This window comes from Muscardinus avellanarius, assembly GCF_963383645.1.
Source record: "Muscardinus avellanarius genome assembly, chromosome: 13".
NCBI lineage: Eukaryota > Metazoa > Chordata > Mammalia > Rodentia > Gliridae > Muscardinus > Muscardinus avellanarius.
Window position 1 is genome coordinate 70,803,343 of NC_137799.1, and position 288,358 is coordinate 71,091,700.

Genomic DNA, 288,358 nt, shown 5'->3' on the forward strand with positions numbered 1-288,358 from the left:
TACAAGTTCTGATGAGCTTACAGCCTAGTGAGCAAAATACTCTAGAATTTAACATCAAAAGAGAAACCGAGCACATCCTTTGCGAGGAGACCCTTGTCATAGAATGTGCTTGGTATTTCTCTCAGTCCTTCTTGAGGGCAGATAATTCAAACCCTTTCACTAAGTAGAATAGAGAAAATAACCCAGGCTCTGAAGAGATGAACCATCAACCCTTCCTCCTACTCAATGATAACTCCTAGCCTATCTCCTGCATGGTCTTGAACTATGTCACTACTCTTTAACATATGAAGTGTACCTCTTGACTTAATAGTTGGGTTAACATGTATTTTAAGAATACATAGCAGTGTTGGCATTCTGATACCAAGAGTAATGTTGTGATAACTACTGGTGCTTGAGCTTGGCCTTTGTAGTCAGTTCCATTTTTCAGTATTGGAAAATAAACTTTTTTTCATTGGCTTTGATCCCTCTTGCTATTTTTGTAGCAAACATTTAAGAGACCTCATGTATATCTAGCCATCTCTGATCTTGCCTTGTCATTAATTCTTCATTTGGGAGATGGATGGGCTGTGTACCTCTCCTAATTCACCATACAGTACTGTCACTTGCCTATATATAATTAATGAAAAGGAACTTTTCTAGTGAAGGAAACTGTCAGGCCTGTTAGATTTAAGTCCTGTTTCAGTTCCCTTCCCCTAACTTTTTATTGAAATGTTCACAACATAGAATCAACTTTTGGTTGTGCAATAAAATGGCACTAATTCAGGCAATAGAGCCTTGGGAGATGGGAGGCCAGTTAGAATGAGTGAAAAATATGGTTTTTGAAGTGAAGATTGATTCTTTTGAAGAAACATCATGAATTAAACTCTATTACCAAAGACTTTTCTAGTGGAATTTTCCTAATAAGGGGCTGCTTGTTTACAAAGCGGGGCTCATTCTAGCTTAAGGAAAGGGACATAAGTGGGTAGAGCTGATTCTCTCAAAAGCCCTCCCCTATATCCTCAGAATTCACTCACTCTTACATGCTAAGGGCTTCTTCATGAAAGTCCACCTAAGAGCACTCTCTGGCTCTAGGGCCACAGGAGGCCCACACTGCTCAGCACAAGTGTTGGAGGTTCGCTGTATTGAGAGAAGCCTCAGACAACAGAAGACAGGGGATAAATATTTCAGCTCATCACCACTCTGCTTCTGCGACAACTCTGGGCATGTTCAACATAGTCTCCTGTGGGTCCCAGTGGGATTGTGCTCCCGTGGCTGTACAGTGACCTCCTCCTGCACACACATCATGCCGGCCCTTCCCTTCTTCATTTCAATGTCTCTCACCTCTGCCGGTGTTTCTTGGAACCACTTCCCAAACAAACTTCCTGCACCCGGGTCCAGGTCTCAGGTCTACTTCTAGGAGAACACCACTACAAGAAGTAATGCAAGACTTCAACAAATGATCTTATTGAACATCTAAGGATCAATAACCAGGTTTAGCCAAGTACATAAAGAAGTCAACCCATGCCAAGTAAAATAGTACTCTATGTGAGTAGTTAGTGAAATGAATAAAATTTCTCAACATAGTCAAGAGACCTATAATGCTTTAATAAACATTGCAGTCTTCCTAAATAATCCTTGTAAAAGTGTGCCATATAACTTAACACCTAACTCCCCATCTGAGCAAAGTAACATGTTTTTTCCTTTACTGTCCCTGATAATCATGTGGTGATCTAAAAATAATTCCGTTCTTTCTTTGGCCAATGAAAGCCATATACATGACTGTTATTTTTAAATTATGAGTCTGAGTTCTTTGTTTCCCAAAATTAGTTGCTTAGAAACTTAAACTATCAAGTCATAATTTTTGAGTCTCTCCAGGGTCTGTCTGAATCTCTGCATGCATGTATTTATTCCTTTCTCCTACTTTAGAATTCTCTGCTTTCTTATTTTCTTGACTCTTCTACTGGCCCTAATTCTCAAGGGAAGGAGAATTTAATTGTCTCAACTGGGCCTGTGTGTTGATTAGATTGGCTGTGGCCAGAGGGATGGCAACCCACACCCACTCCTACAGTGCAGTTTTGGGTAAAAAGGGCAGTTCAAAGTAAAGAGAGATGGACTAGTAATACATTAAAAACATAGATAGAAACTGTAATATGAAGAACCATTATCTATTACCCAGAATATGTACTGTTATACATAAATTATACTTCTAAAGTGCTGGAGGCTATTTGAAGATTGTTTTCTGAAACAGAATAACCTTCCCTTTCAATGTCTTTATTGGTAAATATGTGCCGAACTGGACCAAAATAATAGATAGTGATATTTAATTTTTCTTCATATACTCACTGGCTATAATTGCCAAGTGTTTTCCTTTTTTCCTTGACAGCCATATTTTCTCTTATTTTTAGTCCCTCCATGTTGCAAAAAGAAAATTTTAGATACAATGCATTTAATGCAGTTTGAGCAAAGAATGATTCATGAATTAGGCACTCATACAAATCATAATAAAGTTAGTAATATTGTCACCATTTAGGAAAAAGTAAATGAAAACCTAAAAAAAAGTACTGTCACTATCTAGCAAACATAGACTATTCTTTTTGTGTGCTTGCATATTATCAAGAAAAATAATTATTAAACCTTGTAGTGAAAACAAAAACAGATGTTCAGAAACCTCTACTCATCAGTGTGAGCCATGAGCTTTTAGAAACCATACATAGAGGCAAAGCTGAGAAATCACCTGATTAGCTCTAGCTATGCATCTGTCTCATTGGGCATATGTGATAGAGCCTTTGTTTTATTTGGGCATAATGTGACTGGATAAAGCTCAGCTGTTTATGATTGGCTGAAAATACACTAAGTTAGGTTTTGATTTATTTATACACTAAGTTAGGTTGCAGTTTATTGCACAGAAACTCAAAGTACAGAAATAGCCCCAGGCTGGTGGCCTCCTGTTTATTTAACAATGAGTTAGCATGTCTTATACAATACTCTATTCTTATTAGAACTAAATAACTTTCCTGGGATACATTAATAATAACATGTAAGATAACATGTAATTCACTAAATTGTGGCATCTTTTGAGGTTCAACTGTAGAAATGTAAGTGTATTGAGGAAAGAAAGACATGCTTTCAGATATAGGCTAATTATTTTTTTATATCATTAAAGATTTTTAAGCACTTTGGAATATTCTTTCCCAAGGATAAGTTTTTTCTCTAAGGTTAATAATAAATCAGCTCAAGTGGTTTTTGTGTCTCTGTTGATACTAGCCTGATTAATGACTTAGATGTAAATTTTATGTATTTAATAAAAAATATCATGTGCACGTTGGGAAGCAGCCTCACAAAAGTTATTAAAAACAAAGACAGGCTCTGGCACCACACCGTCTGCGCAAATCCTGGCAATGCTACTTACTGAGTGACCTTGGACACGTTGTTTGAACGTATATGCCTGTTATACTCACATGCGAAATAAAAATCATAACACTCGGCCTCTAAGACTCATTTGGAGGATGATTTCTGTTGCAGCACTGGAACTTGTCATTTATACATAGTAATTCACAATAAAGTCACCAAGAATTATTATGTAGTGAAAAGTAGATGAAAAGTGTAAAAAACAATGTCACTACATAGTAGACAAAGACTGTCTTTTCATGTGTTTGCATATCGTCAAAAAAGATAATTCTCAAATCGTGTAAGAAAAAATGGAAAATGTTTATCAGAACATATCTTAATTTCATTACAAAGACAGATTGGGATGGGGGTGGGAAGGAAGAAACTTAATACTCATTGATGACAAGCCAGAGATTTTATGCACATTACCATTGACTCACACAGTTTATTGGGATTTAATCCAGATCTGGTCTGTGTGGCTCCAAATCTCATCATACCACTTTTCATGCAAATAAAATAAAATCCCTGCCCATCTTTATCCAGTGAGCTATGCACTAAGGCAGGACTGTGGGTCTGAGCACACCCACAGTCAGTGTGATAGTGAATGGCCGCTCTGATCCTTTTTCTCCTGCTTTCCACCTTAGCTTTCTTTTCTTTCTATGTGGACAAACTCACCCAGGATCAGCTTTAGTCTTCTTGAGCCTCTTGGTGTCCTGGACCTGTTTCTCTATAGCCCGGTATTACCGGATGATTTCCCTAGAAATTAATATTATAGGTCAGTGATCTCTCTTCCTAAGTTCTTGCTTCCTGAGTGAATGATTTCAAACAGAAAGCACAAATGGAATTGGAAAGTTTTATTTAAGAAGTGGTGGGGGGCACAGTAATAAGACGAGGCTGTGATAAAGAGTTACATCCCAGAGAAAGGGTCAGTTTATGAAAGAGGGGATCCAGAAATGGGCATGGGACAACAGAATTGCATTCCAGAGAGAGGGTCTGGAGCGGTCAGTTTTGGAGAGTGGGAAAAATACGTGGAATCTTCTGCATGGCAAGTTTTACACAGCCTAGAAACCTTTCTCCTAATGCATACACATCTGGAGAGGTGCCTGCCTTTTCCAGGCACAGCTTAGTGCTCCAGCCTGTGCTGTTTTGCCCTGTTGGATACTTTCTCCTGAGAGTCTAAAGGAAACCCTGAGGAGTGCCGGGGGAGAGCTGGGGGGGGGGGGTGTCTCAAAAGCAGAAATATCAGCTTCTTATCTCTTCTCAGGAAGTCTAGTAAAATCCTCTGCCCAGTTATTTTCCTGCCCTGCTTATTTCTAATCTAGCTACCTAACATCTGGGCCTTGCTTGCTTTTGGGGATCTACCACCTTGGCCTCAGGTGTTTAAATTGCCAAACACATCAGGAAGTAGCTGAACTGGTGCCTGAACTTGGATGAGCAGGAGCGAAGCCCTTGGGTATCCCCCAAACTTTATGCTTTCTCTTGCCTGCAATTTGTTTCCTTTCTGTAGGAGCAGAGAGAAGACTGAATTTTTCTACTGTAACTTCAGAGAGAAGTCCCTGAAGTGTTGGGGCTGCTTTGGGCATCCCACTGTTTGAGAACCTTTTTCTGTTCTCAGATTTCAGTGAGGCAACCGATTTTTTTTTTTTCAAGTAACAGGTTTATTTGTGGTGTTTTGTTTCTCTAGACTTGCTTCTTGGAGAGTTGTTTTGATGTTAGTCCAGGGAATGAATCCATATTTTTTGTCCAGGAGTGTCACCAAGCACTTCCTAGTATAATAGCCAGGTGAAGCAAAATATCGCTGATAAGTGAAGGTACATAGGGTCATTTCCATGCCTACTTATTTTCATTTATTTATGCATAGTTTCTAAGTCAATATCCTCAGTGGTGATTGGTATGATGGGTAAACAATGTAAATTATGGTTGTGCTCATTAGCAAAGGCTTCACTTGCAGACTATTAAATGCCACTTCTTAAGGTTTAATAAACTGGACAAAATATATCAGGATGCTCCCCTCCCTTTACCTAGTCGGGGCTAATGAAATGCCATTTATTCGATGACATATGTACCGCCTATTTCCATTGCATCTGGGAACCTAGTCATGCAATCTTCTTTCCCTAATTATCTGACTCCAAAGAACATTTCAATAGTCTTTTCAAGACCTTCTGAAGTTATTATTTCACTTTTGAATAAGATTTACTCTTCCCCTGGAGACACATAATCTCTAATCATTTTCTTCAGAACAAAGTTGACAATTCATTTGTCTCCTAAGCAATAAGACATGACTACCTCTGAGCATAATGAAGGATTCCAAAGCCTGAATTTATTGTGAGGCACCTAGAGAAACTAATTGCATCTAACCACAAAAGTCTAATCAGTGCAAAAAATTAGAATATAGACACTCATTTGAATAATAGCGCTAAAAGGGGCTTTGGAAATCGTTTATCAGCTCAGCCTACAGATAAGAAAACTCAAGCCAGAAAGATTAAGAAACTTCTGAAGGTCACAGACTAGCTCCTAGCAAAGCTGGTTCTAAAATCATGTTTGCCAGGGTCCTTAAACAGTGTTTATTTTTCTTAAGCTTGCCTACTTTCTGTTTGTTTGTTTATTTGTTTTGAAACTGGAGATGGAATCCAAGGGTATTTTCTACCTCTAAGCTACATCCTCAGCCCTTTTTGTTTTACCTTTTATCTTGAAACAGAGTCTTGTTAAGTTGCTGAGGCTAGCAGTGAACCTGTGAGTTTTCCTGTCTCAGCCTTTCAAGTACTAGGATTACAGGCATGCACCAGCACCTACTTGCTCATATTTCACCATAAAATTTTTTTAAAGATATTTTGAAATGTACTTTGAAAAGAAACTTAACTTCCTGATGGATACTTTATTGTAAGACCAGGTCCAGTGCTATCTGCTCCATACGAGACTTGTAGATCTCTCTCTAGAGCCAGAAGGGTTTTTTTTTTTTTTTCTCTCTGAATTCCCAGATTGCATCTTTATCATGTACTGCCTCTTCCCTTCTAATATTATGCTTACTTGTGTTATGTCTTATCTGCTCTGCTAGCCAATGAGCTTTTAAAGGCAGATTTTCACCAGGCATGGTGGCACATGCCTGTAATACCAGTCAGTACTTGAGAGGCCTAGACAGGGGGATTGCAGGTTCAAGGCCAGCCTCAGAAATTTAGTGAGACCCTGTTTCGAACTAAAAAATAAAAAGGGCTAGAAATTTAGCTCAGTAAAATGCCCCTAATTTCAACCCCCAGTGCCAACAAACAAACAAACAAACAAACAAACAAAAATGCAGACTTTTTTTAACCTTCCACAGAGTCTCGATTCCCTAAGTATCTAGTGCTCTGGCTACACCAGTGTTGATAGGAGTCTGTCTCTCTCCTTGCCATCCACCTGCCTCTCTTCCACCTTTAAACTTTTAGCACCAAATTTCAAGAGTCTCCATAATAATATCATTCTTTTTTTTCTGACAAAATACTTTTGTGTTTGTTTTAAATCCCTAAAATGACAGTACAACGTGGATGATCCACAGGAGTCTGCAACTGGGTCACGGGGCTACATACTTCCCATCTTAGTTTCTGCTTCTCAGTACATTCAAGCAGGGTGCAAGAAAGCTTTAGCTAGTGGAGCGTTTTAAATAATTAAGGAGTATATATTTATTTTTCTTTTCACACAGCAGTTTTAAGGGAAATTTAATTAAAGTTCTCTATTTTCTTTTTTATCGTTGTTGGTACTTCTAGCATTAGAAATAAAGCTCAGATTGCACCACAACAGCCACCAGAAGAGAGCCAAAGGTTGGGCCATACTATTTAAAGACCACCTTCTATCTGCTTTATTTCTTCATTAATTCGTCCAACAAATACTAAATGAGCACCTGCCATGTGTCGGTCTGATACGACAGTGAACAAGAAAGAGAGGCTACTGTCCTTGAGGGAACTCAGAATGCTAGGCAAGCCAGGCGAGTTGGGGAGTGAATCCAGTAAGGTGTGGTCATTTTGATAGGAGAAGTGCAGGGCTTCTATCCAAAGACAGAAAAGCACTTGAACTCATTTGTGGGGGCAGCAGAGCAGGCTTTCTGGACAAAGTGATATCTTTCCTGAAACCAGAGGGGCAAGTGAGAGGTAGGTTGGAGTGCCAATACTGTGAAGAACAGTCCCAGTACAGAAGTGCATATGCAAAGTCCCAGAGGCAAGAGAGAACTTGATGCACTTAGGAGTAACTTCATTCCAGCAGGGGCCTCTTTATTGTAAATGCACAAAGTGGGCCTTCGTAACCTTTCAAGAAAGGGTGCCTGTGATTTAGCTTCTTCGTGTTATTGCCAGGCAACAGAACTTTGTGTTGTTATTATTACAATTTTTCCAACAGAATTTGGAATCTGGATTTTTATGAGAAATCTGCCTAATTTAATAATGTTGGTAATTAGTACAAACAAAATTTAAAACATTGTGTGGTTCAATCAAATGGTCTGCCAGCTGGATCCAACCAACAGCAAACAGTTCATGGTCATGGTCCAGTTCATGGTCTCTAATCTACAGCAATCATTCTCAAGGTGTGGTCTGGGGCCTGGCACGGGCATCATTGCTGAACATGTCCAGGATGGGAACTCTCAGGCCTCCCCCCAGACCTGAAGAATGTCACACTCTGGGGTTGAGCCCAGTACTCCGTGATTTCACAGGCCCTGCCAGTGATGCTGGTGCAGCTCTGGAGTGGGAATTTCTGAGGAATTGTTTGAAATCTGAACATGCTAAGGCCATTCATACAGTGACATTTGGTGAGGACTTTGTCCTGACCTAGCCAAATTCCAACTCCACAAACAGTTTGATCTGTCTCATGTCTCTCCCAGACCCTGGGTCTCAAACCCAATCTCACATCTTCCACAGGACATTCAAGTACCTCCTCCCTAATTTCAGAGATAATCTCTTCAGTCTCAGTCCCACACAGCATTGGACTACCACCTTACTTACACATCGCGTTCATTATTTTCAGCAATGACCTGTGGTGACTGAGATGCTCCAAGTGGGATCCTCCCTGTAGGCAGGCTGTGTGGGCCACAGAACTTTGGTTACACCTCTGCAAACTACTGAGAGAGCCACAGACCAGGGTGTTTATACTATGGAGCGATATCTTGCTCTGGTGTGTTGTGTTCTAGGATCTTGCTCTAGTGTCCACCCTCTGCACTGTCTGCTTGCTGGTTTAGAAGTCAAAGGAAGTAAAAGAACTTTGAACCCAATCCAAGTTGTATGTCTCATACGTTCTGGAACTAAGACCAGATAGTGGATTTGTACTCGCCAGCCTTATAAAGCAAGCAGAGTTTGGCACCCACTGGCTGATGAGACAGCATTCTGTGTGAGTCTTGAGCTGGATGGCTGTCAGATCAGATTGTCCTCTTAGAAAAATCTTCAGAGGAGGGAGAGGTGCAATGGGCTATCCAGGCCTTGACTCTTCTCAGGAGGTGGAAACAGGCCATGCAGTTTATTCCCTTTGGCACTTTCTCCAGCATCAAGTATAGAACCTGGTATAGGATGCCCTCAAGATGGTTTTTTTGAGGGGGAGGGGTGGTAATGGGGATGGAACCCTTCTACCTCCAGGCTATACTCCCAGTCCTATTTTATATTTTATTTGGAAACAGGGTCTCTTAAGCCAGCACAGCTGGCTTCGAACCTGTGTGATCCTCCTGTCTCCGCCTCCGAAGCGCGGGGTTTACAAGCGTGCGCCACCACGCCCAGCTCTCAAGATGGTTTTTAAAGGAAAGACTCTGAAAGGGGAGAAACAGTCTGAAAACTGAGAACCAATCATATTGGTAGTGGGAACTGGTGTTTGGTTCTAGGAAATCTCTCCCCATTTAGGCTGTTTAGTAAACATTTGGGCTCTAAGGCATATTCCCAGGGAGTTTGTGAGGTCACACTGGTTGATTCCAGTGCCCACTGATGGAAAGTGTGAGGAAATCAGACACTGTCAATACACTGTGTCCTGTAAGTATGACACAGTCCCTTTCTAATGCTGTCATAAGGCACAGAAAGTGCATCATGCCTCATGGCATTTTCCTTGGGCAGAATTTTTTGGAAGTAATATTTATATGGGATCCACGCTTGGATCTGTGTAATATTGAGCAATCTCAAATAGAGTTTTATTTGTCCAAATCAACCAGCCTAAAAGGTTCTGTTATAATGAGTGTGAATTCTCTGCAAGTATATAAGTGTGAATTACTCCCATTGGTCTGTTCCTATCTGGATGGACTTGATCCTCCGGGTCATATTCCCTCCAAATATTCTACATGTTAAATCTACCCAAAAGAGAAGTCATGGTATGGCCACTGATCTTCGGCCCACAACAGACTCCTAACCTCACCACAGAAATGCCATCGAGTCTGCTACTGTTTTCTCCAATAGCTACTAGTCTGAGAGAATTTCTTTTGAAAGCCAGGGGCGGAGTAAAACTTGCTCTAAAGGTCCCACCAGCCCCAGCACTGCCAGAGAAATAGATTTCAAACTCCTGCTCTTCCCAAACTTTGCCTTTTTGGGTCTCCCCAAACAGCCCTAACCAGATTACAAAGTTCAAAGACAGGGCAAATGTAGGTGCTTTGCTTTCAGAAAAGCCCTTTTTATGGGCAACTTAACTGTGGAGCAAGTTGAGAGGATGAAGCAGCTGAAACTTAGAATCTTTTTATAAACTAGGGGTTTGAGGGGAAAAGTCAAGGTAAAGTCATTTTGCAGGGTCTCTTTGAAAGAAGAGAAAGATGGAAGCATATGAAAATAAGAAAAGTCCAGGTTTAACTGACCAGGAATAAACACAACTGAAAGAAAAAGTAATTAATGTTAGTTGCTTTATTTTAACCTCATTACAATTAGAAGAAAAGTGAGTATAGCAGTGGCTTAAAGGCTACTTGTACTATTGCTTAAAATAATGGCTAGAAGCTGGGGTTGGTGGTACACACCTGTAATCCTAGCACTTGGGAGACTGAGACAGGAGGATCATAGGTTTGAGGCCAGTTTCAGAAACTTAGCAAGACCTTGTTTCAAAATAAAAAAAATAAAATAGATCTGGGGGTGTAGCTCCAAGGTAGAATGTCTTTTGGTTCAATCTCCAACACCAAAATTAATTAACTAATTAATTAATAATAGAAAAATTATAGTAGGAATAGGTTTAAATTATTTACTAGAATTATAATAAATTAAAAATCCCAACAGAGGCCAGGCGTGGTGGCACACGCTTGTAATCCCCGCACCTGGGAGGCGGAGACAGGAAGATCGCGCAGGTTCGAAGCCAGCCATGCTGGCTTAAGAGACCCTGTTTCCAAATAAAAATATAAAAATAGGTCTGGGAGTGTAGCCCAGAGGTAGACAGGAACCCCAGTACCACCGAAAAAAAAAAAATCCCCAATAGATGTCAACTCAAATATATGTTAGAAAAACATGTATCTAAATTTTGTCACACCTAGGCACTAGAATCCCAGATATCGGTTAAAAAGAATGAGTATTAAAGTGTCTAAACTCTTATTCTGCCAGGCGTGGCGGCGCAGGCTTGGAATCCCCGCACTTGGGAGGCTGAGATAGGAGGATCTGGGTTCACAGACAGCCTCAGCTACTTAGTGAGGCCTTCGCAACTAAGTGAGACCCTGTTTCAAAATAAAAAAAAACAAAATAATAGGGCTGGGGGTGTAGCTTGGAGGTAGAATGTTCCTGGGTTCCATCCCCATTTACCGCAATACATACAAACATACATACATACATACATACATACATACATACATACAAAAAATAAAAAACAAAATAGAGCTGGGAGTGTAGCTCAGAGGGTAGAACACCCAAAGGTTCAACCCCTAATAATACAAAAAGCACATAAATTTATATTTGTCTTTATATTTAAATGAGATTCCGGTACATGGCTAGAGCTGGGTCTTACTTTCTGAGCTACTCTGATTGTTTCTTTTAATTTGGCATATTTAGATCATTGTCATTTAAAGTAATTATTGGCATAGATTAATATCTACCATATTTGTTACTGTTTTTTATATTTCTTGGTCTTGTGCTTTGTTTTGGCTTCTACTATTTTTTCTGCCTCCTGTGGATTTGAGTATTTTGTATGATTTCATTTTTCCCCTACTCCCTTAACATAATATATAAATATGTGTGTATATATATATTATGTTAAGGGAGTAGGAGAAAAATGAATATATATATATATATATATATATATATATATATATATATATTATACATACAATTGTTTTTTGGCGGTACTGGGGTTCCTGGAAACCCTTCTACCTCCAGGATATACTCCCAGACCTATTTTTTTATATTTTTAATTTTTTTTTTTTTTGGAAGCAGCGTCTCTTAAGCCAGAGAGGCTGGCTTTGAACCTGCACGATCCTCCTGTCTCCGCCTCCCAAGCGCGGGAATTACAAGCATGTGCCACCACGCCCGGCCCATATCAATTATATTTTTAAATGTATTATTACTTTTCAGTGGTCACCCTAGAGTTTGCAGTATACATCTACAACCAATTCAAGCCCACTTGAAAATAGCGCCAACCCCTCCACTGGAAGTGCAAGTAGCTTATAACAAAGTGCTCTCAATCCCTTCTGCCCATCTTCATCGCCCCTTTGTCAGCTGTCATTCATTCCCTTATCCTACAGCCATGGGATACATTGCTGTTATTTTAAACCAACTGCAAACTGTTAGACCAATCAAGATCAAAAGAAGCAGAAAGTGTTATTTATTCCTTCTCTAACATGCTTCCTCCTTTTGTTGTTTTCTAATTGTTTTTACACTTTTGATTGACATATAATATTATACAAATTTCTGTGGTACAGTGTGATGCTGCAACACATGTAAGCATTCCTTTTTTTTTTTTCCCCAGTACTGGAGATGGAACCCAGGGGCGTTCTAACTCTGAGCTACACCCCCAGCCCTATTTTTTATTCTTTATTTTGAAACAGGGTCTCACTAAGGAGCTGAGGCTGTCCATGAACCACGACCCTCCTGTCTCAGCCTCCCAAATGCTGGGATTACAAACGTGCCCACTATGCCCAGCTTGTATGCATTCTCAATGATCACATCAGGGGGATCAGTATATCCATCATCTTAAACCCTTAACATTTCCTTGCGGTGAGAACATTCAAAATCCTTTCTTCTAGCTATTGAAATATGCGATACTTGACCGGTTACTATAGTTACCCACTTGGCAATAGAACAGTGGTATTTATTCTTCCTATCTAGTCATAAAATTGTATTTGTTGACTAATCATTTGGCATCCTACCCTCTTCTCTACCCTTCAGCCTTTACTGTCAACTCCAATAATAACAATTTTTCAATTCTGCACTGAGTGAGATCATATCGTATCTATCTTCCTGTGTCCAGCTTATTTTACTTAACATAATGTTGTTAAAGTTCCTCTGTCTTATTGCAAATGATGAGATTTTATTCTTTTTATAACTGAACAATATTCCATTGTGTATATTTATCCTAAATTCTGTATTGATGAACAACACATAGGTTAGTTCTGTATCTTGACTGTCATAAATACTTGTGCAATAAACAAGGGAATGCAGATATTCCCATGACATACTGACTTTACTTCTTCTGAATATCTACTAGGTAGTAGATTACTGTGTCATATGGTAGTTTTAAGTTTTTAAGGAACCTCATGCTGTTTTTCATAATGGTTATATTAATTCACATTACTACAAACATTGTGCAAGGGTTTTCTTTTTCCACATTTTTTGCCAATGCTTACCTTTTTATTTATTATGAATAAATGAGTAGTTTAACAAAATAAGAAAGATTTTTTTTTAATTTTGAGACATTTCTTAAAAGAAATGTTAAGGGTTTAAGATGATGGATAGGCTGACCACCCTGATGTGATCATTAAGAATGCATTCATGTGTCAGTACTACACAGTCTCTTTTTATTTATTATAGTCATTCAAATAAGAGTTAAGTGATATCATTTTGTGGCTTTATTTGCATTTCCCTGATTATTTAAACAAAGTGAGCATTTTTTCTTATACTAGTTTGTGTGTATTTTCTTTTTTTCTTTTCTTTTCTTTTTTTGTGGTACTGGGGATGGAGCCCAGGGGCATTCGACCTCCGAGCTACACCCCCGTCCGATTTTTTATTCTTTATTTTGAAACAGGTTCTCACTAAGTTGCAAAGGGCCTCACTAAGTACCTGAGGCTTTCTGTGAGCCACAATCCTCCGGTCTCAGCCTCCTGAATGCTGGGATTACAAGCGTGTGCCACCATGCCCGGCTTGTATGTCTTTTCTTGATAAATATTTGTTCAGTTCTTTGCCCATTTTTTTCATTAGGTTTCATTCATTGAGTTCTTTGTATATTCTGAATATTAATCTCTTTCCAAAAAATAGTTTGCAAATATTTTCTCCCATCCTATTGGTTTTCTCTTCAATTTAATTAATTTATTTTTTTTCTTTGTGGTGCAGCAGCTTTTTAGTTTGACACAACCCTATTTTTGCTTTTATTATCTATGCTTTTAAGATCTTACCCTCAATTATTTTTGTCCATACCAAGGTTATGAAGGTTTTCTGCTATGTTATCTTCTAGAAGTTTCATAGTTTCAGGTCATACATTCAAGTCTTTAATCAATTGCCATTTCTCCTCCTCCTCCTCCTCCTCCTCCTCCTCTTCCTCCTCCTTCTCCTTCTCTCCTTCTCATCATCCTCATCCTCATCCTCATCCTCATCAGGCACTGGGGATGAATCCCAGGTCTTGCACATTCTAGGCAAGTGCTCTACCACTGAACTATATCCCCAGTCTCCTTCCCCCACCATTTAAAAATTTTGAAACAGATCTAGCTAAGTTGCCAAGGCTGCCCTTCAAAGGAATAGCTAGAATTCCAGGCATATGCCATCACACCCAGCTTGAGCTAATTTTTTTAGGGTGAGAGATAAGTATCTAATTTCATTGTTCTCCATGAGGACAGCTAGTTTCCTCAGCACCATTTACTGAAGAGACTATCTTTTCCCCATGGTATATTCTTGGCACTTTTGTTAAATATCAGTTGTAAGTTCATAAATATATTTCAGAGCTTTCTATTCTATTTCTTTGGTCTCTGTGTCTGTTTTTATGCTTGAACCATGTTGTTTGGTTTACTATAGCTCTACAGCTCATTCTAAAGCTGAATAGTTTGCTTCTAGTCTAGTTATTTTAGTTCAGAATTACTTTGGGTATTCTTTTGTGGTTTAGTGTGCATTTTAGGATTTTTGTTCTATTTTTATGAAGAATGTCATTGGGTGTGTGTGTGTGTGTGTGTGTGTGTGTGTGTGTGTGTGTACGGGGGGGGGGAGATATATATATACTGGGAGAGATTGGGAATTGAACCATGAGGCATTCTACCTCTGAGCTACACTCCCTGACCTATTTTATCTCCTCAGTCTTTGAAACAAGGTATCACCAAGTTTAGAGGCTGTCCTCAAACCTATCATCCTTCCATCTCAGCCTCCCAAGTACTGGGATCACAGGAATGCTCCACCATGCCTGTGATCATTGGTATTTTGATAGAGATTGAGTTGCATGTATAGGTTGTTTTGGAAGTCTTAATCTCTCTTTATGAAGATTGGAGTCTCTGTCCTTTATCATGTTCTCTCTCTTTCTCTCTAAAAAACTTTTAACATTTCTTGCAGGGCAGGTCTACTGTTAACAAAACAAACAAAACACTTCAACTTTTGTGCATCTGAGAAAGTCTTTATTTCTCCATTTATGAAGAACATTTTCTCTGGACACAAAATTCTAGATTAATAATTCTTTGAGCACTAAATATTTTGCTCCACTCTCCTCTGCTTACATGGTTTCTGAAGAGAAATCTAAGATGATTTCTATTCTTCTCCTGCCTCCTTTTTGGCTTATTTCAAGAATTTTCTTCTATCTATGATTTTCTGCTGTTTGAATGTGATATGCTTTGGTGTAGATTTTTTGATATTTACCTTATGTGGTATTTTCTGAGCTTCTTATATCTGTGATTTAACTTCTATTATTAATTTTGGGAAATTCTCAGTCACCAGTGTTTCAAATATGTGTTCCTTTTTCTCTCTTCTCCTGCTGGTATTCTTGTGCATTTTTTAAACCTTTTATAAACGTCCCACTGTTCTTGGATATTGCTTGAACATAGTTTACCCATCCATTTTCATATGCTATCCACTTTTCCCATCAGGAATCTTGAGCATAATAATCATAAGTTGTTTTAAATCCTTAGTTTGAGCTGGGTGGGGTGGCACACTCCTATAGCCCCAGTGCTTTAAGGCTAACACAGGAGGATTTGGAGGTTCAAGGACAGTCTCAGCAAGTAGTTAGCCTTTCAGCAACCTAGCAAAACTTTATTTAAAAAAAAAAATTAAAAATGTTGGGGGCATAGCTCAGAGGCAGATCCCCAGTACCACAAATAAAACAAAAATTCTTAGTTTGATTATTATCGCTCCAGTATTTTGCCTAGTAAGTCTGGTTCTCATGCTTACTTAGTTTGTGCTTTTTTGTTTCCTAGTGTACCTTGTCATTTTTGCTCTATTTGCTAAGAAGAAAGCCTTCTGCAGTTGCTGAAGAAGAACTACTTGCTAAGAACTAAGGTCTTGCATGGTTGCTGATCTGGCCCGGCCAGGGCTAGGCTGTGTCAGCTGTTCACTGTAGGTGTCAGACACCACATTTCCCTTTAGTGTTTTCATCTCCCCTCTTGTTTTGGGTTTCTCTAGACACTTTAGAAATGCCACCTTATGTGAATGTTTCTTTTCACCACACAGCCATGTTAGGGACCCTATTGGTGAAGTGTCAGGGGAGGAGAAAGATCCTAGAGTCCTGACTGGGTCTCCATCGCTGAGTGAGCCTGCACCCCTGGGCTATGATGTTTTACAAGAATGCATGTGCTTCTCAGTTTCATTTCCCCCAGTTCCACCCCCAGGAGAAGCAGGCAGGCTAGAGGTTACTGTTGTTGGGTGTTTCCCTTCCCCCAGATCAGGCTTTGGTAAAACCCTAATAGGTTAGGGTCTGGTAGACTTTCTTTTGAGGGCAGGGCTTGTTAACAACAGAATACTCTGGGTGTATTTAAGTTAAACAAATTTTTTTTGTATGTGTGGTACTGGGAATGGAACCCAGGGGCTTTATACCTTCAGGCTATACCCCCAACCCTATTTTATATTTTATTTGGAAACGGTCTAAGTTGTTGAGAGCCTAAGTAGCTGAGGCTGTCTTTGAACCTGCACAATCCTCCTGTCTCAGCCTCCCAAGTGTGGGGATTACAAGCATGCACCACCACGTGCCACTTTCTGGGTGTATTTAAAAATGGCTATTTTGCTTCTTCCCCTTTTAGAAGAGCAAATTGATGTATTTCAGATCATTCCTGTGAGAATCTGATTGGACTTCCGGAGGTAGAATTCATGAAATTGAGCCAGGCAGGCTGGTATGCACCTGTGATCTTAGTATTTGGGAGACTGTGACAGGAAGATCACAAGTTCAAGGCCAGCTTCAGCAAACTTTGTGAAACCCTGCTTCAAGATAAAAATGATTAGGCCGGGCGTGGTGGCGCACGCTTGTAATCCCACTTGGGAGGCAGAGACAGGAGGATCACGCAGGTTCGAAGCCAGCCGCGCGCGCTGGCTTAAGAGACCCTGTTTCCAAATAAAAAAATGTAAAAATAGGTCTGGGAGTGTAGCCTGGAGGTAGAAGGGCTTCCAGGAACCCCAGTACCACCAAAAATAAATAAATAAATAAATAAATAAATAAATAAAATAAAAACGATGGGGGTGTAGCTCAAGGCAGAATGCTTTTGGGTTCAAACTCCAATACCATAAAGACAAACAAACATATACACACCCAAAACTTCATGAAACTGTGGGTGCCTCCCTAACACAGGATTCCCCTGGAATTTTCAGTTCATCAGATTAGGTTTCCCCACTCTGCTGCTGCTCACTGTGAGTTCTGTGCCCTTGGGCTGCTGCTCAGGTAGAGATTGACCTCCTGTATCTGCCTGCCTGTTTCTGTGTTTGGAGGTCAGGGGTCTGACCTGTGACCACAGTTCTTTGATGAATCTAAGAAGAGTTGTTGCTGGGTGTGGTAGCGCACACTTGTAATCCCAGCATTTGGGAGGTTGAGACCAGAGGATCGCGGTTCATGGCCAGTCTCAGCTACTTAGTGAGACCCTTTGCAAGTCAATGAGACCCTGTTTCAAAATAAAGAATTAAAAATAGGGCTGGGGATATAGTTCTGAGGTAGAATGCCCCTGAGTTCCATCCCCAGTACTGCCAAAAAAAAAAAAAAAAATAGAAGAGTCGTTGATTTTCAGTTTGTTGTACTTCTGTCTTGTTGTCTAAACAAGAAAGAGCTCTCCCAAGTTCTTCACATGCTACATGGAAGCTGGATGCCTCTAGAGTCTCTGAGTGGGGATATTATGAGTGAATTTCTTTGTATTTTTCACATTTATGGGTCTGCTTTGTGTTATTACAATGAAATACCTGAGCTGGATGACTTAAGAAGTTTATCTAGCTCTCAGTCCTGGAGGCTGACTGTCCAAGCTCAGTGGATCTCACTGCTTGGCCTCTGATGAGGGCGACAGGTGGCAATTGCAGGACTTTATGGCAGCCAGTGGCCACATCTTGATACAGAAAAGAGAGAATGGCCTCGAGGTACACCCTCAGTGACCCTTGAGGAATTCCTATAAGACCTTACCTCCTGAAGGCTCTGCCACCTCCTAGGAGCACCACCCTAGGGACCAGACCTTTACATGCAGACCTTAGGAGGACACTCAGATGACACGGGTGCCATAGCACGCACTCTCTACATCTCACCGTGCCCATGTATTCACTTTATAATAGAAAAGCACATAACTAATGTTTCTTATAATAGAGGAAAATAAGAATATGTTTAGTTCCTGTCCTAGACTTGGAGAAGACAAGTACAGAATAGTATGGTACAGTATATATATATATATGCCAGGCATGGTGACCCACATCTGTAATCGTACTTGGAAGGTTGAGAAAGGAGGATTGCATGTTTAAGGATACCCTCAGGAACTTGGCAACACTTTCAGCAACTTAGTGAGACCTTGTTTCCCAAAATAATAAAAATATAATAAATTAGGACTGAGGATATAGCTCAGAGGTAGAATGCCTCTTGGTTCAATCCTTAGTACTACTACTACTCCACAAACACACACGCATACACACGCGCGCGCGCACAAACACACACACACACACACACACACACACACACACACACACTTTAAATCAAATTTTAAAAAATCCAACCTTGAACTCCAAAGAAACTGTCAAGATAGGGATTTCCCTTACTGTAGTATGTAATAAATTCTGTCTTCTATTTTTAATAGGTTATATTGGTGATTGTTGAGGAGCTGACATATTGTAGCAGATATGTTGGTATGTGTTTATGTGACTAAAGAAAAAAGGTACTGGACATGGGGGCACATAACCTGTAATTCCAGTACTAGGAAGGCTGAGATAGGACGATCCTAGGTTGGAGGCCAGCATCGGCAAGTTAGTGAGACTCTCAACAACTTAGTGAGATGGCTTCAAATAAAAGATAAAAGAAGGCTGGGGATGTAGCTCAAAGGTATTGCCTGGTGGGAGATGACTTCTAAATTAATGTTTTTTTACATTATTTCCCTGGTTGTGGTGGACACATGTCCATTTTATAATCCTAGAGAAGGAATTAAATTAAACATTTTACAAGAGAATTAAGAAATACATGTATTTACTTGAGGGACTGTGAGCCTGTTCACTTTGAGGTTTATAATCACACAGTAAGCCGGGCTTCACAGCTGCTCTGGGTTTGCAGAGGACAGGCCTCTTTCTTGTACATAGCAGATAGCTGTGCTTATAAACAGGAAACTGGCTTCCCAATAGTCTCAGACATAATGGCTTTGTTTTGTTCAACTTGGAAACCCCTGTTGGAAAATCCTTACTAAATGTGATGTAGAACACAAACTCCTTGAAGAAAGGGTGTTGGTCATTCAGAACATGTCATTTCTGCCCTCTGTGAAGCTCAGTGTCCTAAACAACAGCAGAGATGCACACAACTCACCTGGACCTCAGTCAAGTCACCTCAGCCCTTGTTCGTGGTTTCTCACCTGGGGCCATCACTTTCCAGTAGCTCTCCCTGAGCGAAAAGATCCAGACCCTCAAATTCACAAGGACAGAAACTCTCTCTCTCTCTTTTCTATTTTTTAGTGCTGGGAATAGAAACCATGGGCATTCTGCCTTTGAGCTACACTCCCAGCCCTGTTTTTTTATTCTTTATTTTGAAACAGAGTCTCACTGAGTTGCAAAGGTCCTCGCTAAGTAGCTGAAGCTGTCCATAAACCATAATCCTCCTGTCTCATCCTCCCAAATGCTGGGATTGCAAGCGTGTGCCACCACGCCCGGCTAGAAACTCTATTTTAATGCATCTCTTCAGTAAATTTTAAGAGAATGGTTAGGCTTGCCCATTCCTCCAAGATATCTGTGTAACAAACTTGACTGTTAATATAAAATCTTTGTGGGAACAACATTTATTCATATAGGGAGAGTGTTTCAACCTTTCTGCTAAGCAAACAAAAGATATTTCCCCCAAGTATTATACCATATCAACCTGAGGTTTGAGTCAGCCACAAATGAAGATTGCTACCTTGTAACCTATATGACTGAAGAGCTGTTGCAGAGACAGAGAAAAAAGTCAGCCTTTTCAGTTATTGCCTTTTATATTGACTTTCTTCTTACTAAAATGAGAATTGTGTGTTGGGTGTTCATGCCTGCGCCAGTGATCTAAATCAAGACCCATGTGGCCTCATATTGTTTCCCCAAGAATAAAATAACAGATCACTAGTAATCCGCTAGGTCTGCAGCAGTGGTTCTCAAACTTAAGCCTCCTCAGAGTCACATGGAGGGCTTGGTAGAGCTGCCACAGGGCCTCACCCTTGGAGCATCTGATTCAGTGGGTATCAGATGATTCGTGAGAATTGGCAGTCGCAATGTCTCCAAGTGATGATCGTGCTGCAAATCGAGGGACCGCACTTTGGGAAGCACGGCTTTTGAAGCCATGAATGCTAAAAAGCCTGGAGAAGGTAACTCTAGGCGACCCCTGAATTTTGTGAATCTTTCTGAATTTTAATGACATTCACAAGTCATTTTTTTTCTAACATAATGAAAACTTTTGACAAAGATATCTATTAACTCCAAGGGCTCAGAATTAGAGAACTCATTCTCACATTTCACAGAGGAAACTGAAATTCAAATATGCCTGTAGCAAAGCTCTGCATAACCCACATGTTCCATTTCTAGGTCAAGGCTGCGATTTCATTCTCTTACCTGAAAAACTATACTTTAAAGGCAAATAAATAGTTTTAGAAAGAAAGGAGGTCTTCCAAAACCTTTGTGTCTTTGATACAATGTACAATTATGCACTGCATGCAACTATGTTTTAGACCACACAGAGGGCAGTGGTCTTACATATTGTGGCCATCTTAGTTGTGTAAGGACATGGTACAGTGTACATGGTACAGTGTACACATAGCAGTAAAATTGCCTGACAACATATTTCTTATAAAGTATTTCTTTGTAGTTGGGCATGGTGGCACACATTTGTAATCCCGGCATTTGGGAGGCTGAAACAGGAGGATCACAGTTTACAGACAGCCTCAGCTACTTAGTGAGGCCCTTTGCAACTCAGTGGGACCCTGTTCCCAAAAAAAAGAAAGAAAGAATAAAAAAATAGGATTGGGGTGTATCTCAGAGGTAGAATGCCTCTGGGTTACATCCCCAAGTACTACTATACAAACAAAAAAACAAACAATAAGGTATCTCATTGTTAAGTGACACGACTGTATCTGGTTCTAGTCCATCCTGGCTGTGCATCTTTAATTTGAAATCAAGAGGTTCCTCTTTAGAACATCTCATTCTAAGGGTTAGGTTTATGGAAATCATCTCATTTAGCCTGTGCTCTGAGCACAGGCTTTAATTAAGGCTGAGAGGAGACTGAAACTAGAGCTGAGAGACTGACTTAGCTAAGATGCCAGGAGGGGGCAGTCAGGGCTCTAGAGGTTCTACCGGTGGCTCTGAGGGTGGCTCTAGAATTTCCACATGGAAAGTCCTTAGGAATGGCAGCCTACCTGGATGTGGAACCGGAGGATGTGCCTTGAAGATATATAGTCGTCCCCCCTTATCCACCAGGTTTCATTTCAGGACCCCCATGGATGCCTGAAACTATGGATAAGACTGAACCTTACCTGTACTGTTTCATCCTTCACATAAGCAGGGTCCCTCCTCCAAGTGATCTCTAGGCGGGGGCAGGAGGCGGAAAGCTGGAAGTGAAGATATCGCGAGACTCCAGGTGCCGGCGAGACATACTTGAGATCGCGAGACTACAGATGTCGCGAGAGAATCGGAGTTCCCACCCTTAGTCTCACCGCCCAAAATACTGCTTAAAAGCAAGATCATTTCTGGCCCACCACGTGTGCAGCTCAGAGGGCTGATCCCAATTACCTGCAACTCACCAGGTGGATGGCTCATTGGTCCCTTCCCTGACCTGCTGACCTTGCCAGGAACCCCAAAGGTGCCGAGTTCTTTCAGATTAAAGCAGATTTTTGTTACCTCGCTGGGGGCTTTGCCTCCTTCGAGGTCTCCCCAAGCCCCAACATCCCCAGTTTAACCTTTCAATACATAACTGTGATAAAGCATAATTTATAAATTGGGCATAGCAATATCTGTAACAATAATAAAGCTTAACAATTATAAAACATATTTGCTATATAGTTTAGACTTTGAGGTCCCAAACTCCCAAAGGCCCATGGGGCTTGTTATCCCAGGTGGCCCTGGAGGTGGGGCCTCAAGGGAGGTTCTTGGATCATTGGGGGTGTCCCTGGGCTCTTACTTGCTTCCTGGCTGTGAGGCGAGTGGTTTTCCTCCGTTATGTACCATGAGTTCACTGCCTCACCTGAACAGCAGGCCCAACGGAGCATGCACTGGAACGTCAAAAACTATGATCCAAAATAAAACTTTTATTTATTTATTTATGCCCTACTAGAAATTGAATCCAGGAACATTCTATACTGCAAGCTACACCCCAGCCCCATTTTAAAATTCTTTTTTTTTTTTGTGTGTGTGTGTGTGTGGTGGTACTGGGGTTCCTGGAAGCCCTTCTACCTCCAGGCTACACTCCCAGACCTATTTTTACTTTTTTTTTTGGAAACAGGGTCTCCTAAGCCAGCGCGCACAGCTGGCTTCGAACCTGAGCGATCCTCCTGTCTCTGTCTCCCAGGTGTGGGGATTACAAGCGTGTGCCACCACGCCCAGCAAATTATTTTGTTTTTGAGACAGGGTCTCGCTAAATTGCTGGGTCTTGTCTTCAACCTGCAATCTTCCTGCCTCAGCTTCCCAAGTACTGGGATTACAGGCATGGGCCATCATGCCAGCTACTTTTTTACTTCTATGTTGATTATCTCAGGTATTTGTTACAGTAACAGAAAGCTGACTAACACAATACTGAAATAAAAGCTATGTAAATGTAGATGGAGTCTCTCTCAAAAGTTATCTTACTATACTGTTCTCTTGTTGTGACATGAGATGATCCTAAACCTACAAGACAAGAGAAAATGAAATAGCTGGGCATGGTGGTGCATGCTTATAATCCCAGTACTTGGGAGGCTGAGACAGGAGAATTGCAGGTCTGCAGCCAGCCTTAGCTTCTTAGTGAGGACACTGCAACTTAGACCCTGTTTCAAAAGAAAGAATAAAAAATCAGAGCTGGGTGAGGTGGCGCACGACTGTAATGCCAGCATTTGGGAGGCTGAGACAGGAGGATAATGGTTCGCAGACAGCCTCAGCTACTTAGTGAGGCTCTTTGCAACTCAGTGAGAGCCTTTTTCAAAATAAAGAATAAAAAATAGGGCTGCGGGTATAGCTTGGAGGTTGGATGCCCCTGGGTTTCATCCCCAGATACCTCACACACACACACACACACACACACACACACACACACACACACACAATCAGGCTGGGGCTATAGTTTGGAGGCAGAATGCCTCTGGGTTCCATCCCCAGTACCACAACAAAGAGAGAGAGTGAGGAAAGTAAGAGAGGAGAGAGAGAGAGGGAGAGAGAGAAATGATGTAGACATTGTGGTGTGGTAAGGCCACACCAACCCTCTTACTTCAGTAGGAACTCTGTGATACTGCCACCTGGACAGCTCGGTGGGGACCACCAGGTGACTAGTGCATACAGCACCAATATGCAGGGCACAGGGATGATTCACGTGGTGGGCAGGATGGTGCAAGAGCTCATCATTCTACTGAGGAATGGTACAGTTAAGAAAAAAACAAACTTATGACTTACTTTTCCACTTGATATTTTTGAACCACACTTGACCCAGGATAACAGAAACCATGGAAAGTAAAATAGATAAGGGAGACTACCGTAATTGCAAGCTAAACGGGCCCTGTCGGGTGCCTACAGAGACCAGGGGCCTAAAAACCTATTCTTGGCAAATCCTTGGTGTCAGTGGGGCAAATGTGAACTTGGTTTCTGTCCATGTTCACTGGAGACCCAATCTCATCTCCTCGCAGCAGTGACATTCAGCTCAGCTAGGTCTCAGCCTTTGGAATCTAGCTATAGTTTGAGCCTAAGAGCCATATGAGGTCCTGGGCTTTGGGGAACAGCCTGTGAACAGCCTGTGGATAAAGAACCAGGGTAGTAGGGCCCAGGCAAGAAAACTGTGTTTAAGAGGTAAACTCCATTCTCAGCCACAGGAACCAGACTTGTTTTGGTGGTAAGCCCATGTGTCAGCCAGTGTTAGGCTTTTTAACGAGAGAAGCTCCAGGCCACCCCACTGCAGAGGTGGGGCAGCAAGGAATGTGGGCCCTGAAGTCAAGGCACTCTACCTTCCAAATCTAGTTCTGGTGCACAGGACACAGTTATTCAATCTCTCATTTGCATTATCCTTATTTGTAAAATGGGAACAAACCATACCTTCTTTACAAGGTTCTTAAAACTGAATATGATGATGATATCATTAAAGGACTCAGTACATAGCCTAATACTCTTAGCTTACTCTTCCTAGTAAACCACTAGGCCTGGAAATAACTAGGCCTTCCAGTGCTCAGTCACTGGAGCTGAACAAAGTAGCTGCCATGATGTGGTGCGTAGGTCAATGTGTGAGCTCCGAATGGCCTGCCTCTTTCTCTCTCCCTCCCCACAGTGGCACCTGGTGGCTATCACTACTGCTACAACCCATCCATTGGATGGTAAATAGAACCATGAATAGGCAGTGACCAAGTTCACATTTGACCCACTGACAGCACCCAGGGTTTATTGAGAAAAATCTTCGGACCCCATGATTTGCTTGGGCACCTGACAGATGCATATGTTTAGTGTATAGTCTTTATCCTATGATGATAAGTGGTGATACAGTGCCTGTTGGGGACGAGATTAGTGACACAGACACCGTGATGGAGCATTAACTGAGCAGCTACAGTGATGATGAGCATGCAGGATGCACACCATGGATGCGCTGGACACAGGGCCGACTCCTGTATGGGTTGGATGTGACAGCTCACGTTCCCACTAGTCAGACAGGGACATCACATCAGTGGCAGGGGTAGAAGATGTTCTGCACAGTAGAAATCTTGAGCCATACAGACAATGGTTTTGATAGGTTAGGAACAGCAATGCCTCTAAAGTCAAGAAGGAGCTCAGGATGTATAGAGGACACAGAAGTGGAAGAAGGGAAAGGAGACTGTCTTCCTTGAACTGATACTAAAGCATCTCAGTAAGAAAATCCAGTATATCTGGATATGGTGGTGCATGCTGAGACAGGATTGCAGATGCCAGCCTCGGCAACTTAGTGAGGCCCTGTTTCAAAACAAAAAATAAGAAGGGCTGGGGGTGTAGCTCAGAGGCAGAATGCCCCTGGGTTCACTTCCTAGTATCATACACACACACACACACACACACACACACACACACACACACACACTCTCTTGAGAAAAACATGGCAATTGAATACAATGTAGGTACCTTCATCAGACTGTAGTTAAAAATATACACCTAAGGCAATTTTAGGAAATTGGAAAAAATGAGACTATGGCTTATATATTAGATATTAGGGAACTCTGCTAATTCCTTTTGGTATGACCATGGGACTGTGGCTGGCCCATTCTAAGGAGATTTGTGCTAAAGTGATAGGGGTGAAGTGTTGTGATGATTGCAACTTAATTTCCGATGTTATTTTACTAAAAAGAAGGGTGGGGAAAAAAAAACATGAGTGACTGTCACCTCTCCGCAGGAGGGTCTATGGTGTGCACTGAGCCAGTCTTTCTACTGACCACTTTTGAAATCTCTAAAAATCAAATGATACAAATAGCTATTGAAATTTTCTGGCTAATCAACAGGACTTAACCCATGAGACAAGGCTGAACAGGAAGTTGGTATGGCTTGGTCCACAGCAGCATCTCTTCTACTATTTAATAGTTTAGAGCTTCCAGGCGTGGTGGTGCACACTTGTAATCCCAGCGCTTGGGAGGCTGAGACAGGAGGATCGCGCAGGTTCGAAACCAGCCTCAGCTACTGAGTGAGGCTCTCAGCAACTTAGTGAGACCCTGTTTCCAAATAAAATATAAAATAGGTTTGGGAGTACAGCCCGGTGGTAGAAAAGTCCCTGGATTCCATCCCCAGTACTACCAAATACACACACACACACACACACACACACACACACACACACACACACAGTTTAGAGTAGTCAGGGAAGCAGTAGTTTCCTCTCCTTGTAACATACCTAGCTCATTCCAGAAGACAGAATCTCTCCCCCCCAACCCCTTACCTGTTGGTTTGAACCAAAAACTTGCTTGGTTTTCTGCAAGAAACGGCCACTTTAGTTTTCAATCTCTTAAGACTCAAAAACAAGAGGCAACATCTGTGGAGCTAAATTATTTCTTTATTAGGAAAGCACCAACACCACATTCTTTGAAATTACTGGAATTTTATTTGCCTCAGGCTTATGACTTGCAACCAAAGACATTGTGCAAAGAAAGCAAAGATTAAGTACACTTTAGGGAGAAGGAGACAATACACATTGGTAACATAGGAGATCAGGTGGACAAAAGAAGCCATTCAGTACACTATATAGATTGCAATATTCAATAGCGATTTCAACAAAAGTTTTTTTTTAAACCAAGAACAAAAAAAGTAAGCAATGTTTACAGTAGACATAAATCTTATACAATTCAAAAAGCGTTCATTTTTCAGATCATAGAGCATAAAATGGAAAAATGTATATGCAGGTGAAATCTAACTACTGTACATTTATCACCTATTAAAGTCGCTTATATGTACCACAGTGTAAAAAAAAAACCAATATCGAACAAATAAAAATCTTGAAAATTGCCTGATGAAAAATAAAATAACCAGTGGCTTTTAATGGCTTCTCCTGGTTATCAGTGCTACAAAAGACAAAAAAATCTCATCTGAACAGGTGATAAAACCAGGCACAATCAAACCGTTACCAAATTAGACCCACCATAGAAATATACTATCCACCCACATCTTTTCCATCAAAAGCTTTTGTTTTAATCTTTGAATCTTTGAGGCCCATTTGGTCACAATATGTTACAAATATTTGCGTGTGTTTTTTTACACCATGATATCATATGTTTGTCTGGCACTATCCTAAAGCTAGTTTATAAATGACGGTGAGGACGTAAAAACAACCCAGCGCCCAAATGACAGGTGAGCTCACTGGGCAGAAATGAGAGAGGGGAGGAAAGGACTCAGTTCTACCACGGGAAAAAGGTCCAGAGACATCACTCGCCATCAGTCCCGCTTGCTTCTGACTGTTCCTGTAAGTGAGAAGATGAAAGAAAGTCACATCTTAAAGAAGAGCCATAATGATCCACTATCAGTAGGCAAAGTATAAATGCAGTGCCATTTTGGAATTATTTGATGCTCCCGATCTGTCTCTGTAGGAAGACAGACGCACCCTTCAGTGGCAAGCACAGCCTCCGGGCCCAGCAGGGGAGTGCCTCATTGAGACAATACCCATCTATGCTGCTTGTCTGTTCTTTTACACATTGGCTTCAAAGGTTTATGACTACTAATTTTTATTCCAGCTCTGTTTTCGAAAACTCATGGGAGGAGAAAAGTACCATGCATTTAAGGTGAGTACATCGGTAAGTTATCTAGAGGAAACATAGTATTTTAAATACATCTGCAGTTACTTGAATCAAGGGCTAAGGCTGGGCTAGGAATAGTTCTCAAACTTCCTAGTCAGACCAGAGTGACAATGTGTTGTAAAAAAAAAAATCACACTGGGGTGTGTGTGTGTGCATGATGTGTGTGTGTGTGTGTGTGTGTGTGTGTATTGTATGTATGCATACACGTATATATACACATGCACATATATGTATACAAAATAAAAACTTACCTTTATCAAAAAGAAAGAGTCTGGTGTGGTGGTGCAAGCTTGTAATCCCAGTACTTGGGAGGCTAAGACAGGAGGATCACAGGCTCACGGCCAGCCTTAGCTACTTAGTGAGGCCCTTTGCAACTTAGTGAGACCCTATTTAAAAAATAAAGAATAAGCTGAGCATGGTGGCGCACGCTTGTAATCTCCGCCCTTGGGAGGCTGAGACAGGAGGATCGCACAGGTTCGAAAGCCAGCCTCAGCTACTTAGTGAGGCTCTCAGCAAGTTAGTGAGACCCTGTTTCCAAATAAAATATAAAATAGGTCTTGGAGTATAGCCCGGAGGTAGAAAGCCTCTGGGTTCTACCCCCAGTACCACCAAAGAAAGAAAGAAAGAAAGAAAGAATAAAAAATAGGGGTAGGGGTGTGGCTCAAAGGTAGAAAGCCCCTGGATTCAATACTCAATACTCCAAAAAAGGGAAGAAAAAAATATATATAGAGAGAGAGAATAGGGTATTCAGGAACCAGAGCTCCCCTGGAAAGTAAACAAAATGGAAGGGAGTTTCTAAGTTTCAGGCAAGGACAGTGCACTAGATTAAGGTATGCTACCCAGGACTGAATTCAGTCCCTGCTGTTTACTTGCTCCATGACCTGGAATGAAACACACAGAACCCAAGTGTTGTGTCTGTAAGATGAGTGTCTTGAGAGTGACATCTCTCCCACGATGCTAATACGAGCATTAAACATACACCACACAGCAAGGCACCTATTTCATGTCTTAGCTCAAAAGATACTCTGAATTTTCCAAATATTAAAAAACAATGCCGCTAGGTGTGTAATTGCACGACACCTTCAATCTCTGACATCACAACACGTCTGCACACTCTTTAATCATTATTTCATCTAATCTGAAATACACCAGGCATCATGCTGGGTGTGATGGATAGACAATATTAACCAGCCATGAAGAAAACTGTATTTGTAAGTAAGCATGAGGGAAGATTAAAAAAGAGGAAGGGGGGAGGGAAAATGATTTAGCAGATTTTCAGTTTTGAAGACTATTCAAAAAGCTATATACAAAGCCCCAGATTCATTGTTCTCCATCTCAAGGAGAGCAGAACTCTGCTCACCCCCCTCCCTGAGCCCGGGGCTGGGGGTGGGGTGGGATGGGGCCCCGTCGGCCTCTGTCAGGCCCCACACCTACGTTTTCATCTTGCTCTTCGTCGCTGTCAAGATCGCTCACGACAGGTTTGGCCTTTCCTCGATTGGGCCTTTTCTTTCCTTTGCCTTTGTCCCGGCCTTTCTCATCTTTTTTATTGAGCTTTATTTTCACCTTAACAGATTTTGCTACAACAAAAAGAGACATCAATGAAGAGTCACTGAGGAGTCTTTTTACAGACAGGAAAAGAATCCCACGTAGAGATAGCAGACCAAATGTCTCAGAGAGCCCAGAGCTTCCGACAAGCCTGTTCTAGCCCTGTCCGGTGAGCACCCTTTCCTGTGCCTGTGTTTGGAAGATAAATTACACAGTCAAATAAAACTGGCAACAAGGGGGAAGCAGATTTCACAGGGCAACCTCATCTTTTTCTTTCTCCGGGGACAATGAGGTGTGCAGGCATTTATTCAATCAAAACTTTGTATTGAAATATAAAGAAAGCTGGGGTGTGTGTGTGTGTGTGTGTGTGCGCATGCCTGTAATCCCAGTACTTGGGAGCTGAAACCGGAAAATCGTAGGTTGGAGAACCAGCCTCAGCAGTTCAGTTGAGACCCTCAACAACCTAATGAGAGCCTGTTTTGAAACAAAAATAAAAATAAAAAGAGCTGGGGGGTGTAGCTCAGAAATAGAATGCCCAAGTTCAGTCTCCAGTACACACACACACCCCCCTACACACACGGTTAAAAATAAGCCATTATTTTTACTAGATAACTCTAGTGTACTTAAACCTGGTGGAATAATATTCTGAATGACACAAAAAGGCACAAAATGGAAATCAAAATCAAGACATGAACATGCCTTCAAAAGGTTCCTTTCCCTGCCCATCTCCCTTAAGTTCTCTTTCTGGTGATTGTTTCCATTGGGGTTAGGGGGAGTACAGTCCATTCCTGTATATACACCCATTTATCTGTCTGTGTGTAATTCTACAGAAGCTCTCTAAAATATACAGAATTCAAATATGTACATATACAAATATGTGTATATGTACATACATATATCATATGTATATGTTCATACACATACCAGGCGGCTGTGTGTGTGTGTGTGTGTGTGTGTGTGTGTGTGTATAAAACTGAAGATGGAGCCAAGGGGCATTCTACCTCTGAGCTGCATCCTCAGCCATTTTTAGTTTTTGTTTTGAAATAGAGTCTCACTAAGTTGCTGAGGCTGATCTTGAATCAGCAATCTTCCTGTCTCAGTCTCCCAAGTGCTAGATTATAGCAGAGTGCCACTGTGCCTGGGATATTTGGATTTCTATATAGTTATCACAAAGGGATTTTCTTTTTTTTCTTTTCTTTTCTTTTTTTTTTTTTTTTTTTTTTTTTTGGTGGTACTGGGGGTGGAACCCAGAGGATTTCTACTTCCGGGCTATACTCCCAGACCTTTTTTATATTTTATTTGGAAACAGGGTCTCACTAAGTAGCTGAGGCTGGCTTCGAACACGTGCGATCCTCCTGTCTCAGCCTCCCAAGCGTGGGGGTTACAAGTGTGTGCCACCACACCCAGCCACAAAGGGATTTTCATATATGCCCATACCACAAACCTTTGTTTGTATTCATATATGTGAAACTTTTTTTAATCTATCACTTAAAAAGTTTCTGCCATGGTACACTATTAATGGTAAGAGGTACTGAAGTTTCCAGTCTCTGTCAGGGCAAGCAGAGTTGCCATACACCTACTTCTTAACCTATCTTGGCAGAATCTGGGGGAGGCACGGTGGATGCAGCCACATGGTGCACTGCTGTGTTCTGCCAAATAGGCCTTCAGAAGACCACGCTCATTTCCATTCTCAAGGGACCATTCTGAGAATAGTAAGAAAAGTACTTGCAAGGGTTCAAAGTGCTACAGGACAGACCTAGGTGTACATCCCAATTAACAAAGAAAAGCTACTCGGTGTCCTCCTGGGACAGGCACCCATCAATACCACCTTCTGTATTTGGTGGTGAGGTCACTGAGAATGTGGGGCTCATACTAGAACATCATGTTCAGTGGGTCTCAAGGAACCAGGTGGTTGTGGAAGGAATCTTAGAGGTGAGCCATTTTTAGATTTCTGTGACATGAAGGAACACATAAAGCATTTATACCAATAAAATCCTCCGAGAAATACAAGCTAAGGAGAGATGAGAGGGGCTGTTTTGAAGTATAGTGGCTGCATGTGCCCCTCCCCCATCCCAAATGGGGCCAAGGCTGGCCAGCTGCAGGACATAGCATTCCTAGCCAAGGCTCCAACCCATCCCAGGTGGCTGCTGCTTCATGTGATATACCACGGTGAGCCTGGAATGGGGTGACTTAGGACAAGATTGGAGACAGAAGGGCCTTCTTATTAATGGAAATACATAGAGATATGCCTCTAAAAAGTTGATGCCATCATCCCATCATCCTGGGCATTCCTAAATAATCTGGAAAGAGAAAGTGAAGCTTCTTCAACTACACAGGTATACCTCCTCTGGACAATGGAGTACAAAAATCTCTATGAAGGGTCAAAGACAAAAGACCAACAGTTAAAGGTAAGAAAGAAAATATGTCCCGAAGGACAATCTAAATGTCCTCTGGAGCGTGGGGCAGTCTAGAGCTATCGTGCCAATGGATTTGTACCCACAGCTTTCTGAAGTCTTTTTATGCCTGAGTGTGCACTTCCAAGCACCAAACAAGATAGGCAGAGTATAGACTCCTCCCTTTCCAAAGATGCTCTTGTCTCAATCCCAGAACCTGTTACCAGATGTGGCAAAAGGGACAAAGGTTGCTAATCATCAGGCCTTGAGGTGGGGCGATAATTCTGGATTATCCGGGTGAGACACTGTAATCACTAGAGTCCTTAAAAGTAGAAGGGACAGAAGAGAGGTTCAAAGAGATGCAACCTGAGATGGACTCGATTCATTGCTGCTGGGTTTAAAGATAAAACCAGCAGGGCAAGTTTTCCAGGAAGAAAACAGGAACTTTGGTCCTACAACTACACTGAAGCTAATTTCTGCCAACCACCAGGATGAGCAAGAAATCTAGAGCCTCCACCAAGGAGCCCAGCATGCTGCCCTTTGAATTCAGTCCAGAGAGACCCAAGCTGAACTTGGGAAAGATAATATAGCACACAATGGCACATTTGGGTTGCAGTGAGTCACTGGATTTGTGTTAATTTGTTATAGCAGCAATATAAAATTATTATACCAAGTCTCAAGAGAGATTGGGGGGAAAAACTTAAATTGACAGATGAGATAAGAGGCAGCTATTTAAAAATGGATTAGAAATCTGCTATGCCTGGCGTGGTGGCATACGCTTGTAATCCTAGTACTTGGGAGGCTGAGACAGGAGGATCTGGGTTCATGACCAGCCTTAGCTACTTAGATGAGGCCCTCCCCAACTTAGTGAGACCCTGTTTCAAAATAGAGAATAAAAAAATTGGGCTGGGGGTGTAGCTTGGAGATAGAATGCCCCTGGGTTTAATCCCCAGCACCACACACACACACACACAAAGATAAATCTGGCTGTAAAATAATGAAATCTATAGCTGCTAATGTAGAACTATGTAGAACTAGGGAATATTCCCTTAGAACTAGGGAATAACCTACTTCCATATGAAATTGAGAAAGGTTAAATTAACAACAAAAGGCAGGATCACTAAAAATAATACCAAGACTAGACTAGGGTATGGGAAAAGACACAGACATAGCGCTGTTGAGGATATAAACTCAATTCTGTGTGGTGATGTGTATGCATAAGATATTTTGATTTTTATTTTGAAACAAGATCTCACTAAGTTGCAGTGCACTTTGCTAAGCTTTTGAGGCTGGCCAGGAACCTGGGATCCTCCTGTCTCAGCCTCCCAAGTACTGGGATCAGAGGCGTGTGCCACCATGTCTAGATCAGACATTTTAAAAATGTTCTCATGGCTGGGAATAGCTCAGTGGTAAAGTGCTTGCCTAGCATGCAAAAGACCCAGGGTTTGATACAGAGTACCACGGCTACCAAAACAAAAACAAAAGAGGTTTCAATGATTTAGGTGTGAGAATGTTTAAGCTAGCATTATTTTAAATGAATAAAAAGCCTTCTTCTAAGAGCCTTATTTGATGTTAATTCATTTGTAGATTCATTAATTAATGTCATATATGTTAATATATCTTGATATGTTATATGTAATATATCACATATAATGTGATGGGGAAATAAATGTTCATGTATAGAAAAATTATGCTTTAAAACAATATGTAGAAAAATCTGGAAAGTGGTTTCTCCAAATGTTAAGTTACAAAGTAGGTAAAGGAATTATATACATTTTCAAAAATTATGTCCATATTTTACATGCAGACCATAACATAACGGGCTGTTTTGAGAGAAGGTATGGGGTATAAAACAACTAAGTCAGCTGGGTGTGGTGGTGTACACATGCAATCCCAGTACTTGAAAGGCTGAGACAAGAGGATCCCAGGCGGTAGTAAGACTCAGGAAGTAGTAAGATTCTCATCAATCTAGAGAGACCCAGTTTCAAAATAAAAAAGGCTGGAGGTATAGTTCAGAGGTAGAATATCTCTGGGTTCTATCCCCAGTACCACACACACACACACACACACACACACACACACACACACACACACACACAACCAAAATAAAAAAAAATAAACTAGGTAAGAATAAACAATTTTAGATTTTGGAAGCATTAAGCTTATTGCTTTGGGTGGAAAACCCAACAGGGCACCAAATAATATTCTACTGCAGATTTTGAACCCAGAAACATTCCACCTCTAAGATAAACCTCCAGTCCCTTTTTATTTTTTGTTTTAAAATAGGGTCTTGCTATGTTGTTGAGAGTCTTGTTAAGTTGCTGAGATGTCCTCAAACCTGTGATCCTCCTGTCTCAGCCTCCCAAGTACTAGGATTACAAGTATGCACTACCACGCCCAGCTACAAACAAAATTTTAAACAACAACAAGAGCAATTGCCTCTCACCAACCCCCATTTTGATGATGAATAAAATGGTCCATGGTTCCAAATTAGTGTGACAATTATTTTCTAAAGCAGTGATTCTCAAAGTATGGTGTTTGTGCCTCACCGCCTATAGAAGCTTGTTAGAAATGGAGATGCTTGAGCGTCCACAGAGTCCACTGAATCAGATGCTGGTGAAGCCAGCAATCTACAGGCCTCAAGCATCTAGGTTTTGAGCCTGCTTGTGCTCACGGCAGGCAGGTGGTATCCATGCCAGTGTTGTACCAGCATTTAAAGGCAACATTCCCAGTGCTATGAGAGTGCTGAGCTGCTTCTGTGCTCATCTCAGTCTTACAGATGAGGAAACAGCATGACTGGTACAAGCATGAGGTTACCCAACAAGGACGACGCAGACCAAGCACCTGAATCCAGAGCGCCCCAACTCTAAAGCCTGGTCTATCAGCATCTGAGCAAAACACCTTTACTGGCCAAAGAGGGAAAGAAATGCAGGGACCGGAAGCCCAGCCTCACCTTCAGACTCCGATTCCTCTTCCTCCTCCTCTTCCTCCTCTTCATTGCTTTCCTCCTCACTTTCTTCCTCTTTGGCAATCTTCTGCCGAGCACTCTTAAACACTGACTGCAAGACGATGGAGTCTTCATAGATCTAAATGATCAGAGCGGCACTGTTAAAAACTGCAAGCTGAGGGCCCAAGATGCACTGTCACCACGTGCTCTTCCGTAAGCGGAAACGTCAACACTGGCTGCTATGCCTATGTGAAAACCCAAGAGCAAAGCACAGAACCCAAATACATGCACACAGTCCAAGAGGAACACATCCAAAGGCAGGGAAAATCATTTCAAAGTAATTGTGTGCTTGGGGGAGACAGGTGGCTATTAACAAACCTCATTTCTCATTTTTTCTATTAAATGCTATAGTAATATAATGGTAAAGCAACTGTCTTTAAAATGCTATTCCCCTAATGCTCATCCAATCAACACTTTATTTTTAGTGTATGCACACACCTGAGCACATTCCTGTGTATATGTGGAGAGAGATATAAAGTTCAAAATAAGTCCTTTCCTACAAAACATTATAAACAGAACTGCTACATGATCCAGCAATCCCATTTGTGGGTAGGTATCCACAATAGTTAAAGCAGGGTGCCGGGGAGACATCTGCATACCCATGGGTGTAGGAGCATTATCCACAACAGCCAAGAGCAGGAGAGACCCAAGTATCTACAGACAACATGAATGGCTAGAGGAGATGTGGGAACCTCATATAATGGAATGTTACTCCACGCGCAAAGGCAGGAAATCCTGTCACATGGTATGCCATGGATGAACTTTGAGGACACTATGCCAAGTGAAATAAGTCAGTCACCAAAAAGTACTGAAAGATCCCACTTTCTGAGGTATAGATGTAGTCACATTCATGAGAACAGAAAATAGAAAAGTGGCAGCCAGGGCAGGGAAGGAGGAAAGTTATTACAGGCGCACAGCATTGGTTCTGCAAAATGAAAAAGTGCCAGAGATCTGGTGAACAGCCAAGTGGAAAAACTTAATACTGAGGCTGTCTTCAAACCTGCGATCCTCCTGTCTCAGCCTCCCAGGTGCTGGTATTACAGGTGTGTGCCACCCCACCTAGCTAAGATGGTAGATTTCATGTTATCTTTTACCACAGTTTACTTTTTTTATGGTACTGGGGTTCCTGGAAGCCCTTCTTCATATTTTTATTTGGAAACAGGGTCTCTTAAAGTCAGCGCGGCTGGCTTCAAACCTGCGCGATCCTCCTGTCTCTGCCTCCCAAGCGCGGGGATTACAAGCGTGCGCCACCATGCCTGGCTTTTACCACAATTAAAAAAATATATTACATACGAGAAGAGACAGGTATTCCTTTATTGTACAGATGATCCACACACTCAAAAATATGAGCGGGCAATGAGAAAATGAAGGACGAGAGAGAGGGAACAGGGTGGATGGGGTCACTAGAGCCAGAAACATCAGAGTTGATGGAGCCTCGGGGTGAGGTGCAAGGCACAAAGGAGAGCAAATGAGCAAGGTGGTGGTGAAGAATAAAAGGAGATGCAGCCTGGATTGCATCAGTGTCAGTTCCCTGGCTATGCTGCCGAACTCTGCTATGCAAGAGGTCACTACCTCATGGAGATGGGAAAGGCTCACAGGATCTCTCTGTATAACCTACAGCTGTGTGCGAATCTATGGCGCTCTCAAAATAAAAAAGCTAAAAGAAGTGCATGTGTGAAAGGAGATGTTTATGGGACCCACCTGGCTGGACCATCAGCTATTTAGGAGTAGCAGGAGATGAAGCTAGAGAATGAGGCGAGGGGTTGACTGTTCAGTCACTCCACAGGATTAAGTTCATTATGATTAGCTCCTGGGGAACCCTGAAGTCTGGGGGCAGGATAGCAAGGTGGTTGAGAAAGACAAACTAGCACCCAAGACAGACTGTACAAGGAAGCAGCCAAGAGCCATTGGCCACTCCCATTTCGTTTGTGAGACCATAGACAGATAGGAAAGTTGCGAGACTCAGAAGTAACAGGATCCTAATTAAAATGCCAAGCTGTACACAGTAGTGCATGCCTGTAATCGCAGCAGTTGGGAGGACGAAAAGGAGGATTGCAGGTCTGAAGCCAGCCTCAGCAACTTAGACCCTCAGCAACTTAGCAAGACCCTGCTTCAAAATAAAAAGGGCTGAGGATGTCCCTCAGAGGTAGAATTCCCTGAGTTCAATCCCCAGCAGCATAATTAATTGACTAATTAATAAATAATGTCATCCTCACGCAAAGAATCCAGAAATCTATTCAGAGAGGAAAATAAGTTATCATTCACAAAAGTCTTCTTTGTTGACTTACCTACTCTCTCTCTCTCTCTCTCTCTCTCTTATCGTAACTTTCTTTGGAGGGTCTCAAACACAGGCTTCCTTTCAAGACCTCTTGCTTTGGTTAAGAGGACACTACTATTAACTACTATTAACCTGGAAACAGAGTCTGTTTCAAGGATTCTCAGGTTCTTTTTTTTTTTCTTTTTCTTTTTTTGAACTGGGGATTGAACTGTAAGCCTCCCCTTAAAAAATATTTATTTATTTATTTAATTTTTTGCTGTACTAGGGATGGAACCCAGAGGCATTCTACCTCTTAGCTACAATCCCAGCCCTATATTTTTTTATTCCTTATTTTGAAACAGGGTCTCACTGAGTTGTAAAGGGCCTCACTAAGTAGCTGAGGCTGTCCGGGAACTGAAATCCTCCTGTCTCAGCCTCCCAAATGCTGAGATTACAAGCGTGTACCACCATGCCCAGCTTAATTTTTATTTTAAAACAGAGTCTCCCTAAGTTGCTAAGGCCAGCCTTAAACCTGCCATCCTTCTGTCTCAGCCTCCCAAGTATTGGGATTATAGGTGTTACCGCCATGCCTGATTGGTTCCTTAATTTAATGAATGGAACTGATGTGAAGGAAAGAAGAATAAGACCAGGAAAGAGATTAAGAAATTTAATGGTGATTTGTACTGCTTTGGTTGGCAGACACATTAACCTGTTTTTTTTTTTTTATTATTCTTACTTCTTGCTTGAGTATGAGAACATTAGGCCACGAATACAGATGGGAAAGTGAGTTTCTACAAAAGGTGAGAGTAATTAAGGTATAATTAAAATGGAAGTGTCCTCCCCCTCATTACTTGAATAAATTCAGTGCTGTTTGAATACTTAAACTTGCTAACTATGGAGAGAAGGGAACATAAAGAGAGTTACAATTGGGCTGATATAAGGGTTTTTACTTTTTTTAAAGCAATTAGAGGAATTTATCCCCCTACATTTTATATTTTCAACTCCTGATACAAGATTATAATCAGAAAAATGAAGGTAAATATAATCAAATACAGTCTCTATAAAGCTCCAACAGTATTGCAGCCTTTCAGCATTACCTTGAATGATTTACTTGAATTCCTCCTCTAATTAGAAGATGAGTTCTGAAGGGAAATGCGTGAGGCCAGTGCAGCTTTGGCAAAAGCAATTTGAAAACGCCAAAGCCTCAATTAACTCACGTATTTTCCTGCTGCTAGAGTAGTATCGATGATTCACAGGGTAAAAGAGAAATGTCACCCTTTAAAGAACACAGGCATGCTTAAGGTTAGAAAGTTCTCCGACAGCTAGAGACACACCTGGGATCCCTCCAAGTTGAAGGTCTGAGCGTTGTGACACAGAAGCATGACATCTTTCTCCAGGTCTCCCAGGCTCCGGTACTTATGATTACGAATTCTTTCCTGAGGGAAATTGAGGGTAAAAGAGAGGAAAGAGGAAGAGGAAAATGTAGCAATTGTTACTTGGTTAAGACAGCCCGATTTGGCCCTTTGTCCTCGCAGCACGGGGCCCTGACAGAGTTGTGGGGCTGCACAAACCAGGGGGCGCCATTTCACCCAGACCACCCTCCCACCAGCATGCCTTCTTGTAATGGAAACAAGAGCAGGGTAAGAAGGGGAGAGTCTGAAAGGCCTTCAATAAAACACAATCTAATATAACACGAGCTTTCAACCCCAGGAATAACACATGTGAAAAGGCACCAGGATGCCCCCGCCCTTCGGGGGGCACACCCACAGTGGGTGGCAGTGGTGTTCACTACTGAGCCCCAACTAGAACCATTCCAACGCATTCAGATGTCTTCTTTTATGCACTTGAAGAGTAAACAAAGTGAGTAAACAAAATATCTACCTTGATTTTTTTGAAATCCACGGGCTTCCTAATTAGTTCATAGTATTCCGGTAACTCTTTCCTGGAAGGTAACTGAATAAAGACTTCACTGAGCTGCCGCCCTGAGCTGCAGGATGGGTGAAACAAACAAAAACAAACCACATCAGGCACTCCTCAGTGAAGGCTGCGTTTCAGAAAACATCAACAAAGCAAATTACACCCCATGTTTATAGACGTGGGTCTCACTAAGACAAGGAAAATCCCACAACTGTACTGGAGATTAGTGCCCTTTGTGCTGACTTCAGATCACATTAAAACACAATTAGGTCCCCACTCCTGCCACACATATGATATGGGAAGTGTGCTGTGGACGACTTTTTCAGAGTGAATCTCTCTCTTCAGTAAGGTAGAGATATTTAAAATAACCTATTCAACCAAAAATTCTATTTTTAAATGAATAATAGAGTTGGTTGAAACATGCACAGACATTATTTCCCTATTCCTTTGTCTTCAAATTCATCTTATATTTAGAAAGTAACTTGAAATAATATGTTAGAATATACTATGGAAAGTCAAATAAAAAGCTTTTGTATGTACCTAGTGATTGGCTAGCTTTTTGGTCTTGTTCCTTTTAGAATATTATACCCACTGGGAGTCATGCGTACCTCTAGCACTTGCCCCAGGAAACCTTTTATCACGCCAAATTGCACTTATCTGTGTGTGGAGCAATTTAGGCAAAAAAGAAGAAATGTACTTGGCAAATGTAGATGCCTCATGTTTCTGAGATCAGCTCTGAACCCTTCCCCAGATTCATGATTAGTTTGTTTTTTCCTTTTTTTTTTTTATAAGCAGTTTTCATGGTAACAAATGCTTAGCATTTTGTAATTTTGCTGCAGAAGCAGTGCAAGCTTTTCACATCCCTTAATATTGGAAGCAGACATGGTTAAAAGAACAAAGGTACATAATTTAGGTTCAAGATCCTAATAGCTGATCTGGCCTATCCAGATCAATAACAGCTTGTGATACATGGCATAGTCATTTTTCAGAAAACACTCGCTCCCCCTTCGGATGCCATCTCCAGTTCCTTTGTGAAGCCAGCAACATCAGAAAATAATCATAAATCACTGTCATGTACATTTCAGAAAGTGGTTCCGGGAGCGTGCAGGAATGCGAGAAGGCGATGGTGAAGCATGAGTGACAGTGTGCTGTTTTAATCCACGGTCCCAGTTGTATAATTAAAAAATAATCATAATGGCAGTTATCATAAAAAAGGCATGCGCAGTAACTCAAATGGTTGCTTAGCAACCAGTGGGGGAAAAGCTGAAGTGCAAAGGGGCCTGCATAAATTAACCGAAAATCCTCTGTCAAAGCGATGGGCGAGTTTTTCTGCTATACTGGGTCACAGTTTTGTTTTGTTTTTAATGCATACATTAAAGGCCTCATGAATACTAAAATCAGAGATGAACACAAGAGGTTTAACGCTATAGAATACTGGTAAATTGAGTTTTTAGACGATTGTGGCAAAAACTAAGGTGTCCTCTTACCTTCCCAACCTACCCTAATCCCCACCTCCCAGCAGGTTGAGGAAAAGATTTATACTTCCATAATTTATTCCACAGGATACATGGCAAAAACTATTTTATTTACTATCACCTCCAACAGCGCCACAATGTCTGATGTGCTTTTCTCTGAGATTTATGCACTCAAACATTTCACCTTCTTGAAAGGAAATATAGGAAAAGCAATGAGAGAAATTGACAGATACTAATTTTCCTCCTTCTATGACCAGCTTCCTTATAATTAGCATTCTCCATAAGCTGGCATCAACCAGAAGGCAGACCTCTTTGTAACTGTGGATTTAACACCTGACCCTTAGTGGCATCTTTCAGTGTCATTTTCTACATTGCCAACAGATGGTATCATTTTTCTATTGACAGATTAGGAGAGCATCTTTGCTTTGTACACCTGTGATGAACGCACTCTTAATTTCAAGTGTGGTGCTGGTGAAATAGGAAATAAGCGGCATAGACCAGAGTGCAATAAAACTCAAAGAGGGGCTAAATGGCAATAGCCATCTTGGTCTGCTATCTCTGTCTTCAGTCAGGCCCCAGAAATCCAGACCCTATAAGGAGACAAGTCCAGAGTTATCCGTGCTCATAAAGAGGAGAGCTGAATGTTCTCCGACTTGGCACTGTTACTATAAAATGAGAATTTGACACATTTATTCTGGACCTAATACTCCTATCCTACTCTGTAACCCATCCAAAGGGCAGGGGACGTGGGCAAAAGAACAACCTGGACGCCATCTAAGGAGGTTGTCTTCTGACTGTTGTTTCCATCATTATCGGAGCATCTCAGCAGCCTCTAGGACTTGTCCCACTGCCCTGTTTGTCCTCCTGACTACCTACTCTGCTGGTCCTACAGCCTCTCTTCTGTGTACTCCCACGCACCATGACCAATGTCCCTCCCCTCCAATTTAGGGCCCATCCCAGCTCACCAGCCCCAACTCATCTCTCATTCTACGGCGGGAAAGTATTTTTTTTTTTTTTTTTTTTACAATTTTCCTTCAAATATTTCACAACCCATCCAGGGTCAAGGAGCCATTCTCCATAAAAATGTATATTCTCCTAAATATTACTCACACTTGGTACCTCACTGCTGTGAATTTCCTTCTATGGATGGGCAGCACATAGTTTTCACATAACCCATAGAATACCCTGAGATAGCTGAAACACTTGCTAATGAATTGCAACAGCATCTGGTCTTTTTTCCAACATTACAGGTTAAATAAACAAAGAAAGCAAAGCAGCTCAACAGTCTTGAATTCTTGGAATTTCCTTTTTGAACTTTATGTTAAGCACAGGCGTGCATGCATGCGTGTGTGTGTGTGTGTGTGTGTGTGTGTGTGTGTATGTGTGACTAGGGATTGAGTCCAGGGGCGTTTTACCTCTGAGCTACACCCACAGCCCTATTTTTTATTCTTTATTTTGAAACAAGGTCTCAATAAGTTGCAGAGGGCCTCACTAAGTAGCTGAGACTGGCCATAAGCCTGTGATCCTCCTGTCTCAACCTCCCAAGTACCAGAATTACAAGCATGTAATTAACACGCATGGTAATAAACTGGCTATTATGTCTTTCTTTTGAAAACCACACCTGGTTTTAAGGAAAAGTTTTTTTTTTTTTTTTTTTTTTTTTTTAAATACACCTTCAAACACTTTTTTTAGTTGCTGGAAAGTTTTTTTTTTTTTTAACGTATGTAGAACAATAGACTAATTGTACAGTGGTTTGTAGAAGGTGATTTGGTTTTGTTGAAACACTTATCCTACCCTAACATATTTTCCATTATATTATTTTACACAATTAAAACCCAAGTATAAATTGCCATCTTAAGTTGCACTGCTTCCCAGGACAAAAGTGAGACCCCTTGCTCCGAGTTCACAGATGGTTTGGATTTCAGATCCATTGCATGCAATGGCCGGAGACTAAGAAGTGTACTTTACTAAGAGGCAAGGCAGGTGGAGAAGTATATAACCTACAATACACATGTGAAGGACCACACCAGGCTTAAGAGTTCACAGGTGCAGGTAAGCAAGCACCTTGGCTCTCTACTGAGCTATATGGACACAGGGATGTGGCCATAGTGTCCCATGTGTGAGATGAAAAAGCCCTACCTACCACGTGTACGTGGTGGTTTGTAAACCCTGCATGCACCGCTCAGCTGCCCATACTACTGAGATTTAGTTTGTTATGCTTCATCTGAAAACCAATTTTTTTCCATTACCTCCACAAACCAAAAGGCAATATTTTCATATCTATCCTACTATGACTGTAAAATGGAGACTGTGTACATTATACACTTTACATAATTATCAACTTTACCACTGGTTACACTTTAGGCATAATACAGGCTAAAGACTGGCAAAGAAAATCTATTCCTTTAGTAAACTGGCTATTATGTCTTTTGAAAATATTTTTCTAATAAGTCCAAAGCAAGAAGACTGATTTGGAGATCTTTTTTCCCCCCTGTTTTTATGATTTTTTTCACCTGTTCAAGCTGATTGGCTGAAAACGATTCCAAGAAGATACTACAGAAAGAGATCGTAACCCAAGCTTTGTAAATACTACTAAAGGTAGAAATGTGACTATCTTGATTCCATAAGAAAATGATGTCATAATTTAGAAGACCCACTTGAAGTAGGAAGGATTTTACAGAAAAAAAAAATAAAAAGAAGGTCCTAAGGGAATCATACACAGGAAATCTTTTGGGAAGAAAATGTTAAAAACTGGGTCAACATTGCAGGGCAGTAGGTGAAAGAATGCTACTGCTCTACAGGGTCCCATGAAGCGGAATTACTGAAAAATTCCTTCAAGACCACACTTGTACCCCTGATATTCACAGAACCCCAGAAACCTGAGCCAGCCACAAAACAGGTATGCCAAATATTCAGTAATCACTAAGATGCCATCTGAATCTTGTTGAGTATTGTTTATTTATTTACTTATTTATTTTTGTAGTGCTGAGGATTGAATCAGAAATCCTCCTGTCTCAGCCTCCCAAGTACTGGAATTACAGGTGTGTGCCACCATGCCCGGCTGAGTACTGATTGGTAATTCCTCACTTGGAACTCAGAATCTGATCCCCCAGGCTCTCAAAAGATTTAAGAAGCAATCACAGAAGAGAGTAAGATGGGGATAGTTTGTTTTTAGTACTGGGATGGTAGCTTTTAAAATTACTCTAAGAAGCCGGGTGATGTGGCTCACGCTTGTAATCCTAGTACTTGAGAGGGTGAGACAGGAGGATCGTGTGGGTTTGAAGCCAGCCTCAGGTACTTAGTGAGGCTCTCAGCAACTTAGTAAGACCCTGTTTCCAAATAAAATTTAAATAGGTCTAGGAGTGTAGCCTGGAGGTAGAAAAGCCCATGGGTTTCATCCCCAGCAAAACACACACACACACACACACACACACACACACACACACACACACACACAATCACTGTAAAAATGAAGAAAGACTGAGAATATATATTATGTTTCTCAGCCATCAAGAAAAATGGGTTTGCACCAGCAAATGCAACACAAAGCTTGCTCGCCTCCACAAGGAAAGCACCAAGACTTCACCAACATCTTAGATGCCATCACATCTGATGCATGCTTTACTTTTTGTCATGTCTAGAATAGGCTGAAATGATAAAAGATGTGTGGATGAAGATGGCTGTCATGGGTTATTTAAATTAAATAATTCAAAGCAGTCAAAATGTTTAACAATCAGAAAAGGATAAGAAATGGAATGCTGCGGATTCTACAATTGTCTGCTCTGAAAGAATGGGAAAAATGCTTGTTCTATGACCTTTTAAAATACAAACAACAACAACAACAAAAGAACAACCAAGGATATAAAATTGCAAGTACAGTACAACTTCAAAGTTTTTAAGCAGACATTAAAAAGAAGGGCCAGAGGGGGTGTGCCAATGCATAAACAAATATTAGTAAGAATATACTCTTACTCAACAAAATGAAGATTTATAATCAAATATAATTTAAAGCTGTATTATCCATAAAATAGGTTTCAACACTTTTATTAGGTTGCTTTCTTTGAAAATATGCTGTAAGTAAAAAAAAAAATCTAATTTTATTTTTCCCAGAGAAATGACATCTAAGAGACCTATGACAAACTTTTATTTATATCACCATGAACAGCATGCTTTACCCACTGGCACCTTTTAACGTTACCAATAAAGCCCAATAAATGCACAGAATCAAATAACTACATAAATATTTCACCTAAGATAGTGCAAACATGGGCATCTATTGCACAAAGTTCTTAGTTCTTCCTTCAGGATTCTCCTACTGCGTTTATTAGTCACCAGTGCTTGCCAAAGGACATGAGATCAAGATGTTTCTCCCCATCCACCTCTCATTAGTAGGGACTGAACCCAAGGGTATATATCTCCAGCACTATTTTATTTTTAAATTATGAAATAGGGTCTCACTAAGTTGCTAAAGGAAGCCTATAATTGTGATCTTCCTGTCTCAGCCTCTCAAGTACTAGGAAAATAGGAGTACACCACAACACGTTTCATTTTTTTTTTTTGTTTGTTTGTTTTGTTTTTTGTGGTACAGGGGTTCCTGAAGCCCTTCTACCTCTGGGCTACACTCCCAGACATTATATCATTATATATATATATATATATATATATATATATATATATATATATATATTTGGAAACAGGGTCTCTTAAGCCAGCATGGCTGGCTTCAAACCTGCGCGATCCTCCTGTCTCTGCCTCCCAAGCGTGGGGATTACAAGTGTGCACCACCACGCCCGGCTTGTTTTGTTTTTTATAAATAAGTAGTGTGTGTGGGGAGGGTACTGGAGATTGAACCCAGGGGCATTCTACTTCTGAGCTACACCTTCAGCCCTATTTTTCATTCTTTATTTTGAAACAGGGACTCACTAAGTTGCGAAGGGCCTCACTAAGTAGTTGAGGCTGTCCATGAACCTGCGACCCTCCTGTCTCAGACTCCAAAGTACTGGGATTATAAGCACGCACCACCACAGCCGGTTTTGTAAACAAACATTTTGAGTTTTTGTTTTGTTTTGTTTTTTGTTTTTTAGTACATTTACAGCCTATGACTTGGCTTTTAGAAGCACTGATGAAGAACTGATGAAGACTGTCTGGTTTCTAGTCTTTCTGTCTCACCTGACTCTGTACTAGCCGGGAAAGGCGTGGCATTCTCATTGTCCCCTGGATGTTCCTGTCTAAGTTCACAGGCAAAATGGCTGCTCTGCTGGCTAGCCAATCACGGGCCCTTGCCACCTCATCTTGGAGACCTGCTCTCCACTCTAAGAATGCCTTCCTTCCAAAATGTCAGGACCTTCCCTTCTGTGGAATGTTCTGTCCTTCGATCCTGTGCTCTGTCTCCACTTCTTGGAGGTCAAAATTCTTCAAGGCTTTTGGCTAATTGTGGCCAAATTCAAAAGCACAAAGATTTTGCAGACAATAAATAAATAAATAAATAAATAAATAAATAAACTTTATTTTGAAACAGGGTCTCACTAATTTGCTAAGGGCCTCATTAAGTTGCTGAGGCTGGCCTCGAACCTGTGATCTTTCTGTCTCAGCCTTCCAAGAACTGGGATTACAGGCATGTGCCACCACACCTGGTTTTTGCTCCCCCATTTAAAGGATCACAGACTGTCTGGTGCCAGAGAGGCTAAAAATAAATTTCGTCTAAAATACCTTGTTGGCTGTTTCTGAAGGGGCGGTCAATACTAACATAATCACAACATCAAGAGCTGTTAATAGTGAGGGAGAGAATTCAGGTTTCCTGTGTGGGGGTATGTGGGGCTGGCTATATGCACACGCAAGTTGTGCACGTATACACATGCCCCAGCGCTCACCTGCTTTCCTGTTTGAGGCATTGCCGGGTACTCGTTGCTCAGGGCAAAAAGCCAAGAGCTAAGTCCTCCCTGTCCTACGGCAGCCAGTTTGCCCCAAGCCTGGCCCTTCATACCTCTGGGGATGTCCCTTGTCTCCCTGCCCACCGCCACTCTTTATTTGGAGGATGTATCCTCTTCCACTTACAACACCCCCCTGCCAGACGCCTCCCTCCCTCCGGCTGCCTTTACAATGCGAGCAGAGCACTTGTTCAGAGCACAAACTTGGCAGCATCCCTATGACCCTCCCTCTGATTTTGTTTTGTTTTCTTCTTGGTACTAGGGATTGAACCCAAAGGCCTTCAACCCCAAGCTATCCCCTCAGAACTTTTTATTTTTTGAAACAGGATGTTGCTAGGTTGCTGGGGCTGGCCACAAACTTGTGACCCTCCTGTCTCAGCCTCCCGAGTACTGGGATTACAGGCGAGTGCTGCCATCCCAGCCCTATGATGCGCTCTTGGATCTCCCTTTGCCACACGCCTGGCCTCCCCTGATGTAGCAGACACCACACACTGGTCACTGTACCTTCTCACCTAGGACCTGGGCATACCCTTGTCCATTTCCTCAAAACGGTGCTCTTGATGGCCATCCAGGTGCATAGAGGCTGGCCACAAGCCCAGTCCTACAGGTGCCACCAACGCTCCTCACGCCCGCAGGAGTCCAAGGCCTCCCGGGTCAGCGGCTGCCTCTCCAGCAGCGCCTCCTGCCGCTCCCCACTCCCTGCCCCTGGTCCTGTTGGTCTCCTGCTTTTCCATATCATGGCTGCTCGCTCCCATGGGGCTGAGCACCCCTGTCTCACTCACCCTACCCCCTCGGGCCTCATGGACTTGGGAAATCTCGATTCTATCTGCGGGCAGACTTGAACCTCTCCTCCTCACCACTACATATGCACATACATACTAGGTCCTTGTGTTACTTTTTTTTTTTGTGTGTGTGTGTGTGCCATTGTGAGATTGAACCCAGGCCCTGACACATTCTAGGCAGGTGCTCTACCACTGAGCTACACCCAGCCCACATTACCTACATCCAACTGTGCTTTAAGAAACCCCATTTTATTCATCCCTAGCCCCTTTATTTTCAATACTTACACTGAGGATGTTCAGGGCTTCTGAGCAAAGGAAGAAAGGGCTGTTAAGATGCTGCCCTGGAGGAAGGGTCAAGTCATCACATCATCAGCACAGGCTTATGGGAAAGGGAGCCTGCGTGACCATAAAAGATGAGACGGGCCTCCAGGAGCCCGAGGAAGCAAGCGCCAGCTCCTGCTACGCCTCTGAAAATTACGGCTTGGATGTGGGTTTAGTGAAAAGTGGATTTATCTAGGCTCTAACTACACAGTCAGATCATCTCCTCGCAGAAAGTCTAGGCATGACATTGGGGCTTGCAATACCCTTTAAAGTTATTAATCCACTTGTCATGGCCACGTGACCATTTCAGCAGAAAAGAGGGAGAGGGGGCAAGTGAAACAGGAGCTCGGGCGCATCCCTGCTCCCAGGGATGGGCATCTAGTTAGAATCCTGGCATAGAGACCTGACACTGGGCCCCCTTTCGAGGAAGCCGGGGTGGAGGTGTCCACCCAATTCAGTTCATTATTTAAACTGCCCAAACTGACAATGTCAAGTGCCTGTTATCTCAATATCCCAATTCAAGCCCGGACTGAATTTCTTTCACCTCATGGCAAGAACCAAGCCCTGTTTTCCATATTTATGAGGTTTTAATCTAGTTTCTGGGAGTAATCGTTGTTTACTGAACAGCAGTAAGAAACATAAAAAATTGACAATTTCACCAATCAGTTTCATCCCCACACAGACAGATCACCTGCAGTTTATAACTCCTACTATAAAGAAGAATGCCACAACTGGTGTACAGTATTCATTCTGAAATACAGAACAAGGCCTCAGTTCTTTTCCCTTCTGACCTCAGATTAGATCCAGCATTAAAAGGAAAGGGGGAGGGAAAAGATGGCATAAAGGACATTATTGGAGCAGCTGACAAAATTGGACTATGGATGGTAACACACTGCACCAATATTTTCAAAAAGTACAGACTGATGGGAAAAGAGAAAGAAATGTTATCTTCCGTACCTTAATAACAACTAGCCCTGGTATACTCTACAAATCCATTTCTCCCACTCAACCAACTTCCTCAAATATTTCCCACAGTATCTCTCTAAGAGATAAACATTTCTGCTTCCCACCCGACTGAAGTTAGAGCATGCAGAGGTTAGAGACTGGCCTGGAACGCCTAGGACCCCACATGGCAGGGAGGCCTGGAAGTCGCACCCTGAAACCCAAGCTGCTGCACGCACAAGAGGCATCCAGCGACAGGCATGCGCCAGCCTGATCAACTCCAGGATGCAGAAGAGTGCGAAGACGCATGCGGCCTCGCCCCGCCTAACCCTGCGGGTCCATCACCACAGGTCCTTTGCAGGAAGTTTCTGTGCAACGCATGGCAGAAGCTGCTCTGGAGAGGAGGCGGAGGCAGCGAAGCCCATCTCCCGGGGGCAGCGCAAGGAGCCAACTTTCAAATAGTTCCTGCCACCCTCGTAAGGTGTGCAGTACCACAGGAGGCGCCCAATCAAAGTACAGCATGAACAGAAGCATGGCAGATGGTTAAGAATATGTGTGCCTGTTCCCTACTCCAGGTAGGGCTGAGCGGGGATGACCACAGAAATGTGCTCCCCCGGCTGACTCTATGAATTGTTTTGTTCCATGTACGGAAGGATACCTGTTATTTAGAGACATGGGAATACAAGACAGATCCTGACCTGTTTCCTTCTATTTCCAACTGAGAATTACTGGGCACCTTCTCCACGTTACACCTGCGGTAGAGTAGAAAGAACACTAGAGTCAGAAGACCTGGGGGTTCTCCACCTCCCAGCCCGGCTCCTTCCTCCCAGGCTGGGCAACCTGGAGGAATTCACTTCCCTTTCCAAGCCTCGGTTTCCTCCCCTATGAGCCTGGTTGGAAAAATTGCACCTGGTGGTGTTTAGAATTTCAATCTGAAGAAAAACAATTCCTCCAAAAATAAGGAGAATGGGAAGAGAGTCGTGGGGTGTGGGTTTCCTAACCTTTCTGGTGGGACTGTTTCTGCTTTTTCTTGGTCTCCTGGTCCCATTTCCCTCCACATGTCTCATGCAATGTTCCAGAAGCAGTGGGGACGAACAGCCACTGGCTAAGGGTGTGTGTGACCTTGGGAAGATGGCATCGGCCCCTCTGAGTCTGGTTCCCCGTTTCTAAGATGGGGATGATACTTACCTTGGAGAGTTGCTGCGGCTATTATTAGGAAAAGTGGCTTTGTTACAAGTAGCCAGCACTTAGGGGTTCCAGGCATCAACCTACTCAGTTTCTGAACATAACGAAGCAGTCAGCTCTGCCTCCTAGAACTCTATTATTTTTTAATAGATTAGTTGAGTGATGTTCAACTAGAAATCAAAGCAGGCCACTGCCTGGGGTCTTGGCCCTTCTACAGGCCTCTGGGAAGCCTATTTAGGTGAGGATTTCTGGCACTGTGACATAAGTATCCCTCTGTATGGTGGCAGAGGAACACCTGTCAGGATGCACGGATCCTAGAACTACCCTCTGTCCCACCTAGCTCTTACTCTAGGCTAAGATAGCATCCGGTGGCAGAAATGGTCTACTCTTCTCCTCCACAGAGCCCGAGACAGAGAGCAACCTGTGTGGACTGTGGAGCGGAGGCTGCACAATGCATGTTATACCCCAAATACACAGGATTAGCTGGGGTATACAGGAAGAGCAGGGAGGGGCGTGCTGGAAAGCACAGCTGGGGAGGCTGTTAGGTTTGGAATGTGACAGGCAGCTCTTCCTATGTTGAGAAGTCATATCATCATCGGGCAGGCAACGGGCAGCTACAGAAAGTTCTCACGGAACAGGGTGACATGGAAAGAAGGCAGAGTGGGGAAGAAGCCGGGGCGGGATGTGCAGACAGACTGCAGCTGTCCTGGGCCAGGCCGAGGGCGAGGGGAGGCAGGCGGAATGCCCTGGAGAGACTTGTGAGTGCATCCAGGGGACTTTGTGTCTGCACGCACATCAGAAATAAGGCACAGAACTGGAAAAACTTTCATTGTTTCACATTTGGGACCTCAGGTGGATGACGGTATTGGCCAAGAAAATATGGAAGCCAAAGGAGACCATATCATCTCAGAATGGATAATGGCCAAGGAAGAGAAGCCTGGGAACAACAAATATATTACAGAATATACCATGAATAATTTGGAGAAAGACAAGCCTGATTCTATGACCTGAGACTAACAGAGGTTATGATTCGGATGCCAGGTTCTGAACAAAGGAGATTCGAACAGAATAATTTCAAATCATTCTGATAAGGAGCATATAGAAACTCAGAGATCTGACTGGCTTAGAAAAAACAGAAGTACAAATAAAAACAACAATAACAAAGAATGCTAAGCGATGGCACAGATTTGGTTTTAAAAATGTGTTATTATAAATCTGTTTTCTGAAAGACAGCATGAACAGCTCATTAGATCAAACCTTTAAGAGATAATCAATGTGAGAAAGTCTTCCACACAGGAAATACCTAAGCACTTCAAGTGGAGGACTTTGGAAAGAAAACCTTGGAACAAAGTAATATTTTTTTTAAAAAAGAGTCCAGACATTCTGGAGAATGGACTGATTACCTGTGGGCCTTCAAAAATACCAGCACAGCCTTATTCACAATAAGGGAAATGCTACAAATGGCTATCTAGTTTATATAGGAATTAAATTAGTACTATTAGATTTATAGAATACCAATCCTAAAATAGATACAATGCAATGACACACTGGCTTTGTTTTCTCAAGTAAATGTCATTATGATGACTTAACCCCCACCCCCAAAGTAACCATAAATACCAGAAAAGGTAATTGCAACTTCATATAATGGGGTTGCCATGACCTTGCCTTTTCCCCCAGGCCAGCTACCCAATTCAGTAATATCAGAAGAGCCCTGTCCTCTACTGCATGAGGAACTAGTGGGGGCACATGCCTGGAATTTTGACCCTAGGCTGGATTCAGCAATACAGTGCTAGAAATAGTGTAGAAAATATTTCTAGGAGGAATAAATGATTTTCCCCAGTGGAAAGACAGTTAAATTTAGAATAAGCTGAAGCCCACCAGGATTCCTAGAGATGCCATCAGCCTTATTAAAATTAAAGGCTGGAATCTAGCATGGTAGCACATGCTTGTAATCCTAGTACTTGGGAGGCTGAACAGGAGGATTGAAGGTTCAAGACCAGCCTCAGCAACTTAGTGAGACTCTCTAAGTCTCACTAAACAACCTACCAAGATCCTGTTTCAAACCAAAGGGCTAGGGGTATAGTTTAGAGGTAGACTGTCCCTTGGGTTCAACGCATTTACTACAAAAAAAAAAAAAAGCAAAATCACAGGCTGGAAGAAGGCATGTCCAGTTTGGAAAAGAGTAGAACCTAAAGTATGAGAGAGGCAGGAGCCAAGTGGCTCTCACCTCTGCCACCCTACTGTGTGCCAGCACAGTGATCTACTTCTTCCATGACTTCACTGTACTGCCCCTCAAACCCAGACCCCATTCTGCACCAGTGCAGACAGCAGGGCTGGTCTTCATCGAATGCACCTGCAAGTAGTCAAGACAGTCCACAGAGGGAGACGGTGAGGACACTCAACTCCTATCCCGCTCCCAACTTCCTCAGGAATGAGAACAAGGCTCACCCATGGCACAATAAATGGGGAACACAAGTTCCTGATAGGGAGTTGATAAAAAGAGAGTATCAATGCCCTTCGAACAAGTTCAAGTGTCCAGCTGCAAACTAATTATATTCTGAAAGAAGTTTGTTGATTTCTTCTGCTAATAATGTGTAGGGAACCACAGAGAACAGAAGTAGAATCTGAAGAGGGGAGATATACAGACTTCCCAATTTCAGAAGGAAAGAGGAAACCTGAGACTGTTATGCTTGATGTTGACCCTTGGTAAAAACTTAGAAGAAATTATCCAGATGCCATGAGGCTATTTAGAAAAGATAAATAACATCATTAAGTACCAGTAGGAGGTCTCTTAGAAAAAGCCGTGGCAGGCTAACCTCATTTCACTTTTTCCAGCAGGGTTTCTAGGTTGATAGAGCGGAGAGGCTACAAACATGGTGTATTTTGTTTTTTAGCTTTTCTTGATAACCTTGAGAAAGGATAGATAAATATGGGTGACATGATAGCACGACCCTATGAGTACATTGACAGATAACCAATTTTAAGGATTCGTGGATAATCTTATTCATGTCAACCTGCAGTGATTTCTAGGGGTATGTCCTTTGTCCTTTCGAAGTTCCTCAACAATGGTTTATACCAATTCTTCAGAAGACAAAAATTTGATAAACAAATGCTAATTTTTCCAAAGGAATAAAAGTTCAAAGTTATATCAACTGGCGAGAATAATGAGACAAGAGGCTGTAAGATGGAACTGCCCAGTGAGAAGTGTAAAAAAGAAAATGGTAAAGGTTCAACTAAATTAATGCTTAGCTCAAGGCTAACCCTGGCGACTTTCATATGAGAAAAGACTCCTCTATGTTTTGCTTTAGAGTCTGGGTTTCTCACCAGGTCACATGCTCGGTTCTGTGCCAAGGTTGCTAGAAAAAGTAAACACGCTCCTGTGTTAGAATTCGGGTGTCCAAAACCAGGCGTGGTGGTGCACACTTGGTAGTCCCAGCATTCGGGAGGCTGAGACGGGAGGATCACGGTTCACAGGCAGCCTCAGGCACTTAGTGAGGCCCTTTGCAACTCAGCGAGACCCTGCTTCAAAAATAAAGAATAAAAAATAGGGCTGGGGCTATAGCTCAAAGGTAGAGTGCCCCTGGGTTTCATCCCCAGGACCGCAAAATACATAAATAAATAAATAAATAAATAAATAAAATAATAAAATAAAATTAAAAGAATTCGGGTGTCCAGAATAAGCAAGGTAAGCACCCTTAGCTGCCAGAGAACCTTTGGAGTTATAGAACACTAAAAACACTAGAATGGGCCAAGGGAGATGGGTTGGTAGGCTAAAGCCCGAGTATCACTCAGAGAGCCGAGTGCGGTGTTTCAACCTCAAGGAGGAGGTCCTCAGCTGGATATACCTGCCTGTAAATGATTTAAAAGGAATTTCTTGAAACAGGCCTGGGTTTATTCTCTAAAGACCCCAGTAAAACTAATAGCAAGAAGTCAGAGGGCTGGACCTATTTGAATGTGGGGAGTTAACTATTATGTTCAGAGCTGTCTTTCAGTGTCACAAACTTCCTCCTAAAACAGCAAGCTAACACTGGAGATGCACATGGAGGCTGGGTAAGTGCCTGCCTATCAGAGGTGGTACAGGGGAAACCCCTAGGCTGTGGGAAGTTGGAACAGGCAGAGACAAAATCCTTTCCAACTTTAAGAATGCCTCTAAATCTCTGTCTGTCTGTCTGTCTGTCTGTCTGTCTGTCTCTCTCTCTCACACTCACACACACACACACACACACACACACACACATTCTAGATTTGGAAAAGTGTTCCACTAAATCCTAGTCTTCGCCGTCTTATCCCATATCTCCTTCCAGGGGCAATTTAATTTAATTTATTTTTATTTTTTGTGGTAGTAGGGAGAGAACTTGGGGCATTCTACCTCTGAGCTACACCTCTAACCTTTTATTTTATTATTATTATTTTTTGAAACAGGGTCTCACTAAGTTACTGAGAGTCTTGCTACATTGTTGAGGTTGTCCTTGAACCTGTGATCCTTCTGTCTCAGTCTCTCAAATACTGCAATTACTGGTATTCATCACCAGGCCTGGCTCAGGGCCAGTTTTAAAGGTACAAATGCAAATTAAAATGAATCTCTTTTCAAAGAAATGACAGCATAGGTTAAATAGTCTATGAATTGAGAATATGATTTTTAAAAGCCTTTGAAATGAGCAGAAAAAAGTATGTTCAAACGAGTCAAAATAAATCCTTCCAGTATTACTTGATACCAAATTTTCTATTTAGGAAAATAAAATGAAGGGAACCAGTAGAAGCAGACCTCTAATAACAATCCATTTATGAATCACACAGTTACCGGCTCTTCAGGGTTGCATTTTAACTTATTTTGTTTGTTTGTTTGTTTGTTTGTTTGTTTGTTTAGTACTGGGGATAGAACCCAGGTGCATTCTATTTCTGAGCCACACCTCCAGCCCTATTTTTTATTCTTTATTTGGAAAAAGCGTCTCACTGAGTTGCAAAGGGCTTCACTAAGTAGTTGAGGCTGTCTGCGAACTGGGATCCTCCTGTCTCAGCCTCCCAAATGCTGGGATTACAAGCATGAGCCGCCAAGCCCGGCTAGGGTCACAATGTGTGTGTGTGTGTGTGTGTGTGTGTGTGTGTGTGTGTGTGTGTGTGTGTGTGTGTGTGTGTTACTGGGGATGGAACCAGGGGTATTCTACCTCCAAGCTACACCCTCATTCCTATTTTTTAGTCTTTTTATTCTTTGAAACAACGTCTCACTGAGTTGCGAAGGGCCTCACTAAATAGCTGAGGCTGTCTGCAAACTGCAATCCTCTGGTCTCCGCCTCCCGAATAGGGTCAGATTTTTAAAAGTACCCTTCTTAAAAAAAAAAAATGAGGCCTGGCACCAAGTTAAATGCAATAAATAGACACTTAAATGATCTTAGGTCTTTATAAAAATATCAAGACACATTTGTGCCAGAGTCACGCAAGAACTTTTAAACATCTGCCTCATGAGAGCTAATTAATTCTCCTTATATACCTGTTAAATATAGATGGCAGCTCTTAGTTAATACACTGATAATCTACACAGCTGTCAGTGCCCTAACATGGGACAGAGGTGGAAGGAGGGAGGTTAGTACAGGTGGTATTTCTTTTCCAGGTAAGGTGGAATTACTATATTAGTAACTGACTTTAATGGTGCAAAAATCTTAACACAGTGAGATGTACATTTCCCAGCAGGATTTTCTAAAATGAACCAAAAATATGACACTGTGTCTAATTAAGGCCTCCTAATTTGAGTGCCTCCTACTTGGGAACCAAGTTTGGTAAGAGAAATACAAAATATAAATAGAGTAAGTGCTTTTTCCAGAGGGTTACTAACATGAAATATACATGAACACGCAGGGGCGGGAGATTTAGTAGACCATCTCCAGAAAGTTCCCAAGTGTGGGAATGAACAGAATGAGTCTTGGGAGGGTACTTTTAAAGAAAAAATAAACAAACAAATGAATAAAACCAGGAAAAGGAGGGGGAAACTACTCAATGCCTGCATGCTAAGACATTTATATGTCCTTTAGTACATCCAAAGCTTTGTTCAATACTCAGCCCCATTGAAACTTCATTTTTTTGCTTCTGAAAATAAAACCATGGAAACCACTTATCAGCAAGGACACTTTCTTCATGGTGCTCCAAGGTCCCTTCACCTACCTGATTAACTACCAATAGTCTTTAAACTGTTCAAAGAACCTGGGTTTTATTAGCTCATTCATGCCTACCATTCTAGCGGTAGACGTATTAATTATTCCATTGTGTGGGTGAGGAAACTGAGGTTCAAGTTAATTACCCAGTTATTTCATAGATGGTGAATGCCAGACAGTCAGAACTCAAAAGCAAGCAGTTACATCTAGAACTGTGTTCTGAGCCCCTGTGCTAGGTTTCACCGAGATTAAAAGGATATAATCTCATCGGATGCTATATTTTGGGATGATTTTTAGGAAAGTGAACAGCTTATACCCATGTACATTAGGGAGTCACAAACGCAAATGGTCGTGGAGAAGCCAGGTGTGGTAGCTCACATTTATAATCCCAGTACTTGGGAGGCTGCGACAGGAGGACTGCAGGTTCGAGGCCAGCTTCAGTAATTTAGCAAGACTGTGTTCAAAATAAAAAGTAAAAAGTGCTGTGCTGTAACCCAGAGACAGAATGCCCCTGGGTTCAATCTTCAGTTATCCCCCACCCCCAAAAAAAGGCTATGGAGAAATGAGTGTTGTGGCACATGCCTGTAATCCCTGTATTTGGGAAGTGGAGATGGAAGGATTGCAAGTTCCAGGGCAGCTTTAGCAATTTAAGGAGGCCTTCAGCAACTTGGCAAGACCTTGATTTAAAATAAAAAATAAAACAGGCTGGGTTGTAACTAAGAGAACGCCCCTGGATTCAATCCCCAACAAAACACACACACACACACACACACACACACACACACACACACACACACACGCACTCTCTCTCTCTTCCCCTTTCCCCCTCTCTCTTTCTGTCTGTCTCTCTGTCTCTCTGTCTGGATCTCTGTCTCTCTGTCTCTCTGCCTCTCTCTCTCTCTCTCTTTCTTTGGACCCAGCAAGTAATATGAATGAGAGACATATGGTAACAAATGGCCACTCACACTCTGCACAGGAGAGATGAGATTGCTGGGGGTGGTGGCAGTCGAGAGCAGCCTGCCTCAGTACAGCAGGCAGCAGCCACCTCTTCAGTCCTACTGACTGCGACCTTAGGGAAAGTTAGGGAAAAACTTAACATTCTTTAAGGCGTTCAAAAAAGTGATGGTGCAAGAAATGTAAAAACTTCTTACTGTATCTGCATCTAAATGCACTTGCTCCTCCTTTTCCCAAAACCATATAAAACACTGAGTTGGCAACATGTTGTTCACCAGTTGCTAACCTCTGTTACATCATGAAAGGAAGTGATGACCATCACCCTGGAATCAGAGGCCCAGCTTTTAAATCTCCGAAGGCCTTCTCAGGATTTTAACAGCCCCAGGCTCACTCTGTTCTCCAAGCAATAAACAAAATGCCTGTCAAACACCACTGGCATATCTGGTCAGAGAAACAGATGTTATGCTCTCCTGAGGCAAAGGCAAAAAAGTCACAAGAATATGCGAAGTGATACTCTCTACTTAGCAATAATTTTCTTCCACTAGGGGCTGATTAAAAATAAGGTACAGTAATCCCAGCTTCCTGTCTATGGGAAATCTAGAAGTAGAGTAAGGGGTGAAGAGAAGCTCGCCAGGGAGAGTTGCTGATTCTTGGTTTACGCAAGGAAGCCTTTGTGTTCATTCTGGGCAAAGGATGGACTTGTGGCCAAATTCTCCTTCCTGGATTGCCATCATTTTGTTTTGTCAATGAACAGCTGATCCAAACTCATAGCACTGGGCTGCCTTTGGTGGACACTTGGGAATCCTGAAAGGGGTGCACTAAATTTAAAGGAAAACACTAAATATAGTGATCATGGAATCCAAGGGACCTGGTTGGTAAAAGGAACAAGAAATTCTGACCCTTCCAGTAACATCTCCTTCTGCCCCTCCTCCCTCACCACACTGCATTACAGATAAAATAACACAACTTCAGGGCGGAAAGTTTTGCTTTTTATGCCCTAAATCTTAATATTATTAAGTTCTGCCTCCCTTATATAATGCATACACCAAAGCCACAATGAAAAACTAAAATCACAGTTTAGTTATTCAAGTTAGGGCTAGGGTGTAGAAAGCAACGTTAACTGATGTCAAAAACTGCTGCTAACTAAAAACTGAATACTACTACTGTGCAATTTAGAAAACTAAAACCATCTACTTGTTTTCCTAGCTTCCTTCCTTCCTCCTCTTTCATTTTTCTTTTCTTTGTGGTATTGGGGGTTGAAGCCAGGAGCATTCGACCTGAGATGTAGCTCCAGCTCCCCCTCTCCCCCATTTTTTTTTTTTTTTGGAAACAGGGATTCACTAGGTTCCTGAGAGTCTTGTTAAGATGCTAAGTCTATCCTCGAACCTGAGATCCTCCTGTTTCAGCCTCCTAAGAATTAGAATTACAGGTACATGCCACCACGTCTGTCTTCCTATCTATTTTCAATGGAAGTGAGATGCGATCTGTAAATGAAAACACTGTCATATGATTGATTATTTATTTATTTATTTATTTATTTATTTATTTATTTTGGTGCTACCTCCGGGCTACACTCCCAGACCTTATTTTTTACTTTTTTAAAAATTGGAAACAGGGTCTCTTAAGCCAGCGAGGCTGGCTTCAAACCTGTGTGATCTTCCTGTCTCCGCCTCCCTAGTGCAGGGATTACAAGTGTGCGCCACCACGCCCAGCTGATTATTAAGTGAAAACCAAATCGTTAAAACCCAATATTCCAAATGCAGCCCAACTGGTTTGTTTACTGTATAGGGCTGATGGACATCCTAGAATGTCTTTGCTTTGGTTTTTGAATAATTATTCATTATTTAAAATGATCTAGGAAGTGCCTAGCATAGTTCCTCATAGTTTATATTCAGAAGTTCCGTGAAACAGAGATGAATGTGTTGAAATATCACACAAATGATGTAGAATTATCGAGAAGGAGATGGCTTAGACAAGTGCTCAGAAACCCAAGGGTTAGAAGAAAAAAACGAATAGTATTTTCAAGGAAGCAATTGTTTTTCTTTGGGCATTCTACCTCTGAGCTACACCCCACCCCAGCCCTATTTTATTTTTTATTTTTGAAATGGCATCACTGGTTGTGGAGGGCTTAACTAAGTTGCTGAGGCTGGCCGTGAACCTCTACTTCTTCTGTCTCAGCCTCCCAAGTATTGGGATTACACATGTGTGCCACCATACCTGGCAACCGTTTGGTTTTAAACAAGTACCTTAACATGACATAGTTACGTTAAATAAATGTGGATTCTCATTATTCTAACAATTCAACATCCAAAAGTGATTTTGCTTTATCATCCTGACCCCTTTGACATCAGAAATAGCATCAGAAGTCCTTGACTCCTTTCCAGTTTAGATTTTTTTTTTTAATTTGTCATCTAAACTCATTTCCAAATCTCTTTTATAATACATGGTGAAATATCATGCAAAATAGCAAAAGTGGCCATTTGACACGGCAGGAACAAGATAACTCATGCCTTTAAGAGAAAACGATAAAGCACACAATAGAAAGAACCTTTCAACTCCAGTACACAACTCAGTAAGTCTGACTCCTTAAGTAGTATCACTTATGGTCTTGGCAAAAGATGATGGAGGTGAAGGAAAAGGATGCTCACCTATCTTTGTAGTTGATCACAGTATCGATGATAGCGTTCATCTGCTTTGTTAGTTTGGGGGGATTTGGTGATAGTTTCTCAGCTGGAGGGCGGCCTCTTCGCTTCTTAGCTTTTTCCACATCTTCCTTCACGGGATCTTTATCCACATTTCTTCGTCTTTTTCTCTTCTTAAGCCGTACTTCCTCTTCCATTTCTTCCAAATTGCCGTCTTCGATGGCCTGTCAATGAAAAACAAAGCAGAAAAATTCAAGACAGGAAAATGACCGAGACAAATATAAAAACTACATATGCATTTGCTATATATGTATATATTGAATAATTAGAATAAAATGAAACTAACAGAAAAGTAAAAATAAAAGTTAACAGTCATCAATGAAGGAAGAAGAAAAAAAGAAACACCACCATATTGGATAAATGCATCTTTAACCTGTCTATTTCATAAGTAACATGTATCGAAGGCCTGAGATGTTCATAGTAAAGGAGAGTATGACAAATATTAAAACATGTACACATTTGAGTGCTTGAAGATCACAGAATCCACATGAAATTGTAGCTTGATATACGAACTAATTGTTTCATTATTGTAAAGAGGGAAAAGGAAAGAAAAAGGAGGGGTAGGTGAAGAAAAAAGAAAATTCCCCTAAGAACACATCCATACAATCAGGCAAGCTTTGACCTTTTCTTCTTTAAGGTTTTACATCAATGTATTCATGATTCACAACATAAATCAAAATTCCATCCAGATTTTGTAGCAAATTAAGGAAACAAGCAAATGGGAAGTACAAAGCCACATTCTTTGGTAAACACACTTAAATCACCCGGTAAAGAAAGAACACACATACACACGCACACACACACACTCACAAACAACAAACACTTTTGCCAATTACCTGCAAACGCCTGCTTTAAACCAGAGCCAGCAGCACTAATGCAGAGAGATAATAAAATAGCTATAAAAACAACCAGGTATAAAAGAAATCTGTTCATAAAGGGCTGAAAGATCCATGTGACAGACCCAGAAGTTTAAACTTTTTTTTTTTTTCCTGGTAAGTCTCAAAACTTAAGAAGAAAAATAAAGGAAAAAAATGAAAAATGAAAAAAACAAATAAAAACACACATACAAATAAAAGAAAATTTGACCATGAAAAGGCAATTTTCTAAAAAAAAAAACCTTTAAATTACATTTTGAGATTGCTTTCTCCCACAAAATAACTGATGTTGTTATTTGTTCCTCCTGCCTCTCAATATTGCCTCCAGTATGCAAATGCTAATCAATCCTTTCTCGTAGCTGAAAGAGCTCTAATCATAAGGCAATTACCTTCATTTCTCCACAGCACCAAACATGGCTAATATTTATGATCATGTGAGTATAACAATCAATATAAAGAGTGATTACAGCTCAGACATAATTTCTTTCACTTATGTACAATGCCTCCTGTAAAAAGAAAGGTTTTGTGAAGAAAACCTGGTACAGAACACAAAACAACCTGGCATGTTAAAAATGCCAGTGGGATTAAAAAAAAAAGGTTTCCTACGCATACTCCAAATGTGCAAATCCATAGAAGCAACATGCACGCGCGCACACACACACACACACACACACACACACACACACACAATCTTAAGGGACAGCCTGAGCCTAGGCCTTAATAATCAAAAGACAATTTCCATCACGATCCTCAGATAACCACTATGAAGGAGGCGAGATCTGATGAGTTATGAGGAAAAAGGAAAAAGAAGAGATTAAAAAAAAAGCTCCACATTATTTCATTAATATTCATTTGCCTAAAAGCAGGACACCCACTATACAGCTAAACACACTGCAGCTAAAAGAAGAATGAGAAAAGGAAATTGTCCCGCATTTCTTGGAGGCTGAACATGCTAATAATAAATACAGCATGCACGGCTGTCAACAGTTAATGGTACTGCTCTCCTCAAGCACCCAGTCGCACACAGAAATACGGAGCACACCGGCTTCTGATGTGTTACACACCTACACATGCCTGGGATGTAGTTCTACTGAATCTTCAAGACGGCAACGAAAAAGGATATTTACCTTACCACTATCAGCAGGCCGGCTATCGGAAATCACAGTTAGTGGGGATAAAATTAACAAGCCAGCAAAGCAGCGAGCTGCTAGTCTCTTCATCAGCTGATCAGGAAAAAAAAGAGAGCTGGGAAAGGCTATGTTTTCATATACAAGTAATTTTATTTTACTGAAAATTTAATACTGAAAGGATTGTGGATACTCAAATCTGCTGTTTCATTCTACCTACTACAAGGCCCGAAGCCTTCCTCCTTCAGCCTGTTTTAATATTGACAACTACTTATCATATTTCCCCCCTTATTATTCCAGGCAGCAGAATTAGAGATTTTAGCTCAGGTGGTTTCTGATTCTTGCTGAAATTTCAACAATTAAGCCAGTAAGAAAACAAATTAATATTCAAATTTATTTTTTAAAAATAAAATGAGGTATGCTCTTTTTATCCTTTATACTTCCTTTTAGTGATTTTTAATAAAAATACGCTGCATGGTTTTGGAAGCAGGCTAAAACAATAATTTAAACAGAAGACATTCTTTCTTCCTTAGATGCATGTAAGTAAAAGCAATGTGCATGTTCTCAGGTTCAAATATTTTAATACAGTATGTTATTCTTTCTTTTAAAGAAAATCCCCGAACAACTGGGATACTTCACTTTCAGTTTCATGCTGTAAAATATTTTCATTGTTTTTCTTTTCAGGGGGATAAATGGAGAGGGGGAAGTTGTGAAAAGAATATTTCTGCTCTTAACCCCCCTCAATTTTGAAAAAAGGGAACAAAGCATGAACTTGTGATATCTGGACTTTAAAATCTCTACATCTGTGAGTAGCTAAGAAGAGAAGAAAACAAATTAAATTGCAAACAGAACTAGTGAAAGATTTTTATTAAAATGGCTACATACGTGCAGATTGTTATTAAATTTAGGTCCTGGAATTACAAGGAAACACAAAGTACTGACCATTCTTTGCCTTAAATTAAGGTTTTATGCAGGAATGCAGAGAGCTGCAAACACCTTCCCTCCTCCCCAAAGACCCCAAACACATCCATATGCAGGGCTTCGGGCTGGGATGGCTAAGGGTCTTTCTCTAATGGAATTCAATTCACTATCTATTTCCCAATGCTTTTCTTCTTCGAACTGAAAGAGTAGAGTAAGATTTCTCCTGCATGTAAAGAGAATTGCTTATGGAGATTTTAAACTGTCCTTTTATTAAAAAAAATATTTATTAAACTAGCTCAACTGACTGAACAACTCAGCGCTGGGGGGGGGGGGGACAAAAAAAAAGAAACAAAAAACTTGCTACACAACGCTAAAAGTAGTACCCCATAAAAGAATTCCCTTCCAAACCTTTTTACCAGCACAATAATGAAATAAATCAAGAAGCAAACCCCCAGTTTCCGACTGGTGACGTGTTGCGCAAGAGTGCGAGCCCTAATTCAACATACAGACGGCTCCCATGCTGAACTGCCTCTAGATTTAATGAAGTGAATAGGAAGGAAGTCGGGGGAAAAAAAGTGTACAAATAAGAAATTAACACTTTCCTTCCCTACCTAGCCGGTGAGACACAACTACAGCGAAGTTTGGTGAGGCACCTCTTTCCTTAAAGGCACACTGCACCCATTTGGCTCCGGATGTCACGAAAAAAAAAAAAAAAACCCATATGGTGATAAAAATCTCCAGCCAAGTTAAAAGAGTTAATGCATATTTCAGCCTGCGTTTTTCCTGAATGAAGCTGGGAATTACTCCTTCCTCCGCTGGATGGCAACCTTCTTTCCCCCTCTTCCTCTCTTCTCTCTCTCTCTCTCTCTCTCTCTCTCTCTCTCTCTCTCTCTCTCCTTTCTTTCAATTTGCTTAAAAGAAAAATACGTTTTCATGACATAGGATGTGCAAGCGCAAGATGCAGACTGGCTCCCTCCTCAATTAGCTCTGCAGAAAGCAGAGTGTGGGCTCCGACAAGGGAACGGAGAGCAGCAGAGAAGCAGGCAGGCAGGCAGGCAGGCAGGATTAGCTGTGTTAGAGGAAGCACATGGCAGACCAGGGACCCGGCCACACATGGCTCTGTGGTGGACCTCTGTCATCTTGACACACGCCAACTCCATCTTTCACTAAATGAGGGAAGGTCCGGAAAGTGGGCATTATGCTCGTTCTCGGCCCGCTGGGGTAATGAGGTGCTATTATCTGTGACTTTACAATGTCACCGCTGAAGGGATCCTGATTATGAATAGGTAAGCAGGGACACGCATACAAAAAGCCGGAGCCAAGTCGGAGCATTGTTTCCACCCCTGCATCTCCCGGGTCCACCCAGCCGTGCGGCACAGCCCTCACACTGGAACAATCCACCTTAAGAAACATCAAAAGAATGGAGTCTAAGGCTGTCTAGACAATGCAAGCGAAATTTCTTCCATGTGAAATGGGGAAAACAGGATTCCAACACTAAAGGCGGTATTTAAATAAATACGGGGTTGTTTCTGCCCACTGACACAGATCTCTTTCTCTCACTGGGGGGTTCCTGCTCCCTTAGTAACTCCAGAAGAGGACCCCCCAGGCTGCTGCTGGGGGTGGGAGCAGGCTCACCAAGCCAAGCCCGGGGCTAAGCATTAAAGGAAGCCTGGCCAATTATTTTGTACCAGTGTTTCTGAGCAACTCACACATCACCAAAATTATTGACTCCGGTATTTGGGGGGTTAGGGGATGTTGAGCCTCCTTCAAGCTTTCCCAAGACCCTGGAAGCCCAGGACACAGATAATAATGTCCCAACCAGAAAAGCAAAAGGACAACAAAGTAGAATTATACATGAGGAGAGTTATCATAATAGGAATATTAATCAAAAACAATACAATAGATGCCACACCATTTTAGTCACTTAGGATAAAAAAATATATAGCAGCACATTTGGATGCCAAATTTCAGATTTAGGACTTTGGGTAACAGTCATTTTGGGGGGGTTTGATTTGGTTTAGGTACTGGGGATTGAACACAGGGGTGTTCTACCTCTGAGCTATACCGCCAGTCCCATTTTATTCTGGAACAGGTCTCCTAACTTGTGAAAGACCTCACTAAGTTGCCAAGGTAACTTGAACCTGTGATCCACCTGTCTCAGCTTCCCAGTCGCTGGGATTATAGGTATGTGCCACTGCACTGGCTTAATAATACATTTTTTATTATTGGCATCTCTGAATTGTATATTTAAAGAAAGGGGGTGTAGCTCCCTGGGAAAGGACTTGCCTACCATGTAGGAAGCCCTGGGTTCGATTGCAGCACCACCACCAGCATCACAAAATAAATATGCATAAAATCATATCCCCTAAAAGAGAAATAAGCCCAACCCAAAGGACAAATATTGCAAGATATTTGTCCTTATATAAAAAAGAACAGAGGTTACTGGAGGCCGTGGGGAGGAGGAGTTGGTGTTCAGTGAGTTGATGTTCTGTTCGGGATAATGACAAAGTCCTGGAGATGAACTGCACACAATGAATGCCCTTAGTGTTAATGAAATGCACACTTGAATATGGTTAAAATGAGTCGGTGTGGTGACACATGCCTGTAATACCAGGACTTAAGGCTGGGACAGGAGAATCACAGGTTTGAAGCCAACCTCAGCAACTTGGTGAGACTCTTCTTCAGAATAAAAAATAAAAGAGGGCTGGAGGTATAGTTCAGAGGTAGGCTGTCTCTGGGTTCAATCCCCAGTATTCCCCCACCCCACATACAAAAGGTTAAAACAGTACATTTTATATGTATATTACCACAAGAAAAAAGTCTCTAAAATTAAATTCTCTAAATAGTAAGGAAAATTAAAAAAAAAAAAAAGAACTGCATGTCTATACATGTTCCTACCACCTCAAAACACAGCATACAATACCAGTGTCCTTTTGGGAGCTTTCTCTCAAATGCCAAGTTTTTCACAGCTTTTCAACAAGTGACACATTCAGTCTTGTCCTGGCCCATGACTAGAAGTCCTTTTTAAAAATCCCCATTTAGAGTCGGGTGTGGTGGTGCAGGCTTGTAATCCCAGCATTTGGGAGGCTGAGAACTGAGGATCGTGGCTCGCAGACAGCCTCAGCTACTGAGTGAGGCATCTGCAACTCAGTGAGACCCTGTTTCAAAATAAAGAATAAAAAGCTGGCCATGGGGTGTAACTTGAAGGGGTGTAACTCGGAGGTCAGATGCCTCTGGGTTCCATCCCCAGACCCGCAAAAACAAACAAACAAACAAACAAATAAATAAAATAAAAATCCCCATTTAAGCCGGGCATGGTGGGCCACACTTGTAATCCCAGCATTTAAGAGGCAGAGACCAGAGGACAGCCTCAGCTACTTAGCGAGGCCCTTTGCAACTCAGTGAGACCCTGTTTCAAAAATAAAAGGAGTAAAGGGCTGGGGGTGTAGCCCAGAGGTAGAATGCCCCTGGGTTCCATCCCCAGTACTACAAAAAACAAAACAAAAACCAACCAACAAACAAACAAAAACCAAAAAAAAACCCAACAACAACAAAGAAAAAAAAAATCCCCATTTATTCATTCACTCAAATGTTGCTAAGGAAATATCCATGATGTGAGAAGATACTTGTAAAAAAAAGACACACCTATTAACAAATTTAGACATTAACTAATGCCTCCAATATTCAAGAGATGAGCTGGTGGGCAGGCTAAGGCTGTTCAAGCATACAGCCCCGCCCCTCAGGACAATGCCCTGAGGATATATACATCCAGTAGACCCTTCTGGCTTCACTCCATTGTCAGGCAACTTGGGTGGCAACCTCACTGCCAGCGTCCCCAGTGAATCATTCAAGGTTGGCCATGAACAGGAAGCACGCGGGGCCTCAGTTTATCAAATTGCTATTACAGTGAGTTTTTCAGTTTCTTGTTCAATAACCTCAGAACACTTTTACAAAAACAAGACAAAACAAACCCAAACCTCAGCATGAACCAAGGCTCTCTCTCTGCCTATGGCATAAGGAAGATACACAAAGACCCTGGGGGGTGGGGTGGGGTGGAGGGGGACAAGGTGAGCCACAGCTTATATATCCCAGACAACACAAATCAGTGTACTACTTCAAGAAAAGTAATTTGGAGGGCAGGAGATGTAGCTCAGTGGTAGAGAGCTTGCCTAGGGTCTGGCCCTGGGTTCTATCCCCAGTATTACAAAAAGGAAAAAGAAAAAAAAAAAAAAAAGAAAAGAAAAGAAAGGAAGAAAGAAAGGAAGGAAGGAGGGAAAATAAATTTGGAGTTTAGAGGAAGAAATGAAGAAGAGGAGTATACAAAATATTTTAAAATAAGATCAACTAAGAATCCATTTCTACCTTTGGAGCAGGATTACAATACAGTATTATAATCTGCAATACACTATTCAGGGAAGGGCTTTAAGAGTTAGTAGAGGGTGGCCCCTAAAACACATGGCCCTGAAGACCCTATCAAATACAAACATAAATAACTGAGAGAGAGACAGATAGATGGGGATTGAACTCAGGGACATTTTACCTCTGAGCTACACCCCTAGACATTTTTTATTTTTTGTTTTGAAACAAGATCTCACTAGATTGCTGAGGCTGTCCTCGAACCTACGATCCTCCTGTTTCAGGCTCCCAAGTACAGGAATTATAGGTGTGTAACATCATGCCTGGCTAATACCCCCCCTCCGTGTTTTTTGTTTTTTTGTTTTTGTTTTTTTTTATCAGTGAGGTACCATTGTACTTCAGCTCCCTTGGGTGGAACAAAATAACCTGAAAGAATCTGTGAGCCTACAGGTGGCTTAGAAAAAAAAACCAAAAAATTCCAAAAAATATCCCTTCAGCTTTCTACCCCAAGACCATGTATCCAGTTACTCTCTATTCACAGCAGAGCCAGAAACTCTGCCCACTTGGTTCGTAAGCAGGGCCACTTCTATACATTGAGGTTCTCATTATATGAAAAACAAGGAAGAAATGCCAAGAGAAGGTTAACAAACTGTGGAATAATTTCAATGTATACAGACAGTCAAAGTACAATGAGTATGCTAAGATTTGGCTGTCACGTCAAAAGACACATCCAAGCACCTTCACGAAGGGAGGCTTGAGGCAAAAGATGGCTCTCTCTGGGCATCTCTGGGTTCTATCTTAGGCCAGCCATTAGGTACTGAGGCCCGAATCAAGGTAACATGCTACTACCACAAGACAAATTCTCTGTTCTATACGCCCATTGCGGTTAACAGCATCAAATTAGTGACATGCTGGTAAGAATGGGGTCCTTGTTCTGCCTCATGCATATGCAAAGGATGCTCATTAATGGCCAAAAAGAAAAAAAAAAGAGCAGAAAGAACATAAAGAAAACAACAGAAGACATCAAAATTATAGCCAGGCAAAGTGGTGCAAAACCCGTAATTCTAATTAAATATTATATTCAATACCTGTAATTCTTGGGAGGTCGAGACGGGAGGATTGGAGGTTTGAGGGCAACATATAGTAACTTAGCAAGACCCTGTTTCAAACATGAACAAATTTTTTTTTTTTTTTGGTGGTACTGGGGTTCCTGGAAGCCCTTCTACCTCCGGGCTACACTCCCAGACCTATTTTTACATTTTCATTTTGGAAACAGGGTCTCCTAAGCCAGCGCGCGCGGCTGGCTTCGAACCTGCGCGATCCTCCTGTCTCCGCCTCCCAAGCACGGGGATTACAAGCGTGCGCCACCACGCCCGCTGAACAAAAATTTAAATTGCCAGGGTGGGGTAGCTCAGAAGTAGAACCCCCCTGAGTTCAGTTCTCAGCAACACGCACACACACCCCATATACACCAAAACCATGCTAGTTTGAAGCTATCTGACAGAATCTCAACCCCAATCAGTCAATGTCTTTCTTTTCACTGCAGTGCTGGGGATGGAAGCAACTGCTAAGCAAGGATGCTCTCACTGAGCAAAACCTCCAGCCTCTTCAATAAATCTCAAGGCGAATATCAGTGATACTTCTGCTACTACTGTGACCGTCCTCATCGACACCGACACCATCAACAGGGGCTACCGTGCACTGTTAGCTGCGCAGTCAGGCATTCAGGGCTGTGTACACCTGTACTCACTTAATCTTTACAACAACCCTATAAGGCAGATTTGATTATTCTCCTCACTTCACAGATGAGGAAACTGAGGCATGGAAAATGCAGCATCTTGCTCTAGGTCACACAGAAGCAATCCTAAGACCTGGTAAGTGAACTCGAGAACCTTCACTGCATAAACCACACCCTTAACTTGTAGGTTGTTCGACTCTATAGCACACAATAGTAAGCATTGTTGTTTTGGTACTAGGTATTGAACCCAGGGGCATTCTAGCTCTGAGCTACATCCCTATCCCTATTTATTATTTATTTTTAAAATTCTGAAACAGGGTCTCACTAAGTTGCTGAGGGTCTCACTAAGTTGCTGAGGCTGGCCTTGAACCTGTGATCCTCCTGTCGAAACCTCCCAAGTACTGGTATTACAGGCATGCACCACCATGCCTGGCTATATGTGTTGTTTTTAATGTGAGTGAACCATCAGTAAAAGGCTAAAGTATACTTGCTAGGCTTGGATGACTAATGCAAGTAAAAACATGGACTGGCCCAGGAAGAGTTCTGGCAAAGATCACATGGGTGCATGCACACACACAGACACAAACCCATGATCCTTACTTTACATGGAAGTGTAGGATCATAAAAATAACCATACATGCTGGTCCTGTACAAAGCCATTTTAATGATCAGCGGAGAAATTATGATCATTTCATAACCTTTAAGGTGATATCAAAACATTAAAAATTGACTTATCAGTTACATTTATGTGTATAGGACAATGAATAGTAAAATGAGCATTTACTTAATATAAAAACATATCAGAAACATTGGGCATTAAAGAATTTTATTTCTTTGTTTTAAAAAGTTATCAAGTGTGTTTTGAATAGTGCTAGCTTTCTCTTCAAATAAATTATGACACGGAGCGAGCATTCTTTCTCTGCCTTGGCAAACTGCCGTACTTCTAGTTTGGATCAGCTTCCAGAGTTTCATCCTTTGCCCTTTGGATGGATGCTGTGAGGTATCTCAGTGCTCCTTTAATGGGAAGGTTTTTACATTGCTAGAGTCACTTCCTCTGGGACATCTTAACCTTTTTTCACCGAGTTCCCGGGCTCAATATCGAGTATCCCCTTTACGGCCACTCTTCAATCCTACATCTTTCTTCACATAAATTCTTGAGAGGGTTGTCTTCCAAAAGATCTATCTCATCAACATTAAATATTTGATGACCGTGCCAAAGCTGCCATTGCTAATCCTTGGACTAGGGGTGCAAATTTCACAGACATATCCTTACTTGTGCCAATAGTGTCACCAAGTGGTTTAACAGTAATCAATTCAAGCCAGGCGTGGTAACGCACACCTGTAATTCCAATATTTGGGAGGATTGCAGGTTCGAGAACAGACTTAGCAAGTCTTAGTAAGACTTTCAGCAACCTAGCAAGACACTGTTTCAAAGCAAAAAATAAAGTAGGGCTGGGGGGTACAGCTCAGAGGGTTCAGTCACGAGGGTTCATCCAGTCTCTAGTACCACAAAAGAAAAAAACTAATCGATTCATGTTGAACTGTGAAATGATGAAAACAGCCTCATTAAAAAAGGTGCTGTAGTCTCCATGTAATTACCATTTCCTTCCAACAAGACAAGTCAGTTCAACACTTTGGCCTGAATGCTAGCTAAACTCCCTGAAATGATTATTAGGGTCTTCAACTTACTAAAAGTGGCTTTCTATTCCTAGCGCAATTTAAACTAAAACCCATTGATCTGGCTCCCCCTTGTTTTGATGTGCATCTGAATGTTCCAATATGCTGTGTGTTGTGCCTCTCATCAGGTCCAGCATTTTCGATCACAACCCACTGCGCTTCCTGCTAATTATTACTTATTTCTGCGCTGCATTTTTCACCTTGGGTGGACAATTCCCTTTCCCGGTGAGCCACTTTTTAAAATACTATGTGGTTTTTACCATTGGGAAAGGAGAAGCTAACACTACTACATACTTTGCTGTCTGTGGCTGGAATAACATGCTCACAGACAGTTAAGAACTGACACATCATTTTGAAAAAAGAGGATGTGACCAGTCACAGACCATAACATGCACCTGCTATTTACAGTGCTTTGTAGACTAAAAAACCAGCAGTACAGGCTGCATTTTATATGCAGTGACTCTTAATTGCTATGCCATGTTGTTATGGGCTAAGCTGTATCCCCTCAAAATTCATACATGAAAGTCCTAACCCCCAACACCTCAGAATGTGGTTGCATTTGCATTAAGGGCCCTTAAGAAATGGAAATTAAGGTAAAATGAAGGCCCACCCATATGACTTCATGACTGTTATATTTCTAAGAAAAGGAGATTAGAACACAGGTACACACAAAAGGCCAATTAAGTGTAAAGGAGGTGGCATGTGTCAGCCAAGGAGAGAGGCCCCAAAGAATCCAGTCCCATTGACGTCTTGATCTCAAACTTTTATCCTCCAGAACTGTGAGAAAGGATATTTCTAATCTTTAAACTACCAGTCTGTGGTATTTTGTTACAGCAGCTCTAGCTAACTAATACATATGGACTGCTGTTTAACTATGTCATGTAACAGACATATTTATGTACTGAAACAGGACAAAACGAGCTGCCTGGATGTGTATTTAGCGCATCCCTCTGAATAAGTGACAATAGCCTTAATCTTTATTCCATCCTATCACGTAAATGAAACTGTCCTATTCATAGCACCTGCTGCCTGGGCAGCCATGTCCCCAATTTGGTGACTTCTCTCTGTTTTGTTCTCCTGATAGACATGGGAAAGGTCCCTGTTCCCAGGGTGGCCTGTCTCTAGGTTTGTGCAGGGCCTGATGTGAGGATCTCTTATAAACAGAAGTGATTGGCTGGGCCAGTCAGTTCACTTCTTTTAGAAATCTGAACTGCAGATGTGAAAGAATATGTCTAGACAGTGTGGAAATTGAAGCTGAATAAAGGGCATTAGCACCTAGGCCAGGGATGGCACTGTGGCTGGAATAACATGCTCACAGACAGTAAAGCACTGACACATCATTTTGAAAAGGGGATGTGACCAGTCATAAACCATAACATGCGCCGGGCGTGGTGGCTCACACTTGTAATCCCCGCACTTGGGAGGCGGAAACAGGAGGATCGCACAAGTTCGAAGCCAGCCTCGCTGGCTTAAGAGACCCTGTTTCCAAATAAAAATATAAAACAGGTCTGGGAGTGTAGCCGGAGGTAGAAGGGTTCCATCCCCAGCACCACCAAAAATAAAAAAAAAAAAAAATAAAGCATAACATGAAGTGGGAAGCCTAATACACAAAGGATGACAGGCACGGTATACTGTGTGAAGGACCGAGAGAGCAGCTGATCCCAAGGAGGCTAGAATTATTTGCATACAAATACACACTTTGATTGTAACCCCAGTTCTTGGGAGGCTGAGACAGGAAGATGGCAGGTTCACGGCCAGCCTTAGCAACTTAGGGAGGCCATCTGCAACTCAGTGAGACTCTTTTTCAAAATAAAAAATAAAATAAAATAAAATAGGACTGACTAGAGGTAAAGAACTGGAGGTAGAAACCAGAGGTATAAAACCCCTGGGTTCAATCCTCAGTAACACACACACACACACACACACACACACACAAAACATAGCCTATATACAAACATGCACACATACATAGATACATACATATGCACATATATGCATACACACATGCTCACATATCACTAGAGTGTCAAGAAAGAAGTTGTCTAGCTCCAATTGAAGTTGAGAAGCCAACTTGGAAATGTACAATAACGCCACGTCTAGTCCATATGGCGAATTCTAAGTATACTTAAGGTTATTTGTCAAGTATGACTGTCCTACTTTACTTAACAAAGCTTAAAATTCTAAACAAAATTTTGAGTCCTAGTTAGCTAAGAAGAGCTATATGTGCACTGCAAACAAAATATGCTACACAATAAATTTTGAAATGAATCTTTTAATTATAAAGCATAAGGATATAAGAGCAGAAATAAATATGACCAGACCTATTCTGGCCTTGCATGGCTTCCATAGCTTTTGGGTATACTAGGCCAGGAGGAGCAGTTTTGCTAGAAACCCATGGCTGCTGTCATTCATGATGGGAAGAGTAGGGTGGCAGAGAATGAGATACCAGGAGACAGAATCAACTGAAACAAGCCAGGGATTTGCACAGACAGACAGACAGACATTCAGGACTGGCTCTACCTGGCAGTAGAGTAGTTATGTAGAAAATATTCTTTGAAATGAACTACAGAAATGGAATGTCTAAAAAGAATTTTAGAGGGTGCACATTACTAAAGCTACCACTGATGTCCACTGGCAACCTTGCCCCTGGGTGAAGACCCCTGGTGTCTGGGTCCTTTCGCTCTTACCACTTAGCTCAAAGAATAAGAGTTAGTTGTGTTCCCAAATATGTGGATGCTACAACTACTTAATTCAATCAGATAAATGAATGAAATATAACTGTGGAAAAAAAAAAGACTCTTAACTTTCCAAACAGTGAGTACAATCAGAGACTCTTAAAAAGCCCAGTGAGGCGGCACACACCTATAATTCTAGCTACTTGGGAGGCTAAGGCAGGAGGATCATGAGTTCGAGGCCAGCCTGCACCACTCAGCAAAACCTCTCAAAATTAAAAGGCCTGGAAATGTAGCTCAATAACAGAGTGCTTTGCCTAATGTGCAAACATGTCTGGGTTCTATGACAACTACAAACACCACCACCATAAAAAAGAAAAAGACTCTAAAAAGGTGTGTTTCTTTTAAAACACCAGCAATTCTGTTGAATCTGGCAAGGGCTCAGCTGTTATAATCTGGAAGAGTCTGTACTCAGCGTGCTTAGTTAGTATCAGATTCTCACTTACTCTGAAAACACTGAAACAGGAAATCCTAAGTGACCCACGATAGGTGTCATTTTTGCATGAAAAGACCAAGTGTTCTAGTCAGCACTAAAAGAGACAACCGCAGTCTCAAGTTGAGAAAATGCAGCAAGCAGACACACATTACTTTTATTTTTATTTTGTTTTATGGTACTGGGGATTGAACCTACAGACATTCTACCTCCAAGCTACACCCCCAGGTCCTTTTTATTTTTACTTTGAAACAGGCTTCTCACAAGTTTATGAAAGTCTCACTACTTGCTGAGACCGTCCTCAAACCTGTGATCCTCCTGTCTCAGCCTCCCAAGTACTGGGATTACAGGTGTGCACCACTGCACCTGGGTCATGTTATGTTTGTTTTGATATAGTAATGAGGATGGAGCACAGGAGCATTCTAGCTCTGAGCAACACCCCAGCCCTACTTTTTATTCTTTATTTTGAAACAGAGTCTCACTGAGTTGCAAAGAGACTTACTAAGTAGCTGAGGCTATCTGCGAACCCTTATCTTCCTGTCTAGGCCTCCCAAATGCTGGGATTACAAGCACATGCTACCACGCCTGGCTCACATTACAGTTTTTAACTAACATTTCCATTTGTATGGCAATGTGCAATCGTTTTTACCACTTCAAGGGATATTTTTGTTGAACCACTCACCACTGGCTCTGATTCCCACAGTTAAGAAGGCATCTGCTATTTTTCTTTTTTGGAATTAATGGAAGATCACAACGGAGGTCAACTTTTTGGTTATCCATTGCTTTTTCCCCCTTATACATTACCTTGATTTTGTATTGTTTTTAAAATAGTTAGTCCCATTAGTCATATTAAAATTACTTCTTTCACCAGGATATTGCCTGCTGGAGTTCCTACGTTTTCCTCAGGATGTCCATCCCACGCCCATCTGCCTAGAACCTAGAGCTGGCCATGACCTGATCCTACCCATCGAACCTGCCATTTTTGCCCACTGCTGTGTTCTAAATGGTTGTGTCCTACAAAAATACTATGTAGAAATCCCAAACCCTGCCAGTCCTAATCCCAGTAGTTGGGAGGCTGAGATAGAAGGATTGTAGGTTCGAGGCCAGCATCAGCAACTTAGCAAGGCCTTCAGCAGCTCAGTGAGACCCTGTTTCATAATGAAAATTAAAAAGGGCTAGGAGTATACCTCTGGAAGCTCAGAGGTATAATGTCCTTGGGTTCAATCCACACACACAAAAAGACATCCTAATCCTTACAGGGATAGTACTAGAAGGTGGAGCATTTTGGAGGTGATTAGGTCATGAAGGTGGAGATTTCCTAACTGGGATTCTTATTATAAAAAGAGCCCCAGGGGGCCCCCTCGACCCTACTGCATGAAAACAGGGTGAGGAGCACCTTAACAGAGTGGATCACCAAACACAACATCTGCCATCATCTGGGACTTTTGGCCTCCAGATCTGTGGGAAAGGCATTTCTGTTATTTATAAATTACCCAGTCTAAGGTGCTTTGCTGTAGCAGCCCAGACTAAAATACCAGCTAGGTGAATATTCTGCAGAACAGGAACACAGATGCAAGGCCTCACCAGAGCACGCCACATTGTCTCTACCACTTAGATTTCTCCTGCTTCTCACCAGAATAACCCTTCCAACCCGGTCCCTGTGCACATCATATACATACTCAAGGATCAATTTCCATCACCCCCCCTCAGAGTATTCCTCAGGTGTGCCATGACATTTGTATTTTTTTATAGAAAGCATGCCTTACTTTGCCTCAATTTCCCTATAGCACACAGCAGAGAAACGGGGCCAGAGGATACTATAAGTACAGTTAAGTATAAATTCTACTGGGTGCAGTGGTGCATGCCGGATCCTAGTATGTGGGAGGCTGAGATAGAAGATCGCAAGGTTCTAGGCCAGCATGCATAGAAATGTAACAAGACCCTCCTTCAAAATTAAAGATAATAAAGGGCTGGGATTATAGCTCAGAAGTATAATGCTCCTGGCTTCATTCCCCAGTACCTAAATAAATAAATAAATATTTAAATTTTAGACAGGGTTCCCTGGGGAAACTGCTCTTAGGTACATGCCTATTTACTGAATGTAATAGTGAATTCTAGTGTCACTGGCTCTAGATAGTTCTGTGTAATCTTCAAGCACTGAATGATAAGCTCTCCATCTTGCCACTGCAACCTCCTGTCACCTCCTTAATGGTGCCACTCCTCGCCACACAGTACAATTCCTTAGCACCCACAAGGAAACAGATTTTTTTCCCCAAAGTTGCCAAATGCTTCTAAATTCCCATATTGTAGTCTCGTATAAATTCTAAGTCAATTTCATTCACTTCCTTTTCCATTGCTCCTCTTAAAGTCTATTTCACTATAATGCAGTTGTGGTTTTCCCTACCTTATCCAAGCCCAAGAACTTCAAAATCATCAATTTCCCTTATCACGTCTTGCATTCCTATCCATCATCCTGTGGTCTACCTCTAAAGTTCACCACCTTTTCCTCCTACGTCTCCTTTCTCTGGGTTTGGTCTCACAAGGTAGAATGTAATGGCCCCCCTTGTGGCTTTACCCCTCTTTCTCTCTTTAATACTTCACAGTGCAAATGATTATCTTTTCTTTGCTTAGAAGGAAAGGCACTTTCATTTATTCTCCTGATTTAAATATGTTCAGTCTCTGAATTATTTCTACATATCCAAATAAAACCCAGATTCTCTGGTCATGCATAGCTTTCAGGGTCTGGCCTCACCCTAGTTCTTCTTTCTTACTTTTTTCACTATAAAAATTACACACAGGGTGGCAGTACAGAGGTGCCACCCATTTCCAAGCCTCTGTGCACTTGTTTAGCCTGTAATTCTCCTCCGAATCCCCCTTTCCTATCTAACCCATGCCCAGCTCTTAAGAAGGGGTTAAGATAACATTTAATGTCCTACCTGATCCCTCCTTCCCCTGGAGTTTCACAATATAAATACTTTCACTCAGTTGGTTCAGTTCTGCTTTGTAGAAGTTTGTTTTGTTTGAGAATATGTTTGAGTTGCCTATCACCCTGAAATTGCTTTTGGAAAAAAATTTTAAAGTCATCTTAATTAAAAAAAAAATCTTCCAAAGGCACTTAAGGCTGATGCCTGGCTCACCAGTGGGACCCAAGAAGCTTGCTGAAATAAAATCAAGTCTTTATTGTTTACTCCTCTGCTTTCTCAAAGTGACAGGGCTTACTAAGGAAACATCCTTACACCTGGCTTAAGTGATTACTATTCAAAGGAAGGCTACACAATTACACAATGAATTAAAATAAGCTTGATAAACAGAGTCGATGAAGACCTCTGTTTTAAGTTTACCCTGTTCCAGCTTACCTCTTTAAGCTGCCTTTAACTGCTAACTATATGACTGTCTGGCTTTAGCTTTGAGAGTTAAATGGCTTTAAAAAGTGTTCAATCCTACAGGCAAAAAAGAACCATCAGACTGACCTCGCCCCTGAGCCCAGAAGTGAGTTCAACAGCCCTTAGTTCAAAGGCAGAGCAGCGTCTGCGACTCCACTGAACGAGGTACAGGAGGGTCGGGACTGCCTAGAAACAAAGCCAAGCCAGGGTGGAGAAGCTGACCTGGAGTCTCCCAAAGCCCAGAGCCCTGCTGCTCTGCAGAAGGAAATCCACAAAAGAGCCCCTCTCTAGGAGGGGCCGGGTCAACTGTCTGCCGAGGAACGTCTTAAATCCCCTCCAGGAGGCTATCTTGAAGTTCTCTAGCTTGAGACCTCCCAGGTCATTAAGACTACCTGTTCCTGATCTGACTCCAGTTCCAGCATCTTTTCAGAAATGGACAGAATTCAGGAACCAGGAGGATGTCAGCGTGATGGGCAAAGAAGCTGTTAACTGGAATAGGATTTACTTTTCTTTCCCCAAACTCTCACAGCCCTCACAGACTTGCACAGATGTGCACTATCAAAATATAGAAGGCAATGAACTCAACATTCAACTTTCACTAAGCAAATACACCTGTCCCAAACTGAATGCGAAATCTCAAAACAATACCCCATGCCTGTGAGGCTTAATCCTTCATCTGTAAAATGGGAGAAATGATATCTACCTCAAATCTTTAAGATTAAAAGGTGCAGTATATGTACAGCATCCAGCCTAGCCCTGTCTGACACAGAGGAGGGAGAGAGGAGGACAAGTACTGAGAGAAATGGACCTATTTAAGGTCAAAGGAAACTCAAGGAAAGGCTATGGGTATAGCTCCATGGGAGAGCAAGGCTTGCTTAGCATGTGGCAAAGCCCTGGGTTCCATCCCAGCACTGCAAAATAAATTAATTAATTTTAAAAATTCCTATGGGAACGGATTTTGGTTAGAAATTTAGTTCTGGGGAGGGGAGAGAGATGATGTTTGCCAAATTTCTGGCAGTATAAAAAACAACTAAGGAGAGTGTGGTGATGCATGCCAGTAGTTGGGAGCCTGACACAGGAGCATTGCAGGTTCAAGGCCACCCTCAGCAACTTAGAAAGGCTCTCAGTAACTTAGTGAAAACTTGTTTCAAAATGAAAAATAAATAAATAAATAAACAAACAATAGGGCTGGAGGTATAACTTGGAGGTAGATTGCTCCTTGGGTCAATCCCCAGTACCACAAAACAAAACAAAGCACCAACTACCTAACACAGGAGGAGTTAAAAAGTCATTTCTTTTTTTGTATTTGCGGTACTAGAGATGGAACCCAGTGGCATTCTACCTTCGAGCGCCACCCCCAGCCCTATTTTTTATTCTTTACTTGAAACAAGTTCTCACTGAGTTGCAAAGGACCTCACTAAGGAGATGAGGCTGGCTTCAAACCCGTGCAATCCTCCTATCTCAGCCTCCCAAATGATGGGATTGCAAGCGTGTGCCACCACACCTGGCTTAAAAAGTCATTTCTAAAAAGAGAAGGATGCACGGTCTGTGAATCCCTGAGCTCTGTTGAGGGAGAAAGTCAAAACCAACCTTCCAGTGAGGAAGGCATGTTCTCACCTACCCTTCAATGGCCTTAAAAACAAAGTGGCAGTCCTGGGGCACCAAGTGCCCAGGAAAACAGGCATTCTCCAGGCAGAATGGAAGGACATACAGGTGCTACCAAGGGCAGGCTGAGGCCTGATGGGCGTCCTGGGCTGGAATTGATGAAAACTACCACAAAAGAGCTGAGCCTCCCAACAGGTTAAAAATATTTCAGAATGTAATGAAACCAAAATAACCTCCCTGGCACCTTCTCCAACCTGGATATGAGAAGGTCAGGGATATTATAGGTCATTCTGTTTTGTTTTCTTCACTCTCCTGTATTTTTCATCATGGTCCTTATAGAAGGGAAATTCCTCCAAAAACGGCCTTTAAATTTTACATTAAACAAACACAGAGATACCAAAATTCCAGGTGTTCTAGATAATGCTTCTAGAGATGCAAAAAGACACAACTAACAGTCAATCACCAGATCTATGCAACCAGGTAAAATGATGGCAAATGAAATATTTATCAGTGAACCCCGAAACTGGGTCTATCAGTCACTGCAGAAGACACGTGCATGCCAGTGATGCTCCCGAAATATTGTCAGTGTGGTCTGTCGGGCTTCACAACATCCTTCTTCCAATGACTTACAGTTATCCCTTGGTGTTGGTTCCAGGACTCCCCATAGATAACCAAAGTCCACAGAAACGCACATGCCTTATATAAAACAGCATATTTTCATGGAACCCATGCAATCTTTCTAAATATGTTTTTTATTTGAAGAGGGCAGAATACAGGATATTGAATCCTGTGGCATTCTACCCCTGAGCTATACCTTAGACTTTATTTTATTTTCAAACAGGGTCTAGTTTAAGTAGCTGGGGCTGGCCTCAAACTTGTGATCCTCCTGTCTCAGCCTTCAAAGTGCTGGGATTATAGGAGTGTTCCATCACTCTTGGATTATTCTCCCATATCCTTTAAATTACCTCTGGATTACTGAAAATATCTAATATAATGTAAATGTTATATAAATGGTTATTAAACTGGATTGTGCAGAGAATAACAACAACATGAGAAAAATCTGAACATGATCAGTATAGACACAAATTTTTTTCCAGTATATTTTATCTGCAGTTGGTTGAATGCATGGACAAAGAACCTACAGACAGAGGGCTGACTGTATCATGACATTAGTGCACTGATTTTCTTTTTAAATTAAACTGAATGCAAACTGATCTGGCCTTTATCATTTTATGAAAGCTTGATTCTTTCAAAAAATAACATAGATTCATTTAGTACTTGCTATGTACTCTGCTAGTTAGTATGCAAACATTTTTTTTGTGTGAGTGTATGGTACTGAGGGTGGAACCCAGGGGCTTTTCTACCTCCAGGCTATACTCCCAGACCTGTTTTTTATACTTTATTTAGAAACAGGGTCTTATTAAGTTGCTGAGAGCCTCACTAAGTAGCTGAGCCTGGCTTCAACCTGTGCAATCCTCCTGTTTCAGCCTCCCAGCACTGGGATTATAAGTGTGCACCACCATGCCCAACTTAGTAGGCAAACAATTTAATAAATGGGAACTAGTTGAGTGGTGCCTTTTTTTAAAAAAAAAAAAAGGGAGGGGGCTGCCGGGCATGGTGGGGCAGGCATGTAATCCTCGTGCTTGGGAGGCGGAGACAGGAGGATCGGGCAGGTTCAAAGCCAGCCGCGCTGGCTTAAGAGACCCTGTTTCCAAATAAAAATATAAAAAAAGAGTGTGGGAGTGTAGCCCGGAAGTAGAAGGGCTTCCAGGAACCCCAGTATCACCAAAAAGGGGGCGGGGCAATAAAATTTTATTTAAGAAACTTCACATGTTATGATTCACATGTTATGCCCATCACAGTGGTTGGTCACCTTAGTTCCTCTATAGCTGAAGTTCAAGATTTATCCTCAAGATAGCCCTTTCAAAAAGAGCTGATGCTTAATCTCGTTCCATCAGCCATTTACTTTGGGCTTCTTTTATCTCCACTTGAATTAGGGGCATACTGATGATGACTTCAAAATTTCCCATCTAGGATCTTTGGAATCCCAAGTTCTGGGAATACAGGTGTGTGCCATCCCTGCTGGCTAGGATCAACTTTTAGGGTGGATGGGTCTGCCTGGTTCTCAATTGCTGACACTTTTTCCGAACATGAGTGAGTTCAAATCACATGTATTCTTAGCAGCACCTTCAGGAATAGAACAGATCTGTGGCATATGCCAATACCCGAGATAAAAATTATGATTAGGTCTTTCATTCTTTCTGTTACCTGTTTTGTAGTTCCTTTCCACAGAACTAGCACATAGTCATGGCTGCTCTATGAGGCGTTTCCAAGGAGGTGTGGCTGCAGAAGCCCATAATGGCAGACCTCAACTAGGGTCTTCCTGATGACAGATGTCATCTTCCTGATGACAGAGTGCTAGGCAGTTCTAGGTCTTGATCTGTGCACACCTGCTGAAGCCCCAACTACCTCCTAAGGACAGTGGCCCCAGTGGCAAGCAGGTACCCTTCACCAGTCACACCACGGTGGCATCCTGCCACAGAGTCCCATCAGCCCACAGGACTGGTCTCAAGCCTAATGCTCAGACAGCCAGGTGAGCCCCTGAAATCTACATGCTGAGTAGTCAGGTACTGATTCCACACCCATGCTAGGAACCCTCTGTCAAGACTGCATTGCCAAGAGAAATACTGACTAGGAACACAGAACAATCTCTGAATTCTACTTCTGCGGAACTGAATTTCACAGAATTGGGGCTGGATCAGGGCAAACCTGTACTGTTCTTTGTAGGGTCACCAGAGGCAAAGCTGCAGAAAGACAGGGCATGAGAAGGGCTCTTCTCTCTTGCCCACTTCAGTACTTCAGTGTACCAGGCAACTGAGGCCCAGGGAGGTGTTGACTCACCGAAGACATCACACAGCCTAACAGTGACAGATCTGCACCCAGAGCTCCCATATCCCGATGCCTGAGCCCCGTCCCTTGCACTAAGTTATCAGAGGCAATGGTTGGAGCGAAGAACAGAAACGCTGTCAGTCTCTATAAAGCTCAACTTTTGAGGATGATATTTAAAATAGTCTTTGAAAAAAGGTTCTACAAGGTCCAAGGGAAAGATAATCTTAAAAAAAAAAACACAGCACCGTGCATGTTAGAAATGCGCTTTCTTTGATGGAATATGAGCAATGACCTTCAGTATTATATTTCAGTAGGAGTGGCCACATAAGAATCAAGCTTTGCCTCAAGCAAAATGTCATGGTCCCATCCATGTTTTTTCATGACTCTGACAATTCATTCTTTAATGGAAAATAAGAAAGGAAGTTTTCTAAAAGGCACGGTGGCATTATACTTTAAATAAGCATGCTCATAAGGGAACTTTACAAAACCAAGAAATGAAAACCCCATTAATTCAGTACTTTCTTTGTGTCTTTGAGTTAGATGAGCTGTATTAATCCAGTTTTTGCTAAAAAAAAAAAAAAAAAAGAGGGTTCAAGCTTGAAGACAGCTGCTATGTAATCTATGAGGATTTCTGAAAAATAGCTGGGTTGAAGCAATGGCTGTGCTTTTTTATGCATATTTAAATAATCTTCATCAATGTGTTCTGAAATTAGAACGGAGCCTTCACATTCCTGAAAAGCTCAAAAGCACTTTTGTGTCAAAACAGCACGCCTTTGGAATCCTTTTAAGTAAGAAATCTTTATACGAAGAGATGGATCACTGGAGTCTAGCAGGAGAAAATGCCAATAATTTTTACCTTGACCCATAATAGTAAAGAAAGAAAGCATGCAAGTCTATTGGCTTTGTCAAAAGGATTGCAACAAAATCTCCTCTCCTGGCCCTCACTTCTACCCAGTCCACTTGTTTATTCACACATATGAGTGTTAGTATGGAGATGGGAGAGGACAGGCATGGGCCCTGAAGTGCTTGGAGCTTAATACTAATGAAATAGACAATGATACCCTTTTTGTATATATAAATGTATATTAATTTTTTGTGGTACTGGGGGTTGAACCCAGGGGTATTCTACCTTTGGGCTGCACCCCTAGTCCTTTTTTTCTTTTTGAAACAAGGTCTCTCTAGGCTGCTAGGCTGCTGAGAGTGTCGTTGTGTTGCTGAGGCTGGCCATGAAGCTGCGATCCTTTTGTCTCAGCCTCCCAAGTACTGGGCATTACAGTTGTGTGCCACTACACCTGGCTTGAGCCACAATGCCCGGCTTGAGATACCCTTTGGATAGTGGCATAAAGATTAACGCATGTTAGGTGACAGTTACGAACAGGGGTGGGGTACTTCAATGATGGTGGCCAGGAAAGGTCTTTTTGGAAAGAGCTCATTGGATAAGAAGACGACATGATGATCTGGAGAGAGGCCTCCAGAACGTGGAGAACCAGAAAGGCCACAATGGCGCAGCCTCAGAGAGCAAGGGGAGGAGATGGCCGAGTTACAGTGTTTGGATTTCACTAAACTTATAATGAGAGGTCAATGAAGGGTTTATGCAGGAATGGTGATTGGAGCTGATAGCTGTTCTGGAAAGTTCCCTCTAAATCCTCTGGGAAGACACTAATGTGAACTAATGTGAATACAGAGGAAAGCTATCCTTCACAACACCAGGATCCTGCAACAGGTCCCTATTATCTTAGCACCTGTACCCCTGCCCCTCTTCCCCCTTGTGCAGTGATGTATGAATGTACAGTGTTTGCGTTCTCTTTACCCTGGAGCCAAGCACGGTTGGTGGACACCGCAGGAGCACAGGAGTTGCTGTTGGAAAGCTCAAGTCTCCCAAGGGCCAGCAGCAGGAAGATGAATCTACATTGTGTGGCCAAAGAAGCCCTGGAAGTCTAGCATGAAACAGAAAACTTGGTGTTTAGACTCTGCTGATTTCTCAGTCAAAAGCCCTACAAGTTAGGGATCCTCACAATCTGTTTTCATCTGTTAATTCCCATCTGTGTATACTTGGGGACCTGCTCTTGACAAGCTCTTCAAGGTGGCCAACTGTGCGATATTATCTCTAATAGCATCTCTCAAGTCTGGCTCTTAATTGCACTAATAAGGCTGGCAGCCATGTCTGAGAAATAACACCTTAACAATACTGCTTTCCCTCGTCCAACACAGTGTGGGGCTCAACCAAATGAGTGTGCAATACATGGATGCTGAATTGAATTTGCATTCACACAGCTTCCATGTATGTCCTCATGAATACGAAAGATGGAGATAATTATTACCAAAACCACAGTAAAAAAGAAAAAGTGTAGCCTTATATGATTTCAGAGGTTTCTTGTTTGTTTATTAATTAGTTATTGAATTTTTGGTGCTGAGCATTGAACCCAGGGGCATTCTACCTCCAAACTATACCCACACCCCTATTTTCTTTTATTTTGAAAGTGGGTTTCACCGAGTTGCTGAGGCTGAATTCCAACTTGTGATCCTGATCTTCCTGTCTTAGCCTCCCAAGTACTTGGTTTACAGGTGTGCCCCACCATATGCAGCGTAGAGGTCGAGGTTTCCTTTAGATATGTGGAAGTCCCCAGCAAATCAAAGATTATGCAAATGACCCACATCTTAGTCAGCTTGGGCTGCTAAAGGAAGGTACCCAGGGACTGGGTAGCTAATGTGATGGTTAATTTTATGTGTCAACTTGACTTGGCTAAGAGATGTCCAGATAGACAGTAAAGCTTTTTTTTTTTTTCTGGGTTTGTCCATGAGAATGTTACTAGAAGAGAGAAGCATTTGAATCAGTGAACTTAATAGAGAAGATCCACCCTCAACAAATGTAGGAAGCCAACATCCAATCCATTGGCCAGGACAAAACAAAAAGGCGAAGAAGAGGGTGAATTCTTTCTCTTTTTGAGTTATGACATCCATCTTCTCCTGCCCTTGGATATTGGAGCTCCTGTTTTTCAGGCCTTGAAATCAGGGACTTATACCAGCAGTGCCATCACCTGGTTCTCAGGCTTTCAAATAGGGACTAAATTACACCACTGGCTTTCCTGAGTCTCCAGCTTGCAGGTGGCATCTCAGAGGGTTTTGGGTTCCACAACTGCATGAGCTGATCCCCATAGTCAGTCAATGTCTCTGTCTCTGTCTCTCTTTATTTTATTTTACTTTATTTGCAATCTTGAGCATCAAACAAAGGAACCCATGCACTCTAGGCAAGTACTCTACCACCAAGCTACATCCCCAACCCCAAACTTCTCTTAGATATCTCTAGATACCATATTGGTCCTTTTCCTCTGGAGGACCCCGCACAAGGCGCCACATGGCCAGGTTCTGGTAGGGCGCTCTTGTGACTTGCATATAGCTGACTTCTTGTGTCTTGCATGGCAGAAAGATGGCTAGAGAGTTCTCTGGAGTCCCTTTCATGAGTGCTCTACTCTTATGGCCTGATAACCTCCCAAGGACTCACCTCTCAGCACCGACAAACTAAGGGTTAGAATTTTAACAGATGAATTTTGGGGAAAGGATATAAACATTTGGTCCAACAATAGCCCAGGAGGTTCAAGAGGCCTGTCCTAGATCACATAAGCAGGTGGTAGCAGACAAGGACCTGCACCCGAGGGTTTTGACTGCTAGCCTGTGTTCTTCCTGCAGGCACGGAGGGTTAAGGAAAAAACCAGAGTAAAGGCAGTTGACATCTGCATGGATGCAGCTTGGCTTATTTGAGGTGATAAGCCTGTATCCAGGACTCATGATATACTCAGCAAGTAGGAATGTCATCCCCTTTCAATTTCATTAGTGAGTAAGGAACCCACATTTTAACCTTTCTCCTGTCACCCCAAATCTTGCCTTCAAGACACAACATTTTCTTTTCCTTTCCTATGTCCCATTAGGGTTTTCTCTGAAATAACTTAATATTTTTCCTAATAGTTACATATATAGTTTTGGACCTTATATGCCAGGTTCTTTGGCAAATGCCTCTAAACCTTAGAATACCCTCTCAAGCAGGTACTAGGTTATCCTAAGTTACATAAGAGACCTGAACTAAAACAACAATAACAACAAAACAAAACAAAAAGGATGTTTCTAAAACTATTTATCTGCAGAAAAAAAATGAATACAATTTGCTCCATCTAAAGATTATAAGAAATTATTGGGCCTCCTTTGTATCTGAAAACCAGATCCAATTTCAATTAAATGACTGAGTTTGATTTTAGAACAAAATCCTGATTTCAAAGGCCAAAACTCAAGACCAAAAATTCCAAGCCCTAAGGTTTAAAAAAAAAAAAATCAATCACAAGCCTTTCTTGCTTCTCAACCTTTAATATTTATTTTATTATTATTATTTCTTTTGGTGGTACTGGGGTTCCTGGAAGCCCTTTTACCTCCGGGGTACACTTCCAGACCTATATTTTATATTTTTATTTGGAAACAGCCAGCGCGTCTGGCTTTGAACCTGCGCAATCCTCCTGTCTCCACCTCCCAAGCGCGGGGATTACAAGTGTGCACCACCAGGGCTGACTTTAATATTTATTGTAGTCAGCCTTATGAGTAGTACTTATCTGTTGCATTTGCCCCACTGAATTCTGACAAAAGGGAACATACGAAGGTCCAGCTGCTGTTAAAGCTTATATCCATCTAATCGATGAATATAAGAATAAAATAAAACTCTAGGAAGTTATTAAACATTTCTTACTACTGTCAAATATTTCCCCAAACATTTCACAACTCTTTCTGCCATTAATTAGTTCAGTACTTCCATTCTAAAGTACCTAAGAACCTGGAACTTGGCAAAACCCAAATCTATTTTCTAGGGCCTTAGCTCTCCCTTGTGTATAAAAACGGAAATGCAGCTTGCTAGAAAATTTTGCCCCAGTAAATCTGATGACCCAAAATTTAAAAGCTAAAATGCAATTTGATAGGAGGTTAAAAAAAATCTGTTATGCAAGGCTTCTAATTTCTTATAACAAAATAAACATTATTTAAAGTGATGTAACAAAAGCAGGAGAATATTAAAAGTACTACATATGCTATGCTTTAGTTAAGGGATCGGAAAATACTTGCCAGTAGAAAATAAAGCATTTTTGGAGAAAAGTGCATCTCCTGGAATCAGTTAAGGCGGTCTACCAGCTGACACATAGCTGAAAGATTCCAACCCATTTCTGACTTCAGACTGGATTACACTTAATCCATCACAAATAGTGAGACCTTATTTGTTTTAAAGATTTCTAGAGAGACAAAAATCCACAGCCTACCTGTTCATACATGTGTGGAGATATTTTATTTCTTATGGTGTATTTCAACAGAATTGCAAACACTTTGTTTGAAACCCCGTTTCTTTAGTCTTTCCTCATATTTTTCAAATTCTTTGTTACTGAAGTCTCCAGGATTTGTCTGCTTTTTCCTGAGATGAATTTAGCACTTCTATTGTCTATGATAAAAGGCCAGTGAAAGGGACTTATCCTGTTAGCACATCCTAGTACTATGTGGTTTTATTTATTTACTTATTTATTTTGGTGCTGGGGATTGAATCCAGGGGCATTCTACCTCTGAGTTACCACCAAGTTCTATTTTATTTTTTATTTTGAAACAGGGTCTGGCCAAGTTGATCAGGGTCTTGTCAAGTTGCTGTGGCTCACATCCAAGCTGCGATCCTCCTATCTCAGGCTCCCAAGTACTAGGATAACAGGTGTGCTGCACCAAACCCACCTGTGTGGCTTTAAGACACCAAAGTAAATTTCGTGAAGAGGTGCCACATTTTACCTTACTGATTATTCCCTACTGCTACTTCTTGAAACCCTATGGCTTCTAGAACCAGACTTAGAGATCTGAGGCAGAGAGCCTCTGCAGGAGGAGCATTTGCAAATTATCTATTAGGACACAACTGCACGGGGCAGTTCAAAACAGAGATGTTTTTCTTCAATGCCAGGAGCTTATGTATACCAAAAGCAGTAGCCACACACTTCTCCATAAGGACCTCACAAAAGACAGATGATTCCCTAAGAAAGGTAACAAGGTAGCCAGATTTGTCGGCACACACCTGTAATCCCAGTACTTGGGAGGCTGAGACAGAAGGAACATGGGTTCACTGCCAGAGTCAGCAACTTGAGACTCTGGGCAACTTAGTGAGACCCTGTTCCAAAACAAAAACAAAAATAGAGTTGTGGGTGTAGCTTGAAGGTAGAACACCTGAGTTCAATTCCAAATTTTGTGCTGCAGGAAAAAAAAAAAAAAAAAAAGAGAGAAAGTAACAAGATACAGCAAATACAAGAGACTTTTTCAAAATTATAGTTTCAAGACAGCAGATCTGCTGCAAGACAAAGGCATTCCCTCCAAAAGTCATTCTCTCCATCCGGCTGGCAATTACATATTATACAGAGCACATAATCTAGATTGCATTCCAATTATCTTCAAGTGCTGTGGGGCAAAAATCACTCACTCAGCAATTAAATAAATTCAGGGTTATCATCAAGTGTTTTAAGGAAGGAAAGGCTTCTGAAGTTGGCAGGAGGACCAAGGGAGCAGGAAGCGAGTAAAGCAAGGCCTTCCAGAAGTCATCTTCAGCTCTCCTGTTACACAGGCAGTCACCCCGACTTTGCAAAGCCCCCACCTCAACAATAGGGCTGCAATACAGTGCTAGAAACATCATGGCCAGTGTGCACATGGCTGACGTTCAATCAAAACACCCTGGTCCACCAGGCTCATCAAAAGTATCTGCCAATTTGGTAGATGGGTGCCTGCTCTCACACACCAAGACACAACGGTATTCTTTCAAGAAATTATCAAGACAATTATCACGTATGTGTAAATCTGCACACACCTACAGATGTAATAAATAATGTAGCCTTATCATTACCTTGGACACACCAAGAGCGAGCTTCAAGATAGCAATGAATAGAGTATTTTTGTACTATTCTCTTCCATACTTTCTAGATGGGCCATCCCCTGCTCAGGAGAAAGACCCATTACCTTGAAAAGGATTAGGATAAAATGAGTATGCAAAAATAGAAAAGACAACACTGCTGACTTCTAAAATGGTGTGTGAGCCCACAATTGCACAGCAGTCTCAACTGGTTTCCACTGATAGCTATTAGCATCTATCACTACTGATGGTAAGCACTGGAACAGGCATTTTAAGGGCTGGCTCTTATATTTGTAGGGGTAAAGCTGCTGCCCCCTTAAAAGAGATAGTCCTGAGATAGAAATTTGGAGATATGGAAAAAGAAAGACATATTGAGTCTCAAAAGAGAAACCTTCTGGGACTTTGGAATTCAGGAAATACCATGAACCTTTGAAATACAAAACAAACAACTTCAGAGCAAAATAGCTCACTTTCTAAGCCTGTCCTTGGTCTTCAAAAAGTAGCATTAAGCCAGGCATCAGGAGGCTGAGATAGGAAGGGTTTGAAAACAGTCTCAGCAACTTAGGGAGACTCTTAAATATTCCAAAGAGAAGATAAAAAGGGACAGGGATGTAGCTCAGAGGTAGAATGCCCCTGGACTCAATCCCCAGTACCAAAAATGCAACACTAAGTGAAGGCAATAGGCAAGAGCATAAGGAAAGCTGGAGCAAAACTAGGCAACTCCACCCTGACTCCACCTCTGATTCAGCCCCCTAACTACTGTCCCTCTGTAAATATTAATACCCCAGGCAGGCATGGTGCTGCAGACCTGGAATTTTAGTGCTTGAGAGGCTAAGACAGATAGATTGCCGGTTCAAGGCCAGCTTCAGCAATTTAGATAGACTCTCAGCAACATAGGGAGATCCTCTTTCACAATAAAAAATGAAAAAAGATAGAGATGTAGCTCAGAGGTCAAATGTCCCTGGGTTCAATCCCTAGTAACATGAAACAGAACAGAACAAAACACTCCAGACCAAGGGTTCCTACCTCTCCCTCTGGAGATGGTCCACATTCTCCTTTGAAAGTGTATGTCTTGCTTTACCCCCCAAAAAGATCTTTCTCTTGAAAGAGCCCCCATTCTCCCTTGACTGTGTATCTGCTTTCTTAAATTAATCCATGCTTCTGCCTGGTGTATACTGACATTCTGTCGTGTACACCAAGAATCCCACTTGTCCTGAGTAGATCTCCCTCTCTGGGAACTTCTCAAGTAGCATAATACACCTTCAAAGCTGTTTTTATTTCAGCTAAGGCTCTCTGAAGAAATCAGCCAAAACAACCAAGTCATTCTTGTTACAGTTTGTAACTGTTATGTTTTTGGGGAACTGTTCCTGGGGACCTCTGTTAGGCTCCTGGAAACTGTTCCCCTAAAAGCAGGTCCTTGTCCAGACTTAGGATAGATATACACTAGTCTGGACTCTTGCTGAAGACTTAAATGAGTTTATTATTAAAAAGATAGAAATATAGAAGACAGTTAAAGCCCTGTACGATCTCAGGGTCGTTTGGGGGGTGGCCCGAAATGAGGTCACTGGATTTCAAAATACAAAATAGCTTTTATAGACACATAGCCCCCTATCTTACTCTATCATGTAATCCTATGACCTAGGTGTAAATCCACCCATTAACTCCAGTGCAGACCTCCTTTGTTATACTTATGGGGATTTCTGGCCTGGCCAAAAAAACAAAACAAAACAAAAAACCCTCCTGCCTAACTGCAGGCATGAACCTAGGTTTCTTTGTCTGGACCAGAATGATTCACAAAGTCAAGGGCCAAGTGGTATCTGCTCCTCTTTCACAAAGGTCAGTCCCCTCCTCCCAATACTCTTGGAGAATTCTTAGCCCTTGCTAGATATCATTTATTATGCAAACCTGTTTTTAGAATGTGAAAGTCCTACGTCCCAACTCCTCTATCCACTTACTAATTACGTTTAGGGAGGGTACTTTGCATTATAACAGCTACCTGAGTCCTGGCAGTAACCAGAACCTAACTGCCCTTCTCTTTTACAGATCTGAACTCCATTTTCTGTAAACGGATTTTCGTAATATATATATATTAATAACCAAAACTTCTTTTTCAAATCTTTTAAGGCCATTTCCTAATACTGGTACAATTCTGAGTAATTTTTCATTTTTTTAGGTGACCTGGAGAAAACTTTGCTCAATATAATGCTCTGCCTAGAGACACCTGTGCCCATTATCTTTTCTTTTGATGATCTCAAACTGAGCATGCTCAGGACTGTACTGGCCTGCTTGCTTGCTTGCTTGCTTTTTTTTTTTTTTTTTTTTTTTTGCAGTACTGGGGATGGAACCCAGGAGCATTCTACTTCTGAGCTATGCCTCCAGTCCTATATTTTTAGTCTTTATTTTGAAACAGGGTCTCACTGAGTTGCAAAGGGCCTAAGTAGTAACTGAGGCTGTAAATGAACTGTGGTCCTCCTGTCTCAGCCTCCCAAATACTGGGATTACAAGCATGTGCCACCATGCTTGTAAAGATGGAGCCACCATGCTCCATCTTTCTTTTTCTGAACAGCGATTATGACTTTGAACTGAGTATGCTCAGGAATTTGCCTATCTCCTACCTTTTATGATGAAGTCTTTCCTATATGGATATGTACAAATTTCCCCAATAAAAGCCCTACTTTCTTTTTCTTTTCTTTTCTTTTTTGCAGTATTTGAGGATGGAACCCAGAGGCATTTTACCTCTGAGTTATACCCCCAGCTTTATTTTTTATTCTTTATTTTGAAACAGAGCTCACTGAGTTGAGGTTGTCCATGAACCGTGATCTTCCAGTCTTAGCCTCCCAAATGCTGGGATTACAAGCATGCACCACCATGCCCCACCCCTACTTTCTTGTTTAAGGACCACTTAAATCAGCTCCAATTGCTGCAGGTTATAAACTCTACCCACTCCACTCCTTTCTCTCCCAGTTGTGCTTATCACCTTTGCCCGCATTAGGAGGCAAACCCACTGGGTTTGGTCACAGAGTTTCCTCAATTCCATGGACCCTTCATAAGCAAGAGCAGAGCCAGGGCAGGGCATTATGTAGGAGACGGGGTATAAAGACCGCAGGGTAGAGGCCAGCCTCAGCAACCTGGCAAGACCCTGTTTCAAAACAAAAAATGCAGCTCAGAGGTAGAACGCCCTTGGGTTCAATCTTCACTAAAACACAGGCACACACACACACTGTGACAAGAAAACAAGGGGGAGGGAATTTTTCCATGGAGGCAAGGGAGCCAAAAGGAAGGGAGGAACAAGGTCAGTCCGAAAGATATTTCTACCTACCCTATAATACAAATATTTAACTGGTCTTTTCCTGTATTCTTAGCATGGAGTTTCTACATCCTTGGCATTTCCTGCATGACAGGAATGCCTTTATTATGCTAATGTGGTGACTCTCTTTTGGTCCCCTAGATGGCTTCCATGGGAACAGTTCACCAAAAAGACCAGCCATGGGATTAAAGGGCTGGACTCCCCACCAGCCTGATCTCCAGGGAAAGCTGAGGAGCTTGAGACTGAGTTCGCTCAGTGACCAAATATCTGATTCATCCCGCTTATAAAAATGAAACCCCGATAAGAAGTCTGAACACCAAGGCTCAGCGGACTTCCTGGCCAGAGCATACACAGCTGTGCTGGGAAAGCCACACAGAGCCCTGGCTCAGGAGGAGAGGCAGGGATGCTGGAGTCCTCTCCCACACCTCCCCTTCTGCCCCTCTTCATGTGACGAGTCACTTGATCTGTATGCTTCATAAGGAAACTGTAACTGCAAGAGGTACTTAGCTAACCTCTTAGCCAGTCAGTCAGAAGGACCTCTAAAGTATGGCTGGTGTGGGTCAAAGGAAGGGCCGTTTGGCTGGGGACTGTGCCCTTCATCCTGCAGGGTCTGTGCCAACTCTGAGCAGTGAGTGCTGGCGTTAATCTGTGGTTGAGGTTGAATGAAACACTTCCCTGCAGGGTGCAAACCTGAGGTTCTGGGGAGGATGGAGAGAGGAGCATGAGAAAGAGGCACTAAAAATGATCAAAGGTGGCCGGGCGTGGTGGCACACCCCTGTGATCCCAGGTCTTGGGAGGCTGAGAAAGGAGGATCGCAGGTTCACAGCCAGCCTCAGCAACTTAGTGAGGCCCTCGGCAACCTCGAGAGATCCTGTTTCAAAATAAAAAATAAAACAGGGCTGCGTGAGTAGCTCAAAGGTAGAATGCCCCTGGGTTTAAACCCAGTACCAAAAAATAAAAAAAATCAAAGAAGAAGAAAAAGAAAAAGAGTGTTCTGATGGAGAGCTGATGTAGGATAGAAAAAATAGGTAGAAAGGAGACACAAGGGAAAACAAGTAAAATATAAGTTTAATATGGAAGCTTGTACCTAGATAAGGTGGTGCATGCTTTTAATCCCAGTACTTAGCTGAGTGTGTTGGTCCATGCTTATAATCCCAGTACGTGGGAGGCTGGGACAGGAAGAGCACAGGTTCCTGGCCAGCTTCAGTTACACGGCTGTGCTGGGAGAGCCACACAGAGCCCTGGCAGGATGAAAGGCAAAGTCCCCTGCTATGAGGCCTTTCCTTTGACCCACACCAAGCACACTTTGGAGGGCGTTCTGACTGACTGGCCCTTCACATCTTAAGGAGACCCCGTTTCAAAATAAAGAATAAAAATAAAAGTAAAAATAGGGCTGGGGGTATAGCTCCCAGGTAGAATGCCCCCTGGGTTAAATCCCTAGTACCACCAAAAATAAATAAATAAATAAATAAATAAATAAATAAATAATCCCATGCTTGAGAGGCTAGGACAGGAGGATCACAGATTCACAGCCAGCCTCTGCAACTTAGTGAGATCCTGTTTCAAAATAAAAATTAAAAAGTAAAATAAAATAGGGCTGTGGGTGTAGCTTAGAGGCAGAATGCCCTTGAATTCAATCCAATCCGTACTACCACAAAAAAAAAAAAAAAAAGAAAGAAAGAGAAAAAGTAAAAGCTTGTGACGAGGCCAGGGAGACCCAAGAGTTTCTGGGGAATTCACAAGTGACCATGACCACTACCACTCCTGACCATCTTTAGGGCGGTATCTGTTTATCAGACAATGGGTCACACGGAAAGCAATCTCTTTGGGGCTACTCAAGCAATCTCCTTGGGTCTTGTTAGCTTGAACAAGGTATTTTTGTCCTTGAACAGCTTATACAGAATGCATACCTACTGATGAGACTGCTAAGGCCAGGACCTGGAAGATGACTGGCACACCCCAAATTACCTTGTGACTACTGGACTGGGGTCACCCTCACATACCTCCGTGAACCGCTCCCCCATGAAAGTCCCCTATAAAAGAAGAGTCCTGCACTTCCAAAGGCTTCTTTCACTTTTGGGGTGGCCTGCATTCTCCCTTGAGTGTATATTTACTCCTTTTCTAAGTAAACCCCAGTCTGTGTTTCTGGTGCATGCTAAAATTCTTTTCTGTCACATCAGCCAAGCATCCCAAGTATGCTTGAGCTTCACGTCCCACAGGAGCCCCTTCCAAGGCTCTGGGATGGTCCCTTGCTGTGCTCAGACAGCCACAAACTTTTACATATGTACACTTAAGGCTTTTTGAGTTGCTCATTTTGGAAAGTTTCAAAGCCTACCCATCCTGCAGATTCTAGGAGCTTCAAGTCTCCAGTGGTGACTTAGCAAATGCTGAGGAAAGGGCCAGTTCCACTGTTCCCTAGACGGTCCAGCATGGGATGGAGGATGCAGTCAAGCGTCTGTAGACACAAAAGAGCTGAAAGCACCGTGTGACCAAAGTGGCCAGGGCTCTTGATGAGATGTCAGGATGCAGAACCGCATCTGGCTGGAGACAGTGGCCAGGGCCCGAGACCTCAAGAGCACACGTCATCAGCGTCTCCAAGAGCACGAGATGGGACCAGCCACACATCAACACCTCCGGGTGCCACAGCAGCAGACCAGATGCCCTGCACTGAGACCTGTGGAGACCCTCCTCAAGGCCGTGCTGAAACACCAGTTTCCAGCTCTATCCAGATGCTATCTAGGGAAGGGACAGAGGATGGCAGCCCCCAGGAAACAGCTCACCCGCTGAGTGAGTGGTGAACTGTCCACTCCCAAAATGGTGAAGTAACCTAATTCTGGCTCCCACCAGAGACATTTAAGTACCAATGGAAACAGGGATTTCAAAGCAACTGAAAATATTTTTTCTTTTAAAAAACCCGAGCTGTGTTGGAAATCATGAACTTCCTTGTTAAAAACATTATGAATACAGAAGAATACTTTTTTAAATCCTCCAACTAAACAGATTCTCTTAAGGACACTGTGGGAATTTTTAGCATACTATGACTACAGAATAAAACCTGTCTGTGATGAAACTGTAACACATTTTTTCAAATCAAACAGCAGTATCGCTTATATTTAACCTAAGGGTGTTGATACAGAGGCTGCTAGCTACGCACCAGAGTCTTCCTTTCCTGGGCTCACAGCCAGACCACAATTCCTAGTCTCCTTTGCAGCTGCAGTGGCCACGTAACCAAGTTCTAGGCCGTGGAGTGTGAGCGGAAGTGACGTGTAACCATTCAGAAATGCCCATATAGCTCCTCAACCAGTGTGTCATGCTTCCTCCACTTCTAGCTCCTGATGGAGACACCCGAGCTGGCAGAGGACCAGGCAGCAGGGATCCCTCAATGACCTCCTGGAAACCACTGTCCTTACCTACCAGGACTTTTGTGTGAGTGAGAAATAAGCTTGTATTCTTTCAGATAGAGCCACGGATAGGATGCATTTACGTGTAGGTGTTCTGGCAGAATAGTAAACATAGCTTGTGTTCTATATTCTATGTCAATCCAGTGCCACCATTTCAAATTGGTAATGGGGGGGGCACTTATTATCTGCACATGAATAACTAGTTGGGAAAACGGGCAGGGTGACAATGACCAAGAATACTAGGAAATTGGAAATAAGCTGTGATAGAAAGATAAGCAAATGTGTGAGCGCAGAGTGGAAAGGCCATTAGGATCTGTTTGCCAAGGCCCCAAAGGAGGCAGCAATCGATTTGGGCCTCGGAGGAGAAAGAAAGTTCAGAAGAAAGAGGATGGCAGGGCTGTTCCTTCCAGACTGAACATAAGTCCTGAAACATTTTATCCATGGGGCTGCGATGCTGAAGACAGACAACACACTGTTCTGCTCAGCCTGGGGAGCGGAATCAAGGCCAGCGAGGAGCAGCTATAGGGAAAGAAGATTCCATCTAAAGGGAGGAAGAGGAACAATCCGGGCTGACCTTGAACCAGAGGGGCTGTGCAGACAAAAAGGTAGTGTGCTTCTCTTGAGGGGTGGCCAGCCTCTTGGCATAGGGACAGCAGAGAATGCCATTTAAACACGGGATGGGAGCTGTTCCATTCAGCTGCCTTCCAACTCTGGGATTCTATGCATCTTCTATGCCTCAGCCAAACAGCCTTTGTACAACATTGCCAGGAAAACAGAATTATTTTAGCCCCGTTGGAGCATTTCTTACACGACAGTCCTCTCCAATTTCCCTTTCAAAGCGACATTGGCTGGCTTTGCTCAGCATGTTCGATCATCAGCCAGCAGAGAACATCTCTTCACACCCAGGCACATGAGAACCCCTTGAATTTTGTTTTTTTATTATAACAAAAATGTAATATGCTGATATTAAGCAAGATCTCTACTGGTGAATAACAAAACAAAACAAAGAAAGAAAAAAAAAAAAACGATACTGAGTATCTCTTTTGAGTGCTTAGACCACAGGGTGTTTTGCATTAATCTCACATCCTGCTTCATAGCGAGTTGCCAGCTCACAGGAAATATGGACATAGAGTTTTTTTAAAAGCTTGATTTAAAAAAAATTAGAATGACGCTCTACTGAGAAGAGTTTCACCCTTTTTGAATGGCTTGGCATGTTGTAAGACACCTTAAGGTTCAAACTACATATACCAACTTCTACAGTGTGCTTCTGGAAAACAAACTAGCTTTCCATTTTTAGCTCTGCCTGCTATGGATAAAAAGGGAGTCTATTAGACACACTATAAAGAAAATTGCTATTCTAACATTACTGGTAAGTAACTTTCTACTTTCAGAAGATTACACTTTTATTTTCACACTCATTCAGTAAGTCTCTATAATGTGCTAGGCACTGTGTAACCCACGATATAAGCTGAATGAAAAAGAGAAAACTGTAAGATGTTTTAAACTTGAAAACTTCCTATGACGATAATGTTATCTTTCTTACGAGCAATTCCCAAGGATTATTTTAATAAAGAGGCTAAGTTTAGCTACATTCTTACCCAATGGCCTGGGTTATTTTGCTTGTGATGTTTGGAGATTATTCATATCAAAACACTAATTCTAAAATGTCGGCCTCGATTATGGTTGTTTAGTCTCCTGTAGTAACATTCCAAGACCTTGTTTTACTGCTTAAAAAAAAGAGGAAGGAAACCAAATTTTCTCAATCTCTGAAATGATTATAAAGCAAACAAAAACCTAAGGGTTTTTTATAGACTGAACCCTAATTATACAACAACATCATCAATAATGAAACAAAGGAAATGCATAGAACCCTAGAGGCCACTTGAGTATATGCCAGGGTATGACAGTGATGTGGCCACACAAAAGTTACATTTTATAGGTAATTGTCTGACCACAGACATGAGCAACGCTTTGTTAAGTCTCTCTTTCCAGAATCCTGCAGACTTCAGTCTTTTTGGAATTCAGGTCACATCCCGCTCATCACACAACACCCTGAGTAAATCACATCTCAAGTGCGATGAGCCCTGTCTGCCTTTCATGTCTATCTCAAGGCCCTTGATGTACCTTTCTACCCACCTGCCTACTAAGGACCTGGGTCCTAACACCCTCACTCCTCAAGATGGGATCTATTTCCTTTTGAGAACATGAGCAACTCCCAGCAGTAGCTTCTATTTTGTTTGGTGTTTACCCAACTACCATTACTATTTCCAGTGCCCATTTACTGGACCTGTCTGGAATTCATGCACCAGGTTGCTCTGCCTGTCAAGGTACTAGGTCTGCTCCAAATAACCAAAAAAAGTAAACCTGAACCTTCCAATGAAAGGGTCACCCGGGCTTTGCCATGCATGTGGTTCCCATATGAGCATTTCGATATTTCTCTGTTCCCCAAGGAACACTGCTAAGAGTTTCAGACAATCAAGAAATCACCATTTTTCCAAATGGAAGAAACACAAACAAACTCTAAAATAACATTTCCAAACATCAGTGAACCCAGTCCCAGGCTCCAATCTGTGTTTTCAACACACGGGTCAGATCAAGACAAAGATCGAGCACATTAATGCATCGGCACCCACTGATTCTGATATTTCTATCCAGCTCTGTGTCCTGAAGAGTCACCTCACCTCTCTGGCCGTCAATTCCCTCATCACAAACCAAGAGAGTACAAAGACACTTTCTAGATCAAAATGTACAATGGGCCTACGAACTAGCACAAGTAGAAAACAACGCTGTCCCAGACTCTCTCTGCAGACTTTACAGAACCAAAACCCTGATTAAAGACCACAAAATGAGGGGGCAACAATTAAAAAGATCTCTAAGGCCCCCTCTTCCCCATTCTGGTTCTGTTTGAGAGAGCGAGCCATGACCAGGCAATTAATTGGTCAGAAAACATTAGCGGGTCTCCTAACTCTCCTAACCCTGTGTTTCCAGTGGCCCCTTCTGCTCTGGCAAAAAAAAAAAAAAAAAAAAAAAAAATTCACTATCTTTTATAATTCTAAGCACTGCCTTGAAGTGTGGGATGATTCCACTCCATCAGCAGGATGACTGTCTTCTACTTTCATCAGCGACATCAGCGACACATTCCCGAAAAAGATTCCAGCTCTAGGCTCCTGATCTCTCCAAGACACCAACGACACTCCAACCAGGGGGCAAGTTAAAGAAAGCCACACCTACCCTGAGCCACTGCTTCTCCGTGAGGGCGTCACTGTAGTCCACGTCACGGCGCTGGCGAGACCCTCTCCCGAATATTTTCTCCTCCTCTTCTTCGCAGGTCAGCCTTTCGACTTCGGCGTCATCCTTGATAATCCAGGAGGGGAGCTCATCTTCCTCCATCAGGCGGGGCTTGCGCTTCGGGTTCCGGGCATCTTCCCTCCGCCGGTCCATGTCCATACGCTGCAGAGATGAACGCACGGGTCACCCAAGGGATAGGGGCGTCTGTATGAAAGCACAGACTTTATAGCACCTGCGACTTCCAGGAGTTATCTCCTGTGGCTGCGGGGCCCTCTCAGTCTCTTTTATCCTGGATGAGTTGTTCTGGCTCATCCCTAAAGCATGGTGTCTGGGGAGAGATTCCACAAAGTCAAATCCCTTCCTGTCCTCTGTACCCATCTTTTGAATATATTGATGCATTTAAAAATTACTCTTTTTTTTTTTTTTTTGGTGGTACTGGGGTTCCTGGAAGCCCTTCTACCTCTGGGCTACACTCCCAGACTTACTTTATGCATTTTTATTTTTGGAAACTGTCTCTTAAGCCAGCACGGCTGGCTTCGAACCTGCGTGATCCTCCTGTCTCCGCCTCCCAAGCATGGTGATTACAAGCGTGCGCCACCATGCCCGGTGAGTAAAAAATACTCATTAAGAATTCCCTTTTCTTAGTTTTTATGTGTGCGAAGCTTCCCTTTAAGTAACTGTGAGAAAAATTCCAAGGTTGTGATGCATCTTAAAAAATATGAATCCTGGCTGTATAATTTGTTGCTATCCTGAAAGACTTCTTTGAGCACAGCGAAGACAAAGTTCATTAAGAACATTCCTTTTGGTGGAGCCGGGCATGGTGGCGCATGCTTGTAATCCCCGTGCTTGGGAGGCAGAGACAGGAGGATCGCGCTGGTTCGGAGCCAAACTCGCTGGCTTAAGAGACTCTGTTTCCACATAAAAATGTTAAAAAATAGGTCTGGGAGTGTAGCCCGTGGGAGTGTATACCGGAGGTAGAAGGGCTTCCAGGAACCCCAGTACCACCAAAAAAAAAAAAAAAAAAAAAAAAAGAACATTCCTTTTTATTTGAGGGGGCTCATGCTTTAATTAAGTAATCAGGGGGAAAAACTGACTCAAGGTATCACTACAGAATAGCCACCCACATATGTGGAGCGGTTATAAATGCCCTAGTCAGTTGTCATAAATGCACTGGATTTTCAATGCACCGCAGGCACCGTGAGAGGAATACTCCTCCACTCTACCTTTTAAAAGTTTAGCTCTTATGAAGATATTACTCTTCAGAGACATAGACCCCAGAGGTCATCTCATCTCAAATGACCAAGTTATACGTGAAGTGGCTTCCTTTCACAACCTTCCAAGTGTGAATGTCCCCATCTCCTGCTCTCTTTTCAGAAATCCAGTTCACTTGTAAATAAACCAAGTGCTACATACTTGGTTTTAAGCTATGGTTAAACAATTTGATCGATTAAAAAAATAGAAAACAAAACTGTCACTGAGTTTTATACACATTAGTTACATACATAGAGATCATTTAAGAGATATATCATTTCTACAATCAAATAGACCATTAATCATTAAGTTATTTACCTTTTCCCTCTTCCTTCGGTTCTACCGTACTGAAACTGGGATTCAATGGAATTTTTCCTTAAAAACTAAACTGATAAAATGTAAACTAAGTATCTACTACTTGAACTCAACTATGACCTCTAGAACCAGTTTAAGAATTAAAGGTCAAAGATCCTTAAAACTATGCTTCAACATTTTTGGAAATCATTATATTTCCAGGATGGGGTAAGCTTAGGGCATGCCTAGGTCCCATTGGTAGATAAATGTGGCCATCCTCTGTCATGTGCTATACTTAGCTTGCAACACTCTCCTTAATCCTGTCTCCTAATGCTCAGTATCAGAAATGAGATCCACCAAACCCTCATAATTAGCACATAGAGGATGCTTTGTTTATAGCACCGTCTAAAGAGGGGTTATGTGAGGTAACCTCACAAGTTATTAGATAACTAATAAGAAAAAACTTTTTTGCTAATGTTATACATTGAGATGATAAAATATTGCCACTCCAATTTTGGTTATACTGCTACCATTATTGACATCGATGATTGTAAATTTACTTAGTGTATGTATTTTTTTCACAATTGAGAAAATATTTTCTGATATAAAAGCAAATTATATATGTACTGTGTTGTCTAAATGTGTAAGGCCCTAGGTTCGATCCCCAAAAATATACACACACACACACACACACACACACAAGCAAATTATGGATTTGCTTTTTTCTTTTTGAAAGACAGATGCAATTAAATAAGATAAAAATCCTTAAAAATTTTATTTATTTATTTATTTTTTGGTGGTACTGGGGGTAGAACCCAGGGGCCTTCTACCTCCAGGCTATACTCCAAGACCTATTTTATATTTTATTTGGAAACAGGGTCTCACTAAGTTGCTGAGAGCCTCACTAAGTAGCTGAGGCTGGCTTCGAACCTGTGCAATCCTCCTGTCTCTGCCTCCCAAGTGCGGGGATTACAAGCGTGCGCCACCCACGCCCGGCTCTTAAAGATTTTAAATCATTAAAATCCTAAATCTTCATTTCTTTCCAGAGATTCTACTTGCAGAATATAGGAACGAAATCTTAAGTCAATATTCGGGAAAAGACCAACTTTTTATTCAATTACTACATGAATGCATTTATCCTGAGACCTGATTGTAAATCTTTTATTCACAGGCACAATTATTTTTAAAGTATTTCTTGCCTTTGTAGGGGAAATAGCATCTGAAAGCCTACTGTTTATATATTAGCAAAATGTTTCAGATATGTACCTGAGGCTGTAAAAAAATCTTTTAGGCAGAAACTCATGGGTAATTAGTATAGAAGGTAACTTTTCTCCAAATCACATTTTTAGGAGAAAACAATACAGATGTTTAGAAAGGCAGCTTTCACTTAAACTTATCTACTTATCCTCTGTTGTTCACAGTGTCTATGATAAAGAATCAAATAAGTTTGTACTAATTTTATAGACAAAAGTAATTCCTTTATAATAATGGAGAAACCTTTTAAATGTTTGAAACCTAAAGATTTATTCTAGCTCACATTCCATTCCTGTTTCTCACTCAACTTTTTAATCAGAGTGGCTGGCAAGGATTCAAGTTTGATTTCCTGCCCCCTGGTGGAGGTGCCTGTCCACAGGCCGCTGGCCCATTAGAAGAGTTTACAAAACTAAACCAAACTAAATTCCGCACAATCCCAATAGAAGCCAGCCTTTAAGAAATGAGCATGAAGCTGGGCGTGATGGTACACGCTTGCAATTATAGTACTTGGGAGGCTGAGACAGGAGGATCGTGCAGGTTCAAAGCCAGCCTCAGCTACCTAGTGAGGCTCTCAGCAACTTAATGAGACCCTGTTTCCAAATAAAATATAAAATAGATCAGGGGTATAGCCCGGAGATAGAAGGCCCCTGGGTTCTATCCCCAGTGCCACAAAAAAGAAAAGAAAAAAAGAAAAGAAATGAGCATGAACATTCACAAAATCAAAGTGCCCACCAAAATAAGCTCTCTGACCTGTCTCACCTGTGTTAAGCCCATTCTTTGTGTGCTAATATCTTCCCAGGCTAAAAGAAGCCTCTGTCTTAGGCAAACACTCAAAAAATTTTTTTTCCTGAGGTTTTCAATTTTTACAAATATGTAGCCCCAAAGTAAGGAAATAGACATTTTCTTTCCCCCTCTTTCAGGGCTGCAGCTGAACTCTCCACCTCTGGGCCTAATCTAATTTGTATAATGGCAGACAGCTTATCCACTCTGGTGTCATGAGTGCTAAATTATTGCCAATCAGTGAAGCTGGGGCCTCGCAGCTCCCCAGTCATCCGCATTTTAATAAGTTCCTCAAGGAGAGAAGGTATGTCTGTTTCCGATGTGTATCCCTAATCTCCCTAAACAGAGAATAATCTTATACATGTAATGACCAAGGGTAAGAGTTACAAAATTTAGGTTTTATGAATGCCCCATACCGGCTGTTAAGTCTTCCTACTGCCCTTCCTCTTAAAATGGCTTCACCTGGGTAGGGTGGTGCATTTGGGGGAGGGGAGAATAGGGGAGGGCAGGGCAGGTGCAGATCCCAGGTTAGGAGCTCAGGAGGTATTGCTATGGCTACCTGGATTTTATTTTTTTAAGAGTTAATGGTCATTTACAGTGAATCATTATGTGTGGACACAATCAGTGTTCCCTAGACAAAAATCTCAACAATAACCTAAGCGTCCACGCAGCTGCAGCTCCACTCTCAAAGATGAGACTGCAAACCCTTTGGGTCATATTTGGCCTACAGTTATGTTTTGCTTGGCCTGCAGTGTTATAGAATAATAATTTTAAAAGACTTACATTTAGTTGCAAACATTCTGAAATCCAAAGACTGCATATTAAAAACAGATTTCCAGCTTTTCTTGAAAATTTGTAATTTCTGGTTACATGCCTCTCGCATTTCTACCTTGTAGCTCCATCCTCAGACACAGCATCTCCAATATATCTACTCTCTCTGAGCGCTTTCCTCATGCTCAAGCAGATCTTGCTTATTTGAGACCTGAGAGCATTCCAATTTGGTACTTCTGCAGCATTCAGCCACAGAGCTATGGCTTACACTGATTCACTCTCTGACTGACGTCAGTCACAATGGCTTTGATGAAGATCAAATGATTGAGCTGGGCATACCAGTGCACACCTGCAATATCGGTACTTGGGAGACTGAGACAGGAGGTATTACAGGTTCCAAGCCATCCTCAGTAACTGAGCAAGATTCTCAAGACCCTTTTTCAAAGTAAAAAAAAATATATTTTTAAAAAAATAGGCTGGGGTATAGCTCAGAGGTAGAATGCCCCCACATTCAATCCCTAATACCAAAAATAAAAATAAAAATGATTGCACGTACTGGAGGAAACTTCTTTGCATCTAGTATTCTATTCTGACATCTTCATGAAGCCTGAATTTTGCAAGTATCACCACCCATTCAATAAATATCTATTAAGTGATTACTATGTGCCCAGCGCTGTTCTGGTCATTGAAGATAGATGGGAAAAAAATACATCAAAAGCCTTAAAAGGCAGCAAACACCACTGTGAGCCACTGCGCAGTCTCCTCACCAGCCTAGGGGCTTGCTTCCCACCAAAACTGGTTTAGAGCAGACCTCACACGTAAATTAAATTCCGGCTTCAGTAAATTATACAGGCTATGCAGGATAGAATTTCCAGGTTGAAGCCACAGACATTAAGCTCTCACATGCCAAGGTTCCTTTATGCCTGTTTTGTACCAGTGAAATCCAGGAGGTTTTGCTCCTTAAATGAAGATTCTACTTTACATGTGGAAGGTCCCCCTGTACTTATGAAGCAGCAACGAGGAGAGCAACGCACACCTGTGTGGTTTAGGTGTGCGGTTCTCGTTGCTCCCCTCTTCTTTGTAGGGGCATATTTTGCTTTGTTCCAGTAGAGAGACAAGGTAGGGCACAGCTGTAATCTCAAATGCCTCCAGGAGCCGGCCAGGTTTCCTGAACGACACTGGCCTGGGATTAGAAACACCGAGGTGTAGAGGTGTCTATGGTAAGCTGTAGACCACACGGTCTGTCCAGAGAGAGGGTGCAGCTGCTACTCTGCTCTGGCCAACTGTTTCCACACAGAGCCGTGGGCCTGATACTGCCCAATCTCATTTTTCAAGGGAAGCCAGAAATCAGGATTCTTTTTATGTTGGCAACAAATGCAAAATTTTTTTAAAAAAACTCAGCGTGGGCCAAACACAATATGTCTGCAGGCTAAATCCAGCCAGTTTGCAGACTGAGCTGAAGGAAAGGCACAGGCTTCACAAATGAAGTCCTGCCAGGGCACAGGGCTCCAGGCACCTCAGCTAACAGACAAAGGCACAGAGGAGGCAGGCACTGGTTGTCACGACTGTCTGCAACATTACCATAAAAAGGTCAAATTCTTCTTCTCGCCGGGCAATCATTTGGTTCAATGTCTCATCGTCCGGTACTTCATCTTCTTCCTGGAGTTAGAAACAGAACGATTGAACAGGCTTTAGAGGAGAGGCTGGACAGTGGGGGAGAGGTATAAGTAAGGAAGGGGAATCTATCCTCCACGCCAGAGGGCATTCCACTCCTCAAGCCATGAAGGAAAGACAAGGGTCCCTGGATTCAGTACTTGCCATTGGTACTTTGCAAGCTATTCAAACCATCTTCCCAGAGCAAAATCTGCTTGAGAAGAAATGTGCTGCACTCTAAGAAACTCTGGCTCTCCTGGGTGTGTATCTTGATTCTGTTACTTTTAAAACAAGTTACTTAATGTCTCCCCGCCTTGATGACCTCATCCATAAAATGGGAGTGACATCTACTTTACAGAGGGGTATGAAACTTAAAGAAGAAAATCCACTTGAAAAACTACTTTATTTCGTTTAATTCCACTGACATTACCACAAATAATTCTGCTTCTTTTCAAAGCCTTACCAAAAACATGAGCATGTGAAACTTTGTGACTAAGCACAGAGAAAGACCAAAAAACAAAATCATATATATGTGCCAAATATGTAACCTTTTAGATATGTTTAATCGATATAATTTGATACGACCTATTATTGCTAATGGTTATAGCCGTGGTTGGGATAATTCAAAAGCCATCAATTAAAAAAAAAAAGAACCTCAAAACCAAATCTAATTAAAGTAACTTAAATGAAACCTAGAAAGCAATGAAAAGCAATGGGTTAAAATGTTCATTTTATATTATGTTAAACAAAGGCCCATTATCTCTCTGCTAATTCCTCAGAAACTGAGTTCTCAAATTTTTCAGAAATGTTATCCTATGATTTCCACGGTTTAAAAAAATGATTCTAAAAATTGGGCATATACTATAGGATTTATTTTCTTTCTTTCTTTCTTTTTTTTTTTTTTTTTTTTTTTTGGTGGTATTGGGGGTGGAACCCAGAGGCTTTCTACCTCTGGGCTATACTCCCAGACCTTTTTTACATTTTATTTGGAAAAAGGGTCTCACTAAATTGGTGAGAGCCTCACTAAGTAGCTGAGGCTGGCTTCGAACCCGTGTGATCCTCCTGTCTCAGCCTCCCAAGTGCGGGGATTACAAGCGTGCGCCACCACGCCCGGCTTATAGGACTTATTTTCCAAAATTATTTTATCATCTGCTGAGTGGGCCGGTTAAAAATCCAATGGGGAATTTTAGTGTATCAGCAGAGGGAAAAAAGAGGAAAACACAGAACTTCAAACATCCAATTACACAAATCATATGTTCAAAATGAGGCAACTGTTTTACACAAAGAATATGAGTGGAACACAGCTTAAATGAGATGACGATGTCAGTTCCCAAGACAACATCTTATGCACCGCAGGAACTTAATAAGTGTGAGAAACCAGTGCAGTTCAATAAAGTAAAAAAAAAAACAAAAAACTTATGATTCAAGATAATAATTACTGCTGAAAAGCCTTCTATTCCAGCTCACCTCCATATTGATTAAAGTCAATTTGTCTAAATATTACATTTCATCTGACAAAGACACAGACTAGCTGGAGCGTGGGCTGAGACCTCACAGTCCAGAGTCTGGTTAGTGCTTCCTTGGTGAACAGACGTCCTCTTTTGCCTGACATCTCACTAGCACTACGTGTGACCCTCTCATCACCTCTACAAGGAGGCCTTAAACATTCCCGGCCCAAGTCGAAAAGTTTCTCTTATGTACTGGCAGGAAATCTTCATGATGCGCCAGCTGCAGGAATGGCCAGCTGTGCTGTGTGGAGTCAGGAGCAGAGCCACTGCCTGCTGTCTATCAGTGTCACCAGGCGTCTGAACACCAGGACACAGGCCACCTCCAAAGTGGTAACATTTGTCTGCCTCGCTGGTGGCCTGCAAGGATGTCGAGCCCTGGCAGGGCTGTTCACAGCTAGAAGCTGTTGGCAGGGATTCCACTTCAGGGCCCACCTGGCAATCCTCAGCCAGGGAGAGATCAACATCTCCTTGTGGCTTAGTGCGGCTGGGACACCGCAGGCTTCCTTGCGGGCCATCTAAGCCATGCCAGGTACTATTTTCATAAGGCCGACAAAAAGCACAGCGGCGAAAACGCATCGGTTCTGCCCAAAGCTGCCTTGTGACTGTCTATCTCACCCATCAGGGTGGTTTTGTTGAAACAACCAAGTGTGTAAACAATAACAAAAATCACCTGACCATCTGATGCCAAGTCTGTATCAATCAATTTCGAGAATTAGAAATAGTGAATTATTTAAGATAAGAACATTTAAATGTGTGTGTGTGTGTGTGCACATTTGTATATACTATTCGTCACTTTCATGGGACTCAAGATAACTAACCAAATATATAAGACTGACAGATTAGGAGGCATAAAACCAAAGTATTCCTCCATCTGCAAAGGAGTCATCTCAGAATTCCTTCAATGTCCCCCTCTATTTCACATTTAGCTTCATTTCAGAAAAAATGTTTGAGAGGTCTTTAAAAGAATTGGGTTCTTAAAGTATGAAAGACTTCAAAAACACATCCTACTTAAGGCAAAATCAAATCATAACTAAATATATGAAATGAAAATAGTATTGCATGTGAATATGTAAGGTAAGCTTATGCTTCAATTTATCAGCATGGGCACACAAAGCCAAGTTTGTCCATTCCCGGACCATTTTATGGTAAGGTCTGGTGCTTGTATTTTGTAGTTTTCTAGACCCTATAAATATGTTTCAAAATCTACTTCAAATCCACTTTAGAATTATTTTTTTTCTTTCTTTTGGCAGTTACTTGGGATTAAACCTACACCCTTGGACATGCTAGGCAAGTTAAGTACCCTATCTCTGAGTTACAATCTTGGACCTAGAATGAATACTTAGTATAAAATAACTAAATTTGGGGGAAAAAACACAAAGACAATCCAAAGATTCCCTAAAAGAAATATAAGAACACATTCTTTGCACAACCTTGGCAAATACAGAGACTTTTTTCCTTTTCTTGCGGGTCTGGGGATGGAACCCAGGGGCATTTGACCTCTGAGCGACACCCTCAGTCCTATTTTTTTTTAACTCTTTATTTTGAAACAAGTTCTCACTGAGTTGCAGAGGGCCTCACTAAGTAGCTGAGGCTGTCTGCGAACCGCAATCTTCTGGTCTCAGCCTCCTGAATGCTGGGATTGCGAGCATGTACTACCACGCCTGGCTTAAAGAGATTTTTTAACCAGTATTTTCTCAGACTTGGGTCAGTTCTTATAAGTTTTAAGTAGAGGTTAAGGTCATGCTTTCCAAGTTCAAGTATAACTAAATGAGCTAAAGATGGCTTTAAGGGTGTGTTCTACAAACATGTTGAAATGCTGCCAATTCTTGACCAAAAGGCAATGGAGCCAGAAGGCTCTGGAAGACGGAAGGAAGAAAGGTAAGGTGAGACCCTTCTAGGTTTGCCGTGTTTCACCTGGCTGATTTTGCTCTAGCTAAGCATCCTCCCTGCAGTTCTGTATCCGTCCCATAGGAGGCAGCATGTACAACACAGTAAAACATGCTTGGTGGTTCCTTCCTGGAAGGATCACAGGCTAAGCCTTGAGGGTCCTCAGGCAGTAGCTTTCAAGACACTCATTTGGTAAGTTTCAGAGGCTTTTCTATGCTTGGGATATGAGATAGAAGCTAATTTATTCATTTTAATTAGTGCCAGCCCAGGAAATTCTTTAAAGAACAAAGGGGCTATTCTTAATCCTTCAGAGACAAAAGGTCACTGTTTGATTTCATAAACTTGGCTTCCTCTAGTACCTCATTTTCCTCTTCATGTTCCAATATGGCCTGTAGGAACGCCCTCCGCTCGTGGCTTGAAGACTTTTGGTCAAACATGCCCGCCTGGATAACTTTCTGGTCCACATTCAGCTTGTACTTTGCGGCTGCAAGAATCTTTTCCTCCACACTGTTCACCGTGCAGAGTCTCAGCACCCGGACCTCATTCTGTTGACCAATGCGGTGAGCTCGGTCTTGTGCCTGCAGATCCTGTTTGCAAAAACAACGAGCTATGAGGACCAAGGTGCCCGGATCAGCCTAGCCAACAAGTGGGAGGGTTATGTAGCCCCTCTTGACTCAGGTAAGTTTTGCTTACATTTTTAGAGTACACAAACTACTTCAGAAAAATTCAAGGTCACTCCTAGTTGAAGAAGATTGTGCTTAAATTAACCAAGCCAACTGAAATAATATCTCGGGTTCTCAAACTCAGATCTTAAGAATATTTTCATTTTCCTATAGGTTTACCATTAGAATTAGTCCCTAATGCAAACAAAAACCAATGCATTTGATGTCAAAATTATCAGACACTAGCTCAAATTACCTTCTCTTTGGTGGGATGTGTTAATGATGATTTTTAAAACATCCATTTAATATACATACATGCATTATATATACATGCATGCACACATTCATTATACAGTGGTTGCTTGGCTAGCCAACTTTCTGGGACTCAACCTTATCATAAACACAGTCTTTAGTTTAGAAAATTTTAAAAAAAGATTGCTGGAGGAGAGGGGTAGTAAAGTGATAACTTTTTAGGAAAGAAATTTGGCGAGCAATTTAGCACAATGTACCAAGATTTAAAATTGAGTATAGCTCTGACTCAGAAATTTTATTCCTGGAAATTTATCCTAAAGGAATAAACATGGATATGCATAAAGATTTATAAATAAGACTATACTTTCTTAGCATTACTTATAATTTTTTAAAAAGCAGAAGTAAACAATAAACAATCACAGACTGGTTGAAGAAATAATGTGTGTATGTAGCAGTACAGCTGAAACAAAAATCATACTGTAGAAGGTTTAATAAAACAAGCTGTAAGTGAAAACGACAAGTTGTGAATGAGTATGTATGGGGAGGGAATATAATGGGAATTGGAGAAAAGCTAAACGAGTGATGTGTGCATGTATATCTCTACCATCCTGTACCTCATAAAGATGTATGATAACAATGAAGTTAAAAAATAAATTAGTATGTGTACATTGTAATTTTATATGTGTATATTTATCCACTCCAAGAAAAAGGTGGGAAGAAGACAAATCAATATACTAACAGTATTTTTATCTCCAGGTAATAAGATTATGGCTATTATTTAATCTTCATTTTGTTTACACAGAGTTTAATTGTCCATTTGGAAGGTAGCAAAAGTTAGTATTTCTGGCTTAGAGAAGTATTTGGAAGCCAGGCGTGGTGGCGCACGCTTGTAATCCCAACATTCGGGAGGCTGAGACCAGAGGATCACGGTTTGCGGACAGCCTCAGCTACTTAGAGAGGCCCTTTGCAACTTAGTGAGACCCGGTTTCAAAATAAAGAATAAAAAATAAGGCAGGGGATGTAGCTCAGAGGTCAAATGTCCCTGGGTTCCATTCCCAGACCCTCAAAAAAAAAAAAAAAAAAAAAAGAAGTATATGGAATGTGAGCTTGTGAGTCCCTAGGTCAAAAGCACCAGGGGAAGCGGGGTTATGACAAATATGTGCTGCATTTATTAAATGGATTGTTCAGTGTTTCTGAGTCTTCCTCAGTGGTCTGAACCTTCATCACCCTGATTAGGTGTGAAGTTACCTGAACACAAGGCCCCTGCTGGGAAAGGGCTTCCAAGGAGTTAAATCCTGACAAATGCCATTCACCCAGTCTCTTACAGGCAGGTGCATTGCCTCCCAGAGCAATGCAGGAAACCAGGGCCATAAAGGACCCATTCAGTGTGGTGGTTTTTTTTTTTTTTTTGGTGTGTGTGTAGGAGGGGGTACTGGGGGTGGAACCCAGGGGCTTCCTACCTCCAGGTTATACCCCAGACCTATTTTATACTTTATTTGGAAACAAGGTCTCCCTAAGTTGCTGAGAGCCTTCCTAAGTAGCTGAGGCTGGCTTCAAACCTGTGCGATCCTCCTGTCTCAGCCTCCCAAGCGCGGGGATTATAAGCGTGCACCACCATGGCCAGCTCAGTGTAGTTTTTTTTATATTATCAAAGTATCCATTAAAAGGCTAACTCCAAATTTTTCTGGTAAAAAGAACACATAATAATGAAGCTCCATTGTGTGTGTGTGTGTGTGTGTGTGTGTGTGTGTGTGTGTGTGTGTTACTGGGTAGTGAACCCAGGGGCATTCTATTTCTGAGCGACACTCCCAGCCCCTCCCTTTTTAACATTTTTGCTTGGAAACAGGGTCTTGCTGGGTTGCTGAGGCTGTCTTCAAACCTATAATCCTCCTTCTGTCTCAGCTTCCCAAGTATTGGGATTACAGGTGTGCACCACCATACTTGGCTTAGGCGCTTCATATTTTTAAATGGCGATTCTAAACAAAACACATAAAATAGAAAGTTAACTATTATTCACAAATTGATTGAGCTTGAGGAAATCTCTTAACCTGCCTAGGACTTGGTTTCCTTGAGTGTAAAGATGCAAATAGCAATAGTAACTACTTTGAGAATGGTTTAGAAACTAAACAAAGCAATGTACAGGAATGGGTTGGCACAGAGTAGGGGTAGGGCAAGTGTTAGTTATTGTTGTTCTTATTATTTTGGAACTTTTTTTATTTTTGGTGTTGGCAATCAAAACCAGGACTCCGATGAGCTCCACCTCAGTCCTTGGAACACTTTTGATTTATCTTTCACCATATGTAATTGGTTCTGCAGCAATCCCAGGCAATGGGATTCAAACTTAGCAGAAACTCAGTTTTTCTGTCCCAATCTTGAGCTCTTTGAAATTTTGTGTGTGACACCTTACTATCTATATGCTCTGAGGGAGATAAGAGGAAAGCTGTAATAATCGGCCAGGCCATTTCTTTTGGCCTAGTGGTTTAGAAATTGGCTCTGCCCCATATATGTGAGTGATGAAACCGATAATCCCTCAGCTGCTCTCCAGAGTGAGGCATGGATGCCTAAGCCAGATCTGCCCACCTGATGGGGATTCCAGTCGCTGTCAAAGATGACCACAGTGTCAGCGGCCTGGAGATTTAAGCCCAGGCCTCCAGCTCGTGTACTCAGCAAGAAAATGAAATACTGGGACCCAGGTTCATTGAATTTCTTCAGCAAAGCAGCACGATCTTCAGACTTGGTGGTGCCTGAGGGGATAAGAAAAATAAATTTGCCAATTAACTCCTGTCTGAAAATGGCAGAGAACTAGACAAAAAGGCCTGCTTCCTTGAGAAATACATCCAGGTTCCTCAAAATGCTCTAAATGTTGGTTAGGTAATCACCAGGTTTTTCATACTTTTGAAAGGAACTTTGAACACTTTGCAATTTAAAAAGGGGGGGGGGAGAAAGAGTGTTTAAACATTTATGAGTGGTACCTTTGCAACTTAACAAATTCTACAGCATTCTTACCCTAATCTAAGACTTAATGAAAACATTTCCTGGATTTACTTCTGTGCTTTAAAACACCAATTAATTTAAAAAAAAAACCCACATACACACAAGTACCTAAAAATGGTTATTATAATGGCTTAAAGTAACTTTGCTGATAGGTATTACAGCAAGGATTTATTTATGCCAATAGATTGAAAACAAAAGGAAAAGTTCATCTCTTCTACTTTACGGTTGGGATTGCTAAGGAGCTTGGTATGCTAAGAACATAAAATGTTAGTGGAATATTTTTATCCTCTCTTAGTAAGACCTGAAGCTACAAAAATACATTTTTAAAAATGAATCCCTTACTCTGCTTCTCAGGTTAACATTCTGCTCTAGTGCGTTCAAAGGCTCTAACCCAAAACTAATCAAGCAGAGCAGCATGCTAAACCCTGGGGTGGTTCACACCATGGGGCTTGGTGAGGTTCCAAAATGGTGGGTCAGCAGAAAACACCAAGCCCTGGATGCTGAGCTCACTTAGGGGCACACTCACATTCAAAACTAGCCACTCGATCACATAGGATCCATCCGTGATGTATGTAACCCGACCTTTTCATGAAATGTATCCTGGAAGGGAAAACCAAAGCAAAAGCAAAAACCCACCAGTATTCCATCTGAGTTCAGTTCACTAGGAAATGGTAGAGGCTGAGTTCTGGGAAGGGCTTTAGGCTGATGGGAAATATATGTGCATGTTACATGATACTCCCCAACTGGCTGCTATACAAATATTATTTCTGCCTGTTCTTTTTTTAAGGATGAAAATATACCAGCAATTTATTTCAGAGGATTAAAACATTTAAGGGACTCCAGCTGAAGGAATCAAGTTACCTATAAGAGTCATGCTCCTAAACAAAGGAGAATCTGTTTTTCATATTTGGTAAAAATAAAAATTTATTCTCCCTAGGAGGGAAGAAAATCAGTTCCCTATATACAGCAAATGGGGATAAGGAACAAGGAGTTTTGGGGGGCTCTCCTCATTTAGTGAAGCAACCTTCTTTAGACCTGGCTTACTTCCTAAATTAGATTTTGTTTGTTTGTTTGTTTGGTGAACTGGTCAAATCCTGCCACAATGAATTACAGAAATTTAGAGGAGGAGGAACGGAGGAACATTAGCCTGCTTTGTAGAGTAAGGTCTCAAAGACGAAAATCTTTTATTTCTAAAATTGGCTTTCTAAGATCCTGGTGAGCCATCTTTCCACTCTGCTAATGGAAGACATGTTCTGTTTAGCCATGAAACCTCTCTCTATATACTTTCCAGTTGCAATATTTTTGTTTAAAATTACATGGATTAATGGCTACCATATTTATTCTCTGCCGTCAACTGAAGGAAAAGCCAAAGGGGGGAAAATCCATCTAAAATGAAGAAAGGATGAGGCTTCTAGAAGTAATGAAATCTGTTTTCTGATAGCACAGTATAAAAATTGCATCTATGTACTCTGAGGGTAGAGGTTCAATGGTTTTAATTAATGAAAAATAATCTGTTAATGATCACGTGTTTTAACATATAAATAAAACTAGGGAATATGCCTACTTGGGAAAAAATAACTTTTAGTGCAAAACAAAACACTGAAAAACAAAAGGAAATTCAACGTTACTTAGCCACTGGAGTTCTCAGGCCCTGTGCCAGATACCTCCAGCAAACAGATCCACCATATATCTGTTGTGTATTTAAACTGAGTAAATAGCTGGAAACTTGACAATTTATAAAAGCAAGCAAACGAGATTCAAACATTTTTTCCATGCAAAGCTATAGTATTTTTTATTATAAGGTTTAGAATCCAAGGGCACCCTACCACTGAGCTACATCCCCAGCCCTTTTATTTTTTATACTGAGATAGGGTCTCACTAAATTGCCCTGGCTGGCTTTGAAATTGTGATCCTCTTCCCTCCCCAGTTGCTGGAATTACAGGTAGATGCCAGTGCACCTGGCTGGATTATCATTTCTATTCCAGAAAGATTCTCAAGTCAAGATCTTTTCTGATCATTAGCCATCTTTTCAGTATTGCTCAGGGAGAGTCAAACTACATTTAAGAGTTTATCCAAAGGCAAAAGCTCCTTGCAGGTGCACAGAATTTACTGTGCTCAGCATGAGCACCATATTCATGGTCTTTTAGACTCTGATGTAGAACATAATCAATTATATGAATGCAATTATTAACAAGGGCAATTGTTCTGAAAATCACAAAACTTGCCAGAAGGAACACACTCACAGACTTTCATGATTACTAATTTTAACTGCGTCTCAGCTACTCTTGAAAAGTTTCATCTTCTGGGATGAAACTCCACCACTAGTTCTCACTCAAAAATCATTTCCAGTGAAAACAAAAACAATAAAAAAAATTGCAGCTCAGTCTATGTGTGCAACCCTAATCTGCAGAAAGTACCTGCTTAGCTGTCAACAAGTGGTTTTTCCTTCCTTGAACACACTGAGACTTTAAATTCAGCGGTGAAAATCTGAAGACATTTTACCAACGAGGGGATGGAGTGGAAAGAGGTGGAAGAAGTGTATCTGGAAAGGTGAGTACTGAATTATCCATATGGGTATTAATTTTGACCATTCCTCAAATGAATGGCTGCTGTTTCTAGTGGGAAAGAGCCTGTACAGTCTTCTTCATTCATCCATAATACCAAGGAAAGAATTTACCTCTCTGAACCTAATGGTAAGTCTCCTAAGGGCTCTGCTGGCAAAATGGCGAGAGGCCCATTTGGCTTGTATTTAGCTCCTTGTCATTTTCCATTAATTAATTCAATCAAACTGAAGAAGTTCACAATCATTCTTAAAATGTTGTCACTTTGACAAGCAAATTCTATTTCAGAGATGGGACGTATTTCACATGTAATAAGTGTACCATGAACATTAACTGTTAGGATTATTCTCATTATTATTATTATTATTATTATTATTATTATTTCGGTACTGGGGATTGAGCCCAGGGGCATTCTACCTCTAAACCACACTCCCAGCCCTTTTTATTTTATTTTTATTTTTATTTTAAAACAGGGTCTTAGCTGGGCATAGTGGCATACACCTGTAATCCCAGTATTTGAGAGACTGAGACAAAAGGATCACAAGTTCACAGCCAGCCTTGGCTATGTAATGAGGCCCTCTGCAACTTAGTGAGAGCCTGTTTCAAAATAAGAATAAAAAACAGGGCTGCGGGTGGAGTTTGGAGGTAGAATGCCCCTGGGTTTGATCCCCAGTTCTGCAAAAAACAAAACAAAACAAAACAAAAAACCCCAGGTCTTTCTAAGTTGCTGAGAGGCTGGCCTTGAGTCTGTGACCCTCTTGTCTCAGCTCCCAATTACTGAGATCACAGGTGTGTGTCACCGCCACTGCACCCTTGCTAGTACTATTATTAACAGAAAAGACAGCAACCAACATACTACTAAGAACTTATGAGATTGGCAGGAGGACATGAAACATGTTTCAAACATGAAACATTTGTTTCAAAGAAATCACTTTCTACCAGTTTTACAGATTCAAATATTCCGAGGTTTTCCGTCCTCAGAGAACTGAGATTCAAAACGAAGAGCCACAGAGTAGCCAAGAGGAGTTGTGTAGGACACCCAAGGGCGGCTATAAATCCAGGGGAGAATAAAGTCCTGCTGCCCCTCACCTGAGCAGAGGTAACCCGGGGAAGAAGAGGGAGGCAGAGAGGGATGCAAAGAGAAGAGTGGTGGAGGTGGGCTATGGGTAATACAGCTACAGACAAACTCAAAATGAATTTTGACTTAACCAATCATCAGTTCTCAGTGGCTTCTGCAAGAAGAGGTAAAAGGGTTTTGAATGATAAAATCTGTCAGATGGTAGAGCTCATTTAAAAACTAGTAACGGGCTGACAGAGAATTCACTAAAAACACTTGGGAAGACTGAGTTTGATATATTTCCAATTATATCTAATTAATGGCAAAATGGGGACAAAATGTTGGATTGAAAGTAAAATGAACCCTTCCAATGGAACATAAACTTTAACTTTCCCATTTGTTTCACAATATTAATACCGCATTAGATAAAAACAGGTATTAGCAGTACTGTGCTCTTTGTACTCAGAGATTAAATACAGGCTGGCAGTAAACTACCCCCTCCTCCTGCTTACCACTCATCCTCACCTGCCATACTATGAAAACCATAATAGCATTAATCTCTCAAATATTGTGGCCAGTATTCAAATCATAAAAGTAGTTTCAGAAACACGACTAAATTCATATTTGCTTACTAACATTTAGGACATGCTATTTACATTGCACTCTTAAAATCAGGAGACTTAGACTTCCGGGAAGATGGCGACCAAGAAAAGCGGGGCTTAAGAGCCCCGCTAACAACCAATCTCCATTACCACAAAATCAGTGCCTTTCATAGCCAGAAAACACCATCACCAGAGAAACAAAAAATTCACCAGGCTCCAGAGAGAAAGCGGTCTGAGAACAGAGCTCAGAGCCACAGAGGAGATACACCGGCCTCACGCCCGAGGACGCGGCAGCAGCGCCATACTGCCGACCGCAGCAGCGAATTCACCTGACGGCTACAACAAGCCGAGGTGAGCCGCTGCGGAACAGCCAGGCAGGATTTCTCGGTGCAGGGAGCATCTAAAGCTCCCAGTGGCTGAGCTCAGCACACGCTGCAGGGATTCAGAGTGGAAATCAAAACCAAGAAGAAATACGCCAGCCTCACGGCCGAGGGCGTAGCAGCGGCGCCATATTGCCACTGGCGGCAGCAGCAGCCAATTCACCGAGTCCAGTACAGCTACATCTGCATACTCAAGAACAGTGAGTCAAATTGCGGGCCACAGAGGAGAAATCCCAGTACTGTACTCCCTGGGACTTGACCCAGTGGGGGAGTGGTGGTGGCAGAGATATCACACCATAGGAGAACGTGCAACCTGGCACCCCCCACAGTCTAAAGCAGCCTCTATTGACTCTCTGGGTCGGAGACTCTGTGATACAACCCAGTAAAGGAGTAGTGGGGTCTGAGATACTACAGACTCGAGATACAGAGCAACTTAAGTGAAGTCATAGTGACCCAAGGGAAGAACCCAGAGAAGGCACAAACTTCTGAAATCTTGGGAAAGAGGAATAACACTGGAGCAATGAATGCCCACAACCCCACAACATCAGAACCCGATAAAACAGAAAATCAGAGATTTCTAGAAGATCAAATCAGGAAAATAACTGTAGAAATAATAGAGGTGCTTCGAAAAGAACTCAGAGAGAGCCAAAAAGAGATAAAGGATGCAATTAATGAAGTAAAGGCCTCAATTCAAAGCACAGACAACCGATTAGACCACATGGAGAACAGAATCTCGCTCTTAGAAGACGATCATTCCAAAAATGAACACATAGTTTCTAATCTAGAAAAAAAAATATCCGACAGCAGGAATCTGATACTGAAGAAATATGGGCCCATTTTAAGAGAGCTAACCTAAGAATAATTGGAATAGAGGAGGGAAAAGAAAGTGAAACCAAAGGGATCAACAATCTCTTCAAGGAAGTAATAGCAGAAAATTTTCCAAACATAGAGCAAGAGGTTGATACACAGGTCCAGGAAACTTATAGAACTCCCTTTAGACAGGATCGGAGAAGAGGATCCCCACGCCACATAATTGTCAAAATGACCAATGTGGAAGCCAAGCAGAGAATCTTAAAGGCAACAAAAACAAAGGGCCAAGTGACATTCAGAGGCAAACCAATTAGAATCACTCCAGACTTCCCAAACCAAGTCATGAGAGCCAGAAGGGCTTGGAGTAACATATTCCAAACTCTAAAAGAAAACAACTTCCAGCCCAAAATTTCCTACCCAGCAAAACTTTCTATCAAATTAGATGGAGAAATAAGAAGCTTCCATGACAAACAGAAACTGAAGGAATTTATGTCTTCAAAACCAGCACTAGAGAAAATACTCAAAGAGATTAACTACAAAGAAGAAATAGGTAACACACACCAGAACCAGAGAAACAAGATTTTTCATCCAACAGAGAACTAAGATTGGTTATCTGTGGAGATTCATTATTTATGTTAGTCTTTTACCTATCTCTAAATGGTATTGTTTGCCTTTATTGTTGTTAATTTTTAGGATTTCTAGTTGCAATATTAATATACCTTCAGATATAGCATTCGGAAATATTTTATCCCATTCTATTAGTAACTTTTAACTCTGTTTACATTGTCTTTGGATATACAATATTTTTTTATTTTTTAGGGAGTTTGTATACTCTTCTGTTGCCTGTGCCATTGAAATCATATCCAAGACATCACTGCCAATTTCAATGTTGTGAGGTTTTATGACCCAGATTTTCTCCTAAAAGTTTATAGTCTTAAGATTTATATTTAGGTCATTTATCTATTTTGAGTTAATATTTGTATATGGGATTAGGTAAGGGTCCAATTTTATTCTTTTCCATATAATTATTATTTTTCAACAATATTTAGTTAAAAGATTATTATTTCCATCACCAAATGTTCATGGAAACCTTGTCAAAAATAACTTGACAATATAGGGAAGAATTTAGGTCTAGGCTTTTATTTAACTCCAATGGTTTATATATCTGCCTTTAGAATAGTACTATACTGTTTCAATTATTGTAGCTTTATATGGTTTGAAATCAGAAAATATATATCTTCTAGTTTTGTTCTTTTTCAAGATCGTTGTGGATATCTAGAGTCCATATTCCATATTAGGATAGATTTTTTTTCTGAAAAATAAATATATAAATATATGATAGTTTCACCAAAAAAAAAAGAAAAAAATATTCTCTGTTAAGAAAGAAAGTAAAAAGAAATATTGAAATGTTATCTTTAAGTCATCAAAAGCTTGGTATCAGACAAATGAAACTGTTATGTGAGATTATCATTTTTAATTTTGGATAAATTGCTATAATACTAGATGTCAACCACTAAGCCAAGCATGGGAAGGAGGGATGGGGAGAGAATGGGGTGGGGATCGGGTGGGGGCTGACTGGGCGATGTGTGCATGTATGTCTACAAAAGTTTGTATCCCACTATGATGTATGAATACAGTGCACCAATAAAAAATAATAAAAAAAAATCAGGAGACTTAGTTTGTGAAACCCAGGAATAAATGAAGTCACATCTTAGAACAATTTAATACACAGATATATCCTACCTAAAAAAGAGGCTTTAATGATAAACACAATCATAAATATACTATAAAATGGTTTTTGGAGAACGGGGACGTCACCTTAAAATATGACTTCCCAGAAAAAGTTAAAAGACTCTTAACATACCTACAAGGTGCACAGGTAATAGTCACTCCTAAGAGCAAGATTTAAAAATTATAGTTCTGTTTAATTGTGATACTCATAAGTGACTCTGAATTCATTTGTACTGGCTTATATGTGGGATAAACAGCTGCATGATGAGGTCAGCTTACTTAAGTCTGAAAGATGTAAAAACTGCCATCTAAAAAACCTATACCCAGTCTAGGGATGGAGCTCAGACAGAACACTTGTCTGCCACGTGTGAGGCCCTGGGTTTGATGTCAAGCAAAGAAATGAGGGAAGGAAGGAAGGGAGGGAGGGAGGGTAGGTTGGCAGACAATGGTCCCTGCTTGTAATCCCAGTGCTTGGGAGGCTGAGACAGGAGAATAAGAGGTTCTAGACCAGCCTCAGCAACTTAGCAAGGCCCTCAGCAACTTGGTGAGATCCTGTTTCAAAATAAAAAAATAAAATAAAATATGGCTGTAGGTGTAGCTCAGAGGTAGAATGGCCCTGGGTTGTTCCATTCCCAGTCACACACACACACACACACACACACACACACACACACACACACATAAATATGGAGGGAAGAAAGGAAATGAAGAAGGGAAGGAGGGAAGGAGGGAGTGAGGGAGGAAGGGAGGAAGGGCGGGAAAACCTATATCGCCCCATATATAGGAATAGAACCTATATTTTCACCTCCTTAATTTCACTCCTTTTTGGCTGAGACTGGAGCCAAGCACACATGCCTCTGTATTTCCAGTAGCATGGCTCTGAGCCTAATGCTGCATGCACTCACCATCAAGACGCAGGTAAAGGAAGTTCCGAAAAGCAAAGTAATCCTCCATAATGGTCATGAGGGACGTCATCTGGCAGAAAAGCAGCACGCGGTGATTAGTCGCTCTCAATTTTGGCAGAATACGATCAAGTAGCTCAAACTTTCCCGAGGCCCGATACAGCTCAGCCCTGAACCCAAAACGCAAAACAAGAAGACAGTATTACTGCTGTCTTCCTGAAGGATCCAGTAGCTCTATGCTGTTCATGCAGTGCTTTGTACACAGGAAACATTCAATAAGGAATTGTGGGATGGATGAGTGAATAGATAGATGGATGGATAAGTGTCAACTCAGAGCAAAGACGGTCTTTAGCAGAAATAAAAGACATCTATATTTGTCCAAAACCCATTTGTACGTGCTAGGTGGGAAGGCAGATTTTGGAAAGAAACCCTTTCATGCTTCTCGGACTTTTCCCATTCTTTCTCAGCTCTAAGTCCCTACTTATTACATATATAAAACTGCTAATTTTGAACACTCATGATCAATTCTTACTGAGCATCTAAGAACTGGAATTACAAGCAGGCACCGCCACTCATGGCTTATGTTTTATTCAGAAAGTAGGTACCAAGCACAATGCTGGGCACATGTACGATGATAAATTACACATTGTGATAAGCGCGAGAAAGAAAGGCAGCAAGTTGTGAGAACTCACAGCAACACACGGCGCCTTCTTTAGGTCAGGGTGGAGCGTGGCATGCTTGGCCCTAGCCTGCTATCTCTTTTTATAAAGGCCTTTTTCTTTTTCTTTCTTTATTGTGGTACTGGGGATTGAACTGAGGGGCATTCTATCTGTAAACCATAGACCAGCCCTATTTTATGTTTATTTTATTTATTTTTTTAATTTTACATTTAGGTTATTATTTTTAACTATTTTTAATTTTTTTTTCCTGGTACTAGAGATGGAACCCAGGGGCATTCTACCTCTGAGCTACACGCCCAACCCTATATTTTATTCTTTATTTTATTTTATTTTTTGGTGGTACTGGGGTTCCTGGAAGCACTTCTACCTCCAGGCTATACTCCCAGACCTATTTTTATATTTTTATTTGGAAACAGGGTCTCTTAAGCCAGCAAGGATGGGTTCAAACCTGCACAATCCTCCTGTCTTTGCTTCCCAAGTGCAGGGATTACAAGCGTGCACCACCATTCCCTGCATTATTCTTTATTTTAAAAGAGAGTCTCACTGAGTTGCAAAGGGCCTCACTAAGTAGCTAAGGTTGTCCACAACTGCGGTCCTCCTGTCTCAGACTCCCAAATGCTGGGATTACAGGCATGCACCACCACGCCCAGCTTTTTTTTTTTAATTTTGTATTGGTGCATTATAGTCATGCATATTAATGGAATACAAGATGGTAGAGGCATACATGCACACACCACTCATTTAGCCCTTCCCCAATCCCTTCTCATGTTTGACTTAGTGATTGACTTTGATATGTTTGTGAATGTACATCATGTACATTAGGGAATTTTCCTCCTCCCCCCATACCCACAGTAGCCTCCTTATTTGCTTTTCTTTCTCTCTCTCTCTCTCTTTCTTTTTTTTTTTCTTTTCTTTCTTTTTTTTTTTTTTTTTGGTACTGGGGATGTAACCTAGGGGCAATTTACCTCTGAGCTACAACCCAAGCCCTATTTTTTATTCTTTATTTTTTTATTTATTTATTTTTTTTGGTGGTACTGGGGTTCCTGGAAGCCCTTCTACCTCCGGGCTACACTCCCAGACCTATTTTTTATACTTTTTTTATTTGGAAACAGGGTCTCATAAGCCAGCGCACGCGGCTGGCTTCGAACCTGCGCGATCCTCTTGTCTCTGCCTCCCAAGCGCAGGGATTACAAGCGTGCGCCACCACGCCCGGCCTTATTCTTTATTTTGAAACAAGGTCTCACTTAGTTGAAGAGGGCCTCTCTAAGTGGCTGAGACTGTCCCAAAACCTGCGATCCTCCTGTCTCAGCCTCCGAAGAACTGGAATTACAAGCATACGCCACCACTCCTGGCTTGTTTTTTTATTTAGAAACAAGGTCGCACTAAGGTGCGGAGGGCCCCATGTTGCTGAGGCTGGCCGGGAACCTGTGATCCTCCTGACCCAGCTAGTATAAATAAAGTTTTATTAGAACACGGCCCTCTCGCTCATTTCTGTTGACTCTGGCTGCTTTCAGGAGTTGCTGTCTGAGCTGAGTAGATATGACAGAAGGCTTCAGGCCAATAAAGCTGAACATATTTCTGATCTGGCCCTTTAGAGTAAAAGCCTGCCAAGCACCGGTTAGCGGGTTCAAGGTGACCTCCGTGAAGAGAGAACAGTTTGGCTAAAAATTGACATAATCAAGAAAAAGGTATTCAGGAGAAGAGGAGACAGCAGGGAAAGGTGAGATATGTGTAGAAGCTGTGAGGAGTCCAGGAGCTGATGAGCCTGAGAAACTGAGACAAGCAGTAGCGAGCGTGGCTTGAACAGAGGGGAGGGGAGGGGAGGGTGAGGAGAGGAGGTGGGACTAGAGATGGAAACTGTCAGCTCCACTCAACAGCATGGTCCTCGATGCAGTGGCAACCACCCATGTGTTTCCAACGAGGGAATGATGAGACCCGGCAAGGTGGCCTAAGACACCATGTGAGTGGAGTGAGGAGGGGTTGGGGCCCTGGGGCACCACAGCGGTGCAAGTCAGAGACAGGGGGTGCCCTGGAGATGGAGCTGTGGTTGGGAGAAAGGCTCATGTGGAGCCTTGTCCTCCCACAAGGAACCACTTTTTTCTTCTATTCACAGGGCTGTGTTATATGTCATTAAAACTTCATTCTAGGGTTGTTAAAATTTGGAAAAATTGCCATCCCTGACACTGAATGTGCCATTGGTAGATGATTCTGTGACTCAGTATGTATTTCTACAGTCACATTTCCAAACATGCCTTCCTTTCTGTCTCCCGCTCTAAGCACTGAGGTCTCCTGTATCCCTGTGTTCACACTGCAACCCTGGCCATGCTGCTGGGAATGGAGCGACCAGGACCCAGAGGACAGCAAGGGCAGGAGAGCAAAGGGGCTTGGGGTGCGCCTCCTGTGTGGATTCCGGTTCCGGTTTTAGCCCAGAGACCCTGTTTGCCCTTGGGATCCAAACAGGACCCCTCTATCCTAATAATATATTTCCTCTGCAGCAAAGCCATGAGACCCTGTGCTAGTGCAAGCTTCATCTTTTTGTTGTCACGAGGCATGATTCTCTTCATTGTTCATTGCTAATGAAATAATCTCTCCTATTTGGGCCATATTGTAACAAATGACTGTAAAATCATACCAAGTTACAGCAGGTGAGACGTTTCCCCTACTGCACATGAATGTTAAATATCAACATGAAGCCGAGTGTGGTGGTGCACACCTGCAATCCCAGTACTTGGGAGTCTGAGACAGGAGGAAGGATCGCAGGTTCCAGGACAGCCTCAGCAAACAGTGAGACTCTCATCAACCTCGCGAGAAAGTGTTTCAAAATAAAAATAAAAATAGGACCTGGGGGTGTAGCTCAAAGGTAGTGTCTCCAAGTTCAATCCCCAATACCACACACACACACACACACACACACACACACACACACACACCAATACAAGAAATTACATTCCATAAGACAAATTTCCTTCAAGCCTAAACTACACTTTTGGTTGGAAGTAACAACTCTCTGAGGCTTCAGGAACATTTGAGAATACTAGAATATTATTAAATATATTAAGCAAAATCTCTGTTCTTTGAATTGCCACTTGCTCAAGGCAAGTAGTAATTCATGCCAGTAAAGAAATACTGATATCATTTTGGTTCTCCATTTATGTCCCTCTGCTAAGGAGCATGGGGGCTACAGAGGCTGATAATACATATCTGCATGACAGAAAGCACTACAGAAAGAAGGGGGTTTAGGCAGGACCAATGATACTATGTTTTAAAAGAAAAAAAGTAAGATTTACCCATTGATGACCCCATTTGAATATCCCAGGTGTTCAGCAAAGGATTCCTTTAAAAGAAAGAGAAAAAAGTAATTTAAAAATGTAATAATTGTTATTATTATCATTATCACTATTTTATTTGATTTTTTTGGAAGTACTGGGGATGGAACCTGGGACATCATGCATGCTAGACAAGTGTTTTACCATTGGACTGCATCCCCAGCCCTAAAAAATGTGATTATTGACTTAATGATTGCTTTTTTAGTGACTACACCTTGTGTTCCTTGAGTACAGTTAAAGCAAACGCAACAATAAATGAATATACAGATACTCATTGTAGAGTGACCCAGAAACTCAGTGCCTTTGAGTTCAGACTTTTGTTCTTCTGGACATGGGTCCTGTGAACCTGTCTCTGGCCTCCCGGAAGAGGATGAGCTCCCTGTCCACAGGGGCTGAGCATCTACTGTCCTGGCACTGAGCTGGTAGTTGCTTCTGGGGATCTACTAGCAAGGAGTTCAGAGTCTGAGGAACAGTGTGATCCAAACAAATCAGGATTAACATGTAAACATAAACAGAACTCTGGAATACTTAACAATAAAAAGAATGGCAATTACATAAAGCAACTTTTAAGTTTAGTGAAATGCTAACGTCCCTCATGAACTGTGATTCTGTTGTGACAAACCAGACCTCAAACATACTCTACCCTTAGTGTCAGGTTTCCATTTCTAGAACACAGAACTTCATCACTTAATTCCCTCCTTACTGATTGAGAGGAAGAAACATCTGACTGTTCTCCATTCCTGCTTAATGGGAATAGACCCCAGAGGTGAAGAGCGAGTCACCCCTCCACACTGGCCATCAACTGTCCCTTTTCTGCCTCCCTCTTCCCCTGATCACTGCATACTATCCTCCACACAGACCAGATCTTTCCCTTTGGCCTCTGCCCTCAAATATGATGCTCATCATTCCTGGCATCCTCTGGCTGCTCAGAGCACTGTCCTGGGCAACACTGACACTGTGGACAAAGATAAAACCCCAGCCCACCTTCTGGAACCATGCTAAAGCTTTCTACTTGTGGCAGTTCCTTTCTTGGTTCTTAGGTTCTATACCCATCTCCAAAGAGGGTTGGGGAAACCAAAGCAAGGCTGTGTGTGCATGGACTGTGGTATGGCTGGGTATCGGCATCCGTTTAAAAATACTGCTTTCAGTTCTTCAATGAAGCTCCTCAGAGGCAGTGAGAGCAATCTGGAGCTCAGGCTTCTAAAATAACTTGGTATCAGTGAAGGGTTGTGTGGCAAACAAAACAAAAGCAAAAGCACACAGCATCTCAGACCCATAACTACCAGTAGGTTAGCCATGAACCGTGGGTCTCCTACTTTGAGGAATAAGACATTTGAAGTTTTCTGTAGTAAAAATGCTGCAAATCCAAGTCTGTCTACTGTCTGCTACTTAAAGTATAAATAGGCAGGCACAGTGGCATGGGCATGTTCTTTAGGTTTGGCCTCCCTAAGCCCTTGGCCTTCCCAGTCCAGACAGGAGGAGCTTGAGAGAGAGAGAGAGAGAGAGAGAGAGAGAGAGAGAGAGAGAGAGAGAGAGAGTGTGTGTGTGTGTGTGTGTGTGTGTGTGTGTGAATGCGATCTTTCTTCCTGACATGGCCCACCCTGTTTCAAAGGCTAGATTTTTTTTTTTGGTGGAACTGGGAATTGAACCCAGAAATATTCTACATCCAAGCTATGCTCCTATTTTATTTTGTATTTTTTGAAACAAGGTCTTGCTAAGCTTCTGAGGCTGACCTCAAACCTATGATCCTCCTGTATCAGCTTTTCAAGTACTGGGACTAGAGACTCATACCACTACACCGGGCTATTTATTTATTTCTACAGTCGCCAAAATGATGTAATACGGACACATCATGTTTATAATACCCAAGTCCCCAAAGAACCCTAGAAATCAGAGCACACGCCTTAAAGCTGTTTTCAGAAAATACGGGATGGTGAGAGACAAGTTATCCCGACACAATCATGTGCATCATTAGACTTCTCCCTACATCCCCAGCCCAACACACACCCAGAACTCATTCAGTATACCTTGTCTGTATATTCTAGTGTCCAAGATGCTCCACGTGTCATTATTTAAAAGATGAACCACCTACCAGTCCTTTATGATTTCTCTTTCACTATAAATCAAGCAGGCTACAGCCGGGTGAATCTGAGTAAATACCCCACCAGGTTACTGTGACAAAGTGGCCTGAGACATGAACTCATTTTACACTGTCCATTAGCTTCTCCTTCATCTATGTATCTATATAGCTATGGATTGCTGAGAGAGAGAGAGAGAGAGAGAGAGAGAGAGAGAGAGAGAGAGTGTGTGTGTGTGTGTTGGTGCTGTTTATTCCACTTACATCTGTAAGTATACCTCTTTCCTATAATAGAGCCTGGTCCTCAACTCTTCTGGCTAATCCTCCATGACTACAGATGCCCTCCCCTCAGTCCATAGATCCTCTCCCTATGCCCACACATGCGCTCTCCATATACCCACAGATGCTCTCCCCTGTGTCTATAGATGCTTCCTCATACATTTGCACACTCCTGCATCCATGGATACTGCCCTCTACCCGTGGGTGCGCTCCTCTGTATTCATAGATGCCCTTTCCTATGTCTGTGGATCCTCTCTCCTACAGCTTGGATATTCTCTTCTAAGGACCTGAAGACCACAGCTGTGTTGCAAGTACTGATTGCCCTGCACAGTTTAGAGAGGGCTCTACTAGAGAGAAGGGGCGTGAAATAAATATTCTGACTTAACAGATATGTTTGTCAAAACGAAGATACTCTCAATTTTTATCCTGTGATTAAATGTTAATTTTCCAGAAGTTTCTATGTATTGCTTTAAAGTAAAACAGTGCAGACACTGGACTCTGCAGTGATTTTTCTCTATTTGCACCAGAACGTAGGCCCTACATAGGCAACTGTCCCCAGGACCACGTGCTTCCCCAGCAACACTGACTGCAAGAGGTGGCGATTGGCACCCCTTTTCATTCTCACTCCAGCCAATTGTCCCTACTGGAGTGACACACTATCAACACTGGAAAATAATTCACATGTAGTGAATGCACCAGAAAATGTCCTCTCCCCTAAAAACAGCTTTTTACAGACCTGAGCATCAAAATAAAAGCACCAATTTACATCATTTACATCGTCACGACAGAAACAAGACAGGAAAAAAACATAAATCATATAACAAACTAAACACAGTGTCTTTCACCAAGAAAATATTTAAAGCACACCATCCTCTTCAATATTTATAAATACATTATTTTAATATTTTTCACAGCATCTTTTGGAGGAAGCTGGATGTAGCTGTCATTATCTTCAATTTCAGAGTTCCCACCATACCAGTGCAATTCACAGTACTTACCCACACCCATGTATGAGCCGTCGCTTACAACGTTTTTTCACTACTTTAAACGCTTGGTGCCAATGAGAACCCATAAGCAGGAAATTCATGTTTGCTAATTCTGCTTGAAGAAGCATCAGAACCTGCCCTTTCGATTCCTGCAAACATGCTCTACTTCTGTGTTCATGAGGTACTAGAGATTGAACCCAGGGCCTTATACATGTTGGCCAAGCACTCTACCACGAAGGCACACTCCCAGCCCTTTTTAAAATTTCATTTTGAGCCAAGGTTTTCCTAAATTATGGATGTTAGCTTTCAACTTATGATCCTCCTGCCTTAGCCTCTGCAGTAGCTGGAGACATGATCCACCATGCCTCACTTTAAACTAGCAGTAGTAAAATTAGCACAGCCAGGCATGGTGGCGCACGCTTGTAATCCCCGCGCTTGGGAGGCTGAGACAGGAGGATCGCACAGGTTCGAAGCCAGCTGAGGCTGGCTTAAGAGACTCTGTTTCTAAATATAATATAAAATAGGTCTGGGAGTGTAGCCCGGAGATAGAAGGCCCCTGGGTTCCATCCCCAGTACCACCTAAAAAATAAAAAAAGATTAGCACAAACACAAGATACAGACTTACCTCAATGTGCTGAAACATATATGGGTGATTGCAGATTTTTCTCAATTGCATTATAGTATTCATGAGTGTCTTTGCACCTCCTTTCCCCTGAGAAGAAATGGAAAGAAAAAAACAGAACTCATTATTGAGTGGATATTTTTGATTTTTAAAAGCTAGGCTTCAGAGCTGGGCATGGTGGTACATGCTTGTAATTTCAGTACTTGGGAGGCTGAGGCAGAAGAATCCCAGGTTTGCTGCCAGCCTCAGCTACTTAGTGAGACCTTCTGTAACTTAGTGAGACCCTGTTTCAAAATAAAGCATAAAAAATAGGGCTGGGGTACAGCTTGAAGATAGAATGCCCCTGGGTTTAATCCCTAGCTCAGTAAAATATAAAATAAAACTAAGCTGGGTGTGGTAGTGCACACTTGTAATCCCAGTACCTGGAAGGCTGAGAAAGGAGGAAGACAGGTTCATGGCCAGCCTCAGCAACTTAGTGAGGCTCTCCACAACTAAGTGAGACCCTATTTCTAAAAGAAAGAATAAAATAGGGCTAGCGAGAGTGTAGCTTGAATGTAGAATGCCCCTGGGTTCATTCCCCAGTACTACAAAAATTAAAAAAAAATAATAAAATAAAAGCTAGGCTTCAGGGGCAAGGTGCAGCCCAGCGGTAGAGTGCTTGCCTCACATGTGCAATGCCTTGAGATGAATCCCGAGCACCACAACGGGAAAAACAATAATAAAAGCTAGGCTCCTTATAGAACAGACTAAGGGCCATAGGTCTTCGCGGTAACCCATGCACCTTGTGGTTCAACATTCTTTTTCTTACATGGCTGTTACTGAGTTTGATAAAACATCTTCCTTATAAATGGCTTATTCTATAGAAAAAGTAAATCTTAAAGAATCACATCAAGTTGGTGGCTGATGTGGCTATATACTTCCTAGGATTTTGGAAGAGAGAGCACAGAACAGATGCCCAGGGAATGAAACTGGATTTTAAAACCTTCTAAAATGCTACTCGACACTTAGGCAGAAGGTGTTTTCTGCAGAATTAACAGAAGCAGAGCTAACTCTTGGTAACAGGAACACATCCCTCCTTTCCCCCTGCTCTGCTGCAGTTAAGAGGTTAAGAGACTTCCATTGGCAGCTTTAATAGCTGCAGAAAAGAGCCAGGTATGGTGGCGCATGCTTGTATTCTAGTACTTGGGAGACTGAGAGAGGAGGATCTCTGGTTTGTGGCCAGCCTCAGCTACTTAGTGAGGCTCTCCGAAACTTGAGACCCTGTTTCAAAAATGAAAGAACAAGCTGGGCGTGGTGGCACTCCCTTGTAATCCCAGTGCTTGGGAGGCTGAGACAGGAGGATCGCACAGGTTCGAAGCCAGCCTCAGCTACTTAGTGAGGCTCTCGGGAACTTAGTGAGACCCTGTTTCCAAATAAATTATAAAATAGAGTTGGGGGTATATTCCGGAGGTAGAAAGCCCCCTGCTGGGTTCCACCCCCTAGTACCACAAAAAATAAATAAATAAAAATAAAAGAATAAAAAATAGGGCTGGGGGTATAGCTTGGAGGTAGAATGCCCCTAGGTTCAATCCCCATTACCTAAATAAATAAATAAATAAATAAATAAATAAATAAATAAATTTTTTGCGGGTCTGGGGATGGAACCCAGAGGCACTTGACCTCTGAGCTATACCCCCTGCTCAATTCTTTATTCTTTATTTTGAAACAGGGTCTCACTGAGTTGTGGAGGGCCTCACTAAGTAGCTGAGGCTGTCTGCGAACTGCTATCCTCCTGTCTCAGCCTCCCAAATGCTGGGTTTACAAGAATACGCCACCACGCCCAGCTAATACATTTTTAAAAAGGGCTAGGAGTGTAGCTCAGAGGCAGAATGCCCCTGGGTTCAATCTTTACTAACACACACACACACACACACACACACACACACACACACACACACACAAAATAGCTGCAGAAAAGGGTCAGTGATGAGCTTTAGCAAACAAGGATGCTTTCTGGAAACTGCCGACACCATGTATCACAGCATCCAGAGTTACAATGGCATCCACAATGTACCTTCTTATCTTTCTCAGAACCGTCTGTGAGGAGGATGCCCTTGGCCTGCATGTGGCGATAGAGGATCTTCTGAAGAGCTGACATGTCACACTTGATCACGTATTCCACCTGGGAAGAGGACAAGAAGCAGTGAGGGCAGGAAGGGGAAAGTGCTATTGGGACAGGGCTCGGGGCTACTCCTGGAAGCTTCCCTGTCCTGAATTCATGGGGTGGGGCAGTGGAGGAGACCGTGGTCCTCACTGCTAAGGGTACCTTTAAAATGGTGAGACAATGTCCTAAGCAGCTGAAACCAGGATCATGTTTTCTAAAATTTTCTGGCTTGATTCCGTATTTGAGAGAGAGAGAGAGAGAGAATGGCTTACCAACTCTTCACAACTGCTCAGAATTATTGAATATCATGTATTTTCATCATTTCCTCTGCTTCCCACCTACATCCCCTTTCACATGAACAGAACAGTTTTAGAAAATACAGTGGCCAATATCCTATGATTTTCTTTGTATGATACTTTTTATTTGGTCCCATATGGCTATCCTCGATACTAGTTTAAATAAATTGAGATTTATAGCAAGCCTAGGGTGACTGCCATTAGGCTCCACTCTGTAGAAATGACAGGCTACCACACAGGGAGGACAATAGGTGGAGAAGAATTAATCCACAACTGGACACAACTTTATGGCCAGGAGGATGGGGCCTCAGTGGTCCTGCTGAAATAGGACAGAACCCAATTTAAAACGGTTAAAGGCAATTCACACGCTCATGGTTGATCACACACCTGCAATATTTTATCACACTCCAGATGCATAAAACCTGCTTCGGTTATTTCCTATTATTATTATTATTTTTCTTTATTAAAACACCCCTAGAATACAAATGTGCAATTTCCATAATAAACATTAGAGTAATGCCTCGAAATCTGCAGCATGGGATTAAAAGTAAATCAGCAAGCTGACTAATGTTTAATAAACTGATTAAAAACGATCAGGCTATTTTCAGCTCCAAGGGCCACAGAGAAGAGGTCACAGAGGGAGAGACAAGGTATATTCATTCCACCATTGCTTCTGAAGGTGCCTGGCAGCCAAGGGAGCCATGGTCAATAGTTTTGTGCCACTGGATTTTGATGCCTCAAGTCAAATTAGGCAAAGGTTTGTTCTTTGGCAGAAAAGTTAAGAAAAGTAAGTAAGCCACGCAAAACTTGCTTTAGTTTGTAATGACCTTCTTGATTAAGGAAGAAAAAATGAATCTCCAAGTTTCCTAAACAAGTGTGTACTTAATACAGGATTTGTGTTGTACACACCTGGTCTTGCCACATGCTTGAAGTAGCTCTCCTTTATCTTTTTCATCTTAAATAAAATCCTATTTTTTTAGCTTTGTGTATAATTTCAGCTTTGTGTAAGTTTACGGTATAATTGATAAATCAAAATTGAATATATTTAAGGCGTACAGTGCAATGTTGATAAAGTGCAATATTACATATTTATATATTTTTTTCTTTTTTGGGAGGGGGGTAAAGATTATCACTGTTCTACTTTTGCCAGAATTCTCAACTCACAAATTTGATCATGGTGAACAAAAATGTTAAACAGCTTCAGACTTTAACAAGTACAGTGATAAAAACCTTTCCATGTACCATGCCCTATGCAAAGCAATTTATGTCCCTCTTCTCATTTAACCTACACAAGGGTCCTTTTAGCCTCTTCATCTTATAGACAAGGAATAGGAGCATCAGAGGCATTAAACTACTAGCCAAAGGTGATCCAATGATTCAACAGTGCAATTAGGACTTATATCCACTCTTTAAAACTCTATGGTAATGATGACCAAGGAGACTATGGAGCTTCCAGCTCAGCTTGCTGTTCACCTTCCCCTGGGACTCTCTGCTCCCTGAATATGGGAGAGATGGATGACTCTTATACTGTGCATTAGGGGATGGCATATCCAGAGGTAGCACAGAATGCGCTAGCCTCTAACTGAGCTAGTGAGGAGGGCTGAAAGTGGAGAAGTTTGAGAAGCAGCAGAGGTGCGTGAGGATGCCGTGGGGACAGAGATGCCAAGCATCCTGCTGGTGGTCACCTCTGCAAAGAGGTGAGCTCCTCCTAAGGATGTGACGACTACTCTTGGAAGGGAAGGGCACGGTCCACCTCCTCCCTCACATGATGGGGTAATCAGAAGCTAGTTTGATACATATAATCAAAACCATTGTCATAAGCTTCAGACTGTAGTTCACAGTTCACATTTGCCCCAAGAATCTTTGCAAACAACTTTAAGCCCTTTTGTTCATTGTTGTATTTTTCTCCAAGTCTGGAACACCTTTGGTTGCAGAGGTCCTTACCTTCGGGGCCCTTTTCAAAGATCTTCCCCAGTCACCTTACCAGCCCAAACTGATTTTTTCCTTCATTTCCCTCAAAAAAAGTTGGTCATGAAGCTTGTCTGATGGCATTCCCTTATGAGGAAGATATGTCAAAGCACCTTGCCAAAATATAGCTATATATTTATTCATGAATTATATGCATGCACCTGATATTAATGTCTCATGTTTTGAGTTACTTTTAAGGCATGGGACAATGTTAAAAGCAGCTAAATTATATACATATTTCACATCGATTTGATGGTACCTACTATTTGTGGAGAATTCCAGCCTGATTATACCCTGTGGTGTAGCTGATGAAAACCCACAGCAGGAAGAGGAGGAGAGGCAGGGTGGCCTTCATTCCATTGTTCACCTCTCTTCACATATATGTTTTAATTGCAACCTACTCCCCCCCTCACACAATTTTTTATGACCTTCTGGGGGCCAGGGCTATTAATGATTGATTAAAAATTAGATCAGGGGTTGGGAGTATAGCTTGGTTGGTAGAACGTTCGCCTAGCATGTGTGAGGCCCTAGGTTCTGTCTCCAGTACTGTAAGAAAAAAAAATCACATCATACTAAAATCATTTATCTGGGTACAAGGAAACCCATGCAGGCTCAAAAGAGGCAACAGGCAGAAAATGAATGTGCCACACAGTAAGGATATATCTATAGGCACATGCTCCATTGGTATAGGTGCCCACTCATGCTTCTCTTGGGATAACCCAGACAACTGTCCCAGGCTCATGACCAACCTTTTGATATACAAACATACCACGAGGGTACCCAGTCATCAATAAAACTTATTATATATTATATATATATATATATATATATATATGTATTCTTTTTTTGAGTAATACTAAAGATTGAGCACAGAGGATTTATACTACAGAGCTATACCCATAGCTCTTTTTATTTGAAAATAAGGTTTCACTAAGTTATTGTACATGGCCTCAAACCTGTGATACTCATGTCTCAACCTTGCATGAACTGGGATTACAGGTGTGTGCCAGGCTTTAATTTTTTAAAGAAAAAAACAAAGATATGGATTTATAACATCATTTTGTACTCCAATAAATTACTAATGTGTACCCTCCCACACACACATCCCTGTGGTTTTGTGTGTGTGTGCACTGGACACCCCTGCTCTAAAGCACGCAAGTGCCACAATCGTTCATTTTACTGGGCTGGAAGATGTATTCCATGTAGTATGCCCTAACTTCCAAGGCCAAGTTTATGGGTCCCTTGTACCATGTCTCCTATTCCCAGGGCAGCCCAGGACCTCCCACGACCTCCCATGTGGCCCACATGCAGGACAAATCAGAGTTCGGGCAAATAGCTATGGATGGTGAAGAGACAGAATGAATGACTTCGGCACAGACACACAGACCAACATGAACACTGTGAGAGAAGTTTCTATGAACAGTGGTGCCAATGTCTCCTGGGTTGGGTCTGAGCTCATTCTCCCCACCCCTAAATGCAATGGGACCCGACTAAAGCATGATTGTGCAAGCACCTTAACATATTGGTGTGGTAGGATGTAAAATTCCCCCAGTAAGTTAGACTTGTGAGAGCCACTGGGGCTATCTTTGTTTAAATTATAATTGTACAGCCAGGCATGTTGGCGACGCTTGTAATACCAGCATTCGAGAGGCTGAGACCAGAGGATAGCAGTTCGCAGACAGCCTCAGCTACTTAGTGAGGCTCTTTGCAACTCAGTGAGACCTGGTTTCAAAATAAAGAATAAAAAATAGGGCTAGGGGGTGCAGCTCAAAGATAGAATGCCCCTGGGTTCCATCCCAGTACCGCAAAACAAAAAATTACATTTGTATAATTGAGGTGCTGGCTTCATGGAGATGATAATTATCTCCCCCAAATCCTATGTTAATAAATGGCCAAACTAATCTCCATAAGTAGGGAAATCTGGTCATTATATTGACCAAGAGTTTCTTCCCATATAAGCCTATAGGAGAATTTGAGCTTTATTTATAAATTGTGCCTGCATACTGTCTTTCACTTACAATTTCTGTTTCAAAAGGATGAATTATTAGAATAGGGAACCTAGACTACTGTGTGTAATGTACTACCACTTTGTGAACTAACACTGTGTGTGTGTGTGTGTGTGTGTGTGTGTGTGTGTGTGTGTTACTAGGGTATGAACTCAAGGGCATTCTATCTCTGAGCTATACCCCTAGTCTTATTTTATTTTATTCATTTATATATTTTGGTGGTACTGGGGATGGAATCCAGGAGCCTTCTACCTCTGGCCTACGCTCCCAGACCTATTTTATATTTTATTTGGAAACAGGGTCTCTTAACCCAGCTGAGGCTGGCTTCGAACCTGCGCGATCCTCCTGTCTCAGCCTCCCAAGCGTGGGGATTACAAGCGTGCGCCACCATGCCCAGCGCTTATTTTATATTTTATTCTGAAACAGCATCTCACAAAATGCTGAAGCTGTCAAGTAATCTCTGATTCTTCTGTCTCTGCCTCCCAAGTACTGGGATTAGTAGTGTGAACCACCATGGCCCAGCTTGAACTGAGATTTTTAAGCAACAGAACACAATTTATGGAAGTTATGAGCATGAGGGAGAAACAATGGTAATTATTAACTACATTAAGTATTATAAGCTTTTATATAAAAAATATATAAGTTGTCCATCTAAAACAAGCTTTTTCTTTAGTGTCTTAAATAAAACATAGCAAAATTGGGATTGATATTAGGTAACCTCTCGTTAACTTCAGATATCAGATATTTAATATATTTTAATATATTTGACATGAATCCATGCACAGCTGGTTGCACGGTTGATATCTAATGACATGAATTAACATAGGAGAAAGTTACACAGACAACCTCAAATGAGAGCTAAATAAAAAAAAATTTATTTTAACTCAGCTTAAGTTGTCTTTTTCTACTAACCAGCATTCTTTTCTGGGTACTGGGGATGGATCTGATGCCAGCAGACTGATGGTGTTGGTGGTAAGGTAAGGTGTGTTCCCTTGTTCATTAGGTGTTTCATTAGCATAATACTCCAGCTAAGTTTCCTAAGCTGCCGAGATGACCAAACTGTGGCCTCCCTGTACCTGCTGCACTCTTACCCAAGGAAGTACATATAAAGATGCCTAAGTTGTTAAGAGATTACAGAACTGTAAACCAACATCCAAAGATACCATTATACATCTATTGAAATGGCTAAAAATGTGTTAAACAAATTACAATACCAATGGGGGAACTAGAATGCTCACACCTAGACAGTGGGACTACAATGTGGTTCAGAGAGCAGAGAAAAGATGTGGAAAATATCTTACGAAATTATGTGTACATTGACCCTAAATCCAAGCATTCATATCCTTAGGTGTTTATTCAAGTGAAATGAAAACCTCTATTATGTTACACAAAAATCTGTACACAAAATGTTTATAGTACTTCCATATATAATTGTCAAAAACTATAAACAACCCCAATATCACAATCTGTGGTACATCCCTATGCCAGAATATTATGCACTGCTGGGCATGGAGATGCATGCCTATAATCCCAGTACTTGAGAGGCTGAGACGAGAGGATTGAAGGTTCTAGGCCAGCCTCAGCAACTTAGTGAAGCTATCGTCAACTTAGCGAGACCCTGTTCCCAAGTGAAAAGTAAAAATAGGGTTGAAGATGCATCTCAGAGGTAGAATGCTCCTGGATTCAGTCCTCAGCACCACAGTATATATATAAACAAATATGCAAAATATATATAAACAAACATGCAAAAATTAGCCTGAGTGAAAGAAACCAGATTTTAAGGGCTAAAGGGGCCAAACTCATACACTGGAGAAAAGACAGCCTTTTCAACAAATGGTGCTGGGAGAACTGGCTATCCATTTGTAGAAAGATGGAACTAAACCCCTATATCTCACCATGCACAGGAATCAACTCGAGATGGATCAAAGACTTAGAAATCAGACCAGAGACTGTGAAGTTATTAGAGGAGAGCATAGGCTCATCACTACAACATATAGGCACAGGCAGTAACTTTCTCAACAAAACCTCCAAAGCTCAGGAAATTAAAGCAAGAATCAATAAGTGGGATAGTATCAAACTAAAAGCTTCTTCTCGTCAAAGGAAACCATCAAGAACCTAAAGAGGGAGCCTACAGAATGGGAGAAGATCTTTACCAGTCACCACTCCGATAGGGGGCTAATATCCAGAATAATACAAAGAGCTCAAAAGACTCTGCACTAGCAAAACAAACAACCCAATCAAGAAATGGGAAATCGAATTGAATAGACACTTTACAAAAGAAGAGATACAAATGGCCAATAGATTCATGAAAAGATGTTCTTCATCATTAGCCATCAGGGAGATGCAAATCAAAACTATGCTGAGATTCCATCTAACCCCAGTCAGATTGGCAAGCATAAAGAAATCAAACAATAATAAATGCTGGCAAGGATGTGGGGAAAGAGAAACTCTTTTACATTGTTGGTGGGAGTGCAAACTAGTTCAGCCACTATGGAGATCTGTGTGGAGATTCCTTAGAAAACTGGGAATAAATTCACCATATGATCTAGCTTTACCACTCCTGGGTATTTTTCCAAAGGGGTTGAAAACAGAACTACAGCAACATATGCATACCTGTGTTCATAGCAGCACAATTTGTAATAGCCAAAATTTGGAAACAACCTAGGCCCCCATCAACAGATGAATGGTTTGCAAAGTTATGGGAAATACACACAATAGAATTCTATTCAGCTATAAAGAAGAACAAAATCACATCATTTGTAAGAAGATGGAAAGTGCCGGAAAGCATTATGTTAAGTGAGATCAGCCAAACACAGAAAGAGAAGAGACATATGTTTCCTCTAATATGTCCAAACGAGTGAGCATTGGGGATACCAGAGGGACTCCAGATAATGGAAGGGAAATGTCAACAAAGTTTGAATGGAAAACTAAGAAAGGAAGGAGGCTGAACTTGATTGATGAGCGGCTATTTCCAAATAGGTGTAAAAGTACAAATATAGCAAGGTTAGCCTGGGTATTAAGTATCGGGAGGGGGTAAGGGAAACGAGGGGGGGAGAGAGGGCACCAAATACAGATTAAATGTATAACATTTACTTTCAATAAAATAAATTAAAAAATAAAATAAAATCATAAACCCTTCTCATGGTGTAGGAAATTTAAAAAAATAAATAAAGGGCTACATATTGTCTAATTCCACTTAGATGATGAAAAAAGGAAGCTTTAGAGATGAAGATCAGGTTAAGGGTCTCATGAGGCTGAGAGTAAAGGGGGACTTTAACTAAAAGGGTAAGGTTTTCACCATGGATTTTTTCTTTTTTTTAAAGACAGGTGATAGAACCATTCTGTACTTTGGTTGTGGACATAATTAACATAACTCTATGCATCTGTCTAAATCCATAGAACTATACACAGAAATGAGTGGATTTTACTTTATGTATATTTACAAACAGACTTAAAAGACATTTTCTTGATTCTTTTTAATAAACGCATTTGAGAATTATTGCTATGGATGTGTTTAACCTTCTCCCATCACTGGCCTTGATTCCTTTATGAATATTCTCTCTCTCTCTCTCTTCTCTCTCTCTCTTTCCTTCTCCCTCCTCCTCCTCCTCCTCCTCCTCCTCCTCCTCCTCCTCCTCCTCCTCCTTCTCCTTCTCTCTCTCTCCCTCCCTCCCTCCTTCCCTCCCTCCCTCTCTGTTAGTGCTGAGAATTGAACCTAGGGGCATTCTACCTCTGAGCCACACTCCCAGCCCTATTTTTTTTTTTTTAATTTTTGAAACAAGAGTCTCACTAAGTTGCTGACAGTTGTTGAGGCTGGCCAAGTAAGGCACACACACTGTGTTTGGCTATAAACAGGCGGTGGCAGAAGAAGCCTCCTTACCTCCAAGGGTAACAGAAATTTCCAATTTCCCCCCATTTAAAAAAAACATTCCTAACAAGGCACAGAGTAGAGCCTGGACATGGGCCAAGCCAGATCAAAACAGCCACATATTTCCTCAGAGTGACTGGTCCCCACATACCCTGAATGAATGGTTTACAGCAACAGAGGTGTGGGAGAGAGCGCACAGCAAAGGCAAGAGAACAGTGAGGAAGAACTTGAGTGGACAAGCGAGCAAAAGGCAGCATCACCAAGAGGAAATGAGGCCCATGGAGGCAGCGGCTGTCGCAAGCTGAGTGTTTCCTGCACACTTGGCAGTGTCAGTGCAGCCGCTCAGTCCTCACAACAGTCCTGTGAGGCGGCTGTGACCTATTTTCCAGTTCACTGATGAGAACACTAAGATCCCTTTGGGTAAAATGACTTGCTTACATCCACCTAGTGAGGGACAGAGAACTCAGGAGAGACTTGCGTCCACTGATGGGCAGAAGGCATGATTCCCACTCCACCAAGCTGCCCCCAGGAAAAGGTAACATGATTAATTTTAAAGGTATAGGTACCTATAGAGGTATCTACAGACAGTACTCATGGAGTACTACCTATACCTTCAATACAATGCTCTGGGTATTAAAGGATAACAAGTATATTTACTTGTTAAGAGACTTGCTCTTGACAATTTGAGAGCAAATATTGTTGTTTTTTAAATTTATCATCCTTCAAGGGTACTCAGAAAGCTCTGTTCCAGAAAGAACCACAAAATATATACACTAAAGCAAAGAATTCTTTTGCAATATAACTGATCACCCCATGACCTTTAGGCTATAAATGTTTGACTTTTTCTGCAATGAATTTTCTTTAAATAGGATATACTTTTAATTTGTAATGTGTTTCTAAAGATCTGTCTAAATTAGACAATTCTGGAAATGCTTAAGCAATGTTAAGAAGTTTTAATGAATGAATAAATGAAGGGCTTCACTTAACTACCTTTTATTTTATATCTTTTCTAAAGAATAGAATAAAAGGAAGTCTGGGGCATCAAAACCATGAACATTCCATCTCTATAACTTGCAGGATCACAATGATAGAAAGTCAAGAAGCAGAGCAAGGCAGCTACAGGACTACCATACCACTCAACAGGCATCTGTTCAGTAATTCCACTCCCTCTTAAAAAGATGGGAGTGGAGAACACAAAGAGGCCAAGACCACAAAAGCAAAGAGGATAGCAATCACACTCATTCCCCAAGATGCATTCCCCAGAAAAAAAAAACAAAACAAAATTCCAATAGTTAGATTTTGACTCGGATAAACATGCCATAAAACTTTTTTATTCTAATTTTTTCTAGTAATAAATAGGGAACTAGGAACTAAAATTCTCTCTTAGAAAAACAATCAACTTTATATACCATCTTACCAACTCCCACTTTAAGTGATTAGGGTGAGCCAATCTATCCCAAAATAGTTGTTAAACCTCTCTTAAAAAAACCCACAATCATAAAAATAAGATATTTAAGAACTGGCGCATCTGAAGAAACCCAAATAAAAATCTCAATCAAGAAATAATACACATTGCTAAATAATCTATCTTTAAGAGAATAAAAGCTGGATTTTCAAAGTTCAGAGTTCCAAAACAGATATTAAACTCATACTCAAATTCAGGCCAAAACTATGGCGCCAAGAAGTCAAAATTTCATATATATATATATATATATATATATATATATATATATATATATATGCACTATTTTTTTTTTGGTGGTACTGGGGTTCCTGGAAACCCTTCTACATCTGGGCTACACTCCCACATGTATTTTATTTTATTTTGAAGATTTAAAGAAGTTTATTAAAAGATAGAAATACAGAAAATAGTTACAGCCCCATGCCAAAATGGCATGGTGGGGAGGGCGACCCAGGCTAACTCACCACTCCCCCCCACACGTATTTTATACTTTTATTTGGAAACAGAGTCTCTTAAGCCAGCGCATCTGGCTTCAACCTGTGTGATCCTCTTGTCTCTGCCTCCCAAGCGTGGGGATTACAAGTGTGCGCTACCACGCCCGGTGTCAAAAGATATTTTAAAACACTGAAAACTCAGTTTCCAAACAACAATCTGAAACCTGCATGCTTAAAATGTTTATAGGAACTTAATTTTTATGGTGAAGACAAAAGTCATGTCCCAGAATAATTGAATGATGTGTCTATAATTTTCAGGAATTCTGTTTTTTACTTGATTTCAGAATGGTGACATCACAATTATTAAATATTGAAAAAAATCTTTGGGAAACTTGGCAGATGCTTACTATACCCTTGAAGTAATGGCACAAGTTCCTAAATCAAATCCTTATTGACTTATAAGGAGAATAATTCTGTAGCACCTGCAACAGTGAACTCAACAAGGTCAGTTAACTTAAAAAAAAAAAAGAAAGTAAAGCTAAAATGTAGTAAGACTCAATGAATTTGATAATCTTATAAAATCTACCCAAAGGCGTTTGGAAACCAGGCTGAAAATGCTATAATCTTCCTTCTCGCCCTTGCTCTATCAAATGAAAAGAGCACCTTAGAATGTTTTCAAGATACCTATAACTAAGATATAAGCCTGTTATTTTAGAAATACAATTTCAGGAGAAGATAGTTCAAGTATATTTTTTTTTGGGGGGGGGGACTCCACAACTTTTGATTTTGCGACATACTTTTTCTGGAAGCTGAGATTCAACTTCTTTCTTCAGTCTCCTCAGTAAAAATGGTCTCAACACCTTATGCAGACGTCTGATGATCAATATAGTTTCTTCTTCATTTAAGTCCACCTACAAGGGAAACCTAGATGAATCTTAATTTTTTTAAAAAAAGATACTTCACTAATAAAGCTTTCTGCTAAACTTACTATGTGTTTCAATACATGATAGAAATTTCACATGCATTAAAACAAGGTTTATGCTGGTCATGCACAACTCCAAATCTTCTTCCCAGGAGGGACTGAAATGACCTTTAAGTGGAGGTCTTTGTCTAAATGCTTAGTTTTGTGGAAAATGGCCTGGAAAACCAGTTTAAAATCATTTGTGTTAACAGCCCAAATTTTGCAGGGATGTGACTGGCAATAAAGACTGAGGTTGAGACAGAATGGAAGAAAAAGAGCGATAGAAAATGTGCTGTGTTCCTACTCCAAGCTGAAGCCATATACTGCCCTTCACTTTGCTGTTTCAGATGCAAAACCCACTAAGAGAAGAGGGACTTGAACATGAAAAGAGGAAGAACAAGAGAAGATAGGCTTGGCTCAGGCTGCTGGTGGATCCCTGAGGCCCTCCACCCAGGCTCTTCTCCTTTTTAGACCTTGACCTTGTTCAAATTAATCCTAGTTATAAACCCTCCTTCCTTTCCAGTCACCTTCCTCTACCAACCTCTAGGGGGCAGAGTGGGTTGACACTACTTTCTACTGGCCAGAACATTCTCCAATGGTCTGGGAAACACTGGACAAAAGGAAAAGGGCTTGGGATGGCCCCCACACCTAGACTTGGAGGGGAAAATAGTTCTGGGCTGCCGGGCGTGGTATTGCATGTTTGTAATCCCAGCACATGGGAGGCTGAGACAGGAGGGTCTAGGTTCGTGGCCAGCCTCAGCTACTTAGTGAGGGCCTGTTTCAAAATAAAGAATAAAAAAAAAAAAAATGGGCTGGGGATGTAGCTCAGAGGTAGAATGCCTCTGGGTTCAGTCCTCAGGACCACAAAATCATCACCATCATCATCATCATCATCATCATCATCATCATCACCATCACCATCATCCTGGTCTGAGATCATATCCACCCCACTGGCCCCATAAAGTAAGCCCCACCATAGAGCACCCTTGAGGGGTTTTTGGTGGCTCTAATGTTGTCAGCTTCAGGCCCTCTGATTTAATTTCATTGTCATGCAGCAGGTAAACACAAAAGTTAGAGGAGTACCCTTTCTCCAGTCATGGCAAATGGAGCATTAAACCACTGTTCGAATGTGCTGCAACTCTTAAAAATCGTGGGGAGGAGGAAGTTCAGGAGGGCCCAGAGTTCAGGAAGCTTATTCTGCAGCGGGGTCCCAGTCAGGAGGATTCTTCTGGGGGCCACGTAGTGGGTGTTTAGGACCTGAGTCAGCTTGCAGTGGTGATTCTTCATTCGGTGGCCTTCGTCCACTATCATGTATTTCCACCGAATCTGAAATGCAAGAGTGAGAACCAGAGCACAGTGAGCAGAAGAAAATGCAACTTCTAACAGGCAAATGGGAGCCGGGCGTTGAATGCACGCCTGTAATCTTAGTACTCGGGAGGCTGAGACAGGAGGATTGCAGGTTTTTTTTTTTTTTTTTTTTTTTTTTTTGGTGGTACTGGGGTTCCTGGAAGCCCTTCTACCTCCGGGCTACACTCCCAGACCTATTTTTTACATTTTCATTTTGGAAACAGGGTCTCCTAAACCAGCGCGTGCGGCTGGCTTCGAACCTGCGCAATCCTCCTGTCTCTGCCTCCCAAGCGCGGGGATTACAAGCGTGCGCCACCACGCCTGGCAGGATTGCAGGTTTGACGCCAACTTCAGCAACTTCGTGAGGGCCTGTCTCAAAATAAAAAATAAATAAATAAAAACAGGTAAGTGAAGGTGTGGGAGTCCAAAGAACCCATTCTTGGCACTAGATAACATGGCATGATACTCCTAAGACAAAAATCTCAGCAAACAATTTGCCATGCCTGATGGAGCGGGTACCTCATCATGTAATAATGCAACATTGAAGCAACAGTATTCTTTGGGGACATTCCAAATCAACCTTTCATACAGGATGTTTGACCCCAGAATGAAAGGGTCGATCCCGGTTGATCCTGCATGTAGATCCTGAGTCTTTCCCGATCCAGTGCTCCTGCTATTAATACTGGGTCATGAGAGCTATTCCAAATTCTATGGCCATGCCACCACAGCTCCTAGTAAGTACAGAATATAGATTTTTCACTTGAAGCAGAAGTTAATGACATTTTTCCAGGACAGCACTAGCAAGTATCTATAGCTGAGACTCTCCTGGCCTCCTGCCTTTTCTATTACACTGGCTTTAGGGCTTGACTCACTGTTTTCTCTTCTGTTCTATTCTGTTTTGTTTGAATTGGATGTTAGACTCCACTGGAGTCTTTCCCATAAAAAAAAGTCTGAACATTCAGCTTCTTTAAAAAAAAAAAACTAGAATAAGCAACTGGGCTCCCTCTGCTCATACATACTTCTTCTCTGCCAGGTGTAGGACCCGCTTGATTGAAAATGAACATATGCTCACAGGCAAAGAGGTAATACAAAAATACCATTCCTCCATTTATACCCAAACTACAGAACTAAACACAATTAAGTTTGACCTCAAAAAATCAAGAAAATTCATGGTACAAGCCTCCTTCCTAAGTCTAGAGTTCCTTTCTTCTCCCTTGTTTATCCTCAACCCTCTTCTAGGCCAACAATAATTTCTCAAAGGGAGAGCAATGAGGACTCTTCTACCAAGCCTATCCATCCCCTCCAGGGCTGTGTGATGGCCAAGAAGAACATGTGCTGCCGAGATGTCCCTGGATCCTACTGCAGAGCTTAGAGTGAGGAGGCAGGCAAGCAAAGCATATCCAGCCCTCCCTTCCCCATCAGAAACACCAGCAAGGTCAGAGGAAAAGAAATAAAACCACCAGTAAGTACTGCATGGACAGGTCAAAGATTTCCTCTACAGCCTCTAAGAAAAGTATTTAAGAATGAATAAAATTGGAGGATCAATGGCCCCAAACTTACAAGTAGCATAAAAATGGGACTCTGAACAAAAATATGTTTGAGTAAATATTCTACACCTACTTTCCTGATGAATGGAGCTTATGAAATAGTAAACAAGGAATCAGAGGCCTTTGTTTTGCTACTGAGTCTACTACTGATTAGGTCTTCCATTTGGAAAAAAAATTACTACCCCTTTCAGTACATCTGTTTCTCCATTAACAAATAAAAGCAATGCATTTCGTTACCAGGTGTCTCCAATGAATTTGAAATACAAATGCAGAAGACACGATATGAATTTTTTAAAGGATCTCCAATGTACAAATACATTCCCATAGTAATATTGAAAAGACATCACTTTTGACACTGCCGCATCCATCTCTGAGTGTGAGGAATAGGAGCCCAGCGCTGTTGTCAGTGACATCTCAATTATTAAACCTACCCCCGGAACACACATCCTTTATGATATTTCCCATGATGCCATGAAGGAAGCTCTCAGTTCTCAGAGCAAAGGTTTAATTCAGAAATTGAACAAAGCCCAGAAACAGGAATTCTGTTCAATTCCAGCCATAACTTAGTTTCACATGATAGTAGATTTCAAAACACCACGGAATAAAAATCAAAGGAAAACAATTAAGTTTTCATAATTTGTTCTATAAAAAAAAAACAAAACTTCCATCTTTCTAAATGAACATATTAGGAAACAAGATGATATAAATGGAAAAATAAAGAAACATTGATGTTTGGTGCCTAAAAGACAACTTAGGATAGACAAATGAGGAGATATGCAAGTCACAGAAACAATTCTTTTTCAGCTTCAAATAAAGAGTCCCAGGAACGGCCCTGAGTAATTGAAACATTTTGAATTTCACCAGGAAAAAAAATTATTTTTTGTCATTTTACCAAGAAAAAACCAAAACTGGATCCAGCACATGAGCTTCCACTAGGATGTGCTGGAATGGAGGAGACCTATGAAAAGGTGCCTGCTCATCTTTGGAAAGAAAACACAGGAGGAATGAAGGTTGATAACAACCCGGGGCAAGAAAAACAATGATTTCTTTCCAAGCTCATTTGGGGCTGTTGGAGAGAAAAGTTGCAGAAGGCACCCAGGCGAATTCTTTTAAAAGTTGTAAACTCATTAACTATGAGAGGATTTGGAAGAATCTCAGGAGCAGTCACATACACCCGAGAAATAATAAAAACCACCACCACCACAACAAAACAAAACAAAATAAAATATAGCTGGGCACGGTACATTACTGGAATCACACCTGTAATCCCAGTATTTGGGAGGCTGAGACAGGAAGATTGTAGGTTTGAGGCCAGCCGTAGGAAGTGAGTGAGACTGTTTTAAAATAAAAGAAAAATAAAAAGGGCTGGAGGTGTATCTGGGAGGTAGAATACCCCTGAATTCAATCCCGAGCACCAAAAACCAGTATCCAGAAAATTTAAATCTCTAACAAAAATATAGTAGACTCATAAAAAAATAAAAATATAAAAGAAAAAAGATAAAGAGGAGAGAAAAAGATCAGCCATTCAATGATCAAATAACACCACTGAGAATAGTCTGGAGAATAGTTTACACTCTGGTGAGACGATCCACAATTAGAGATATAAGAATTAAAAAAAAAAGTACCTTTGCAAGAATGTGCTTGTCTTTTATAATGTACTCATAAGTAGTCAAGAGGACATTGAATTTGCCACTCCGTAGCTGAGGGACAAGGGAGCGGCGCATGGCAGGGGTACCCTGGATGGAAAGAAAAATGCACAGATTACCCCATGAAAGTACACGTGCGCTATTTCCCACTATTCACCGCTTAATGGAGCCTAGACACGTGGCATACGCACACAAGTGCATTATCGCATCCTGATCCATTACCCATGAAGAAGTCTTGGCTAAAGCTTCCACGTCTGACTCTTTGCAGACCCTTATAGGAAGGTTTTCCCACTTAAGACTGAGGGAGGGAGAGAAAGAGGGAAATTGCAGGGAGTTTGCAGTAGTGGCGGGGAACCCGCCGCTTGGCTGAAAGGCTCCACTGCTGCAGGAGCGTGCAGCAGGCAGCCCTGGCGCCCGGGTAATTGCCTGACTTTGCAGGAACCATTCGGCACAGCGGCAGCTCACAGTGAGGCAGCCGGCAGCGCGCAGAATGCGCAGGATTTGTCATTTGTATTACTCTCATCAGAAACCTCGCAATACGATAATTAACAATTTTCTTCTGCATTTCACTATCTGAAAGTAATTATGGTTTATTACAGTAATCTTCTCGGGATGATTAACTCTCACTGTTTAGTACATGATGTACATGACAAAACTTTACAACCAAATACAGTTCACAGATGTGCATATGGAATGAAGAAAATACGGTCTATTTTTTGCTTTCCCACATTTATATATAAATACAGCATTCCAAACCTTGTAAGAAATTTTCACCACAGAAGGAGCCCACTTGTCAAATTCGTATGTCCAGTTAGATAGCGTCCTACAGAACAACAACAACAAATATAAAATACAAAAAAAAAGATGTTGGTATGAAAGTCAGTAGTTAAGAAAATGCTCTTATTCATTTCAGGCCTGGGGAATATGAAATACCTCAACTACATATTGATTTTAAAGGTGTGGAAATAAGAGGTAAGTTAGAAATAACCTTCCACAAAGCATGATAACTTTGTGTTTCAGAAAAAAAAAAAACTGAAAGAACAAAATATAAAATGCATAAATACAGGAGCCTTGCCCTAGTGATGGAAGGGATCTTTGGAATTAGGCCTATAAGTCCAGAGCAAACTTGGGTCAGGAAAAAGAAATTACAAAGCCACATGAAAATACATATTAAATACATCTGTCAAGAGGGAGCAGGGGAAGAAACACTGAATGACTGTTTAAAAAAAATCCTTGGAAGTGTCACCCCCATAAATGAGTCAGAACATGCAAAACGTAGATAAAATGCAAGGGGTGTCAAACACTATGGAGTCAGGTCACTCATATAAAAAGGTCTGCAAGTATTCCTCACGTAGACAAAAATTTGAAGAAAATGCATAAGTGCAATCCGAGGTCCAAGTTCGCATGAGCACTGAGATCTATGACAAGATCTCAGTCATTAAGCTGCAACCTAACACCCAGCCGCATACCCTGCCCTCCCAGGGTGGGTGGCTGCACTCAGTAGTGTCTGCCAACGATGGGTGTGGAGCTCCCCAGCGGGCCAGGCCCGGGGAAGGGAATGGCAAGGGCAGGCAGGGGACTTTCTGACGCAGCAAAGCCACTGAAACACAAGGTCTACCTACTGAGGTTAGTTTAATGCAAAACACATACTTATGATATTTTAATTTATGATATTTTATAGTCTCAATTTTTATTGGTACATTATAATTATGCACAATAGCAGGATTTGTCACTACATATGTTTATGTGCACATAACATAATTTGGTCAATTTCATTCCCTACTACCTCCTTTTCATTCCCTACGCTCCCCTCCTTTGGGTCTCCTTCCTCTATTCCCTTCTATTTTTATGAGTTTTTCCCTTCACCACTACTACCACCACCAGCTTTTTCTCTAGCTTTCACATATGAGAGAAAAGATACAACCCTTGACTCTCTGAGTCTGGGCAATAATTCTCATTTTGCTTTAAAAGATAAAAATAAAGGAAGATCTACAAATATATAATTTTTTGGCCGTATGTATTTGTGTATATAAACACACATATACATATACACAAGCACTTTTTCGGAATCGGAACCAGGGAAAGATTAAAAAAAAACTTAAAAGAAATACTCATACCTTTCCCTTTTGTGAGCCACTTCAGAGATCACAAGCTCCCATGAATGCAGTGCGCAGGCTGTGTAGACTGCAATGCTAGTGGCCGATAAGTTCACTTAACTAGCCAATCAAAGAGAACGGGCTCGGGTGGGGACTTAAAACCTAACTGCAGATGGCACGCTCTTGGCAATCCTACTACATGCTGCACCTCTGCCTTCCATGATGAACAAGGGCAAGCTACTAACAGGGAAATCTATGACATACAGGACAGCGACCATGGAATAAATGGCTTTACTTACGAAAGGGGAACGATGATGAGATAGGGGCCATTGAGTCTTTTGTGCTCCATCAGGTAAGTGATGAGCGCAATGGTCTGTATGGTCTTGCCTAACCCCATTTCATCAGCTAAGATTCCGTTCAAATTGTTATTATACAGGGAAACCATCCATTCCAGACCCTGGAGCTGAAATGAAGAGTAATTGCTTCAATTATCCAAGATGTGCACAGGTAATTAATACTAATACAACTCAAGTGAGGCTGTGACTTCTTAACTTCTCGGTGCTATATGCTGAGTCCCACAGTAGGAAGAGTGGGGGAAGCACCAATGCAGAAAGAATTTAAAATATGAGCCTGTAATCGCCCCTGCTGCTTGGCAGGTGCTGAGTGTTAATCAGATTTAGAAATGATGGGCTGTAGCATACTGGTGGGATTTAAAGTCGTTTTGCTGCTCATCCCTACTTAGCATTTCACAGTATACGACATTCTAGAATTATTACAAATGAAGAAAACCCAACCCAAAATCTATTCCCAACGCTCCAAGAACAAAAAGCCAATGTGAAGATTAAAGATGAACATACCAGAAGGCGGACCTGGCACACAGGCGCTGATCATCAGAAACAGCTTTTTTTTTTTTTTTTTTTTTTTTTTTGCTGAGAAACAGCTGGTCCCTGGGGTGCAGTCCCCACAGGGAAGGAGCTGGTGACCAGGGAGTCAGGCAGCTCTGCTGGCCCAAGGGAGGGCATCCTCTTCCTGGCAGAGGGAATGCTCCCAGGCAGCACATGGAAGTCTGCACCGTGGGAACTCCCCAACCACAGCATGCTGGAGCAGGCTGCTCAGAAACATGCTCCATGTATGATTAGAGCACAAAAGCACTGCACCAGAGACTTGGCTTTGGGCTCCTTACATTAAGTACAAAAGGAAGGAGAGGTGAAACTGGGCACAGTAATCCTAGCACTTGGGAGGCTGAGATTGGAGAATCGCAAGTTTGAGACCAGCAAGCAGTAGCTTAGCAAGACACTGTTTCTAAATAAAAAAATAAAAAGGGTTGGGGGATGTAGCTAAGAGGTAAAATGCCCCTGGATTCAATCCCTAATAACACACACACACACACACACACACACACACACACACATCCTCCATCCCCCAACTTTCACTTCCTTGCACCATTATACCACTAATGCTGGGTTTATTTATTTTTTACTTTTTTCTAGTACTGGGGGTTGAACCCAGGGCATTCTACCTCTGACCCCTATTTTATTCTTTTATTTTGAAACAGGGACTCAATAAGTTTCAGAGGGCCTCATTGCTGAGGATGAGCCTGGTTGCTGAGGATGGTTGTAAACCTGTGATCCTCCTGTCTCAGCCTCCCAAATATCTGGATAACAAGTGTGCACATCACACCCTGCTAATGCTGGGTTTACATGGTAGAATCAAGTATATGTGCAGATGTGTCTATCCGTGTATATACACATATATGTACACATTATATATTACATATTTTATACATATATAAAACATGTTAAAGTCAATTTAGTTTGCTAATAAAGTTATGCTTAGGGAAATGTTAGTGCTATTTTCTTTTATGTAAAAGCCAAGTGAATAATTAATGTATTTAAATTTGTTGTTATTGTGGTGGTAGTGGTGGTGGTGGTCCTAAGGGATGAACAGAGGAACATTCACCTTTGAGCTACATCCCTAGCCCTATTTTTTTTTTTTAATTTTGAAACAAGGTCTTACTAAGTTGAGGAGGGCCTTGCTAAGTTGCTGAGGCTGGTCTTAAATCTGGGATCCTTCTGTCTCAGTCTCCCAGGTACCAGGATTACAGTGTGTGCCACCATACCTGGATGAAAATACTTATTTAATGAATATTCCTTGCAAAAGAACATGTGAGGAGCTGGAGCAAATAGATATCAAGGTGTTTAAGATGGAAGGATCCCTCCAGAAGTTTGCAGTCAAAGAGGAAACAATAGGCACATATACCCATGTACTGAGAAATGGTGGATAGTGTCAATGAATATGTTTAAAGTTGTATTGGTGTGTGTGTGTGTGTGTGTATGCGCGCGCATGTGTGCATGCACTTGTGTATATGTACTGGGGATTAAACCCAGGGGCATTCTATCTCCAAGCTATACACCCAGACCTTTTTATTTTTAATTTTGAAATAGCATCACTTGAAACTGCTGAGGTTGGCCTCAAAGCCTGTGATCCTCCTGTCTCAATCACCTAAGTAGTGGGATTACAGGTCTGCACCACTGAACCTGGCTATGACCAGACTTTTTTGTAGGAAGGCACTGTGATGGTTTGAAGAGATACCTCCATAACCCACTTGGGGCACTTTGTGCAAAATACAAGTTATCTTAAAGGTTTTTGTGCAACTACAGTAACACTGACAGATAAGCAAAGAACTGGCAAGAGCCTCAAAGAATATAAACATAAGAGAAAGGAGGGAAAGGGGGGAATTAATGGAAACCATGAGGTGGTAGGTAAGAGAGGCTGCCCACCTGCAGTATGATCCTGGCACCACAAGACCTTCAGAAAATCAACACAGTACCAGAAGTACCTGAATACTCAGAGAAGTAGATTATCTCTAGCTTTCTCTCTCTCTCTTTTAATGAAAACTGGTAAATGGGGCTCAATTTTATATCTATGTGAATTTCAGATAACCCACAAAAGCAAGAACTAGCAGCAGAAAGTACTAGAAATTCACAAAGATCATGGGAAGTGATCTAGCCTTTCTTAAGTGATGGACCTGGGGGTAGGGACAACTGTTAGGTTTTGAAATGAAATTTTCTCTCCTTTTTTTGTGGTAATTCCCTGTGTTATTCTACCTCTGAGCTATATCCAGAACCCTATTTTATTTTTTGTTTTGAAATAGTCTAAGTTATAGCGGTCCTCACTAAGTTGCTTAGGCTGGTCATAAACCTGTGATTTTCCTGTCTCAGACTCCCAAGTATTGGAAGTATACCATGTTCATCTTTGAAACAAATTTATGAGTCTCTCCAGGAAGCAGCAAGAAGGCTGCAACTGTGCCGAGGTTAAACACTAATGATGCAAAAGCTTGTCAAAGAGCAAAGAAAAACCAGAGTCCAGAAGAGGTTGACCTGGAAGGCTTTTAGCCACAATTTGAACTAGTTTATGAGAAACAGAGACCTCATCAGGCATTTATGGGTGATCAGGTGCCAGAAGGAAGAAATTTCATGAGGCAAAAGCTAAGAGGGAGATCGTGCACTGCATGGTCAGGGAATCCGCAGCAGCCCAGCAATGGAGAGGGACAGACTCCACATCTAGAAGTGGCAGGAGCGAGGTTTAAAAATGCAGTGCTATGCCGGGCGTGGTGGTGCACTCTTGTAACCCCAGCATTCGGGAGGCAGAGACCAGAGGATCATGGTTCGTGGACAGCCTCAGCTACAACTTAGTGAGGCCCTCTGCAACTTAGTGAGACCCTATTTCAAAATAAAGAATAAAAAATAGGGCAGGGGGTGTAGCTCAGAGGTTGAATGCCCCTGGGTTTCATCCCCAGACCCGCAATAAATAAATAAATAAATAAATAAATAAATAAACAAATATAAAAATAAATAAAAATAAAAAGGCAGTGATAGCCAGGCATAGAAATTTCATGAGGCAAAAGCTAAGAGGGAGATCGTGCACTGCATGGTCAGGGAATCCGCAGCAGCCCAGCAATGGAGAGGGACAGACTCCACATCTAGAAGTTACATCTGGAATTACACTTGTAATTCCAGAATTTGGGAGGCAAAGATAGGAGGATCTAGGTTCGCTGACAGCTTCAGCTACTTAGTGAGGCCCAAGGCCCTTTACAACTCAGTAAGACGCCCTGTATCAAAATAAAGGATAAAACATAGGGCTGGGGGTGTAGCTCAGATGTAGAATGGCCCTGGGTTCTGTCCCCAGTACCGCAAAAAAAAAAAAAAAAAAAAAAAAAAGCAGTGAAAAGTGCTTATCAATAATCAAAAATGGGTAATACATATACAAATATGTGAAATTTTATTAGAACACTCCATGAGCTAGCATCTGTCTGAAAGGCCAAATGAAAAGACCACTCTAGACCTCACAAAGGCAGCATGGCCCTGGGAGAAAACATGACCTTACTAAAGCCAGAGAAGTGGTCAAAGCGTGCTCCGGAGCCTCTCGGGGGGGCCTAAAGCCCATTTCAGGATTTTCACAAGTTCTGAATGATTCTCATGATACTAAGGCATTATTTGTCACTTTTACTGCATTGACATCAGCACTGGTGATGCAAAAGAATGGTGGGTAGAGGCGGCCGGCATTTAGCACACGTCAGGGCTGCGTGGCACCAAGACTCGAGGCATGCCTTGCTCCAGAGCTGTGGCAATAGATGCAGCGCCAGATATTAAGGGTAGAAGGGACCTGCCCCCAAGAGTTTTGAGAGCCACTGGCCCAAAGCACCATGCACTTTCCTAGGATATTCAAAGATACGAGTCTTATAGTAATATGTGACATGTAAACATGTGGCATTCATGGTCAAAGATGCTTGCTAAATACAAAGTTAAACAAGTTATTTTAATCAGGAAGTTGATGTGAGTTATGTATTATACATTTATTTTTGCAGAGTTGTTCATGTGCTAATATACACTGTGGGTGGCCAATTCCGTCTTGGTAAGGCAGGGTCCCTGCCAGGGTGACCATCTCTGGTGGCTTGGCACAGTCCAGGCTCACGTCTATTAGCAACAGTAAAAGCCTCTACTATCTCAAGTACCCGGATATGCAATACTAAATTCCACAACAGTCCCAGTTAAAGCTGATAGTACTTCCTATATTTATTTAATGACAAAAACTTTACTTATTTATTTGAAACAACTCAGGGACTAATGTTCCAAGGAGTACACTTTAAGGTAGTAGGAGACAGAAGACAGAAGTTGACTTCATACCAGACAGGTCAAATGAAACATATGATATGTGTATAGCCTACTTATTAATCGAAGCACAGATGCTGATGACTTTATTTTAATAAAAATTCATAAATGTAGCAATTTGCTAGGTGAATCCATAGGATGAAACTATAGCCACAACTAAAATTATTTATTTATTTATTCATTCATTCATTTATTTATTTATTTAGTGGTGCTGGGAGAGAACCAAGGGGCATTCTACCTCTCAGCTATATCCCCTGGCCTTTTTTTTTTAATTATTATTCTTTATTTTTTTTGTAACAGGGTCTCACTAAGTTGCAAAGGACCTAAGTAGCTGATGCTGGTTGCAAATCTCAATCCTCCCATCTCAGCCTCCCAAATGCTGGGATTACAAGCGTGCGCCACAACTAAAATTTTTAAAGAAATATTTCATTGGTTTTAAGATGGTATGGACTTCCCCTATACTAAAAGAATGGAGCTAAGTTTTCTCTTATGACAAGATCCACAAGAAACTGCTTCAAAGGTTAAGAGAGCATTTCTTATAACAAAATCCATTCCAAAATTATAAAAGAGAAAGCTGGTATGTCATGTTCTAGGAAAGGAGACAAGATGGAAGTACTCTTGAAAGAAGAGTTATCGGCAAGATGGGAAGAATCTCAATACAAGTGATGTGACCTACGCTGTGTCTCCAACTTTAAGCCATTGACATGTGCCTGGCATCCTCCCACCAAAATCAGGTAAAAGACCATGACTGGCAAAGAAACACAAATTAAATGCCAGTTACCTGGTAATGCTTTAGGGTCCCGTTAATGAGGAGGGCAGACTGCTTCTCCACCCTCTCCGAGATGGCGTGAGCCACGGTATAGTAGGACTGGGAGCCTCTGGCACTGTACTGCATGCTGTATTCATCATCCACATCCTGCTTCGCCGTCCTGAAGAAGGGGAGAACCCCAGGCAGACATGAGTGCATGCGTTACTTCATCCACAACGTGAACCGAGAGTCCAAAATAGCTGCCGTCAGCACGGTTTAACAACTACAAGATGCCTTGTAGTTAAAATGCATTCTCTGTAATCTTCACAGAAGCTAAGAAAGGTAAGCACTATTATTATCATCCCTATTCTATGCCTGTGAAGAACCTGAGGCTCAGAGAGGTTGCTTCATTTGTCCAGGTCATAAAATGTGTCCTGGACTTCTAACACTGGTAGGGGCTTGAGCCCTATAGCTGTAGATCAGTATTTTGCCAGTGAAGCCGCTCCAGGCTCTCTGGATGCAAAAATAAAGTTCACAAGCACTGGCTAAAAAGTGGAGGACCAGTAGGAGGATCAAAGGGGACATTAAAAGCACAGGAAAGAAGGCAGTCTTCAATCTCCTATACCTGGCTAATGAGGTATTTTGCTCTACAGACAATGAGGAGCCACTGAGGGGTTCCTAACACCATCAATGAAGGCAAAGGGCAGGACACACTGGGAAAACATTGGTTCCTGGAGTGGGGCACATAGCCATTGAAAAAAAGGGGAAAATATTAGCATTTTGTATTATTTCTGGTTTTTGAAAAAAAATCTCTCTCTTTTTTTTTTTGGTGGTACTGTGGAATCCAGGGGCTTTTCTACCTCTGGGATATATTCCTAGACCTATTTTATACTTTATTTGGAAACAGGGTCTCAGTAAGTTGCTGAGAACCTCACTAAGTAGCTGAGGCTGGCTTTGAACCTGTGCGATCCTCCTGTCTCAGCCTCCCAAGCACTGGGATTACAAGCATGCGCCATCACTCCTGGGTGAAAACATCTCATCTTTTAAAATAGTTCTCCTTTGATGCTGGGCATAGTGGCACATGCCTGTAACCCTGGTACTTGGGAGGCTGAGACAGTAGGATGACAGGTTCAGGACCAGCCTCAGCAACTTAGAGATAAAATAAAAAATAAAAAGGGCTGGGAGTATAGGTCAGAAGTAGAATGCCCCAGGTTCAAACCTCAGTGCCAAAATGAAAAAATGAATGAATGAATTGAAGAAAATAAAATTTGTTTCTTTTACATACTGTTTCACAGTAATTTTTATAACAAAAGGAAAGAGATGTGCAAACCAATGGTAGCTCGCACTGGAGGGGGTGAGAGGTGGAGCTGGCATTCAAACAGGAGGGAGAATTCTGGGCTGAGCGGACTCAGGGCTGACTGGCTGCGGCAGCCAGGCTGAGGCAAGGACAGCAGGTTCAAAGCCAGCCTTGCTGGCTTAGGAGACCCTGTTTCCAAATAAAATATAAAAAATAGGTCTGGGAGTAACTGTGAGCATGAAGCCAGCTCCCTTCATTAAACAAGTTTGGTTTTGTTTTTTCTTCTTCTTCTTCTTCTTCTCCTTCTCCTTCTCCTTCTCCTTCTCCTTCTCCTTCTCCTTCTCCTTCTCCTTCTCCTTCTCCTTCTCCTTCTCCTTCTCCTTCTCCTTCTCCTCCTCCTCCTCCTCCTCCTCCTCCTCCTCCTCCTCCTCCTCCTCCTCCTCCTTCTCCTTCTCCTTCTCCTTCTTTTGTACCAGGGATGGAACCCAGGGGCATTCAACCTCTGAGCTGCACCCTCAGCCCTAATTCTTATTTTTTATTTTGAAACAGGGTCTCACTAAGTTGCAGAGGGTCTCGCAAGTTGCTGTAGCTGGCTGTAAACCTGTGATCCTCCTGTCTCAGCCTCCCAAGTACTGGGATTAAAAGCATGTGCCACCACGCCCAGCTCACAGTTTGTTTTTTCTACAGAAAGATTCAAGTCGGGGGCAGGGGCACACATCTATAATCCCAGTACTTTGGAAGCTGAGACAGGAGGATGGCAAGTTTAAGAGCCTCAGCAACACAGCAAGACTGTTTCAAAATAAAATAGGTCTGGGATGTAGCTCAGAGATAGTACCTCTGGGTCTAATTTCTAATAAAATACACACACACACACACACACACACACACACACACACACACACCATAGTACAATGCTCATGCAATGTGTCTCCAAGGAAAAAAAACAGAGACAGATACACACTCAATAATTTGTTTGGCATCCTTCTCTGAAACTTCTTCACTGTTTGGATCCAAAAGGATTTTCTCTTCAGTTTCTTGCCTACTGGACTCTTCTTCCTCATCCTGGGGAAGGAGCAAAGATGAGGGGAAGCTACATTTTAGCAAGGGAATTTTTGAATGGCATTTGCTGAGAAGAGTCACATACAACTTCACAAATGATGCAAGTAAATACAATGAAGAGGGGAAACATACTTAAGCCAGGAAGTTCACCATCCTGATGCTATTTAAACCACTAAAATGACAGAGTGAAAGAGGCCCTCTGGGGCGGGGGGCAGGGAGTCAACCCCCTAGACCCTTGTTCCTGAGAATAAACATGTGAAAATGCATACTTTGCAGAAAGATGCATATTTGGAATCACTAGCTAACAGAGTCCTGAAGACCCTATCTGTTCTCTTAGTGAAGTTCTATATCCCTCTGTCCAAAGGCGGATTGTAGAAATCTAACATTCTCCTTTTCCTAAAGCTGCTCTCTTTGAAGATACCCTCATGACCCTGTGGGCCCCAGTGTGTTCTGGGTAGAGGAACACTGTTTTCTGTGGCTGCTTCACAGCACACATTCCTGAACATTTAGATGAAAAGTGTCACTAACTTGGTGAAGGAGTCATTAAATCCCTACTCCTCAACTAGGTACCACATTTCACTGACCAGTTTGATAATGCCATTAAACATTCATTATGTCCCTTACTCACCTGGGTATTAAAAGCAAGTTTAAAGGTAACCATGTTTTTGCATATCTCTCTTTTAAATTTTTATTGGTACATTATAATCATACTTCATCTTGAAGTTCAGAGTGATAGAGATATGCGTGCACACGGCACTTGGTGAGCCTCACTTGGCCCTCTGGCTCCCACCTCACTCCCGTCCCTTCCTTGTACACAATATGCACTGATAACTTTGTATAAGCACATCACGTCTATTGGAGTGTTTCATCAAATCTCCTTCCTCCCACCTGCCTCTCTCCCCTAGAACCACTCCATCTGTCCACTATGTAACAGCACAATTCACCATAGCCAAATTATGGAACCATCCTAGGCATTCATCAGGAGATGCATGAATTGTGAAACTATGGGGTATACATACAATTAAATTCAACTCCACCATAAGAAAGAACAAAATTGTGTCATTTGCCAAAAAATGGATGCAGCTAAAGAACATGATGTGAGATTAGCCAGTTACCAAAAATCAAGGGCTGTATGTTTTCCATCATATGTAGAAGTTAGGGAGATATTGGGATTGCAAAAGGCACTCTATAACTCTTGTATGAAAAAAATATGAACTGGCCCAGTAGCAATGCTGAAATCAAAGGATGGTGATGATGCCAGGCCATTTGCAAGTGGAAGATGGCTCAGGACAGCACACCTTCATGTCCTAAGTGAGCAAAGAAAGCTGTACCATAGGTCAACTGAGCTGCTTTGTGACCCAGGGCACCTGTCCACTGGTAAGAGTTCACCTTTTGCCAGCTGCCTGGAGCTGTCTGTGGCTGGCAGTCCCAGGGGACATCCCTGGTTAAATTGCCTACTTAATTTTACTTCTGCCCTCTGTGGCTCCTAGTCAAAGAGAAAATTCTTCCAGCACACCATTTATGGACTTGTTCTTCCAAGTAAACAAGACACAGAGAAAGAGCAGGTAGGGAAGAAAATCAGTATTCCCCTTCCCCAAAAAAGTTTTTGCTACTTAGTGGTTATGCCTTTTTAATGCGATTTTTGTTATTTTTTCAAAAGCTGTAAATGTTCATGGTAGGTTAATTTTGAAAATAAAGATCCAAAAATAGAAGGAAAATAGCCATTGTCATAAAATACTGGTAAGCAATTATCAGTAAGGCTGCTTTACCAGGTCTTGCACCTATTACCATGGCACTCAAACTTTAAGAGTCCTCTGTGCCAGGAAACATCGGATTTACTGACTAAATATTAACAATATTCTAGGAAAGGAGATCAAATCTTCTTTCAATTCTTTTCTTTGTAATTGTTAAGTTAAATATCTCATAATTGGTCTAACAAATACTTTTCCTTCCTTCCTCCCTTCCTTCCTTCCTTTCTTTCATTCTTTTCGTGGTACTAGGAATTGGACCCAAAGGCATTCTACCTCTAGGTTATATCCCCAGCCTGATTTTATTTCTGATTTGGAAACAGGGTCTCACTAAGTTGCTGAGGCTGCGATCCTCCCGTCTCAGCCTTCCAAGTACTGAGATTACAATGTGCGCTACCACACCCAGCAATTATTTCTTAATTTCTACTAAAAGTAATATAAAAGCCCCACTTTATGTTCTAGGTATGCTAAGCATTCCTTCAGAGAGACTGAGATGTGATTCTCATTGGGTAACAGGTATATCCAAGGATTCAAATAAGAACCACATTTAGAGAAATCAAGAGGGTCAATCAACTCATTAAGCCCAGCCCACACTGCCCTTTATATCTCAGTTCTCAGACTTAAAACTTCAAATAAACTCTTAAGGCCTAAAGGACTTCAGAATTTTTATTTTCAGTACTGGGTACTTGATAAATTTTTAAGCAGATAACTTTCAGTGTGAACCAGTTGGGGACCTAGGCTTTCTTTCTGAAAATATTTCATCTTCAATTTTCCTGAAGCCCTTTTCACCATCTCCAGCTGAATGCCCGCTTCTCTTTCGTTGGTCCCAAATGAACTTAGAATCTACCAAGTTTCCCCATCAGCCAGGATCCCTCAGGGGATCATGGTATCAGTAGGCATGTCTTTCAGTGCTCTTGACAATGCTCAGCCCTCATCATTACCTGAAAAACAATTCCAGATGTAGAAGGGATTTGGGGACCAGGCCTACATTAAGAAAAAAGTTCCCTCCCAAATTAACGTTAAAGGCAGTGAGCCCCAAGCAGAGATACATCCATACCTCCTCCTCATAATCAGAATCACTCTCTTCACTGTCGGATCTGGGGGCAACTTCGTAACTAAGGAAAAGGAGAAGATGAGGCTTAGTTCTTTAAATTATATAGAAATATAGACACACATGACTTAAGTAGCTTGTTCTATGTACAGATGACAAATGTGGATAGAAACTTGCAAAGTCTCAGCAAATGCAGTTCTGAAGATTTTACAAGGATCACCCAATTCCAAGAAGCACAGAGAACACCAGTAATGCTGCTTTGTGTCGTACCCAGGATTCATTTCCAGCCAGGCATCCAGCTGACTTGCTTTGGGTGCTTCTGGTCCAAACAAAACCTTGCCGGTTTCTGTGTGGGTCACTTTGACAGGCAGGTCACTCATCTGACTGCTCTCATCTATAGGCTAGAAAGAAGGGGGAAATCATGTCATTGCTGGCTGTTCAGACATCCTGCTCATTTCTGTGCTGGACATCTCTTAACTTTTGGGCTTCCCAGCATCTGGGATGGCTCATTGGAAAATGAGAGGCCACCTTCCATTAGAGTAACTGAAAATGCCAGCATCCCTGGAAGCCAAGGTGCAGGCACAAGACCTGAGCCCTTCAACACAATGCACTTGAAGTGTCTGAGTTAGAAGCTGGAGGTTTGGGAAAGCGGGGACCAACAGGGACACAGAGAAGGGCAAACCCGAGCAGCAGCAGTGCTCATTAAGTGGCGAGGGTGTGCCAGGCTGCCATCTGCCCCAGGAGCAGCCATGTCTTCACTAAACAGGTTTACAGTATAACAGAGGACACAGCCCTGAGTCAGGTTCTCCACTCTTCCTGGAGACCTGATGAGTTACCCAATATCCTCTTGCAGGTTGAGCATCCCAAAGCCCAAAGTCCAAAATGCAAAACTTCACGAGTACTCACAGGACACCCCCACAACTGGAAAATTCCACCCCTGACCTCAAGGGACAAGTCACACTCAAAATGCAGACACACTAAAAATATTATATAAAATTACCTTTGGATTATGCATCTGAGATGTATATATAACATAAAAGATGTGCATGTTTACACTCCCAAGAAATCTTACTTTGTATATGCAAATCTTGAAAAAAAAAAATCAAAACACTTCTGGGCCCAAGCATGCAGGATAAGGGATTTCCAATCTGTACTAAAAAATGCAGACAAACTAAAAATACTTTGTAAAATTACCTTTGGATTATGTGTATGAGATGTACATACTACATAAAGAATGTGGGTGTTTAAACTTCCCCAAGAAATGTTAATTTTTAAATGCAAATCTTGAATAATTAAAAAAATTCAAAATACTTCTGGGCCCAAGAATTTAAGATAAGGGAACCTCAACCTGTACTATGTTCCGTTCTCATTTAGAGGAGGCAGAGTTCATCTTGGTTGTCTAGAACTAAAAACCCCTAAAACTTCAACTATCGGTAAGGTCATTACCACAAAGCCATGGTTTCAGAGAGAACAGAAAAAGGAAAGGTGCCATAGTCTGTGCCATATCATTTATGCCTCCTCTGGCTTCTGTCCTATTCTTTATCCCAAGCCAAATCACCAGGTATGTAACTCTGCCACTGTACTTTGGAACGTTATAAAGAGAAAAGACACACTTCTGTGCGAGGTAGTGAATTGACCAAGGCTGAGTCGAAGCTCATTACCAGACTCTGAAAAAATGGCTTGCTAGGAAAATTAAGAAAACAAATGAAATCTCAGCAGTTGTATTTAGCCAAGTCCGCAGGACAAACTGTCTTAAAAGGCCTGGGAATGAAGCAATCCTATGCAAGTGAGTGGCACCAATCACTGGGTGACCAACTTTTAGGAGCAGATCTCCAGGTCAGATGTTTGGAAAAGCTTGATTTGCGACTGCTTCAAGTTACCTATTTCTTGAAGAGTAATAAAATAAAATATTTAGGCAATTCACGATTTCAAATAAATTTTCCCTAAATTACTCTTAGTTGGTTTTGTGGTAAAAAAACCTCCACTCTCTCTATATAGGAAACACCCTCAGCTATAATTAGGATTTCCATATAATATACTATTCCAGTTAAACAAAAATCATAGGAAAAACAGTATGCTGAAAGTTACCTTCTTTATCTTATGGGATAATGTCAAAAAAAATTTTTTTAAATCCCAGTAGTGCCGGGCGTGGTGGCGCATGCTTGTAATCCCCGCGCTTGGGAGGCAGAGACAGGAGAATCGCGCAGGTTCGAAGCCAGCCGCGCGCTGACTTAAGAAACCCTGTTTCCAAATAAAAATGTAAAAATAGGTCTGGGAGTATAGCCCGGAGGTAGAAGGGCTTCCAGGAACCCCAGTACCACCAAAATAAATAAATAAATCCCAGTAGCACCTTCAGGATAAGAATCAATATATTAGTGATAATTCACAAAAATAACCTTATAAGAAGAAAATGCTTATGCCCAGCTGCCTTTTCTTTTCTTTTCTTTTCTGTGGGCTAACACAACAGTTTTGAGCACCATTACTCTGCATGGCAATGTGATGCTTCTTGCTCATTAATGTAAAAGGTCATCCCTACACTCGTAAGATAAAGAAGGAAATCCACTGTTTGCTATCATTTCCTTCGGAAAAAAATCATATCTTGAACTATTTTAATAGAGCCTGTTTTATTGCTAATGTCAAAGAAAATTGGAAATCACAGTTGCTGGAATTAGAACGTTGGCAAAAGCACTAAATAAGCACAGAAGAGTAATAAGAATGTTATTTCAAAATAAATAGCAAGATGTCCACTTTGTAAACTCCAGCAAATAGAACTTACACATGTTAAAATTAAAAAGAAAAAAAAAGGCATATGTCACAGGCCTCAGATGAGGAGCTAATTTTCTCAAGAGAGAAGAAAACCACTATGACCCTAGCATGTTAACTCTTTCCTCACGTGCTTGTTAATTATAGACTGAGGTATCGATGAATGCTTAGGTCAGGCTTGGCTTTCGCAAACTGGAGTTGTTTTTTACATGTTATATAGTATTCTTCCTGTATTTTTTACACATTAGATATTTTTCCTGATCCATCCTTCCTTCCTTCCTTCCTTCCTTCCTTCCTTCCTTCCTTCCTTCCGTCCTTCGAGATAGATTATAGTGGCTAGGCAACATTCTCAAGAGGTCTCTACATAGAAGAGTGGTTCAGCCTTCCTCCTGCACCCTTGCTTCGTGAGTTCATAATAGGACACGTGTGTACAGTGATTCTGGAATTGGAAGGGGCAATCCCCTCATCTATCCCAATCTTTTAAGCAGGTTTATCAGAACATAAAGGAAGAAGGTGGTTTGAAACAAACTTCTTTCCTGTCCTACTCAGGGGGTGCAGCTTCTCATTATGAATTGCTGGCAACAGATGCATTTCAGAAAGAAAAAAAATTTAATCCATAAGAATTGTATCCTCACCAGGCCTGGTGGCGCACACCTGTAATCCTAGTACTTGGGAGGCTAAGATAGGAGGGTCACAGGTTTGAGGCCAACCACAAACACTTAAAGAAGCCCCCAGTAACTTAGTGATCCCCTGCTTTAAAATAAAAATAGGGCTAGGGTTGAAATGTAGAGGTAGAATATCCCTGAGTTCAATCCCCACTATCACAATAGAGAGAAAGATAAAATTATCATTATTAGGAAAATTTTAGAAATACTAAAAAGGAAATTTAAGATGCATACTTATACATCTATACTTACAAACTCTACTGTAAGCCTACCAGGTTATCAAGAAAATATATCAATCAAATATGTGACCTTTTTAGTTTACATATTTTTATAAAATCAAATTAATAATAAACTAGGGAAAATGGGTCATCCTTTATGCTTCTGTGTTATCTACTGAGCAAATGCAATTATGGAATTACTTCAGATTCTTTTATATTCACAACTATATGACTAACTGCACACAAAAAATTTCTGGGATGGTCCACAAAGAAACTTCAAAGACTACCAATCAACTGATTGGTAATCTGAGATGGAAGTAGATTACTTTTCACTGACCCCTTTTGTAGTATTCTAATTTTCCACTTCTAATATACTACTGTTTTTACTTAAAAATGATTAGCTGACTAAAAATAAAATTAGTATACACAGAGACGGGTGCTGCATGGTATGACGGGGATTCTGTCCAGCAGAGCCTGGTAAGGTGGGTACAGCTTCCCTTACCTCTCCATCTGGTCCCAGGGCAGACTCTCCACCCTCTGCATTCTCTTCAGCCTTCTGCAAAACAACAACCAACATCAAATGTTATGTGTGAGTCAAGGAGGACAGGGCAGGACTTCATCACAACTCTCTGGTATGTGACAGTATTTCTTTACTGCCTACCATCATCTAACAAAGCTAAGTGTTGGTGACTTTTTATTTTTATTTTTGTTCTGCTGGGGATTGAACCCAGGGGCCTTCTTCCTCTGAGTTACATGCCGAAACCCTTCTTTAAATTTTTGAAACAGGGTCTTGCTAAGTTGATGAGGATCTCACTAAGTTATTGAGACTGGCTTTGAACCTGCGATCTACCTGTCTAGGCCTCCCAAGTCCTGGGGCTACAGGTGTGAGCCACAATGTGTAGCAAATGCCTTTTATTGTTCTATGCTACCGGAGGCAAAGCCTGTGTTGTGTTCACAACTTGCAGAGTCATTTAAAGCCAGATGATATTCAAGGCCAGCACACTAGAGATTTGTAGATTGTTTCTTTAGGGACCCAAAGAGCTTGAGATCTGGCTACACCAAGACAGCAGTGAGAATGTGAACATCCTTCTTGTGTTTGGCACTGTGAAGACAAATCCTGACATAATTAGCTCAACTTTCCTATTCCCTAAGCAAGTTTTCATCAGCAATGAAGAATAGCATTCTAAAAATGTCCATCAAGAATAAACTCTGAACTGCTCCTGGGTTGTAAAAATATAAAACAATCCAAACTTCTGTGAATTCACTGGGTGTTTGTAATATATAGTATTTCCACAGTGTATATATGGGGAAACTGGATGCAGATACTGTGATCTCATGAAACATTTTGCCATCTACCATGTCTTAAATATTTCAATATCTTAGTCCATTAACCTCTAGATACCTCAAGGACAACTAAATGAGAAGCAAACTTTATGTCACATTTTGTATAGACCCAAGAGTGTCTCATCTGTAATATGTACAAGGCAGGCTGAAATTTCTTCTATTTATAATAACCTCTCTGATAAGTAAAATATTTATATCACCTTTACAGAATCTCGATTCTAAACTTGTTCCTGAAAAGCTGTAGTATTTTTATGTAATACAATGAGGGCGAAAAACTCTAGTTATTTCCATTATCGAGATATTGAAGGAAATGAGCTTTCCTCCCTAGGGCTCTTTAGTTAATTAAAAATATACACAATGATATGGAATCAATATTAACTCAACTTCATTTACTTAAGACATTGATTCCATTAATATATCTTTGCCTTTCATGAGAATAACTCATAATATCTTGATACAACAACACTAATGAAAAATGTTTAATGTTCAAAATCTAGCCTTTTGTCCGTACTGAAAATCGGTTCCATAAATTTTTGAAAATTTTCACATTCTTTTATAATGTAAATTTCTTACCAAACCCACATGTATGCATGCAGGCCAAGGCACAAGGCATAAAACATGTAACTTCTACCAAAGAGCAGGAAATGAAATACTCCATTTGGTTATGATTGTCCAAGAATTTAATTTCTGTTTATGCCACCCTAAAATTAAAATATTTACAAACTCAAAAGGAATGATGGGCTTTGAAGGGCACCAGGCCCTCTCTACAGGCGAGGGATACGATAAATAATGACAGAACCCTCAGCTCATGGATGAAAAAAAAAAACATCCCTGCCACCAGCCACTGAAGGCTCTGTGTCTAGGTTTCTCAAGCACTGTACTCAAGGGACAGTTTTAATTAAGGGGAGAAAGTCAATTAATCCCACCATTCTTTCCATACGAACCAGAAATAAGCTACAAATTTGGCCAACAAAGAAAATCAAATGAGACAACGAAAAGGCCAATTTCCAATATCTAGCAAGTGGAACTGGATTGCCATTTCAATGAACAGCACATTAAAAAGCTTGAAGCACCATAAATGAACAGAATGAAAATGATTCTGAAGGATATTTTCCTATGAATATACTGTGGACTAGCCAGAGTGTTATCTAACAATGGCTTCATAATCGGGCCTTTTCATTAATTAAAACCTCCTAACCTATTTTTTAATTCTATTAGGTATCAAATGCAAGAAGCAAAACCCCATTAAGTTTAAGGCACCTGGCTCTGGAATTAGACAACCTGAGTGTGAATCCCAGCCCTGTGACTCAGTGCAAGAGGCCTGGGCTGTGGGATCTTGAGCACATCTGCTTCCTTTTGTGTCTCAGTTCCCCTTTAGGTAAAACAGGAACAGTAAAAGACCCAGGCTGCTTCAGGACCAGTTCACTTTTCAAATACGCACAATCCAGCACTCCATGTAATGTATGTCAAAAGTGTTCATCTCTGTAAGTAACCTAACAGAGTTAGGTTCCAAGTCAACAGTGGTTCCAAGACTTCTTTTTTTTTTTTTTAATGTCTGTAATTAAGACTGGCTCTAGCATTATCTGAAAACCACCTTCGCAGGGCCATGAGGTCAGGGATTTCTGTTTGTTTTGCTCATTGAGGCATTCTCATGCCCGCAGGGGTGCCTAGCACTTAGAAGTCACTAAATAAATATTTGGTGAATGAAGGGAAAGAATGAAAGCATGAAGAACAATGCCTTCTGCTTAGCATATCCCTGCTGAATTACTATTAGTATATCCGCACTGATTATACTTAGTATATACTCACTGATTATTATTATTGTCATGAGCAGTTGCAATGTATTTGCAAACCATAAAGCAGTTAAGAGCACACACACACACACACACATACACACACACACACACACACACACACACACACAATTTGTCACTGAACTGGGGCTCTGTGTGACCTCTCTGAAGCATGCCCTGTCCCTAGACCCAATTCTCCTACGTAGTTATCAGAGGTAGTAGCCAGGTGGCAGTCTATCTAAGGCAAGAGGTGCCCCCTCTCCCCTTAGGCTCTAGATTCTCCAGCTTGGTGACTTCTGGTTGGTGTATTTTCACAAATCTATGTCTTCCTATCAAGCTGATGCTTTGTCTCTGAATAAAAGACAAAGCAAAACAAAATCAAAACCTCTCTCCCCGCCGGGTGTGGTGGCGCACGCTTGTAATCCCCGCGCTTGGGAGGCGGAGACAGGAGGATGGCGCAGGTTCGAAGCCAGCTGCGCGCGCTGGCTTAGGAGACCCTGTTTCCAAATAAAAAAAAGTATAAAAATAGGTCTGGGAGTGTAGCCCGGAGGTAGAAGGGCTTCCAGGAACCCCAGTACCACCAAAAAAACCAACCAAACAAACAACAAAAAAAACCTCTCTCCTAGTCAAATTTCTACAGAAGACCCTGTGATCAGTGCTACCTGTGTCCCCAGTGAATTGGCCTGGTGCTAATGGGGCAGCTGCTACCGTGTTTCCTGCCACTTGAGGATTGTTTGTTTGTTTGTCTGTTTTATGTGTGATACTAGGAATTGAACCACCCAGGAGCATTCTACCTCTAAACTACTCTCCCAGTCCTTTTTATTTTTGTTTTCAAACAGGATCTTGCTAGGTTGCTGAGAATCTTATTAAATTGCTGAGACTGGCCTTGAACCTGTGATCTTTCAATCTCAGCCACCCAAGTACTAAGATACACACATGTGCCCCCATACCTAGCTGCCACATGAGAATTTTCACAGGAGTTATCTGTATTACAGACTCACAAACACATGCTCTCACTATTGCTGGCTGATGCCTATGGTTAGATTCTTTGATTTAAGAAACCCAAACAAAACACTGTAATTCATTCATTAATCAAGATTGAAGATACTTTGCATTGGCTTCTACCTATCTACAAAAGATTTAGAACTAATTATGCTCATGTAGGTAGGGAAAGAGTGTAATTAACCTAGTCATGTACAGGGAAACATATGATAGAAATCACTTGTAAGAAAAATTACTCATTACTAAAAATCACTCATACTAAAGACAATTTGGGTTCCCAAGTCCCAAGATCATTATCCATTCAGATACTCCACTGAGGAAAGTTCACGAACGCAGCTATCTTCCATGCAGATTGTATACGAAATAATGAGTAACAGGGCCGTAGATGGAAGGGAATCCCTAAGTATGAAAATTCTGTGTAACCTGAATTCAAGAAAACAGATTCTGACGAGGCACTTTACTTAAATTACTACAACACTGGGCTACAAACACCCTCAGTTTATAAAGAAATGGTCTTATTCCAAATATCTTATAATCTGTTATAAAGTAAATGCATTTTATTCCCCAGCAGGTCTTGTTATAATCGGCCAAAACAACATTCGAGTATGCTGGCACCTTGAGGACTCATTCTGCTTCACTGGAAACCTAAGCTTACAGGAACCACTTGGGTTATTTTTACTGTCACTTAAGTGGAGCTTTGAGCATTCAGATAGGTGATCAGGCAATAAAAAGTACCTGGGAATATCAAATTAACCCATGTTTGCACATTACTTGGATTGTGTCTTAAGAAAAAAAAAAAACCAATGGGAACATTTTGACTCTGGTAACTGGTCAATCCAGTTAAACAGGACTCTGCTTCAAACTACTGGTTTCACCTATTTGGACACTGAACTATCATATACATCCAATGGCTGTAACACCACCGTGTGCGCTGACTCTTACTACCTGATAACCTTTACACTCAAATATGCAAAACCACCTTACAGTCTTTCTTTTGCCTATAAAAGTCTTGCAGAAGAAAGCTGCAATGAACTATGCAATCTTTGGGTAAAAAAAAAAAAAATTTGAGAAAAATCAGAGAGTAACCTGATTTGAAAAACAAATATCTCAATAAGATTCCTATGTTTTATTTGATGCTTTTCTCACTGAAAATTATGCCAACAGGCTTTTCTGATGTTTTATGTGTCTATGAAGGCTGAAAACATATTTTCTATCACTTCATTAAAAAATACATCATGCCTCCTAATGTACATGATATACATTCACAAACACATCAAAGTCAATCACTAAGCCAAACATGAGAAGGAGGGAGGGGATAGGAATGGGGTTGGAAGTGGGAACGGCTAAATGAGTATATGTGCATGTATCCCTCTTCCATCTTGTATCCCATTGAGATGTATGATTACAATGCACAAATAAAAAATTAAAATAAATAAGAAAAAAAGAAAAATACATCATGCCAAGGCTTCCCTTGCAGGACTGAGCTTAACTTATAATAACAGTCAAAAAGAGAAAGAGGGAGATAAAATATTTTTGTTTATTTGTTTGTGGTGCTGAGGGTTGAACCCTGGGTCATTCTACCTTTCAGTATCCTCCCAGCCCAATTTTATTTTTAACTTGGAACAGAGCCTTGCTAAGTTGCTGAGTCTCACTGCCGAGGCTGGCTTCAAACCTTCATCCTTCTGTCTCAGCCTCCAAAGTACTAGGATTCCAGACTTGTGCCACCATGCCCAGCTGAGAAGAACAGTTAGAAAAAAATCAACATCACAATGAAAAAGACATCTGGCAGAGTACTGTCCCAAGGATTCCCTGAGCACACGTATTAATATCATGAGTTTTCAAGAAATGTCACAAATAAATGACAAGAGCACAGTTCTGCTTGTATGCATCCACTGAGAGATGTGGAAGGGAGATTTACATATTTATTTTTGGCTTGATGTCACACAGCCCTGGAAACTGAACTCCTGAAATGGCTGGACATCTGAGCAGTAGGTGGGATGCTTTCGGGCTTGAACCCTTGACTACTGCTTAAGCAAAAATGTACCCTACAGACAACTGTGTGAAATACCTTGTTATCACCAAGAACTATTCTAAATTAGATGCTATATAATTAAAAAATTCTCTTTTTATTTTATTTACTGGTGCTTTGTAGTCAGACATCTTAATAAGGTGCAAGATGGGAGAGGCATACAATGGACACATCACTTATTTAGCCCTTCCCCACTTTCCACCCCATTCCCTCACCTCTCCCCAGTGGTATACAGAAGTCCACTAAAAACAACAAATTTTTATTTTTATTCTGAAGGCACTAAGAGTCAAGAATCTGTCACTGTCCTAAAAAAAATCTTCCCACTAATATCCAGTTGATCCTCAATTAGAAAAAAGTAGCAACTTTATATATTCAATACCACAAAAATATTTATTCAAGATAAAAAGAAATTGTTTTCCAAAAAACACAACCCCATTTTAACAACATGATTCCACTTTTATGTCACAGAATTGCTTGATACAATAACTAATATTTACTGTATACTTATAGGGTGTGTTCTTGTGCTTTAAATAAACTTTTCCATGTAATTCTCACAACAAATCATTGAGGCAAATAACTGTTCCTGTCACCCTTTCAACAGATTGAGAAACTAAAGTACTATGTAATAGAGCTCCTAGTAAAATAGCCTACAAGAAAATAATAGTAAAGTAGTATGATTAGGTTTTCTTACACAGTTATAAATACAAAAGGTTGCATGCCAACATGATGTGGACAGTGATCCAATTTACTAATATCACCATGTCATGTTCAACTCCATTTATATATTCCTGGTGGCTTTATCTAGCCCCATCTTCTTTTATCTCCTAAAGCCACCCTGTGGATGTCAGAGAATACCCAGACAGAATGGAGACCTCAAGGTCATGCTAAATGCACATAACAGCACATTCATCCTGAAACACTACAGAGATTGGTTTCATATAATGTGATATTTCAATACTTTCAAAATTATTCCTCCTCTGACCCTTAAGTAGATACATAGAGTTTACTTCTTTTTCTTTCATTTTAAGGGCAATAATAAAAGATCAGGCTGAGAAGTTTAAAATGATTTATAAATATATACTGCATAAAAATGCTCCTAATAAGGAGAAGAGAGAATTAAATGAGGTTATAACAGGATAAAGAAAACCTACCCTATTATTCAAGAGCAACAGTGAACATAACAAATCTCCCAAGAAAAACAAAAGGACTCCTCTGTTATGCTGGGCAATGTTCTCTCTTTTTTTTTAAGCATATACTACCTTAACACTAAAAGTAAAAAGTAATCCTTTTCCAATTAAATCTCAAGGTCAACCATATTCACCTTCAATGGCATGGTTCTTAGGGTTGTCTGTATTGTGAAGTTGTCCTTCAAGTGTTCTGAGCAGCTCAAGGCTATTCTTCACTAGATAATGCAGATTTTCACAAAACAAAGGTGTACTGATGGCTTATTTTTTTTTTAAATGTGGACAGGTACAGCATAATATTGAGGGAAATGCTTAAAGGAACCAACCAGAATTCTTAATGTATAGACACAGAAGTTTCCTCCACCACAGAGAAGTTGGGACAAGTGACTCTCAATCATTCCGTCTAACGGAGGGGAGAAGAACTCCAGATATGCCAAAGCATCAAGAAATCCGCTTTGGAAAGCATTCTTTTCCTTTGCGCTTGAATAAAGATGCGTCTAGAATGAGGTAATTCACTCTGAACTAAGTCTTAAAGCCTCATGAAAGAGACAGGGTCCAGGAAGGGCTAGGAAGGGCCTTGGTTTCCTTCCTTCTATCTTTCTTCCCTTCTTTTCCTTCTTTATCTAACCTCTCCTAGCAAGACATTCCAGGAAGAAAAGACAGACCTTTCTCCTTATTCCTGCTAAGGGCACAGAGTGCTTACATGCTGGACATCCTCAAAGCATGAAAGGGAAGAGAAGGAGGCTGACAAGAAAAGTAAAATTTCTTCACATTAATCATGTGAGATAAACATTGGGTGATGCTCAGAGATCTTCACAAAATAGACTGGTTGCCTGGGCAGCCATTACTCCTTTGCCAAGAAATTGAACCCTACCTCCAATTTGACTCCCAATTTACCTTCTTGGCATTCATTGCAGTTTATAATTATATATTTAGGTGAATGTTTGATTAACATATGCCTACATCTCTCTGTTTTCTCTCTTGCACACTCTCTACGCTCACAGCAAGCATTAAGTTAATAGTTGTTGAATGAAAAGCACAAGATAGAAAGAATAAGTGCTATTAGCAAACCTGAAGGCATGAATTTGGAAGGAGCCAAATTACAGATTTTGTAGAGTAGGCAGCAACTTGAGAGATACTGTAACAAGTCCTGCTCTGCAGAGATTAACATAAAAATATAGGCACAATCATTTGCATCCATGATGGTACAACTCCCTACTATGGTAGGAATCTATTATTTATAAACTAAAAGCTCAAATCTGGACACACACACACACACACACACACACACACACACACACACACATATATATATATATATATATATATATATATATATATATATTTTTTTTTTTTTTTTTCCCCAGTACTGGGGATGGAGCCTAGGGGCATTCTACCTCTGAGCTACACCCCACCCCTGTTTTTTAATCTTTATTTTGAAACAGGATCTCACTGAGTTGCAAAGGGCCTTACTTAGTAGGTGAGATTGTCCTCCAACCATGATTCTCCTGTCTCAGCCTCCAAAATTTTGGGATTACAAGTGTGCACCACCATGCCCAGCTAGGACCATTGGATTTTAATTTTAAAAAAATGCAGAAGACAAGCTTGATACTTAGGAGGCCAAGACAGGAGGATCTCAGGTTCAAGGCCAGCCTCAGTAACTCAGCAAGATCTATTTCAAAATAAAATAGGATTAAGTGTGTATCTCAGAGGTAGAATGCCCCAGTTTCAATTCCCAGTACCTAATAACCCCCACCTTACACACAAAAATCAATAAATTAGTAAATAAATAAAGAGGAAGAGCACCGGGCGTGGTGGCACATGCTTGTAATCCCCACGCTTGGGAGGCGGAGACAGGAGGATCGCGCCAGCAGCGCTGGTTTAAGAGAGACCCTGTTTCCAAAAATAAAATAGGCCTGGGAGTGTAGCCCGGAAGTAGAAGGGCTTCCAGGAACCCCAGTACCACCAAAAAAAAAAAAAAAAAAAAAAGAGGAAGAAAGGGATGGATAGATATAGAATGTGAAGAACTTTAGTGCCAAAACTACCAACATTGACAACCTCTGCAAAACATACCCCTAGATTAGGAAAAAGAAAAACTTCCATTAGAGGGGTACACTTTCAGAATACCATAGAATCCTTTCTATGTGTCCTCTCTAACTCTGAAAATGTCTTGTTAAATCAGAAACTGGGAGCTGGAATTTTGCAAAGTCTATAATGGTACACTGACATGAAAATGATGTATTCTTCACCAACAAAATGTCTAAATCCAAGCCCTGAGTCACCCCTCACTCATCTTCACAATAATGTAAGCTATCTCACACTAAAGAAAGCAGGTGCAAGAAGGCACCTTCTCAATCACTTATTCCTCCTACTTAATTATGAAATAGGTATGAGAATTCAGGAGCCATGAAATTAATTATTTTTTGAAAAACATTTTGTTCAATTATTCAGCACAGAGAATAAATGATTAAAATGCTACTGATCCTCAATCTTCACAATTCCAAGGAAGACATTTTGTTGATGTCTGTATGTGGCCTAATCAGAATTTATCGTTAAAATAAAATACAGATGGTCCTCAGTATCCACAGGGATTGGGTTACAAGATGCCTGTGGATACAAAACCTGAAGATGCTCCAGTTTTTTGTATATAATGCATTGTATTTACATGTAATCTAAACATCCTCTTGTGTACTTTAAACATTTCTAGATTAGTTATAATACCTGTGCAATGTTAATGCTATGTAAATTGCTATTCTGCATTGTTTGGGAAAAGGCAACAAGAAAAATGTCTTAATATTTTCAATACAAAAAAGAATATTTTTTGCCGGGCGTGGTGGCGCACGCTTGTAATCCCCACGCTTGGGAGGCTGAGACAGGAGGATCGCACGGCTTCGAAGCCAGCCTCAGCTATTTAGTGAGGCTTTCAGCAACTTTGTGAGACCCTGTTTCCAAATAAAATATAAAAAAGGTCTGGAAGTATAGTCTAGAGGTAGAAAGCCTCTGGGTTCCACCCCCAGTACCACCAAAAAAAAAAAAAGAATATTTTTTCAAATTATTCTTCTGGGGATTGAACCCAGGGCCTTACACATGCTAGGCAAATGCTTTACCACTGAGCTATAGTCACAGCCCAGACAGAATTCTTTAACAATACTTTAGATCCTTGGTTGCTTAAATACAAGGATGCAGGATCCATAGATATGGAAGGCTAACTCTCAACCAAACTAGCTATATTATTGGACTGCTTGAGCTTCAAAGAGGATCTGTATTCATAGTTCTATACCCAGGAAGTTACTCTTGAATTGAGGTATAATATCTTCAGAGCAGAAATCTTAAATTCTATCCTTCATTTCTCATTATAATTAGGATATATTTTACCTCAGACTATTTTTCTCTGTAACTACCTGAAACCCTCATCTGCACAGTTACCTTACTGTGCCACCAGGGCAGCAGAACTGAATGTGCAATTTTGTCATCACCATCTATCTAAATAGGCTGAAATTTGTTCCAAAAGTATCCTGAAAACTATTTTGCACATATTCCTTGGGCTGATTTCAATCTGTGTACTGTGCTCTCTTTTTAATTTTCATTCCAGTTTCTTAATTCAGCAGTCTCCTACTAGGCTGCCATTAAACACTTACCTATGTCTACATTTTCCTGTTCTTGTCAACTGTACTTAGTTATAAAATAATTCTACTCTATTAAACAATGGAATATAGGCTGTGCATTGCTTTGGTTCAGCACATCCTATCCATGAGACCTTTATCTCCAGGACTTTGATATCTGTTTTCACACCATACTGACATATGCAATTGTTGTCAATCAATAATTTAAACCTTCCATTAGCACAGAAAGTGGTTCTTTTAATCAAAGAGCAATTCTTCAACTGGTCCCTGCCCATACAGTGAGAGCTCAGGCACTACCACCAGGGTATTTACCTTCTTCTTTCTCCTCCTCTTCTTCTTCTCTTTGGCTGCTTGGGCTTGCTTGTGCTCCCAAACCAGGTTGGTCAGATTGGCCACATATTCATCAGTCTGCTGCAAAAGGTAAGCTAAACGCCTATCTTTCTTTTGATCGATCAGTTTCCTATAGCCTTCTTCATCTTCTGCCTGTTAAGGAAAGGAGAGGATGGTGACGCCATGACACACATTTGCAAATCCGTATCTGCTCCTTCCTCTCACTGACACTCTGAACTTGGGTGGTGAGTGGAGCAGAGCAGCTTGGCCAGGCTGTGCGTGCCATCACCTGGAGTCTGGGACTAGGCAAACCCCAGATGTCCAACACCTCCCTCCCAGGGTGCTGAGGTTCATGGCAAAGTCAGGGAACAAAGCCCCCTCTATGTGGTGTGACCATGCACTCTGAGTCAGCTCTTTGTTCTTCTGTGTTTCTTTAAACTACACAAAAATAATGTTGAAATTTGACAATTCCCCCACTGAAGTTTATTTTTAACTTTATATTTTAGAAAATTTTAAATATAATCAAAACTGGGTAGCATGGTACAATCACTTATATAACTAACACCAAGCAACAAAAATTAACTTGTAGAAATTCCTGTTTTATTGCTACCCTTCCAGAACTCCTTCTCCTGAACTAGACTGTCCCAAAGCAAATTCCAGATACAGTATCCTTCTTTCATTCATAAATATTTCAGTAAGACAAGAAGCCAAAGTGGACTTTAAATAAATTTTTATATTAGAGAAATCTTTTCTTTTTTTGTTTTGTATTAGAAACATTGTGGCTGATGAGAGGCCAAATTTAGGAGATTTTTGTCAGACATCTGCACTGAGTTATGGGCCTAGGTGACTGGAGACAAGTCATTTAGCACCTGAAGTCTGGCACGGCTGAGTGATAAAACACAATAATTTCTACCTCCACCTCCCATTAAGCAACATTATCAGGTTAAATGGAATAAAACTCTGATGTACTCTGAGCCATTTCCAGAGAAATCTTTTTTATGTTTCCCAATAAAAGGACACTCTAAAATATTCTTCTCCTGTGATGCCTGGATAAAAGAAGCAGGCTGCAAAATCCTTACGAAGCAACGCCATCACAGCAGACTCTCTGTCTTCAATCCTAGGGTGTCGCTCTGGCGTTTGCCAAGTGACAGCAGCTCCATCCCTCAGCCTAGTGGCTGTCTGCCCCGTGAATGAGCATGAACCTCAAATGCTATTATAACTCTAATTGCTTTTGGTTATGGTTGATCTCACTTGAAGAAAGAGTGATAAAAAACTTCAGTTTCTCTATTATCTGTATATTCCATCATTTAATTGCAAAAATTAATGATTTGCAAATGCCTAATCATTAGTGTCAAACCAATCTGTTACTGAAGTTCTAATACAGTTTCACTTCGGTGGAATCAGACAGATTTGACTGCGGACTGCTCCAATGACTATAAAATGATCTCCCTCACTGGGCGTGGTGACAGTGCTTATAATCCCAGTATTTGGAAGGCTGAGACAGGGGGATCATGGGTTTGAGGCCATTCTCCGCAAATTAGTGATACCCTGTCTCAAACTAAAAAATAAAATAGAGCTGGGTGTGTAGCTCAGAGGCAGAGCACCTCTGGGTCCAATCTCTCGTACCCTGTTTCCCTCCCCAAAATGGAGAGGAAAAGAGGGTAAGATGGCAAGATTTAGAAATACCTAAAATGGAACCTGTTAAAACATGGTGTTTACTTTATGGACTACAAATCCAATTAATGAAAATAACATGCAAACTGCAATACCAGCAAGGAAGACAGTGTCACGTAGAATTCTCCAAGGACACAGTCATGTGCTGAGGCTCTGTGTTCACCCATTCAGGCATCCTGCCCCAGGCAGATCTGCAGGTCTCATATAATCTTCACTGACTGCTCACACTTTTCTAAAATCCAGTGTGCTTTGTACAGTTCCCCAAATAAATGTTAAATAAAACCAAATACTCCAATGATATAACCCTATCCCTTCTGTGTTTATATATCCACTAAAAACTTAACAGTATAAATGTAATGATCCGTGAACAACCTTTGTGAATAACACAGCTACCACAAAAAAGCAACATCTCAAAATTCACTTAAAAACTGCTGTTTTATTGGCCAGGCATGGTAGCACACGCTTATAACCCCAGCATTTGGAAGGTGGTGACCAGAGGATCACAGCTCACGGACAGCCTCAGCTACTTAGCGATGCCCTTCACAACTCAGTGAGACCCTGTTTCAAAAATAAAAAGCACTAAAAAATAGGACCAGGGGTGTAGCTCAGAGGTGCAATGCCTCTAAGTTCCATCCCCAGTACCAAAAAGAAAAACAAAACAAAAAACTGCTGTTTTATACTGTTAGAGAATATTTTCTTATAAGCATCAAGAGGCTTCAAATACCTTCTTCAATTCAAAGACATGAACAAAAAATACTTGGGTCGTTCATCTCAAAGTACTTGGGCCATACTTTTACAAGAACTGCATTTGCCATTCCTCCGGATCTAGTTATCAAACTCTAGCAAGACACGGTTCCCGCCTTTATGTCCGAAGCTATAGTCTGCACAGCAGTGGTACTCTCAGACACGGAAACACTACATTCATCAGGTATGGTCCGGGATTTATGGCATGCATTGTCCAGGAAGAAGAGGCTCTTAGTACATTCTCCGGACGGTCATATAAATTTATTAACATGTTTAATAATCAGCTTGCACTTTTTCCTTCTCCTACGGCCATCTTTCCCATTCTCCACGCACAGCAGAGGCCTACAGCAGCTCATCTTGCTGGGCTCCCGCTGAGGACCACTTACCATCAATCTCCGCATTCTCTCCTTTTCGATCCGCTCCGTCTCCTTCTTCTGCTCCCTTTCAGTGTTGGCATGCCAGGTTGCCACTGCTTTGGAAAGCTTCTGGATCTTGCCAGCCACAGAACGATGGTATTCCTTAAAATCTTTTGCATGTTGCAAAATACTGTTCAGGTATTCCTAAAGGATTTGTGAGGGAGAGAAAGAGAATACTTCAGATCCATTTTTCAGTGTTCTGTGAGGTATTAACTAGTCTGAGAAGCATCTCAGAAGGTATGAAACACACTTCAAAGTCTAGAATCTATTTGGGGATGGGTGCCCAGGTGTTTCTTGGCAGGTACGTTTCAAGCTAAGGAGCTGGTGGGAGCAGTCACCCCTCCAGGGCTGTGTGGTTCCAAACCGGTGGGAGGAGAAGCCACCTCTGGTTCCATGGTATGGCCCCTTCAAAATGGGAAGATCTAAGGTTGAGGGAGATCAAAAAAATGACAATGACAATGTTTAAAGCATGTCATTCAACTCACTGACTCTAAAATACACCTCAGGAACCTGGATATTTCTTAAATAAAGGAGGGGGAAAATGTACTCTATTAACACTAAAATCCAGTAATGTCGTGTGTGTGTGTGTGTGTGTGTGTGTGTGTGTGTGTGTGTGCGCGCGCGCATGTGCCCACGTGTAAATGGGGATTGAACCCAGGGGTATTCTACCTCTGAACTACATCCCCAGACCTACTTTATCTTTTATTTTGAGACAGGGTTTCACTACATTGTGGAGGGCTTCACAAGGTTGCTAAGGCTGGCTGTGGACCTGTGATCCTGTCTCAGCCTCCCAAGTACTGGGATTACAGGTGTGTGCCACCACACCAGGCCAATATGTCTTTCAAAAGGACATTAGTGGACACTAAATTAAGCACAGGGGAACAAGCAAAATTTATAAGGTTATGACACAAAAACAAATCCTACATCATTATTCCCAAACCCCTATAAAGGAATTTTTTTTTTTTAATATTTGCCCCTGTGAAAACTCCAACTGGGTCCTTCAAAGAGTCAAGGATCCTTTACTTATATTTGTTATAAAAATAACTCTCTGCTCTCATCTTTCCTTTTCTAAGCTGCCTTGCCCAGGATTTTGCTCTGGGATGCACCTGTGATACCATCAGATAATGGCTGAGACAGGGGCTGAATGCTTGTGCCCACTCTAACCTCCAATGTGATGGTATTAGAAAGTGGGACCTGCACAAATGGGGATAGTGTCCTTTATAAAGGGATGCCAGAGAACTTTCTCACTCCCTTCCTGCCAGGTGAGGACTCAAGTTGACAGTCTACAACCAGAAGAGGGCCCTCACCAGAACCAACCCACGCTACCATGCTGATCTGGGCCTCCCAGCATCCAGAACATAGAGAAATAATATTTTTTTTCTTTATAAGCTACCCAGTCTTTGGTATTTTGTTATAACAGCCTCAACTGACACTACTTCAATTCAAAAAAGCTGGGTCCTAAACTTTATTCTACTGCCGACCAATTGTGTGACCTTGGGCAGGTTACCCATTTGCCTGTCTTGGCCTACGTGCCCTTGTCTATAAAAAAGATACAGTTGGATCACTGTTAAACACTAAGGGACCCTCTGTTCTGCGATGCCCCCTCCACCTGAATGGGATGTGTCTACTGTCATGCTGACCCTGCCCAGGACCCCGTTGAACACCTCTGTCCAAGCTAGGGTAAGCAAAGCCCAGTTCTAAGGACCTGGTGTTTCTGGCGGCGCTTCCTCTCCTGCTCAATCTTCTGCTGCTTCTCCAGCTTCTCGGTCATGCGAGCTTCTCTCAGAGTCTGGCGCTTGCTCCGTTTGTATGCCTTGGAGTTGAGGGCCGTCTCCAGGGTGGTGTCCCTGCGCATGCAGGCCACCACCTCCTGTCTCAGCTGTCAAGAGGAGAGCAGTTAGACAGTTTCCCATACAGAAGCAGATTCCTGAGCCCTGACCTTCTCTTGTCTCCATTTAATAGAACAGAACGGGGGACTCTACATAAGGTTTCTCAGTTGACCTAAACTAAATTCAGGAACTAAAAGCAGGTCAAATTTACACAGTATTTTCAAGGATGGTTAAAGTCTTTCCTCCAAATAATTCAAACCAAAAAAAATGATGGAGCCAAGTGTGGTGGTACACACTTGTAATTCTAGTACTTGGGAGGCTGAGACGAGAATATCACGGGTTAGCAGCCAGCCTCAGCTACTTAGTGAGGGCCTCTGCAACTTAGTGAGACCCTGTTTCAAAGAATAAAAAAATTAGGGCTGGGGGTATAGCTCAGAAGTAGGATGCCCCTATGTTCAGTCCTCAATACTGCAAATATATAGTACTGTAACAGTAAAAAGAAAAAAGGAGGATATGTCCCAGCTTCTAAATAAATTAATTCATTCTATTTAATTATTCTAAAGATAATAATCAGTTAATACATTTTTTGATATCTTTCTTTGTTTCAAATGTCTTTCTAACATTCTCTTGTGTTTAAAAATCACCTTTAATGATCATCTGCAAAAAGATTAAGAGTTACTTTCTATTCAGGTCAAATGACAGCAGTAGGTGCTCAAACAATGTGAATTCATGACTTCAAATATACAATGAAAAATACAGGTTTTGTCTTCCTCCCACTCCAGCAATGACAGTCATCGAGAGATATTGAAATTTTAGATGATGGACTTACTTTAGATGATCATAAATAGAATATTTTATACACATTGCGTATTTATGGGTAGGGAGTAGGGAATGGGAGCACCCATTACAATAATCATTTAGTTGAATCTGAAATCAGTGTCAAGGTTGGTTAATGTAATCGGGACACTTTATAGCAACAGATTTTTTTTCCAGTAATATCAAACAAAAATTGGATGCCATTAAGAGTCCAGCATAGGCAAATTTGAATCTAAGCTTATTCCTGAAAGTACACTTTGCTAATATTCATTTAACAAAATTTTCTCAAACATGTTTTAATTTATACTACAAAGTCTTGAGAAAGAAGAATATAGGACTTGAAGATTTTTTTTAGTTGAATCTGAAATCTACTCTCACTAAACTGCAGCCAACCACTGATGCCCTTCTGTGACAGGACAACCAGTAAGTCAAATGTACATCTATGTCCACATGAGGGCAGAGAGTAAAGTGGCCTTATGATGTCAGTCCCATCCTCCAATAGACCAAATTATGCAAGTCGATACTTTCTAACTATGTTTATTCATTAATAATTCATTCTGTGTTCCCCAAACTTCAACAAAACAAACCCATCTGACTGATAATCAAATACCCCCTTATCCCCTCTCACTCTGTCAACCATGTGTGGGCTGGGAGACCTGTACCTTTTGGATCAACACAGTGTAACTCAGCGATGTGAAAACTCTGTCTCATTCTACTAAAACTCCTACTGATTTAGAAATCAGAAAGTAGATTATACTGTCATAGTAAGTGACTACTAAGAGCCATAAACACCCAGTGCGGTGGCACATGACTGTAATCTTGGTACCTGGGAGGCCAAGACAGGAGGATTGCAGATTCAAGACTAGCCTCAGCAATGTGAGAATATCAGCAATCTAGCAAGACCCTATTTCACAATGTAATATAAAAAGGGCTGGGAGTGTAGTTTGGAGGTGTACTCTGAGTTCAAAACCTAGTACCATAAAAAAAACATAAAATGATGAGATAATAACTCACTGATTAGTTAATATATAATCAAGTGCCTTAAATTTAGGTTTTAATGAATGATCAAGTTACAAGACATTATTCTATGTATTTCTACAAATGATGAGCTATTAGTTTAGTAGAGTGGTTCTCAAATTTGTTAGAATTATTTTCACAGAGCCGGTATGGTGGCTCATACTTGTAATCCTAGTATTTGGGAAGCTAAAAAAAGAAGGATTGCAAGTTCAAGACCAGCCTCAGCAACATAGACATATGCTGTTTCAAAATGAAAAATTATTTTAAAAAAGGGCAGGGGTGCAGTATAGCTCAGAGGTAGAAAGACCCTGTGTCCAATCCCCAGTACCACACGCACCAAAAATATTATTTTCGCAGTCGCAGATAGCATTTATTTACCATTGAGCTTACCAAGAAGCTCTGGTTTACCGCCACCTCATTTTTCCTTGGAAGCATAAAGGCAAACATGAGCTAGTCCCCCATTGTTCTCATTATTTTTCATCCACAATAGCAAAATTCTAAAAGTCTGATTTATTTTATAAACCCGAGTACTGAAGAAAAAATAAGAAAGGTTTTCAATGTGCAGAAGAGGAAAGGAAAAAGAAGCAGTTTGTCTTCATTACATTTAGTTATACTCAGTTGGTCTAAAAGATATGCTAATTTGCTAAGTTTATATCTTCATAACAATATTGAAGAGACTAAAGGAAACCCAGAGATCACGCTTTAGGAACACTTTCATTTATTTCCTACCTCTCAGATTCACTGGGGAAAAGGTATTACCTGGCGTTGGAAATTGAGTAACCGAAGTGCTTTCAGTTCCACGGTGGCTTTGGTTCGTAAATCGGGTGGCAAAGAGCCAGGCAGATTTTCCAGTTCTTGTATCCTGTGAGCTATGCGAGCTTGGAGTCTGAAATAAAATAATAAAGTGGAGGGGGAGGAAGGAGAAATGGAAATATACATTTTAATTTAGTCTTCAGTGATCAACGGTCACCTCAGTTCAAGTTCATAGCAAACATATTCCAAATACTGAGAGTGGATTTCTGATACTCAACTACATTTTCTGATAGTAAGCAGAGAAAGAAAGACTACCTTTGAATTAATGCAGGCAGATGCTATATTTTACTTAACACCTTGACTTTTTATGTAACTTCTAACACTCAGAAAGAAGGCTCATGCTATATATACAGGGAAAAATCAAATGTCCTTATTCACCCTTAAAAGAGAAAATGAGACAGGAAAATCTGACTTGCTCCCTAACTCTTAGCCAGCCAGCGTGCAGAGCCCAGACCCTTTCTAACTCCCAGTTCTGTCCTGAGGCAACTGAGTCGTTTTCCTTCCTTGCCAAGGTGTTCATGACAAGAGCAGGCAGAGCAGAGTGGGCAAGAGCAGTTTCAGGAGCTGAGGCCACAGAAATCAGCCAACCCAAAACATTCCGAGAGAACCCTGCCAACCACAGCCACTTCCTCTGTGCACAGAGCTTGCTCAAAAAAAGGAGACAAATTAGGCATTTTCAAAACTGGGGGCAGCAGTCAACTCAAACCTAAGAGATTCTAGAAGAGGATGCTGGGGATTCTCATCTTAGACACTATCAAAATACTGATAGGTATTTCCTATCAGATGCAACTGAAGGTATCCTCACAATGAAGTCAGAACAGAATATAAAAGGCATATTGTTCCATTCGAGATAGTATTATTGTTACATATATACGCTGGTTTTAAATCCTATTCTTATAAATAACTGTGTGTTGTCTAAATGTATTTTTTTTAATGGCCTGCCCCTAAATTTGGGGCAAAACTATCCTAGAATGCATTTCAACAAAGAAATGATAATATGTAATAAAAATGGTAGTAAGATGACCTAGTAAATATTAACGGCGCTGAGTTAAGTGCATTTTTTTTTTTTTTTTTGTGGTACTGGGGTTCCTGGAAGCCCTCCTTCTACCTCCGGGTTACACTCCCAGACCTATTTTATATTTTTGAAACAGGGTCTCTTACGCCAGCGCGGCTGGCTTCGAACCTGCGCGATCCTCCTGTCTCCGCCTCCCAAGAGCGGGGATTACAAGCTTGCGCCACCACGCCCAGCGAGTTAAGTGCATTTAATGCACAATTGTACTTAACTCCTCCTCCCTAACACACACATCCTACGACAAGATAAGTATTATTATAAAGGTCCCATTTTACTGACAAAACTGAAGAAACATGCAGGTATCACAGAGCTAATAAAGACAAAAATCAAAATTGAAACCTTCTTTTACCTGCTGCTTAAACCACAGCAATAATAAAGTAAGTAATTAAAATGTACTTCCTGAGATCTTCCCTGGATCTCAACTAATTAAAGGTTGGAGATTAAGGATTCTGTTAAAAACAAATATTACATTACTTTTCGACATTTCTGATGCTACATTCTATTCAATGATTTTAAGGGAAATTACATTTTTTCATTGAATTCACTGCAAATGATATATATGATAGAGTCCTGTTTGGTATATATGTTATTGATTCTGATTTACTGAATAATGTATCATTATGTGTTAATATGATCATTGTTAACCATGCTGTTATTTTACCTATGCACGCTAATACCAATAACAGCACTTTTAAATGGTCTAAACTTTCAACAGACTAAAAAATTGTTAGTTCAAACAACAATTTTTTTTTTTGGTGCACTGTATTCATACATCATAGTGGGATACAAACTTTTGTAGACATACATGCACACATCGCCCAGTCAGCCCCCACCCGATCCCCACCCCATTCTCTCCCCATCCCTCCCTCCCATGCTTGGCTTAGTGGTTGACATCTAGTATTATAGCAATTTATCCAAAATTAAAAATGATAATCTCACATAACAGTTTCATTTGTCTGATACCAAGCTTTTGATGACTTAAAGATAACATTTCAATATTTCTTTTTACTTTCTTTCTTAACAGAGAATATTTTTTTCTATTTTTTAGGTGAATCTAATATATATTTATATATTTATTTTTCAGAAAAAAATCTATCCTAATATGGAATATGGACTCTAGATACCCAAAATGATCTTGAAAAAGAACAAAGCTAGAGGATATATATTTTCTGATTTCAAACCATATAAAGCTACAATAATTGAAACAGTGTAGTACTATTCTAAAGGCAGATATATAAACCATTGGAGTTAAATAAAAACCTAAAGCTAAATTCTTCCCTATATTGTCAGGTTATTTTTGACAAGGTTTCCATGAACATTTGGTGATGGAAATAATAATCTTTTAAATATTGTTGAAAAATAATAATTATATGGAAAAGAATAAAATTGGACCCTTACCTAATCCAAAATACAAATATTAACTCAAAATAGATAAATGACCTAAATATAAATCTTAAGACTATAAACTTTTAGGAGAAAATCTGGGTCATAAAACCTCACAACACTGAAATTGGTAGTGATGTCTTAGATATGATTTCAATGGCACAGGCAACAGAAGAGTATAAAAACTCCCTAAAAAATAAAAAAAATATTGTATATCCAAAGACAATGTAAACAGAGTTAAAAGTTACTAATAGAATGGGATAAAATATTTCCAAATGCTATATCTGAACGTATATTAATATTGCAACTAGAAATCCTAAAAATTAACAACAATAAAGGCAAACAATACCATTTAGAGATAGGTAACAGACTAACATAAATAATGAATCTCCACAGATAACTAATCTTAGTTGTCTGTTGGATGGAAAATCTTGTTTCTCTGGTTCTGGTGTGTGTTACCTATTTCTTCTTTGTAGTTAATCTCTTTGAGTATTTTCTCTAGCACTGGTTTTGAAGACATAAATTCCTTCAGTTTCTGTTTGTCATGGAAACTTCTTATTTCTCCATCTAATTTGATAGAAAGTTTTGCTGGGTAGGAAATTTTTGACTGGAAGTTGTTTTCTTTCAAAGTTTGGAATATGTTACTCCAAGCCCTTCTGGCTCTCATGACTTGGTTTGGGAAGTCTGGAGTGGTTCTAATTGGTTTGCCTCTGAATTGTCACTTGGCCCTTTGCTTTTGTTGCCTTTAAGATTCTCTGCTTGGCTTCCACATTGGTCATTTTGACAATTATGTGGCGTGGGGATCCTCTTCTCCGATCCTGTCTAGAGGGAGTTCTATAAGTTTCCTGGACCTGTGTATCAACCTCTTGCTCTATGTTTGGAAAATTTTCTGCTATTACTTCCTTGAAGAGATTGTTGATCCCTTTGGTTTCACTTTCTTTTCCCTCCTCTATTCCAATTATTCTTAGGTTAGCTCTCTTAAAATGGACCCATATTTCTTCAATATCAGATTCCTGCTGTCGGATATTTTTTTCTAGATTAGAAACTATGTGTTCATTTTTGGAATGATCATCTTCTAAGAGCGAGATTCTGTTCTCCATGTGGTCTAATCGGTTGTTTGTGCTTTGAATTGAGGCCTTTACTTCATTAATTGCATCCTTTATCTCTTTTTGGCTCTGAGTTCTTTTCGAAGCACCTCTATTATTTCTACAGTTATTTTCCTGATTTGATCTTCTAGAAATCTCTCATTTTCTGTTTTATCGGGTTCTGATGTCGTGGGGTTGTGGGCATTCATTGCTCCAGTATTATTCCTCTTTCCCATGATTTTGGAAGTTTGTGCCTTCTCTGGGTTCTTCCCTTGGGTCACTATGACTTCACTTAAGGTGTTCTGGATCTCGAGTCAGTAGTATCTCAGACCCCACTACTCCTTTACTGGGTTGTATCACAGAGTCTCTGACCCAGAGAGTCGATAGAGGCTGTTTTAGACTGTGGGGGGTGCCAGGTTGCACGTTCTCCTATGGTGTGATATCTCTGCCACCGCCACTCCCCCACTGGGTCAAGTCCCAGGGAGTACAGTACCGGGATTTCTCCTCTGTGGCCCGCAATTTGACTCACTGTTCTTGAGTACGCAGATGTAGCTGTACTGGACTCGGTGAATTGGCTGCTGCTGCTGCCGGTGGCAATATGGCGCCGCTGCTACGCCCTTGGCCGTGAGGCTGGCGTATTTCTTCTTGGTTTTGATTTCCACTCTGAATCCCTGCAGCGTGTGCTGAGCTCAGCCACTGGGAGCTTTATATGCTCCCTGCGCCGAGAAATCCCGCCTGGCTGTTCCGCAGCGGCTCACCTCTGCTTGCTGTAGCCGCCCGGTTAATTCGCTGCTGCCGCCGGCAGTATGGCGCTGCTGCCGTGTCCTCGGGCGTGAGGCCGGTGTATCTCCTCTGTAGCTCTGAGCTCTGTTCTCAGTCCTCTTTCTCTCTGGATCCTGGTGATTTTTTTGTTTCTCTGGTGATGGTGTTTTCTGGCTATGAAAGGCACTGATTTTATGGTAATGGAGATTGGTTGTTAGCGGGGCTCTTAAGCCCCGCTTTTCTCGGTCGCCATCTTCCCAGAAGTCCCATTGTTAACCTCAAACAACAATTTTGAGTTCACCATTTTACTCTTGTGGAAAAATCATGCAAACATTTAACTCTTTCCCATATTCTTCTACCTGTCATTATTATCATTTTTCCTTTCTTCTTCTTCTTTTTCTTTTTGGTACCCAGGATTAAACCCAGGGGCATTCTACCTCTGAGCTACAACCCCAGCCCTACTTTTTATTTTTAATTTGAAACAAGATCTCACTAGGTTGATGAGAGTCTCACTACTTGCGTAAGCTGTCCTTGAACCTGTGATCTTCCTGTCTCAGTCTCCCAAGTACTGGGATTATAGACGTGTACCACTAAGTCTGGCTGACTATCATCATTTTTTGTTTTAATTGAATATGTGAAACAAAGACCTGCTTCATTTATCCAATTCATTTTCTTAGCTATCCACATAGCCCTGAATCTCCATTAATAGCAACAGACTATGCATCTCTATGCTCAGGGTATTAAGAGAAAAAATTCATTTACAGGAAAAAATAAAATGGAAACCATTTACCTATGAAACAACTTCATGGTCTTACACTTACGCCAAAACTAAAGTAAAATCAGATATTATACGGCAGGAAGAATATGGCCAATACCTCTGGCTATCCAGCTATCTTGCTACCAGACTTGTCGCAGTCATTTCTTACTTGAAGATCCTAGAACTCAAATTACCCTCTTTGTATTCCAGTTCACTCTTTTGGAAAAAATGAGCCAGGTACTAAATGAGAACAATGGCTGCTTTCCCCTTCATCTTCTAAAGGACTGTGGAACTAGGACTGAATAAATATCTGCAGGTCAACGGGGCGACAGCGCCGAGATGAAGCCACGCTGAAATACAGGTGGGTGGAAAGCTGGTGGGGGAGCCGGAAAGGGTGGGGGATTGTGGTGAATGGGGTGTGGGTGCCAGCTGGAGGGTACACGTCTCATTGTAATGACTGCTTCTCCCAAGGGCCTCGTCATTTGCTAAAGGAATCTCAGAGTCCCTTAGCACAAAAGAATCTCTCTTTTATAAAAAGAAGGCAAAACGTACAAAGTGTAAACTCTAGATCCTAGAGTCTAGGAGGAGAAGGGACAAGGAAGATTGCACAGTGAAATAACATGTATTCGATTCAGCCCCTGGGGGGTGGGTAACAAAAGGTACAGGAGGGACCTCTTTAACAGAGAATATTATATCTCTGTTGTTGTTGTCTTTAATAGAAATCTTCATTTTAAATAATGCTCCTCTCCAGACAATTTCATCTTTCCATCAATGGGATTCAGCAGGTAGTCCCATAAAGAGATTCAGGATTCTAAACTTCCCGAAACAACAACAAGATGTAATACTACATGTCTGCAGGAGACTCATTTAGTGTCCTCACGAGTACAGAAAATTGAAGCAGAATTAGGTCACTCAGGTTTTTCATACAGATGAACAGTAAATCAAGAGGGGTTACTGTTCTGTCAAGAAAAAAAGAGTTCCATTAAAGGCAACAGATATTTGTTCAGGTCCAGAGGAGAAGTTTATGATTCCTGTAGGAGAGTTATTTGAACAGAAAATGACACTGGTACATTTTGTTCCTTCAAGGAGCTGAGTGACACTTTAAAAAGAGAGAGAAAGAGCATGCCTGGATGACTTTTTTTTTTTTTTTTTTTTTTTTGCTGGTAAAGCAGCAACTGGTAATTTCTGAGAAGGAATTTTCAGTGTTGCAATGAAGACAAGGACAGGACCCCAAGTCTCCCAGGTACACAGCTCATGCTTGCTCCCCAAAACAGCAGGCCACAGTGCTGGAAATCACACTAGATTCTGCCTTAATGCTGAGGAGGGCCATACATACATACATACATACATACATATTAGTATATATACTTAAATATATATATATTCAAAGATGTTTCTCTCAATAAACCCCTTCCATGGTGAAAAACATTTCCTATGCAAACATTTGTGGAATTAGTTTACATGCTGACATGAAAAGTCCTGAAGTACTTTTGATCAGACATCTAACTCTAAGTGAAAAGAAATGAACTTAGATGTAATGAGAAGGCAAAGAAAAGTACGGGGGGTGAGGGTGATGGAGAACTCTCTCTCTGACATGTACTACAGAGAGCAGCAATGAAGTTCTATAAAAAAAAAAACCAGAAAAGATCCAATTTAAACAAGAAAAAATGTCTTAACTCAAGAGCTGTACAGATCTGAGGCAAAGAGCTCACATAAGGAAACTTATTTATGCTACAACTGAATAAAGAAGGTCAATTTGTCAAAATCCTCATTTTATGATGAACAAGGAAAAGCAGCCAACTGACTTAAAAGTAAAAAAAAAAAAAAATGTAAGGCTCTCACAATTTCCTTTCAGTTTTCACAGACAAGGTAAGTGAGACTAGAAAGGCCAAAGAAATTAACATCTGCTAAAGAATTTGACAGATGATTTTTGCTCAAAGTTTATCAAAGTGCAAAAGAGGTTTTTCCAAGACCTTATTCCAGTCTTTAACCATATAAGGAAGATGCACTGGACTCTTCTAGTAGTCAGGCTGAAGGTTGGTGGACCAGTCCACTATAGAGAGTCAAAAGAGATCTGTAACTTGACTTTTCAAGGATAGGGACTCAATCTAACTCTTTTAGTGAATGAATTTAACTAACTTCAGCAATTGAACAATTTATCTTCATTCAGCTATTGCTTTAGAAATAAAGATGATAAGATATGCCTATGCATGCTGCTGGTAGAAACCCAGGGTTCTTCTTGGGATTGCCATGGCAAAATCAAAGGTCAATTTCAAAGTCAAAGTCAAAGGTCAAAGGTAAAAGTCAAAGGTCCCACCAGTTTTTGGATCCAAGGTTATCTAGAGCAATGATTTTGTGCTTTCTTATTTTTATTGATTGATTGACTGATTGATTTTTTGGTACTGGGGATTGAGTCCAGGGGCATTCTACCTCCAAGCTATAGCCCCAGCCCTATTTTATTTTTATTTTATTTATTTATTTATTTATCTATCTATCTATTTATTTTGGTGGTACTGGGGTTCCTGGAAACCCTTCTACCTCCAGGCTACACTTCCAGACCTATTTTTATACTTTCTTATTTGGAAACAAGGTCTCTTAAGCGGCTGGCTTCAAACCTGCGCTATCCTCCTAGCTCCGCCTCCCAAGCGTGTGGATTACAAACCTGTATCACCATGCCCGGCTTATTTTTATTTTAAACAAGGTCTCTCTAGGTTGATGAAAGTCTCACTAGTTGTTCAGGCTGTCCTTGAACCTGCAATCCTCCTGTCTCAACCTCCCAGGTACTGGGATTACAAGTATGAGCCAACATCCCTGGCTAGTTCAATGATTTTAAAAGCCACAGAGATTTAGGAAAGAGGTGATATTTATTCAGTGACAATAATAAGATGAAAAATAGCCATGCCACCACCTTCTGCAATGCATATAAATTTAAAAGATACTGATAGATATAATTTTTTAGTAATACAAGGGTGGAGGATAAAACTTCTTTATACATTGAAATAGGCCAAATAGTACTAAATAATGTATATGAGTGACCATCCATTAAGATTATACTTCTGAAAAACATGCATAATGAGTTCATTGCAAGATAGCTCAGCAATTAAAATTTTGGCAGAAATGACAAGTTTAGGAGTAAGCAAAACAATTAAAATAAACATAAACAGACACATATAAGAAATGGGATAAGGAAAAAAAGGCCAGATGTTAACAAAATTTCTAGGCACAGAGAATGTCTTATAAAGGTAGCTTACACAATTTAACAAAGGTACTGGTAGCTATGTACTTCAGGGTAGAGAAAAATGACCCTGGGTTCCATTCCTAGTACCACCAATAAATAAAAAATATAAATAAAAATACAATAGGACTGGGGGTATAGAATGCCCATGGATTCAATCTCCAGTATAGTACTCCCCAAAAAAGAAAGAGTAGTGACAAGGAAAGCTGGTTCTTAGTGAGTGCAAATTTTAGAATAGTTTCACAATACTTCTCTACCCAATTGCTGACTTTTTCCCAATATTTTTTTCTTTGTATGTGTAGTACTGTAAATTGAACTCAGAGGCATTCTACCTCTGAATAACACCCTGAGCCCTGTGTGTGTGTGTGTGTGTGTGTGTGTGTGTGTGTGTGTGTGTGTGTGTGTTCCTGAGGGTTGAACCCAAGGGCATTCTACCTCTAAGATACAACCTCAGCCTATTTTTAAATTTATTTTTATTTTTGTGTGTGTGTGTGTGTGTGTAGTACTGGGAGGGTGGAGCCCAGGAGACTTCTACCTCCAGGCTATACCCCTAGCCCTATTTCATTTTTTATTTGGAAACAATATCTCAAGAAAATGCAGAGAGCCTCACTAAGTTGCTGAAGTTGGCAATGAACCTGCAATCTTCCATCTCAGATGCCTAAATACTGAGATTACAAGTGTGTAACACCACATCCAGCCTTATTTTTTATTTTGAAATAGAGTCTTAGCCGGGCATGGTGGCACACGCTTGTAATCCCAGCATTTGGGAGGATGAGGCAGGAGGATCACGGTTTGCAGACAGCCTCAGCTACTTACTGAGGTCCTTTGTGAACTCAGTGAGACCCTGTTTCAAAATAAAGAATAAAAAAGAGGGCTGGGGGTGTAGCTCAAAGGTAGAATGCCCCTGGGTTCCATCCCCAGTACCACGAAAGAAAGAAAGAAAGAAAGAAAGAAAGAAAGAAAGAAAGAAAGAAAGAAAGAAAGAAAGAAAGAAAGAAAGGAAAGAGGTTCTTGCTAAGTTGTCGAGGCTGGCCTTGAACCTGCAATCTTCCTCAGGCTCCTAAGTATTGGAATTACAGGCAAGCATCTTGGAGCCTGGCTTGGCAGGGTTTTTTTTTTCCAACAACATAAAGTACTGCATACAAAGACAATGTTTCTGCTTTGGATGTGCTAGTATTTGACTTTATAGCAAACACCGGCTATTCACCCAATAGAGTCTGCATATCAATATTGAGATATCATTTGATGATAAGTACCTAGTACTCCAGGTATAAATGAAATGTTGGAAACTGCAACATAAAGGCTTTTAACTGATGATTAATAATTGTAATGAGAGAGAAAAGTTACACTTGTTCAAAAAGCTATACACATCTAGTGGTCAGTTACTGTGATTTCTTTTAGGGTAATTCTCAAAACTATATTTTAGTCTGTTAACAAGTCATGCGCTTTTTCAATAAAGATTAAAGATAGTGTGGTTTTTGTTTATTTTTGTTTTTGTTGTTGTTCTGTTTTGGTTTTGTAGTATTAAAGATTGAACACAGGGGTGTTCTACCACTGAGCTACAACCCCAATCATCTTATTTTTAATTAATTAATGTATTTATTTTGTGGTATTGGAAATGGAACACAGGGGCATTCCACCTCCAAGCTATGTCATATCCAGCCCAATTTTTTATTCTTCAGTTTGAAACAAGGTCTCACTAAGTTGTAGAGAGCCTTAACCAAGTAGTTTAAACTGGCTGCAAACCTGTGATCCTCTTATCCCAACCTCCCAAGTACTGGGATTACAAGTGTGCACCACCACACCCAGCAATTATTTTTTATTTTGAGGCAAGGTCTCACTAAAGTACTGAGGTTGACCTTGAATTTGCAACCCTCTTGCCTTAGCCTCCTGAGTAGCTTGGATTACAGGCATGTGCCACCATGCCCAACAAAATTAAGATATTTTTAAATATTTTTTCTTAGTGCATTGTAGTCATACATCTTAATGGGGTACAAGATGGTGAAGACATATATGCACATATCACCCAATTAGCTCTTACCCAATTCCTGCCCCATTCCCTCCCACTCCCTTCTTCTCATGTTTGGCTTAGTGATTGACATAGATATGTTTGTTAAAGTGCATCATGTGTTTTAAAAAGAAACCCAAGCTAGGAGTGGTGGCTCACACTTGTAATCTCAGCATTTGGGAGGTTAAGACAGGAGGATTGAGGTTCGCGGACAGCCTCAGCTACTTAGTGAGGCCCTTTGCAACTCAGTGAGACCCTGTTTCAAAATAAAGAATAAAAAATAGGGCTGGGGGGGGGGTGTGGCTCAGAGGTAGAATTCCCCTGGGTTCTATCCCCAGTATCACACAAAAAAAATCCAAATATTGTATACTAACATTATCCATAATTTTAAAACTCTTATTTTTTTTAAATTAAGTAATATTTGGGAAATAATAATAGCTAATATTTACTGAATGTTTCTATGCTTTTTTGTCTTCCTATTTCTATGAAAATATTTATTACTTAGTTGTTTTTGTGTTGGGGATTAAACTGAGGGACATTCTACCTCTGAGATAAACTCTCCGACCTATCTCAATCTTAAATTTTATTTTATTTCATTTCTTTTTTTTTTTTGTCATGGGGACTGAATCTAGGGGCATTCTACCTATGAGCTATACCTGTAGACTATTTTACTTTTTATTTTGAAACAAGTTCTCACTAAGTTACAGAGAGCTGTGCTAAATTGCTGAGACTGGCCATAAATCTGCCTGCGATCCCCCTATCTCTCAGCTTCTCGGATAGTACAGGCAAGTGCCATGACGTCCAGTATATACTTTCTTTTAACATTTAAGGACACTCACAGAAAAGAGATGTTACTTGACTGATACTAAAATGGCTAGTTAATGACAGCACATGCTTCTGGCAGACTCCAAAACTCACAATATTAGCTTTGTTTTTATCTTGACTCATCACTGAATACATTCCCTTTTTGGTTGCAGTTAACCATTTACAGGAGGGGTTTGCTTTATAGTCTATGGGCCAAATCCTGTACACAGCCTGTATTCGTAAATAAAGTTTTATTGAGACAAAGTCAGCCCAATATTGTCTTTGAGAATTTTCTCCAAAAAAGTTAGAGCTGGATATTTGCATCTGAAAGATCTGGCCTGGAAAAGCAAAAAATATTTTCTCTCTGGTCCTTTACATAGTAAGTTTGTCAACCCCTAACTTATATAAATGTACCAAATTGGAGCAAGAGCTTAAATAAGAACCCCATTTGAGGCCAACTTTCATAGGGTTTACCCACAAAGATGGACCAAGCAATAGTCCCAAACATGTAAGAATTAAAACAAAGAATACATTCTACCAACCTACCAAAGTATTCTTTAGTATCACAAAATATGCCACTAATCTGAAGGCCGAGCTCAGACCACACACTCAACGTCTGACCATTTCGCAGAGGGCGTTCAAGGACACACACTGACAAACGGAACAATGCAGAGCATCGCCCAGAGGTGAGATGACCACTTCCTTGGATCCACAGGAAACCTGGCTGGGCTTCTGATCCACAAATCCCCTGTGCCTGGCATGCAGAGGTAAGTCAAAGTCTTCTGACTCAGTGAGCGATAACAACAGTCTGGCCAACCTCGCACCACCACAGGGCCCTCCCAATTTCTTTGTGACTTAGTTCTGAAATCATTCTGGCAGCATACGCTTTTGCCTCCCTGGTCAGAAAGCGAACCGCCACTGCCCAGGCAGAAAGCTTAGCCCCTGTGCCTGCTACCTTGTTAGTTGCACAGCTCCAGGCCTCCCAGGTGGGACTGTACCTGTATTCCCGCTCCTGCAGGATCTCCACCGGGTCCAGGCCTTGTGGCTTCTGGATGGGGCTGATGCGGCTCTGCTTCTGCTGCAGCTGCAGGATGGGCGAGGGCTGCCCCGGGGCAGGCTGCGGCACCGAGGGTCCAGGCACGGCGGCTGTGGGTGGCTGTGCCGCTGCTGGGGGCGCGGGAGAAGGCCGGCCACTGGGTGTGGGCACTTGCAGTTTCTGCGGGGTGTTGGGGCCGCTCAGCAACTCTGGCCCTGGGCCTGCCGGACGAAAGGGACATGGGTAGTGAGGACTGAAGGGCATCTGTGGGCCACTCCTGCCTCCCCACTGCCCCTGGAGCCCAGGGATGGGTCTAAGGAGGGTTTTACACACCTAAGGGGTCAAGAAGACACAGAAGGGCAGGAAGAAAGAAAACTGGAGAAGGATGAAAAAAGAAAAAGAATCTGGCATCTATCCCCAAGAAGACATGGCATTCACTAACAAAATGGTACAAAAATGACTCTTAGGTAATAAATTAAGGAAATGATGGGCTAGTTCTTAACACAGAGCGACAGTGGGTTTTTACAAATAATGACAGGTGCGGTGCGCTCAAACTTCGGAGAAGGAAGGGAGTTATACAAATGTCAGATGCAATCTGGGTGTAGGACTAAAAATTTATATTTTGCAAACTGAGCTGGAGCCTTCCTTTCCTGCAGACCCCTGACCCACCCTGGAAGAAACCAGGAAGGACTAACAATTTACAACCAGCCAGGGCCCACGTTTTCCCTTAATGGACTTTAAGGCATACTTCCTCTTTAATCAGTGAATCTCGGGAACTTAATTTTTTTTTACTACATATTAGAAAATATTTCTTTAGCCAAACTTAAAATTAAAGAGAGCACTTTTCTTTTTCTTTTTTTTTTTTTTTTTTTTTTTTTTGCGGGTCTAGGGATGGAACCCAGGGGCATTCAACCTCCGAGCTACACCCCCTCCCCTATTTTTTATTAATTATTTTGAAACCGGGTCTCACTGAGTTGCAGAGGGCCTCACTAAGTAGCTGAGGCTGTCCGCGAACCACGATCCTCCAGTCTCAGCCTCCCGAATGCTGGGATTATAAGCGTGCGCCACCACACCTAGCTGAGAGCACTTTTCTTATGTTATTATAAGAAAATGACATAATTGTTAAACTTATCAAAATGTATTGAATAAGTTAATGTAAAGTCATTTTCCACAGTAAACTTCAAGAATTTAAATTAATTGCTAGGTATAGATCTGAAATTAGAAGTGCTCCATTTCTCCTGCCAGATGAATTTTTAGCGACCTTAAAATTATAAATAAGATTAGTTTTGATAGCAGAAGAGTTAGTAAATTTTTTAAAAAAGAATCTCAGGAAGCAGATGTTAAAACCACTAACAGGCATTCTTCCAAGTATTTTCTATATTACTCCTAAGGAAAAAAATAAAGTTATTAAGTAGGAACAAAAATAATAGTCTTTAGACATCAGAGCAGCTTAATAATTAACCATACAAAGACATACATTATGAAAAATGGAACATATTTATTCAGTTTCCAGCAATACCATTTAGAAATGGATATCAATGACAATGCAAAGAAAGCTATAAGCAAACATTTTGACAGTGGGAATGTGAAGAATTAGAACTGCTTAGGAAACCAGAGTGTGTCTCGTGTGTGTGTGTGTGTGTGTGTGTGTGTGTGTGTGTGCGCGCGCGCGCGTATTGGGGGCAGGGGGTACTTATGTTCTTTTCCCTCCTTGTGAAATTAGGCAAAACTTGCCAAAAGATATAGAGCTAGATAAAATTTCTTCTTGAAGTAATTTGTAGACCTGGTCCTAGGAAATAATGAAAAAATTTGTGTGTGTGTGGGGGGTGCATTTCTTTTTATTTTTTATTTCAGGTATTTTTAATTTCAGGTATGAACTGTCATAATGAAGGCGGTTGTTGTTTTCCCAGCTAAGTATTTTCTGACAGTTTTATGAATGGGAGATCTTTTGCATAACGTATAGCTTGTCATAATTTTTTATTTAGACTTACTTTCATCCATATATAAGAAACCAATTTCTAAACATTAACTTTCAGAGTTGTTAAGCATGAAATGAGCTATGGGGGAAATTTTTAGAATATCTTTTCCCTAGAGGTCTTTAAAAATAGGGTACATTTTTCATTCAGGTTGCTTTAGGAAGGATCAAAAGAGAAGAGATGCACATTTCTAACATTTATTTTAATTTTCTGTGAGTCTATGAATCTCCTTAATAAGCGCAAGAGGTGAGTACTTTTAAATATATTGGAAGCTATAAGCATTCTAAGTAGTGAATGCAACATATATAGGTCCTCTAAAAGTGATTACCTCCAATAAAAAAAAATTGGGTCTTACTGATAACATCACAATAATTACTTTAAAAAGTATTTCTCCTCCTTCCAAAGTTCAAAGAATTAAAAAAGCCCTAACAGTACAAAGGTGCTACGTAACTCTTTCTGGGCGGCGGCGGCAGTGGGGGGGGGTGTCCTCTTCTTCAACGTTACTGCCTATAAATCCAGGCTACAAAGGCTCCTTGAGGTACACCCAAGTCACTATTCTTGAAACCGTATTTAGTCAAAGAAAAGGTATCTGGTTATTTTTAGTCTGTGTCCCCAAACCAGATCTGACATATACATGGTTAGCATTCTTCAACCGCTAAATATAAAGACATTCTCATCTGGCTGAGTCACCCTTAAGACTAAGACAGAGAGAGAGACCCAAACATAGTCTTATATCCTCAAGTCTCTAATAAAAAGTAGCATAACTTCTTCTGTACCAAACAGGACTGTTTATTTATTATTTTTATTTATTTATTCATTAACTAATTTATTGTTATGGCACCGAGGATTAAACCCAGGGGCATTCTACCTCTGAGCTACACCCCAGCCCTTTTTTATTTACTTGTTTATTTTATTTTGAAACAGTTCTTGCTAAGTTTCTGAGGGTAGCCTCTAACTTGTGATCCTCCTCTTTCAGTCTCTCAAGTATTGGGATTTCAGGTGTGCACCACCACGCCCAGCTGAACAGGTGCATTTAAAGCATGCTGTATTGCTCCAGGAAAATGATCCATCTTGCCTCAGCTCTATCACCTCCTGGTTGTGTAAGCCTGGGCAAGTTTCTTAACCATTCTACGCCTCATTTTCCTCATCTGTAGAATGGGTGAAGTGATGATGTCCATCTCACTTGGCAGTGGCAAGGACCCAATAAGATAACATACCTATACACTCGACCCTCAGCTCTTGTCCTCTTTACTGACACCCAGGAAATGAAGGTAAGGAGGCCTAATTTAATTACTTAATTCAGCTTTACAAAAAAAAAAAAAAAAAACCGTGACAAAACAAAGTCTTTTTGGAAACTTTGGAACTCCTCTTTTCTATAGCAAATTTCAAAATATTTCTACACTCTAATATAGCTCAGCACAAATACTCTTATAAAAAGTCAACTCAGCCGGGCGTGGTGGCGCACGCTTGTAATCCCCGCGCTTGGGAGGCAGAGACAGGAGGATCGCGCAGGTTCGAAGCCAGCCACGCGCACTGGCTGAGGAGACCCTGTTTCCAAATAAAGATGTAAAAATAGGTCTGGGAGTGTAGCCCGGAGGTAGAAGGGCTTCCGGGAACCCCAGTACCACCAAAAAATAAACAAATAAATAAATAAAAATAAAAAATAAAAAGTCAACTCTCCTCGGACTTCCTGCTAGTCTGCCATCAGAGCCACATACACGCAAACTCCAGTTCCTAACTAAACACCACAAGTTCATTTACCATATAGATCTATTCTCTCCTCCCTCCAACAGATTGTATAAATACTCTTTTTCAGTGACTTAGGAACTGAACACGGTTTGCTACAATTAGAAATGCCCAGAATGTAACCACCTAGCCATTTGGCTCTGTGCCTGTCCCTCAGAAGGCTTAAGGAGCTAATTTTCCTGATGGGGTTTGCTCTCCATCCACAGAAATCACCTCTCCACTGCACACTGGTGGTCAACTACACAGGTCTTTCCCTGACATCTACAAATGAAAAATAAGTAACATTCTTTTTTTGTGTGTGTGGTACTAGGGGTAGAATCCAGGGGCTTTTCTCCCTCCAGGCTATACTCCCAGACCTATTTTATATTTTATTTGGAAACAGGGTCTCACTAAGTTGCTGAGAGCCTCACTAAGTAGCTGAGCTGGCTTCGAACCTGTGTGATCCTCTTGTCTCAGCCTCCCAAGCACTGGGATTACAAGTGTGCACCACCACGCCCAGCTCAAATTACATTCTTTAGCTTATCTCTGACTTAATTGTCAGAGGTAAGAAATGTCTTCCCCCTTGGAGTCCTCACCTTGGGAGTGAAAACAGCAATTCCCTGGCCCTACAGAAGGGGTTCCAGCATTGCTAAGGAGGGTCTCAAGTGTATGAACCTCATGCCATCATACTTGACTTGAAGAAATGTGGCAAGTAATTTATTATTATTGTTGTTGTTGGTGTTGGTGGTGGTGGTCGTGGTGGTGGTAGTGGTATTGTTGTTGTTGTTTTTGTTGTTGTTGTTATTATGAGTAATGGGGATTGAACAAGGGGCATTCTACTTCCAAGCTACACCCCAGCCCTTTTTTTTAACATTATTATTATTATTATTATTATTAGTAGTAGTAGTAGTAGTAGTAGTAGTAATGGGGATTGAACTGAGGGACATTCTACCTCTGAGCTACACGCCCAGTCCTTTTTTAACATTATTATTATTATTATTATTATTATTATTATTATTATTAGCAATGGAGATTGAACCCAGGGGCATTCTACCTCTGAACTACACCCCCAGCATTTTTTTTTTTTTAACTTTGAAACAAGTTCTCACTAGGTTCCTAAGAGCCTTGATAAATTGCGAAGGCTGGCCTCAAATGTGTGATCCACCTGTCTCAATCTCCCAAGTACTAGGATTACAGGCATGCCACACTTGGCTTGAATGCAAACAAATAAAGTTGGTATCAGCCATGGTGGTGCACTCTTGTAATCCAAGTACTTGGGAGGCTGAGACAGAAGGATCTCATCAAATTGAAATCAAGCCAGAGCAACTTAGCAAGGCTCTCAGCAACTATATTTCTCAAGGTTCTTGCTGCCTTCTTTAGCAGCATTTGATGGAGGATCTTTTATATGCATTTGTAACAGGGCAGATTGCAGATCCTTTTTAAAATCTTAAACCATGTACCAAAATTTTGGTTGAAATTGTAGGATAAGTTAAATGCATTCTATTAACCAATATGAGTATATTTCTATAAGCATAGTTATGTTGAAATAAAGTTTTAAAAAGCAAAAAAATAAAAATAAAATAAATAAAAATTAAAAATAGGGTTGAGGGTGTAACCTAGAGGTAGAATGTACCGGGGTTTCAATCCCTGTACCTCAAACAACAACAACAAACAAACAAAAACACAAGGTCTCACATGCACAGAATTTCTGTGCATGCAAAGCTCCCACTTGGCACACAGGACATTTATGCAAATAACCATCCTCTTCATTAAACAGGAATTCAAAGAGTTGCCACAGTTTGAGAAAAATAAATGTATGAAAAGTATTTAAATGGAGCACACCAAGAAATTTCAGATACCAAAAGAGAAAAGGTGTGTGGGAGGGAATCACTGGGAAAAATTAAAAAAGAGAGCACTTTAGTTTTCTAACATAAGTTCCCTCCTTCACCTTCCCCAAACCAAAAACTTCTTTAGTTCTCTTTTTTTTTGTATTTTTTTTTAATTTTTATTGGTGCGTTGTAATCATACATCACATTGGAATACAAGACTTGAGAGGATATACAAGCCCACATCATCCAATTAGCCCTCATCCAGTCCCCATCCCATTCTCTCCCCCTCCCTCAAGTTCTTTTTTTTTTTTTTTAACTTTGCTTTAATTGCTAAAAGGAAAACTGAATCAAAACAAAAAGAGAACAGTGTCAGACTTGAGTGGTGCCCGCAGGAGCAGGGTCACATTCCATTGCAAGAGTGGCCCATACTTGCCAGGGAGACCCCTGCGAGCCACACAGGAGGCCCCAGCCAGGCCCTAATGCTCCCTAGTGGCCAGGATGATGTCACTTTGGATAGAAGAGGTGGGAGGCAGAACTCCCCAGCCCAAAGCATTCTCTTTCCACATAAATACGGTGTGGTGCTAGGATGGGACAAAAGAAACCTGAAGGTACAATTACCTCCAAATAAGTGGGGAAACTAAGCTTCATTCTTCCCTGAAAAACTAAGAGCAATAAGTTTAACAATAATTATAAGCAAGTGTGTGTGTGTGTGTGTGTGTGTGTGTGTGTGTGTGTGTGTGTGTTATTGGGAATGGAATCCAGGGGCATTTTACCTCCAAGCTACACTCCTAGCCCTATTTTATTTTTTGTTTTATTTTGACACAGGATATCCCTAAATTGCCTAGGGCCTTGCAAAACTACGGGGGCTGGTTTTGAACCTGAGATTCTCCTGTCTCGCCTCTCAAATACTAGGGACTACCGAGGTATGTCTCCACGCCTGGCTTCTTTTTCTTTTCAAAGGAAGATAACCAATAGTTTAATATTAACTTAAAAAATCTTGCTTTATTTTGACTTATCCTAAATGCCAATCTAAAAAAAAAAAATGCCTTGTTAAGTAACGCTGTCTGTCTCCCTATGAGATCAGATTGTGGAAGGTTCCACTGTGCTCTGGGTGAAAGCTCCAGGCAGCAGCAGGGAGGGCTCCTTCTACTTGAAGGAGGTGTTTTCTCTTCCTCCTGCACGCACAGTCTCCTGGTTCACTCTACCACAAAACCCTCTGATCAAATATTTTCATTCAAAATGAAGCCTAACTTCAAAATTATACTAACAGTGGGCAATAAAACAAAGTTCCTGTAATGACAGAGAGCTGATAAGGAAAGATGTAGGATTGAAGGAGGGTAATAAAGAATCCCTCTTTTTGAAAATGAGCCTGAAAATAAGTATATTATTGAGTTCATAAGAACTTAAAGTACTGATTAAGCACACATATCCAGGTAAACTGAAACCTCATCCTTGAAATTTTTTGCTCCCCTATTCAGTACCATTATTTTAACCTTGGATGAAAAGTTTTCTCAAATGAGTAATTCAGCTTCCTACCTTTTTTTTTCTTCTGGTACCAGAAATTGAACTCAGGGCATTCCATCTCTGAGCTACATGCCCAGCTTATTCTATTCTATTTTATATTATATTATATTTTATTTTATTTTGAAACAGGGTCAATAAATTGATGAGGCTGACCTGGAACCTGAGATGGTCCTGTTTCAGCCTCCTAAGCCTCTAATCCCTGCCTCTGAGATTAAACAACACTTTGGAATCCCTTTGTGCTGAGTCCAGGCTAATTTTTTAAATGCCAGTGCTTGCAGAAGCCTGTTTCAGGTGACATTCCAGGACAAGCAGCATGAACAGCCCGTATGACAAGGTCCTGGACCACCATCCTTTGGGAGGGCCAGGCTTTGCTCTCTCCTCTCTGTCAGGTCATCGGGTATCTGGCCGTGACCCGTTGGCCTCTGCCTGGAAGCCATTCACCAAGATGTGGGAGATAGAGATGACCAATTTTGTTGACAGAGACTGGAATGAGAGGCAAAAGGCTCTACCTATGTTGGCAGTTCACGTGAAGGCATGAAAGGCGTGCTTTCTGGCATCCACACTTTGAGCCAGGTTCTTTACCTTGTCTTGGGAATGTTTGCCAGGGAGGAGCCTGAATGGAAATATTCAAGAACAGGAGCTCTCAGGTCAGACTGCTGGGGTCTGGTCCCGAATTCTCTCTCCATAGAGATGTGTGACATGTACAAAGTAGTTCTTACTGAGAGTGGTGCTTGGGTAAGCTAGCAGGTACTCAGTCAGTCCAAGCCACACACATGCGTGTCCTGTTTGCTTCTGTCTGGCTGCATTCTCCAAAGCTGAGGTTGTATGGTTTTAAGACCCCTGGAGAATTCAAGCTGCCATATTCTGCTTGATTTTCTTATATAAACTTTCTGGTCCCTACTGCCTAAAGTCCTATATAATCCTCCACGTACCTACCAAATGGCTCCATAGTAGCCATGCACAAATCAAAACCTATTGCACCTTTAGTACTACATGAGAGACAGACAGGAAGATTGGAGGTTCCAGATGAGCCTCAGCAATTTAAATTGAGAATGTTTAAAAAAAATGGAGCTGGGAGTGTGGCTCAGAAGTAGAATGCCCATGAATTTAATCCCTATTACCAATAAACAAACAAACAAAAACATGGACACCTATTGCCATGGCAGAGTATGTTGGGAAGTAGGCCCTTGGGAAGTAATTAGGGCCTGGGGGAGGAACCCTCATGTATGGGATTAGTACTCTTTAAGAAGAAGACTCTATATAGAGTTCCCTCAACCCTTATACCATGTGAGAACACAACAAGAAGGTGTGATCTGTGAACAAGAAAGGAGGTCCTTAGGAGACACTGGATCTGCCTGCACTTTGATACCAGACTTCTTAAACTTCAGAACAGTGAGAAGTTCATTTTTTTCAGTGCTGAGGATAAAACCCAAGACCTTAAGCATGCTGTGCAAGTACTCTACCATTGAGTCCCACCCCTAAGCCCTAAGACACCCATTCTTAATGTTATATCTACAGTTAAGAGAAAGAGTTCATCTTTCAGGTGGGGTAACTCTTGGAGCTGCCTCTATCAGAAAAGAAACACAAACTCAAAAATTAGAATAGTAAAGAGAAAAATTCTGATCTGAATTTTTTCCCACTGCCCAAGTCTCAAACCCAGGAAGAGCACCAACATCTCTAAGGAATTGTTTCTTAGTGACCAGCATGTCAGGTTTGCCCAAGTGAGTGGATTCCATTCACTGAAAATGGTATCAGTGTTCAGAGAGCATCCCATTCCTCATAAGCCCAAGCTTCCATCAGAGCTGAAACATAAACTCTCTGCTCATCCAGTTCTGAACCACCACCATCCTGGAGAAAACAACCTCATGAACATCATTCTATTGCTCCTTATAGCTCTGACTTCTATCACCCAGATCGAACCAGACCACCAGAAGGTCAGGTAAAGGACTATGTCATCTCTGCCTATGGCACAGTATCACAGCTTCTAATTTTATGCCAGGAAAACTAAGTACAATCTGTTACTCTACTATGAACAAATGTTATTGATGTTTTTACTCTGCAAAGCCTCTTATGGTAATGATGGGGAGATGAAGATAAGAGTAACAGTCAGGCTTCCATATCCACAGGCTTCACATCTGTAAATCAACCAACCATGGATAAGAACTATTCAGAAAAAAATAGTATCTGTGCTAAACATGTATAGAGTTGTTTTTCTTGTCATTATTCCCTAAAAATATAGTGCAACAACTATTCACGTGGCATTCAATTTTTACTCAGTATTCAAATTCTACATCATTTTATTTTCTAAGCGTATTTATATTTTGGGAGTACTGGGGATTGAACCCAAGGGTATTCTACCCTCAAGACTGATTTTTATTTTTTAAATTTAAAACAGGATCTGGGATCACAGGTGTGCAACTCTGCACCTGGCTTTATACCATTTTATACAAGGAAATGAAACATCATGAATTTACGTATCCCCTAGGGACCACGGAGCCAATCACCCTCAGATCCTGAGGAAGGACTGCAATTTGAAGGATAATACACCTGAGAAATCTGTCTTATATTCTCATGTTAGAAATGGACTTATGTCTTCTGAGAAACTGATAAGCAACTTCCTTCCAAATGGCAAGAATGAGGTATATGGCCTGCCAGGGCATGAGGTATGTGGCCCTCCTGGCTGTCAGGTAACTCAGGGCATGTTTGTAGCTCAGCCACAGCAGTGATGAAGGTTTCTGTGGTCCCCACATTCCTGACCTTGATTTCTTCTTCTAATATTTTGCCTCTGATTTTCTACTTGACAATTATTTTACTACCGGTATGCTTCTGGTAGGTCTCCTCAAATGGTTTTCCAATAAAAGGAGAAGAAATAAATCTATGCCTATAAAATGGCTCAGGTGGAGTTAATTCAAGAAAAACATTTTGTTGATGGACATACATAGACAGTGGGTTATACCAGGGTTCCTAACCTGGGTGTATGAATGAGCTTCCAAGAAAACCTGAACCTTTTGCTAAAGAATGCACAATGATGGATGACTGCATTTTATTCCTAGGTCTGCAGCTTGCATGAGTCTCCAAAAGTTAAGAAACACTGCTCTAGGACTCTCTGGCAGAAAGAAACTAACAATCTTGGCAAATCTAAGTGGAGCAAGAAAAGAAAGGAGGGAGGTATAACAAAGGACTGAGTCAGCCCTGGGCTTATCCCAACCCAGCACTTCTGTGTGTGAGCAGTCTTCCTTATCCAAGCTGGACCATGGCATTATTCGTTTAGTTGCATATTAACCTACCAGATGGTCTGTTGTAGTTAACAAGGGTCGGCTGCTGTTGCTGCTGTTGCTGCTGCTGCTGTTGCTGCTGCTGCTGTTGCTGCTGCTGCTGTTGCTGTTGCTGCTGCTGTTGCTGCATGCCAGGCAACGTCCTTTTCCCCTGGACAGCAAGCTGCAGTGTTTCGGGGAGGGGCTGGCCCCGGGCCAGCATTTTATAAGCCAAAATCTGAGCTCGAAGCTGATGTAGCTGGACAGGACTGAAAGGCGAGGGACCTCTGTTGGTCTGGTTCATGGCCTGTGGATCACCTGGGATGAGAGGCCCTGGCTGGCTCGGTGGCATCTGGGGTGGGGTTGGGCCTCCTCCAGATAGAGGGCTGGAGACGTGTTCTGGAGCTCCCAATGGAGATGGGTGCGGTGACATATAACCTAAGATGAAACACAAGGAGGTCACAGGCTGCTCCCGAGGACTGAAAGACAGGCATTCCTGAATACTCTGATAAATTTTTAAAACAAGACTGTATAGTAAATACATACAGTTCAAGGGTCTTTATATATATAATCTGAAATTTGAAATTTTCTAGTAGTCATATTAAAAAGTAAAAAAAAAAACAAGTTAATTGTGTGTTCGTGTATGTGTGTGAATTGTGTGTGTGTTACTAAGGATTGAATCCAAGGTTATTCTACCTCTGAACTATACACTCAGCCAGATTTTTTATTCTTTTATTTTGAAACAGGGTTTCACTAAGTTGCAGAGGGCGTCACTAAGTATCTGAAGCTGGCCAAGAACCCAGATCCTCCTGTCTCAGCCTCCCAAGTACTGGGATTGCAAGTGGGTGCCACTATGCCTGGCTGGTAAGATTAATTTTAATGACAAAGCTTATTTAGGTTAACATATCCAAAATATTTGCATTTCAAAATGGAAAAATCACCAATGAGCTAGTTTGTATTTCTGTTGATGTTAGCTAAGTCTTTGAAATCCAGTGAGTAGTTTGCATCCACAGCACGTCTAAAATTTTGACTAGTCGCATTCCAAGTGATCGACAGCTGCTTATACCTTAGAAGGCAGACTGTTAGTGGCTGTTGGACACCTAAAGAAAAGGTATAAGCAGATAGTGCTATATACTAAAAGCAGCCTCAACCTACAGAATAAGACCTGAAGAAATGTACTATATCTCAGTGGGGTGGAATGAAGAGTGTCTCACAGGAAGAAGAAATATCACCTAGTTTATTTTTGTTTATTTATTTATTTATTTATTTATTTTTGGTGGTACTGGGGTTCCTAGAAACCCTTCTACCTCCAGGCTACACTCCCAGACCTATTTTTATATTTTTATTTGGAAACAGGGTCTCTTAAGCCAGCGAGGCTGATTTCAAATCTGCATGATCCTCCTGTCTCTGCCTCCCAAGCGCGGGGATTACAAGTGTGCACCACCACGCCCAGCCCACCTAGTTTATTATTATACATTACAAGTACTATGCAATTACCAAGGACCTCACAGTGTCCCTAGTTAGCACTGTGCAAGGAACTATAGACACAACCTCCATTGAGTTAGACCAAGAAAAGGCTTATCCAAGGACAGAGGGCAGGTGACTTAGTTGAGAGGTGCAGGAACACTGGAAGGGGTATGGAAAGAAACTATAAGGAAGGGAAGGTGGCCATGTGAGAAGAGTATTACCAAGCCAGCTCTACAGTGAGTCCTGAAGATTTATCCACTGCAGAAGCTCTGGGATATGAGGGAAATAAACTGCCTCCGATTATCCCAAGGAAGGGGTGAGGAAGCTGGGGTATTTAGACTCACTCAGCCATTGGTTGTTAACACTGGCTACTCTAAGGCTCGGGGGATCACTGTTCTCCTGAGGCCTGTTCTGTCGTTGGTCAGGTGGGTGTTGGCAAGTGGAAATAAATCAAGAGGGGGATTCTGGCCAATGGAAATCAGGTAGGTGGGGGAACAGAAATGTTGAGGAGACCCAAGGGTAAAGGAGAGAGCATACACTGTTACATCAGTCCTTGCTACAACCCTAAGGGAGAGGCACTATTATACTTTTTGAAGTAAGAAAACTGAAGCCCAGAGAATAAGGAGGTTTCGAGTAATTCTTAGCAGTTCCAAGATTTAAAACAAGTTCTCTCTGGTTTCGATGTATATGCTAGTCCCATGATCTAACATAAGTTTTGTTGTGCAAAAGTAAGTACCTTAAAGTTTCTAATTATATTACATAATAATGAAAGTTTAGATTATAAGAGATCTAAGTGGAAATTTGTTAGCATTTTTCTTGGGGAACAAAAATCAAAATGGGTGAAAATTTTAAGGCACTTAATTCAGGAGATGAACTGTGTAGCCTGGCCAAAGAATTTCTAGAAAACCTATGACTGAGCATTGTTGAAAGGAGATCCAAGATGAAGGAGAGAACAAAGTGGCCTACAGCAATTCAAATGGCTGCCCAAGTTCAAACCAAGTGCTAGTTAATGTGAAAGGTGTCCCAAAACACAATATGGCATCATGTGTGTGCCTATTTAATTATAATAGGTACACACTATAATAGGTGTGTATAATAGGTGCCTATTATATTTACTGTGTAATATTTATAATATAATATAATAAAATTATAATATAATATTTATACTGTGTGTACCTATTTAATTATAATAGGTACACACAGTATAATAGGTGCCTATTATAATTAAATAGGCACCATTATAATATATTACCATTATAATAAAGCTCCTCACACAGGTGTTTGTTCAATAGGTATCGTATGTTTGAACCTATGTCAAATTTGGACAGAAAGAGGTCTGTGTATCTGTTTGCGATCACAGAGACCCATGTGAGCACTGTTGACTGGGGATTCACTGTCACCATTCATAAGACCAGAGCAAATAAGGAATACAGTTACTTTTATCTCCAATTTTCATTTGGAGAGGGAAATTTAGCATGATCTCCTGAGACAAAAATGGGTTTTGTTCTGTCATTTGGTAAGAAACAGAACTCCATTCTGGGAACTCCTACCCCGGAGAAAAATGGAAGAACTGTTAAATCTCATTCCCCAAATCCCTACTCCATCAGGAAGCACAAAAACCTCGTAGCAATTGGAGTTCTATTTAGTTGTTTATGTACGTACAATAATCAAGAAATTCCCCTAGAAATCGGACTGCGAGACTAGCAGAACCTCAAATCCCAACATGTGGATATTACTAAGAATAAACATTTAAAGGATATCAGTAACACATTCTTAACTTTTGTCATTAATATTCTTCCTTCCTAATGACCATTATGTTTTCAGTCTGGAATGTTCTGCAGAAAGTTCTGGTAAAGGCTTGGTTCCAGTGCAGCAACGTGCAGAGGTGGGAACTTCAGGAAATGATTGGATCATGAAGTCTCTGATCTCATTCATGGATCAATCCATTGATAGATTCACAATGTGGTGGCATTTGGGGGAAGTGGTAGGAACTGTAGAAGGCGGGACCTTATTGAAAAGAGTGGGTCCTTAGGGATGTGCCAGTGGGGACTGTATCTTCTCCCAGGCCCCTTCCTTTCTAGCTCTTGGACTCTCTCTCAATAGCTCTTCTTCTCTCTCTCCTCTCTCCCTTCCCCTCTCTCTCCCTCTTCTCTCTTTTCTCTTTCCCTCCCCTGTCTCCTCTCTCTCTCTTTCCCTCTCTCTTTCTCAGTGAGCAGCTTTGTGTTGCCTTACCCTTCCTCCATGATGTTCTGCCTCACCACAGGCCCAGAAGCACTGAAAATCCTGAGCCAAAATAAATCTTTCCTCCTTTGAGTTATTTTTCTCAGGCCTTTGGTCACAGAGATGAAAAGCTTACAGACACAATGAGGCTCAATAGTGAGGCTGGCTAAAGTGGTAGTTTGTTCATGATGACATCCATCTAGCCAACCCTGAATCTACCACAAGGGGGAACATCTTTCCACTTCAGAAATTTACATTTTCATAACGGAAGGGATACTACCAGGAGTGAAAACAGCTCGTGTATGCCCTGATGTCTGGTCTTTCCCATTTCCTAAGTTTTGCAAGTCATAGGATGCCTGATACAATGCAAAATATGAGGTGATCCAATCTATACTCAACTACATAGCTCTGCTTATCAAAACAATCATTTATTGTGTGGTACTAAGAATTGAACCCAGTAGCATTCTAGCTATGAATTATACTCCCAGCTCTATTTTATTTTTTAGGTTGTAACAGGGTCTCGCAAAGTGGCTGAAGGCTTCACTAAAATGCTGAGGATGGCTTCAACCCTGAGATCCTTTAGTTTCAACCTCCCAAGTAGTGGGATTACACACACACAACACCACACCCAGCTCAAATCACTCTTGTTAAGTATGAAGTTCACCTGGTAAAAGGTGAGATGGTTCCCTCGAACAGAGAAACACAGACTCTTAGAAGAGAACCTGGGCGCTGAAAATCCATTGCCAAGAAATTTTACCTCAAATTTGTTAAGAAGGAAATTAAGAATAGAATAAAAATCATTTTCCAGAATTAATCAATACAGTGAGATTTTACCTCAAATCTGATAAGAAGAAACTGGGGGTGGGAAGAATTATTTCCCAGAATTCAAAGAAGATGTTAATAGAATCATTCTGTCACCGTGTGACATTAAAAATGTGACAGTGTCTCAGCTACAGAGAGATTTTTTTCCTACATGAGTAGCATTCCATAAAACCTGAGGAAAAACAGAATCTAAATGATGCAACAACATAACATATTTTGGTAATTATCTTTCTTTGAGAAAACAGAGTGAAGAAATTGCCTGAGAGTGAATATACATTTATCTGAGGATGACAATATTGATGCAGATTCTGCTATTTCTGATTTTCTCATTTAAATGTAGTCCAAAAGTGGCAGTTTGCCACCTGGTCTTCAAGGGCCACTATCTCCCCAGTTTCACCTTGCCTCCAAGAGAAGCCCTAACCTCTCTCCTATTAATAAACTCACACTTATAAGTGCCAATTTTATATGAACTTCTTCTACACAAGCATACCCATCCAATATTATATACGTGCCTAAGATGGCTTTTTCTATCCAATGCACTAAAAAATAAACAATGTTATCATTGGGACCATAAGGTGCACAATTCAGTATTTATTGAAGGAAATGGTTTTGCTTCCCAACCAATACCTTAAAATAACCTAATAGGTTGCTAGGTAGTTAAAGCCAGCAGCCTTTTGATCGGTACCACACCTGTTTTGTACCTGCGTGTTTATAAATGGCTTTATACAATGGAGTTTTTAAAAGATATACACTATTATCAAGTCTAAATTTTTTAGATTATTATATAGAATAGGATTACATTATGCCAATACAGCTTTATTCAAAAATATACCTTTAAATAACTTATAATCCTTAGCTTACAATGCAATCTACTATTTCAGAGGGTACTATTATATGTTAATTCTGATCCCACCAAATGAAAACCTCTGCATTTTTAAGTAATTGTAACTTATAAAACTTAGATCAAAATTGAAATCTATTAAAATCACCGACTTTTAAATACATGGGTTTATTCTTTTCCCAACTGGACAAAACTTACTATCCATCCAATACATACTAGATACCTAGTCAACTGCTGGAGAGTTCAAGACAAATAAGACATCATTCTTAAGTTCAGGAGGGGAACTAAGCCATCATAAAAGTTTTAAGAGAAATAAAGGCAAAACTGCTTTCAATTACAATTTGTATATTTGAGATGTTTTGTCGGTGAGTTTTTCCTATAACCTCGCTACTAGAGTTACCGCAATTCCAGGAGCAGAGAAAACAAGCACCTGGCTTTAAGAATCACTGCATGAAACTCATCTAGAGAGTTAAAAACATAATCTACATTTGCTCTACGAACACACCTGGCCCTCAGAATTTGAAATGATACTCTCAGAAGTGTTGTCTTAAATCGCTGCTAACACCAAATAGGTCAATTTTTTCTTCCTGTACTGCAAAAAGCTGCAATGCTTCAGCCTGCGTTTCTGACACGGTCAAGATCCTATGAGTCACCCGAAACAATTATGCCCAAATGAAATATTAGCAGAGAGGCCTTCTGATGCCTCTGTCATCTGTCTATTTATATTTCAAAAGGAAAACAACCCTGATTACATTTTTCTAAACCCTTACGTCCAAAAATTTTCCCTCCAGCTGGATGTGGTGGCACACACCTGTAATCTCAGTACATGGGAGGCTGAGATCAAAGGAAAGCAAGTTCAAGGCCAGCGTCAGAAACTTAGCAAGACTCAGCAACCTAGCAAGACCATGTTTCAAAACAAAATATAAAAAGGGGGCCGGGTATGGTGGAATATGCCTGTAATCCCAGTACTTGGGAGGCTAAGACAAGCGGATTGAAGGTTTGAGGCCAGCCTCAGCAACTTATCAAGACTCCGTTTCAAAATTTAAAAAATAAAAAAAGGCTGGGGCTTTATCTCAGAGGTAGAATGCCCCTGATTTCAATCTTCAATCTCCTATGTCAAAAAAGGGGGTAGGGGTGAGGGAACAAAAAGGTAGAATGCCTCTGGGTTCAATATTCAGAACCATACACACACAATATATATATATATATATATATATATATATATATATATATATATCCCTCCAGGAAATGGATGTCTCACTATGAATGGAGAAAAAACTCACATATACCTAATTACACAAGAGTATATACAAAACACATAAATAGTAAGCCTCAAATTAGAATATCTACATTATCAATGTCAATTACTACTAGATTAATGCATAACCCTCACATGTGGAAATGACCATGAACTGATTATGAAATTGGGCCATAGTGTATTTAAAAGGCTTTCAAGTATCTTAGTGTAAATTCAATCATAATAAAAGAGGACACATAAAACATAACAAAAATATACATTATATTGTTTTGGCCACTGTTGCGAATTGAATTGTGTCCCCTCCCATATGCTGATGCCCCAACCCCTTGTACTTGTGAATGTGACCCACTTTAGAATGTAAGAAGATGCAATTAAGATGATGTCATACTGGATTAGGGGAGACCTACTCCAAGGATAGTGTCCTTATAATAGAGAAAAATCTGAACACTGAGACAGACACATAGGAAAAATAGCCCATGGAAACTGAGGCAAAGCACCGGGTGACTCCCCCACAAGCCCAGGAATGCTAAGGACCACTGGCACCCCCAGATGCTGGGAAGAAGCAAAGAAGGAGAGGCGTGCCCCTGATGGCACCCTGATTTTTAGTTTTTAGCCTCCAGAACTGTGAGCGAATAAATTTGTATTGTTTCAAGCCACATCTGCTTGAAAGATGTGTTATGGAAACAGTAGGAAAACAATATAGCAACCCACCAGCAATGACAGGCAATTTCACTGCCAGAAAATGCCACCTTACATATAAGTGTATAACCCAAGGGACACAGGTGGATCGTATTGCCTTCACATTTACACTCTTGTTGGCAGGCAGGTCTGGATTCTCTTTCTGGACCTGTCACTAACTAGATGTGAAAACTTTGTGAAACAAAGTAAATTCTCTGAGTAGGCTTCCCATTTATAATACAGGGGTAACATCATTGACCTTACACAATCATAGTAAGGATTCTGGATAAGGTATATAAAACACTCTGCACCATGCTTGGACACAGGCAAGATAGTAAAATTACTAGGGCTTTGCCAGTCATGATGGTGCACATCTGTAATCCCAGTACTTGGGAGGCCGAGACAAGAGGATGCCAGGTTCAAGGACAGGCTTAGCAACGTAATGAGTCCCTCAACAACCTAGTGAAACCTTGTTTCAAAACAAAACATAAAAAGGACAGGAGGTATACCTCAGAGGTAAAGCACTAGGGCTTTGAAAATAAAACTTTCCATATAAATTATAATGTTGTATAGCTTTCTATAAGGAAAAGAAACCTGTGGGATTCAAACTTTCTTAGACACATTACTGGTAAATCATTTAAAAATATCTGAAAGGAAAGACTGAGAGACTGTGGTATACAACCACTTGGGTGTACAGCAGACACAAACCTTGGCTGTGCTGATCCATTGGACTCTGGGGTGGGGCCATTCCCGGGTGAGGTGGTCGCATACCAGTGCCCTTCATGGATCCACAATGGATATCTTCTACAATCCCCTTTTCATGCATCCCATCGATGGGCTAAAACATTGAAAGGGCATCAGTTAGATATTTCTTTAAGGTACAATACTTCTCCATCTGGAGTTTTAAGACTCCGCCCGAACGCCTTCAACAGCATGGTACCATTATTTATTACATATTCTACAGTCATATTTTATGTCTCAGAGGTGGGAGCAAAAATATCCAGTACCAAAAAATATATATATATAAAATCATATATCAACAGGATCAGCAAAAGACATCTTTAAGTCAAAAGTTAAAGCTTTAAAAGGTGTTGATGTTTTCTCTTTAGTCAATGTTACAACCTGCCAATAACAAATGAAATCTTGTTCAAAAGGTAGACATATATAAATTATTTTTCCATACCCTTTATATAGTCTTGAATCCTGTCATATCAGTTGAATTCAGTCTGAAGCCTGAAGGAAGACGATTTGAAATATCTGTGATGATATTTTTGAGTATGTGTGTAAATTTTTTTCCCATCGGAGAGGAAGGAACTACAGAAAGTTGAAACCAGAAGGTTCCATGGCAGTTGGGAAGAGAGGAACAGACAGGGCAGAGAATCAAATGGGGGTGAAAATGTAAAAGGGAGGGATATGAAACAGAGAAAACCATACTCCAGACAGGAGAAAGACTAGAAGAGGTTAAAGGCACAGTTTGGAAATAATGAATAGAAGAACTAGATCCAGAACTTATGGCCTAGTATATGACAGACACACGTTAAATAGCTATTGGACCGACATTAATCCAATCCAGAATTAGGCAACAGAGCATATGTTCGAGAAAGAAAAAGCCTATCCCCCTCCCCAAACTGTAATGGCAATTTTCAAGACGGCCTGAAAAGAATATTTCCAGGAGTTTATAGAAACCAAATGACTTCAAGCAAGAAAGTATGAGTGTTTGCAGTTTTGGAGAAAAGAAAGTTAATTTCTGCAGAGTCAAAAGCAGGCACTTGAAAAGAGGAAAAATTTACCATAAAGAGGATGCTCAGAAGAAAAATGGGAAGAATGTGGTATAAAGAGTGTCACTGAGTCTGTTAAATAGTAATAATAGAGAGGAAATCAAAGCAAGACAGCAGATGTATTTAGGCCACTTGTTTATTTATTTCCAGTCCTGTTGAAAAGCAAAAAGCTGAGGCTCAGAGGGAGGAAAGAGGAGGAGGACGAGGAAGAAAGACGCCTATAAAAAGCACGCAGGCAAGAAAAGGCATCTGGTCAGCAGGTGTGAGCGCCAGCATTCAGCCAGGTTCCGCCGCGTGGAGCTACCCAGGAGCTGCCACCAGCAGCCAGCGGGAGAGAGATGTTCATGACTGCAGAACGCAGGGGAAGGGCAACATAAAGCAGCACAAAAGCGGGTAGGCAACGTGAAAAAGGTGCCACTGAAGTGGCGGGTAACAAAACTAGAAGAGATCAGAAGACATAATAATTAGCAGGATGCGGTGGTGCATAACTGGAATCCCAGGACTTGGGAGGCTGACACAGGAGGATTGCAGGTTCGCAGCCAGCCTCAGCAACTTAGCCAGGCCCTCTGCAACTTAGTGAGACCCTGTTTCAAAATAAAAAATAAAAAAAAAGCAGGGCTCTGGATGTAGCTCAGAGGTACAGTGCCCCTGGGTTCAACCCCAGTATCACAAAAAGAAAAGGATATGAATAAGCCAACCCTCTAAGAAAATAGGACAGGGCCCACCCAACACTTAATTTTTCAATACTTAAATAAAAAAGAAAGGACAGCTAAATATCTCCTTCACATTTTATCTTTCATTTTGAAGGTGAAACATCCATTTCCAAGCCATTCTGTAATCTGTCACTAATATGGACCAGGAGAGACAGATCAGATTTAGAATACAGCTCCCAAATTATCCTAAACACCAGATAACTGAATGGCTTCAGGATGTTAATAGGTCCCCGTAAGATATGATATGGAAAACAAGCATCTTTATTTCTCTAGATATGTGACAACCTAAAATTGAATTTTAAAAGAGAAGCTGGGCTTGGTGGCGCATGCTTCTAATCCCGGCACTCGAGAGGCTGAGACAGGAGGATCACAAGGGTTCGAAGCCAGCCTCAGCTACTTAGTGAGGCTCCCAGCAACTTATTGAGACCCTGTTTCCAAATAAAATATAAAAGGTCTGGGAGTATAACCTGGAGGTAGAAAGCCTCTGGGTTCTACCCCCAGTACCACAAAAAAAAAAAAAAAAAAAAAAGAGAGAGAGGAAAGGCTGGGCACGGTGGTGTACATCTGTAATCCCAGTACTTGGGAGGCTACGGAGAAGAGGACTGCAGGTTCAAGGGCAGCCTCAGCAAGTAGCAAGACTCTCGCCAACCTAGTAAGATCTTGTTTCAAAATAAAATAGAGTGTAGCTTGAAGGTAGAATGCCTCTAGGTTCAAGCCGGGCGTGGTGGCGCACGCTTGTAATCCCCGCGCTTAGGAGGCAGAGACAGGAGGATCGCGCAGGTTCGAAGCCAGCCTTGTGCACTGGCTGAGGAGACCCTGTTTCCAAATAAAGATGTAAAAATAGGTCTGGGAGTGTAGCCCAGAGGTAGAAGAGCTTCCAGGAACCCCAGTACCACACACACACAAAAAAGAATGCCTCTAGGTTCAATCCCTAGTATCACACACACACACACACACACACACACACACACACACACACTTAGAAAAAAGAAAAAGAATTTGAGGGTACTGCATGGCTAGTCATGCTATATTACTAAATAGAGGAAGTAATGAAGAATGGCAATATGAATTAGTAATGAAGAATGGCAATATAGAGGAAGTAATGAAGAATAGCAATATGATTCTATTATAGCAAAAGACAAAGAAAAAAACCCTAACACCTGTGTATAGATATCTGTGCTAGGATGGCACTTTCAGTGAACATGGAGAAAAGGGGAGAAACGCATGTACAAGGAGCTGTTACCTGGGTTATACCAGGATTCACTGTTTGCTTTATCTCAATAGCATTTCACTTTCCAAAATAAGCATATATCACTTTCTTGATATGAAAGTCATCATATACTTTTTTTTTTTTTCACGGTACCGGGATGAAACCTAGGGGCACTGTACCTCCGAGCAACACCTCAGCCCTATTTTTTATTCTTTATTTTTTGAAACAGGGTCTCACTGATCCAAAGGGCTCCCTCACTAAGTAGCTGAGGCTGTCCGCGAACCGCCATCCTCCTATCTCAGCCTCTCAAATGCTGGGATTACAAGTGTGCGCCACCACACCTGGCTCCTCATATAACATTAAAAAAAAAAAAAAAATGGATCTTCCAGTTAGGCACAGTGACACATGCCTATAATCCCAGTACTTGCAAGGCTGAAACAGGAGGACCACAGATTAAAGGCCAGCCCTTGGTAACACAGTGAAACCCTATTTCAAAAAAAAAAAAAAAAAAAAAAAATTTAAAAAGCGCTGTGGGTGGAGCTACCCTGGGTTCAATCCCCATTACAAATAAATAAACAAATAATGGATCTTTCCTTTAAGGCTTCCATGTCCTGGCTTAAAACTGACCTAAAGTCCCGCAATTGAGTCACACAAACTTTTGTAATAACTGTTTTGTTTTAAGCTCGTATCCACTGTATGTCTATTATGATGGTTCACATATTAGCTTGACTATGCTGCAAGATGTCTAGATATAGGGTTAAATATTTCTGGGTGTAACTGGGAAGGTGTTTCAGGATGTGATTAGCATTTGAATTAGAACCAATTCACAGAGATGGAGGGTCTGATTAGAATGAAAAGAGAGAAGAAGAAGTTGCATGGCTTTTTTTTTCTTTTTTCTTTCTTTCTTTCTTTTTTTTTTTTTTGATACAGGGGATTGAACCCAGTGGCAGGCATTCCACAAGCTACCCCACCAGTCCTTTTTATTTTTTTATTTTGAAACAGGGTCTCCACATATAAGTTGCTGAAGGTCTCCCTGAATTGCTGAGGCTAGTTTCAAACTCTGCAGATCCTTCTGTCTCACCCTCCCAGTACCAGGATTACAGGCCAGGACCCTGAGGCCGAGGCGGCCTCCAGACTCAGACACCTCAGTCTGGGACTTGGCCCTTCTTCCATTGCCCTTGGGCTAAGATTTCCAGCATTAACTCCCTGGTTCTCAGGCCTCTGGACTCAGACTGGAAGGACACCACCAGCCCTTCTCAGTCTCCAGCTTGCTGACTGCAAACTGTAGGGCTACTCAGCCTCCATAACTGAATGAGTCGATTTCTGCTAATACATTTCTTTATATCTTCCCTTGGTTCGGTTTCTCCAGAGAACCCTTATATAGCTGCTGAATATCAAGGGACACCCCCAGCTGTGAAGTCATCCAAAGGGCTATAAAACCTCTGCTAGTCTCATGTGTACTGTCCTCAGACATTTTCTTTGGCTACTGCTAAATTTCAAAGCAAATTATTGCAGAGGATCTTGTTGAGCCTAAAATGTCTGCTCTCTCTCCCTCATCTCTCCTATGAGGGAACAATGCCAAATTGTACCAATGTGATCATTCTCACAGCAAAAATGTGTGTCTCATAAATAGAGGATCATTATAATTTTAGTCCAGAAACAAACAGCTGGACCTGAGCTCCGCAAAATCAGAGTCCTCTTCCAAAACCAGAATAGACTACTTCACAGAGAGGCAACGGTATGCATTTTAAGGATTCCCTAGAAACAATTTAATTTCAATAAAGGCTTTTTATTATCTTTAGAAACTCTTTCCTTTTAGTCTTAGCTATCTAATTTTTAAAAAGCAAATGTCAACATTTTTAGGGAAGAATAATTTCCAATATGTTAATTTGTAGATAAGTTACTTAACATAGATAGTCGGGGGGAAAAAACTTATTCGCTAATACACTTATTCACCAAGGCGAAATACCTTCAACCCACAAATCACAGAACCTGTCAGAATTGCATAGTTTTAGTATTTTAGAAAGCCAACATCTGATCTTCATGACTGGTACATCAGTAGTAATAAAAGTACCTCAGGATGTACATTTTTAGTAACATACAAGATATATAAAAAAGATCTAACTTAATTTCTCCTGTTAGCAAGAATAGCGTAAAAAAGATGCCGATTATTAGAAACATTATCCATCCATGATGCAGAGGACGAGATAAAACAGGAGAATAGACTCTAACCTTATGCAGCTGATGTGTGCCTTCCTGTGGGAAGTCGGAAGAGCCCATTGTTGGCATAGGATGCGAAACGCTAGGCGGTCCAGGACTTGGCCCCATCATACTGTGGACGGAACCTGGGGATGGTCCTGGTCCTGGACTGGGTCCAAGAATTGGTCCAGGGGAGGGCCCGGGCCCCGGCGAGGGCCCGGGATGGGGCATCGCAGCAGGGTCTGTGGGTGTTGACATCTATGTCTCCTGTCTCTGCCAGTCCGTAGAGTGGTACTGAGTTGAAAGGCAGGAAAGAAACAAAACAAAAAGAATGTTTTAAACATGATGTTAGGATCAGAATAAAACAGTTGTTAGCATTTCATGGTGCCATTTCTATAACAAACATCAAACGGACCTGCCCTGACTAGTCCAGATGTTTGAGTGAGTGTGACATATAGCTGCCTGGCCCAGTTTTTATCAAGACCACTTGTTTAAAACACACACACACACACACACTCTCTCTCTCTCTCTCTCTCTCTCTCTCTCTCTCTCTCTGATTAATTTCCAGAAAGATATAAATCATCTAAGATATGAGACTCACTGGAGATACTGAAATTTAGCACATAAGCAGAATCTAAACAAGTTTTAAATTTATTACTAAAGTCAACAGATGCTCTCCATTACATACTGGCTCATGCACCTTTTATGTCATTAACTCCCCAAAGCCACTAGAATGGAAAACCCTTTAAACATATCCAACCAAGACCCATTTTTATAAGTCGACACACATTAAAAAAAAACTTCAGAGAATTCCAGGTAGTTAAAAGAGGAAAAAATCATATGTTGAGAATTAAAGAAAAGTCCCAATCATGGAAAAAGGAGAAGCTATAGAAATCAGACAAATAGTGGTTCAAATACTTCCACACAAATTACCAGCTTATACCAGGCACGGTGGTGCACACCTGTAATCCCAGCATTTGGGAGGCTGAGATAGGAGGATCTGCTGCTCATGGCAAGCCTCAACTACTCAGTGAGGCCCTTTGCAACTCAGTGAACCCGTTTCAAAATAAAGAATAAAAGGGCTGGGGGTATAGCTCAGAGGTAGAATGCCTCTGGGTTCCATCCCCAGTACCACAAAAATAAATAAATAAATAAATAAATAAATAAATAAATAAATAAATAAATAGGGCTGAGGGTGTAGCTTGGAGGTAGAATACCCCTGGGTTCAATCCCCAGTACCACACACAAAAAAATGAGAATAAAAACTAAATAAATAAATGCAATGGTATGTGTAAGAAACACAGCTATGTGCCTGGCATAACAAATGGCTAATCTTCCTTACCTACATTTCATCCCACCATCTCAGTGCCATTTCTTTAACCAGACTGAAATGATCAGAAGGGACAGTGTAACGTGGTCCTCGTGCCATATAATTAATTGAAGCAGAGACCACTAGGACAGTTAAGGCCAGCAATTTGACCCAGGCCTTGCTCAGGTCAAGGATCCTGGGGAAAAGCTGTCCCCGACTACTGGTGATTATCAGACATTGTGGCTCTCCCATTTCAGCAGAGCAAGAGTCCATCACCCATGTTTCTGGGCATCTCCAGTGGGGAACTGCCTCGAGGAGTGGGTGCAACCGTACCTCGGATATGAGCCAGAATAAGTAAATCAGATGTTCTCCAATTCCTGAAACCAGATCAACAATCCCAGCAAGAGAGCTGAATACCACGAGTGATAGCAATGATTCCGCATCCTGATGTTACTCTGCAGGCCCACATCTGTGCACACACATTTTCTTTAGGTTGTCAACCTCACAAAATTCAGAATGAGACACGCTAAGTGATTTGCTTACCTACTCCTTAGCAGCAGAGTTGGCATTAGACTGTCAGTGCATCACCCCAAGCAGGGATCCTTTCCTTATGAAACGGGGGGCTGAGGGGGAGTACAAAACAAAGCCCACACTAGGGCCCCTGCTCTGGAGTGTGAGGCCCATTGGGACACAACTGCTCTCCTGCACTCTGTGTCCTAGCACCTCCAACCAGCAGGCAGTACTTCTCCAAAGAGAGCTGGTGAAGAAACTGCAGAGGAAATTTCAGGGAAAAACTATGGACGGAGTCAACTAACTTTATGAATAAAAAAACTAAAGAACAGCCAGTGTTCGGTCTTTGTTTGCATAAGGAAACCTCCAGAGGGTAGGTGAAAATTTAGACCATTCTGATAAAAAAATTAAGGGTAAAAATAGGAAAGAATAAAAGGCTACTTTCTAATGATTATAAAAGCAGGGCTCCGAGGTGGGGTAAAGAGAACTCAGTACAGGTGGGGTTTTCTCTATTTTGGTGGTACTGGAGATCGAGCTTAGGGGCATTCTGCCTCCAAACTACACACTCAGATCTTTTTATTTATTTTTATTTCAAAACAAGGTCTCACTAGGTTGCTGAGAGTCTCAGTAAGTTGCTCAGGCTGGTCTTGAACCTGTGATCCTCCAGTCTAAGCCTCCCAAGTACTGAGATTATAGGCATGTACCACCACACTGGGATTCTTATAAGTGGTTTCTAAAACAACAGGGGAGTGTTGATGGCACATTATAGTCTTGAATTCACAAGAGAGCCAAATATTATTATTTATTTTTTGTGATTAACAAAGCAGGCGGAAATAACTTTTTCATTTCTTTGCCTTCCACCCCCTCTCACACAAACACACGTATGTTGGGTCAGCATTTTAATTTTAGGAAGCTGACGTCAATTCAGGGGTACTACAAGTTATGATGTTCTTTCATGTACATCTGCAAAGTAATACACCCCTTTATATCTTAGTGAATAAAAGGAAATTGCTTGGTTCCTGTTATGGTTTACCTTGAAACCCGCTTCAATAGGTATTCTGGTAATATACCATTTTGAACAATGAAGACAGAAATGCTGAAGCTAGTTAGCCTGATATTCCTACTTTTCAAGTTTTACATTTTAATATACATTAGCCTATAATGCTACATTCTGCATATATTATCACTTTCATGTGGGACTCTCAGAGAATTATTATAATTACTCACATGCGGTCCCATAAAAACGCTCCTCGTTTTTTGCTAAAGGAAACTATTAAAAACTTCTTGGAAAAACATATTAAGAGGGAAATGGAAAATTATGGGGATATAAGTGGAATGTTAGTATAGGAACATGTTATATAGGAAAGTATTAAATAAGAACAGAACCCTCAGCCTCATGAATGGAATGAATGCGGCTCAGAGTAAAAGTACAGTTTAACCTGTGCCCTTGAGCTCATGAATGGCAGGGAGTCGCTCAGAGAACCTGAATGGGCTGAATGGGGACTCCCAACCTAACTGGGAGTCCAAGGCCACTTTCCTGAGGTCCTGGCAAGTATTTTTCCTCTGGGGTCTTTAAGCTGCCTCTAGTTTCAGATGAGCGTATCTCAAAGGTCCCTTCCAGATCTACCTATGACTCTATGCCTGCTGTCCCAAAGCATCTCAAAGACTTCATCCATCTCAGTGTATGGCAGAGTCCATTAATGCACCTCCATGCCCAAACCAGGGCTGCCCCAGGACCCGCTCCTGACTACCATCACCCAAGTGTACCTGAAAATGAGCCTCATGCTTCCTCTCCATCTCTGGTGGCAACTTTATAGCATACTTTCCCACCAAATAAAGAAACTTGGGGGTATACATTACAAAGAGGTGCAAGTCTCAAGCAGAGGCTGGTGTTATTACTAAGTTAGTGTGCTGACAGTTTAAAGTCTAGTACTGGCCAACCCAGCTTCTCCCTCTGATATCCCTTTAAATCTATCCTTTTATTCTTCCCCAAAGCACTACAGAGCTGAAGATGGGGAGGCAGTGGTGGGAGTGGAGGCAGAACAGCAGGACAGGGGGAAAGGATAGCACTCAGACCACCTGGAGGTGGTGGTGGTCTGTCCATGCAATCATTCTGTGTTGGGGGCGGGAATTTTACATGGTCACGGAAAAGAATGCCCAGTTCTACAATTATGTGATTAAGACAATGAAGAAAATGTGTCTGGGGGAGGGGCATGGCTACCTCCCAGCTGTGTGCATAGCAGGTCCCCACCCCTTCCCCACAATGCTTCCTCCTACCTCAAAGCAGACACTGTGTGCTCAGGCAAGAATTTTCTAGCAGTACACCCTGTCTTCTTTTCATTCCCACATTCCTGTCTTTACAATTGGGGAGTGTGTTTTTAAAAAGAAGAGGCCCTGGTGCTCCTGCAAACACCACAGCCATCCTCCTTCAGTCCAAATCTCTCTCCACTCCTCTGAGCTTAAAAGACTCAGCACATTAAAAAGGAATTCAACTTCTGGGGATTCTAAGGGTTACTACTTCAGCTGTGACAATCCTGACAAAAACGTATGCCTTACTGTCTAATTGTTAACAAGGGAATTACCAAAGACCTCAGCCCATATAGTAAGATTTAAACACACTTATGCATGCGTCATAATAATTTAACTGACCCAAATTGAGGAGACGTTTTGTCATGCTCCCACAGAGAAGATGAAGGTAGGAAGGAATGGCTTGGCCTACAGAAAGTCACATCTGTAACATCAGTGAAACCCCAAATAGGACTTTTTATTACTAAACTCCCAGCCCAAGGCTGAGCTGCTCCACCAACCAGGCCAGCTGTCTGCCTAGCGGACGGTTTTCACTGGGGCCAGAACCATGTACAGAGTTGGACAATGGAGGACAGAGAAACAAAGATGGGGTAGGTATTTTGCAAAGAGTAGGATGTGGCTGTGATAATATACGAACTTCTCAAGAGAGAGAGAAGAAGAGCCCTAGAAACTAAGAGGTGAAGACACACCCTGAAGAGGTTGGTGGTGTTTTATCAAACATCCAAAGAATCGTTTGATTTATTCCCCATGCTATTGAGTGTTCACCAGGCACAAGGCAGGGCACACAAAAGTGATAAGAGGCCTAGCCCAGACCTCTGAAAGTATGACAGAGAAGCATGATTTACATTTAAATGGGGACCCAGGAAAAAGATGGAGGATCCAGTTAGAATGTCCACGTGTGGACAGGGTGGGAGGGATTGCTTTCAGCTTGAAGAGTAGAGGAAGGAAGAGAACCAGAGAAAACAGAAAGGAGAAGGTGGGATTTCAGTTAGGCCTTGAAGTTAAAGAAAACAGAAGTTTCCAGAAACAGAAAGAGTTGGAGGAAGGTCACCAACCTTGACAGGATCTCTGAAATTGATCTGCACCCAAGTTCCAAAGGAAGCTTAGAGGGAGCTTAGACCTCCAGCATTTCTTTTCCCACTACCCACTTTGCAGAAAGACTCAGGGCCAGGTGAACGGGGGGGGGAGTATCAGAAATAACAATTACACCCAGTTCCTATCCCTAAAACTTTCAAAGTTTTCTGCTGGTTACCAGAGAAGATAAGCATCCTAAGATAATTAAGATAAGAGTTCTTTTTAAGACTGTTGGCTGATTCAGAACATCTCCTCTGACCTGAAGGGCTGCTTCTTGTTTTCTATGAAGCTTTCTCTCTAAAGGAAATGATAATTCCACCACAAGAAGTAGCAACATCTCTAGAACTGGAACTCGGCACCATTTTTCTCAGTGGGGGAGCAGAGGTGGGTAAGAAGAGCAGCAACCAAGATAAAGGGAGTAAGTCTCCAGGAGTTTCTTGTTTAGAGGCCAAGGTTGTCAGCACAGGTGGTGAAACATTACCAAGGGCCATAATGCTTCTTGGTCCAAGACATGCAACTTTAAACAGTGCACAATACGATTTGTGCCATGGATAAAAATTGCCCTGAGTTTAAAGCTAACGTTATGAGTTGCTCCATCAAAACCCTAGAAAAGCATTGAAAACACGTTCTCATGGTTATTCATGTCGGCTTGCCATTCATTTCAAAGTCAAATAATGTTTTAAAAAGTAATTGCATTCAAACTTTGCTCTGTTCATTGGGCTTCTGTGAACTCACCTTCATTTTTCAATCAGGGAAACAAATTAGGACGTGCATGAGCTGCTGCCCTCACTTTAAATAAACTGCCTTGGGACTGTCCTTGCCTAGAGTCAGACCTGGCAAAGGCTGCAAAGGCTTGGAGGAAGCTCTGTGCACAACAGAAGATAACAACAAACTCTGCAGAGCTAATTATTCCCCCGTGAGCCCCAGGCAGTGCCTGCACTGGAGGCTGGCTCCTCACATTACTGTGCCTGCAGATACCATGAGTTACCATTTTACAGGGATCTGCCTGCGGTATAGTTCCATGGCCTCCACCTTTAGGATTGGTAGTATCCCCAAGGTGCTGTCAAGAACACCCAAAGTGCCGGAAGCCCCTCAAGCACCTCAGCAAAGTATCCCTCTAATCTAGGACTCATGTCTATTGATTAATACAGAGATAAACGCTGGTAACTGTCACTTCTAGAATCTGGGGAACCCCAACTGCTAGACAATTGGTCATAACAAAAACCAAAAAGCCAAACCATCAAAAAGCCAGCTTCAGACTGTAACCAATCATGTACATTTCCCCGTGTGCCTGCCCTTCCCAGGTGGTGTTAGGTCCTTTTGCAAGACAACCTCATTTTGGCTGCTGATATGAATCAATAATAGCTACTTCCTTTTCTTTCTGCCAAAATACTTTCATTTATACATTAAACATGCAAAAGAATTGGAAATGTATACTTTAAAACTCCTGGTTGAGACGGCACTTTTACTTAGCAGTAAAACTAAACCCATATATGCAGAATGAACCAAGGTTATATATATGATGGACAATCTTTAATATGCTTAATTTGCCCTGACTCTCAGAGTAACAACAGAAGTTCAACAATGAACCCTTCGAGTCCATTGCAATCACAATAGGTAATGGTCATTTTATGAGTCTCCTGTGTTTCAAACTGCTTACCTACCAAACAGGCACAACAGAAGCCAGCTACAACCTCAATTTTCGAGATAGAACAAATAAAATATTAGATATAAAGATAACTTCAGCTATTGTATACAAGTGTGCATTATTGCCAAGATTTTTCTAACAGCTTCAATTCCCACCCTGGAATTGAATCCACAATCTGCCAGATTAATCTAAAATATTGCTTTGTTCATGAATCCCCTTGGCTCAAAACTTCTGAAAGACAAGCCTCCAACACACATTGGATAAAATATTCATGCTTCAGCCTGGAAGTCAAGTCTTTGTACAATCTCTGACTTTATCTTCTGAAAACTCTCCCCAACTAGAATCTCCTGCCTCAGGCAGCCAGGTGAAAGTAGATACCCTGGTCTTCTCAGAGCTTGTTTAGCTGGGGCCAATGCCTGTGATCTCAGGGCTTTCTTTCTTCAGATCTAGGAGATCAGCACCCACCACCCAAACCCCTTACCCCCTCCTTCTACAACCCTACCTCATCTCTAAGACCTTATCTGCCCTATCAACTCAAGAGAGCACACCCTGATCTCTGTATCACAAGGGCTGAGCAGCTTACATTTCAACGTCTGTGTTTCAGTGTTCAGGTACATTCTATAAAACACATGAATTCTCAATTACTGACCATTGATTTTTTAACAGAATTTTGAACTCTGCTTCACGACTTTTCAGTAAAGCACAACAACAAAACCACAAAATATCTGCAAATATTTGCAAAGCTATCCCATGTCCTGTTCTACAAAGCATAGCAAAAAGATGGCAAAGGGCTTTCCTCGTAGACATTCAGTTTCCACGGGTGATGACTCATCTCCCAGTGGGATGGCAAAATTGGAATACACCACACTGAGAAATGTACAATTGCCCTAAATAAGAAAAACACAACTGAAGTGCAAAATGACAGAGAATTTCCCTTGGAGAACCTGTAAGGCAATATATTACAATCCTTTTTAATTTTTAAGTAGGTTTAGCTCACCAATTCCGAGTTCAGTTTAAAGAGGGGAATTATAAATATATTTAATAGTTTTTAAACTTTAGAAGTTATTTCAACTTTTATGGATTCTATTCATCAATTTACTAAAGCACCAGACTATACTGAAATAACTCAATTTCGAAAAAGTTTTTAAGATATTAATGCTTGCATAGATTAGCACAGGACTGATACTTATGTAGATGCTTGTCTACCGTGTAATACAATCGAATATTTTGATATTTTTTAAGTGCTTTAAGTCTTGTGTGTGTGTGTGTGTGTGTGTGTGTGTGTGTGTGTGCGCGCTACTGGGGATAGAACTCACTGGCTTTCTTCCTCCAGGCTACACTCCCAGACTTATTTTATATTTTATTTGGACACAGGGTCTCACTGTCTCAGCCTTCCAAGCACTGGGATTACAAGCATGTGCCACAATGCCTGGCTATGCTTTAAGTTATGTAGGCATATAACCTGATTATAAATGTCCCAGTGTCCTGAAAGTCTTACACATCTAGTAAAATACCACAATTCATTTTAGGTTTTCATTACATAATAATGTACAAATAAACCCAGAAGTCCAGAACTGCATTACTTATATCAAAAACCAAACATCTGCCAGGCGTGGTGGTGCACGCTTGTAATCCCCGCACTTGGGAGGCTGAGACAGGGGGATCGCGCAGGTTCGAAGCCAGCCTCAGCTACTTAGTGAGGCTCTCAGCAACTTAGTGAGACCCTGTTTCCAAATTAAAAAAAAAATATATAAAATAGGTCTGGGAGTATAGCCTGAAGGTAGAAAGCCTCTGGGATCCACCCCAGTACCACCACCAAAAAAAAAAAAAAAAAAGGAAAAAAAGAAAAAAGAAAAAAAACCAAACATCTTATATTCCATGTCTAAAGCATCATTCCAAGTGAGTGAATTAATGAGGTGTTTATATTCTATCTCAGAAAACCCAGCTACTGAATTTCATCAACTCCATTATGTTTTGCTAAGGTATAATTACTCAAGTATTTTTAACTATATCTTCAAAACTTATATTACTTTAAAGGTCTAATACATTCTGAACACTTTTAAAGAAAAGTGCTATATTAACATGAAAAATAGTAAAGTCAATAGTAATAAAACCATAAAGGTTTCCAAAACCAGGTTGCAAGATACCATTTAACTTGGTGATACGTGTCTTGGGCAATTAATATACTATCTTTCATAATAGCTGTGATAGGACACAGTTTTAGACTCCTATATTCCCTGATAGTATAATGTCACAAATTTCTGTAAAGAGAAACCCCCTTTTGCCTTCCTGAATATTCTACCAAATGAATTAACACCATCTGTCTTTTTCTATTCTCAACCACTTACAGAATGACCTGTGATTTTATTAACTGGCAAGATATCAAAGTTAGACATAAGAACTCTTCCAAAGAAACAGAAAATTCAGTATCCTCTACTGGATAAAAAGAATCTCCAAAACACAATATTTAAGGAAAAGGGACAATTTAGAAGAAAACCTTTTTTTTTTTTAACATAAGGAGAAAAAAAGGGACAAGAAGAAATCAGAAGTAGTTCCCAAATGTGGCTTTCATATTAGAGGAATTTTCTCCTCTGTTCAGTACTGCAGAAGAAAACGGGACTCATGTGTGGATTTTTCTGAGGCCACTCATGTTAAACAACTAATTGTCCATTTCTTCCCTTAAAATAATTTTGACCAGAAACAGTAAAAACCAAAATTTCTGGTGGTTAAATCATGTCATACTAACCCCCCCACCAACTTGCTAAAGCTGGGACATGGTCCTTAGCATTGTATTTGCGATAACTCAAGTTGTCCTCAAGGCCGTATGTCAAGATGTCATACATAGTGATTTATTATTTCTTTGGAGTATCAGAAAGCTGCTGACCTAGGAGAGTTTGACAAAGGCCTTGTTTACAAAGGAAGACTTCTAAGGGAGAAAAAATAAAAGCATGAAAACATTGGAGGACAGGGCCACTTTCATAATTTATGAAAGTTTTCTGTTTATGGTCTTGGGCTCGCTCCAATACAAAGTCAGGCTGAAATGTCAAAATATTACAGTATTATAAGGAGCATCACGATTACCTTCCAGAAAATATAGAGATGAAATTTTACAGTGGCCTGCAGAATGACTTATCTTAAACTTAGTCAAAGAAAAACAGTTTTTAAATAAGTATCTACACAAGGGTTATTTTCTAGTTATACACTGCCAGGAATACTTGAAACAGAATTCAAACATTAACAATATTAATAACAAGCAGAAACACACCTTTTTCTTCTTTTTTCCCTCTTTTCTTCTCTTTTTTTTTTTTTTTTTTTGGTCAATTCTAAGCCTCAGGTGTTGGTCAAAGCACTTTTCAAGAAACTTGATGAGAAATGCTCAAAAACCACTTTAAAAACGAACAAAAGAAAAGATCTAAGGCTGCTTTGAACATGCTCTTGCGGTGAATATTTTCTGTGAAACACCACAGTGCAGCTAGTGCCAACGCTGGGATGTAACTGATATAACTCAGGATGAGAAAGGCTGCATTGAAGGAATCCCTCCCTCACTTTACCCTGGAGGGTTCTGATATCCCACATCCCTAATTTATTTTAAATGCTCTTTACCAATATGGCCTCTCTCTTCAATGTCCCAACAAGGGAGATGGACCTCAGATCCTGTAGACCTAACAGGTGTCTCTGAGCCCCCTTTTCCAACAGTAAACATAGGAGCTGAAAAGCAGCATTAAAAAAAAAAAAAGCCCAAGGGAATAAAAGGTCAATCAGATTTCTAAAGGAGAAAGTGTGTCCCAATTTGCATAACAATGCACCAGCTAAGATTCAAGCCTGCCACTCCTCTTAACACCTTGGCACCCTGCACTACCAGTACCCTGGAAGCCTCCTAAGTCAATGTGGCCAACAAGCTTTGGATGGTGATTCCCCCCCCACCAAAAAAAAAATAATAATAATAAGTAGTGGAAAAAATTACTGAACACATCTGAATGTGCATATATGCTATGTACACACACTTAACACTGGATCTGGCCTTTATTCTAGTAGAGTTCTTGGTGGTTTCTGAGTTCTAGGTGGTTGGACAGGAATTTTGTGCTATTCACCCCCCACGCACCTTTGCCAAGCAATCTCATTGCCCAAGTAAGCACTCTGTTCATACAAGCAGGGCATGCAACCAGGTGTAAATTCAAAAAGCCCTTTGAAATAGAAGTTTGAAATTTAACTCTGCTATTAGTAACACAGGGATGTTAAAAATAACCACTCCATGCAGTAAACAAACGGGTACCCTTAATGTCTCCCTAATGCTCCAACATTGCACATACAAAGGAATACATCCCTACATTAAGGACCAGAAAGGAGACGATAATGACACCTCTCCAAAAGATTAAGAACCGGGACAGCTTTGCTTTTTCAAAAGTACCAACCTCCATCGGCTTAGGGAAGAGGAAGAAAAGAAGACAGCCTAGCAAAACTCTCCCCAAAGTTACATAAACAAAGGAGGGAGAAAGCCCAATGTGGGCTTTGCACCCATGTGCTACTAAAATTACATAACACCCGGTGCAGACACTGAATAAGGAATAGACTCAGTACCCCTCCACCTCCGACTCCCGAGCTTTCCTCCTGGCCTTAAAACATCCAAATCGAGAGCTACTGGGCGACTTGGAATATTTATTTTATTGCTGGAGTAAAAATCCTGCGAGAGTTGGAGGCACGTTTAGGCCCGAAGTTTGAATGTGCAACAGCCGCAGACTCACACTCTCCCGACCTGGAGGAGAGAGAACTGACAAGCGACAGCAGGCAGCCAGGCCTCCTCTCACCCCTCGCAGTGCCTCCCTCTGCAAAGTTTTCCACGCCATCGATCGGAGGACGCGGAGCCCGATGCCCCCGCCTGCCTGACTTTGCAGGAAAGGCGAGCCGGGAGACCGGAGAGGGCCGGCGGGGAAAGAGCTGGGAAGCTCCGCACTGAGCGGGCGGCCGCGGCACAGGCTCCTTACCTGGGGGACGCGAACAAAAAGGGGCGCAGGGGGCGGCGCGGGGCGCGGGGCTCCAGCCGCAGCCCTAGGCCGGCGCCCGCGGCCCGGCCCCCGCCGCCGCTTCCTCCCTTGCGCTCGTCATGTCACGGCGATCAAACATGTCTGTGTGCGCTTCGCCGCTGTGACTTCCTGATTCCCCGGCGCTCGCGCGCGCACTCACACACACACACACACACACACACACACACACACACACACACACACACACACACCGCGCGGCACACGCACACACCACCCCGCCAGCCCTCGCCGCCGAGCCTCGCCCGGTTCCCCCGGGCTCCGGGTGCCAGCGCGCCCCTCCCGATGGATGCACTAGCCCCGGCGCGCACGGCACACACACTCACACTCACGCGCAGACACACTCGCGCCGGCCCCCAGGGCGCCGAGCCGCCCCCTCCCGCCCCTCCACCCGACTTAGCCGCCTTGCCAAACTTTTTTTTTCCCGGGCCTGATCCTCGTCCAACTTCCCTCCACCCCCCAGCCCCGGCGCTCACCACCATCCCCTGCAAACGGCAACCCGGATAAAAATAATAACGCGAGCCAGGCGGCGGGGGCGGGGGCGAGCGCGCAGACACCCGCGGGAGGCGATTTCCCCGAGTGTACCGGAAACCGCGCGAGTGCCCGGCCGGCCGCCGGGGTCCCCGGAGCCCGCACCGCCGCGCCCCGCCGCGCCCCGCCCCGCCCCGCGTGCAAGAGCCCGGGCTGCGCGGCCTGGCGCGGGGCTCCCGGGGCGCCCCGGGGCTGGCACGCCGGACCGGTTATTTGGGGAAGTGCATCGCGACACCTTCGCAGATGGCATGGCCGTGTTTTGCAACGCAAACGGGAGGAGGGAAGAGGGCCGGATGGAGGGGGAGAGCGGAGGAGGAAGGGGTAAACCAGGTTGGGATACGGGGATAAAGCGAACTCGCCAGCGGTGAGCTAGAAGGAAGGGGTGCGTGTCATCGTCGGGAGGAGGCTCCCACCCCGTCTCCCCGCCTCCCGCCCTCGCCACCCCCCATTCCCTCCGCCCCGCAGCCCTTCCCCTTCCCCGGCGAACGCCGCCGCCGCTGCCCGGGTGCGCGCGGGTCCTGTTTGTGACAGTCAGGCAGAGAGGATTATCCGGATCATGGCCTCTCCGGCCCGCAGCCGCGGCGGCTCTCCCGGGTCCCAGCGCGCCCCTGGCACCCGCACGACCGCAGGCGCCCGGCGGCCGCAGCTCCCGCGGTGGTAGCCGGGGGAAGCCGCGGAGCAAAAGAAAACAAACCCGGGGCGGGGAGGGGCGGTGTAACGGAGCCCCGGCGGCACCTCCGACCTCCTTCCTTTAGGGCCTCCTCCCGCCACCTTTCCGCAGCTGCGCGGCCGGGGCCGGACACCGCGAACTTCAATACCCGAGTCCTCGCCGCCGCCAGGTGCCCGAGCGCCGGGCGCCCGCAGCGCCGGGGCGCAGCCCCCTTGCCCAGAGGCCTGCCAATCTGCAGAGGTCCCCGCGCCCGCCGGGGAGCGGGAGGTGGCGGTGACACCTCGGATCCCGCACGCTCCGGCCCCGCCGGCGTCTCCGCAGCCCGAGCCCTTTAAACAAGTCCTCGGGAAGCGGGCGGCAGCCGCGTTCTTTGGCGCCCGGCCGCCAGCCCGGGCTCCTCACCCTCCTTTCCCGATCCCTTTCCAACTCTTCCGGGGAGGATTGCTTGGGATGAACTGTCGCGTTCCCTTTCTCCCCAGCCGTTCTCCTCCGGCTGCCGCCCGCCCTCCCCACCTAGGCTTTTAAGGGCTCGGGGGGATTGCAACCTGGCCGAGCGTGTGTTGCAAGCGTGAGTTGGCAGCGCATCGCTGCCTACCCAGGGTCAAGGCTGCGGTTTGCTGGGATGTCTCCCCCCCCTTGCCCCGGCGAAATCGCAATTATTACTGTTATTATGAGGACGGCGGGGTTCGGCTGAAACTTTCTCGTTTCTTCCACCGCCGCCCGGAGCTGTGGTTAGAACATTCCACTTGAGGCCCGCGGGGAGGAGGCGGGCTTTTTTTTGTTGTGGTGGTGGTGGTGGTGGTGGTGGTGGCGGCGGTTGGCCCGCCTGTTTGTTTTGGTCTCCGTGCATGCACAATAAATAATAATTAGGATAATAACGAATAATCCGCGGCGAAGGCGGCGCAGTGCCGAAGGGGTTTGCGCGGCGGCTGCAGCGGGGAGGCCGGAGGGAGGGGAAAAGAGGAGAAAGGAGTTGTAAGTTATATTTACCTTGCTCGCGAGGAGTGTGCTGGCTGAATCTCTTCCCTCTCTGAGTCACCCAGAGTACAGAAACAGAGGGAGAGAGGACTAGATTATGAATATGACTTCATTGATGACAGCCATCCCCTCCTCTTCCTAAACTCGGGCTCCGCCCCGGTCCCACCCCCGCCGCCGCTCGGGCTCCGGAAGACGCGCCGCAGTTGGCCGGGCGCGCCGCTCCTCCCGGGCCCCGCGGCCGCGGGTTGGCGGGACGCGCCTGTCACTCGCCCCGCGCAGCGACTCGGCGGGCGCGGGGGGGCCGGGGGTGTGCAAGAATGTGGCTGGAGACGGCTCTACTGTATGCGTGGATCCCAGTGTGTCTGCACGGCTCCGGCTCGCGGGCCGCGTCGGTGCCTGGAGCACGGAAACTGCGCAGGACGCAGAGCGCCCGGAGCCCTGCTGGAGTTGGGCGCCCCTCATCTCCTTCCCCGCAGTCCTCTCCCAGGGGCGCTGCGGGGCTCCCCCAGGGAGGCTGCGGGAGAGGACGACGCCGAGCGAGCGGGAGGGAGGGGAGGAGGGAGGGCAGCCGTAGTAATAGCGCGTAGTAGTTTGGAGAAGGTGCTGGAATTTAACTGCCTCCGCCTGCCGGGGCGAGCCTGCAGAGAGACTGGGAGGGGACAGGGGGAGGGCTCGGGGTGACACCAAAGCTGTCGGTGGCACCGTGGTGGCGGTGAAAAAAACGGGCATTATCGTGCCAGCAGAAACTTTTTCTCCCCCTCCCCCCCCGAAGCTGTCATTATAAAACTGCCTCCCCCCCCACCACCACCACCCTGTACGAAGGGAGGCGGGCACAAAGAACATTCCTGCCAAATCTGTCTCCTCTCTAAAGGACTGCAAGCCTCCAAATGCCAGCGAAGGAGAAACAGCTGAGTGGCTGAAGCCTTATAAATAAATAAACCCGCCCTAACCCCTCTGTTTACTTGGTGAACCAGCCACAGTCCTGGAACCTCCTCTCGCCTGTCACCTTCGTGTAAAACATATTTGAGAATATGGAGACATCCTTAGTTCCACACACACACACACACACACACACACACACACACACACACACACACGTGAGGGCGGGGCGGACGGGTGGGGGGGCGCGCTGAAGCATGAGATCTGCTTTTGATTTAAGGGGAATAAATCTCTTCGTCTCTCCAGACCTTAGTCTCTTCTCTCTCACCCTACATTTAAAGCCAATTAAGGCTACCAACTATAATCTGCCGGCACGTTGTGGTTTTGAGACCTCTTGCTTCAATTTTCCTTGAAATACAGTACATTGGCAGGACCCATAGGGCAGTGTTTAGTGAGACAATTTTATTTTTAGTTTTATGAAGTGTGAAAGAATGTTAGGAGATTTTAAATCAGGGGCCTATTATATTAGACTCAGATTAATGTAGGTGTTTGACTCTTAAAATTAAAACTGTTCCTAAGCAGTAGCATTATGAAAAGTATGATTTATCCCTTATTTTGTAATGTAATGGCTTAAATTAGTCATTCAAAGTGTACTGTGACTATTTGGTTGAGGATTCTCCTCCCCCTCCCCAGTAAAATCCCATTTTGAGACCATTTAGACTGTTACAAAATTGACTCTGAGCAACTGGATCTGAGGTGCAGCTTGGGGATACCCGACAGGTTGAAGGCAAGCAGCGATAGGAAGAGGACCAAGGTTGCACGTGGCAATTAAGGGCAAGAGCTGTTTACATCACTAGCCCACTGCTGGTGGAGCCCAGCCTACAAGGGTCCCATTTTTTTCGTGTCTGGGAGAGTTAGTAATCACTCACCCTGTCGTTTTCTAAGGTTTTCTTACTTGCTTATTAACTTTAGTTTCCACATTTTCTGTCTATCCCAAAGCGAATCTCAACACCACAAAAGACAACACTTCTAAGGAAATAGAAGATAGCATGCCCTGAAGATTCTGTTTTAAGAACTTGTTTTTCTGCCTGAGGGTATGCCAGTATAACTTTAACTGGGAGATATATAGTGAGAAATCTTAAAATTTGTAGTGTAGTGAATGTATAATATAACGTACATACTAACTTCTAATGACCTCATAAATTGTAATTAATAATATAGCTGGAATCCTAGTTGTCTCTAATAAAGGGATTTACTCTAATGACAATGCTTATTTCATTAAGAAGTATCAGTCTTTACTTTTTTAAGGCCTAATTTGTTTCCCTGGCATGCCAACCTCACACACCAAGTTTTAAAAATTGATGCTTCACCTCTCTTCCCTTGCGAATAAGTGTTCTTTATCCCCTTAGGAGTCTACCTCCACCTGCCATGCCAAATTTCAGAAAGAACAATCATTGTAGTGAGACACTGAGAGAAGAGACTAGCCATTCCTTCTGCCTTTTTGTCAGAGGGAAAGTAAAGAAAACGCTCCCTTTGCAGGACATGATAGTGCAGGCTTGTAATCCCAGCATCTGGGAGGCTGAGACAGGAGGATCACAGTTTTGCAGACAGCCTCAGCTACTTAGTGAGGCCCTGTGCAACTCCGTGAGAACCTGTCTCAAAATAAAGAATAAAAATAGGGTTGGGGATGTAGCTCAGAGGTAGAATATCATCCCTGGGTTCCTTCCCCAGTACTGCAAAATAAATAAATAAATAAATAAATAAATAAATAAATAAATAAATAAATAAATGGCTAGGGGTGTAGCTCAGAGATAGAATGCCCCTGGGTTTCATCCCCATTACCATAAAAAAAGAAAGAAAATAATCCCTTTATTATATGTGCATATTCTTCAGCTCATATAGAATGTTGATGCAGTGCTTGGAGAGACTGGACTCCACGGATTATATCCACAGTGGAAAATGAAAAAAATAAAATCTATTGTTGGGAGCAGAAATTAAATGTAGACATTGCAAGTCCCTTTCCCCTCATATTGGTCTAGGAATTCCTCACCTTCTCCCTTTGGGTCTTTCCTCTGAAGCTTCATTTTGCTTGTAGCTCTCACTGCAGCAAATAGGAATTTTTAAAACTAAGGCCTAAGCTGAGGGAAATGGAAAAGGCAGCACCATTTTGCTCGTTTTGAAGAGCGTAGAACGTACAGGATGAGCCTCATCTCCAAGGTGAAGCAAAATTTAACAATTGGTGCTGAGGAAGAAAATGATGGGCTTTTTTTTTTTTTTGTTTTGCAGAAAATCACACAAACGCAAATCTGTTTGGAGGGCTAAAAGGACTCCAGGAGGCTGCACAAACTGCTGTGTGCACATGAGGCCTTTTTTTTGGACTTTGATCAGTCGTAATGTGTTCTCTGAACCTGCTTTTCTCTTTCTAGTTTGGTATCAGGGGGTGGAAGACGCTTTTTCGTGTCTGTGTGGTCACATTCAATTGTTATTTAAGTCTGCTTTAGTTGAGTTCTGTATAGAATAGATACCATAGATACTGGGCTTGAAAAAATTGGTATCTAATTACAACACTCTCATGAAGAAATATCCCAGGCACAAAGTGAGAGAGCTTCTAGCACTAACAGACAAACTGTTAATGCAAACTGAAATGCTGCCCGGCTTCAAACAGGAGCAGGTAAGACCATTTAGGGGATGAATACTTCATCTTCTGTAATGGAAACTAAGCTTTGACAAATTGAATCAGCTGACATTTAATTTGGGGAAGAGTTTAGAATTAGCAAGTAGACATACTACAGAAATAAACACTTCTCTCTCTGTTCTTTTCCAATGAGCATTCTCACTCAATTTTGTCTTTCCACAATCACTCCTCCAGACGAGCATCCTAATTCTCTTTGTGATCCTATCACTCTCTCGCTGTAAGTCCTTTGTCTATTCCCAGCCTTTTTTTTTTTTTTTTTTTGTGATACATTTCAAACCTTCTAAGTACATTGTCCAAGGTTATGCATAGACTGGTCTCCACCAGCCTTGGTGACCTTCCCCAGATGTGCTCTGGGAAACCTTTTGCAACTGCTAGTTTCTAAGAGGTTTGTATTGGTCATACTTCCTTTTGGCTGACACACAGGTCTGAAACCCACATCCTCCAAGACTCACCTATGACCCAGTACCCTTCTAGTGGCCCCCCTGCCCTCCCCAGGCAAAAGAAGCTGCTTGTCCTGCCTTGCTCCCATAGCAACTGGATGCATGCCTCCATTAGAACATTTATTACTTTGATGCAATTATTTGGTATCCTCCACTAGATGGTTAGTGCCTGAAGGGTGTAGAACAAGTTCAATTCATCTCTGAAACCTCAGCAATTAGCAGGATGCTTAGCACATTGTATGTTTTTTTTAACACTGTTGAATGAAAGGAGAGAGCTAGATAATAAAATTATCTGACAGAGAATTTGGCATGTCTTCACTATTAATAATGATCGTGTTAATGAACAAGATTACTAAATGTTCAGAACCTTTATGTCAGTTTGCAAGTAGAAAGAGCTTAGCAAATGTTTTTGGTTTTTATTTTTGTGGCACTAGGTATTGGATCCAGGAGTGTCCTTCTTCTTGAAAGCCACACCCCAAGCCCTTATCGTTTTATTTAAAAAAAAAAAAAACGGGGTTCTGCTAGGTTGCTAAGGGTCTTGCTAAGTTGTTGAGGTTAGCCTTGAACATGCGATCCTGCTGTCTCAGCCTCACAAGTACTGGGATTACAGGTGTATGCTTCCATGCCCATCTTGGTTTTTATTTTGTTTTGATTGGAGAGGAAAAGGTGAGGGGATGCTGCAGGTCTTATAGTCATATAAAGAGCACTGATCACAGATTTGTTTGTGTATTTTTACATCAGGCTGGAAATAACATGAACACATACACAGCAGTGGTGTAATAGAGTAGTTACAATTATCACAGCAGCTCCTTTTACTTCTATTTTAAATCACATGTCAGAAATTGTGCAAAGACTTGCACACATGGCACTTCATCCATTTAACCAAATGAGAAATGTGACATCATCACTGTTTTACAGATGAAGAAACTAAGGGACAGTAAGTAACTGACTCACTTAAAGCAGGGGTCTCCAGAGTGGAATAAGAAAATTCATCGTGATATGGGGAAAGAAACATAGAAATCTTATTTCTTGTCCTTAAAACTTTAAAAAATGATAAAAAGAACATTTTTCTTTTTTTTGTGTAGTACTGTTAACTGAATCTAGGGGCATTCTGCCTTTGAGCTACATGGAGCTATTTTTATTTTTTTGTTTTGAAACAGGGTCTCACTAAGCTGCTGAGGTTGGCCTTGAACCTGCAATCTTCTTGTCTCAGCCTCCCAAGTACAGAGATTACAGGTGTGTGCCACGACGCCCAGAAAAAATAAATAAAATGCCTGAACTTTATATGTTTGTTATATTCACTGTCCTACTGTCCTTACATGGTCCCTAAGTAAACTGATCATGGGCCATGTATTGCACCTGAAGAATACAAGAGAAGGAATGCGGCAGACACAGAGGTAATATGGGCGTCTCCTGTGTTCTTTGATGGGCATTGACAACTTTTTGGGGGTTACTGAGAGTTGTACACAGGGGTATTCTACTCCCAAACTACACTCCCAGCCTTTCAATTTTTGATTTTGAAACAGGGTCTCAACAAGTTGCTACGGCTGGCCTTGAACTTATGATCCTCCTGTCTCAGCCTCCCAAGTACTGGGATTACAAGTGCGCACCACCACGCCTGGCTGTGTATTGACAACCCTTTAGGTGTTGACATTGCGTTAGGTTTACAGGTTTCACCTTAAGTGGACCCACACAATTATATTACAGTATCTAGTTCTTACCAACCAAAACTCTTATTTGTGAAACAAAGTTTTAAAGAGATTCTGAAAAGAAATCAAAGATAATACCAATAAGGCAAGCACAGGTGAAAATCAGCATCCACATTGCCTCTTTAACCTCTAAGAACTTTTTGTCAGCCATAATGAGAAGCAAAAGAGTGACAGTCTAACGAGATCTAAAGAATAGGTAAAAAAAAAAATCTACAATTATCCAAGACTACTTGAGATATGGATTTATTTTAACTATCAAGAATGATGAATTCTGACCTAAGCAATTGCCTTGAGATATTCAATATTGATAGTATGATATCATCATGATTAGCAAGATAATTAAATTTTTTCTATGGTCTTCATCTCATTCTTCATCATTTCCCTTTTGTGTATGTTTCATAATGCACTTGATATGTTAATACTGGATACATGTATTATTAATAGATACACATAAATCATGCTTTATCCCTCCCCCCTATAGATGCAAGGGGAAGTGATCAAACTACTTGGAAATGACTTGAAATGATGAAGTCAGAATTTCTAATTCAGCTTGGTAGAACTCCAGACTCAGAATGTTATGTGTTGCTCATGTAAAAGCTGCTCAGGAATTTATCATCCATACAACGTTCTTAATCCAAGATGGAGAGTCAGTGGGGACAGAATGTAGATTTCAGAATTCCCTTGAGTTGTTCAAAATTCTGTGATCGTGCTAATAGGCATTTTCTGCAGCAGCCAATCTCTACACTTCACCAGACTCCCAAGAGGTTCACCCCAAAAGAGGTAAAAATTACTGACAGGGGGTCATCAGTAGTGTCAATGGCCTAGGATAAAAAAGCAATCCTCTTCATGGCTTTTTTTTTCTTTTCTTTCCTTTCTCTCTTTCTTTCTCTTTCTCTCTCTCTTTCTTTCTTTCTCTCTTTCTTTCTCTCTGGTATTGGGGAATGAACCCAGGAGATTTCTACCTCCTGGTTACACTCCCAGCCCTATTTATTTTTTATTTTGAAGCTGGGTCTTTCTGAGTTTCTTAGGGTTTCACTAAGTTGCTGAGGCTGTGAGGCTGGCCTTAAACCTACAATCCTCCTGTTTCATCCTACCAACTACTAGAATTATAGGAATGCACCATCATGCCTGGCTTCTCCAAACTTTCTTTTTTTTTCTTTTTTTTTTTTTTTTTTGCAGTACTGGGGATTGAACCCAGGGGGTTCTACCTCCAAGCTACACTCCCAGCCTTATTTTTAATTCTTAATTTGGAAACAAACAAGGTCTCACTAAGTTGCAGAGGGCTTCACTAAGTAGCTGAGGCTGTCTGAGAACTGTGATCCTCCTGTCTCAGACTCCCAAGTACTGGGATTACAAGTGTGCACCACCATACCCAGATTCTCCATGATTTTTATAAAACTAAGTATACACATTTTGTGCATCTAGACAGGTCTATCCTTAGGAAAACCTATAGAACTCATTTTTCTAGCTAATTCAAATGCATCTATCTACCTAAGAGAAATTTTTATTGGCCTCTAGAGATGGGCTTTCTGAGAATAATTTGATTCTGAAATATTTTTTCAGTAATACTCTATTATACATTATTGACTATGTAAAATGTCTTGGAGTCTTTGACACAACTTTGGGCAGTTGTACATTAGGAAACAAAATGTGACTTCAAGTTCTAAAATTTTGTCAAAAATTGTTCAAATGTGTTAAGATTTCTGTGTGTGTGTGTGTGTGTGTGTGTGTGTGTGTGTGTGTGTGTGTGTATTACTAGGGATTGTGCCCAGGGGCATTCCACCACTGAGCTACACCTCCAGCACTTTTATTTTTTTATTTTGTGACAGAGTTTTGTTATGTTGCTGAAGGTTTCACTAAATTACTGAGGCTGGTTTTGAATCTGAGATCCTCCTGTCTCAGCCTCCCAAGAACTGTTATTAAAAATGTGAGCCACCATGCACAGCCAAACATGTTAACTTTTGCTTGACAGGCCATTGTATCTACTACCTTTGAACTCTAATGTGTTTCTCTAAATGATAATGTGCTTCTGTACCAATTTGACACTGTGATTGGCCTCTGTACCCCTCAACCAAGCGTGTGTATGCATCGTCTTTGCTGTTGTATAAGATTTCGTTGCAGTATTTAACTTTTTGATTATCATCAGCTATTCCCGAACTTATCTTTTTCAGTTACTATTTATTGCCTTTTATTTGTAAGTGACCCTTTTCCAGCTTGGCTTGAGTTACATCATCCACCCAATTCTAACTTCAAATTGAGCTCACTAAAGCACAATACACTATTATCCTATTCCGGTCCTTTTTCTACACTTGAAATTCTCTTCAAATTTAAAAGACAAATAGAAAATAAGCCAGGAATCTGTAAAAACAGAAATAACTATTGAAATCACTTTAGGTTATTCTATAAAGAAATTGAGATAAATAATCTGCTTTGGGTGAAAAAAAAAGTCTCCTATAACAGGCATTTCACAACAATATGGCTTTATTTTCATTTTCAGTGGTGTTACCAGCCAGAAAGTGATGAATATATAAGACAAATATAAGAAATTTGGGAAAGGGTTGAAAGCATCAGGATTCGGGATGGGGCAAGGTTTAATGCAGGCTGGGCAGGAATCTTTTATCTCCTTTTCAGATAAACTCAGCTGAACAGTTACTGACTTCAAAAAGTGTTGGGTCTAAAGAAAATGCTCACATTTGGTCTGGAATTCTGCATATTCAATTGCTTATCTTACCAGACACACTGTGATATCTACTGGAATTTCACTATTATGATCTGGCTATGTCTGAATCTAAACGAAGTTGCCTCAATTTTATGGTGTGATTTATCAATTAGCATCACTAACTATAGTCACCATTACCTATCTTCTGCAACTCCTATGGTCTATAGCAGTTTAATATTTTCCCAAGCACTTAAGACCAGAATATTGAGCTATTACTTCCTAATGCTAATATTATAATAAAAATCTGCTGATAAATTGAGAAAAATAATTACATATTAAAAGAATAATTTAATGATCTAGATAGATGACTATGCTTTAAACAGCCTTCAAGCGCTAATATTGCTGATATTTGAGCTATCACAGACCATAGGTCAATGTCTTACTTTGAGTAGTAACATTATAATGTCTTCTTTTTTTGTGGTACCAGGGATGGAACCCAGGGGCTTTCTACCTCTGGGCTACACTTCCAGACATACTTTACATTTTATTTTAAAACAGGATCTCACTAAGTTGCTCAGAGCCTCACTAAGTAGCTGAGGCTGGCTTCAAACCTGTGCAATCCTCCTGTCTCAGCCTTCCAAGTACTGGGATATAAATGTGCACCACCACCACCACACCCAGCTTATAATGTCTAAAATAGTCACTGGTTTAAAAACTACACGCCAATCTCAGGACCTCTGGTTCTATGCACAAAATAATACTAGAACACATGGTTGAACAGATCACCCACAGCCACCCACCAAGATTAGAATCTTGGTCTCCTCAGATCCAGTCAGTACATCTTCTATCTCACACTGTTTTCCTTAAAAGAAAAAAAAAATAAGTCTCCATGTCATGTTCTACAGTTCAATGACAGCTGTCAACTCCCAATGGATGAAATGGGCCCAGCACCACCCACTGCACGCTATCAAATGTATTTTTTATAGACTGTGGTTTTCAAACCATTTTAACAACACTCACAGTAAGAAATATATTGTACACCATGACCCAGTATACACATGCTTACTTACCTAGTGAATTGTATCAGTCAGGGTTCAACCGGGAAAACAGAAGGAATTTAATTCAGGGAATTGGTTACACCGATGATGGAAGGGCTAAGAAATCAAATAAGGAACTGAGTAGCAACAGTAGGAATTCATTGTCTCCCCTAGGCTGTGGAAACCAAGGGATGAGGAAGAATTAACAAAGCCAGAGGCCAGGACTGCCTATTAAATCTGAAACCATGGTGATTCTCAGAGTGATGGTGGAGATACAGGTGTTGCTAGTGTATAAGAAAGAAAAGAGGGAGATGTCTTTACTTAGAATTTTTAACTGACACATAAAATTTGTACACATTGACGGGTTACTATGTGATGTTTTCATTCACATGGAGTATTCAAATGTTTTTCCTTAATTTGTGGTTAAAATATGCAAAATCCTTTCTTCTGGTATTGTTGAAATACAGGACACATCAGTATCTGTTGTGACTCTACTGTAAAACAGCACAGCAGAACTTCTATCTAACCAACTAGGTACCCAGTGACCAACCTCTCCCCCCCTTTTCCTCCCCTCTATTTTCCCTGGCATCTGATAACTATTATTCTACTCTCAACATCTATGAGATCTTTTGGGCTTCACACCAGGGAATACCTTGTCCTCTCCCTTTCTCCTATCTTCCTGTAGTCCTGTCTCTTCTTTGTAAGTATCTTTCACCTGTCAGCCTCCCAGGAACAGCTGACACAGGAGTCTGAGAAACGAAGCCTGCATAGGGTCAGTGTCTACTTGTTCTAGAGAGAAGAACAGAAGAATGAGGCATGGCTCTGAGAGCCAGTGGACACAGCAACTAAAACTCAGTACTAACCCTAAGTGTAATGACCCCTGAAGGTAATAATATTTTCTATTTTCTATTTTCTCTCTCTCTCTCTCTCTCTCTCTCTCTCTCTCTCTCTCTCTCTCTCTCTACTTATACCCACATCATAGCAAGTAAAATAACATTCTTTGGACCAACAGGGGACACATTTCAGAAATTTGTTGCCTTCATCCACATCTACATCTGCTTTTAGGACAGATTATTAAAATGTGAGTCTCATGATTAGGAGTTTGTGGACTATATTATTCTTGGTCAAATAAAAATTTCTACTAGACTTCTATATTTGGATTATCTTTTTTGATATATAGACATCACATAAATAGTGATGGATGACATCATAGAAATGTAATATATTTATTTTTTTCTATTTTTTTGCCTAGACCTCATAGTCAAGCAATGGTGGTTATAACTTTATAAGAGAATCACTCTATTTAAGTCATATTTACAAAGACATTGGTAGTATACAAACCAAGGTTAGTATGTGGGAACATATCCCCAACTACTGTGGAAAGATATTAAGTGAAAATTTTACTAAAATGTAGAGACAATACTATATAAATATATCTGCAGTTGTATATATAATAATTTTAGATTTTTTGGAAATCTAGTAAAATGGATACACCTTAATTCAGGCTATTTAACAAGAAAACGTCAATTTCTGATTGTTTTTATAAAAGCATCTATAAAATCCTCCCACCTTTGTGAGAGGTTAGACTGTTAAATTTGTTAGAAACACTTTCAGGGCTAATGTTTTAGTAGGCTCAGGATGAATTTGTTGACTGCTGGTCATGGTCAAGAGTATAGTATCTGGTCTCTGCTAACATGGGTTAGAATATTCAGGGCATTTTTTTTTTTCGGGTCTGGGGATGGAACCCAGGGGCATTCAACCTCTGAGCTACACCCCCTGCCCTATTATTATTTTGAAACAGGGTCTCACTAAGTTGCAGAGGGCCTCACTAAGTAGCTGAGGCTGATCCCTGTGATCCTCCTGTCTCAGCCTCCCAAATGTTGGGATTACAAGTGTGCATCACCACGCCCGGCTGTAACTAACATTTTTTTATATACTTTTTTTTTAGAGCACTTTTAGGGTCACGGTAGAATTTAAGGAAGGTACAGATATTTCTCATATATTCCTTGCTCCCACACCTGCTAGCTTCTCCCATTATCAACATCCCCCTCCAAAGTGGTACATTTGTTTCAGTTGATAAACCTATATCGAGACATCATAATCCCCAAAGTTCACAGTACACACTAGGGTTCATTCTTAGTGCTTTACATTCTATGGATTTGGACAGATGTACAATGACATGAGTCCACCATTTCAAAAGCATACAGAGTATTTTCAAAGCCTTAATAATTCTCTGTGTTCTGCCTGTCCATCCTCCCCCCAACTGCTGGCAACCACCGATCTTTTTTACTGTCTCCATAGTTTTGTCATTCCTAGAATGTCATATAATTGGAATCATATGGTATGTAGCCTTTTCAGATTGGCTTCTTTTACTTAGTAATACGTATTTAAATTTCCTCCATGTCTTTTCATGGTTTGATTGCTCATTTCTTTTTCACACTGAATAATGTTTCATTGTCTGGATGCACCATAGTTTATGTACTGAAGGACAACTTAGTTATTCTGAGTTTTGGCAGCTATGAAGAAGGCTACAATAAACCTTGTGTGCAGGCTTTTGTGTGGACATAAGTTTTCAACTTTTTTTGAGTGAGTACCAAGAAGTGTGATCACTGGATCATATGGTAAGAGTATGTTTAGTTCTGTGAGAAACTACCAAGCTATCTTCCAAAGTGGCTGGGCCGTTTTCCATGCCCACCAGCAACGAATGAGAGTTCCTGTTGTTCCACATCATCACAAGCATTGGTGGTGTCAGGATTCTGTATTTTGGCCATTCTAGTAGGTGTGTAGTAACATTTCATTGCTGCTTCAATTTGCGTCTTATTAAGGACATAGGATGTGGAGCATGTTTTCATGTTTATGTGTCACTTCTGTGTCTTCTTGGGGGAGATGTCTCTTAAGATCTGTCCATTTTTTATTTGAGAGCTGCTACACAGTTCCTTGGTTTGTCCCACAAGGATCTGTGTGTTGGAGGCTTGGTCTTCAGTATTGCAATGTCAGGAGGCAGAATCTTTAGGAGGTGGAGCTTGTGAGAGTCCTTTTTTTAAAATTTTTCTCTTTTTTTAAATCTCAGCATCTTTTATTTTTTTATTTATTTATTTTTAATGTATACAATGTTTTATATTTTATTTTCTTTTTATTTTCTTTTACTTATTTTTTAAAAAATTTTTATTGAACATAAATGGTATACATTTAAACTATACTTGATGCCCTCTCCCCCCTCCCGCCCTTGTTTTCCCTTCCCCCCTCCCCAGCAATTGAGAGTCCTTTAGATCATCACAGACATTGCTCTCAGAGGGAATACTGGTCTCCTTGAGCCTGTTATTGTGAGAATGAGGGGCGTGTGTGTGTGTGTGTATGTATGTTACACTGGGGATTGAATTCAGTGGCTTTCTAACACTGAGCTGTGCCTCCAGCCCTATTTTATTTTATTTTGAAACAGAGTCTTGTTGGTTAATGAGGCTCACTGTTTGTTGAGGCTGTTCTTGAATCTGAGGTTTTCCTGTCTCAGCCTCCCAACTACTGGGATTACAAGAGTACACCACCACTCCTGGCTTGAGAATGAGTTTTTGTAAATGCCCGAGTCTGATCTCTGAGTCTCTCTCCTGCTTCCTGTCTGGCAACATGATTGTTTCTTCAAACATAAGGCTCCCATAGCTGCCATCCACCATGATCCGATGCAGAAAAGAGGACCCTCACTAGAGCTGAGTTGATGCTGGCACTGTGCCTCCTAGTCTCCCAACCATGAGCCAAATAAGTTTCTTTTCTTTATAGGTTAGTTGGCCTCAGGTATATAACTATAGCAATGAATACAGACCGATACAGGTGGTTTGTTATTCTTATTAATAAATTTTAAGAGTTCTTTGTAATTTTGAATAAGTGTTTTTGTTCCAGATGTGCCTTTTGCTAGTATTTTTCCCAGTTTGTGACTTGTTTTCTTATTCTCTTGATGTTGTCTTTTTGTGTACGTATGGCACTAGGGGTGGAATTCAGGGCTCCTCTACCTCCAGGCTATACCCCTAGCCTGATTTTATTTCTGATTTGGAGACAGGGTCTCACTACTTGCTAAGGCTGTCCTCGAACCTGCGATCCTCCAGTCTCAGCCTCTCAAGTACTGAGATAACGGGTGTGCGCCACCATGTCCAATTTTGACATTATCTTTTAGACTAGAAGTTCTTAATGTTAATGAAATCCAGCTCATCAATTATTTCTTCAATTCATGCTTTCTTTGGTGTGGTATCTAAAAAGCTATCACCAGTTCAAGGTCATCTAGATTTTCCCCAATGTTATCTTTTTAGCATTTTATAGTTTTGTATATTACATCAGGTCTATGATCCATTCTGAGTTAATTATTATGAAGAGTGTATGATCTGTATTTAGATTTTTTGCATGTGTTTTTCAAGTTGTTCCAGCACCATGTTTTGAAATGTCTTATATTTACTATGTTGTCTTTGCTCTTTTTGTCAAAGATCACTTAATTATATATTTCTGAGTCCATGTCTGGGTTTTTAATTCTATTTCTTTGTCCACACCCTCCAACTTGAGCTGCTCTAACTCAAATGAACTTCTTTCTTGGACAAGTGACTTTGGGCAAGTCAAAACACCTGTGAGCAGCCTTCACTTATAAAATAAGAGAGCTTTTAAAAAAATAAAATAAGAGGACTTAGGCTAAACAATCTCTAAGGTCCCTACCAGGTTAAACTCTGTATCAGTTTCCTCATCTAGATTGGTGACAATACTATTATAATGACATGTAACACAAGGCATGTTGTGATAATTATAAAAGGAAATCAATCCAGGGTGTGATGGTGCATGTCAGTAAGCCCAGTACTGGGGGGGGGGGGAGCTCATACAAGAAGATCATAGGTTTAATGCCAACCTCAGCAACTTAGAGAGGCCCTCAACAACCTAGCAAGACCCTGCTTCTAAATAAAAAAATAAAATAAAGCTAAGGACAAAGCTTGGAGATAGAATTCCCCCTGGGTTCAACCTCCGACACCATAAGAAAAAGGAAATGTATGCAATGTAGTTATCATGTTGCTAACCCAGGAGAAAGTAATAAAGGAAGCTTCTACTCACTTTTTTTTACATTCCACAAATTCAAGAATTTAGAAAGAATAGCTTTTCTTGTCTTAATTTTTTCTACCTCTCAGAAGTCAACTACTTTATTTACTTTTACATACTTAGTTATTTTGTGGTACTTGGGATTGAATCCAGGGGTGCTCTACACTTAGCCACACATCTGGCACTTATTACTTTTTTCTTCCTTAGTTATCGAGGCTGGCCTTGAACTTGTGTTCTTCCTGTCTCAAATTCCCAGGTACCAAAATTACAAGCTACCACATCTTGCTTAAAGTCAACTACTTTGTAAACTACTAACTTGTACTGGTATCTTTGTCCTAATGGATTGTAAAACCTCTTTTTCCTCAAGTAAATTATATTCAGCCTTATCCATGGATTTTTCTGTCTCCTCTTCTTGGGCATACCCCCAAATTCAGGCCTTCTTACTTTGAAGAGCCCCTTGGAATTCTTGGCCACTCCCATTGCTTACAAAACAGGGCATCAAATCTTGACTTCTCTCTAAAATTTTAATTCTATATCTTTAGCTTTTCTCAAAATATCCATATTTGGATGACTTTTCTTCATTTTACCAGGTGCAAAGCATAATTCATCCTTTTATCTAAAAATTAGTGTCTTTTTCAAGCATCTCTTTACTGTTAATAATTTTTATAATTTGCACAATTTTTGTACTAACAAATTATGAGCACATTACCGAAAATGTGATTAAAGAAAAAAGCTACCTATAATTCTACCAGCTTAACCGATAATTGTGATAATTTATTTGTAGTTGTTTCCGTTCTTTCTCATTGTATACATGTTGTACCACTGTAATAACAGTTTACAGTTCTCATTCTCTCTTTCTTCCACGTACTTCCTAAGGAATTTCCACATTGAAAAAGCATTTGTTTTTCAACTAAGGCTTTTTTATGTTCTTTTTCTAGCAACTTTGTCTTCTAGTTCAATCTCCAGTGTTGGCTAACTGTAATCTTAATCACAGCACTGTATTTATAATTATTATTATTTTATTTTTTATTTTTTATTTTTTTTGGCTTTCTACCTCCGGGCTATACTCCCAGACCTATTTTATACTTTATTTGGAAACAAGGTCTCACTAAGTTTCTGAGAGCCTCACTAAGTAGCTGAGGCTGGCTTTGAACCTGTGCAATCCTCCTGTCTCAGCCTCCCAAGCACAGGGATTACAAGCGTGCGCCACCACACCCGGCTACAGCACTTTATTTATAATGCATCCTTCACATGACCAAAACCCTTGGCTGATTCTTTGCTGATCAGAAAATGAAGCCGAGGCCTCTTGTGAAGCAGGCCCAAAACACACAGGAGTCCATTCTTCCCAACCTCATCTCTTGTTTCAGAACCTGATCTTAGGCCAAAGTGTTCTATTGATTATTCCACACACCCAAATGGTAACTGCCCCAGCATCTTCCAATCTTTCTGCCTGCCTGAGATGCCCACTCTTTAGCTCAGGTGCAACACCCCCAAAGCCTTTTTCAAATACCTCACCCATCAAGTTGCTCTGTTCTCTTTTTAACAATTCCTACTTGTTACCTGAGCCACTTTTATTATTATTATTATTATTATTATTATTAATTATTATTATTTTGTGGTACTGAGGATTGAACCCAGGGGCATTCTAACTCTGAGCTACACCACAGCCCTATTTTTTATTCTTTATTTTGAAACAGGGTCTCACTAAGTTTAGGAGGGCCTCACTAAGTAGCTGAGGCTGGCTGCTGCAAACCTCCTATCTCAGCCCCCCAAGTACTAGGATGGCAAGCGTGCACCACCATGTCCAGCTCCCACCTATTATTTTGTTTTCTGGTACTGAGGATTGAAACCAGGGACATTCTGCCTTCAAGCTACACCTCTTCCCCAAGCCAGTTGCTGAGGGTCTAAGTTGCTGAGGCTGGCCTCAAACTTGCAAACTTCCTGTCTCAGTTTTCCGTGCGCTGGGATCACAGGCATACACCACTGTGCATGGCTCCTTAGCCACTTACTCGACAAACTCTACAACCAATCGCCTACCTCAGCGTGTTCTCAGAGCTCAGCACAAAGGGCATGCTCAATAAATATTTATTAATGATGATGATGATGCCCACTGTCAGCACAGCTGTTCAGTTTTCTGTGATAACGAGGAAAGCAGTATGGGAACATTTAGGAAAAAATTAACTGGAGTCCTTCTTAATGTAGCCCAAAGTCCTAAGAGATTTACATGAATTCTACTCCAAGAGCATAGACATAATCAATGTTTGGAAAGAAGGAAGGAAAGGGAAGGAGGGAAGAGTAAGAAGGAAAGAAAGAAAAGAACACTTATTTTGCATTTTTGCACACTATATTTCATTTATGATATGGCAGAGATAAATGTTCAGCACTCTTAGAGTCTAGCAACTCTCTTATGAAGTGCCTTAAGAATCAGCAGAAGTAGAAGTTCAGAAGAGAAGAGTCCAAATTAGGCCCCCAGGCTTTGTAAATGGAGCAGAAGCATCTTAGTCATATTATAAGCAGTAGACCACGATGACTAGAAGTTTGCGTTCTCAAGTCATGTTGCCCAGGCTGCAACTCTCTCTCTAGCAACTGCTACTGGATTGGGCATGGTCAAGGTACTCAGCTTCTGAGCTCCAGTTTACCTACCCGTAGAAAGGGGACGATAGCACTGGTATCTTAGAACATGTTTAACAAACAGCTTTCCCCTGCAAAATCCCTGATCTGTGGCATGCACTGATTTCCACGATACAAGTACTCCCCCAATTACTAATATCAAGCAACCAACAGACTCAAAAGACTTCTCAAAACTGAGAATCGGCTCCTTACAGGGTACCTTGATTTACAGGGTTGTGGGGCAGAGTGAATAAGTTAATTCAAGCAAAGTACTTAGAACTGGCCCTGACAATTTCATGAGCTTAGTAGGATGAATATTAGCTTTTTTTTTTTTTTTGGTGGTACTGGGGTTCCTGGAAGCCCTTCTATCTCCGGGCTACACTCCCAGACCAATTTTTACATTTTTATTTGGAAACAGGGTCTCCTAAACCAGCGTGCGCCGCTGGCTTCGAACCTGCGCGATCCTCCTGTCTCTGTCTCCCAAGCGTGGGGATTACAAGCGTGCGCCACCACGCCCGACCTAGCTATTTTTATTATACTGTTTTCATGTGCCTTCTTCTGTGGAAGTGGAGGATAGAAATAGTATATTGAGATAAGCAGTTGCTTTGACTCTAGTTCATTTCAAACTCTTCCTAATCGCATTTTATGTCACTACTACCGAGCAGCCCCATTGACTTATATGAACTTTCTTTCCTTTTCCTTAATTCTTTTTTTTAGGGCATTCTAAGAATGGGAGGACTAGCTTAAAGCCACAACTCAGGAAAGAAAAGGGGTTATAAAAAGTAAGAATAATCCCAACTGAATAACTTCTGAATAATCATTTTAAGAAAGGCTGAAGTACTAACTCAACCAGATATGAAAGTTTGTTTGGATATGATTACTTATTGCCCATTTTTTGGAAAGAGTAGAATTGTGCTTTACTAGCCTCCTTGCAAAATAATTTTATTCCTTGGTATTCTTCCTTGACACAAAATAAATAAGAATTTTTATTAAAAAATCTCAAAATATATTACTGTGAACAGTGTGACTTTCTGCTTTTATTTTTACTTCAATGTATAGGTATTTCTTTGACTTCTACTTATAAAATGTCTACTTACGAATATCATAATTTTCTGGATATTCCATCAGCACTAATATTTATGTAATAAATATTTGCTACCTATAGAAAACGTGACATTTTCAATCTTTAAACCTGAAGTTGACTCACCGATGGCTCCATTCATCAGCTGGATCCCCCAGGATTTGTTATTTTTAAGCGGAACATTTTGTTCTTTCTTGTTTAGCTGTTTAATGTATTTTTCCCCCTTTTGCATTTTCTAAATTCCTCATTGCTTCTTCTCTCATTCATGAAATGGTTTCTAACTTATTTCGCGAATGATATTCTCAGTCAATTTCTGCATGTTCTTTGCTCCTCTTGCTCTTAAGTAATCTGTGGCTTCTCTCCTGGATAGCATGCCTAACAGTCATCTTCCAAGGTTAGGGAATCTTCAGACCATGAAGATTAGTGTCAAAGGAATGCAGGAGGCAGCGAAAAGCTAAGGCTACCATCCCAAGCTTGACTCTGTAGGGAAAGGAGCTGTCTCTCCCACCCCTCTGCCTACATTTCACTCCTTGCTCCCAGATCCTGGGAACAACCTATCTAGTTGTTGTCTCTGTGAATCTAACTGCTCTAGATATGACATATAAGTGAAGTCATGGAGTATTTGTCTTTGGGTGACTAGCTTATTTCACTGGGCATAATGCTTTCACGTTTCCTATAGGTTGTAGCATTGACGGGATTTTTTTCCCTTTTTATGGTTGAATAATATCCCATGATATGTATGTGCCACATTTTGCTTATCCGTTCATCCCTCAGTGGACACTTGGGCTGCTTCCAGTTTTTTGATTATTATGAATAATGCTGTTGTGGACATGGGCATATAGATCTCTATTCTAGTCCCTGCTTTCAGTTCTTTGGGGCATATACCAAAACTGGAATTGCTGAGCGATATGACAATTCTATTATTACTTTTTAAAGGAGCCCCCATAATAGTTTCCATAATGGCTGCTCTTTCTTGCATTCCTACCAAGAGTCCACAGGATCTTAGTGCTTGCCAGCACTTCTTTTTTAATTAGTAGAAATGAGATAGTATCACCTACCATTTTTATACTACCGATATTTGTTGAAACGTTTATGTTTTTAAGCAACAAATACCTAACAGTATAAAATTTCTATCCTAACCAACTCAGTTCTCTGTTCACATGTTTCAAAATACCTTGATTGCCACCACTCTCGTTTTTGTGATAAAGATTGCAACATTGCCCAAGACCAGACTAGAGATGGTAGTATCTATTTAAATTCTGTGACATGGCCAGGTATGTTGGTGCATATCTGGCTTTGAGCTATGATCCCAGTGTTTAGGAGTTTGAGACAGGAGGATAGCCTCAGCAACTTAATGAAGCCCTATTTTTTTGTTAATATGTTTGTTTGTTATGAGATACTGGGATTGAATCCAGGAATCTTCTACCTTTGAGTTATACCCTCAGCCCAACCCTACTTTATTCTTATTTTGAAAGAGGGTCTTGCTAAATTGTGAAGGACCTTGCCAAGTTGGGACTACAAGCATGGGCCACCATACACAGCTAAGACCCAGTTCCCTGTTTTAAAATACATACAGGCCGGACGTGGTGATGCACGCTTGTAATCTCAGCATTCAGGAGGCAGAGTCAGGAGGCTCGTGGTTCATAAACAGCTTCAGCTATATAATGAGGCCCTTCACAACTCAGTGAGACCCTGTTTTAAAAAATAAAAAGACTAAAAAATAGGACTGGGGGTGTAGCTTGGAGGTACACTGCCCCTGGGTTCCATCCCCAGTATCGCAAAAAAAAAAAAATTACATACATACATACATACATACGTGTGTATACATATATGTATGCATGTATATAGCTGGGAGTGTAGCTCAGAGATTGAAACCTCCTGTGTTCAACCTCCACTCCACACATACACACTTGCTAATGTGTTCTCTCTCTCTCTCTCTCTCTCTCTCTCTCTCTCTCTCTCACTCTCACTCTCACTCTCACTCTCACTCTTTTTTTCTCCCCTTTATCCAAGACGAAAGTCATCGGGCAGGACCATCTAGGTTTGGTAAGCACTCTCTAGCCTGAAAGCAGTAGGCCACTTTTTTCTGCCAACCATTAACCTCCTATGGCTTTCTATTTCCATTTGGTCAGCTTTATTAAGATATAATTTATGCTTAGCCTTGTATGATGGTGTATGCCTGTAATCCCAGCACTTGGGAGGCCAAAACAGGAGGATGGCAGATTTGAGGCCAGCATGCAGTAACTTAGTGAGACCCTGTCTCAAAATTAAAAATAAAATAGGGCTAGGGTGTATTTCAGAGGTTGAATATCACTGGGTTTAATCCCTAGGAACACACACATGTGTACACATACACATATAATTTGTACTTGAGTGTAAAATTTGATTAGCTTTGGCAAATCTGTACAGTATTGAAACCACCAACACAATCATATATAAGACACTTCAAGAGGCTGCGATCTGACTTCTGTCCTAATTAAAATAAAACCATAGCACACATATATTACTGTGGTAGCATAGCCAGGTGCGGTGGTGACTGTAGTCCCAGCTACTTGGGAGTCTGAGATGGGAGGTCACTTGAGATCAAGAGTTCCAGACAGACCCGAACAACAAAGTGAGTGAGACTCCATCTCAGAAACAAAACAAAGACAATTAACACACACACACACACACACGCACGCACGCACACGCACATGCACGCGCACACACACACACACACACACACACACACACACACACACAGTAAGCCAGGCATGGTGGCGCACACTTGTAATTCCTGCGCTTGGGAGGCTGAGACAGGAGGATCGCACAGATTCGAAGCCAGCCTCAGCTACTTAGTGAGGCTCTCAGCAACTTACTGAGACCCTGTTTCCAAATAAAATACAAAATAGGTCTGGTAGGATAGCCCGGAGGTAGAAAAGCCCCTGGGTTCCTTCCCCAGTACCACACACACACAAAAAAGAAGAACCCAGATACACAGAGCTACATATGATATGATTCCGTTTATATGAGATGTCTAGTTCAGGGAAAACTATAAATGCAGAGATCAAATTAGTGGTTGGTAGAGGGAAGAGTGGGAATAGCTGCCTCATGGCTATGGAGCTTCCTTTGGGACTGGTGAGGACGTTCTGAATCTAGATAGCAATAATGGTCATACATCATTGTGAATGTACTAAACACCACTGAATTATACCCTCTGATACAGTAAAAGTGGTAATTTCTACGTTATGTAGGTTTTACTCCAATTAAAAATTCTATAAGTGAATTATTGTTCACTGTTTCTGTGTCAGACATGGTGGATGTGGAATTTATTTAAGATATTGCTTCCCAGTCAGGTGTGGTAGTCTACATTTGTAATCCCCGTACTTGGAAGGCTGAGACAGGAGGATGTGATAACTTAACGAGACACTGTCAAAAATAAAATAAAAAGCTGGGCGTGGTGGCACACACTTGTAATCCCCGCACTTGGGAGGCAGAGACAGGAGGATCGCGCAGGTTCGACGAAGCCAGACACGCTGGCTTCAGAGACCCTGTTTCCAAATTTAAAAAAAAGTATAAAACAGGTCTGGGAGTGTAGCCTGGAGATAGAAGGGTTTCCAGGAACCCCAGTACCACCAAAAAATAAATAAATAAATGAATGAATAAATAAAAAAATAAATAGCACTGTGGTCTAGCTCAGAGGTAGAATGCCCCTAGGTTTAATCTCTAGTAACACACACATACACTCACACACACGTGTGTGCATACATGCACAATATTGCTTTTCTCTCCGTACTTTGAGGTCCTCAAGAGACTGAGAAGTAAAATAATAGAGAATAAAGAAGGTATGTTCTGTAACACTTGCACAGGCCACTAGGGGACCAAGCCTACCCGGGGAGACAGGGGTGACAATGGTATCAAAGCTTTCCAGATGAAGCAACTGAGCAAGGGTCTTGGAAGTCCGACTGATTGATGGTCCGTCTTCCAAGACCCTTGCTCATTGATGGCTCAACATGTTTGAATACTCCTCTTGTCAGGCACTGGGCTAAGTCACAGACTCGTCGGCAGACAAAAACAGATGCTGTCTATTACTCCTGAAACTTGCTTCTGGGATGCAGACAGACATTAACCGAGGTATCAACTACCTGCAGATTAGATGAGTACTATGAAGAAAAGTGAGACTTAGTGAGACCCCGTTTTAAAATAAAGAAAATAATTGGGCAAGGGTGTAGCTTGGAGATAGAATTTGCCTGAGTTCAATTCTCAGTTACACACACACACACACACACACACACACACACACACACACATTGAAGAAAGGTTATATAATGTTTTTAGGATTTTGTGTAACCTAACCTTGTGTTGGACAAATCTGGTAGAGCTGTAGGATTATCACTCTTCTATGAAGTTGAAGAATAGGAGACTTAACCTAGTTCAGGGATCAAGAAAGGATTCTTTCTTGAAAGCAATTCTGAAAGCAATTCTGGAGCTGAGAGCTGTAGAATGGGTAGGAAAGGTGGGCAAGCAGTCTAAGAGGGACTAGCTTTGTGCAAAACCCATGGTAGAAGGAGACATGGCTCTCCAGGGCCCATGAGAAGGTTATTGTGGTTTCAGCCAGCTGTAAAATAGGAGATGAGGCTGGGGAGATAAGCAGGGCCTGGTGTGTCTACTTCTACAAGGCTTGGTAGGAATTTTGTTTTTATCCAGTGAGTAACAGAAAGAGGGTACAATAGGAATAGGTAAATATTATTTTCCACCTGGCAGTCAATAATGGATTAGAGTGGAAAGTGGGTGTGCAGTGGAGTGGAGACTAATCAGGAAGCTGTTGTAGACACCCAGGAGACAGATGGTGATGCTTAAAAGTTGGTGAGAGCTGGGCGTGGTGGTGCACACTTGTAATTCCAGCATCTGGGAGGCTGAGGCTGGAAGATCACAGTTCGTGGGCAGCCTCAGATACTTAGTGAGGCCCTTTGCAACTCAGAGAGACCCTGTTTCAAAATAAAGAATAAAATATTAGAGCTGGGTGTGTAGCTCAGAGGTAGAATGCTCCTGGGTTCCATCCCTAGTACTGAAAAAAAAAAAAAAAAACAAAGAGTTGGTGAGAGAGATCTAGAAGAAATCTTCAGAACAAGAGTGGAGATATGAAAGGAAAGGAAAATCCTGGCCCAGGTAGGCTCATAGCATGTGCAGAGATATGGGGGCATTAAAGCAGAAGCCGGCATGGTGTGTACCCTTAGGTCCCTATGGCGAAGTCCACAGAAAGACCAACGTAAGGTGCTGGAGTGGTCTGCAGGAATCAGAGCCCTGTGGAGCTCACTGGCAAGTCTGGATCTTATCTGAGTGGACATGGGAAAGTGTCAAGCAATTTAAAGGAAATGGAGCAGGGCATGGGAGCACATGCCTGTAATCCCAGTACTTGGGAGGCTGAGACAGGTTGTGCCAGACTCAGTAATTTAGCAAGTTTCTCAGAAACTTAGCAAGACCCTGTTTCAAATTAAAAAAAAAATAAAATAGGGCTGGGGATAAAGCTCAGAGGAAGAATGTCCCGGGTTCAATCCTCAGTACCACAAAAAGGGAAGGAAGAAAGGAAGGAAGGAAGGGAGGGAAGAAGGAAGGAAGGGAGGGAGGGAGGGAGGGAGGGAGGGAGGGAGGAAGGAAGGAAGGAAGGAAGGAAGGAAGGAAGGAAGGAAGGGTGGGTGGGTGATTATATGATTCAGGTTGTACAAGAGTCATTCCAGGGTGGCAGGGAATTGATTTAGGGACAATGCAAGTCAAAAGCTCATTAAGATAAACAAGGACAATGGCCAGGGGGCTGCTACAGCTTCTCCACAGATGAGCTAACGTGGGACACCTCATGTTGTGAAATGGGGGAGACTGTTTCTGAGGGAGGATCAAGTAACAATCACAGTAGTCATGATTTGTTGGTCCTGTGGCATCTGTACAAATCCACTGTTTTCTCCTCTACTCTCTGGTGGGTCTTCGCTATTTTAAGGGCTGTAACACTAAACAAATGACAAGATATCATCGAAACAGAGTCTGTGACAACATTCTGCTTTCAGAAGTTCCCTCCCTGCTTTGACATGATGCTGTCACCCATACAAACTATGCCACTTTGGCCTCAAAGAAGGGGTGTAATAAATACTTGAATAGATGAGTACATGTATTAAAAGGCTTATTCCTCACAGTATCTGCCATGCTGCTAACATTAAGGAGAAAAATACACATGCATTAGAGAATTATGGTGCCCTGAAGACCTCACTGCCAAACTCGTGGATGCCTCAGCTACCTTTTAAGATGGAAAGTTGCCCTCACTCTGCTCATGTTGTATAGGAGTCTGTCATCTTTACCAACAGATGCGGGTTTAGATTAGTGTTCTACTGTCAGACCTGCTGTATGTTGTGTACTGGGTAAACTAATCTGTGACTTATATTTGTGAAAAAAAATCTCAGCCTCAATGCCTATGAAGAGTATCACACCTACATCCAAGTAAAATGGGTACAGAAGTATCCTTGAACTTGTATTTCACATTGTGTCAAGTCCGTCTCCAAGGTTCCATTATAACATTAAGAATCTCCTTTTCTCTCCCAAGGTACCTGGCTTGTCTAAAATGAATCCTGTACATCTGACCTCTTAGCATCAACGAGAGAAGCAGATCCCATTTGAAAATCTGGTTCTAAGACCACTTGTTCAAAAATTTTTAGTTTTAGAAGACTTTAAGGATAATTTCTGAGAGGCAAGGCTTCAAACATTTTGGCGTCGGGAATAACGCATTTAGACAAGAAGTTCAGAAATTAGAACTTATGTGTTTAAAGCTCAACAACTTTAACAAAGCGCAGTTAGTTTTAGAAAGAAATCAGAGAAAAAGAAGATAGTTTATTTGATGTGTGAATACTAACTATCCTCTAAATATATGTATGTATGCACATAATAATATATAACATATATAATATATATAATAATATATAATATATAATATATATAATAAAATATTATATATATATTTCTTGGCAGGTTTGGTGTGCTAATTATGATTCCAAAATATGAAAGACCTGAGGGTCCAAGGCAGGAGGATTGCAGTTTTGTGGCCAGCCTCAGCTATTTAGTGAACTCTCTTTAAAAAATAAAGAATAAAAAATAGGTCTGGGGGTGTAGCTTAGAAATAGAATTCGCCTGAGTTCAATCCCCAGTACCACACACACACACAAAAAAAAAAAATTAAAGAAGGGTCATATAATGATTTTAGAATTTTGTGCAATCTAAGAGGTTCATACTAACCTTGTTTCATGGACAAATATGGTAGAGCTGTAGGATTATAATTTTCCTCTATGACCCGAGGCTACTTTGATATTGGATGGCATTCCAGTTGCTGATTTAGTAATTGGAAATTTAGTAGGTTAGGGATAAAAGGCAAGGTAGGATATAAAGAAAACACAAGCCAGCACTTGAGAAGCTGAGACAGGAGGATTACAGGTTCAAGGCCACCCTCAGCAACTTAACAAGACAGTGTTTCCAAATGCAACATAAAAAGGGACGGGGATATAGTTCAGAAGGAGAATGCCACTGGGTTGAATCCCTAGTAACACACACACACACACACACACACACACACACACACACACACACACAGGAGGAAGCACAGAGCTTAGGTAGTTCACAGGGTGAATGCCCTGCCTGCCTCTCCAGATCTGTCTCCACTCATTGGTGTCCAGTCTGTGTGTAAGAGAAGCTGACCTTCCTAGACTGTGTTAGTAAGCAACTTTGTCTTCCCCCTTTCAGTGGGTACCAGGGAGAACTCAGCCACATCCAAGAACTCTAGGGGGTGGGCAAGATGGTGAGGAGGAGGGCCATCTCTCATTGATGACATGCCTTCACCTCAGGCCATAGTTTTGCTGGGGTGGGAGTATCATTCCTGGGTTCTGCTCCCTCCCCTCAGGCCGGATAGGCACAAGGCTTCTCCACTACTGCTGACCTTGGGATGCTGTACCACACCCTACTGACTTCCTAGAACCCAGCCCAAACCTCAGCAAAAGCTCCTTCATTAAAACATGCCTTGAATGCCTCCTGAAGGCCCCATCAGCTTTTTAGAACCCTGACTGAATTATCTTCTAACATAAATGGAGCATTAAGATCTCACCAGGTAATTTGGGAAAATCCTAAGGAGATAGGGCAAAAATTTTTACTGACCTCTTTCTTTGGCCATAATAATAATAATAATAATAATAATAATAATAATAATAATAATAAATGCTTAAAATGTAGTCAGTGCTTAATTATTGATGGGGTAATTTTTACCTTCACTAGCACTCACTTTCCACTGGCAAGCCTGGTTTCCCAATTAACTATCAACAAAATGATAAAGCTACTTTATGAATTAAGTTCTAAACATGTTAAGTTTTAGATGTCTGAGGAATAGCCTGGTGGTAATACTTTCTAAGTGTCCCAAGATGAAATTGGGAAGTGAGTTTCACGTCATAGGAGGTACTCAAACAGAAACTACAAAAGCAATGAATGGCTTGTCAAATATGCAGATGTTAAGATTTGTTAAAAATCTCTACTTTTATTATTCTAAACTTTATGCTTTCATGTACCATCACCATTATATTTATAATGAAAATGATGACTTTTCAAGTTGAGTGAGGTAGCACATGCCTATAATCCTGTACTTGGGAGCCCAAGACTGGAGGATCCCACATTTGAGGCCAGGCTCAGCAACTTAGCGAGTCAATGTTTCGAAAGAAAGAAAGAGAAGAAGAGAGAAAGAGAGAGAGAGAGAGAGAGAGAGAGAGAGAGAGAGAGAGAGAGAAAGGAAGGAGGGAGAGAAGAAAGAAAGGGGAGAGAGAGAGAGAGAGGAGGGAGAGAAGAAAGAAAGGGAGGGAAGAAAGAAAGGGGAGAGAGAGAGAGAGAGAGAGAGAGAGAGAGAGAGAGAGAGAGAGAGAAAGGAAGGAAGGGAGAGAAGAAAGAAAGGGAGGGAAGAAAGAAAGGAGAGAGAAAGAAAAGCCTGGGGTGTGACTCAGAGATAGAACATCCCTGGGTTCAATCCACAGTACCACGGGGGGGGGGGGGATAATGGCTTCAGTTAGATATTCTAATAAAATGATACATAATCAATGTTCACACAGATCTTTGAGCATAAAAATCTTAAAGAAAATTCCATCTTCCTTATGACATCATGGATTTTGTGGTTTCTGGAGAGAGATAAACCTCTGTTTGCTACTCGATTTCCACAAAGACTATACATTCTATGGAAATTACCCAACATCTCTGTGCCTTGGTTTTCTCACATTTTTCTCATTGTGCAATGGGGAGAATTCAATGAGACAACGTGTAGGACAAAGTAGGTACTCAATAAATGTTTTACAGCCTGGCATACAGCACACCTGGAATCCCAGTACTTGGGAGGCTGAGACAGGAGGATTGCAGGTTCACAGCCAGCCTCAGCAATTTAGTGAGACTCTCAGCAATCTAGTGAGACCCAGTTTCAAAATAAAAGGGCTGAAGGTGTAACTGAATTAGAATACCCCTGGATTCAATTCCCAGCATCGAATAAATAAATAATCCTCAGGACTAAAAAAACCAACACACAAATAAATAAATGCATACTTCACACTCACCATTAAACTGTTCTTGCTATATCTTTGGTGCAAGGGTAAATAAGAGTGAATTTAAGAATTCTTTCTAAACTAGGTGTGCTGTCACACACCAGTAATCTCAGTACTTGGGAGGTTGAGACAGTAGGATCTCAGATTCAGGACAGCAGTAGCAAGACTCTCACCAATCTAGTGAGATCTTGTTTCGGAACAAAAACAAAAATATAAAAGGGGTTGGGGACCGACCTTCCTTCCTTCCTTCCTTCCTCTTTTTCTTTTCTTTTTTTGTGGTACTGGGAATTCAACCCAGGAGCTTTCTACCTCCAAGCTGCACCCATAACCTTTTTTATTTTTTATTTTGAATAGGGTTTTGCTAGGTTGCTAAGAGCCACTACATTCCCAGGGCTATCCTTGAATCTCTGATCCTCCAGGCTCAGCTTCCACCACACCTAGCTGGGATTCTTTTTAAATTAAAACCACACAGCAATGATTGACACATTCACTTTAATTAATTAATTTTTTGGTACTGGGAATTGAACTCAAGGGAATTTTACCTCTGAGATACACCCCAGTCCTATTTTTTATTATTTTATTTTATTTTATTTTATTTTATTTTATTTTATTTTTTGTGGTGCTAGGGATTGAACCCAGGGGCATTCTGCCTCCAAGCTATACCCTAAGCCCTATTTTTTATTCTTTATTTTGAAACAGTGTCTCACTAAGTTGTGGAGGGCCTCACTAAGTAGTTGAGGCTGGCTGAGAACCTGGAACCTCCAGTCTCAGCCTTCCAAGTATTGGATTACAAGTGTACACCACCATGCTCGGCTATTCTTTATTTTTGAAATAGGGTCTCGCTAAGTTGCAGAGGGCTTCACTAAGTAGCTAAGGCTGACTGCAAACTTGCTATCCTCCTGTCCCAGCCTCACAAGTACTGGAATTACAAGTGTGTGCCACCATGCCCAGCAACACATTCACTTTATTTTATTTTTTATGGTATTGGACTTTATTTTACTTTTTATTTTTTTTTGTGGTACAGAACACATTCTCTTGCCGGGCGCTTGTAATCCCTGCGCTCGGGAGGCGGAGACAGGAGGATCGCCGCGTAGGTTCGAAGCCAGCCGTGCTGGCATAAGAGACCCTGTTTCCAAAATTAAAAAAATAGGTCTGGGAGTGTAGCCCGGAGGTAGAAGGGCTTCCAGGAACCCCAGTACCACCAAAACAAAAAAAGAAAGAAAGAAAAAAAAAGAACACATTCTCTTTAGAATCTCATAGCTCCATATGGCATGGTAAACACACTGCGTAAAAGCCTTTAATGAGAGAATTGATATTTCGAAAAATATTAGTAAACAAATTCTACTTATACATAATGTTATCTGCCTTATAGAGATTTTTTTATGTGGAACATCAAAATAATGTCATCAGGCAGCATTATCATGTCCATTTCTAAAAGAAGTGATTTATAAAGGGCAGAAAAGTTAACTTATTTTCCAATAAGAAATGGTCTTTCCATAAAGGCTTATTCAGATATTTTACTTTAGTTGGGGCAATAAGATTAAAAAATTTAAAAAAGCACACAGGACTGAACTCTCAGTACTTAGAAGGCTCAGACAGGAGGACCTCAGTTTTGAAGTCAGCCTCAGCAATTTAGAGAGACCCCCATCTCAAAATAAAAAAGTAAAATAGGGTGAGGGTTAGGGTTAGGGTTAAGGTTAATGCCCCTGGGTCCAATCCTTTGTATCAACCAATCAATCAATCAATAAAATCGCATTACACAGAGACATGCTACCTGAGTCAAGCCAAATCACTTCTATGCACAACTATGAATTAATAGAACAAGAGAGCCTTCGTTGGTCGGGGTCACCAGGCAATTACAGAAACACGTGGCCTTGGTTCAGCACACAGGCTCAGGAAACATGACCAAATCCTTGGCTCCTTCAAGTTGTATCACTATTGGACAAACTCTTCAGTCTTTCTATGCCTCAGTTACCTCACCTGCAGAAAGGAAGTTATGCTAGCGCTTCTATGTGTGAGGCTTAAAAGAGATAGCCTAGTTCCAGGGCTTGGCACAGCCCCTACTGTAGAGCATGTTAAATAAACAGAGCTCAGATTATTGTAACACGAGGGAACACCCGGGAGAGCTCATCCGCCTGGAGCCACAGAGCTGGCTCGTGACAGAGAAGAGCACTGTGCCCAGTTCCTGATCAGGGTCCTTAAAAAACAACAACAAAATAAATGAAGTTTTATTAGATTTTAAAACACAGGTGATCAGAATGTCAGCTCCAAGGGCCAAGGAAGACGGGATCTTCTGTTATCTGTGACCTACTGATGCTGTTTTTCCAGGAAGCACACACATCACCAGTACCTAAGCAGAAAGTATAAGCAAATCAAATTCCTCCAGAAGGTTCTCTGTCTTCCTCCTGTGTGTGAACCTGCCTCGAATTTCAACACCTTATCACATGGTTCATTTGTGATTTGAGTGACTGGATCCCCTTGGGCAGATATAAAAAAGGCACAGGATTACAAGTTTGGCTCTTACTGTGACTAATTTCAGAGTGAGGCCCCAGTGTAGACAGTTCTGGCTGCACAGAAATGGATGTGGAGATTAAAGAGGCAAAGTGAAGCTGCCATCATCGCTGGGACCAGCCTGTGCCTGGGTTTATACACACTCCTCAGCTATTTGGAGTCACTGGGGACTTATCATTCTCAGCCTCAATTCAGACAGCATTCTCCTGGTCATACGTTGTAAGGGCAGTAGCCTTACCACCAGTTACCATGACATCCTTGGTTATTAAGACAGGCTTTATCACGACGCGTTAAGGCTCGATGAATTTGGCCAATCAAGATGTAAACAATAGAGCCAGGCACTGCAGCACATGCTTTCAATCCTGGTACTTGCGAGGCTGAGGCAGGAGGATTGCAGGTTCAAGGCAACTTACTGAGGTCCTTCACAACTTAGTGAGATCCTATTTCTGAATAAAAGATAAATAGGGCTGGAGGTGTAGCTCAGAGGTAGAATGGTAGAATGCCCTTCCCTGAGTTCTATCAGCAGTAACACACACACACACACACACACACACACACAGACACAGACACACACACACGCACACAAACTAAATAGTGAAACTTTAAGCAAGATGAGCCTAAGATGCTTTAGCCTTTCTCCTGCTTAGATATCTCTCTCTCTCTCTCTCTCTCTCTCTCTCTCTCTCTCTCTCTCTCTCTTAGAAGTATTTATTTGTTATTCTTTGTCTTTTTTTTGGTGCTGGGGAATGAACCCAGGGATATTCTACCTGTGAGCTATACCCCCACTCCTATTGTATTTTATTTATTTTATTGTGGTACTGGGCATTGAACCTAGAGGCATTTTACCTCCAAGCTACACCCCTGGCCCTTTTTGTCTTTTGATAAAGGTCTCACTGGGTTGCTAAGAGTCACTAAATTTTTGAGACTGGCCTCGAATCTGCAATGTTTCTGTCTTAGCCTCAGAAATACTGGGATCACAGGCATGTCCTCTCTATTTAGCTCCCCTCAGCCCTTTTGATTTTATATTTTAAATTTTGAAATGGGGTCTTGCTAAGTTGCTGAGGCTCACCTGAAACCTGCCATCTTCCTGTCTCAGTCTCGCAAGTACTGGGTTCCTTGTGTTTTATTTATTTATTTATTTATATTTATTTTTATTTTTGGTGGTACTGGGGTTTCTGGAAGCCCTTCTACCTCCGGGCTACACTCCCAGACCTATTATTTTATACTTTTTTATTTGGAAACAGGGTCTCCTAAGCCAGCGCGCGTGGCTGGCTTCGAACCTGCGCGATCCTCCTGTCTCTGCCTCCCAAGCGTGGGGATTACAAGCGTGCGCCACCACGCCCGGCTAGTTCCTTGTGTTTTAAAGTTATTTCCCCATCACCCATTCAATTCCAGTGAGTACAAGTTGACCCAAAATCTTTATTGGGCTCTTGTGCTTCCATCTTCCTAAGTTTTCCTGGGATAAAAGTAGAGCCTCCCTGGGTTTAGAAATTGCTTTTCTGGTTAATGAGGACTGCACAGTTTTATTCCTAATTATGGTAGTCCCTTTTATAATGTCATGTTTCTGGAAGAGATTGGAAAGTTTTCATCCTTAAACGCCAAGCCAGCAAAACAGTTGTAGCATATATTAAACTCTGAGTAATTATAATATTCTATTTACTCCTTTAAGACTAGGAGAGATTTCGATAAGAACTGTCTTCAGATTCTCAGAGAGTAACACAGGAGGACAAGATAGGACTGGGCTAAGGAAGCTGTGGCTTCAAGGACTTGTATATTAACACAGACCAGGAAAGAGCCTAGCACACGCCTTTCACAGCTCTACCAACTCGAGATATCTAATAGAGACTTTTAAAGAATAGATACCTAAAGAAGGCTATTAAAATAGACTATTAAAGACTGAGGTGACCTTTTCCTGTTTCTCTGTGAAACATGAAGAATTTAAACTAACCAGTGGGGAGGACCTTGCTTACATCATGTGTCTGGATTTTAGCCAGTTCATATGGTGATGATGTGGACTTTTAAAGTTTATTACCCACCAGCACTCCTTTGCTGACTTCTGAGTCCTTTTTGAGAGGGTTTGAACATTGAATATTTAATTTCTCCCTCTCTCCCCTCCCTTCCTTCCTTCCTTTCTTCCCTTCACCCCTCTCTTCCTTCTTTCCTTCCTTTCTTTCTTCCTTCCTTATTGGCACTAGGGATCAGACTCAGGGGCGTTCTGCCTCCAAGCCCATCCCTTTTTATTTTGAAAAAGGGCCTTGCTAAGTTGCCGAGGATTTCTTTTTTTCTTTTTTCTTTCTTTTTGGTGGTACTGTGGATGGAACCAGGGGCATTCTACCTCCAAGCCACCCTCAGCCTATTTATTTATTTATTTATTTATTTATTTATTTATTTATTTATTTATTTGTATGTGTATGTGTGGTGGTGTGGTGCTGGGGGTGGAACTCAGGGGCTTTTCTACCTCTGGCCTATACTCCCAGACCTATTTTATATTTTATTTGGAAACAAGGTCTCACTAAGTTGCTGAGAGCCTCACTAAAGTAGCTGAGGCTGGCTTCAAACCTGTGCAATCCTCCTGTCTCAGCCTCCCAAATGCTGGGATTACAAGAGTTTACCACCATGCCCGGCCATTGCTGAGGATTTCATCTCAAACCTTCAACCCTCTTATCTCAGCCTCTCAAGCACTGGGATTACAGGCATGTGCCACCACCCCAGGCCTGGTTCTGTTCTGTTTTTATTTTGTTTTAGTTATTTAACTTTACTCTTATAACCAGGAAGAATTTAGTAAGACTTTTTCCCTTTGGAAAATATGATGGATAGTAACTGTCATGATGTCAATGGTGATAAAGACAGAAGGTAATGCTATGCCTTTTTCCTACCTTGGGTCATCTTCCATGCTAATTCAGCTAAGACTTATGTCCAAGAAGATATCAGCTTGATATAACAGAATCTGGCTTGGTGCCCAGCACCTGTCACCTGAATCTCAGCCTCCACATCCATAAGATGAAGTCTTACAACCAGTTCCTTAGGTCTCGCTAGGGATTCTGGAATAACACATGAAAACCTCTAAGCTTCATACTGAGGAAGTCAATGTTATGTATCACTGACTCTACAGTGGTCAGTTGTATCACATAAGAGCCTATCAGGAAAGCAAATTTACCATAGAAACTTCAAAATTTGTTAATAAAACTGAATGTGTTCACTGGTAATTAATTGGGAAAGAGTGAAGAAAATTTTAAATATGAAACTTGTTAATGTAACAAACCTTAGACCTTTCAGGCAAAAGGCAGCAAGACTGGCTTATATAAGGAAACACCATCAAGCAAGAGATTAGCATCTGCCTACTTCCCATTGGGGGACAATATCAGGTTATAATTAGTGTGCAGATGCTCTTTAAGAAACAATAAGTTGCAAACAGCCTTGAGTTTGGTTTCCAGCACTACAGAAAATAAAAGAAAAGAGAAGAGAGGAGAGGAAGACAGAGAACAAGAGAGAGGAGAGGAGAGGAGAGGAGAGGAGAGGAGAGGAGAGAGGAGGGAGGAGGGGAGGGGAGGAGAAAGTGTGTTAGGAACAGACTCAAAAAGAGGTATGTATCAGTTTCTTCAGAGTATCCAAAGAAGGGAAGTAGTGCTGTAAAATGAATTTTGGTTACTTATTGGCTAATTGAACATCTCAGAAACTGTTTTGTTTTTTGATCTATAAAATAGTAATTTCTAACCACCTCACGGGACTATGTAAAGCAGAGATTTTCAAACTTCAACGTGTGTATGAAGTGCCTAAAGATCTTATTAAATTCAGACCAGTGAAGCTGAGGTAGAACCTGAGATTCTATATTTTTACCACACCCAGGAGATAGCAATTACTGTTCTGAAGACCACATTTTAAGAAGCAAGGATTTGGAGGATTGTAAGAGAATTATACATGTACAAAGAACCTGTACACTTTTGGGTATAACCGGTAGGAGGTAATATCATCAATAGCAGCAATGAATTGGGTGTGGTGGTGCACACTTGTAATCCCAGCATTTGAGAGGATGAGACAGGAGGATCATGGTCTGAGGACAGCCTTAGCAACTACTTAGTGAAGCCCTTTGCAACTCAGTGAGACCCTGTTTCAAAATAAAGAATAACAAATAGGGCTGGGGGTGTAGCTTGGAGGTAGAATGCCCCTGGGTTCCATGCCCAGTAACACACACACACACACACACACACACACACACACATAGCAACAATATTGGCAATTCTACTTAGATCTTTTCTCTAATAAATAACACTATGATTTTCACATTCTCTTATTCTATCTTGTTCTTTTTAATGCTTCTAATGGTACCTGTATCAATAATTGACTTTTAGTGTTTTTAAGGGAGAGTCTATAAAATAAATTGTGTTTTACATCATAAAGACACTGTAAAGAAGAAAAGAGAGGTTAAGAGAAGGAGGAAAAAAAGGAGAAAGGCTACTTTTTAAAGAATCTTTTTGGTGCTGGAGATTGAACCCTGAGACATTCTACCTCCAGCTATGGCCCCAGCCCATCTCATTAGGTTGCTGAGTCTCATTATGTTGCTCAACTGGCAACTTACTGAGAAACTTCGACCCTCCTGTCTCAGCTTCCCAGGTACTGGGATGACAGGTGTGCACCACAGCAGCTAGTTTACATTGTGTTTTATGGGGTAAAATAGATGTCTCTTCTTAGAACTACGGGAATGCGATAGGAGAAAGACAGAATGTTATACTGAGTATTTGAGGGCAGTCGCTAAGTTGAAGGTATTTACACTGATGACAATGGAATTAGGGAGGCTGTTGTGAGCAGCTATGGCTTGATACATTTTCAGAAACTGACACTTCATCTGTCTATAGCTATATCTACTCACAGACCCCTGGAAGTGAGACAAAAACATAGAGATGTTACTTTTGCCAAACATGTAATGCTTTAGATCTGATCCGAGACCACTCTTTTCCTGGCTTTGTGGCTGGACCACGAATAGCCAAACTGGTGCAAGGTCCTGAGGGTGGGGTTTCTTTGCCTTTTTTTTTTTTTGGCAACTTAGACTTTCCTTCTAGGCTTTTTATTTTATTTATTTAAATTTTTGAAACAGGGTCTTACTAAGTTGCTGAGGCTCTTGCTAAGTTGCTGAGACTTTGGACAGAGGATCCTCCCATCTCAGCCTCCCATGTACTAGAATTAGAGATGTGCACCTCCATACCCACCTTCCATCTAAGTTTTGAAGACTTCATAGATAATTCTGAGCTACTTTATATTAACAACAGACTAACAACAATAACAACAAAGACAAGCATTTAAAGGTTGAGCCTCCTCAAGATTCTTCATTCAAATGCCACCTCATTGTATCACCCAATTTTAGATTGCATCCCTTCCCTCCCTGTCCCCTCTGGTCCACACTCCTGCTTTTTTCTCCATTAGCACATACCACTCCATCAGATATGCTCAGCTTGAGTTTTCTTATTTGTTATCATCTGTCTCATTCGCTCAGACTCAGTATCCTGAGCTGCTATGTCCATTGATGTATCCCGGCAACAGAGACTGCATCTTCACAGAGCAGGTGCTCAGTAAGTGTTTATTGAAAGGATAAATAAACATTAGAGATGTATGGTAAGTAAATGCTTAGCAATATTTTCTTAAATAGAAAAGGGACCATGAGAAGGGACTACGTAGTTTAATACTTGCACAAACCCTATTTGATCTCTCACAATTTAACTCCTGTTCTCTCAAATAGACAGATCTCTTTCCTGCTAAAGATGGTACCCACTGTAACACATTGACCAAGACTTAAGGAGTGTCTATTAAGTGGTAAACATGAACAAGAAACTTTTTTTTCTATATCTTCTGCAAACTGAGGTGCCCATGGGGCCATGGAGAGGCCCGCTGGAGAATGAACTTCCCGAGAACTTCCTAGGCAATACAAAGCAGTTGCCGAGTGCTAGAGGATCACTTTCTCCCTGTTGTAGTGATCAGGGGGCCACAGAACAGAATTCAGGAAGATGGCTAATCTTTCTGTTGGCCATCAAGGAGAAAGTCTCTGAAGGGACCCAGTATATTTCCTACAACATCTTGGGTCAAGGGTAACCTATAGCAACTTCTGAGGTAGACTAAGGTGGTTAGAAATGTGGGTCCCTAACTGGAGGTTCCCTGGAGCTGGGCCAGATGATGCCCAGTCGAGTTCCTGTCGAGACACCACTTCCCTCCTTCACTAGGCCACCCATTTGAGGATATCTTCAGTTTAACCACAGGGACTTTGAAACTACTGAGATTACCAGGGTTTACTGTCTTAACCCTTTAAGGGTAGCACCAACAGTGTCTAACAGAACACTGTGTCATTGTGACCTGACCTCAGGAATGATTCGGGTGAGAGCTGAGCACAGGCTTGTGAATCCTATTTTCAGTCTTCACACAGTTTTAAGATTTAGCCCAATTTCCAGACCATCCCCTACTCAGGCTTGAAAATGGCTTTATTTCACACTTTGCGGCGGGAGGTAAGTGGGTTTCTATGTGAAAGCGATGGTGCCAAAGACATTTATGAACATTAAAAAAATGTCTGAACGTGGCTTAAAGCCACTCAGCCTGTTTCTCATCCCGCGCCTGCCTTGTGGAGCCGTATGCAAGTTCAGAGCTCTCTTTGAAATCAGTGGCAGTTATGAGCTTGGAGCCACTCTGTGAGGCACCGAGCAATAGAATAAATGAGCCCCTTTGAAGACCAGCCATTGTAGCTGGGCTCTTTTTGTGCTACCTGACACTGATTTCTCAGGGGTATTCTGTGGGACAGGAGTAGCCCACCAACAGGACATCCCGTGGTTTCCAACTTTGGTCTTGAAAGTTGGGAGGGGTATAGGAAAGTGAGTCTCCTCATTTCCTGGAAAGACTGGGCCTAAACTTCTTGTTATGCTTTTGATATCAACACCTGGGATCAACCATCCCTTGCCCGCAAACCTCCAGCTAAAACAAAACCAAACCAAACTAAACCTGCTTTCCATCAATGTGTGCTTACTGGCCTATCTAGCAACGAAAGCAGCACCAATAATAAACAAAACAAAACAAAACAAAAACAAAGTCATTATTTTCTGCCAGGAGATAAAGCGGGTTTATTGGTATATGGGAGATTTTTCAGATCATTTATTTAGGTAAAAGAGCAGTACAAACTGTGATTTATTTTTTCACATTTCTCCTATGACACTGTGAGCCAAATTGATACTCTGAAACTGAGCTATGTCTTAAGTATAGTATTCTTGAGAGGGAATTGAAGCTTTTGGTTTTTACTTTGGCTTAAGTACTTCCTAATGGATTGTACAAATGTTTCAAATAACCAAATTCAAAAAGGTAAGAATGTTAGGGTTGGTTGCGTTTAAATATATTTAAAAAGACTTAATTACTCGACCTAATATTAAGTCTATGTTTGAATGGGCACTTCAGTGATTTCTTCTACACTGGCTGCAGATTCAACTAATTTTTGCTGACACTTTTTATTTTTCACCATGGGATCAATATTGCCAACCATACCCAAAAAGTATAATAACCAAGGCCTAGCTGGGCATGTTGGTGCATGCCAGTAATCCCAGTAGATAATCCTAGCTGGGCGTGTTAGGGCATGGGAGGCTGAAACCAGAGGATCACAGGTTCAAGACTGATCTCAGCAATTTAGTAAGACACTGTTTTAAAATAAAAAGTAAAATAGGACTGGAGATGTAGACTGAAAGTAGAATATACCTGGGTTTAATCCCGAGTACCATAAGAAAAAAAAAAAGAACTAAGGTCAAACAGTTCCAATGTAAGTGCCTCATGATCCCTTAATCCAGCCCCCATTTCACTGCAATGATTTAGATGTTTCTCAAGCTACAATAACCCTTCTCTCTCTGCAGTTAAAGTAACATGATTAGTTATTTACAATGAGAAGTTTGTGCATCATTTTTGTCTCGTAAAAGACCTTTAGTTTTTTTTTTAATATTCTGCCTCATGCCAAAACAATGTGAGGTGGATATCACATTAAAAAAAATAAGTAAAGTGTGAATTAGGAATAAATGGTAAAATAATATTAAGTAGAAAGCAGAGGTAGAACAGTACATGTAAAAGTGTGCTGAAATGAAGATGAAGGCAAAACCCAGAAACAAAACCAAAAAAGATCAGTTGCAAGATAACAATGAAAACAATAGTTAATATGTGCCCAGGGCTCATGATTTGCAGGAAACATTGCTAAGAATTTTTACATTGTCGCACTGAATTCTCAGAGGGAGGCCCCATGAAGTAAGTACCATTATTTTTGCTATTGTACAGGTGACGTAATTGAAGTGCAGAGAAGCTAAGAGGCTCAAGGCCAACCCGCTGCTGGGCAAGGGATGCAGATTTGAACCCAAGCATTCTTGCTTCAAGACCATACATTTTACCATCCCTAGCACTGAACCAGGCAAATACACAGGCACATTGTTATAACTCACAAAAAACAAATCATCTCCTGGCACTTGGGCCTAAGGGAGGAGGCTCTTTATGCCCTCAGGAGAGGAACACCAAGGGGTGCAGAGACTGGAGCCTCTCTTTCTGAGCATCTTCCATAATGCTAACACTGCCGAGGCTGATGGTGTTTTTCCTTCGACACCTCGGTACAAGCCAAGGCCCAGTGCCAGAATGCAATTCAGTACAAGTGAGTAATAGGAAAAAGGGCCAAAACAATATGGCTCAAGTATTTAGTTTGGATGGTTTACCTTGATCTTGAGATGTAATCTAAACTATCTGAAGAGATGGATGGACTTCATGTCCTTCAGGCAATCCTCTATGGGGCCTCCTTAGCAGTAAACATTCCTTGAGCACTGCTCTGCTAGAGGAAAAAGAAAAATCACAACCATATAGAATGGAGACCATAAATCTGGAGTGAAACTAATCTCGGTTGTGCCTTTAATGTTACTCGGCAGTCCTATTACATGTACCTCTCCCATTTCCCTCGGCTACTATTCCAAACCTTTGCCACTCTTCAAAACACTCAATCTTCTCTTTTTGGGATGACCTTTCTTCTAATTTACTGACTTGCAGCAATCAGCTGTGGCTTCTTTCATTTCGCCACTCATTCGCCTACCAGTATCTGTATTCGTTCCTTTCTTGTCCTAGTCGCCAGCAAAAGATAATTTTCCTGTCAAAGGCAACCCCATCCACGAGGGCTATTATGCCTCCCTGCCTCCTTAGGAAATTCGGTTTAGCCATGTCCTTTTCTTAACTTCAACATTCCTTTGGCTATGCAGCCTAAGAATATGTTTATCTCTTTCCTTCAAAAATCCTAATATCAAACAATTAATGATCCTCATGCTTCTTCCTTTGATGACTATTCTTTTGGAAAGTACAACCTAAATTTACTATGATTTTACACCATCCATGCAGTCTTTTTTTGAATGTGTGTGGTACTAGGGATTGAACCCAGAGGCACTATATCTCTGAGCTATACCCCAGACCTATTTTATTTTTTATTTTGAAACTGGTTCTCACTATGTTGCTGAGGGTCTCACTAAATTGCTGAGGCTGGCCTTGAACCCGTGATCCTCCTGTCGGCCTCTCGAGTACTGGGCTTTCAGGAACGTGCCACCACTCCTGGCTCCATTCACTCTTCGATCCATTCCAACCTGGCTCTTCCCATAACACGACACAGACTGCCATTTTACCCCTGAGCCCAGTGGAATAAGCATTACTGTTATTCTGACTATATTTTTATTCGTGGAGCTCTGGTTTTGGTTTCCAGCATTTCTTTCTTCTCTCTCTCCTGGTTTACCTCTTTCTGTACTGACTGCGTCTTCTCCATTGGCTTGTCCTCTCTGTGCCTTAAATGTCAATGTCTTCCCCCTCACCATACTTTATACACTTTTTTTTGGGTCTCTTAGCCCTGCCAATGTTTAGCATCTAAAATTGATCCTGAGGCAGGCGTGGTGGTGCACGCTTGTAATCCCCACGCTTGGGAGGCTGAGACAGGAGGATTGTGCAGGTTCAAAGCCAGCCTCAGCTACTTAGTGAGGCTCTCAGCAACTTAGTGAGACCCTGTTTCCAAATAAAACATAAAATGGGTCTGGGAGTGTAGCCTGGAGGTAGAAAGCCTCTGGGTTCCACCCCCAGTACCACCAAAAAACAAACAAACAAATAAATAAATTAATTAATTAAAATAAAATTGATCCTGAGCTCTAGTCCCATATCTCCAACTGTTTTCTGAATAGTTCCACCTGGATGTCCTTCAGGTGCAGCAAACTCAATATATACAGAAATGAACACGTTCATCTCTGCTTTGGTTCTCATACTCAGTTATTCCACAAAACCTGTATGTATGTATGTACACACACACACACACACACACACACACACACACACACACATATATATATATATATTGCATACAATATATATACATACTATATATATTGTGTGGTACTGGGGATTGAACCCAGAGACATTCTACCTCTGACTTATACTCTCAACCCTTTTTTAAATTTTTTGTTTTGCAACAGGGTCTTGCTAGGTTACTGAATGTCTCGCTACGTTGCCAAGGCTAGTCTTGAACCTGTGCTCCTTCTGTCTCAGCCTCCCAAATTCTGGAATCACAGGTACGCACCACTGCCCCTGGATTCATATAATCTTTAGGCTCTTCAGTTTCCCAAGTCAAAACTCTGGGAGCTTTGACTCCTTCCTCACATTCTAAACAACAGACTCTATTTATTCTTCTCCTCGCCTATTCCCATATGGAACAAAGCAATGGGTATGCCCGGTCAGGTCCATGGACCCCTGAACTACTGTAATATAATCCATGACATCTGCCTGGCTTCCAGAGATCCCTATCTCTAATCTCCCTTTAACTGTAGGCCTAGAACTCCATTACAAGTCTTGATTATGTCACTCCCTTACTTACAAGTGATCATTGGTATCTCGTGACTCACAACATACACTTTAAGATCCTTTGCTTGCCCAGAAAACACCTATTCATATATTTTCTTCCTCTAGGAAGTTTTCCAAAACAGATTTAGATGCCCAATCTGCCACTCATTTTTGTGGATTATTTAATGTAGTAATTCTTATTGTATTCACATGTTTGTAAGTCTGACTCTTCACCCAAAGGTATTCTCAATCTTTTTTATTTTTCATTCTGAAACAGGGTCTCACTAAGTTGATGAGGCTGGCCTCAGATCTACCTTCTTTATATCTCAGCCTCTCAAGTACTGAGTTAACAGGTACAAGTCACGATGCCCAGCTTTCTTTACTTGCTTAAATGCCTTGAGGATGGGTCTTTATTTTCTTAACTTTGTATCCATGGCATGTGTACTAATCAGCACTCAATAAATATTTAGTAAATGGTGTGTGTGTGTGTGTGTGTGTGTGTGTGTGTGTGTATTTGTATGTATATAATTGTAACAAGGGGGGAAACATTTATGTGGGGAATCTCAAAGCATGCATTGCCAAAATTAAACTCAGGAATATTTACTTGATTATATACATAATCCCCGAGACACACTCAGGGATGTATCTTGGCCACAAGTTATGCTACAGTTAGAATATGTTTCCCAAACCAGGACTGGGATATGCATACATTTTTGAGTTCTGTATCATGATAGTAATTGTGCTTATTGTCCTTGTCTAATTGAGACCACTGATTTCAGTGAATTAGCTGAAGTAGATATGAGGAGAAGGAGGAGGTGAGGTCTGTGTGCACACTCTGCCGAGACATTCTCCTTCAAGGACGTACACTTCAGTATTTCTACTAATGGACCCTCAGCTCCCATAAGATAATTTTCAGATATTCTTCTGAGATCTATCATATGCTGAGGCCAAGGCTATAGTTTCTCTAAACTAATACATCTGTCTCCATCAGTCTCAGTGTGTAGAGATAGGGAAGACCTATGGAGTTTTATTTACTACCACTACTATTATTATTATTATTATTATTATTATTATTATTATTTGGTGGTACTGGGGCTCCTGAAAGCCCTTCTCTCTCAGGGCTACACTCCCAGACCCATTTTATACTTTTTTATATTTGGAAACAGGGTCTCTGAAGCCAGCGTGGCTGGCTTCAAACCTGCGCGATCCTCCTGTCCCCACCTCCCAAGTGTGGGGATTACAAGGGTATGCCACCACGCCCGCCTTACAATTTAATTATTTACACTTTTTATTCTATGAACTTTTTCTTTAATTTCTCTCACCACTCTGACAAACAACCGATATTCAATTGCCTCCATTGTAACTCTCTTTTTCTCTCTCTGGGGAAATATTATATACATATTTGAATCATCACACATTAAACACATTAAATAATAAAAAAAACATTAAAGTTTACTAGAAAAGCAGAGCTAAGAGGTAACTAATTTCACCAGTATCTTTGAGGCAGGTGACTTGAATAGCCATTTACAAACCAGGAAACCAGAAGCAACTCTCTTAACCCTCCCTCTTCTCTCTCATCCTTTGTTTTCTGTTTGACTCTGAAATTTAAATTACAGTAAACATGAGTCTCTAACCTAATCTGGCTCCTTGGGATCTCTTAGGCTAGTCTCTATGAACATTCAACCCTCATATTGTTAGTTACTTTAGTCAATAGATGAGTAACTCACATACTATCATACATTTGCTAGCTGATATCTTCATCGTTGCTATGTTCTTTTAGGTTGATTTAATGAATGATAGATAAAGCTAAGCGTAGGACATGCTTGGTTCATTGGATCTTTGGCCTGGCTTAGAGCCTCATTCACACACACACACACACACACACACACACACACACAAACACATACACTGAATTTTAATTGTCAACCTGTAGTTTAACCATTAAATTAACCCCCCCTTTACTTTTTTAACCCTTGAAAGAAAACAACCATTCTTTTTTTTTTTTTTTTTTTTTTTTAAGTACTGGGGATGGAACCCAGGAGAATTCTACCTCTGAGCTATATCCCCAGCCCTAATTTTTTATTTTTTTAATTGTGAAACAGGGTCTCACTGAGTTGCAAGGGGCCTCACTAAGTAGCCGAGGCTGTCCACCAATGGTGATCCTCATGTCTCCGCCTCCTGAATGCTTGGGATTACAAGCATGCACCACCATGCCCAGCTTATTCATTTTTAATCAAATGAAAATCATACAAAAATGAGAGTGCCATGTGCTAAAATGAAGCAAATAGCTGAAAAAAAGATAGGGAAAAGCAAATTATCAATGGCTCTCAAAATGAGAAATGTACAGTTTTGGCAAGTGGTGCTCATTATTTAAGATTAAAAAAATATTTAAAAATAGTGGGGCATGGTTGCACATACCTGTAATACCAGTACTTGGGAGGCTAAGACAGGAAGATTGCAGGTTTGAGGACAGTCTCAGCAAGTAGTGAGACTCTCATCAACCTAGAAAGACCCTGTTTCCAAATAAAAATAAAATAGGGCTAGGGATATAGCTGGGAGGTAGAATGTCCCAGAGTTTAGCTCCAGTGTGTGCATGCATGTATACACACACACACACACACACACACACACACACACACACACACACATATATATATATTTTTTTTAAATGTTCATCTCTTGGCTAATTACTGCAATAAAATGTCAGCACTACAACTGACAAGGCTAAATAAGGTATGTCTTTTGTATCTGCTTCACAAGGTTGTTTTAAGAATTAAAGGTGGCAACCTGGGCATGGTGGCACACACTTGTAATCCTAGCATTCAAGAGGCCGAGAAAAGAGAATTGTGGTTTGTGGCTAGCCTCAGCGACTTAGTGAGGCCCTTTGCAATTCAGTGAGATTCTGTTTCAAAAAAAAGAATAAAAAATAGGGCTGGGGGTGTAGGTTGGAGGTAAAATGCCCTGGGTTCCATCCCCAATAACACACACACACACACACACACACACACACACACACTCACACACAAAGAATTAAAGGTGGTAACAAATATGAATGCAATTTGCCGATTATAAACTCTCCATAAGTGCGTAGGATTGCCGGGGAGCCATTTCCTAAAGACTCTCAGTTTTGGGTTACTACTTTCAATGGTAGCTGCAAGTGCCATCGTCCAGTAAGTTTTGGGACGTATTAGTTCTTGATCTACACTGTAGAATTTACCCCCATAAGAATACCAAATATACCACCTGCAGACAGGTTATTTGCTTTAAAGGCCAAGGATCTTTTTCTAGTTTTAAAAAATGCAAAAGACTTTCTGTTTTTGCAACAATAAGTGGCACTGACATCTCTCAAGACTGAAAGCACTATTGTCTCATCTTAAGCACCACCTTATTATTAGGTGAGGATGTTGTTGGCAGGAATGAATAATTAGGTAACTCTTTGTGGGTACGTTTTGTTCAGGTCCCATGAGGAATATACAATTGTAACATCTCCTTGGATTATTTCACAAACATATGGCAAATGAAGCACCTGAGCCAGATGTACAAGCATATTATAGTATGTCTGCTTTAACTTAAAACTGTGAAATACATCAGATGGTGAAGTTATTTTGGTCGTGAACATCCATCATGGAAATGATATAGCTGCATCTTTTCTTTATTGTCCATTTTACTTGGACTGGAAATAATCAAAAATAAAATAGCTTGGAAATCGTCACTTGGAGCCTAAGATTCCAGGCAAAGTTGAAGACCTAATGAAGTACATGATCTGGTTTTCCATGGGCCTTGGCCATCTCCACGGACGTTATTAAAGTCTACTTCCAGTATTCACTACTGGCAGGTTTGGAATCATAACTTACCCATGATTTTTTTCAGTTTGTTTTTTTTCTTATCTCATGTACTTGCTCCTCTGGAGATGCATCTAGATAATTTAATATGGAATTTTTAATAATGAGAATATACTCTCTACTGATTCAGTAGGATGTTTGTTGTTGTTGTTTTCTAAGCCCATTTTATTGTTACAACATTGGTGGCTTATTTTACTAAAAGGATATCATCTGATAGTGGTTTCTTAGAATCACAGAAATCTCAGCAGAAACACCCACGTTGTTGACTGGTAGGAAGACTATTTCAGAACAAATGTCATAATTTGTAATTTGAGTTTCTCATGTTTCAGAGTTAAAAGATACTGAAACTGTTGAATTCCCAAGGGTATAGTATTACTCTTGCACTAATAACAGAGTAGAGAACACACAGGCATGGGCAACTGTATTTTCCCTTTAATACATATGTGCAAATTCCATTAGCATTAATGAATTCTCTGCCCATGTGCTAAAGAGAATGTGAACCAGGTCACAGTGGAATCTATTACTCTATCCAGCTCTGTTTTGTTTTGTTTTTAGGTGTGTATGTGATGAGAGAGGGATTGCATCCCATTATTGAGCTCTTCCTGAGGGTTAGAAAATCACAGTGCTGAGAATATGCAGACAATATGGTGGCAGGGGTATGGGGGTGGGGGGAGGCACTTACTTTTTATAGCAAGTGTGGCAACAGAGTGGAGATTTGGGGCTTGGCTTTACCATGGGCGGCAAATGGTGAAGTTGACAACAGAGGTCCAGAAAGTCTTGGATATCCTGGCTTTGTGCTGCCTCAAAATAAGGAAGCAAAATATTTATGAACTTAATTCTGTCCCTCAATTCTTTCCCCCCCATGAAATGGCAATCTTCTGCATGTTGATACGTGGAGGTGTGCAGTTCAGATGTGCTCTTAGACAATGCGGCATTCCACAAATGTGGTGCACCTGTGCCTCCTTGGTCAGCCTGCTGTCACTGGGGTACCTTATGGCATTTTCTCCAAAAGCCTGTAGAAGGTATGGGGGGGGCAGGATCTTCCCACTCCACTCCTTCTCTCTGTTTTTTCTTTTCTTCCTCTTCTTTAATTTCTTCTCATTTGGAAAGCCTTGGAACATAGATTTAATTTCAGGTGAAGATGTCAGGTCTGTCCAGTCCAGAGATGTTGATAAATCCCGATGTGGGACCATGGAGGACCTTGCCCCCTAACTCTACCTATCTCACAGGGATGTAGCTATATTTATAAAAACACACATCTAATATTGCAGAACTGCTAAGGTCAGAGCATTCTGAGCCACCTGGCATCAGACAAACTACTGCACAAAAGTGCATCACGCGGAAGTCCCTTTTGTAAAGCTGCTACCCCGACAACCTTTCTCCTGGACACACAGGGCCACGAGTGTATGGATGACCCCTGACCTCAGCAAGCCTGGTGCTCTGATGAGTCAGAGAAATGGACTTTCAGCATTGGGAGAAACTACAAAAAAGGCAAAACAAAATGACTAGCAGTGAAGCCAGACAACAAAACAGAAATACTGATTCTGTGCCCTTACCTTCATATCCCCCCTGAAGATTTAAACTTCTGACAGTAAAAGCAATAATGTTCTGACCTTAGAGGGCAGAGGTTCAGTTGCCTGTGGTTGTTTAAAGAATCCTTCCATAGCAGCACTAGCACCACCAGCCCCAGCAGCGGCGGCCGTGGCAGCAACCACAAAATCTGGAGTGCAGTCATATTGGCATCAGATTCTGGAAAGGGGAGGGCAGGGAGGGAGGGAGTCTATTGGCCTAAAAAGCTGAAACATCTGCTGGAGTTATTAACAGCTTTTTGGCTGAGTTCAGCAGCAGGGCACCTTGTGGTTGATAGATTCTTCTCTCAGCAATTCAAAACAATGCAGTTAAAGCAAATTTCTCATTTTCAGAGCATGGCTTAATGAGGCATACAGTATTTTAAAAATAGTCACACTTAAAATGGTCAATAGCAGTGACTGCAATCAGTGGTTACCTTCGGTACTCTAGCGCGTGGTTAACTTTGCCAGGGTGATTGCACAACATGGATTTTTCAAAAAGACCATGTAGCTTGCAGTTAACTCCGTTTGTAGGAATTTACATTATTTATGAAGTTTATGCAAATTCTCCTAGGGTGTAAATATTGGCAAACTTGATCAAAACCACTTAGAGCCCTCATGGCTCTCCCTTCCCAAAAGTGTGCATTAAGCCACTTTAGGCTCAGAAGCCCAATTCCAGGAAAGGTTCCAAAAGGGGCAAATTTTGAAGATGAAAAGAAACTGAACATGTGGAGACAGCTGGAGTTGGATGAAGCACTGGGCTGAAAATCAGGGTCAAGGGTTTCAGCCCTGGTCCCCGTATTAACTGGCTACATGAGCCCTTCGGGGACTCACTTAATCTTTCTGCTTCCATTTCTTCCTGTATAAAATTATGGGGCCCACTAAGGGGTATGTCTCCAAATGTTTCCAGCCGGCTCTGCCATCCTGACACTGGCGGAGTTCACATCCAGTTTTAAAGTAGTCCCCCTTATGAAAATGACTCCTGAGCAGGTGGGGACTCTCAGCAATGCATGACACTGTCTGCAGTATCTGGTTGGGGGCATCAGACACACACATTGCAAAATGAAAGAGCCCCGTCAGTCACTTCAAGTGAAGGCACCATATGCTCAAACAGACGTGGGCAAAGTACAACCAGCCCCAGCTGGATTTGCTAGCCTGTTAGTTTAACTGGCCAGATGACAGTGTCCAGCCTGAGGAAGGGTCACGCACAGCATTGTGCACTACTGATCTCACATGCTAACTCTGGCAGAAGGAAGGGGGTGGCGGGGAGGGGGAGGCAGGCCTGTAGTTGGCCAACATCTGTGATGGAGCTGAAGTCAGCCTGTCCTCCTTTCATCACTCGCCCCAGCGCATGGAGAGAGAGGAGAGAGAAGTTTGCCAAGTCATTGTTTCCCCAGGCAAATAGATGATCTGATCCTCAATTGCAGAGGGAAATCAAACGAGGACAGCTCCTCCCTTTCTGCAGTCAGATCCAGGAATCTCTATGGAAAGATCAGGTATTCTTAACCTATTCAGAAATTATTCTGGTTGATTCTAAGAGAGATGCACACGTTGACAAGCAAGTGCCTCATGAATGCAGGGAGGCTTCTAGCCTCTATAACCCAATAGTTTCTACCAATAAGGCCAAGGGCACCTGGCCCAAGGTCACATCAATTTGTCTGGTTCTCTACATTAATAATCTCAGGTTTCACTCAAAACTGCTGGGAGCATCAGACAAGCAAAGTGAATAAAAGCAAATCAAAGCCTGTGGTGAGGTACTTGGCTCCTTAAGGCACTGAAAGGGAAGTCTTCCCATGTCCAAAACCCTTGTGTCTGGCAGACAGAGGAGGAAGATGTCCTCAACTTTCTTGCTGCAGAACCCATGTGGGTGGTGCCAGGCGAGATTTCAGATGGAGCAATATATCTATAAAAGGAAACCTCATACCTCTCCAAGCAGCTAGGGGATGCTTCTGAGGGCATCCTGGGCCTTTGTTGTTGAAAACAGAGCTGATGTCATGACTTCTCCTCCAGAAGCACCAGCCAACGTGCTGTTCTGAGGGTGGCTGTTAGCAAAGAGTGTCACCGTTGCTGAGCAGCTAAATCCTGGAACCCTGTGTGATCAGGTCCAAGTGGCTTTCAGAGAGCCTTGCTTTTGGTGGACCGGCCACAGGGCTGATGGTTGGCCTCTCCCAGGGCCTCTTAGGTGGGCCTGCAGCTGTGCAGCACAACGCCCTTCTGTGTTCTTGTTATATGGACATTGCAATCTTGTACAATAGTAAGGAGGCCACCCTTGGGTCTAAGGGAGGTAGGGGCATTGGCTCGGGAAGTCTTGCGTGAGCAGAGATACAGATAAGATGGGATAGGAAGAGCCAGGCTTTGGTGAAGACAGTGACCAGGGCTTCAGGAAAATGGACTTCACTGTTACCAAGCACAAGGGCGCAGACTTGCCCAAAGGCCTGCTTATCCTGTGCTACTTGCTCGGCAGCTTCCTTCTGAAGCCTGAAGACTCAGGTCACTACTAGAGACTTCAGCTTCACCTCACGGGACTCTGGATGGGTAGACATGGTCACAGCCATAGAGTGACTGTAAGCTGGCCTTCCACGGGCTCCTAAAGAGAACACTGAAATAAGGACCAGTGGGAAAAATGTCAGTCTAGCTAACACACACACACACACACACACACACACACACACACACACACGCAGAAATCTATGTCAAAACACAAGTGCAGACATGCCTTCACATCTTGTGTCACCTACAGCACGGCTGTTGATTTGCTAGGAGTATGTGTGTGTGTATTTTAAATGCATCGCCTGTCAAGTCAGGACATGCATGAGAACCAGTAGCAAAAGTGTTTTTGCATTACTGAATAAAAAGTGATAGTACCCATTTAAACTTGGTCATATTTGACGTTTGCCGTATTAAAATATAGTTCTAATTCTAATGCCTTGAAAGGCATGTGTTATGTTTAGTGAAATTGAGAAGTAGAAATGGGGAAATTCAGGGGCTAACTTTAGTTTGTCCAATGAGGTAATAGTTAATTTTGAAGAAATTGTTCAAACTCTAAATAATAATGTGCTTTTTTTTTCCCAAAGTAAGCTAAGACTAAGAATCGTATTACTATTATAATATAGGCCATCCTACTTTTTCCGGGTCTTGTGAAATGTGGGGGTTTAATAATGACTGAATTACAATCTAGTATCACAATATTTGTAGAATTAGTCTTTTATAATCTGAACTAAATCTCGTACTGATTTTTACTTAGAGGAAGGATATTTTTAGGGCTGCTGCATTGATGATAGGTAAATAAGATAATACAATATTTGTATTCCACAGCAAAGTAACTATATCATAGTAGCCTCCCAAAGTACAATAGATATTCTGTGGCTTCATCTCATTGTTAAATGGGGAGATAGATTCAAAAGGCTAAGCCACTGTCTAAGGCTACATGGTGAGATTTCTTTATGATATATTTAATTTCTCAGTCCTATGTGTATGTGTATGTGCGTGTGTGTGTGTGTGTGTGTGTGTGCGCGTGCGTGCGTGTGTGTGTGTGTGTGTGTGTGTGTGTGTTTTACTGGGGATTGAAGGGATATTCTGCCTCTGAGCTATACCTCCAAGCCCTATTTTGTTTGCTTTTTTTTTTTTTTTGGTGCTATAGGTTGAACCCATTGGCATTCTACCTCTTATGCTATAACTCCAGCCCTATTTTACTTTGAAAAAAGGTCTCACTAAGTTACTGAGAGACTTTGCTAAATTGCTGAGGCTGGCCCAGAACCCATGATCCTCCTGTCTCAGCCTGCTAAGTACTAGAATTATAGGTGTGTGCCACCACACCCAGACCAGTACAGTTTTAATGATGAAACTGCACTCCCTTACAAGACACATTATCAAAGATGTAGTAACTAAGAGAGGACTAAAATTCACATTGTCCTCTCTCTCTCTCTCCCTCTCTCTCTCTCCTCTCTCTCTCTCTCTCTCTCTCTCTCTCTCTCTCTCTCTCTCTCTCTCTCTCTCTCTCTCTCTCTCTCCTCTCTCTCTCTTACATATTCTCCTCTCCTCAACATCTTTCTTTTAGAGAAGAGTGTCTACTCTCGGTCCAAAAGGAGTAAGAAATGTTTCTCTAAAATCTTTCAGTAAGCCGGGCGTGGTGGCGCATGCTTGTAATCCCCGCGCTTGGGAGGCAGAGACAGTAGGATCGCGCAGGTTCGAAGCCAGCCACGCGCGCTGGCTTAGGAGACCCTGTTTCCAAATAAAAATGTAAAAAATAGGTCTGGGAGTGTATCCCAGAGGTAGAAGGGCTTCCAGGAACCCCAGTACCGAAAAAAAAAAAAAATCTTTCAGTAACCTTCATCATTGACCAATGAACAAATAAATCTTTTGATTTACTAAAATATATTATTACAAACTAGTTTCAACTAAAGCAAAGGGGCTCCGGAGAAGAGATGTCTGTTTTACTAAGTACTCTCTATATTCTAGATATCCTGCCATAATAGATTTTTAAAATTTTGTATTGGTGCATTGTAGTCATACATCTTGAGTACAAAATGGTAGAGGCATACATGCACACACCAGTTCTTTAGCCTTTCCCCATTTTCCACCCCATTCCATACCCCTTCCTTCTCATATTTGGATTACTGATTGTCTTTGATAAGTTTGTGAATTTCGTCATGAACATTAGGGAATTTCCCTCTTCCCCCTTTAGGTCACCTTATTTTCTCATCTATAGTTTCTCCATCCTTGTCTAGAGTTCCTCCTATGATCTTTTTTCTACCTAGCTACAAAGCTATAGTAATAAAAACAGCATGGTATTGGCACAAAAACAGACACATAGACCAATGGAGCAGACTAGAAGACTCAAAAACAAATTTGTACACATGATTGATCTTTGACAAAGAAGCCATAATGTTTTTAAAGTGTACACTTTAATTATCTCAATACTGCAAGGTAGGTACTTTTTTTTACAGATAAAGGAACTTGGTCTCATAAAGGGGAAGTACATTGTCTAACATCACATCATGACTATGTGGTAGTGTGAGGTTCTCACCCACATTTGCCTGACTTGACCATTTTGTTTGCCCATATATACAGCACATATGCACAAATGTTCAAAGGAATTTAAGTATTGGGCATTATAGCCAATGCCTGCCTTGACAGTTCCAAGGAGATATCACCAGATAGTCTAAGAACAAAGAATCATGTCAGATTACACTGGTCAAATATCATATTTCATTGGAAATGTGGTATATGCCAAGTCTGAAGGATTTGATGGGCATATGTGATACGATAGAACATTTTGCTTCAGGGAAATGGAAGCATGAGTAGATCATTCTGGCTTAAAGGAAATATTCCTTTTTTTGAAGTCATAAAAATGTTGGAAGGACGCTTAGGTTTGAACTCTAAAGAATTGAATACCAGAGCAAAGGGTTTGGACTAATACTTTGGGCATCACTGTACTATAACAAGTTACTTAATGATGAATTAGTGAACCAGCCAAAGGAGATGGGGAGAGTATCTTGAATTTTACTGTGAGAGTCTAGGTAAAAAAGTTGGTGGCAAAATAAAAATAGAACTCCCAGGGTAAAGAGCCCTGTTCACAAAAGATACGGCAACTGAAAGCAAACTGGAGGAAGGCCCTGAGAAAATAAAGGTCATCCAAACAGTTTTTCTTATATTCGTTTGTCCAGTGTCCCATTGTTTAACACCTGAGAGAGATCTGGTACTGTTGGTTTTCCTGGACATACAACAAGTGTGCCAGGCAACCTCACTCTGTGCCAGTCTACACGCCTGTGGATGACCTGGGCCTTGGATGGATAGGAATGGGGACCTTGGTGAGGAAGAACTGGCTTTGTCAAGAAGACAATGAATTGGAGGTGATGTCAGAGTAACCCTGGTTAACATGTAATAAAGCAGGTGATGATGAAGTACAGTATCATAAGCCTGGTGTGGTGGTGCATGCTTGGGAGGCTGAAACGGGAGGATCAAAGGTTTGCAGCCAACCTTAACAACTTAGGCTCTCTGCAACCTAGTGAGACTCTGGTTCTTTTGTTTTTATTTATTTATTTATTTTATTTTATTTTATTTTATTTTATTTGGTGGTACTGGGGTTCCTGGAAGCCCTTCTACCTCTGGGCTACACTCCCAGACCTATTTTATACTTTTTTAATTTTTGGAAACAGGGTCTCTTAAGCCAGCGCGGCTGACTTCAAACCTGCGCGATCCTCCTGTCTCCGCCTCCCAGGCACAGAGATTACAAGCATGCGCCACCATGCCCGGCTCGAGACTCTGTTTTAAAATAAAAAATAAAATAGGGCTGGGGATGTAGCTCGGAGGCAGACAGCCCTGGGTTTAATCCCCACTACCACCAGACAACAAACCCAGTATCTGAGCTCTTAGCAGGGATCAAGGTTGGTAGAAAAAAATTATATATTTCTTCTTTTTATAGAAGTAGTAAACCAGGCATCTAATCATTTCCAAGCTATAGATTGCAGCCTCTACAACCCCAGGTACTCCCTCCCTCAGCCTGCTTTTCTTGTTAGACTTATCCCATTGCTTGAACCCATATTTCTTTATTGTACATTCTGGTGTTACTAAATTTTTGCTTATCAAAGAAACATGAAATTTAAATAATTCTATTTATTTGTCTCACAGGAAGATATCCAACTATTATGTCTGATTGCGTCAGGACTGTTATGAAATATTCCCATTCCATGAAACTCTTTAGGGCAGTGCTTCTCGAAATTTAATGTGCTTACAAATCAAGTGAGCATCATGTGCAAATGCATCTTCTGATTTGATATATCTGGGATGTACTAAATCAACATCACTTCTGAATTTCTGAGCTCCCAGGTGCTGCTGCTGGTCCTTGGACCTAAATGATGCTTTGGCATTAGTATGTTATGAAATCTCTTATTGCCCTTTGCCACTGATGATAATTAAGAACAACCATTTCTCCCAGCAATGGTGGTGTACACTGTAACCCCAGTACTTGGGAGGCTGAGGCAAGAGGATTAGAGGTTTGAAGCCAGCCTCAGAAACCCAGAAAGAATCTCAGCAACAGCAACGTAGCAAAACTCCATTTCCAAATAAAAAGTAAAATAGGGCTAAGGGTGTAGCTAGGAAGTAGAATGCCTTTGGGTTCAGTTCCTAGCAACACACACACACACACACACACACACACACACACACACACACACGATCTTGTAGGTATACAAGTATTAAAGCAAAGTTGATGAAACCATAGGAACTTTAACTCTGTGGGAGGAAAGACATGTAAAAACTCTGTTATATAATCAAAAGTATGGAATCCATAGCCCAAAAGAAGAGGAAACATATTATGGGATGTATTGTCTAGATCAGGTGGTCTCAGAAAACATCATGGAAAACGAAATTGTGAGAAGACGAGAATTGTGGTAGCCAAAGAAGGAGAGGGAAATACGTCAAGCAAAGGAGACGACATCAACATCGTGTTTTTATTTTATTTTATTTATTGGTGCACTGTATTCATACATCATAGTGGGATACAAACTTTTGTAGACATACATGCACACATCGCCCAGTCAGCCCCAACCCGATCCCCACCCCATTCTCTCCCCATCCCTCCCTCCCATGCTTGGCTTAGTGGTTGACATCTAGTATTATAGCAATTTATCCAAAATTAAAAATGATAATCTCACATAACAGTTTCATTTGTCTGATACCAAGCTTTTGATGACTTAAAGATAACATTTCAATATTTCTTTTTACTTTCTTTCTTACCAGAGAATATTTTTTTTCTATTTTTTTAGGTGAATCTATCATATATTTATATATTTATTTTTCAGAAAAAAACTATCCTAATATGGAATATGGACTCTAGATACCCAAAACGATCTTTTTTTTTTTTTTTTTTTTTTTTTTGGTGGTACTGGGGTTCCTGGAAGCCCTTCTTCCTCCGGGCTACACTCCCAGACCTATTTTATATTTTTGAAACAGGGTCTCTTACGCCAGCACGGCTGGCTTCGAACCTGCGCGATCCTCCTGTCTCCGCCTCCCAAGCGCGGGGATTACAAGCGTGCGCCACCACGCCCGGCCTCCAAAATGATCTTGAAAAAGAACAAAGCTAGAAGATATATATTTTCTGATTTCAAACTATATAAAGCTACAATAATTGAAACAGTGTAGTACTATTCTAAAGGCAGATATATAAACCATTGGAGTAAAATAAAAGCCTAGAGCTAAATTCTTCCATATATTGTCAAGTTATTTTTGACAAGGTTTCCACGAACATTTGGTGGTGGAAATAATAATCTTTTAACTAAATATTGTTGAAAAATAATAATTACATGGAAGAATAAAATTGGACCCTTACCTAATCCCATATACAAATATTAACTCAAAATAGATAAAAGACCTAAATATAAATCTTAAGACTATAAACTTTTAGGAGAAAATCTGGGTCATAAAAACTCACAACACTGAAATTGGCAGTGATTTCTTGGATATGACTTAAATGAATGAGATAAAATATTTCCAAATGCTATATCTGAAGGTATATTAATATTCCAACTAGAAATCCTAAAAATTAACAACAATAAAGGTAAACAATACCATTTAGAGATAGGTAAAAGACTAACATAAATAATGAATCTCCACAGATAACCAATCTTAGTTGTCCGTTGGATGGAAACTCTTGTTTCTCTGGTTCTGGTGTGTGTTACATATTTCTTCTTTGTAGTTAATCTCTGAGTATTTTATCTAGTGCTGGTTTTGAAGACATAAATTCCTTCAGTTTCTGTTTGTCATGGAAGCTTCTTATTTCTCCATCTAATTTGATAGAAAGTTTTGCTGGGTAAGAAATTTTTGGCTGGAAGTTGTTTTCTTTCAGAGTTTGGAATATGTTACTCCAAGCCCTTCTGGCTCTCATGACTTGGTTTGGGAAGTCTGGAGTGATTCTAATTGGTTTGCCTCTGAATGTCACTTGGCCCTTTGTTTTTGTTGCCTTTAAGATTCTCTGCTTGGCTTCCACATTGGTCATTTTGACAATTATGCGGCGTGGGGATCCTCTTCTCCGATCCTGTCTAAAGGGAGTTCTATAAGTTTCCTGGACCTGTGTATCAACCTCTTGCTCTATGTTTGGAAAATTTTCTGCTATTACTTCCTTGAAGAGATTGTTGATCCCTTTGGTTTCACTTTCTTTTCCCTCCTCTATTCCAATTATTCTTAGGTTAGCTCTCTTAAAATGGGCCCATATTTCTTCAATGTCAGATTCCTGCTGTCGTATATTTTTTCCTAGATTAGAAACTATGCGTTCATTTTTGGAATGATCATCTTCTAAGAGCGAGATTCTGTTCTCCATGTGGTCTAATCGGTTGTTTGTGCTTTGAATTGAGGCCTTTACTTCATTAATTGCATCCTTTATCTCTTTTTGGCTCTCTCTGAATTCTTTTCGAAACACCTCTATTATTTCTACAGTTATTTTCCTGATTTGGTCTTCTAGAAATCTCTGATTTTCTGTTTTATCGGGTTCTGATGTTGTGGGGTTGTGGGCATTCATTGCTCCAGTGTTATTCCTCTTTCCCATGATTTTGGAAGTTTGTGCCTTCTCTGGGTTCTTCCCTTGGGTCACTATGACTTCACTTAAGGTGCTCTGGATCTCGAGTCTGTAGTATCTCTGACCCCACTACTCCTTTACTGAGTTGTATCACAAAGTCTCTGACCCAGAGAGTCGATAGAGGCTGCTTTAGACTGTGGGGGGTGCCAGGTTGCACGTTCTCCTATGGTGTGATATCTCTGCCACCGCCACTCCCCCACTGGGTCAAGTCCCAGGGAGTACAGTACTGGGATTTCTCCTCTGTGGCCCAAAATTTGACTCACTGTTCTTGAGTATGCAGATGTAGCTGTACTGGACTCGGTGAATTGGCTGCTGCTGCCGCCAGTGGCAATATGGCGCCGCTGCTACGCCCTCAGCCGTGAGGCTGGCATATTTCTTCTTGGTTTTGAGCTCCACTCTGAATCCCTGCAGCGTGTGCTGAGCTCAGCCACTGGGAGCTTTATATGCTCCCTGCGCCGAGAAATCCTGCCTGGCTGTTCCGCAGCAGCTCACCTCGGCTTGCTGTAGCCATCTGGTGAATTCGCCGCTGCCGCCGGCAGTAAAGCGCTGCTGCCGCGTCCTCGGGCGTGAGGCCAGTGTATCTCCTCTGTGGCTCTGAGCTCTGTTCTCAGTCCACTTTCTCTCTGGAGCCTGGTGGTTTTTTTGTTTCTCTGGTGATGGTGTTTTCTGGCTATGAAAGGCGCTGATTTTGTGGTAATGGAGATTGGTTGTTAGCGGGGCTCTTAAGCCCCGCTTTTCTTGGTCGCCATCTTCCCGGAAGTCCAACATCGTGATTTTTTGATTAATGTAGATTTACATTACACATTGTAAAGTTCCTCTCATGACTCTGATTTCTCAAATTTTTATTTTTTTAATTCCGTGTGAACCTTAGATCAACAAGAAGTTTCAAAGGAAAAAATACATCGAAATTGATTGGATTTCATTAAGTTTAAAGACCATTTGAAGAAGCAGGAGATTTCCCTAGTCTTCCTGTTTGCTGTGTCTCTACATCCATTAGAGTCCTACTTCTCTGTGAAAGTTTAGTTTTCTGGAAATAAATTCTTTTTTAGCTGTTTTTTCCCTATTCTAGTTATTGCATGTGTGTGTATGTGTATATGTTACATGTGTGTGTGTGTTTATTTTCACTATTGAGTTTCCAGTGATTCCTCATATTCTAAAGCATTATAATTACTACACTTTATTTCCCCATTATATTTTCAATCAACTTTAATCTTTAAATTTGTTATTGCTTATATATAGGACAATTTCTTGAAGTTTATATATTTGTTTCACTTATATGAAGCTTATTAAACTTTATTAGTTTCAATGGATTTTTTTCACATAAATGATTAAGTCTTCACAAGTTAACAACAATCATCTTCCCATTTGTGTCTCATTTATTTTTTATGTTACTGAATTATTATAATTTTTTTGGGTGGTACTGGGGTTTCTGGAAGCCCTTCTACTTCCGGGCTACATTCCCAGACCTATTTTATACTTCTTTTTTTTATTTGGAAACAGGGTCTCTTAAGCCAGCATGGCTGGCTTCGAACCTGCACGATCCTCCTGTCTCTGCCTCCCAAGCGTGGGGATTACAAGTGTGCGCCACCATGCCAGGCGAATTAGCATAAATTTTAAAAATGCTTAATTACAGGGTCTAAATAGAGTATCTTTGCCTTCTGTGCTATCTCCTATGGTTTTATATCTTGATCAATATTATTATTTGTATATCTTCTCAAACAAAATTTATTTGATATTTGTGTTTAATTCTGATAGCAAATGATTCTGAATTACTTCTCAATGACTTGATTTTTCAAATTGACTTTTTCTGGTTTTGCTTCCTTCTTGATGTTTTTTGAGACTAACATCTATGTAGCATTTTTCTTTAATTCCCACATTTCTAAGGTTCTTACACATTGAAAAAAGTGTTTAGATATATGATTTCTAGCTTATAACTTTTAAAAATAAGAATCCTTAAGCATTTACTCTATTGACTTCTGGTCTTTACAATAGTCTGAGGCTGGACTCATTGTGTTTCTCTGTAGGATCATGCTCCATCCTCTCCCCGCAACCCCACAAGTGAGTAGTGAGAGATTCAGTACCAAATCTCGCTGGCCCCATAACGAAGCAAGACATGTTGGCTTTGCTGTGGTTAGAGCTCTGGGTGTTGGGCATTTCTATAGAGACAAGGGTATATTTTCTTAGAATCTTCTCCCCTTCCCAAGCTTACTTTAAAGGGGTTCTTTTTTTTGGTCTTTTTGGAACTGGGGATCGAACCCAGAGTGCTGCACCTGCAAAGCAGGCACTTTGCCCTGAGCTACATCCCCGCTCCAAGCTTGCTTTGATAGAGACATGTTAACTCAAACATCTGGAGAGTTCGAAGTCTGCATGGTGGTGGAAAGTTCACCCAGAGCAGAGGTATACTCTGAGCTGAGCCTTGAGACATGAGGAGTTTGCTAGGTCA

The 288,358-nt window shown here is 41.3% G+C and overlaps 1 protein-coding gene across 4 annotated transcripts; it reads right to left on the minus strand.

Annotated features, from left to right (window-relative positions):
• Positions 1–27,151: 27,151 nt before the first annotated feature.
• On the minus strand, positions 27,152–216,030 carry SMARCA2 (SWI/SNF related BAF chromatin remodeling complex subunit ATPase 2; the record flags this gene model as incomplete). 4 transcript variants are annotated; one of them, XM_080709568.1, is made up of 33 exons in its annotated part: positions 27,152–27,187; positions 28,955–29,097; positions 34,412–34,544; positions 38,057–38,158; positions 38,604–38,709; positions 48,785–48,838; positions 59,020–59,237; positions 97,644–97,862; positions 103,632–103,709; positions 107,458–107,685; positions 110,593–110,756; positions 119,053–119,219; positions 123,017–123,063; positions 127,023–127,109; positions 129,073–129,180; positions 139,994–140,107; positions 141,241–141,483; positions 144,677–144,787; positions 145,454–145,520; positions 147,093–147,256; positions 152,746–152,893; positions 154,971–155,071; positions 157,874–157,931; positions 158,138–158,268; positions 162,016–162,069; positions 172,801–172,971; positions 175,623–175,796; positions 177,358–177,531; positions 180,074–180,200; positions 192,232–192,490; positions 202,611–203,015; positions 210,572–210,701; positions 215,797–216,030. In XM_080709568.1, the coding sequence occupies 33 exons, from the start codon at positions 216,019–216,021 to the stop codon at positions 27,152–27,154; spliced, it is 4,746 nt and encodes a 1,581-aa protein (XP_080565694.1). The 4 variants fall into 4 exon arrangements, with proteins under 4 accessions (XP_080565694.1, XP_080565693.1, XP_080565692.1 ...); XM_080709567.1 differs by lacking the exon at positions 48,785–48,838 and having other exon boundaries at positions 141,415–141,483; positions 215,797–216,021; XM_080709566.1 differs by lacking the exon at positions 48,785–48,838 and having other exon boundaries at positions 215,797–216,021.
• Positions 216,031–288,358: the final 72,328 nt, after the last annotated feature.